We start from the raw sequence: 286,646 nt of genomic DNA, 5'->3' as shown, positions 1-286,646 counted from the left end.
AAGACTTGTGCACGTATATCTAACGGAAAAGGAATTACAAGTAAACAACGCGGTTCCTTTGTTGTTAGTCGCACGTGTCCTGTCTGCGACGTGTTCGTGGAACGACGCCGTCAAAATGCGCGGCAGTACGTGCAGCCCTGGCAAGGCAACAACTGCATCCAACTTCCGCTGCGTGTGTGCAAGGTGCGGTTACGGTTTGTAGCAAATTTGCTACCAACCATAACCGCACAGAGTGTAGATTGAGTAACTTTGACGGGAAAGGAGGAAGGAATTGTGTGGGAGGTTGGAATTTGGGATAAATGCGCTTTCCCAACTTAACCATGGCTGACACCGTTCATGACCGCCGACCCACCCCGTGATAGCGCGCTACCGAGCGCACGCCGACCATGCGGGCCTTGCTCTGAACAAAGGAATAACATTCTGGCTGACACAAACAAGGCATTTATTGCTTCAACAACAATAACGCCAGCCAGCAAAAAAAAAAAAAAATACGCTAAGGAATCGCGGTCGTCCGACGCCCCAGCAAGGTTAATTACGAGCGAACGGTCGCTCAGGCTAGGGCAACAGAGAAACTCCGAGGCCGGATGGGACGAGCTGGCGGGAGAATGTTCCCACCACGAGGCCTTGCCTCTCTGGCGGAAAGCGAGTACGGCGCCGAACAGTCCGTGCGAGTTGAGTTTCCGAACCCACGAGGGAGTGTATCCCCCGCGCGCATGTGCAATAGTCATGACATCCGTGGCGCTCGTGTCACTGCGACGCCGGCGCCCTCCCTTGTTAGTTATGGTAACTAAAAAGGACACCGCGGGGAAACAAACCCTAAAGGGGACGAAGCGGGGCGAGGACCCCACATGTGTGACGTCATGCCTCCGAGAAAGTGGGAGCAGAAATGAAAAAAAAAAAAAACTTACTGCCTCGAGCGGTATTCTAACTCTTGGCGGCGCGAAAACATCAGCTTCGTGTGGCGCTGCTTTAGACCGATATGCCATCGATCGCAGCACCTTTTTTCCACTGCCAGCCGCTAGCCGTGCGCTCTGGATATCGTTGTCTTCATCAACCTTCACCCCTTTCCAAACGAAAGAGCACGCGGGTACACCGCGCAAGGAAATGCAATCTGACGATCATGGGGCAAGTCACACGAAACGACAGGAGATTTGAACCACCGCAGGAGGGAAACGAAAACATAAATTGTCAGTTCGTCAATACAAAGTGCTCACGAAATCGGAGCCCGCACGCTATGCCTTCCCCACCGCATGAATTGCTTCGATCAGCCGAGAATTTTTTTGTTAATTTTCGAGGTTGAATAACTTTCGTTTGCATGCTCAGACTTGAATTTAATTTCTTTTCTTCTGGTGTCTGGGATATATCGGCAGTGACAAAAACGTTGCACTGCCCCTTTAACAAAACTGTAGCGACCCGCGTCACCAGCGCCTCCCAACCGCCAAAGAAGTGACGTAAGCACGGGTACAGATCAGGGTCGAGGATGTTACTACAAGAGCTGTACGCCGGTGGTCTCATCTGCTGTTTTTAGTGCATTTGTTTGTTAAAGGTGTTTCTGGAAGTCCGTTAATATTTTTTAAAAGTCATTTTTTCTTCGTACGGCAGGCAACATGGCATAATAGAAAGTAGGAAAGCGGATATAAAGGAACAAGAAGGGAACAAAATGGAGGTAGATAAAACAAAAGGAGGAGTTAGTGGTACTGAAGTTAGAGGAGTTAGTGGTATGTCCGCAAACCGCCGAGGTAAAAGAGCCAGCCACTCCAACCCTGAGTTCTGAGAGAGACTTCCTCGATCTACCCGAGTAAGCCTGCAGGGAAGGGTGTATGTAAACGAGGGTGCTAGCTAGGGATGGTCGGGTCCGTGAAGTTGGGGGTAGGGGAGGTGGAGGCGAAGGGGTGTCTGTATCACGCGCCAAGAGCGTTGGTATGGGCCTGCACCCAATGAATACGTATGGGCACAGGGTATAGGAGCTGATGGGTACTAGTTGCTTGGGTGCCCCTGGAGGATCGATGAAGACATGAACTTGGTGCTAAGATGGACTTGCAGGTACACAGCTGTGAAAGCGTCGAAAATTGCTTCCAATTCCAGAGCGAGTTCAAAAAATGCCTTGTGTTTGCACGATGCATCTCTTGAACTTTTATGATTGTAAAAAATGAGAAATGAGAGATAATGCAGATCCGGAGTGGAAAATTTCTGGGTAGGGATAATTTCTCCTTGAGAAATGGGGCGCGGGGAGGAGCGATACCATTCATGAAATTGCTCTCAAGCCATGTGAAATTTAAGCTGCGATTCAGCCACTTCTATTAGCGCGATTGAGATCGGTTAGGCTGCGACTCTGCCCAACGGACACGCATGTTCAATGCCTTGAACTCTTGTATGTGAGTCACGGGTTTCCAGGTTATATTCCGGCTGCTGCGGCGGTATTTCATTGAGGATGGATGCGAAGACATCTAGGTATAGTTATTTCGGTCTGCATTGAAGAGGTGCAGGTGGTCAAATGAATCTGGAGACAATTCCACTGCGGCGTACGTGAACCTCCCAGCTTTGGAAAATAAAAACTCACAACGAAAATCTAGGAGCTCATACCCCACAGATTGCGTTATTGCTCATGTATGCTTTTAATATGAATGCCACTATAGTTGAAGTCCAACCGATCTTCTGACCGCTTTGACAACTATCACTCTGGACTAATGGCTAATCTCTACATTTCGAATTGGCTTCCTATTCTGCGAATCAGTTTCCTATTCTGGTAGCTGAACACATGCTTCAGCGGTGTCAGATAAACTTTTATGGCACACCGCTACGAACTAGTGTACGTCCATTCCTCCCCACTGTCGCATTTTTTTCTTGTGAAACAAGGTGTTCACACAACGAAAAAACTCACCGGACGGTTATACCTTTGTGTAACGCGAGATTCAGCGACAGCTATTTGGAGTGGTGAGTACAAAATCGCTTATTCATTATTAGCTGCCTTCTTCTCTGGTAGAGCGCACGTGACGTCACTATGCTGTCACTCACAAGGTCACTGTGTTCGAATCATTCAGCAACGGCAGCTGACCCGAAAGGCACGGGTTCGAACCCGCCCGCGGCGGTCGCATTTCGATGGAGGTGAAATGCTGAGACCCCTGCACTGTCCGATGTCAGTGCATGTTTAAAAACCCCAGGTGGTCGACATTATCCGAAGCCCTCCACTAAAGGCGTCCCCCATAGCCCCAGTCGCTTTGGGACGTTGGGGCTTTTACCTTTTGCCGTTTCATTGGTGCTCTCAGAAAATGTAAAAATAACATAAAAGAAAGAGGGAGGCCGGACCACCAACGCTTTGCCAGGCTGAACGCCAATTCAGGATAAATAAAAAGGAGCTAAATACCCCGAAGAAAAAAATTTAAAGAGAAAAATATAGCGGTAAAAAATAAAACTAAAAAGAACAGGAAACCAAAGGCACAGCATAATCACAGCCGCGTACAGACAAAGCAGAATGCTGGCCGTAACAAAGAGAAAAAAAATGGTGTGGTTGAGCTCTGGTTAAACCTGCTTGGTTGCGAAAGCTTAGCTGGCTTAGCTGCTTCTGATTCTCGTCGTGTTCGCAAACGTTCTCCTCATTGTTCCTCTGTTTTCTGGGCACGTTGTTACCGTTTAGCTTCATTCCGTTCAGCTTGCCTAATCCCAGCTTCTGATTAAGGTGGCAGCTTGGGCTTGTTGGTAACACATGTCAACAAAAATAGCGAAGGAACAGAACAAGGACAAGCAAGGACACACACGAGCGCTAACTTCCAACAGTTTATTGTGAACTTGCTTGCTAACTTCCAACAGTTTATTTACCGCCCTGCGGTTCACAATAAACTGTTGGAAGTTAGCGCTCATGTGTGTCCTTGCTTCTCCTTGTTCTGTTCCTGCATGCGCTATTTTTGTTGACCAGCTTCTGAACTCGATACAGCTCGGTTAGCTGCTTCGGCTTCTCGTCGTTTCCGCAGTCGTTCTTCTCATGGTTCTTCCGCTTCTTGGGCACGTTGTAACCTCTTTCTTGCATTCTTCCTAGCTTGCTTGGCTGTCGCCTTAGAGTTAAACTGTTCAGAAGCAGTAGAGCAACTAGATTCAGATACAGACTCTTCGTCCGTGACTTCCATGGCGAGACTCCTCGAGGAGCGCGGCACGACCGGCTCCTCCTGGCTGCCGTGGAGAGAGCAAGCTAACGTCACGCGTCGCCATAGCAACGGCGAGGCTGACGTCACACCTTCTGTTAGGCGCGGCGGCGGCTCCTCGAGGAGCAGGGGGGTCCACGGACCACGCGACGAGCGTTTAGACCTGGCGTATAGTATTGCTTTCGCAATAAAAAAACATAAACCAAGCCAAACCGAATCACTCAGAATGACGTGTTGCAATTATGTCCTGCGAGGCGTCGTAGCATGCTGGCCAATCAGTGTGGCGCAGTTTTACGCCGACGCCGCAAAACCGGGCACCGTTCCCTGCATAGCTATCGCTGTGAAATCGCAGGATGCCTGAATACACCCCAATGCGGTACAAAGCGTTGCTGCTAAACATAACAACAAGGGCAAGGGAGACTGCGTAAGCAAATCGCGGCCACGTGCACTTGACATACATTCTCCTACCTAGCCATAAAAAAACACGGCGCGCCGGAGAAAGGATTAGTTAGGCGGATACCGAAAGGCCGGTCCATTTGGAGAAAAGCGAAAGCAACGTATAGTAATAGCCTTGGGCATGGCTATCAGCGTGCGTTTCGACGGCTCCGCGACAACGACCTTAAGACAACCCCACTCTCTCGCAAAGCCGAGACACGCCCACGAAGTGGTAATGCTACAGTAGCGCTATGATGACCTTGCAGTTCTCTCCATTTCTAGCCGTCTTCCGAGGGACGCTGCTGTTGTGAAGTACTTTGCGCCTTTTACTTTGTTTCGCTTTCCGGTGTATTTGCCTCCGCATGCGTGTTTATGCGCACTATACGCGCAATGCGGCGGCGAATGGGGGAAAATAAAAACGGCGCCGACGCGAACGCCCGCAGCCAGAAAGGAAAAGAACGCTCGCGCGATCGCCATGTGGAGGTGCCTGTTGATATCGGCCTGCGCGTTTCTCGCCGCCGAGGCGCAGTTCGACGTGAGAGACCCTGAGTTGGGAGAATTTCAAGATGACGGAAAAGTAAGTTGATGTGGTTTGCTAGAATGCGCTGTTCTCGGGTGGTGACATGCGGCACTCTTTTGCTAATATTTATCCTGAATCCTACGTTTTTATCCTAAATAATCGTAAATATCTATCCTTAATACGCATATTGATTCGCACTCCTTCTATCAGACAGGTATATCGCCCGAAAGCGAATACGAACGCCGAGCGTCAGCGGACTGGATTGTATACAGTCTTTGTCAAAAGTAGCCAGGCTGCGTGGTTTGCTTCTAGCTTGTATAATGGAGCCCTTGTGGCTTTCCTAAAGATCAAAAAGTGTTGGAAGGTAAGAAGACCCCCAGTCCTTACCTTTAACGACCATTTCAGCTTCAGGGAAGCTGTAACGATTCCACTGTACGAGCTAGAAGCAAACCATGGAGCCTGGTTACTTTTGACAAAGACTGTACGTCACACAAAAGCACGATCTTGTTTCACTGTCCTTTCCTAAAACAATCAGTTGAAGGCTGACGGTGGTTTTAGCGAGCGTTCCCTTTCTTGACACTGCTAGCAGAAATTCACGCATCTCGCCTTTGCACTTAGAACAGCCGAGATCGTTTGCGCTCTTCGCATTTGTACCAGCTGGTTGAACCCACTTATTAAAGTAAATTCAAGCACGATAAAAGCATTCCTTGCTGTTTCTTAACTACGAAGAAAAAAATATGGGTGCCGTGGTTAAAAAAAAAACGCATATATCGGCACCATGTCAGTACATGCTTATACATTTTAAGCGTAGTAAAAGTAATAAACAGTTAACTACAAGGAAGTAGTTCTCTTTTATGTACAGCGAGAAGCTGTCATACAGCTGTGCCGCCGAATAGAAAATCGTAGTCTGCCGCTCCTTGTAGGAGCGATAACGCTCATCCGTCAACAAAAGTAGGTCTCCAGACCCCGCCATTCCTTTCCAATCCGCCGTGGTGGCCCAGTGGTTATGGCGCTCGGCTGCTGACCCGAAAGACGTGGGCTCGATCCCGGCCACGGCAGTCGAATTTCGATGGTGGCTAACTTCTAGAGGCCCGTGTACTGTGCGATGCAGTCGAAATTTCCGGAGCCCTTCACTACTGCGTCCCTCATAGCCTGAGTTGCTTTGGGACGTTAAATACCAATAAACCTTTCGAACTTCATTTTCGACTTCAAAAGGCAAAGCTGTTAACGACCTTTGCTGTTTACAATGGTGTTTAAAAACCAAATCAGGTTACAAAGAACAAAGGTTTTTATGGTTTATGGGGGTTTAACGTCCCAAAGCGACTCAGGCTATGAGAGACGCCGTAGTGGAGGGCTCCGGAAATTTCGACCAACTGGGATTGTCTAACGCGCACTGACATCGCATAGTACACGGGCCTCTAGAATTTCGCCTCCATCGAAATTCGACCGCCGCGGCCGGGATCGAACCCGCGTCTTTCGGGTCAGCAGCCGAGTGCCATAACCACTGAGCCACCGCGGCGGCTATAAAGAACAAATGGTGACAAAAAAAATTGGCAGTGGCTTAGCTGACGTCACGTGGCTATGAACCGGCGGCAGCAGTGGCAGCGGCGAGCGCGCTCGACGAGGCGCGCCAGCTGTGCCCAGTGACGTCACTAGCTCCTCGCGCATGCGTAGTATGGTCGACGGAGGAAGCATGCGAAACGGCGAGACTGTGGCCAATGTAGATCACGCTACAAAAAAATACAGATTGAAAACTGCCTGCAACAGTTAATGCAAAGTACACACAAACCGTAACACCGTTGCCGGAAGATTGGTCTGACATCTTCCACACACTGCCGCGTACGGTAAGCAGTTCCCTTTCGCTAGCGAACGCGTTCCAGCAGCGCTTTTAGAGGCGTTGCCGCCAATCCTGGACACCCACTGTTTTTCCGTGCAGTGCTTCCCGCTCAAGCATTCGTGGTACGTGGCGTACCGGTCGTACGAAGCGGACCCGTTCTTCGGCGTGACGGCCAATTGCGTCCGGTTCCACAGCACGGAGGCCCCGTACGTCAACAACGCCACCAGCGTCAGGGTGGAGTTCGGCGACCACGACAAGAAGTGAGCATCGGCGCCGTCACTAAAGGCGCTTGCATTTCTCACGCTTCATCCTTGCTGAAACGCTTCTCTGCATCTGCACACCCGTGAGACAAAAATGACCGATTCCTCATTACCATAACTGCAGTAGCGGTCGATAACTGAAGAATCTGTCACTGTTGAGCAAACAGGGCTATGGAAATGAGACGTTCGCTATGACACACATATGACGGGAGTCGGCAGTCTTCGACAGTCTAGATGCCATAGTAGCACGAGGGGGTTTTCGAACAGCTGCTTCCCTCACCTTTCTATCGCGTTCCACTCGGCCATGCGCTTGGAACTTGCGATATGACTGGACGTTCTACGTCCGCGCCGCTATTGACGAGGATGGCCCACGCAACACAAATACACTGGAAAGTTGAAGGTTGAACAGCCAGCGCCATAGGTCACTTGGTTTGGTTTACTGGTTTTGGTTTGGTTCGGTCTTGGTTGGTTTACGTCCCTAAGCGACTCAAAATTTCGACCACCTGAGGTTCTTTAACGTGCACTGACATCGCACAGTATACGGGCGTCTAGAATTTCGCCTCCATAGAAATTCGACCGCCGCGGCCGGGATCGAACCAGCGTATTTCGGGTCAGCGGCCGAGCGCCATAACCACTGAGCCACCGCGACGAAAGTCGTGGGTTCGGATCCAACTGGCGGCATGCGGCTGTCTTTCCTTCTGCTTTCAAATCACTTATCTCTCAGGTAAAAAAATCATTACACTACTAGTTTCCCTTTGATCAACGCCACAAACTGCAAACGTAAAGCATTCCCCTAAGCTTTCCTTGATTTCTATTACTGTTGGCGTCCGTCATATGTCAATATACGTTTTTATTACAGAAATGCACTTTGGGGCTTGAACGCCAGAATTTCGCGAGAAGAAAGGGGCTTCTATGGCCAGTCTATGGGAATGCATTTCTGCCCCAGTTGCATGCAGCTTTCGCGCGTGTGTGTGTGTGTGTGTGTGTGTGTGTGTGTGTGTGTGTGTGTGTGTGTGTGTGTGTGTGTGTGTGTGTGTGTGTGTGTGTGTGTGTGTGTGTGTGTGTGTGTGTGTGTGTGTGTGTGTGTGTGTGTGTGTGTGTGTGTGTGTGTGTGTGTGTGTGTGTGTGTGTGTGTGTGTGTGTGTGTGTGTGTGTGTGTGTGTGTGTGTGTGTGTGTGTGTGTGTGTGTGTGTGTGTGTGTGTGTGTGTGTGTGTGTGTGTGTGTGTGTGTGTGTGTGTGTGTGTGTGTGTGTGTGTGTGTGTGTGTGTGTGTGTGTGTGTGTGTGTGTGTGTGTGTGTGTGTGTGTGTGTGTGTGTGTGTGTGTGTGTGTGTGTGTGTGTGTGTGTGTGTGTGTGTGTGTGTGTGTGTGTGTGTGTGTGTGTGTGTGTGTGTGTGTGTGTGTGTGTGTGTGTGTGTGTGTGTGTGTGTGTGTGTGTGTGTGTGTGTGTGTGTGTGTGTGTGTGTGTGTGTGTGTGTGTGTGTGTGTGTGTGTGTGTGTGTGTGTGTGTGTGTGTGTGTGTGTGTGTGTGTGTGTGTGTGTGTGTGTGTGTGTGTGTGTGTGTGTGTGTGTGTGTGTGTGTGTGTGTGTGTGTGTGTGTGTGTGTGTGTGTGTGTGTGTGTGTGTGTGTGTGTGTGTGTGTGTGTGTGTGTGTGTGTGTGTGTGTGTGTGTGTGTGTGTGTGTGTGTGTGTGTGTGTGTGTGTGTGTGTGTGTGTGTGTGTGTGTGTGTGTGTGTGTGTGTGTGTGTGTGTGTGTGTGTGTGTGTGTGTGTGTGTGTGTGTGTGTGTGTGTGTGTGTGTGTGTGTGTGTGTGTGTGTGTGTGTGTGTGTGTGTGTGTGTGTGTGTGTGTGTGTGTGTGTGTGTGTGTGTGTGTGTGTGTGTGTGTGTGTGTGTGTGTGTGTGTGTGTGTGTGTGTGTGTGTGTGTGTGTGTGTGTGTGTGTGTGTGTGTGTGTGTGTGTGTGTGTGTGTGTGTGTGTGTGTGTGCTTAATTTGGCTCCAAAGAAGCACCAGAAGCTACAAAGGTCAATGGCAGCTCTGTAATTTGAGAGGGAAAATGATGTTCAAATAGGGAGAGAGCCTGTTTTGCTCACGGGCGTACGAGGCCGCGCATCCCCTCCCACACCGTTTACGCGTGTCTCGCGAGAGAACAAAGTATCTTCGGCGTATACCATTACAATGCATTCCGCGCAGAAGGAAAACACCGAAACACCGAAGGCCTCGGCACTCGTCGTCTTTTTTCCTTCTTCCGGTCTGCCTGATTCTCTCAATCGCTCTTTTCCTCTTCGTGCAAGCACGCTGATTACTAGCCGCGAGTTCATCGTAAAGAGATTAGAGAGAGCGAAGCTTTGCGTAGAGGTACGAATAGCATATGCGCAATGGAGTGATCGCGTGTAGTGCACGAGCGACATGTTTACATTAGCATTCTTCCCCCCTACCATATATTCTATCTTTATTTTTTTTCTTCCTTTCTTCCTCAGGGACATCTACGTTAGGCTTGTCTCCTTTCAAGGTTACAAGCATCAAAACGCCCTCCGAGTATCACCGACAGAAGGTAAGTGTGGACTGCCGCACTCTGATATTCTGTTGCAGCATTACAGCAAGACAAACTACGTGTAGTGGTGCATTGCTGAATAGTCTTGACCAGAAACTAAAACTGTAATAAATCACGCATTTCGTGGCGGACATCTTTTAATACAATATTAGCGAAACAGTTTTTTTTTTCTTTTAGTAGGTGCTTCCGGGCTTTTGCAAAGAATGGAGGGCGTATAGTAAACGTGGCGAGACAGCCGACGAACGCGCAAAAAAATTATACAATTGACCAAAATTTCGTAACTCTATATTAGCTCTATAAATATTTTTCGGACGGACAGACGACAGACAGACGCAGGCACTCAAAAATAAGGAGTTACAAGCGGACTTCAAAGCAGCCGTCCTGTCAGAAAAGTCAGTGCGTAAGTTTTTCTTTCTTTTCTCCAATTACAAAGCTGACTAAATAGTCTTCAACATCAAGGTCACTAATCACTAAGCATATGTGTGCGCCAACTGGCTTGTAGATCAAATATTATAACTGGAGCACGCCTGCTGCTGCTTAAAACGATTCCGTACAGTATTTGTGAACGTATTCTCTCTGCTCCGAAAAGGATTTAAACGGAGGACAACAAGGAGGACAACTATCACAGTTGACTATAAGCTTTTCCACTAGTTAGCGCGCGTCGCGACGCTGCTGTAGATTTGGCTGCGCAAAATAAACACTGTGGGCTGCGAGGAACGCGGAACTAGACGGCTCCGGATTAATTTGCGACCACCAGAGTTTCTTGAACGTGCGTTCACGGGGGAGACGCGTGACTCATCAAGCCACTATTCTAATGCACTGATATTTACAATGATATACTAAGCATTTCAGCTTGAGAACGTGACGCCGCTTTTAATTCAAATTATCAAACTCCTCCAGCTGGGGAATTGGAGATCGACCTGCCAATCGACTACGTGGACTGCAACACCTGCAAGATCCTGAGGCATCCTTACGTCAGCAGTGAGTTTCGTACAGCCTGCTTCCCATTTCGAACATTGTCGCTTCTTTAATCCACTTTGTTTGCGCATGCCAAGTTTTAGTACATGAACGCGCAGAACACTTAGTAAATTAACACGGCCGCCGTTTAGTACACGAAAAGACATGAAAGATTGGTTTATTAGGGTTTAACGTCCCAAAGCAACTCAGGCTATGTGGGACGTCGTAGTGAAGGGCTCCGGAAATTTCGACCGCCTGGGGTTCTTTAACGTGCACTGACATCGCACAGTACACGGGCCTCTCGAATTTCGCCTTCATCGAAATTCGGCCGCCGCGCCCGGGATCGAAACCGCGTCTTTCGGGTCAGCAACCGAGCGCCGTAACCACTCAGCCACCGCGGCGGGAAAAGAGATAAAAGACTCCCTCACAATCAAAGCAGTGTCTGTTTCAATTTTTATAGATTTTTTTTTTTTTTACCTGCTGCTCTTTTCCTCATCAGCACAAAACCAAAAAGCATACAGTCGTGCTCAGTTCAACTCAAAAGAAAACATTCGACAGAAGTCTGTCTGGTTGGGAAATTTAATGTTAGGAGAAGGTAAGTGACGCCAACCAAGTAAAATACAGGAAAAACACGACGTTTCGGGACCGGCTCGGCCCCTTCTTCACGGTGTGACTACGGGCGAGCGCAGCTTGGCTTTTTAAGCCCCTGTGTGGAGGACCTGCGGGTCAATGGCCGCAGCCCATGGACGTAGGATGAGGGGAGAGTCCCCAGGGAACGATTAACATTCTCTCGTGTTTGCTGTATGTGCCACGACTCGAGTAGAAGCCTCCTGCGTGGGTTAGCTTCCGTTTCCAATACAATGGTGCTGTCGAAGTCAATTGGGTGGTCACACCCTTCACAGTGTTCGGCCACGGCGCTGCGTTGACGATTCATGTGACGGACGTCCGCTTTGTGTTGGTTCATCCTTTCCGCGAAGTTCTTCGTTTCCCCTATGTACGACGCCGGGCAGACGGAACACGGAATTTTGTACACGACGCCCTGGGCCTTTTCTCTGGGCTGCCGGTTTTTTGGGCGGGACATGTGGCGTCCGCCACATGTCCCGCCCAAAAACCGTCCGCCACATGTCGCATTAAATTGTTGGTACACATTCAAGGTGCATATATGATCGTCAACCCAGAGCAAAAACCCAGTTTGTCACTGTAGATTCAAACGTACTGTAGATCTTGGTGTATTTTAGTATGTACCGGCAAAAAAAAAATGCAGCAGTATCATGCATAAAGTTCTTTCTGAATGCTTTCTCGAAGCTCACCGCTACTGGCCTCTATGTATTTAGGTTGGTTGGTTTATGGGGTTTAACGTCCCAAAGCGACTAAGGCTATGAGAGACGCCGTAGTGGAGGGCTCCGGAAATTTCGACCACCTGGGGTTCTTTAACCTGCACTGACGTCGCACAGCACACCGGCCTCTAGAATTTCTCCTCCAAAGAAATTCAACCGCCGCGGCCGGGATCGCACCCGCGTCTTTCGGGTCAGCAGCCGAGCACCATAACCACTGAGCCACCGCGGAGGCTATGTATTTAAAAAGGAATGGAAATATCTTCTGTCATGCATGTATCAATGCAAAAACATGATATGGCTCATGAGTCAGAAAACCCGGCGTTGGCCAACCGTCCACGAGAAACGGAGCAAAATAACCACGTGACTTCATGACGTCATCGGCAATGCCTACATCATTGCGAAAAAAAGAAAATAAAATTCTTTGCGATGTGGGTTTCAAATCCAGGCCGGCGCGAACTTCGCCGGTCACTTCATTAGATTGATTGTAAAACATTTTGTTCGCCGTGAATAACTTGGTAGAGTACATAGCCTTCGACGACTTTGTCAGCCCACACCACCGCCAAAACTTGCGTTCTGAGGTCAGAGCTAGCCAGCATGGTATCCCACCGCTAGCCAGTAGAAGGAGCGGCAACTAGAGCACCCGGAGGTGACTATTTTACAATCCCACAGGATGCGACGATCGTAGTTGGCTTGTTGGCCACAGTGTTTACAATTTGGGTTGTATATATCCGGATAAATGTGCGCGAGGAGTGATGGGGTGCGTATCGATCTCGTCAGTAGACGGCGCCACGTAACCTCTTGTTCTTTAGTCGGGCTTTTGTCCGGGGGGGGGGGGGGGGGGGGGGAGTTTTTCTCTCTAGTTTAAAATGATTGGTGAGATCATGATATGTGATCATGGAGTCCTTCGTGAAATTCAGGGAGCCAGACTCATCCACTGCCCGGTCGACGGAACCTCTGGCTTTATTGTGGGCTGCCATGTTCCCCGGATTCCCCGAATGGGCTGGGACCCATATCAGTTCAGAATAATTTGGTGAGAATTTGGTAGCGTTAACGATTCTAAGGGAGGTGCTTGTAATTCGCTCTTTTGCGAAATTATTGATAGCCTTTTTGTAGTCACTGAGAATGATGCTCTCTTGGGTAAGCGCTATGGTGAGGGCTATAGCTACCTCTTCTGCCGTTTCAGAGGATTTCGTTTTGATTGTTGCCGAGACGATGTGGTCGCCAACCTCGTTCACATGTCACATTTGCGAAGACATTCATATGTTTGTATTTTGCCGCGTCTACATAAAGTGTTCCAGCGCACTGTCCGTGTTTATTATGTAAGGCTTTGCTCGTGCTTATCTTCTACCCTCATGCTTTATGGGATGCACGTTTTTGGGGAGTGGTTTGATTAGTAGGGTCGTCCTATACTTCATTAGAGCGCAACGCCATTATCGCAGGACAAAACCGCCAACGCTAAACTGTCAGTCCCTCGCGCCAGGTTTGGGTATCTTCGTCTTCATCGACTTCCATTCGGGTGGCACGAACAGATCAGCTTTCGCATTCACAGCAAGTAGTCCTTATAAGTGCCCTCCGTATTTTTTAAGAGGTTGCGCTGCAGAATAAATATTTTGAGGAAAATTACAAATAACCGAACAGTAAAGCCTAAGAAAAGTGACCTCCATCTTAAAAGACCCCAGGGCCCATTTTGCTGCAAAAATCGGTGTCTAGCCTGGGAGCACATCACAGAAAATGCATGATTTGCGATCAGAATTTTGCACGCAGTAGAGGCCCGTTTTCTTGAACGCAGCAAAACAAAAAAATGCGCATTATTATCATCAGCCTCACTACGTCCACTGCAGGGCAATGGCCTCTCCCACATCTCTCTAAATTAATCCAGTCCTGAGCCAGCTGCGGCCTCCTTATACCCGCAGCTTTAAATTCACTTGCACGTTACCTTCATGCATTCTTCATGCAGTGAACTTCGTCAGCCCATTTGACGGACTATGCACTCCATCACTCCATAGGTTACATCAATACTCGCCATTGCATCCTTAGTACCCATTTCATGGCCGCATTTTATCTTCTTTTTTTTACCTCTTCCGCTCTGCTCTCCTTCTGTCTTTATCTCCCAAATTCCAGAGTAGCATGCCAGAGTAGCATGCCAGAGTAGCATGCCAGCGATTTTTTAACGCCGGCTAAATTCTCTGCTCTTCATTAAAGAGTCTCTCTCTCTCTCTCAGACTTCTTAACCTCATCCACCCACCTAACTTTCTGCCGCCCCCCGCAACGCTTGCCTTCTCTTGGAATCCACTCCGTTACCCTTATCTTGCCTTCGCATTACATGCCCTGCCCAAGCCCATTTCTTCCTCTTGATTTCGACTAGGATGTCATTAACCCGCGTTTGTTCCCTCACCCACTCCGCCCGCTTCCGATCTCTTAACGTTATACCTATAGCTTTTTCTCCCCATAGCTCGCTGCGATCGTTCAAAATAAGAATTTCAGAATTCCTGACAAACGAACGATGAGCACGAAACGGAAGCCCATTGTTCATGCAAGTCACTTGACCAGGGGGACACAAAGTAAGACGAAAATTGTCATCGTCCGTTTCTAATTAAATAAAATCAGTAGATAAGCTTTGAAGCCAGCGCATCTGGCGTGCATGTTTACGTGGGAAACTCAGAGACGGTGGCATTTCTAGGCTATTTTTCCCGGCGGTATTCTAGTGTCACGGCCGTTGTTCTAAGAAATGTGTGATCAGTCAGGGTAATTACACACACAAGGCAATGACGATCGGCGAGAAGCTCCTCTCTGGTGTGAAGCGGCTGTTGAGCATGGTGTTTCATCGCTTTTTAGTAGCCGGAAAGGAAAGAAAAGCAGTTATCAACTTCAGGTGTGACGAAACTGCTCTTTCGGGCGGCTTGACTACACAGCTGCGTCACATCAAGGAGGCGTTTTGCGCCGATTGTCATTGCCTCGCATGCCTATTACGTTTACTGAATTGACAATCTGGAAGCAGCATCTCGGAAGACGGGCATGCCACTAGAATACTACTACCAATTGTCTAGGATTACGACTGCCTCTAGCACTCTAATGCAAATACGCACACAAATTGATGTGGGGGATTCCCCTAAAAAAAAAACATTAGGACAAATTGATGTGACTAAAATTTTATAATTTGATTTCGGTCCTGAGGTTTAACAATTGGCATTAGGTTGACAAGGAGGTTGGAATTTTTAAAATATATTGAAAGCCTAATTTTGAACACCCGGCCAAAGTTTGCAGTGAAGCTCCGCCCATACTCAGAGCCGGCGCACAGAATACCTCGACAAAAAAGTAGACTATTGTTGAAACTTCTCTTGCCACCTAAACAAGAAGCTAATCACAAGTAAAAATTATAGGTTGGTTGGTTTATGGGGTTTAACGTCCCAAAGCGACTAAGGCTATGAGAGACGCCGTAGTGGAGGGCTCCGGAAATTTCGACCACCTGGGGTTCGTTAACGTGCACTGACATCGCACAGTACACGGGCCTCTAGAATTTCTCCTCCAAAGAAATTCAACCGCCGCGGCCGGGATCGAACCCGCGTCTTTCGGGCCAGCAGCCGAGCACCATAGCCACTGAGCCACCGCGGCCAAAAATTATAGGGTCTAGAATTTTGATACCTGGCTTGTTTAATAAAGTAAAACATTAAAAAGCTGACTTCGTTTGCTTTTGTGACTGGCTAACGGGGTAATACTCTATGCCGCGGACCGTGGCCGAGTGTTAACGACTACTGTATTTTTTGTTGTATCCTGCTATAAGTGACAAAAAAAAAATGGCGGGGGAGGGGGCATCGTAGCGACCAAATTGTCATCGTTGCCTTTTACCTCTCGTTGCATTCAACGCAGGGTCAGCGTGCAGTCTGATGGTCCCCGAGCAACACGTCGCCAATCCACACAGCGCCTGCCACTTCATCTACCGGATGCTGTGCGGACCCAATAAGGTGCAGATCTACGACGAGAGCTGCAAGAAGCACCACTGATCGCCTTCACATCCTCCGCATATCTTCATAAAAAAAAAGGAACATATCACTAGGATGCATAGCCAGTGCACTCATATTTTCAGGTACGCAGTACGAATGAGGGAACGCTATAACGCAAGATGCGAAAAAAAAATTGGCAGTGGCTTAGCTCGGCTATGCCAGGATTTACTTAGCGAAAGCGGGCGCAACGACGAGGCAAGCGGTGTGACGTCATGCCAGATGGCGCGGCGAGCGCGTGGCGGTTGCTAGGCAACGGCTCAAGGTCGGTCTCTGTGCCTACTCGGAGCACCGCCACAGCGAAATCACATGTTCGTGGCCAATGTAGCTTTCGCTACAAAAATTGGCAGTGGCTTAGCTCTGCTATGCCAGGATATACGTAGCGTGAGGTGAGGGCGACGTGTCCACATCTCGGTAGACACCTGAACCAGAGGGAAGGCGCCAGGCGTGCGCTGCATGCGCTGGCATTGCCAACGTTGTGCCAGAAATGCGGCGCTGAAGCCACTGGACGTAGGCGTTGGTTGTGCTCATTGGAAAGGAAGTACGCATAATGGCTCCCTGGGTCAGCGGACGCCTGAATCGTGCTTATAGGTACCTACGTGCGGCGATGAGAGAGAGCTGTGGGCAGCAGGCATTGTCAAGGTTGTGCCAGAAACACGGCGCTGCAGCCATAGGCCGTCGGCGTTGTCAATGTTTTACACTCCGATCATTTTAAGAAAAAGGAAAACGAGCGCGCGGCGAGGCACGCCAGCTGTGCGTAGTGACGGCACTTGCTCCTCGCGCATGCGCAGTATGGTCGTGCAAGACAGAACGCGAGACTGCGGGCAATGCAGCTCACGCTACAAAAATATTAATGACGTCATTGCATCCCGTCATTGAGTCGCTTATTCGGTTAACAATGCATGCAAGTAATTCAGCAGCGGAAGCTCTTTTCCCTGCCGCAGGAAAATTGCGAGAAAAAAAAAGTAAATAATAGCCAACAGCTTACCACGTCCCGTAAAAAAAAAAAAAAACTCGGAGCGAAAGGGTTGGTTTGGTTAGTTTTTGAGATGCCCCAGTAATGAAAATGAAAAAGCCGTCGCGGTGGCTCAGTGGTTACGGCGCTCGGCAGCTGACCCGAAAGATGCGGGTTCGATCCCGGCCGCGGCGATTGAATTTCGAAGGAGGCGAAATTCTAGAGGCCCGTGTATACTGTGCAATGTCAGTGCACGTTAAAGAACCCCAGGTGGTAGAAATTTCCGGAGCCCTTCACTACGCCCTCTCTCATAGCCCCGAGTCGCTTTGGGACGTTAAACCCCCATAAACGAAACGGATGAAAATGAAAATTGGATTTGAGGAAAGGATAGAAGCATTAACTGTCCAACATATCTCGGTGAACACCCGACCCGCGCCGTAGGGGATGGGATATAGAGGAGGGAGTGAAAGAAGAAAGGAAGAGGTGCCGTAGTGGAGGTCTCCGGTATGAGGATCTTTCCCCCGCCGTGGGTATGTGCCATTCAGCCCGAGGACATCATCATCATCATCATCATGAGGATCTTTAGTGCCCTGGCATCGCCTCCGCTGCCGGGTAAGAAACCGCTAGCTCCGGGTCGGTCGCCGAGCGCCCCAAACCACTGAGCCACCGCGGCCGGTCGAACGGCTTTCAACGGTGCCCTTTTTTACCCCTTAGAGGCGAGCTGAATTGCCTCCGTTATAGCGAGAGCACAAGACTTCAGAAATCAAGTACTCATGCCAGTCAGCGCCTCCTCTATACTTTCTGTGCCTGGGCGAACGCTCTCCTCAGGCCGTCGGGCGCTGGCTCCGCCGCCGCTCGCGGCTGCCGCAAGGAGGCGCTGTGTGAGTAGAATACGTCGCGCGCGGCGGGTGCCTCTATGCCCGCGCTCATCGTGGATACGAGAAGCTCGGCTACTGCTGATCGGCCGCGCGGAGTACGATTCCTGTTTCTTTTTCAAGGATCAGGCTGCGCGCACTTCTGCCGTGTCATTTTCAGCTGCATGGCCAACCATTACGTTCATGAAGAAGGTTTATTGGTGGTTCGTGGTTCACGATATCTGCAACACGACGCAGCACATACACGAACATTTTCCGGATGCTCGCCAATTCGACGACAGTGCTGATCCGCTGCTTGAATGGCTTGAAGTCACTTTCCCTATGTATTTAGAAGGGCTAAAAAAAAAGATCTGGGCATACCCGTGAATTTCTCACAGACGAAACCTATCAGGCAATTCTGATCACTACCTATTCTACAGTGGCGTGTGTCAAATATCTGCAATAGGATCGTTGCTGAATTTTCGGGTGGGGACGAAAAAGAACTCATCAGTCAGCATGCTGACTGAAGAGTTCTTTTTCGTCCCCACACGAAAATTCAGCAGCGATCCTATTGAATCCTTGATTGGTAGTTTGCGAATGTCATCCGGGTGTAACGACATGTTGGATGTTGGGGCTGCATTGTCAGGTCTCGAAAAGCTACTGAAGACCGGGATCGCTGCGTCTAATTCAGTATCCAATATTGGCCACAAAGAATGTGCTTCGATGCCAAGACTCCTACCCGCTGACGTCCTTTCTTCTGCGCAACCAACTTCTACTTCAGCTCCAAAGCCTCCCCTGATGTCGACTGTGCAAGCAGCGCCAAAGCTGTCGAGACCAAGATTGGTGCTTCTGAGGCTTACTACCACAATGTTTCCACAGCACCTGCCGTCGCTTCAGATCTCGGCTACCGCTTATGTGGGCGGTTACATTGCACGAGTTGTTGGCGAGCATATGGACTGCGAGAACTGCCTTACTTTGTGTACGAAGCCGGTTAGCAACGAGCCACTCCTTCAGTAGAGCACGCTGTCCCAGCCCTTTGTGCTTCAAAGTTGCTGAAGTGCAAGAGCGATGGCATCAACGAGCTCATGAACCTTATATCGGTTCGTTTCCTGAGGCCGTTTCTCTGCAACTACGCATTCAATGTCAGTACGTGACAAGCATGACATAGTTAAACATTTCACAAAAAAGCCCCTTTCGCGAAAGTACGCGAGGCTCTGAGGATGGCGTATGTTTTACTGCCGTGTAGAAGTTAGCCTCCACAATAAATACTTTTTTTTTTCGAGTTTGAGTAAGTGTTGACTCACAACGCACTGATATTGAATATATGAACCTCTATATCTGCGCAGCGTTATGTGCAGGCATATGATGCAGCGTCTCACGTTACATAGCTGGTGGCACTGACAGCAGGGAGCATTCTTCGCGCGTACCATACACGCTCAAGTTGAGCGTCAACGATGCGATTCGAGACACCATGCAGTCTTGCAGGAAGTGTGCGGCAGATCAAATGATGAAACCAGTTGGCAAAGCTGCACATTTTCTGGCGCCAACTCTGGCCTCGGTGGCGACAATGGTAACTCAAAAACTTTACGAAGGAAACGCGGGATCATGTACCGCCTTGGAAGCAGACTAACGGCTTTACGTGCTACTTACATGAGTAAACAACAGCACGCGACGGAGCTCTTTCAGAGCCCAAGCTTTCAGTATTAGCTGCTGCCAAGCACTGCTTTCAAATAGAGACCCTCAGACAAGTGAACTTAAAGGTGACAGAACAATTATCCACGCAGTGGATTTAAGCAGGCGCGCGCTGTCATATCAGCGCAGCAGACGACGCGCGAGCGCATTGCACAGCAGTAGCCGCAAAATACACAACTAAAATGGTCCGATTACCCTTAGCGACAAGTGCTTCTGAGCTCCTTTTTAGAAAAAAGTTTTGATTGTACTTGAAACAACATGAATGCAGCCGTAAACTCAACGACAGAACAACTGCGAACGGTCTGCGTTTCAATGAGCGACGGAGCGACGGCGCGGCAGTGATCCTACTCCGGTGGCGGCGAAAGGCCGTACTAGCCCCGACGGCGGGCTCCCATTGTTCGCCTCTCGTTCTCCCAGGCACAGAAAGTATAGAGGAGGCGCTGTGCCAGTCCATGCAGCTTCCGCCTGCATGCTAACGGCGACATAGAGCTTAGTTTCACACTTCGGCCCTAATGAGGCAACTATTTGGAACCAATAGACGATTTGGCTCGTATTGTTGCGTTCGCGTCCGATTATTCGTGCTAATGTTTTCAATTGTCTAAAACATCGCCCAGCAGCCGCTTTACGTACTTGCATGGCGAACACTGCTTTCTTTGCACCGTAGTCTGCGCAGCACGAGCTGTCACATGCACGAACATAGTTGTATATATCGAAGGCTCATTCCCCACATACCCAACTCATCCCCCTCCTCATGGGAGGCCGCTCTGCGAGCTGCTCAACCAGCTGGACAAACATGGCTAATGGACAGAGCTCTCTGTGAAGACCAGCCCATGTACTCCCGACAAGTAGAGGCCATCCTTGAGGACCTTTTTTCTTTCCTTAAAATTAAGTTGTTCCTCCACCTCCTCCCTCACCTCCTGTCACAAAATAAACATTTCTTGTCCTCCCAAGCCACGCTTCCCAGGTCTTGCACGGAAAACATACAGTATAAGGCTTTTGTCGACACATTTGCTTTCGAGTGCTAAAGACAGAGAGAAAGAGAAAGGGCAGTGAGGTTAGAAGATGGTTTGGTTTATGGGGTTTAACGTCCGAAAGCGACTCAGCCTTTGAGAGACGCCGCAGTGAAGGGCTACGGAAATTTCGACCACCTGGGCTTCTTTAACGTGCACTGACAACGCACAGTACACGGGCCTCTAGAATTTCTCCTCCAAAGAAATTCAACCGCCGCGGCCGGGATCGAACCCACGTCTTTCGGGTCAGCAGCCGAGCACCATAACCACTGAGCCATCGCGGCGGCTGAGGTTAGAAGAGTGTTCCAAGTGGCTGCCCTATATACGTTGGGACTGCGCAAATGTGAAAGCGGAAAGAGAAGGATGTGTGCACTTCGAAGACAACCTGTCGTGCATACATGACGCCCTCGAGGGGACCTTCGGGAACCGGATCTGTGCCTGACGGGCGCCTATTGAGGATGCTGAGGGAATACTGGCAGTACAGATTCTGCATCCGTCATGTGGTGTCACAGCAAGACGTCATGCGGCAGTGATGACAAGCCCAGAAGCAGGCGCAGACTCCAAACGTTCAGGCTATATATATGATAGAACTCAAACGGGCTGTTTAAAGGGCGAACTTGTGAAATTCATAAAAAAAATAAAAGCAAGCAAGCTCTTAGCAATGGCCACAGACTGCGTTGTATAGTTGCTTCCTCGCAGAGCCTAGGCGCCGGTCTCAACACTCTACTGGAGCATCACCGCGGCCATTGCAGGGCCCTGTAAATGCCTATAAGTGCTTGACCTTCACCATGTTCAGCGCCTTGTAGCTTGCTTCAACCACATCGACGCAACGGGCACATGAGGGCGCAATTCATGTGGCGGCTGTTGATGAAGCTCCATTACCGCAGTAAGGCAAGCGCACGCAACCAAGAGCTCGAAAACGAAACTATACCGCGACAGTGTGTGCAGGGGCAGCGTTTTGCTAGGTTCAGTTGTGTGGGCTTTCTCTGGGGCTTTTATTTCTGTCGTATTTTTTGTACTCTCTGTTATAGCTTAAAAGGCAGAGTTTCTGGTTTCTAATAGACGATAATCCCGTAGAACTAAAGCTACCAGCGCGGAAACGGCTAGGACACCAAACGTGCTACAGGTTCGCACGTTCCTCTTTCGCCATAGCTTCTCTTCAACAGACAGCTGCTTCGACAGATGGAGGACCATCCCAGGACCTTCTGCATACAGCAAACAATTGCAACAGCCACAAAGTCTTGTTAACTTAGAAAGGCGTGTTGAGCCTGCAGGAAATAAAATAAAAAGCAGCAAGAAATGACCGATTCTTTTTTTTCATGCGCCAAAATTGGTTGGTTTGTTTATGGGGTTTAACGTCCCAAAGCGACTAAGGCTATGAGAGATGCCGTAGTGGAGGGCTCCGGAAATTTCGACCACCTGGGGTTCTTTAACGTGCACTGACATCGCACAGTACACGGGCCTGTAGAATTTTTCCTCCAAAGAAATTCAGCCACCGCGGCCGGGATCGAACCCGCGTCTTTCGGGCCAGCAGCCGAGCACCATAGCCACTCAGCCACCGCGGCGGCTCATGCGCCAAAATTGATATACGCTAGTGCTCAGTACAAAGTCAAAGGTGTGAACGTGTTCCGCAGGCGCTGAAACTGCCCTAACCGAAATGCTGGAGTCACTGCCCAAAGCAGTCATTTTGCCGCCGTATGGTGCAGGGGCGGAAGCACTGAAAACTGCGCCTAGGAATTCAAGCATACAATACAGTACGACTTAACTGCAAAACGAAATTTAATTACCAAGAACTGTTTTGAGCTCCAACAAAAACACACACGCACTCACACGCTTGTGCATACACACACACATCTTTGGCATGTAGCTGCAGAGTTAACACACTCTACAAAACAACTTTTTTTTTTTGCCTGGAATGCATTACCAGACTTGCAAGGATCACGCCACTGCATTCCAACCCAAGTAAGGCGATGCCCGGAAATTCCCAATCTTCTTTCCATCTGCAGTGTAGTTGAATTTCCGAAAACAGATACCACAGAAGAAAAAGGGGTCTTCAGTGACACGCTCATGCTCAAATGTCACCCACCTAAAAAGAAAACACAGAATTCTGTAAATGTTGCATACTGCAGGTGTCTCAAAGCCACAAGCTGTAGCTGGCCAAAGATGGCCTCGTGTAGCAATGCTAAAGTAAATCCAAGTTTTATTAAAATGTAGACTGGCACTTGACAGGTAAAATACACTTTCAAACCAATCAACACTGCGTTGCTGTGATTCCAACTTTTTCATGATCACTTCACAGCAAGAGCATAGCTTGCAATCCAGCTAGTCATCCAGTCTTGTATTCTTAATAGGTTCTATGACCTCTGCCAATGTGCACCTAAATTGCAAAATAAATATCAAGCAGCATTGTGCAACCCTACATCGTTTTCCTCGGGCATCATATCCTTTCTATAGTTACCTTGTATTACCATATTTATTTGCGTAATAAATGCATTTTTTTGTAAAAAAAAAGTTTCAATTGTGGAGGTGCTCCTTAGGCAGGGTAAAATTCATACTGCAGTCAATTTAAAATTATCTGCATTTCAATGACTCATGTACAGAGTGCATTTATTAGTAGGTATACTCATTATGAGAGTAAATGTGGTATCTTGTGTAAGATGCTTAGTGAAACCTGCAATGAGAACTCTTGAAACGCATTCTACCAGTTCCTCAAACAGGCCAACAAACAATGGCAAGTGGTAGTGTGCCTTTCACTAGGACGGGGCAGCAAAGCATGGAACCAGATATTTGTTGCTGCTGGAAAATAAAGACGGTAAGATGTGACTGATGCAACTTGCCAGCTTCTTCCGCCACCTTAGCCATTCATAGACATAAAAAGCAATGGAGGATGACAAATGGGAGCTTCTTGTCTTCTACAACGTAAACAGCAATGTAAGGCACACTTACACTGCTTACAAAACACCTTGAAGGAAACGAAACCATTAGAAAAATAGAGGACCCCTTTAATACCCATGCCACACGGACAGAATTAATGCCATTAAGTGCTTACTGCCTTAAGTTTTAATGACATTCGTGCGGTGCCACACACATAAATTTAATGGCATTAGCCTTACTGCCATTCGCGACCTACTGAGTTCGCCACAACTCATTCGCCCGTGCAATGTGTACTCTCGTTCCCATTCCACACGCAGAAAAGCATGCAGCTTTGTCAGTTACAACTGCCTAGCTCATTATAAAATGGTTAATTCTTGACTTTCAGCCAGATGAGGCACCTAAACCGCATTTTCGATGCGAAGAGCGCCATTTTCACCAGCCTTATTGACTGGTACTCTCGACTTATGTACTGACATGCGAGTTTAAGGCTACTTTTTCGACTTGTAAAGCAGGAACAGCCGTATTTTCTGGAAAATCGTTTTTACATTACATTTGAACATCATTCCCGATACATTCTCCTCATTAGGAATGTTTATATTAAGATCGAACTTTTGACTACCTTGCAAGCGTTATCGTCATCGTCACTTTCGATAATGGCATTAAAAGTGGACGTGTAGCACCAACTCCGAAAATAATGGCATTAACAAACTTAAGGCCTTAAGCATTTACTGCCATTTCTTGTGCGCGTGTGGCACGGGTATAAGACAAAGGCTACTACAGTCCCTCATCGAAGATTTGATTCAGGCTGCCATCGTGTCTAGCAATAACCGAGCCAACGTGCTTCACTTTTGCAAAACCAGCAATACTAATCTGTCGGTTTCCATCTGAAATAGTACTCACTTGGCTGTGTTCTTGCGGCAGAGCATGCAGAATACCCGTTTACCAACAGGAAAGGACTTCACCACGGAAGGGTAGTCCACCACATGCTGGCTATCATCGGAATGGTGCATCCTGCCAAGAAATGCAAGTCACCCGATTTTAATCTGCGAGCATTAACCACCAGGTAATGATAATATATAATAACAGATTACGAGAACACAAAAGACACATCAACTGCCTCATTGACAGCTAACACCTCAATTAAACACCGAGGGTAGGGATCAAAAAGGAAGTGAAACAAGGAAAAAGAGATTGAGGTGCTGCAGCGAAGGGCTCCCAGACTAGTTCTGACTACCAAGAGTTCTTTAACATGCACAGTGCATGGGCACACATTCAGGCACTCACATTCAACAGGCTCAACATAAAATGTGGCACACACTCACACACTGGCTAAGCACCAGGTAACATTTCAGCGTGATTACCAATTCCATAGTTGCACCAAGCTTATAATTGACTGCAGAGGTCTGTGGGCTAACACTGCCAATAAAGGTCTCCACTGTCATAACTCAATGGAAGACGACTGTTGATACCTAAAGATGGTGCCAGGTTGTTTTGCCCAACAGTCTCACTGCACACCTCTTGCTTTCCCAAGGAAACTAAGGCTCGAGGAATGTGTTTGGGCTAAGCTGTCATGGAAAGGTATCCTGTGTGTCAATCTCCTTTCAGATTACAGCTGCACAGCATGAACACTACACCACTTAACAACTTCATGTCAAATTACTAGCATAGGTCTTACCTCAAGTCACTGAACACGATCAAGTGTTCACAGTTACCCTGGTGCACATAGACGTAAGGATAGCCCAAGCGAAACTCCAGCTGGTCAAACCTGGTGTCCTCCATGATGGCCGTCTTGAATGGTCCCAACCCGCGCCGAGGGTTCTTTGCCCATTCTATGATCACCCTGGAATGAAGAATTTCACCATTTGCATCTCTACTAGGCACACACAACATGATAAATGAAGCTGGCTGGCCAATGTAGTCACCTATCTCTTAGATTTTCACACCCGAGCAACACCTGACGGCAAGGCCGAGCACAAGCCAAGTAGCACTTCTCAGTCCTTCAACGCACGGTGTCCCTAAGCACCATGCCCTCATTTTCATACGGCACTTCAGAGCAGATTGCTTTGGCAACACGCTCCCAGATGGCAGCACTTACAAACAAAAACACCGAGTCCATCATGAAAACCAGAAAGGAAACAGAGAAGCACACACACACACGACAACCGACATGAATTCATCATATTGTGGTAACTCTAGCCTAAATAAAGACTAAAGTGCTGCAAATGACATGAAAATTGCCTTTGCACGCTGTTTACGAAGACTCATCAGTTACCAAATGCTGGAAAATCCGCTTTTTGGATAAAAATTAATGGACTGAGTTTGTAACTAATTACCAACAGTGGGCACTAGTGTCACTAAGTTGCTATTTGAAAAGACCTATAGAACTCATTTGCATGAAATGTTTTGCATCTGACTCAACAGATAATGCATACTATAAGCTTCCACAGATATTACTGCCTTATGACGTGTACTGCTCTACAAGACAATGCGACAAAAGCAGCCCAAGCTGCATGTATGCTCATCGAAGGGGGAGACTGCTGAATACGGGCACTAGCTACAAAAAAAAATGCCAGTGACAACAGCGATTATACCACTCTCAAGTCTGAATTCAGAATAAATGAAAAAATTGGCTGTGGCTTAGCTAAGGTTAAGCCTGGATAAGCAAAAAGCTCTCACTGCTTTCAGCCAACTACAAAGCTGCCACTTCTGGATCGGTGTTTCTGCGCCTGTTCTATGGGCAAGCGCGCCTTATATACCCCTCCTTTCAAATGTGCACTACGCACGGCTGCGACGAAAGGTCAAACGGTGGTGGGGATGGCCGGCTCTTCTATGGCCGCTGCCGCCGCTCACGCGTTCTCGCAACACCTTGCGAAAAAACCTTCTCCTCTTGGGACGGCAGCGGCGACCGCGAGGCAGCGGCGAGGAGAAGCGGTGACGCTCAGACAATGGAGTCAGCGCGCGGCGGCGACGACGGCTGCGGCAGCAGCGGCCACCTGCGCTCCGCGTGACGTCGCTCGGTTTCGCGCGTGCACAGCTGTGGCTTTTTCTAACGACGGAGCACACGCGAGAGTCGGGGTTGACTAGCCTAGTGAAGCTTTTCGCTTCAAAAGAGTGTGATGGCAGCGACGGCACAGAGGTAGAGCATCTGCCCCACATACAAGAGGTCCTGGGTTCAAATCCCGGTGTCAAACAATTCTTGACCGGGTTTAAAAAAAAAAAACTCTCCGTGTCGGCCAATGAAATTGCAAAACCAGCCCTGGGGAGCGGCCTGGTCTCGGTGACCAGAACCAACAACACACTCCCTCACCAGAGCAGGATTTGGCCACCCTGGTGTAATACATGGACACAACCTTCTATGAGCGAGCCAATTAACTCTCAACCCTCAGTCCCCAGCGGCTGCGGAGCAACTGACCAAGGTGGCAGTCAGACCTGTGACCCAGCGAGGGTACTAAAAATCTCTGGCTCCCTCACAGGCTGCCAGGAAACCGAACCTGGCAACATCTGACACTAGGACCTTATCCAGTGAAGCTAGCCTAGCAGTGCTGTCTGAAGAACTGGCGGGTAAGAAGTTGGTGGAAATACGGAGGCCGCAGCTGGCACAGGACAGGGTTAACTGTAGAAGAATGGAAGAGGCCTTTGCCCTGTAGTGAGCATACGAGGGGGTACCCAAAAGAAACCGGACTAAATTTTTTGGTCGGCAAAGCTGCTGTGGTACCGCGTTTTGCCACTAGGAGCGCATAGAACGAACATTCCAGAGTCAGTATGCCGAGTGCCGTCGTTGAAGGGGGTCAGACTAGTTTAGACAGAGTTTTAGAGTGACGACTGTTTTGTGTGAATGTCGTTTTTGCAATGATTGATTTTCGTGAACAGCGTGCGCCGGTGAAATTTTGATTTTTGCTCGGAAAAAGTTGAATGGAAACTCTTGAAATATTAAGAAAGACGCACAAGGACGATGCTATGGGGACAACTCAAGTGTTGCTGAATCGAATCCTGAATCAAAGCAACAATCATGCCAATGGAAAACTTCAAATTCACCTCGCCTCAAGAAAGCTCGTCAGGTGAAACCAAACCTCAAAAGAATGCTGATTTGTTTTTTCGACGTGAGAGGAGTCGTCCATTGAGAATTTGTTCCGCAGGGTCAGACAGTTAGCCAGGCTTTCTACTTGGATGTTTTGAAAAGATTGGGTGACAGTGTGCGGTGGAAGCGGCCAGATTTGTGGCGGTCGGATGACTGGTTTTTGCATCATGGCATTGCCCCTGCTCACACAGCCCTGTCTCTACGACAATTTTGGACCAAAAATGGCATGACCCCTATTCCTCAACCCTCATACTCTCCCGACCTTGGTCCGTGCTACTTTCTTTGTTTCCTAGAATGAAAAAATAGGTGAATGGAAAGCGTTTCGCTGATGTTGCTGAGGTGAAGAAAAAAACGACGGAGGCACTGTCAAGCATCACAAAAGATGAATTTAAACAATGTTTTGAAAAATGGAATAAAAGATTCGACAAGCGTATCATTGCAAGTGGGGATTACTTTGAAGGAGAATGAAGGTTTGTGCTTAAAATGTGAACAAATAAGTTCAAACAAAAATAAGTCCGGTTTCTTTTGGGTACCCCCTCGTAGTCAGGCTGATGATGATAAAAAAGAGTGCATTAAGTTTGGCTTGGTTTGGTTTATTGGGGTTTAACGGCTCAAAGCGACTCAGGCTACAAGGGACGCCGTAGTGAAGGGCTCCGAAAATTTCGACCACCTGAAATTCTTTAGCGTGCACTGACATCACACAGTACGCGGGCCTCTAGCATTTCGCCTCCATTGAAATTCAACTGCTGCAGCCGGGATCAAACCCGCGTCTTTCAGGCCAGCAGCCGAGTGCCGTAACCACTGAGCCACGGCAGCGGGATGAGTGCATTAAGTGGACAGGAATGGACTGATAAAGGATGTCGCATGCCCCCGAAGCGGTGCACAAACTATGGCCAAACAGTATTCTTCTATGGTAAGTAGAAAACCAGCGGAAAGGACGCGTTCACGAGGAGAAGTACACAGTCCTGTGTACTTCTCCTCATGAACGCGTCCTTTCCGCTGGTTTTCTACTTACCATGCACCAACTGGCCCAACAAGCTTCTATATTCTTCTATATTCCAAATGCAATGTGCACTTCTCCCTGGGCAAGACTACCCCTTCCTACAACCGGCTTTCTCGCAAGATGTGGCGCCCTCTGGGGAGTGGCCAGAGTTCGTCGGCCACTGGTTGAAAGCAGACGCACCTGGGAGGTGGAGGTGCAATCTGGTTCCACGAGGAGCCAGCTGCACCTGTGAAGTAGCAAGTGTGTGCTTGACAGCTGCCGCCATCTGTCGCATGTACAGTTCATGTCAGTGACAGGCACATGCGCAATAGGAGCTGGTGGGTTTTTTTTTTTTTCAACCAGTGCAGCGCAGAGCGGCCTTGTGAAAAAGGTGGATCCTCCACCAAGACAGGTACCTTAACTAGTTTTCTGAACTCATGCTATTTGCATACAGAAGTAAGTGCTGAATGTCTTGAATGCACGATTTATACCCGTGCCACACGCGCACAAGAAATGGCAGTAAATGCTTAAGGCCTTAAGTTTGTTAATGCCATTATTTTCGGAGTTGGTGAAGTGACGATGACGATAACGCTTGCAAGGTAGTCAAAAGTTTCATCTTAATATAAACATTCCTAATGAGCAGAATATATCGGGAATGATGTTCAAATGTAATGTAAAAACGATTTTCCAGAAAATACGGCTGTTCCTGCTTTAAAAGTCGAAAAAGTAGCCATAAACTCGCATGTCAGCACATAAGTCGAGAGTACCAGTCAATAAGGCTGGTTAAAATGGTGCTCTTCGCATCGAAAATGCGGTTTAGGTGCCTCATCTGGCTGAAAGTTAAGAATTAACCATTTTATAGTGGGCTAGGCAGTTGTAACTGACAAAGCTGCATGATTTTCTGCGTGTGGAATGGGAACGAGAGTACACATTGCACGGGCGAATGAGTTGTGGCGAACTCAGTAGGTCGCGAATGGCAGTAAGGCTAATGCCATTAAATTTATGCGTGTGGCACCGCACGAATGCCATTAAAACTTAAGGCAGTAAGCACTTAATGGCATTAAATCTGTCCGTGTGGCACGGGTATTACCCACTTGTCGAGTTACAGAAACAAAAACGAAGTTTGCTATTAATGCGGGTGCGTTACATTGCTCGATGAAGAATTAAGATTTCTGTTTTTCATTATATTACAACTTAGGCATTACAGGGTAAGCTACAGCCCCAGCGCCACACACGAGCATTTGCTATACTGTCCTCTCAAGAGCCACTAATGGTGACAGCGCCAAATGTCACAGGTCCAAACTGTCGCTTCTCTCGCAACCACAGCAACGCACACACAATATCCTGAACGTCCAAGCAGTGTGCTCTTGAACTGGAGAATATTTTCAGCGGGCTAGAAACCATCAATCTCACTCAATTTTGCAGCCACTGGAGCAAAAGACAAGACAACTGCACTGGGCGGCAGGACCAAGACAGTGCGCAGCCCTCCAGAACTATCCTCAGAAAAGGTTAGAAGGCTCCAATTCTGCAGCCACATGATGAAGCACAGACACAGGAGGTGGACTAAGTGCCAAACACTATACTGTTCCTTATGAACAGGTGTTATTACTCTACTGACACAAGAGTCTCTCACACCTCTAGCTGTGCGGTATTTAATTATGAGGACATCCGTTATGACGACATTCGTGGTGCTTCCTTTCAGTGCCACAGATTGATTACTTTCACCCCGCCAGGCTTAGCAAACAAAGGAAAGCACAAGAACATCTTCTGCTTTACAAGCACACCAGAGAAATCCTGCGCAAAACAAACAAGAAATTTGAGAACCTCCAAAACATATACCATGTACTTACTCACTGTAGTCCCTACAGGATGGATCACGCATGTCATTGTAGAATGTGTCTCCAATGAAAAAGAACCCCGATTTGTAGATGTCCTGCAATGCAATGGAGAGGCACAGCACAGTTAAAATCTGTCAGGAAGTGCTCACAACACCGCAAAACAATGTTACAGTAATACCACGGTAATTCAGACTTCAAGGGACTGGGAAAAATGTTTGGATTAACGAATTAAATTCCCCACTTCGCAAACAACCACAACACGTCGTCGTCCCGCAAAATCCTGCACTTCATAAACATTCGCACCAAACATCGCGTGGAACACCTGAAAATTTTCGCCTCGCTGCAGCCGCAACACTTGCATCAGCCGCTCCAAAATGTCCAACTTGAGGCTCGGAGCGCAGTTGTTCGTTTCTCTGGCGTATAGGATGACAGCCACCTTGAATGTAGCCACGAACGAGCGCCGAAAGCTTACCAGATCCGGAGCATAAATAACGACTGACGAAGCACTACGTTAAAAACTGGTAAAACGCGGCCAGTCAAATGTGCCAAACAGAGCCAAAGAGAAACTAGGCGGGAGCGGCGCTGGCTCTTTCATCAGCTACCGACACTCCCTGCAAGTGCTGTCGTTCCGAGTGGCGGTGCTGCCAAGGCTCGAACAGCAGCCCTTCCATCAACTATCGACACTCCCATGAGCACCAAGTGCGCAGTTAGAGGTAAAAAAAAAATAGGTTTGGTTTGGTTTATGGGGTTTAACGTCCCAAAGCGACTCAGGCTATGAGAGACGCCGTAGTGGAGGGCTCCGGAAATTTCGACCACCTGGGGTTCTGTAACGTGCACTGACATCGCACAGTACACGGGCCTCTAGAATTTCTCCTCAAAAGAAATTCTAGCCGCCGCGGCCGGGATCGAACCCGCATCTTTCAGGTCAGCAGCCGAGCACCATAACCACTGAGCCACCGCGGCGGCTAAAGAAAATAATAAAAAACCCTTCCGAACAGGCGCACGGAATAGCCGAATGCTACTGGGTAAAGCCATAGAGCAAACATAAAATAGCAACCGCCCAAAGGCATCCTAGATGACTCATTTGTCTTCCCTTTATTTATGCTACCATGCACTGGCTTCAAGCGTAAGCCGACTCCCCAGCCCATTTCGGATTTTCCAATTTTTAAAAAATAGGTTATGTAAATGCGGTATACCAGAGCACATTGTTCTACAACTCTCAACAAGTGTGTGGGGCACTGTTCAGCCAGCATCCCACTGGTGTATACTGTACCAGCAATGTACAGTTGGGCCACAAAAAAGCAAAACTAAGACTGCAACTAACAGTCCTCAGAAAAGGTTTGGTTTGGTTTGGTTTATGGGGTTTAACGTCCCAAAGCGACTAAGGCTATGAGAGACGCTGTAGTGAAGGGCTCCGGAAATTTCGACCACCTGGGGTTCTTTAACGTGCACTGACATCGCACAGCACACGGGCCTCTAGAATTTCTCCTCCAAAGAAATTCCAGCCGCCGCGGCCGGGATCGAACCCGCGTCTTTTGGGTCAGCAGCCGAGCACCATAACCGCTGAGCCACCGTGACGGCTCCTCAGAAAAGGTGCTTATGACCTTTCTTACGAGAAAAGGTGCTTGCAAGTCTATGTGACAAGGTAGAACTTCCTTTTCGCACAAGAAATAGCTGCGAGCGCTTCACACAAATGTGCCGTTACCTGCGCATTGCACACCAGATGGATCTGACAATGAACAACTTGAAAAATGGGTTCCCCACTCAAATCTGATAACGAGTGCCCAGAGAAGTTTAAATAACAAAAAGAAAAAAGCCTTACGCCAGCTGCTGGTTCTTGGGGCCTGTCCGGGTTTTCACTGAAGTCTCCAATGGGAGTATCATCGGAGATGCACTGGATCTGTTCACGCAATTCAGTCAATTTTTGGCTGCCAAGCACTGCCACTTCAGCCAGGATCTGAAAAATAAGGGAGGCAGCTGCTGCAGTTGCACAAAGAGCAGGATAATGCCCCATCATCCTAGACATGCGCAACCACTGAAATGTTTTTCAACGAAAACCAAATACCATAACCGTCAAAACAAAATGGCTGGAATAACTCCTGAGCAAGCCCTTGAGAACAGTAAGCCAGCAGAATATGCCCCCACGAAAACCTCTTCCATGGGGCGCACAAAACTCACAGGGCACAAATTACCTCCATGTTTTACAATACACCACTGCTGCTTTACCACTGCAAAAATGCCATTAAGAAGTAGCGCTATTCAAATTAAGAGCATTTTCACTTTCCCTTAATTCAAATTTCAAAATTCTGTGCGTTAAAATCCCTAACTTCCAGATAAGGCTCGGGTAGTTGCACGAAAAGGTTTTCTAACTCTATACAGGTTACTTTCAGGTGTGGCTCGAGGTATACAAAGCACACTGTAATAGTTTTATATGTAAGCAGAGTGTCTGCTACAGCCTCTGATTTAGTCGTAAGTTTCACTTCACGGCCTGCTATACCACTTCACACAACTATGGCTACCCCTCCCGGCAGCCTCTTTGCATGCTCTCTGGGAAAAAAATATTCAGGAATCGGCAATATTCGGGAAAAAAGAAAGCAAGCTATGACGTGTTTTGCCGTATATTGGCTGCTACATCGTGCAGGTCAGCCTGCAAATACGAGAAACAAGTAAAAAAAAGAATGCTGCACTGGTCAACCAACGAGAATTCCAAGCTACAAATACCCTAAAGCAATCACCAAGGCGCATCACAATCGGAGCAGCAGCGGAGCAGTCAAACTCCTCGAGACGGTTTCGGTTTCCGCAGTTTTGCGATGTTGCATTGGCAACCTGAGTATCATAGAAGTCAAATCTGGCCAAATCCCAATCCACTGAAAGTCAAGACTAACTACAGTCAAAAGTCGTTCTTTGTGCGGATTGAGATCCCGTACTTGTCACATCATGTTCGTTCACAGTTAGGTTGTTTCGACTGCTTATTGCATTCCACACGATGACAACATGTGCTCAGTATGACGCTCGTTTTGAGAAAAAAGCAATTCTGTTAGCTGAAGAGCTCGGAAATTCTGAGGCAGCCAGACAACTTGGGGTGAACGAGTCAACCATGCGCGGGTGGCGGCTGCAGCGGGAGGTGCCGGACTGCAAAGGCTTCCTGGGCCTCGCCATGGCCGTCACGGTGACATTTTGGTCTGCTAAGGTGTCCAGCATTTCCTCTTCAGTGATATCCAGAAACTCGATTCCAGAGATCACACCACGGACAGTGTTTAGTGACCTGTGGGGTGTGACGGAGACACCAATGTCCCCAAATGCCAGAATGTTGGAAAGTCTAGGAACCTGAACTTTGTCCCGCATTTCTAAGAGAAAGCCTCCGCTAGCTAGTTTGGTCACCTTATAAACGGGGCCCAAGGCTTCTTTAAGACACTTGGCAACTATGAATGGGGATATTTTCCTTGCTGGTTTTTCAGGATCTTCGCTGTGGACCACGTAATATTTCGGGAAGACTTGTGTCCTGCCCTCTCTTGAGACTGCAATTATTTCATGAAGGAGGGGAAGCCATAGGATATGTATATTATTTGGCTACGGTGCCAGCCACCCACGCCAGAGCCAAACAAGGGAACAGGGACAAGTACATGCAAGCACGCCCTGCCCAAGCCAGCTGTACACCTTAACTATAATCCAATATGACAAAACGCAGGGTAGTCCGCCGCTGGGAACAAAGGAAGAACCAAGAAGTGAGCAGCAGACAGGAGAGTTGTTAGAAAGGGATAGGAGAGTGGAAGACAGACACAGGTAGGCAGGAAAAGGCGACTGCCGATTTCCCCCAGTCGGCTCAGGCCGGAGGTGCCGTCTACGGGAAGCTGGGGCCAAAGTAGTGTGCTTCCTCCGCCAAGGGGGCTTTAAAGGCCCAAACGCTCGGTACTGGCTCAACCACCAGGATCCCCCTTCCCCGGACACGGCCAAGCCATGCACGGCTATGCGCGGATGCTCGGGTCCGTGGTGGCGCACTGCTCACCATCATCCCCCTGCGGGGATGTCCCTACGGATGCTCAGGAACCCTTGGTGTCGCAACTCAACAACATCTGCACGCTGCAGACACCCCTGCGGGGGAGTTTCAAAAGCAACATGCCAAAAATGTAAGAAAAGTGCTCACCCTGAAAGGATATGCATGACAACCCATGCGCACTTTTTTAAAATAAGCAGGCGTTTTGATGGGCTTGAAGACCTGCACCAGCAGTATAGGTTCCCCGCTGGGCACCTTCTCGGACTCACACAACTTGGCACGAGAGTTCTCGCTCACCAGGTTCTTGGATCAAGAGAACAAAATAAAACAAAAGGAAGCATGTCAGAAAAACTAGACAAATTTTGGAGAGGAGGAATAACCGCGAACTTGACAGGATTTAAGAACGGTTATTCCTCCTCTCCAACATGTCAAACCAACTGGCCCAAAGCTTCCCCCTGTTGAAACTAGACAAAGTTAATTCACGCTTGCTGCGTTAATGCTTACTGGCTGTATAATGAAACAGTCTACAATAAAAAATTACAGCACTGTTAGTCCCAGAATGAAGTGGGTGAAGGAAAGGTAGGAGGCATGAATGAATTTTTAAGTGCCCCAGGAATGCAAAAAGCACTCCAAGGAACCCAACAGCTCTGCTAAACTCAGTTTGAGAACCCCTTGCTGTATAGTAATGACACTGTCATTGAACCTTAATTCAGCACAGAACCAGCAATCTTAAATGCAGGAAAAGTACACACAAAAGCCTCACATAAGAAAAGTGCCCTATACTAGCTTCACTTGACAGCTAATCAAGCCTACAGAGTATTTATTTACGTACCACTTTTGAGAGCGGACAAGACCTGCGCAAGAAGTGCGCCACCTTGAAGCGATATGCCTCATCTTGTTCCCGTTTCTGCAGCTCTTTTTTCAGTAGCCTGCACATAAGCATCCATAAGCTTGTGTTACTTATCACTCGTAATCAGTCAGCTCTTTTTCAAATACGCACATGTACACCCAGCATCACATCATAGTGGACTGAATCATATAAGCTAAAATGAACGCACTGCAAGGTCATCAGGCCAGAGTCTTCTGGAACTTGTGCCGGGTCCATGTTTTCATCTCCACAGCAAAGTGTGCTTGGGCTGAAAAGAAAGAAAATCACAGGGAAATCCTACGTGAAAACTGATGACTACCCAGCCGAAATAACCACTGGGTCCAATTGGGAAATTCCCAATTGTGTTTTTGGAACCAATTGGAACCGTTCCAATTGGACCGTGCAATTGGTTGCAAAACAACTGGTTCCAACTGGAGCCTGCATGACACGTAAGCCATAGGAACACTAAAAGCCTGAAGAGGCGACACAAAGCCAGTGTTCAATTTATGTCCACTAAAATAATTTTTCTTTGGCCTTATATACTATTAATTGGACCATAATCCTGAAGCCAGTGGCGCTGGTTCATACAGTGAAGTTATTATATTAAATCACGACCGCAGAGATAGTGGAAATGAAAAAAAATTCGGTAAATTAGGCTGATCACTTTTTTTTTTTCCCCCAGGAAACTCATTTTTTTCGCTGTTCTGTGCTTGTACAGAGCAATATACAGATCTCAGTCATGAAATTATTGGCTTCCAATTCTGCCTTCCAAGTGGAAGTGCCAATTGGAGCTAATTCAGGGTTCATGCTGGTTTTCAGATATAAAATTCAAGGATTTTCAAGGACTTCCAAGGACCCCCGACTATTTCTTTCAAGGACTTAGCAACACAGGATTTTATTAAAGAAACATTTCTTACATCTCACGTATCTAGCATTTATTGCACAAGAGACTTTTAACGTAAAAAATAAACCTCCCTTGAGGGCCGTTTACCAATAAAGAGTTGCTAGAAAGAGCGGTAACTGCGATACCAACAAATTACTGCCGTTTCTACCCACAGCTGCACCTCACATCTGTCCTGCGTCTACAAGCTTCGCTGTTGAAAGCGTCGTGGAACTTGACCACATCTTTATTTTATTATAAGCTGATGGATTTGACACCTAGCCGTACCAAAAGCAGACCTTTCATTCAGCTCTGGCCGCTTTAAACGCGCCGTCGGCTGCGGTTTTGGTGCAAAACAGCCTAGGCCAAGCAGCAGCGTAGTCCATCGCCAGATGTGCCTGCACGCGGCATCATTTCGAAAAGATTGATACCTGAGCCAGCATGCTCAGTCTTTGCTCGAAATCATTCTAGTAACAAAGCTGTTTCGACTTTATGTATGTATAGCGAGCCAAGCGGTGCTCGATCACTGTTGCCTGCAAGAAGGAAAATTTCCTGCACGGCAGCACAGCTGTGGGCGACGCTGAAGCCTCTATAACTTTTTTTTTTTTATGGTGGACAGAAAATTTTACAGAATGACTTCAGGTGAATCCTGTGTTGTATTAGCGGAGCGACTCACGCATGCTTGCTGTGTGCCGGTGAAAATTTAAAGGATACTAGCGTTTTTCCATGGCTGCCTCCATCACCACACCAGAATTCAAGGGTTTTCAAGGACCCGCATGGACCCTGTAATTAGAAGGTCATCCAATTGGGAGGTACAATTAAGCGCTCCAATCGCACCTCCCAATTGGATGATCCAATTGGGCTGCCCAGTTAGATTTACGAGTCCATCTACCAGACCCATTAAGTCCATCTGATTCCAATTCGATCCATTTGGGATTCAAGCCCTATTGGACTCAATGTTATTTTTTTTTTTCCTGAGTACTCTGTATAACTGCAAGTACCTTGTTGCTCAAAATTAAGTACTGCTATTTGAATTTCAGGTCAGATAGCATACTGTAAGTGGAAAATTGCAGCAAGCAAAACAAAAATCAGGTGAGTATGATTACTTTTCCCCTTTACTACAGCTGAGCCAAGGTGATAACGACAAACTGAAATAGCAATGTGTACCAGACAAGATGGCAAGTCTGCACAACAGAAGCCAGCCAAAGGACAGAAAGGAAGGAAGTCCTGCCTGCCTCTTTCCTTACTGTTCTGCCCTTTCAGTGATAATGATGCTTACTGGCACACAGGCTATGCGTGATCAAAAAGTGCTGAAGACCTATGTATGCTAAGGTGTTCAAATCTCGATGCAATACAAGCTAAAAGTCGTGATGCATCATAACATGACCATCATTTAGGTAGTTCAAACTAGGGAAAAATATGAGACATAAGCACTGTTCTAAAATACTCTCACACAGTGAACGCAAGTCCACGGTGCGCCCAAACTTGTTCATTGTTCATTGGAGATTAGCCAGCAGGAAACTAATGCAGAATTGTACCAAGCCCTATAAGAAGGCTTTGCCTCAAATTAGTTTTTGTAAGACATGTTTTCAGTGTATCAGCTCCTTCCAAAAATATCACAGGTGACTAAGAACTAAAAGACTGCCCTTTTGCTAGTAACAGGTCATCATAACAAAGTGATACGTAGATTGTGACTTCTGACATTCTGTGAGGACACGGAATGGTGCAAGTTTTTTGCTGCACCTGCCACAAACAGAAGATTGACTCCATTCGACCACGAAAGATGCAGGCATGTCTTATTCACCACCACCATGAAGCTACTACAAAATTTCCTATCGCCTCTTATGTCTGCAGTCTTAATTGCAGACGAACTACACAGAGCCGACTTGATATTTCTCAGCTTCCTCTTTTGTTTCTGCTCTAAACAAACGACAACTTTTTCAAATAACAAGAATTTAAACCTGGCTCTGTCCTAAAAATGACAAGTTATGCACCCAGTGGGCAAAATTTTCTTACAGATATCAAGATCACACCACACTATTTCATCTTGCCGATGCTTCATAATAATCTCACAATTATGTCTGCCTGGATCTAATTTTCACAGAAGTATAGTCCTGCTTTTCTATAATGCATAGTTATGAGGCAGTTGCAACCCTTCTCAGATATTTTTTGAAAAAAACTAGTTCAAATAGTGCTGGCTTTACAACGCACTGTAAACGTGCAATTTGCAGCATCAGCCATATCAAGACAGCTCGCATCTGACATCTCGGGCACCATGATGGTGAACTATGCATAGCTTCAGCAGTGCAGCTGGCCAGAGCAGGTTTCATTCAGTAAGCAGATTGCAGAAAAGTGTACCTTCTCACATATCTCTTGCTTCGCTAGCATGGCAGCTGCTCAGTCTGTTTGCCTATTAAGTCAGCCTGCAAGCCGCCACCTGTGATGCCCTTTAGCAGATGTGTAATGTGTTCCCAAGCTTAGTTACCAGAGGGAGCGTGCTCCATTCTTCTCCAAGAACAGCAAAGGATCATGGTGAAGAATTATTTACCAACTAGCTCAACTCTCTGTTGTACTACAATGTGCAAAATCCTTGCGCTATTAAACCCCATATACCAATACCGTTAATCATAATCCTGCTGTTGATATGGCCACGCTGTTTTACACGCAACAATGCACCTCTGTCCCCATGTGCGCATGAAGCAACAATCTGAAACAGCGAGAATGTCTAGCTTGGTCACACATACAAAGAACCAACAGCGGCCTTTGTCATGCATGCAAAGGTTAGTTACGACAGCCGAAATTTTATTTATTGCACAAAAAACGTTTTGCTTCCTCTCCATGAGTCTCGTCAATGGTTGGGGACCTGAGCGCTTGACATCGATCACTTCACGAACCGTTACTAACAGATACGCATCTCGCAGCAAAACGCACAGTGACCAGACAAAGATATTCGTAGACACCCTCACGACATACCCAATACGGTGACCAAGAGCGAAACGCACATCTTAACGGCGTTTTAACGGCGTTCCACTCGGCGAAATCTTAACGGCGTCTTAACGGCGTTCCACTCGGCGAAGAACGCGGCGTCTTAACTGCGTTCCACTCGGCGAAGAACGAGGCATTTTAACGGCGTTCCACTCTCAACAACACATTCCACTGGAAAGCGCAGCACTCGGGCCATCATAACCACGAGGCTCCACATGAAAACAGCTCGGAAGCTACAGACCTTAAAACAGGCTTGTCTGGCTCAGGAACATGCACACAGGAACTGCGTCGAACACACAGCAGTGTGCTGCTCGCTTGTTTTAGTGACAACTGCGGCTTAATTAAACTTTTCATGTCGTTTATGCACTCACACGCTATGACACAAGGGAATGACCGCACTGCGAGTCACGAAACGCGCCGACTTAGAAAAGAAAGAAAGAACGCTACTCACCGAAAATCTGCCTCCAAAGTTTTCAGCGCTGATTCCGAGATATTCAGAACTTTCATGATAGCTTCCCCGACATCCATGTCATCGTATTCGCCATATCTCACTCCTTCCAACGCCTCTTTCCATTCTTCCTTGAACTCAGCCACTTTCACGGGCTCGCTGATCCAATGCCGAAAGTTGGGTTCGTGAATTTTCTCCATGAGCTGAAAAAAAAAAAATTAACTGTTGTTCGAGCTATCGTGACAGGAGTCAGTTATACAGGGGCTAAAAAGATACTTGCAGCTCAGTTCTTCGCGCCTTGCTATGAGCGCACACACGTCTCGTTACCTCGCGCACACCACCAACAAACGACCGCGCGGAAAACGCCGACAGCAACGGAGTGACGCTTTCATATGATAGAGCCAATGGGGAAGTTATTTTCGAAGGCGATGGTGGCGGCCCCTGGGAGAGGCGGTAAACGCAGTCAATCCAAAAATCCAATATGGCGCCGCTTGTTTAGGCGGCTGGTTTCTGCCGGTTGCTCGCGCGTTCCTGGTGCTGGCGGCCGCTAACTCGATCCTAGCTTTGTAAATACTGGTGATTAACTGCTCCCGCGCTGCATTCACGCTTGATTTCATAAGTACTTGCGGAATCTACTCACTCGCTTTTGTATTTCGATGTGTCTGCTGATGTAGCATGGTGTATGGTTACAGTGGCGAGCGGCGCGACTGGCGCTCGCTCGAGAACGAAAAGCGTAAATGGTTTTGTACAAAGAATAATTTATTAGAAGAACATCAGCAGTGATAAACTATGTTCAAAAAGTGATTTTAGGCTTCAGTGGCATTGCAGTATCAGTAACAGGCATCCTGAAAATCAAAATTAAAACAAAATTGACCATGAAATGCAACATCTGTGCGAATAAATTGAGCCTGAAAAAAAATCTCTGCCTCTCCCGTAACCGAGAGTAGAGTAAGCATGAAATGTTTAGGGGCATAACACGAAGCGTACGCGGACATGACGAGACGCAGGCCTGACAAGAATGCATATGCAGCGCGTTAGAAACTGCCTACAGTGCGTAGAGGCGAAAGCGTTTTCCGCACCGCTTTGCCTATGTGACACTGGTGACGTCACCACTGGATTACGTCAAACACAATTGATGACGAAGTAATGACAAATTACTAATTAAATTAGTGACTAATTATTGATTAATGACTAAATACTAATTGACTGCTAATTAATGACGCTTAATCTTCGCCTTTAGGAGTGGAACGCGACAGCGTGTTGTAGCGCTGCCAGGCAGTCCACGGAACGCAAGAGTGGACACTCTCATAGGGCCCTGCGGCCGAGCTTCTGCACTGCCGCCAGCGCCCCGAGCGGGTGGTCAGACCGCTGATTTCGTCCTCCGAGATTTTAGGCTGACCGCGTCCAACGTTGCCGCGGCTCGGTTTCAGTCAACGTTGGTTTCAGTTTCGTCGGGGGGGGGGTCAGACTGCTATGTTCGTCCTCCGAGATGTTAAGCCCACGCGTCAACTTTGTTTCAGTTCCGGTTTCGATAGCAATGCTTTCGATTCTGATTTACGTTTGGCTATTTAAATATTCAACTACATGTTCTAGGTGCAGCCCCAGGGCTTTAATATTTCATTTCTAACCATGCCATACATATAAACGTGATGAACACTCGTATCGCAGACTTTCACTTGAAATACACCAAGCTTCTCGACGAACCTACGCAAGCTGAATTAGTTTATGCAGGTTGAAATAATGCAATCAGAGCTGTTCTTAATTTTGTGCCGTCATTGAGTCGCCTCTTTCAGTTGGAGACATATAAGGGAATGGTTTCACACAGCGTTTATTTTTTCGCGTTTACAATTTTGAACAGTACAGAAAAAAAAATACTTGATAACACACACATTTTATAGAATACATCATGATACAAAGAGCAACAAGAAAGAAGTTATCGTAAAGCCGATGGCACCACGTCACGAACAAAAAACTATTGCACATACGCTCTACGGGTTTGTCATCCAAAACATCACCTGTGCGAACAGGAGTTGTGTCATGTGCTTCTTTGCAGCAGAGAGAACCAAGCAAAGATAATTCGCGCACCAACTTAGCACAGCCGCACAGCTGCCGCCGGTGACAGAAAAACGAAAGCAGACGACGCGAAACGAAGTTGTAAACGCTTTATTGCGACAGACAAAAACCGAACTCGTTGAAATTGCGGAAACTTTGTGCAAAGAATGTTTTCTATGTCTAACATTAATAACGTGGTCAAGAAAGTTCTTTTAAATAAACTGCGCTGCCCCCTGCACTCCTCGGTAGAGGGCTCGTTTCTCCGGTGGGGGCAAGATGGCGCCACGAGTACCATTGCAGCGAACAGCGAAGTCTTTCCGTTTCGGTTCTCCGTCGCCGCAGACGATGGAGATTTTCAAATAATTCTGACCGAATCAGGCGAGTACCCCACCTAAATGTAATATAAAACAAAACTGATCACTCATTGCAACCTCTGTGGAAAATTTGAGCCCGAATAAACGTGCGGTTACGCCGAGAGATTTTTGTTTCGATTTTCTCTGATTTACGCAACACGCGATATATGGATACGGACCGCTTAGATACAACCCAATGGACGTGTGATAAGCTGTCGACCTTTGAAGCAGAGTGGAAGCAACGTAGGCCGCCTGGCGGGTGGTCAGACCCTTTTTGCTCGGCCGCGAAACAGCTTGAGTGTCCGCTCTTTACGTTGGAACGCCACCACCCGTTCGGCGCGATGCCTTGCCCTTTGAACGCGACGCTTTTTGAGAAAACGAAATTACGCAGTAATTCTCTGTCTCGGTGGACACCCGAACCGCACTGTACAGGAAGGGAGGAACGCGATCCCTTGCCCTTTGAACACAATGGTTTTTGAGGAAAGGAAATGGCGCAGTAATTCTCTGTCATCTCGGTGGACACCCGAACCGCACCGTAAAGGAAGGGAGGAACGCCACCACCCGTTCGGCGCGATGCCTTGCCCTTTGAACGCAACGCTTTTTGAGGAAAGGAAATGGCGCAGTAATTCTCGGTCATCTCGGTGGACACCCGAACCGCACCGTACAGGAAGGGAGGAACGCCTCCACCCGTTCGGCGCGAAGCTACCGGCGCTTGTATGCCGGTCCTGTAAACCTAAAAACGCCATTATGTAAACCTAGAAGACATGAGCGCACAGAGAATATATAGAGGATAAAAAAAAAGGTAACACGGTAGGTAGAGCTAGTATACATAATCGAATTCTACATGACTGAATTTTGTACACAACTTTGTAAGAGATTCAGGTAAATAGTAGGGAAGTAAAACATCTGACATGTATTGAAATGCATCAGTCTAACACACGCGGAGAAAGGCAGCGAAAATTTTCAACTTTTGACTCGTGCAGAAGAAATCACAGTGCATTGGGCTAGGGACAACATAATATATGCTGCTGTGCTAGTGCTTAGTATAAAGACTCAAGAATTAAGCTCAGTGTATGACTCGGCATGACGCCAATGACGCAGCTGAAGAGTCATGCCTGCCAATACAAAATCGCTAACGAGTCCGTAGAATCTGTATCATCCTTCAAATATACTTAGGCATCACATTATCTAATGACGTACCTAACATGGAATGCACATGTTGCTAACGTGATATCTGCTAACAAAACTCTGGGATTTCTTAAACGTCACCTTCGCCTCACATCACGTGAAATTGCTCGCCTACAAGTCACTCATTAGACCTAAACTTTAATATGCATCCGCCGTATGGGACCCGCATCATATTAACCTCGTAAACGATCTAGAAGCCGTTCAAAACCGCGCTACAAGGTTCATCCATTCTTCTTACTCCTACGACGTCAGTGTTTCAGCCCTAAAAACTAAATCAGCACTATCGCCTCTTTCCGTTCGTCGTCGCATTGCCACGCTATCACTGTACCACAAGTTCTTTTATTCATCACTTAACCGTGCCCCTTACATCACGCCAGCATCATACATTTCTCACCGCACTAGCCACACGCTTCAAGTTTTTCGCCCACGTGCCCGAACTGTTACTTTTTCAGCCTCCTTCTTCCCACGTGCAGCTAAAGATTTGAACGGCCTTCCCCAGCATATATATCGTCGACATCACCTGTCCTTCATCATTTGCTAGCAATATAAACATTTTTTGTACATGATCACAAATTGTATTGTCTTGCACCGTTTCTGCTCATCCCACCCCTTATGTAATACCCCGCGAGGGGTCTTTAAGGTAATAAAATGAACTGAAATGAAATGTCGCCGACGTCGCCGTTTTCGCTTGCGCGGCTGTCCGGGCGTCGTCTGCTTGTCGTCTGCTGCCGCGTTACCCGCGGCGACTAATTTCTTTGATATCTTATTTTTAATACCTATGGCTGGTTACAATTTAGTTCATAAGCATGTTTTTGTTATTGATAGTGGTCGAAAAATTTCACTTTTATTAAGATTAACTGCAGTGGTTTCGACCAACGTTACTAGAACCTACTTTTGTTCTAGTAACGTTGGTTTCGACCGTGGCGGCACCCTCGGCGCGGACGCGCAACTTGCGTGCACGTGCACCGCGTCATCGTACACAATCGTACACAGACACCAGCAAATGGTGCAAACATGCATGAGAGACACTAAGCGACAGTTGTAGGCGTCGAGAAATTACAACAATTTAAAACTGAAAAAAGGGTGATTTCAATACAGTAAGGCTAGCATTAGAAAAATCTGCTTTGTCTGTGCCTGGCAGCACTCTCTAGTACTCTGCTTCAATAAAAACGCTTTTAACATTTATCCACTATAGGACAGACAGCAGACGACACCGTTGAGTTCGCTGTCGCCAGACAACACAACGACCGCCTCTTTACCGCGGTTTCCTTCAAAAATTTGTGGCAACGAGCGCATGTTCAGAGTTTTTTTTATCCAGGTCCTGAAATTAGTGCGTGTTGCTCTGCATTTGTGCATGTACCTCAGCACCGCATCGGCTCACCCTTCAAGCCATGTAAAATTAAAATGATCAGAAGGGCAGGAAGAAGGCTACCGACCACAGTTACCGCTGAATGTGCCGAACAAAACATGCTATAAACATTTTTACAAAAGAGGCAATCGTTTAGGATTGGTCCCTAAGGTTGGGAACGCAATTGAACGGTCGGTCGCAGTGTCGGTGGCATGGTTAAAGTGAGCTAGAATAGCTCACTTTAGCACGGTGTAAGAAACATTTCTGTCGTCTGTGTCGTCTGCTGTCTGACCGTGGTCGGTGGGTAGGTGAGTGGATGCATGTCATGCGTCATGCTTTGGTGTTATTTTTGTTTTAAAATAAATATCGTAGTAGGTTGTTCGGAACCACTTATTTATATTACAAGTAGGAAGAGGAAAGAAATAAATAAAAATTAGGTTGATTCTCCAGCACCCTGCGTCAGTAAATTCGTGGAAGCACATAAGCCCCTCGTATTCATCCATCCATGTAGCAACCCTAAATCAAGCGTTCTCCCCCACGCGTGCGGTCGGTGTGGCGAAGTTGTTTACCCTCCGCAGTTTGTAGAAGTTGCGCGGAATCTGTAACGATTCATCATCTTACGTGATTGCCAACAACAGCCAACGGCGATGTCAGATAACAATACAATATCGTCTGCGAAGGAGCTTCAAGATGCAGTCTCGAAAACGAAGTATGCAGTCGCTACTTTTACAGCTCTCCGACGTCTGCTTGCAGGAATGGTTATGATGCTTGCACTCGGCCGTATGCCGAAAGTTCGAGAAACTTCGGCCGTTCATCTGAAGCGCTAACCTATATCGTGTTCTCCCATTTGTGTATATTTACTGGAAGTGCTAGGCGCATCACCGACTCAAACGTTGGGGTCGTGATTCACTACTCGTTTCGGAAAAAAAACCTCAACTAGTAAAGGATTTGTGCTTCAGCATCGTTAGGTATCCTTTGTGGTCTGTGCACACCTCCTCATTGAATCTGCAGCACTTGAATCTGCAGCGATCGCAATCTTGTCGCTGTTGTGCAGTTGGTTAACGTAAAGCAAATCTCCCTCTTTTTTTCTTTTCCATCGGCCGCTGCCATCATCACGTTCTAAGCAATTTCTTGGCAATTCCGCAGGGACAAGTTGCTGGCCCTGTACTTTCATGCGAGCTGGGCGCCCCAGTGCAAGCAAGTAGATGACTTAATGCCTGACCTGACTAAGGACAAAGATTTGGCTCTGACTAGCTTCTACAAGGTGAGGTCTGTTTCTTTTTTTGTTTCTAAAGCATTTTAACGTTCGAGCATTCCGTGCGCAAGGATGCTTCTTAATAGCTTAATTCACCGCACGAAAGCTTTCGCACTCTCCACACTGGGCAGGTACGACGCTGACCGAATTGCGCGTGATCCCAGGAACAAAATGTTAATTGCAGGTCGACGCTGAACAAGCGCAGGACGTAAGCTTGAAGTATGGAGTCTCCTCGGTGCCAACCTTCGTCATTCTTCTGGTGAGTTCACTTGAAAGATGTTATTCAATGCTAGTAAGAGCCCGGAAGGGACGCACGCCACCACAGACCTGTCCTGGTTGTAGAGAAATCACAATTCGTGGTTTTTGACTAGAATGCCTCGATTATGTGATTTTGTGATTAACAAGCTGTTGCTTTGGTCTGTGTTGCACAGAAGAAAGGAATGACGTCGTAAGCTTGTATATGTGTGCTTCCCATCTATTGAAAATTCTTTCTCCTGGAATGCTGGTAGCAACTCCAGAACAGAAGGATGTGAAGAGAAGAGCACACGGCTGCTGCTTGGTTCGTTAGTTTTGTCTCTGCCTAGCACATAATGACACCGATCTCTGCAGCTCTCCAAGCTTGATTTTTCTATAGCTGGGCCGGCAGACTGCATGATGAAGTTTTAATTAGCATATAATGTACTATTATCTGGGCCTGTATAAGTAAGTACCCTAGGTCTTATAGATAGGTAGTGATGATAGTTTCTCATTCCTGCTGGTTGTGTGGTTACGTAGATGCTAAATGCATTGCTAGACAAAGCAGGCCACAAGATGCAGTCTCTATCTGAAGTGCAAACACACCAACCCTCTTGGAGAAAGAATTTTTGATGAGTGGGAAGCACAGATGTTCCTCTGATATGTGATAAAACTTTTTAATGTTTGTTAAACACATGTTGGAGGTATCTCTGATATGAAATGCACATAGTGTAGTGTTAAAAACAGATGTAAGGCCCCGATAAAAATTAGATTGTGTGTTACAGACATTCAGAAGTGCATTATTACACAAATCTGCAGATTTTTACAGTAATCTGAATATGATCACTTTCCTAAATGGACACATTCACTTGTTTTCAGTGTGCTTGATGTTCTTTGGAAATATTTCAGAATGGTAATACTTTGCAGAGGTGACTACAGCACACCAATTAATGAGCACAAAATTTCACTGCAGTTTGACAGGCAGTTCAAAATTTCAGCTGCGCCCACACCCCTCCTTGAGTGTGGTGCCAAGTGAAAGAGGAGGGTCGTATATGTTGCTTATTTCGCCAGCATGCAGCAGTGCTCATTTAACTTGGAAAATTTTTGCAGAACGGGCAAGAGGCTGGCAAAGTGGAAGGAGTGAATGTGCCAGAGCTGGTGCGCAAGTTGAAGTTGCTTCAGGCCAGGGTTGATATGGCTCCACTCGTGGCTGGCGAGAAACGGGTGAGTAAACGGGCCTTTCATGCACCACTTTAAGGCACAGACATTAAAGGTGCACTGAAGAGGAATCTGAACTCGTCTTTTTGCCGCGGGAACTCAATCTACACGTTCCCAGCGTTCTTAGAAACTGCGACTTATTGCCCTGTGTGGCCAATTTCCTTAATTAAATCGAATTAATGTCCAGCTCCCACCTTTATTTTTTGAATTCCCCCCTTACGGTGGGCGGAGTCGACCAACGCGTGGAGTGCCTTTCAGCCAGCTCCGTGGAGGCTTTGCTTTCGCTTTAGTTTGTTTTTGAGGCTTCCGTGAATAAATAGTTTCATTCGCAGATAATATAGCCGCAAAATAAGCCCGCAGAAATAAAAATACGCGCGGGTATTTTGCTTCCACGGACTACTACGTATTACTCTGCCGATGGCAGAGCGGCAAGCCGCCACGGGACTGGGTGAAAGGCACTCCCCGCGTTGGTCGACTCCGCCCACCGTACGGGGGAGAATTAAAAAAAAAAAAGGCGGGAGCCGGACGTTAATTCAATTTAATTAGGGAAATCGGCCACACAGGGCAGTAAATCGAAGTTTCTAAGAATGCTTGGAACGTGTAGACTGAGTTCCCGCGGCAAAAAGACGAGTTCAGATTCCTCTTCACTGCACCTTTAAGGACAGTACAGGAACTGGTAAGGGCGTAACAAGTCTCATGTCATGTCTCTTATGCTACTAGTATGACCTGCTAGTCAAAGCTTGTACTTTAGTTCGCTTGTCCATTATGGAGGTGTGAATGCAATATGCAACCTCTATAAATAATTTGCACATACTAAACCAGCGCACATCTGAAATGATGGTAGCCTGAAGGGTTAAGTTCTACACTCATAAATAGATTATTGCTGGGGCCTCACTCATTTTTTACGTATACACACAACTGGTGCTACGGGCACTGTGCACATTCCATCTGAAAATACTGCTCTCCATAGACTAAGTGCTGGGAAGGCAAGATGATTGGTTTTTAGGAAACTGGCCGAAAAATGAGCCTGGCCCACGGTGTTACTATAAATAAAAATAAATAAAAAAAGAAATCCGCTGTGTCCGTTGGTTTCTGTGGCTGTTGGCTTCTTTCTCATATTTATAACGAGCCCCTCATTTTCCCTTCCCTTGTTTGCTTAATTGCTTAGCGAGGGTCTCGGTTCTGGCAGCCATAATGCCATAGGAGGCATAAGAGGGTGCTCACACAGCTTCCACTCTTCCCGTTAGATGACGTTCTACGTCACACCAGCGGTACCTCAGGACGTGCTACGTCCACCGCTTACGAACGCGGGTGGCGCTGATGAACACTCTCAAGTTAGGTTATTTGTAAACATAAATACCCCCAAAAGCAGAAGACTTGACAGCCGTCGTCGTAGCTCAGAGGTAGAGCACCGGACGCGAAATTCGGAGGTCGTGGGTTCGGATCCCACCGGCGGCATGTGGTTGTTTTTTCTTCTGCTTTTCTTATCAATTAGCTTTAAGCGTTAATATATTCAGTATTATTCTAAATTGATCAACACCACAAAATAAATAAATTAAAAAAAAAGAAATCCGCTGTGTCCGTTGGTTTCTGTGGCTGTTGGCTTCTTTCTCATCGGTGTTACTTCAAGTTGGTTGAAAGGACTGTCAACTGATTTTTCCTGATCTTTTTAAAACTAGGTGGAAAGCTTGGTGTTGTGAGTACAGTGGAACCTCGATTATACGTCCCCCGGTCATGCGACGACCCGCATTTTACGACGAATTTGTGCGGTCCCGGCAAAACCCCCATAGAGACAATGCATTAAAAACCTCGGTTATACGACGCAAATTTTAGGACCCCGCTTCGTACGACGGCTGGCTCGTACCGTCCGCCAAAAAAGGTCGTCAGCAAACGCAGGCCGGGATGTGCCGTATTTTCGCGATTCTAAGCACCCCCCCTATTTTCGGAAAAAAATTTCTGAAAAAAAAAAAAATGCATGCGAATCTAAGCACCCCCGTTTTTGCGCGGAAGAGAGCGTTGCTGAGGACGCCAAGTGCACTTGCTCTCTTTTTCGTCGAGCCTGTGCAGTCGGAGTCCCAAGGAGGCGCGGCCTGCGTGTTGTTGTTGCGACTGAGAGAAGGATGAAAAGGAAAGCGCACGGGCCCGCCTACTGGCGTGAGCCAAGCCACCACCGCTGCCGAGGAGAGTTAAAAGATCAGAGGAAAGATAAAGAGAAAAGATAAGACGCGCGTCGGTCGCAGCAACAGATGCGTCCGCAGGAGCCGACGCTGATGAAAAAACAGATAAGCGGGCGAGGCCGCGCTCGCCCAAGCTAGGACAGCGGCGTCCACGGCGCTTTTTGTAATGGAAGTAATGGATGCTTGTGCCCCACGATAGAACTTCCGAAGAAGAGGAAGTGGACAACCTTGCAGAGGTTTGCGCTCCCATTCCTAGTTACGCGGACGTGTTGCAGAGCGTCGACAACATCCGGCGTTTTGCTTGCGCGCGCGACGATGTTGGCGACCTACTGCCGGACGTGGCAGCCCTTGAAAGAAAGTTGATGCGCCGAGGTTGGGCAAAGGTGCAAAAAAAAAAAAAATTACCGATTTTTTTTAAACGGTAATAAAGATTTTTTTGCAAATCTTTCAAACAAATGCTGGGTTTTGTCTTTTTTAATCTGATTGGCGTACTTGCCGCGGGCTTGAAGCCGGTCAACAGTTTTCGGCGCAAGGCCGAGCGCCACTGGCCGCATTCTTTGATTTTCGATTATACGACACCCGGATTATACGACGGTTTCGCGCGGTCCCCTGAACGTCGTATAATCGAGGTTCCACTGTACCTGGTCTTGCAATGGTTGCATTGTGCTAAGTGCTGTGAAGCGTTTTTTAAAAGTTTTTTTTCTGTTTAACACACATGCTTATTTTTATGTCTACTGATGCTGTGGACAGCAATGAGTGTGATGGTGATTAGATGCTGGTGAAATTAACAAACCAGAACCAAATGCACTCGTGCCACTAGAAAGCACGCATGGAACAGTGTGATTGTAGTCTGGCCACATGCCTTCAGGGTTATGGCATTGCATCTGTGCAGTCATATATATGTATACGCACTTGTACACTCTTCTATGCTATGAGATGTGTAGACATTTAAATTAATGAATGCTCATATGAGGAGGACACATGGCATGCAGCGATTGTGCTGACGTTCCACTGAGAAATGGCGCTCCATTGTGTTTTATACCCCTGTCACACGGGCATTTCGAAGGCCCTCGAACCGATAGTCTATCGACTCGAAGGCGATCGAGCGCTGCTACACGGCCAGTTTCAATGGCCATCGACTCAATAGTCTATCGAGTCGACGGAGCAGCTCGGAACTCTATCGAGATTTCGAGGGCCTTCGAGCGTTGCCCAAGGTTGCTAGCATTGCTTCGAACGACAACAAACATGGCGGCGCCCTTCAAAGCGGGACCCCTCGCTTCGGACTGAATTCTCGTTGTTGCTGCCTTTTTCTGTCCGTTCACTGGTCATAAATGAGGCACCGGTCTTTCGCTTCGTCTCATCTTGCCTACAAGAAAACGTATAAGCGATAAATTTGCTTTATTTTTTATTTAGAGTGACGATTCTGCCGCTGCTAGGCCTAAGAGAGTCGGTTTGTTGACAGTAATGGTTCCCGTTTTGACAACCAGATGGCGCCACTAGAGGCCGAGTTTATTTTTGCGTCTCTGCTGGCATACGCTGAACTAAATGTGGGAATGCCCCTGCGTTTAGCGTACGTAAGCGTGCATACGCTCGTGGTACGTAGACAGCACAAATTTATGCTCTTTTCTCACTGCATCTGTGTACGCCGCGAGCGGCGACGTGGTGCGCACAGCGAGAAGCAGCAGCGGCGCGCCCGTTCCAACTCGCCCGGGAGTCAACAGATGAGAACAGGTCCTAGTTTTTGCGGCGAGCGAATCCGCTTCGCTTGGCGGATTTTTGAACAAGTGTGAACACGCCTTATGACTGCAAAAAAGTGTATTTCATCATTTCGTTAAGTTTCGTCAATATAGTATTTTTGTTATTTGCGCGAAACTGAACGTAGCCATTGTGGCGCCACGCGAGCTTGGCGTAAGACGCGAGAACGATTTCAATGGCCATTGAGATTTGCCGTGTAGCAGCTCCACAACTCCCTCGAGTTCGATGGCGATCGAAAATCTCGATGGCCCTCGACTCAATGGTCTTTGAAACTGGCCGTGTGACAGGGGTATTAAACAGTTTCTCATGTTGAATGAAATTAGGAATTCCTTTTTAACTTTTACTATAGTGCCTGATTTTATTAATATACAGGTCAGTCATTTCTACCATAATTAAAGCAGTGTACAATAATCTCCTATTCACAAATTATCAATGAAACTTTCTTAAGGCCGTGCACGTCTTGTACCTGTATTCTAATGTGCTTGACTTTACTGTGCTCCGAAACTCACTTTCACACATTTTTAGGCACTAAACAGCTGCAAGTATAAAGAACATTCATTTTGTGTAAATAATAATAATGAAAAGCATGCCTTTTTGCTTGAGTATCTTTTTCAGTTTTTACATTGCAAAAGCAAGGTTGCCATTTTTCTTCGTACAAGTATCCGGAAAAGGAGAAGGATGGCTAGCGCTTGACCACTGTCTCTATGAACATGTTTTCTGTTATGGGTTAGGTGGATACGAGAAAAAAAGTATACAGATAAATTTTTGTTAAACTAAGAGCTCAGCATTTTTGCGGCAATTCATTTAATTTTGCTGATCTATTTGTGCTGGAGTAAAACTAGGAATGCCACCCACCCATGGAAGGTGAAAGTGTGAAACAGGAAGCTATTGCTACTTTTTTGGCAAATTTGGTTTCAAGAACTAAAATTTTAATTTGCTGTTGCATACTCTCGCACTCTGAGAGTACACCTGGTAGGTGTCAAATGCACTCTGTCAGGCTTGACCTTGAACCATACCTTTTCTAAAATGTCTCTTGCTATGGGAGGGAATTAACTGTATATATGGCAGAGTTTAGTCATTGGCACAGGGGATGCAAGAGATGCGTGGAAGGCTTAAAATTCTTTGTAGATCTCCTCTGTTGCTTGTTTATTATACCTTGTAGGCTGTTAATGTGCTTGCTGCAGTAGAAGCAGTGCCAAAAGAGAGCGTCTGGAACCCATAGCCCATAGCCAGCGCATTAATTCGTTCCTCAAGCAGCATACCTATTTCTTTGCTCTATTGGGTTTAAGCTTTTCTGTCATAAGCAGTCAAAAAGTGCAAATATGTGGCATTTTTAGAGGGTGGACCAGAAACAAGCTTTTACAAAAAAGAGGCTCTGCTGCTAGAGCCAGCTAGATGTGAATGCTTACTTTAGGCACAACGAAAGAAAATGCGCTGAAATCTGACAGTGAATGGCTTATTCGTGACATGCTTGTTCTGTGTGTTCCTGCACAACCAAAGCTGCGCATTTCTAAAAAAAGAAACGAACTTAATCAACTTTTTCATTGAAAGTCTAAAGTGGGCACATTAACCATGTTTAAAAATTTACAGACAATTATAGTAGCCGGTAATGCGAAACTTGAGTGAAGATCTTTACACGCCACCTGCCAGGCGTGTCTATTCCTCCGCTCTCGTCATGGAAGGTGGCATGTCGCTATGCCACTACCTGCCACGGTTATCAGGCGGCATGTTACGCCGACAACGCCAACGACTGTGACTGCAACGCGGAAGCCATGAATGGATGCCTAAGAGCTGCACTCTAAAACAAAGCCATACCTTTATTAAATCGACTGCTGTAGTAGTTGTAGGACTATAATGGCATTACTCTTGGGCTTGGCACCTGCAGTCTTGCCTCCTCTCCCCCACATGAATGTACACCCCACCGCAGTGGCTCAGTGGTTACGGCGCTCGGCTGCTGACCCGAAAGGCGCGGGTTCGACCCCGGCCGTGGCGGCCGAATTTCGATGAAGGCGAAATTCCAGAGGCCCGTGTGCTGTGTGATGTCAGTGCACGTTAAAGGGACACTGAGGAGAGCACTATTAATATATTTTTTATAGCAAAATCCGATAGTTCGGCATGTCATGGCTTTGTTGCCACTTGGCCGGCAGCGAAAAATGCATTTATTTCTAAGAAATTTGGATTCGAAGTTGAAAAGGTTTTTCCCGCCGCTGTGATTCAAACTTGGGATTCGGCTATGACGACAGAGGACTAAGTGACGTGATGCAGACTCCGTGATTTCTGACGGCCAGCAGTGCGGCCTAGCAGCAGCCGAAAAGAAAGCTACCGCCGGCCGCACGTTGAAGGCATCTATCGGCTATTGCGGCCGTCGCTACAGTCGCTTCGCTTACGTTTGCACCGGCGTTTTGCGAGCGTTACGATGGATCTCGTTCTCGAAGTCGTCAACGAAGTTCTCGCAAATAGACACCTTTAGCATACCGTGTACCTTGATACCGCTAGCGGAATACCGGGAGCCCGCCTAACGCCGGCGAGCAGGCGCTGATTGGTCCCGATGCTTCAGGCGAGCGCGTAGCTGCCCGGCACGTGGCGCCATCTGGCGACGTCAAGGAGATTTGCGCATGCATTGGCTGCGCCTCAGTGATTTGTGCTTCTCGTGTCCTAGCGTTGCTAGAACCATTGGTTCTAGCAACACTGTTTTGTTATATGACGTCATGACGCTTGTACTTGCGAGTTTGGCCTGTGGCGGCGATACCTGTATTTTGGTTCTTGCTCTTTTCTACGTTACAAGAGCTTTGTTGTCAGTATGAGTGGCGTTTTTGTAATCAGGAGCTGGTATTCTGTCGATACAAGCCAACTTCAATTTCTCCTCAGTGTCCCTTTAAAGAACCCCAGGTGGTCGAAATTTCCGTAGCCCTCCACTACGGCATCCCTCATAGCCTGGGTTGCTTTGGGACGTTGAACCCCAATAAACCAAACCACATGAATGTACATCTGTCCATGGCCGCGAAATTATTCAGAAGGCTTGAATTCTATCGTTTATGCCTATTTTTTCACAGTGCGCCTTATGACAGCGACGAAACAGGCAAGAAACATACGAGCTTCGCCTGTACCTTACGGGATGGTGCAAGACGTCAGTGGGCTGATGGCGGGACAGGTCTCAAGTGGTATCTCTGCGTTCTACGCCTTCTACGAGGAAAAAAATTAAACAGAAAAGAAAACGCGAGGACTCGGCCTTTCAGTTTCTTGATGAGGTGTGTTGTAAAAACAGCGTAGCAGTTCAACTCACTGTAGCTTTGTATTCTGTGAGAAACAGTGCAAGGGCTCTTTAACTTGCTAGCAGTCTGTAAATACATGGCCTGTGGTTAAGCCACTGCGTGATGTGTGGGGGAGCCATAACTTCGAGATACTTAAATTGTGTCATCATAATATTTCAGGAGGTCATGCAAAGGCTACAGGCGATCATAGCAAAGGCTCCCTGCATGCTGTTCATGGAAGGCAGCCCATCTGCACCTGCTGCAGGTAATTAAGACAGAAGCCACTGCCAAAGCCTCCTCTGAACGCATTTGGTACTTCATCATCTGTTTTCAGGCGAGAGCTCAGAAGCCGTTGCCCTGCTTCAAAAGGCAGGCCTCAAGTTCGAGCATTTTGACATAACTACGGACTCTGCTCTGCGCCAAGGTAAGGCTCTTGCTTTCCCTCTTGCCCTTGCCTGAAGTTAAACGTTATATTATTATCTTTATGCTTATTTCGTTTTTGCATAATGTACAAACTTAATCTGAAAAAAAAAAGTTTACTTGGCTTTATCAAGAAAGCATGCCTTTACACCCTAGCTTTCTCCTTTGTAAAGATGCAAAGAGCTCGAGAACTTTAAACAGACTCTAATAGCCGCGAAAAGAAAGTACACAGTAGCATTGTTTATGTCACACGACGGCGTTTCCCCACACGACTAGCTCTAACTGAGTTTAAAGAATTGCAATAATTCCACTCTTCACTTTTGTAATCGGATGTAATGGGTGCTGTCTCATCATCATCATCATCATCAGCCTGACTTCACCCACTGCAGGGCAAAGGCCTCTCCCATGTCTCTCCAATTAACCCTTTCCTTTGTCAGTTGCCGCCACCCTATCCCCGCAAACTTCTTAATCTCATCCGCCCACCTAACTTTCTGCCATCCCCTGCTACGTTTGCTTTCTCTTGGAATCCACTCCGTTACCCTCAAGGACCAGCGGTTATCTTGCCTTCGCATTACATGCCCTGCCCAAGCCCATTTATTCCTCTTGATTTCAACTAAGATGTCATTAACCCGCGTTTGTTCCCTCACCCACTCCACCCTCTTCCGATCTCTTAGCGTTACACGTACCATTTTCCTTTCCATAGCTCGCTGCGTTGTCCTTAACTTAAGCTGAACCCTCTTTGTTAGCCTCCACGTTTCTGCCCCATAGGTGAGTACCGGTAGGATACAGCTGTTGTATACTTTTCTCTTCGGGGATATTGGTAAGCTACCATTCATGATCTGAGAGAACCTGCCATATGCGCTCCACCCCATTCTTATTCTTCTAGTTATTTCCCTCTCATGATCCGGATCTGCTGATCATGATCCGGGTGCTGTCTAATGCTGTTATATTAACTGAGGACAGTACACAGACACTGTACAAGATCTACTGTTGCAATTGCACAGCCTTTTCAACTTCTTGCTAAGAGCTATCCTGTTGAACATCAAATTTGAATAGGAGAGTACCACAAGGAGAGCATTCCTGACAGATTATTATGTGATTTCTGTGAAGATTTCTTGGAACATGAGCAGAGCGCAAAGCAAGTGAGAAGTTACTACAGTAGCTTGTTGTCTGTAAACTGCGTCATTTGCATTATCGTCTTGAAAGTTTTGAAATTGACTTGTTCTGTTTAGATTGCTGCTGTCTGGTATTGTGTCATTTGTTTCCACAAGTGCCTTTCAAATGGAGTAATTTCATTCTAGAGCTCATCGTACATGTGGCAAGCAAAGCGGCTTGCAAGTACCCTCTCCTGTTTTGCAACGGGAAGTTTGTTGGTGGCTTCGATGAAATGAAGAGGCTGAACGAGCAAGGAAAGCTTGCTGACTTATGTGCCCCTGGGAACCTGACGCAAAGGTACTTTTGTGCCACAACTTCTTGCTTGATTACTAAGGTGTGTTAGTGTGGAAGAAATAGGGCTGCCTGCTTTGTGCTGTGAAAGCTTTCAGGAGCATTTGACAGAACTCCATAAGTTGTTTAAGTAGCTTGTGGTGCCAACACCTCAGTGATAGCCCTTCAAACATTTCATGCCGGGAGTCGCATTACCTTGCAATCAGAAGTGAGTGCTGTCTCACTCACTGAGAGTTGGCATGTGAGTACAAACTCACATGTGCTTTTTAAGGCGGAAGCCTTTAATGCCTCATCGTTGTAAGCAGCAGTTGTCGACAGAAAATGTCACGCTTTTCAATTGGTCGAAACGGTCGTGACGTCACAGTGCGCAAATTTCAAACGGGGCCAATTGTACTTTGGCTACTAACCATGCAACCAATTAAAGGAATCGTATAGTGATGCTCCAAGTAAGTGGGACTGAGTTTAGTTAATTGCTTACTTAATCAATTGGCGTAATTAACCTTTCTAGTCCGACCAGATAAGTAAAAAAACCGAGTAGGAAATCTGCCGAGCTTGGGAATCGAACCCCGGTCTCCGGAGTGCGAGACGAGCACGCTACCACTCCGCCATGCCAGCTCGATGGTTTGGAGTGAACAAAGGCGCAGCTAGTGAATATGGTGTCTTCGTTCACTCCCATCTTCCTCCCTTCCGGTTACGTTACATTATGAGGTTTAGGTGTCCACCGAGATATGAGAGACATATACATTTCCTTTCCTCAAAAACCAATTTACCGACGAGCAAGGCGTACAACTGAACATGGCGTTCTATGGACTCTCTGGCAGCGTTGCAAGACGTTGTCGCGTTCCGCTCTTAGAGGCGAAGCTTAACATCTTAACCACACATCAGTGACACAAGCAGCAACACTGTGCTTAACTCTTTCGCTACCGCGGAAAAATGCACGATTTGGAGCGTACTGAAAAAAAAATGTTTTTCTCAAGAACTAATACACCCAGCACATATTGCAATGCATGAAATTGTAGCTTATTAGTTACACTTCTGAATGAAACAAACACCAGAGTTGTGTGTGCAAAAGTAAATGAACATTTATTTGTGAAATTTGCTAAAAGCACAAAAAAAGCATATCGCAAAAACAAAAATTACCGGCTGCACTAAGCCCGAACTTGATTAGAGGAAAACTGGAATATACAAACTGTTGCACATGTTTATAGCTGTCATTATTCACAGTTTCAGGTATGAGAAAAATTTACTGCACTTTCCATGGCTTGTCAAGTCAGGGGTCATGACTGTGGTGCCACTGTGAAGAGCAATCAGAGGTGAAGATGTGAAGCAGAGGTAGACTGACAAGTGCTTCACATAAGGTTTTATCTTTGTTCCTCCCTTGTTCTCTGATAGTCGAGCTTGTAGTTTCTTCTTTTTTTCATTCTTTTCGGTTGGTGTTGAATGGATTGTATGGGAGGATTGGGGGCGTGGACTTCTTTTCCGTCATCATACCCGAAGATTTCTTGAATGAGCTACTCCCTGAAAACCAGCTGATAAAATTTGGCGTTCTAGGCAAGCTCTAAATCATCAGGGTCGATGAAATGAGTTTTATCGATGTGGTTCAAAAGCCAGGACACTTTTCAAGTGTTGCCAATAGAAGCTGCCGCCACTGAATCATCCGGGTCCGTTACGTGCAAAAAAACAAAAACAAAAAATGCGAAAAACCAATTTTGAGAAATGATTTTTGATGGCAGAAGGCCAGAATAGATTATTCTGGTACTTCAGTAGAGATATAGTCGTGGCAGGTCTACAATTCCAATGTATATGATGATTCCAATGAACATCAGAATCTCCAACAGATTCACGTCTTCCCATGAGCCGTCACGCCGAATTTGCTGAAAATCTTCATCCATGCATACTTATTAGTGTTTCCGTACACGATCTTCATCATTTCCGCTGTGAAGAGCATCAAAAAAAAGTCGAGAAGTCGAGCGAATCTCCGAGCGCCGCTCCGCAGCGATGTGCCGATATGGACACCGAGCTGTCGTCTTGGTTGAAAAACGCGACGCGACCTTGAGCATTTGGCAAACTGTCTTCGCCATACGTTGTCAAGACCCTGAAGCACAAAAATAAACCACTGTCATCAATTACAAACCGTATGCACCGCAGAAAACACACAGCGAACGAAAACAGAACTTACATGCAAGTACGCGCTGACGTTCCACGCTACCGAGGCAAAGTCTCGCTGCCGAAACCGAAATCCAACGTTTGTACATTGTTGCCCGACTAATAACCGCTGCTTTCGTCGCAAAAAACGAAACCGAAACCGGCCGACGTGCTCGGTGTCAGCTTTCGTTTCCGAGGAGCGCGCGGCGACGCAGACGCCATTTTCTCCGGCTGAGGGTGCTGTGGCCGTTCAAAGTTTTATTTTTCACGGCGCCCCCTCATGTCAAAACACTGAAACCAAGGCTGCAATCAAAAGAGCAGTTGTTGAGCTCGCTAACTAGATGGCAGAGCACGTCCACAACGCTCCAAAATTAGCTTTTTTGCGCGGGCGATTTGAATCGATCATATGCGAACGATCGCCTATGGCGCGGTAGCGAAAGAGTTAAGGCTTTCGCCTCACCGCACTTTAGGTCAACAAAGTGCCCCCCTGAATTTTTGTATGAATAGATGGAGCACTCATTGGTTTTGATGAAATAAGATGGTTTCGGGGATAGCAACTATATTTTAACGCAACAGCATTAGAACGCAGGAAACGTGGCATCAACTTCGGTGTCTGTTGCCTGGATAGACATCATTAACCGCAACCAAAAATTCGCAAAAAATGCCCAGAGAAGCAGCTTAGGGGGCAGGTGGGCCACCTAGGTCACGTGACCTTGTGGCGTCATCACAACCTGCAGCAGTGAGGCACTGATGTTGATAAGATCCAGCTGCAAAAGTTGCTTTATTGCTTCAAATATAACAAAAATATGTGACTGACAAACCTCTTCATTCAGTCACAGAAATCACCCATAACAGCTGCGATGTAATAACATGCTACCAAGTATCAAAGAAAGAAGGAAAGCAGAGCAGTAATATGCGTTGTGGGGCTAGTTGGTTCATACTCAGATTTCTTTTATGCGCACAGAAAGACGACACAATAAGACAAGGTAGACAGGACGGAGCGCAAACAGGATTGCGCTCCGTCCTGTCTACCTTGTCTTATTGTGTCGTCTTTCTGTGCGCATAAAAGAAAGCAGAGCAGGTTTGTGGGAAAATACCCAGATAAACCTGGAGCTTTCTTGTCTAACGACACCTTTCATCACCTACGATTGCTTTTTCCGAAACATGTACATTTACCGTACCAATGGCGATAATGACTCTCACCATGCCATTACAGGTTGGAGCAGCTCATCAACAAGGCGCCTGTGATGGTCTTTATGAAGGGCTCGCCAGACGCACCCCGATGTGGCTTCAGCCGAACTCTCGTGGAACTCTTTAAGAAGAACAAGTATTTGACTTCTTTCATATGTTGTGTGTTTGCGTGTGCATGTGTGCATTTTGGAAAGTTCCTGTCTAGTTGCAGTAATTCAAGCCCCCCCCCCCCCCCTCCCCCCAAGTGTTCATTTTTTCTTACTTCACCGGTTCAAATCATTCAGTATGATTGACTGTGAGCAACAGTCCGTTAAGCATGCATGCAGCTATTTCTGGATCCGCAACGCCGTGCTCTGTGTAACTGAGATGTTATACTCCATTTTAAGATTCAGCTTTCTTCCGCTGCACAGCTTTTCTTGAACCTCCTACGAAAGCTCAGTCCGGTTGCAATAACATTGAGCAATGCGTGGTTCTTCGTATAAGTTGCACATCAAAATGGTGCTCTAGTCATTGACCTCATTAATGAAAGGGATAGTGGTGGGTGTGGAGACAACAGCCATTCTGATGAACTTTTCTGACCTTATTTAGATCTTATGACATCTTTGCCATCTCATGGATGCTAACTTTTCATAATATCTAGACATATAAGGGCAGTGCTTGAGATCTCTGATCTCGTGCATTGCCATTTTAAAGGAGAAGACTGTGTGCAGTAAAAGCTCGTTAATTCAGCCCTCATTAATTCAGAAGAAGTCTGGCTCATTCGAACTGCGGGCTTGGTCCCTGCCAACGCCCATGGAAGTCTGGGACATCGTATGCTTGCTAATTTGGACAGTGTGAGTCTCGCTTCGGTTAATTCGAACAGGCTTCTGATGGGGGCCACTTCCAGGTATGACCGGCGCAACCAGACTTTGTGTATGTTGAAATGAAAATTGGGGTAGTTAGTTGGGGATCGAACCCATGACCCTTGGGTTGTGAGCCAGACAGGTTACCTATAGGTCAGTGAGGCATGTTCATGTCTAGTATGCTTACTGATGTGTGCTAATGAGTGTCTGTAATTAGAAAGAGGTGCTAATTAAGAAACAAAATACCAAATAACCATTCATGCTGTCACTTAAAGTGAAGCTTAAGTGTCTCCCTTATTTTTGCTCTCCTTCTGTTTATGGGTAGCTGCAGCGATAAATGACATTGTGCACTTCAACATCACCGTTGACACTGCCGCTGCAGAAGTATTCGCATGGAGCAGCTTGCAGCATATAAACAAACATAGCCGCCCAACCACTCTGTTGGCTGTTAGCGAGAGTGGCAGTTTTCGTTTTTACAGTGCAATTTGGTGTGTTTCTTATGAATAAATGAATGACTACCAAATTTTATGGGCAAAATAATACTGTAACGCTTGTGACGCTTTTGTAATTTATTTTGGATGGGTATTCTCGCCGCATCTCTGGTATTGAAACAATACATTTGCTTCAAGAGCGCATATGAACGGGTTCCACAGACTCATTCGCTCCCTAGTGTTGTTTTCATTGAATGTCATTGTATTTTCTTGTGTGGTAGCAAACAAATGTCATTTTGAACGAGTGGTCCATACCTCTTAATGCTGTGATTCCTGTGCTCAATGTTCTGCTTTAACACTTAAATAGCAGTTTCATGTTAAAGAAACAGCTTGACGGATAATGGAGCTGAGGACTATGAGTGGAAGCGATTAAAGTCTCGCTTCATACCACGTACCCAGTTTTACTGTGGCATTTTCGTTGTCCCTAGCACTTGAACTTTTGCAGTGCGCTACCAGGCGGTGTATCGCATCATGGTCCTGGGCCCCAAACACAGTTGAGAGTAACGTGGAACCTCCACTTCTGTTGATTTGCACAGAGCTGCTGCCTTAGTCACAACTTGGTCACAAGTGTAAATAAAGGAGGCTGCATGTCCGACCAACCATTTCACAAGGCCACCACACCTTGTTCTTTCAGCGTCACCTATGGCAGTTTTGATATCTTGATGGATGAAGATGTGCGACAGGGTCTCAAGCAGTACTCCAACTGGCCAACCTACCCTCAGGTGTATGCCAAAGGAACACTCGTTGGTGGCCTCGACATAATAAAGGTATGCCTGAAAACGGCTTGGTACAGCAAACGCCCACCAATGTCACATTGTCATTGTCGGAAGGCATGTGTTTGTCGCAGCACTGGTACTGGATGCTACACCTTCATGCACGTGCAGTTGTATGCACATAATATAAGTACCGCATTTCCACAAACATGTGGATAGACCCCATTACCGACCTTTTAAGTGCATGAGGTCAGCTTGTGAACTATTTGGTACATGGTGGGAAAAAGTTTTTCCTCTTTACTTTCTTTTTTAAATGCATATGAGGTAGATGTTTGCATCCTTGGGTCATGCCACCTGCCGTATATTGTCGTGTATAAGTTTACCTTTTTTTTTTTTGCTAAAATGGCCATCCAAAATTTAGGGGTTGACCGATTTGTGGGGTCCAAAGTAGTGTCTGTAGAGCCACGTGTAGTATGCGCCCTGTGCCAGTGCCTGTTTGTGGTAGAATGCATGGAGCTCCGTGTGCTAAAAAAAAAAATTAATTCATTTGCACATAGACACCGCTAACTAAAATTCAGACAGTGAGCTGTTTAGCCGGCTCACTCGCTCTAATGGTTGCTTCTCTGGTCAAGTGGTAGACAGTGCGAGAGCAAACTCCCGGCAACCTTCGAAGGAGCATAATTATTCAGAACCTTTATTAAGCTATAGGGAATCTCTCCAACATTTGAGATTAGCAAGGAAAGTGTGCGCCGAGCTGCACAAAAATCTAAACTGGAGCAAGGGGCCATCCTAAGGAAATAGTGATCAAATAATTATATAAACCCAGTCAAATTCACCTATGTGTTTCCAAAAGTTTGCTTGGGTGATGTTTAATTTGGAAGTCTCAGAAGCCTTAACTTTGTTTTCACAGTGCTTGGCACCCTTAATTTTAACTCATGAGTTGCCAAAAAGAGGCGTCCTACTATTGCTGGAACTCAGCCTTGAATTTAAGATTGGTCATGTTTTTTGGAGAAACCCAGGGGCAACAAACCCATTCGTCCATTTGACTCAGCCCATTCAAAACTTGTAAAAAGGATTATAGTTCAAGCAGTGTTCAAAAATTCTCTCACTAAATCCTGCATTCATAACAGGGAACAGTTTGGGAGGGTACGGATGTAAAAAACAAAGGGAAGCTGCTTGATTAAGATCCCTGTCGCGTGGCTGTTTCTACGTCTTCTAGGAAACTTTTTTTTTTTTTAAGCATCTTGTTCAGTGTACGACAGCTGCCGACATCAACGCCTAGCCAGTGGTAGGTTGAGGGCTTTCTATTGCCTTAGAAGTGGACTTTTCGGATATGGTTAAGTGACATCTTTCTACTACAGTGGCTTCTGTTCACAGTGCAGTGAATTGTTGATCACTCAGTTCTTGCTGATGCTTGACTTGATTACAGCACTGCAAAGCTTGCCAAGCGATCTTTTTTTCTTTTAAAGTTGCCGAAGTGGGCGAACGAGTCATTCTGTTCAGGGTTCAGCTTTGCTTGCCTAATTTGGCACATCTTTTCACTGCATCACCCAAGCGAGGCAAATTAAGCTCTTCATATCTTTCTGTAAGGCGAACGTAGCAGGGGGTGGCAGAAAGTTAGGTGGGCAGATGAGATTGAACAGTTTTCGGGGATACGGTGGCCGCAACTAGCAAAGAACAGGGTTAATTGGAGAGACGTGGGAGAGGCCTTTGCCGTGCAGTGGGTGCAGTCAGGCTGATGATGATGATCTTTGGGTAGCAGGAGGAAAAGAAACTTCCAGTATTGCAGAGAAGCAATAAAATTACTAGATCAAATAGCCTAGGGACAATGCTACATTCAAAAGAATCCTGGTTCATGTAAACTAATGGACTAATTTGATAACTGAAGAGAAACTACCTGGTTCATGTAAACTAATGGACTAATTTGATAACTGAAGAGAAACTATGTGATGAGTTACTAACAGGCTTCACTTGCACCATGGTGTCTATGGCTCGCTACCGCAGAACTGCAATTTTTAATGCCACAGGAGAGGACTGTATTGCCAACTTCTTTTTGTGTGTGTGCTTTCTTGCAGGAGCTTGAAGAGTCTGGAGAACTTACGGCTGCTCTTAATCCTTGACAACCTGGAGGCTCATACTTCCTTTTCTCTTTTTGCACAAATAAATTGTCCATTCTTAACTGGTCAACGGGCTTACCTGTGGTCTTCTGAACAGAAAGCTGGTTTAAAGCCATCGTGCTCGCACTGTCGAGTGAACCTACAACAGTCATGGCTGTCGTGCTGCTTTTGTTCATTACTACTCCCTTTGTTTCCTCTCATTGTACTTCAGTAAGACATGCTTCAGTAGTGTGTTTTATGCCAGGTTCACATGTAAGCAATGGCTCAGCAAAGTTCTGGCACTGTTTAGCAGTGGTTGGCACTGCCTCAGCTAGAAAGCAATACGAGCGGCGTGTCAACACCAACAGGCTAGCCAGCATCCTTATATAGGCGTGTGTGCTTTCTGGATCAGTGGTTACAGTGCTGCTTTGTTGGTGTGGTGGCTCGGTGATTATGGCCCTCGGCTGCTGACCCAAAAGATGCAGGTTCAATCCCTGCTGTGGCGGTCGAATTCCGATGGAGCTGAAATTCTAGAGGCTCGTGTGCTGTGCGATGTCAGTGCACCTTAAAGAACCCCAGGTGGCGGAAATTTCCGGAGCCCTCCACTTACAGCATACCTCATAGCCTTAATTGCTTTGGGACGTTAAACCCCCATAAACCAAAGCAGACTTTTTATGCCGAGAATTTCAGGTTGTGAAATTTTCACACTCAAATTTGCTGATTTTTGTGTCCACAATGCTTTACAACATAGACTTTGTACTTTTTTTGCCCATGAGGGAGCAAGTGCTAATGCAAGATATGCAATGTTTGTACTAAGTACCAAATATCTGCAGCTTAGATGAGGGCACCTCAATCAATCCAGAATGGCAAATGGAAGCAGGATTTAGTCATTTTTTTTACAGAATGCTGGCTAGTTACTGTGAACTGTACTGCTATGTAGGCGTCTGGCGAGCCTAGCTTCTATTGTGTGTGTTGAAAGTGCTTTACTGGTTTGTGCTCTCACTAATGACGGCCGCCTTTTATCAGCAAAACTTTTTTTTTTTCTGTGTATGAAAGAGTAATCAGAATGTGAGGATGGAGTAGCTGCTGTTTATTTGTGAACGTGCCCTGTGCAAAGAAAATGTGTATTGTCGACGAATTTTTTGGAGAAATTTAGGGTCTGAGCCTTTGACGATGGAAATTTATGCAGTTGTCATGTGAGGAACTGAGCGCAATTTTTGTGGGTAGTTTGATAGAGCATTGTGCACGACACGCATAGGTCTTAAATTTCGTTCCTGCAATGGCGTGTGGTCTGTTCACTTCTGTAGTGTACAATTAACTCTTGTCTTTAAATATTATACAAATAATTTTTGTAATAAGCAGATTAAATGGCTATTTGCAAACTTATTATCTCCCTTTCCTTGTCTGCTCAACATTTGTGGGTTGTAACTAACAATGCATCTGCTTCATTAAGAGGTAGCTCGAAAACTTTGGCAGTCACTATACCCTGAATTTTGATTTGTAAATTAAGCCGTCGCTTTGATTTTCAGCTAGGGCTAATTTCGCTATGCCCTTGAACTATACTAACCAAGGAAGTGTTGAAAAATAATGACTGTCTTAATATCGCTTGTCGGCTAAAAAAAAAGAAGTTAGCTTCTGCTACTTTGCGCACTGTTTTTTCAAAGCAGCCTCTTCACGTACCCAGTTCATCTCATCGTTTTTAAGCACTGCAATGATTGCACATGAATATTATTAGCAGCATTTCAGTGTGTTTTTTTTTAAGTCAGGGGTGTCGCCATCCTTGTCCTTCTATTTCACTTCTGTCTGAGTGGCTGATCCCTGTGATAACAGAGGCTTGCGCCAATGGAAAGGGGCAGTAAACATAAGTGAACTAAAGTTCAAATATGGTTATTTTAATTAGTGTCCCTATCATGGATAGCACATATGCACCACCTTGCCACCCTCGTATGTGGTGATAAACGCTACTGTACTGAGGCGGTCGTATGCAAATCTGGGCCGAGCGATGTCTTTATTAGTGCCTTGTACTTATTTAGGTCCTTCTAACTTCAGATGAATAAACTAAGAATAGGTGTGGTGTGCACGATGCCAGAATTGCTCGGTTGCTTGCATGTGCACCAGTCATAAGGCAGCACTGTGGATGGATGGACGGATGGATTGGGCCGAGCAAGCAATCGCCTCGGGCTCACGTGTTCCCTTGTTTCCTTTGCTGATATTGCTTTCAACTATCTCTTTGAAGGTGTGAGATCTGTGCTTCAGAGTGTTATCAACACTTCGTCACTCAGAGAAAATCGAAAAAAAAAAAAAAATCCCTCGGCCTAACCGCTCACTTGTTGGGCCTCATATTTCACACAGAAGTCGCATTCGTTCAAAAATAATCAAGAATCTTCATCGCCTGCTGCGACGGCGAGCAAAACTAACTCTAGGACCAAAACAGCAAGCTTTCGTAGCAATGGTGCTGGTAGCGCTATTACGCACCCTCCAGACGAACGAGCACTCTACCGCTCGAACCACTCGAAGTGACTGGGAGGCTGCGGAGAAACCCACATGGGAGAAACGCAGTGGGGTAAAGGATGGCATCCCCAAGCAAATATTTTCTGCTCTCATATTGATGAATGAATGAATGAACTTTATTTCCGTCATCATGGGGCCTCATGGTCGGGGAGCAGCAATTAGGAGGAAGTGCCTCCCAGCCGGCTCTCAGCACCGAAGACTGCGGAGAGAGTCTTGTGGTAAGCTGTCTCCCCCTGACGGATGATGAGTCTTCGCTGATCCGGGTCATGGCTTCGGATCAGCTCTTCCCAGGTGGCAAGGTCTGGGATGATTTGTGATTTAGCCCCGGGAGAATGCTGACACTCCCAAATTAAGCGATTTTGCGAAGTCATTCTGTGGCAGCTACTGCAGAGCTCAGGCTCCCCAGTGTCTTCATCGTGTAGTATAAAGCAGGGAAAGAGTCTGTTCACCTGAAGCCTCCTCCAGGCCCTGCACTCCTTTGGAGTGAGTGACCTATCCGGAAGTGAGCGTGTTCTCCTATCCAGTCTAGATGTTTCAGTTATTTCTTTATACGTTATGAGAGGGTCTTTATTCCCACTCCGGAGCACTTCCAGAGCAGCTCGGATGTAAAATTCTCGAGCGAGGCTGTGAGCAGCCTCATTCCCCGGAATGCCTTCATGAGCAGGAACCCATATGAGGGAGACCTCTCTGCTTGAGGGGTATCTACTAAGTAATTTGGCGGCTTGACTGGAGACCACCCCCTTACAAAAGTTGTGAACAGCTCTGCCTTACTGTCAGACAAAAAAAAACTCCTCTCACCCAATTGCCTTTCTCTGCAGCCTCAACGGTAGTGTGTGTTTGTTCGTAGAGCGCTTGTTCCTGCGGTGAGCGCGTGATGGCGCTACAGTGTAGAGTTATATAGAGAGCATATACAATAACTCTAGAGTTATACAGGTTGGTTTATTGGGTTATTGGGGTTTAACGTCCCAAAGCAACTCAGGCTATGAGAGACACCGTAGTGAAGGGCTCCGGAAATTTCGACCACCTGGGGTTCTTTAACGTACGTGCACTGACATCGCACAGCACACGGGCGCCTCTTGTGTTTCGCCTCCATCGAAACGCGGCCGCCACGGTCGGGTTGGAACCCGACCGTGGCGGCCGCGTTTCGATGGAGGCGAAACACAAGAGGCGCCCGTGTACGAGCCGGAGTAGCGGGTTGGAACCCGACCGTGGCGGCCGCGTTTCGATGGAGGCGAAACACAAGAGGCGCCCGTGTACGAGCCGGAGTAGCGGGTTGGAACCCGACCGTGGCGGCCGCGTTTCGATGGAGGCGAAACACAAGAGGCGCCCGTGTGCTGTGCGATGTCAGTGCACGTTAAAGATCCCCAGGTGGTCGAAATTATTCCGGAGACCTCCACTACGGCACTTCTTTCCTCTTTCACTTCCACTTTCCTCCCTTCCCTTACGGCGCTGTTCAGGTGTCCGCCGAGATATGAGACATATACTGCGCCACTTCCTTTCCTCAAAAACCAATTTACCCTCCTCCTAAAGTCACTGGAACTCTTTACCTCCTCCTACGCCGGCGCTCCTTCTCTCGGCTCTCCCCGGGCGCCGACGGTGGCGGCACCTAGCCAGGGGGAAGCTAGCAGACGCTCCCAACGCTAGCCCTTTGGCGCGCAGTGGACCGCGCGTACGTTGTCTGCCTTGGCTTCGTCCGAAATGAGATCATGGAATGGGACATTAAAAAAATTGATTACTCAAACAACTGCCCCGAGCAATGTTTCACCCCTTCATCGAAACGTTTTGTACTTCGATCGATTTGATTTCGCTGCACGCGGTGGAGGTCGCGTTCGCAGCCGAGGATATCCTGAAAGTGTTGTTTCCCAACGCTCACGCTTTGGCGCGCAGTGGACCGTGCGCCCGTATCAATTGTTTGCATTTTCTTCCTTCGATTCAGCCGCAAATTGAGATCATGGCAAGGGAGATTAAGAATTATACTTACCCAAACAACTGTCCCGACCCATCTTGCACTGCTTTATCGGAACTTTTTGTACTGCGATCGCTTTAATTGAGGTGCACACGGTGCAGAAATCGCATCCCACGAAACACAAAAAGCGCTAATAGACGTCTAAAAAAAGCTTGACGTCTAAAAGAAGTTTCAGCTCAGCAGTTTTTTAGACTCAGACGTTTACTAGCCTTCTATTAGCTCTGCTAACGCTAAGCTTGTATACGGCTAGAAAACTTCTGAGGTAGAACTTTTATAGAATTTTTTTAGAGGTTCCTTTTTTTTTTCGAAATGGGTGCCTGGATTACTTTACGCATTTCAATACTGATTTCAGTGCTGCGTTTAAACCCTCTAAAGCTTTAAAAATGTTATAGTTCATTTCTCTGGTATACACCACTCAAAAAAAGAACTCAAAGCTGATTTGCAATGACCCGTTCACAATGAGCCCACATTACAACGGATGTATGGCTGTAGTAATGAGCCAGAAATGCATGTGCTAGCACACTTTTCAGTCAGTGCGTTACTCTTTATTGAATCCAGTGCATACACCCACAAAAAAAATAAAAGGATCAGGAAATTAATGTTAGAAGCCACGGAGGAGGTAGCTTCACTGGTTTGGCCGACGTTACAACGGTAAGCACTTGGATGGCGGGAAAGTGTCGAGCAGCAACCAATTGTTAAATCAAAAATTCATTCGGCCCCGGGCCTTGTTCACAACGGATGCGTTGATGAGCAAGTTGCTGTGATGTGGATGGCACTGAAGAGCTCGCTAGGTGTTCCAAAAATCGCTTTTCTTGCAAGGAGGATGCCAACTAGACGGTAACAAGGGGAAGTCAAATCCAGCTCTGTTCAGCAGCCTGCAGAAGTGAAAAATACTAGAGTAACCAAAAGCACAGTCAGTCAGGTGCATGTAGAATGGCCAATGAGGAGTCAGAAGCAAATAAGACCAGGAAATGGCAAGGAGTGACAGCACAGGCAATAAAATAAGCTAATTAAAAACATAGATGCATATGATGTCACTGCATGCGGCATTTCAGCAGAGTGCTATGGCATAAACTCAAGAAGTCAATCACTGTGGAGGCCTTTAACAGAAGCAAAATCCAAACAGTGTGCATGGACATGAAAGCCAAGCAGTCAATAGCAAGTGCACTGCCTTACTGTGATGCACACTGTACTCATAGAACCTCCTAAGCTGCATCTTGCAAACAGGCTTTCTCTTTCCAGCAAAATGTGGCTGAATCAAAAGTGGTTGATGTTTGAAATCTTGCACCGTCGCATGAAAGCACAGCAGAGATGCTGCTGTCCTGGTAATGCCTGCATCACTTCAGTATACACCAGAGATGTGTTAAATCTTGGACCTTAACTTGACAGCCACACAGGGCACATCTGAAAGATAATACAAATAAAAGTGCGTGTGTATAAGGTTCCTAACACTGCATTGCCAAAGAAGCCCTTTCTAATCTGTACGATGAAGCTCAAACAGTGGGCAAGAGATTACTTACACCACTGCAGAAGAAGCATTAGTCCAGGTTCCCACCTCAGAACTGAAACAATCTCCAGGCCAAGTCGTCTGAACAACCAAGTACAAGGTGCTGCTATTAATTTGCGTGAAACTAGACCAGGTCCTTGCTCCTCCGGCCAACAGTTGGAGTTCTAAAGGACAAACAAATAATGGGGCTTGTGGAATGAACATTAGCAAAGAGCCTAGACCTATACAAGAAATCATGAAGTGAAAGAAAAGGTGTCAGCTGCAAAGCGTGCTTACCAAAACTTGAGAAGTTGAGCAGGCAAGGAGGTCCTCTGAAAACCACTGTTGAACAGCCTGTACCCAAAACGAAATGTACACAGTGAAGTAGGGGCAACGCCAGCTGTGCACGGTGCAATGGTTTTCCAAAAAAATAAAAGCTGCCATGCCTGCAAAGAGCCGTAGTACTTCACTGCACTGTCAGACTGCACACATACAGAGCAGCACCACTGAGTAAACTACCTTTGTGCCGGGGCTCTCAATCGCAATGAAATAAAAGCTTCACGCAGTTAAGATAACCAAAGCCTTTTTAACGCGAGTTTCACTGACGGCAATCACAGCAAGGAGAATTGGAGCACACAGGTGGCCAGACGAGAGTCCTTGGCAAGAACAAAACCCTGCCAGAATGCAATAGAGCACACACTTTAATCAATGTGTAGGAAAAAATTCGCGCCTTATCAACGTACATACGCTTAAACAAAGCTGGTTGGTTTGAAGCTTTGTCACGTTCACCTTGTCATCGCCTTGGTAAAGAAAGCAACTCGCATGCGAGATCAGCCTAGCTGTATCCACTTACCAAAGGCTCAAATACATGCAAATGCCCTGTTTTAATGCATTCAACGCTGCACTTTGGTATGTAAAACACTGGCTGATACTGTTTTGTGATTTGTAAACCAAAGGTTCAATCAGGCGCGTAACTTAGTGGCGTAGCCGGCAAAGCCGACGCGTTCACCACAGAAGAGGAATGGAAGGTTACTTAGGCTCACATCTCAGTGCAACACTGGTAGTAAACGATACCGCAGAAAAGCGGGAAAACGCAAACTGCAGCGGCGTGAAGTGCCAACCAGCGCGGAAAAAAGTGCGCAGCGAAACGTACAACAACGTGCGCAGCATCCGCTTCGCGCGCGTAGCTATCGCTAGCCTCTGCAACGCCAAATGACCAAATGAAGTACTAAATTTCTAAACGTAAAAATAAACAAATCATCAAAGAACCAAAAAACAAATTGAATCTAATACTTTCGTGTAAAACTAAGCACTTGCAGCTTCCACTAAGATTTTTTTCTGCTTTTAACGGTTAAAACCACTTTGGCAAACTATCCTGCATCGCCACCGTGCGGAGCGACACCAAGCAGCAAGCTGCGGCGTGACTCATGAAAGATTGCCTCCAAGATACGCCGCCACGAAAAGATAGCGCGCGGGTGATCTGCGCGATAAACCGCACGAGCGAGCTCGGCGAAGGCGGCGGGAAGGCGGCGAAGGCAGCGTGCGCTGCGCCTGTCAATCCGCATGCTGCTGCCAGCTAGCCGAGGCGTAACAGAGGCGTTCGCAACATGAAGCAAATTTTTTCACTCGCGTAACTATCGTCGGCTTTCAGCCTTACGAGTGGCGGGTTAGCTGCACTCGATGTGGAAAGTGATTCGGGCTCCGTAGGAGAAAACGCGCTTTCTGAGTTCGAATACAAAGAGCGGTCTTTGCACCGGCGCGCCTGCTCTTCGAAACGTCAAGCAGGAGAGCCATCTAATTTATGTGCCGTGATTTACAGCATGTTTAATCCACCGTGGCAACTCTCTGCTGATTGCTGGCGCATCTCCTTGACGTGGTCTCAAGTTCCACGTGTTAGAAGCAAGTCTAGAAAACATCTGACTACAGATGTTTCACAGAAGTTTCACAGCAAACGTCTGACTGCAGATGTTTAAGAGACGTCGCAGAGGAAACTTCTTCTTGTCGACATCTATGAGACGTTTGAACACAGCGCAAGACGTTTGTAGTCATTTGAAGCTGTTCCGAGACGTTCGTAAGACGTTTTGTGTTTCGTGGGATGCGCGAGCGAGCTCGCGGCACAGCAATGAACATCCTCGGAGTGTTGTCTTAGACCGGCGTCTTCTGCCAAACCTTATTAAAAATTTAACTCTTCCAAGACGAAGTGGACATACGACTATAGACGTGCGGTCGAGGCTTTATATGAACGGATGGCGGATTAATGCTGGCACAATATATTCTTCGCTCAAAGGTACATTTGCTTGTGCAATCGGCTGTGTGTAGGCTCCGACTCATCTGTTTTAATATTTTCTGGTGCAGGAAAGCCTAACGACTATTTCAGAGTTACTATATACCTCGGACGCCTCGCAGGCTAACGTTAAAAGGACCCGACTGACGGTAGTTCCTTACTGTTTGTAAATAGGTGAATACGATGCCAAAGTTACGCACTGCAACACGGTTGTGACCAGAAGAATTTTTATGTAGGGTTAATTGATTGGGTTGAGCAACAGCAATCAAAAAAGACTTTTAACCGCTGCATGACTGAATAGAATGTTGTTTGTTTAAGTTATTGTCATCTTGAGTCAGCATATGCAATAATAGCTTGCAAGGGGATATTGCCTTCCCTCGTGTAATTGTCATGTATAACGCGCAGCAGTCTTGACTGCCGCGGTATCGCTTTCTGTCAAAGGAGAGCGAAAAAGAAATTCAAAAGCCTGCAGAGCATAGCAAAGCCAGCAGCGTGAGCGGCGGGTAAGACAACGAGAAGCACGGCGCTTTCGTAGCCCGCGAGTGAACGAATCCATCTACAACCATGCCAAATAACTGCGAAGAAAGACTGCAGTCGCTCGCGCTTCACACCAAATCTTCCGAAAAAAAAAAAAAACGCGACTGACAACTGAAGAACGGCCACTCACCAGCTCATTATCAATGTTTTCCCGGCCGATCCTGGGCAGCCAAACCTTTCGGCGAGCCGCATTGCTTTTTCTGGACGGAATGACGAAAAACCTTTTTCCACTGCTTGCTCGGTTGTTGCGCCCGTAAGTGCAACAGACGGTCAACGTCGCCGCAGCGCGTGGACAGCGCCAAAGCTGGAGAAACGATACCCGCCAAGACTCCAACGAAAAGAAAATTTTCTACCCCCTACAATGTCGCCGGCATCTGCTGCGGAGCCAAAAAGCGCGCGCTAACACGTGACCACGGCGCCTCGGCCAATGGGAGGCTCAATTTTCCGGCGGAGTGCTAGGAGTAGGAGAGGCTGAGAGGTGGAAAGTTCAAAGCTTTTCACTACTTTTGCTTCATTGAGGGTCTTTACAGTGCTGTGAATGCTGTTTCGGCCCGCCGTCACCGCAGACGATGGAGATTTTCGATTATTTCTTACTGAATCAGGCATGTACTTCATCCAGACTTGGTATAAAACAATGCTGACCGCCAAATTCCTCATATGTGTGAAATATCAGCCCGAACAAGCGAGCGTTTAGGCCGAGCGAATATTTTTTTCGATTTTCTCCGAGCGATGCAAGTCAGTATGTTCTTGTTTTTTTTTTTTTTGTGTTGGCATTTCGGCTCCCTTGTTTGCATTTAATTTGTCGCCGACAGTACACACGCAGTCATGATGGTGGCGGAAGTCTTAAAACGGACGAGGTATGTCATGCAATTTACGAACAAAGCGGCACATATGTCCCTCAAGGGAGGCCGTCCAGGCAATGGCGTACACCGGTTTTCATGACGCCGCAGATAATCCGATTAAGCCGCGGTTAATTCTCTTTCATATGATATCCCCTGCGGTGGTACACTAGCAGGTCCAAGGTTTTAACCATACTATCATGATAATCAGTCGACGCCATTGGCTGGATCTCCTTTGAGGGTATCTGTCGTGTTGTTCGTGGTTATTGGTTTAGTTGCAATGAGCTAATTGCAGCAGTTCACTGGTGCATCCAATTTCAATTATTAGAGGCGACGGTCTTATTCTCGTCGGCATTACGGTGCTAGAAATTCGCATCTCCTGACACATGAAGCAGGCACTCGGTGACCGAGGAGTGCGCGTAGCAACAGCCGCGTGGTACGCTTATCGCTTCCGACGTTATTACGGCGATTGCGCTACGCTTCGTATCTCGCCTTATTTCGGAGTGTGACGGTTCGCCGCGTGGCTGTTTACCGCTTATCGGTTTGCGCTAGCGCCGACTGCCGTCCAAGCGGTCTCTGGCCGTTGGCTGTGGAGATAGACGGCAGCGTGGTAGTTCGTCGCCTGAGGGTTGAACGCGTACCGCTTAGTCGCATGCGAAAGAGCTTATATGATTCTCTCCATGAGCGAACGGGACATTAAGTAAGCGCCTATTCCGTTATTGAGTACCTGTTCTTGTGAAAAGCACGAAGTACTCAGTCGTTGAGACCACACTTTGTTTTTATAGCGCAGCTCAGGTGCCAGCTCCTGGCTTCGGCGTCATAGTTGTCGGCGTTGTCGGTGTAGAGCCTTTTTCAACGGCTTCCTCGAAGAAACGCATAGTTTTGGCATTTAAATATGTTCCTCGCTATAAAGGCTGGTTTACATGCAAGCGACTGCAAGCGCATGCAAGCGCGTCGCAGCGAAAATTTACCACTTGCTGGAACCTGCTGGAACACAAGCAGTGAACGCTAGAACAAATATTCGATTCATATTCGACTCCGTTGTGTCACTATTCGATTCGTTTTATTCGCTTTTCAGCTACATTATCCGTATTCTATTAGCAGCGAAGCTAAACTATTCATATTCGACTCGGTTTGGAAAAAGTACTATTCGCACACCCCTTCTTTCATGCTTAAAGGTGCACTGAAGGGGAATCTGAACTCGTGTTTTTACCGCTGGAACTCGATCTACACGTTCCGAGCGTTCTTGGAAACTTCGAATTATTGCCCTTGGCGGCCAATTTCCCTGATTTAAATTGGATTAATGTCGGCCTCCCGTCTATTTTTTTTTTTTTTAATTCCCCGCAAACGGTGGGAGGAGGCGACCAACCTTTTACCCAGTCCCGTGGTGGCTTGCCGCACTGCCAGCGGCGGAGTGATACGTAGTGATCGGCGAAAGCAAATAGTCCACGCGTATTTTTATTTCCATAGGCCTAATTTGCAGCTATGTAGTCACTGACTAGACCTATTTATTCACGGAAACCTAGAAGAAACAAAATAAAAGCGAAAGCAAAGTCGCCGCGCGACTGCCTGAAAGGCACTCCATTCGCTGGTCGACTGCGGGGAATTAAAAAAAAAAAAACCGGGAGCCGGACGTTAATCCGAATTAATTAGGGAAATCGGCCGCACAGGGAAATAATAAACCGAAGTTTCTAAGAATGCTGGGAACATGTAGATCGAGTTTCCGCGGCAAAAAAACGAGTTCAGATCCCTCTTCAGTGCACCTTCTAACAATCGAATAGCAAATGAAGGAAAATAATGGGAGGAGGCTTCTTTAGTTTTAATTTTAGAGAAAACGTTTTCGTTAAAGTAACGGTGTACCGCGCCACAAGTATCCGCAGTGAGTGGTCTCTAAAAGCGTGTTCAAAATAACATTAACAATGATTTCGCGTCACGTCCCGTGGGGTGGAATAAGAACGGTGAAAAAGGACATTCTCCTTTCGAGCTCAACTACGGACGCGTATGCGCTGTTCATCGGAAGATCCTCACCCAACGGTTGGGTGAAGGATAAGCGAAGCCTCTTGTTGCCGCTTGCAAGCGTTATCTTGGGAAGACGCGAAAAGCAAAGTACCCCCCCCCCCCCCCCCCCCTCCCCTTACGGGCGCTCTCGACTGCTCTCGAGATTCTGGGCGCAGTCAGGAGCCCGCTCGCCTCCGGAGCGCGCCTGTGTCCCAGCCGGTAAGTGGGAGCCGTTTCTAGCATGGTGTCCTGCTCTCGAGAAGTTCTCTGAAGTTCTTTTAAGGCGAAAACCTGTAATGCCTCATCGTTGTCGACAGAAGGTTGTCAGCAGAGGAGTCACGCTTTTCGGTTGGTCGAAATGGTAATGACGTCAGAGTGCGCGGATTCGCAGTAATGAGGTCACCCACGGATGCCTGACGTCCCCTTTTGGAGCAGACGACAACTAATAAAATAGTCCGCTCCGACACGGGGCGTAAGGCGTCCGTAGGTGACCACATTACGTACCTCATTACTGCGAACAGAGCCATGGATACAACCGAACTCATCGAAGCAGAGAGAGAGTCGTGCTAACGAAACAGTCGCAGTAGTTGTGATGTGTAGTCAAAGTGTGTAGTCAAATAAAGCACTAGAACAGCACAAACAGTCTTGCAGTCAATGCCAAACAGTAGGAAAGGCTGGCAGCACTTTAGAGAGCCAAATTTAAGTGCCCCCTGAATTTTTTGTAGCCGGCTGGCCTCTTCCTTGTTGAATGTGCACTACATACAGCGGGTGGTTGTTCACGTGTTATAATTCCTTCTTCCTGTACTTCAGAAGCCGAGACGCGAAGCGTACCGCGGCTGGGCAGACTACCACAGGCTCTTATAATCGTCGTTTATGAGAATGCCCTGTCACCAATTCTTGAGTCTTTTGTCTCCACTTTGTATTGACTACAGTGGCTTTTCAGTCTTATTGCTTTAGTTTAAAATGCATTTAGCATTCCTTTCTTGCTCGTTCATGTGCGCAAGCTCTGGCGATATTCTTTCCAGACATTGAGAGTGCACTGAAAAATTAAATATTCTAGCTCCTTGATGAAATAGGCGTTGAGCAAGGCTGTTTTCTACCAAACTGAGAGAATTCAATGGGTATACATGGTATCCTGATATATTGCTTAGATATCCCTTGTACTGAAACAAACAGGTAAACTTTTAACTGAAACGACAGGCTAACATCGGCAGCTTAAACTTAGAGCCACCCACGGCGTCAACGGCTACTAAGTTCCTTATTTGCTTCAGGTGGCACGAAAGGCTACATGTCAAACACCAGCATTATGTTAATTGCCTTAGCGCCCCACGCTCGAACCTTCACCCCCGAAAGCGCATTTGAAAAAAATTGTATTTAACTTTTCTCTTTGGATGCAATAGGTGAGTATTAACCAGCCCCATAACACCTGCACAACGAGTGCTGGGTATGAATTTAAAATCTTTAAGATAAGAAATTATGACTGGCAAATGAAAAAAGGTTGGGTGGAATATAGACGAATTGTTTTGATCCAGAAGTGGTTTGCGAAGGGGAGCCTGAGTAACACTGGCTACGAACATCAGTGTAATGATATTATAGATCGACGACCCAAGGAATAATGCATGGCATAAAGGATGCTGAGAGAGTTGCACCTCTTAGGTAATTCTAGAATTCTTTCTGTAGAGACCACTGCATATACTGCAGAACATAACAGTTATATATATACACACACACACTTTTTTTTTTTCAGGGCGAAACCTGGAAGAACATGAAGACCTCACTAAGCTTCCAAGCATGTGTTTTACTAGTTATGTCGCAAAACGATCTAATCATTTATCTAGAAAATATGGCTCGTGTAACCTATAATTTACCCCGATGAAAACACACCGACAAGCAGGGGATGAAGGTGAGATTATTTCGGAATAAAATAAATAAACTACTCAGCATTGCCAGTATGACGGTGAATAAAACAATGTTTGCGGCGGTACAGAGTGTACAAAGCTACACTCCCGCTAGCGCAACGTCATGCTGACAAATAAGCTCCATCTGCAGGCAGTTCAACTCTACAATGTGTGCACCACCGCTACGCATAAACTGGAAGAATGCGTCGCTTTAGAATCAATGTCACCACGATGCAAGAAATCAAATTGCGGTCGTAGCAGCCACTGACGCCTCGCACTGTTCTTGTCTTTGCCCATACGAGCGATCAAGAGAGGGAGAGAAGGATGTGATAACTTTCTATGATGCAGTCGGGTAAGAAAAGGCAAAAAAGTTCGAAGTATTCACGTAAGAGCCCTCACATTTGGCTCCAGCAACAAAACCGCTCCAAGAGACACCAGGATATAAGTGCCTAAGAAGCATTTTGACTAGAAATATAAATGACTCCTCCCCATCTTGTAGACCATGACAAATACAGCGGCTGAAGTCAGCAGGACTTTCTCTAGGGGGAGTACTTTCTTTCAGACAGCGAAGTTTTTTTACTCTATTCAAAGACATACAATTAGTGGTAACAAACGCGCACAAGAGCTTGCTCGAGACCTTTCAGGCCGGGCGCTAGGCGACGGTCGGTCTCAGCTCAACGACGCTCCGCCGACAGAGACACTTGCATGCTGGCGCCAGCTCCAGACGAACTCCTTCCCGAACCTCCAATATAAAAGTACACCTTCCCTCACAATATCCCTCGCACTGCCTTTCATGCGACAGCGCCAAACCCACTCTATACCAATGCACGTGCGAGCGTTTAAACTCCTCCGGCAACTGCAATACCCCACCCAACTGCCTTCTCATGGGAAGCTGCTCTTTCTACGCGCGAGTCTGCAGGGAAACTATAGCCCCGCCCACAAGGAAGGGGTTCCGCAGCCACCCTTCATAAAAATAAAGCTTTTAACCACCACCGCTACCATCAAAGTGAACAAACAGAAACTTAGTTACATTCTTCGACTTCCGCCACCAGCATCTGATCCAAAAGCTGGGCTGATGAGCAGTGAAGACACTTTTCTCTCACATATATATATAGGTGAACCGTGGGAGTTCTCTGAAGACTTAACAACCGCTACAGCCAGATGCCAATGTAGTACTTCCCAAAACAAGGACTATTTGGGCGTTTGCCTTTGTCATCAAGTCAGCTAACTTTCGCTGCAGGATTAATTCTTCTCCCACTGTCCTGTCCCCGCAAATTTTTTCATCTTATCTCTGCAGCTGACTCAAGATTGCCTAATACAGCTTTCTTTTGAACAATCGGATAGCCTTAGGTAACTCTGATCCCTATAGGCACCCTGCGTTACAAAAAGGTAATGTTGTACACAGTAATGAAATCAGTTGCCTGCTCGCACTGCAGCGCCCCAGTGCTCACTGAATGTGGTGGTGGTGAAAACCATTTATTATACGTATATATACAGAGAGGTGTTCGGAGGCTCCTTCTATACTAGGTGGAGTCCCTAGTCCGGGTCCCCATTAGTAGATGCTGCCGTCCGGGCCCTTTGGACCAAGGCCTTGAGATTCAAGCTTGGAACCAATTTCTCAGCCGATCCAGAAAATTATAGATGGCAGAAATTAATTGAAAAATATCAAGTGCGCGCTTAACCATTGGCCAGACTCCTGAAATGAAACAGAAAAAAAAAATAGTTTGCGTAATTATCATTTTGCGATGACAATGCGTCAGCATGAGATCTCGTTGCTCTTAATTGCATCTTAGGCTTAGTCATTTTCGTTTTGATGTGTCATTCTTAATTACTGTTGTTATTATTCATTATCTATATTACACATCTAGTGAAGCAGCGCAACGGCACAAGGCCAAGGGAAGAAAAGGACAAACAACTCGCCCACCAGTTCATGTTGTACTATTTTAGTCTTTTTTATGTCGGGGGGGGGGGGGGGGGTCCTTTCCAAGGCAGCTAGCGTCTGGCCTCGCCCTCCTCTTCCATGACAGTGAAGAGGAGGATTGCCCGCTCTCTCCACTTTGTCTCTGCCCACCGTGACTGGTAGCTTTCCCGTGCACCAACCATCTCAGATGGCAAGTGTAAAAACCACTACACCAGACGCCGTTTTTTTTCCTTAATGGGGCTTCTAATACTGTTAAAAAGAACAGAAGGATTAGTACGTATGTCAGGTAAAAATAAACGCTCAGGTCAAGCACGCCACCAGGATTTCTTTTTCTTTTTTTCGGAGGAGCACAAGGTAACCGTTTGCAAGGAGACAAGGGTGGAGAAGGTGTGTGGTGCATTTCCAACGAAAGCACAGCCAGAAGCCGAGGGGGGGGGGGGGGGGGTATGCAGCTTTAATTCGAAAAAAGCAAGGGGCGAGCTATTATGTACGTAGGGGCGGTTGTATGCGTTAATAAGGCCTATTTTAGTCATTTGAGCAGGAAATGTAACCAGAATTGGTACAGATAAGTATCTGTGTTATAAATCTGTCGATTCCTTTCTTGAATAAAGTGCCTCTTACAAATAAACTTTCAAAAACCACGACGCGTAAATTTGTAGAAAAATTCGGAGGTTCATACTACTCTTGAAAATCTCTGGACTAGCGCGCAAGAAACCGATCCATTCTACTGTCACTTGTTACCGAATACCGAAGGAATGAGTGATAGGATGTGTACAAAAAGTGAAAGATGAGAAAGCCAGCGGTAAAGTTTGTTTTGCTAAATCTGTAGGGAAAAAATGGCTGGGGTTCAACGTGGCTTTAACCTATAGTTATACGAGCGAAAACTCTGTTAAGCATGGTCTTCACTGACTAAAATCAAATTTCAAGCTTAAGGATCAGGATCAAAGGTCAGGGTCAGGTACCCAATGGTCATAATCATATGATCACGCGGTCATACTCCATAGCTGGGCCATACGACCACGCAGTTAAGTTCGGTATGACATTGTGAGGCATTGAAGCTCATTGTCGATGTGATGCCCACTGCCTCAAATCAAATGTCAAGGTCTCAGGTCAAGGTCAGGCACCAAATGGTCACTGTCATACAATCACGTGGTCATGCTGCCATAGCTTGGGCCATATCACCACACAGTTAAGTTCTGTTCCACCTTGTGAGGCACTGAAGGTCATTGTCTCATCCACATCGAAATAGGAAGTTGTAACCCGAGGAGCAGAGCACTCGGGGTGTCTTTGGCCGACGGCCCAGCCGATAAAAACGCTGGGCGGAGCGGCTTCGTCTGCTGCAAAGCCTACTGCGCATGCGCAAGCGCTCTGAGACGGCGCCCAAGTAGGGGGGGGGGGGGGGGGAGCAGGGGGAAGCCGGCTTCAAAAAATGTGACGTAACCGCCTCTCCCGAGTTCTTTCTTTCCTCCACGGAGAAATGCCACACTGCGGTCATCGGAAGCTCTGATATCTCCTGTTCACGGCGATGCAATCAATACAATGTTGGCGGGGCTGTGCCGAAGGAAATATGTGGAATCCGCGATGCGCCGCGGCCGTAGCAGCAAGATTCGTTCGCAATGTTCGGCGACCAGAGCCGGAACAAAAGGTCGCTTTCTAAATTTCTACGGCGTGTTTGGCTATAATATTTAGTTGCGAGGCGGATGAAGACCAGAGAATCACGAAAAAGCAATTGGAGGAAACACTTAAGCTCCGCCTTCAGGGTATCACGTGATAGCGTAATGGGTTAATACCCATATATGCAGAAGGCCATTCCCTACTTTGCATTCGTAGATCCTTCGGAGTCCTCATACCCCTCCAAGCGCAATGGTACGGACTAGCAAACCAAGAACCTCTCAGAGACGTCTAACTAGACGTCTCTGAGAGGTTCTTGGTTTGCTGGGAGATGTTAAGCGATCCGCCAGCATACCCTACGATGGCAGCTGCTCTCAGTGGTGGGCCTTGTGAGGCCCAGGTTGATATTCCCCGAGCGACCAACCTTCTACGATGGGCAGTTCGCTCACTATCCGGTGGGCAGGATGTGATGACGGCGCAAGTCTCACGTGGCTCTCTGGGCACCACGTGCTGTAGTCATGCTCTTGATTTTACGCTAAATTGACCATCTTATTGGTCTCGTTCTCCTCCAAGGTACGACTTTACATAAGAGTGGGAGAATAATAAAAGTTTGTACCTGGTGATAATTGTATGTTAGAAAATATCACAGGATGATTACGAGTGTGTAACTCGAATAGTTGAGCGTTAGCTGTGGTGTGACAGCAAAGATAGAAGCCGGCCGCTGGGCCGGCGGACGCTTGTACCCATCCTTGTCCGGTGATGGGATTCGAACCAACCACCTCTCGCAGCTGAGCCAATAGGCGACCCGTCGCCTATCACCCTGTATTCCTCTTCGGCCACCCACTTGCCTCTCCCTCCTCCTCTAGCAGTGGAAAGGAGGATTTACCTCTTCGCTAAGTTCATAGTTGGTTCAGCGCAAAGGCACAAGGCCAAAGAAAGAAAGGGAGAAGAAGGACGGGAAGGAAGACGAACACAGCGCTGTGTTCGTCTTCGTGTTCGTGGAGAGCCGGAAATTCCCGTCTAGAGCTGGTGGCGCTGCGTACGCCGAAGACGAGAGCGCGAAACGGAAGAACGATCAGACGATTTAACTGCCACATATTGAGCCATCTTCAAAATTTTAAACAGGATTGAGTACTTTATAGAATGCCGACGAGAACATCCTACCCACCTTCAGCTCCTCCGGAGTGTGGCAGCCCATGCGATGGGCCATGGTAGTTTACATAGTAATTGTTGATATTGTTTGTGATATAGGTGGCTCCTCCTGGATGAAGGCCTCCTGTGGCTTGAGGGGCCTGTAATGGATGAAACACATCCAGCGTTTGTGTTAAAAACATGGACTACTTTTGATTTCCTGGAACGCCAAAAAACGCAATAGAGAAACAAGACATAATATTTTCGCTTCTGCAATAAGGCTACGTGATGAATATATTAACGCTACTTATTATGATGGTATTATATATTATTGAAGATTAGCATTTTAATTACTATGGATTTACAGCCTGAAAAACAGCTACGCTAGTTGTTTTTAGCGGACATTGAGGACAAACTGTGGTTGGCCCTTATCGATTGATTGCCGAGCTCTGACAGCGAAGGGCTATTTTCGCTGCAAAAAAAGAGCTTTTAAAGCTAGAAAATAAAAGAAGGAGACATAGAGGCATCGCCGCAGCCTGTTTCAATAGTAAACGGCGACGCCATCAAGAGTATTTTTTGTTTGCTTACCAACGTCACGAGTTTGAAGGTGGCGAGGAAAAAAAGATTTCATCTTTAATCCCTAAATTCCCTAGTAATAATTCTATCTCTTGCTGCCGGAGCAACGTGAACACTCACTGAGAAACGCACATTTAATTTTAGCACGAATAAAATTTGGCTGTATTTGTTCTAGGCCGGGGTCCCTTGAGGACCTTGTCATTAAAAGCGTACTCTTACGAGGCTCTTGAAGGTAAACGCAAAAATGTGTTATTTTCATTGCTATCGTTTCCGAAGTACCTACAGCACGTTGCAAGCGCTGCAAACTGCAAATATGATTACCTGAGAGATTTGCTCGGACGTAGTCCAGGGTCTGAAGAAAGTGGTTTGAGAACTCCAGTCTTCATCTGCATAGCAATAGCAAAGCATGCTGTTTTACTGACTGCACGAACATATAGGAATGAACAATGACGAATCAACCACGATCATCGGTGGCTTATAATATAAGCCATTAGTTCACGAAACACCAAGGGCTTGGACGCCTCGAAACGGTATCGCCGTCTTTTTGCAGAATCCTTTAAAATTCAACAGAAAGCTCAAACATAATTGAAAGGCTAAGAAGACTTGAAAACAATTGGCGGCAGCGGCTCAGTCCAAATGTACATAACGGTGCCGTCAAGGTCTCTACCGTGCGTTGTTTATTGCAAGGAGAATGAAAAAGTTGGGAAGCAAGATGTTAAGATGGGTATCTATGGTATGTGTGGGTATCTGTGGATGGGTGTTACAGTGGTATTGTGTTCAAGCCTCCAAACACTGAATATGCACTTTGTACATTCTTCATTTCATTTCACACAGTCCGTTTACTGGCGAATAAAATATGAGGTTAGAGCGAGAATTTCATCCATAAGCGTATTGAGCAGGCCGCCATGAATTGCGTGGGGCTTCTTCCGGATATTGAAAGCTAGGGAAATAAAGTTAATGGCAAATTCCGAAAAAAATGTTAATGGAGGAAAATCTGTTAATTGTATTCTATTTTCTGTACGGACGCTTTCAGAGAATGCAGCTTTATACACGTGCACGGCAATGCGGTACAATGCAGAAAAGAAGTTGCAAACATCCCTGCGCCATAGCAGAAAGAACGAATGGGAAAATAAATTCAGCAACAAGTTTGCGTGAGCTAGCTGGCTGTTGGAATTTTGCCAGACACATTTCACATACTAGGAAAGCAAAGGCGAGACATCGGTTGTCTGTGTGTCTCCTGATTCTTTGTCCCGTGTGTCGCTTTTTTTTTTCTTTTTGCTGCAGTCTGAGATTGAAGTAAGGTTTATGGGGACGCCCTCATCCCCTGTGGTTCGCTTTCGCCCTCAACTCGTTCCTTGTGGTTAGCTCCCCGGCAACGCACTCTCCTTAGTTGTGTTACTTTAACTAACAGGGGAGGGCGCTCGCGTCGCAGCGACACCACGGATGGCGTTTTGCTGCGCGCGCGCGTGCACCGCCGCGGGTATAGCCGCGGGGGAGAGACGGTTCTCTTCTGCTCGGCACCCGGAAACATGGAGGAAGAAAAAACTAGGAGGGAGCATGACGTCATAACCTTGAAGCCTAGTCATAAAAAATATAATGGAAAGCATCATGGAAAATAGGCCCTCACGTGACAAGGCAGCGGTAGTTCTTAGCCGGATTTCGGTTTCGGTTCCGCTCTCTCGCTCTACGAGCAACTGCGCGACAATCTGCTTGTGTTCCATGTTGTGTTCACTGACGGCTCCGTGGTGAGCGCAAACTGCTCGCTCGCCGCAGCGGCCACCATCCCCGAGCGACGCGTGCGCTGACTGCGGCGCAGTGGAGACATAGGAGCACATGCTCCTTCGCTGTGCCGCTTCTGCAGTGCCGCGTCTCGATATGCTCGCGGCCTACAGGGCGCTAGGAATCATCCCGGACAATCTCGAAGCGCTCCTGCGGCCGCGCGGCAGTGCGCGCACCCGTGACAGAACAATGGTGAGCCTCTGTGCGTTCATCGAGCAGGCGGGCTTGACTTCCCGCTTGCTCTTCGCCAGGTAGTGCACGCGTGACACGAACACTCCGTGGGTGCTACCTCGGCCGGGCGCCCCACCCCGGCCGCTAGTGAAGTGTGCCGCGCGCGCGATTAGTCCGAGACAGGACGCTACGTGCGCGCGGCTATGTAACAGTTTACTTCTTTTTGTAAGTGACTGTGCGCAGTGGCCAGGAGACCCCGCACAGGGGCAGACGTAAAGCCGCCGGCACCCCCTCTCGACAGCGAGAGAGAGAAATACTTCACCCCTGCATTTCACGTCGGAACCGCGTATGTGCGCGAGCGCATTCGGCGCGACTTGTGTCTCGAGAATAGCAGAGAACGGCGAGCCCATGGGCGGGCCGAAGTCCGCTGCCCGAGAAATAGAATCTTGCGCAGCGCTCCGGAGCGCTCGTTAAACACGACCGTCCGCCATGAGCGCCCTGGAAGCCACTGCAGCCTTTTTTAGAGGCTCGTTTTCTTCGCCTAATCTCGAGTTCTCCGCTTATAGCATGCGCTGAAATAAACGCTCCCTATGTGTGTATAACGACGAAAGGAATTCCTCTCCATTCTCTTTATGAACCACAGTTGAACAGTGACGAGGTCGCGGCCGCACCCTTTGATGAAAAGCTTACCTGCAGTTTTCTACAGTGCACCCAAAAACTCAATAGTGTAATCAACAGAAGAGTTGAGACGCGGAGCCTTCAGAAAACCTCGAGCTCGGTACGCATTCCGCCAAAGCTGCAACACAGGCGCTGCGCTTCTGCTACGTCGGAGCACGGACGTTCACTAAAAAGCACCTCTGGTTGGCAGTCTGGTAACTGTGGAGGACCTATTTCCCAAGAGTCAGTGCGCAAAAGGGCCCTCGGCAGCGGCGTCAGAGAAGGGTGGCTTCCAGAGGCTGAGCGCACTCTCTCCTAGTTTTCTTTCCTCCATGCCCGGAGAGCGTACGGACGTGTCGCGCGCGGCTCCGCTCTTCGTCTACGGGCGCCTTCTGGTCGGAACATGCTCCCGCCAACCTGTCCCGTCCGGCCTCGGAGTTTTCCCTTGTCCTATCATGGGCGAACGTTCGCTCGTAACCGTGCTGGTGAGTCGGACGTCCTCGAATACTCAGTGTATTTTGTTGCTAGCTGGCGTTATTGTTGTTGCAGCAATAAATGTCTTGTTTGTGTCAGCCATTGTGTCGTTCCTTTGTTCCCGCAGTGCACGGCCCGCTGTGGTCGGCGTGCGCTCGGTAGCGCTCGCGACCACGGGGTGGGGTCCGCGCGGTTTTGAACTGTGTCAGCCGCGGTTAAGCGGGGAGAACGTGTTTATCTCCCCAATTATAAAACCCCCACATGTTTCAGGTAGCATATTTTCATGCTACATGACCTTTTAATTGCAAAGACGTAAATATGTAAAATTTTAACTAGCCGACTATGCTTACTTACTGATTTATTGCCTTTTTCGGAGATGGACCAATAGCAAATACCATCCACCTGAAGGCAAGAATACAAACATATAATTTTTATTTTTGTTTGTTTTTTATTCTTCCAAGGCCAGGATGTTGGCCATTACATGAGAGGTAATGTCTAACACCCCACACACGGCCTTTTCAAATATTGTGAGAGCAAAAATTCCCATGGGACCATTCAGGATGCTCCTAATTTCAGCACTAGTTGGCCGCTTAATTCTGCCCCCTCTGTGATGTTACATATAAATGACGCCGCTAAGCGTGCAGCTGTAGTGTTATCCACAGCATCTTCCCATAGCACGTAAGTTCGTGGCATATCAGTTTATAGCCAGTCAGAAAATTTTATCGAAATTGGTGCCACAGTGTAGGCCGAGGTCGAGGAATAGGCGACTGCCGACGCATGAGAACTGCACACTGCATTATTAGAAGCAGGTTGACATAAGACAGGTAAAGAAATCTGTAAAAAAACTGTCAGAACTTTAAAATACAAGCACGCAAGTCATTGAAATGAAGGAAAAGTTTCAGTCGAATCCGTGTATTCAGGAACGGCGTGCGGCGAATTTGAAAAGATGTGTGCCGACGCGTTCTACTCCTTCGGCCATTGTTATCGAATGTGTTCTCCATCTGTACCCTGACATCTGCACATTTGATACAGAGAGGTGCATCCCACCTTCCGAAGTCGCAGGTCATCAGTAAGGTGTAGCATAGCGTTGCGCTACGGAAGGTGGGTACGTATCATATGTGCTTGCGTAAACGGGATCCGGGAACGAGAGTCCTCTTATCGGTTCTGCAGGCAGGCATGCATGTTTGCAGGCGTGAGTCACTTTGCAAGGCACGGAGCGAAGCGACACACAGCCGGCGGCGGCGATAAGCGGCGATGAGAGGCGTCAATCTCCGGCCAAGTATTATACATACATTCATCTTTATTAACTCTCACAAGGTTACATTAGTAACAGAGGAGAGAGGACGCAAGGCAAAAAGCTGCGTTGGTGCAGCTTGAGGGCCACCCTGCGCCCTCTGCCAGCGGTATAGCCTAGCAGCTAATCACAACAGCAGTGGAAGAGCGCACTCACAAGCACAAAAGAAATACAGCCACAGAATATATACATTAACATTTGCATGATGTTATGCCTCTATTATCACTGACATTATTTGACAAAAGAAACTCGCGTGCGAGGATTCGTGAAGCGGACTAGTCGAAACAAGAAGCCTCATCAGATAGGCAGTGGTGGCATGATTTTTTCAGGGCTCAGCTATTAAGCGCCTGTACGTGTGCAGAGCGGCGACGTCGTCCCGTCCTCGTCGACGTAGCCGGCAGAGCTAACAAGCGCAGTGGGTGGGGTGGGGGAGGATGAAAGAGAGCGAACGCGGTTAGCAGGGTGGGTAAATATTCAGCGCTCCAACTCTCCCCCATTAAAGGGATCAGCGCAACGGCGCTGTGCTTGAGAATGGGAGTTAAAGGAGGCGGCTCAAAAAAAAAAAAAAAGAACAGCGCCTGTGGAAACAGGGGCTTCCAGTGAACGGTCCGCGAAGGACGAGAGTGACATGGAAGACAAAGGCACGCCGATGCCGAATAAAGTGGAGAACGAGGAGAAGGGTACGGCGCCGGCCTGACGAGGGGCGCCGCGGCGGAACCCGCTAAGAGATGGCGCCAGGTTACCGCGCGCCGTGAGGGGGCTTTAGCGCGCGGTCGACCGTTCGCCTATCACTTTATCAGTAAGGTATGCGGCCAGCGCATATCGAGGAGTGCAAGTTGTAGCCCTCCGCTCGCTGCTTGCCGTCCTCAAATCACAAATATCTAAAAAGCTGCGCTGAAATTTTGCATTAGTACGTGCCGTAATCGTCGGCCATTTTTTCTTCATCCTGATGACCATGTAAGGAGTGTCTGTGTCCTGACATAAGCACTGGTTACTCCGCTTCGAAGGGGAGAAAAAGTCGTACATAAACTGGCAGCATAATACGAAACACAGTTTTTTGTAATAGTAACAGGTAAGGCCAGAAAAGGAGCAAGAAAGGTGTAGCCTTTGACAGCCATTTGTATCATCCGTAATGAAATGTGGCGGCCCGTATCGTAGTGCTTGCCGTCGATCAACAGTTTTCCCCTCGTTTCGTAGCAGTCATAGAACAGTGTCGCGGCTGTAGGCTTTTTTCATTGGCACTCTCAGCTTGGCCTTGAAGATTTTCGACGTGGCACGCTAAGGTTCATACCCCTAAGCCTAACGAAAGAAGCCGTTGCTGAGTTGCCATTTATTTCACATTCCAGGGATATTTAGGTTGGTTCGTTTTTTTTTTTTGGTTTATGGGGTTTAACGTCCCAAAGCGGCTAAGGCTATGAGAGACGCCGTAGTGGAGGGCTCCGGAAATTTCGACCACCTGGGGTTCTTTAACGTGCACTGATATTTAAGCTGGTAATCACTGACGAATAAATTACGAAAGAAATCCGCTGCCTCTTGCTGTAATTTATTCACTGCGTAGGCAGACAGACGAAGGCAGGACGTAAGAACAGGAGGGTCGTGAGATAAGTTCCATCGTGCTCTTTTAGCAAGTGGAAGAAACGGTAGGGAGACGCATTCGGGAAAACCACAGGGGGTAGATAGAGGGAGTAGCGGTGGACAAATAATTTGTTATCCCAATCTCATATTCAACTAGGAGGGATCTCACCTGAGCCTACGTCGGCGACAGAGGAGTCACGCTGCCGCACCGAAGTTGGATCAGGGATAGCCATGTCGGTGAGTGCAGCTTCGACCTGTTGCTGTCGCGGTAGCTCGCTTCGGTGTGAGGTCGCAGTATATTACCCATTCCCGGGCTCGCGTCGCCCTGCTTATCACTAGATGACGCACTCTTTCGACCCAATAGCAGTGGAGTTAAGGTGGCGCCGGAAGAGTGGCGTCAACCGGCGAGTAGTGTGATAACACACTACCTGCCGGTGAGAGGCTGTGAGCCAAAGGTCGCTGCACGGCTCGCCGCATGAATGCTGGCCGCCTATCTCTTCGTCGAGTGCTGCGCACGCCGTCGTAAGTTTCGTCGCTTCGTCAGCTGAAGTGTTCGTCCCGGTCGTCGAACGGGTGATTTCAGAGACCGCTCAATGACTGCCTGGTCGACATAATTGAGTTGTGTTACATGTTCTAACATGATTGTGTGATGAGTTCGGTCCACGGATCTGCATTCATTTTCGCCCATGAGTAGTAGTGGTTTATTTAAAAATAATAATAAAAGGAAGGAAACATTTTTGCTAGTCCCGGCATCTGCCATCGCTACGGGAAGCACCTGAGCTGGGGACGCAGAAATAAAGGGATAGCAGGCAGACTGGAGAAATGAAATGAAAGAGGTGAGGGGACAGGCAGAAAGGATAGGGGAGAGAAAGGTACAATATACAGGTATTCTATTTCAACTATAACACATTTAGAGGTCGGGCGTGTGTGATGTCCATAAACATTTTGGAATCTTTGATGGCGAAGTGGTGGACTGGCGCAAACGTGCATTTCTGCTTTCGCAGACATTGGTTATCAGTAAAGTGACATCCACTAAACTGAGGAATCTGGAAGATTTCATAAGGAATATATGGTCAACGTTGCGTGCGTTCACCTCTAATAATCAGTTTTTAAAATGTCTTCTTTAATCGCAAATATCGCAAACATAGCGTGCATGAAGTTTTTGCTATCTCTGAAGGTTTTTATTTTGGAAGAAAAAAAGAAGTGAAAACCGCAGATTTATCACTACATTCTACACAAAATTATCAATTAAAGAACGTAAAAATCACCAATATCTTTTACAAAGAAGGAGGTAAATGTAAAGGTAAAGAGAGGACCACGAAATTTTGGACGGCGATAAAAGAAAATAATTTTTCCCTCTTCTGTACAGGTATTGTGCATGATATCAATGTTCATGGGCATCAAATCATCTAGTATAATACTGGTGGTATAGTAGGGATAAAGAACCTGTACAGAAACGCTTCGACAAAGCTTATTACAAGCACTGCTGCTTTTTCCCGAGACGATTACAAATACCCTAAAATATATTACAGCCTGTGAACATGTGGCGCAAATTAATCAGTGCCGTAAAATGTGCCCAGCTTTTCTGGGTGCTTTCTATAAAGCGCAATCTTTTCGTGGAGTTCCTCTAGATTGGTGCGCCGAAGGATTGTCTGGTTATATTGAGGTCTTTTTCTCAGATAATAAACAATAACCCTAATTAGTTAACGCTACATTGTATGCAACCTTATTTGTTAAATTCTAAAAGAAATTAAGCATTAAATACTTTGTGGATAAGGAAGTAGTACTGCGCTGACTACACGAAAAAAAAAACAAAAAAACAGCGGATGCGTTCCCAGCACCCTTAGAGCGTGTGGGGGTAGCGGTCTCTGACTCAAGGAGATGCCCTCGACTAAGCGTGGCAAGCTCAGCAGCGACCAGCTACCAAGTGACAAGAGGTGTTTGGTCGTTTGGTGCCCAGCTTTCGCTGGTCGCAAGCCAGAGAATGAGTCGGAGCCAAAAGTTCACAAACAAAACAAAGTTTATACAGCAATGAGGCGATAGAGAGGAATCACTCGCACGAGCACATACAAAGTGATTAACAAAACAATGCAACTCGTGCAAAATGAAACTCGAGAGAGATTTTCAATACAAATGAATTATTGCACTTAAAGTGCACTAACATGAGAGAGGCAAACAAACAGAACACAATATGTTCAACGGGCACTGCGACAGTCCGACGACCAGAGGTTCACGACGGTGCCATCCCGCAGAGTGGCGCGCGCTGCCCCGTCGGTCCGTGGCTGGGCGAGCGGTGCTGTCCCGGGCGCGCGTCCCCATTGGTCGACTGGCTTCGAGGCGCTTCGAGACCTTTCTGTCGTGGCGCCGCCGTCGACGCGCGAGTGAAGTGGGAGGGGCATCTCTTAGCACACGCAAGGCTATGCCCTCTCCACCAGCATCGAGCAGAAACGACTCCGACTACGGCCGGTCTCGAACGCTCGCTCGCGAGAGAGCGCGCGCGTCGAGACCTGCCGTGCTCCGACATTCCAGAAGGTTCGACGTCATGGGCTGCCGCAATCCCCCTGGCGTTGCGCCGGCGAGCGGTGGTGGAGAGGGCAGCCACACACAAGGCTAATCGCTCTCCGGGGCTTCCCCTTCCGCACTTTTTAACGACGCGCGCTGGCGATGACCGCGTTCGCGCGGAGCTGTTTCTGTTTCTTTTTTAAAAAATGCGCCGAATTTTGTGACAATGGCAAATAAAAAAAACTTATATTTCTTAAACATTGTGTCTGTTGCGCATTACTTGAATATTCCGAATAACTGAATACATGTTGCATATCACTGATGGTAGACACACTATCTACTATAGTGAAGCTGTCGCGAAATTCGGCACATGCTTAGGAAGCCAGATAAGTGCTCTTTTACGCCGTGGAACGATCGAAAACATTCGAGTGAAATCCATTCAGGATCCATGGAGAGCGCGTGACCTTACTGTCCTTAGCTCGGAAGCGAGGGCGCGCGGTCGGTGAAAAATCGCTTCGAACATTTTGGAATCTGTCTGTCCGCCTGGCCAATGGAACAGCGTGCCCGGCGACAGGGTGAGGGATTGTTTGTCCTGTCCAGGTTTCTGTATGTTCGCGCCTGCTTTGCCGAGTAATAAATACAGAACGTTTAGCGTCGTCATTCAGCAAGTGCTCCCACACGACTCCCGGGTCAACGGCACCACTGACGTCTGTAACGAAGGACCAGCGAGGGTGCGCACGCCAGTCTTCGGGACGGCCACATCTTGATCCTCCGGTCATTGGACTAACGCAGCGCCCAGTGGCCAAAGTGTGTGTCTTTTGTTTGCCTGTCTCGTCGGTGGCGCTGTAGTGAGCAGAAAAGCATACGGCCCACCTTTCACCTAGGTCACGCGACCTTGTGACGCCATCGCAACCTGCCCACCATTGCAGGTGGCATTCAGTAGGTTGGGGCAAATTAAATGAGTGAAAAATAATAGCCCCTGCCTGCATCACGTATACGTACAACAGGCTTAAACCAACTGTAAAATAAAAGAAGCCCAAAGGAACCTGTAAGTTTTGTCACTAGAAGGTTGAAATAACAATATAAAGGTGAAGGGGGGGGGGAGCTACTATAGCGACTCACAGCCGGGAGCAGGCCCGGGCAGACTCCCCTGGGAGGTAGCGCTAAGGACGGGCTATAAGGGCGGGACGAATGGTTGTCAGGAAACCGGTTATGTAAATTTGGACGGGAATGAGGAAAGCCTGTTTTTTGCTCTGATCCTTCGAATTTGTCTTGACTCCAATACTGAAGTCCAGTAACTCTTACACATATCTCGGTGGACACCCGAACCACGCCGAGTGTCAATCGAGATATGTGTGCAGTGGTCTATTCGTGCATCCAATTTCAATTATTAGATGTGACAATTATTAATTGTCATCGGCATAACGGCGCTAAAAGTTTCGCATCTCCCGAGGTATGAAGCAAGCCCTCGTCGGCCGAGGAGTGCGCATAGCAACAGCCGCGTGCAGCGCTTATCGCTTCTGACGTTATTCCGACGATTGCGCTACGCCGGCTACGCTTCGTGTCGCACCTTATTTCGGAGTATGGCATGGCGGTTTGTCGTGTGGGTGCTTACCGCTTATCGGCTTGCGCTAGCGTCGACGTCCGTCCCGTCTCTAGCCGCTGGCTGTGAAGAGAGAATGGTTTGGTTTGTTGGGGTTTAACGTCCCAAAGCAACTCAGGCTGTGAGAGACGCCGTAGTGAAGGGCTCCGGAAATTTCGACCACCTGGGGTTCTTTAGCGTGCGCTGACATCGCACAGCACACGGGCCTCTGGAATTTCGCCTTCATCGAAATTCAGCCGCCGCAGCCGGGATTGAACCCGCGTCTTTCGAGTCCGCAGCCGAGTGCCATAACCACTGAGCCACCGCGGCGGGGCGGAAGAGAGAATGATAGTCGCTTGAATGTTGAGTGCGTATCCGCATAAACGCACAGGGCTTCAAAGTGCGAGGAACAGTGGTAGAGCCCAGAGTAGAAGAAATGTATCGAAGTAAGACATGATGTTGGGCTAGTCGGTTCATGGTTAGAGCGAAACAAAACTGCGCGAAGAAGACGGGACAAAAGAAAGGCACGAATACACACACACAAAGCGCAGACTCTTGACTGGCACGTTGACAGTGCGATGAGGTTAACATAGGTAGTTGCCGCTTGTCCCTTGTTCATAGGAACAGTGGTAGAGCCCAGAGTAGAAGAAATGTATCGAAGTAAGACATGATGTTGGGCTAGTCGGTTCATGGTTAGAGCTCTAACCATGAACCGACTAGCCCAACATCATGTCTTACTTCGATACATTTCTTCTACTCTGGGCTCTACCACTGTTCCTATGAACAAGGGACAAGCGGCAACTACCTATGTTAACCTCATCGCACTGTCAACGTGCCAGTCAAGAGTCTGCGCTTTGTGTGTGTGTATTCGTGCCTTTCTTTTGTCCCGTCTTCTTCGCGCAGTTTTGTTTCGCTCTAACCATGAACCGACTAGCCCAACATCATGTCTTACTTCGATACATTTCTTCTACTCTGGGCTCTACCACTGTTCCTATGAACAAGGGACAAGCGGCAACTACCTATGTTAACCTCATCGCACTGTCAACGTGCCAGTCAAGAGTCTGCGCTTTGTGTGTGTGTATTCGTGCCTTTCTTTTGTCCCGTCTTCTTCGCGCAGTTTTGTTTCGCTCTAACCATGAACCGACTAGCCCAACATCATGTCTTACTTCGATACATTTCTTCTACTCTGGGCTCTACCACTGTTCCTATGAACAAGGGACAAGCGGCAACTACCTATGTTAACCTCATCGCACTGTCAACGTGCCAGTCAAGAGTCTGCGCTTTGTGTGTGTGTATTCGTGCCTTTCTTTTGTCCCGTCTTCTTCGCGCAGTTTTGTTTCGCTCTAACCATGAACCGACTAGCCCAACATCATGTCTTACTTCGATACATTTCTTCTACTCTGGGCTCTACCACTGTTCCTCGCACTTTGAAGCCCTGTGCGTTTATGCGGATACGCACTCAACATTCAAGCGACTATCATTCTCTCTTCCGCCCCGCCGCGGTGGCTCAGTGGTTATGGCACTCGGCTGCGGACTCGAAAGACGCGGGTTCAATCCCGGCTGCGGCGGCTGAATTTCGATGAAGGCGAAATTCCAGAGGCCCGTGTGCTGTGCGATGTCAGCGCACGCTAAAGAACCCCAGGTGGTCGAAATTTCCGGAGCCCTTCACTACGGCGTCTCTCACAGCCTGAGTTGCTTTGGGACGTTAAACCCCAACAAACCAAACCATTCTCTCTTCACAGCCAGCGGCTAGAGACGGGACGGACGTCGACGCTAGCGCAAGCCGATAAGCGGTAAGCACCCACACGACAAACCGCCATGCCATACTCCGAAATAAGGTGCGACACGAAGCGTAGCCGGCGTAGCGCAATCGTCGGAATAACGTCAGAAGCGATAAGCGCTGCACGCGGCTGTTGCTATGCGCACTCCTCGGCCGACGAGGGCTTGCTTCATACCTCGGGAGATGCGAAACTTTTAGCGCCGTTATGCCGATGACAATTAATAATTGTCACATCTAATAATTGAAATTGGATGCACGAATAGACCACTGCACACATATCTCGATTGACACTCGGCGTGGTTCGGGTGTCCACCGAGATATGTGTAAGAGTTACTGGACTTCAGTATTGGAGTCAAGACAAATTCGAAGGATCAGAGCAAAAAACAGGCTTTCCTCATTCCCGTCCAAATTTACATAACCGGTTTCCTGACAACCATTCGTCCCGCCCTTATAGCCCGTCCTTAGCGCTACCTCCCAGGGGAGTCTGCCCGGGCCTGCTCCCGGCTGTGAGTCGCTATAGTAGCTCCCCCCCCCCCCTTCACCTTTATATTGTTATTTCAACCTTCTAGTGACAAAACTTACAGGTTCCTTTGGGCTTCTTTTATTTTACAGTTGGTTTAAGCCTGTTGTACGTATACGTGATGCAGGCATGGGCTATTATTTTTCACTCATTTAATTTGCCCCAACCTACTGAATGCCACCTGCAATGGTGGGCAGGTTGCGATGGCGTCACAAGGTCGCGTGACCTAGGTGAAAGGTGGGCCGTATGCTTTTCTGCTCACTACAGCGCCACCGACGAGACAGGCAAACAAAAGACACACACTTTGGCCACTGGGCGCTGCGTTAGTCCAATGACCGGAGGATCAAGATGTGGCCGTCCCGAAGACTGGCGTGCGCACCCTCGCTGGTCCTTCGTTACAGACGTCAGTGGTGCCGTTGACCCGGGAGTCGTGTGGGAGCACTTGCTGAATGACGACGCTAAACGTTCTGTATTTATTACTCGGCAAAGCAGGCGCGAACATACAGAAACCTGGACAGGACAAACAATCCCTCACCCTGTCGCCGGGCACGCTGTTCCATTGGCCAGGCGGACAGACAGATTCCAAAATGTTCGAAGCGATTTTTCACCGACCGCGCGCCCTCGCTTCCGAGCTAAGGACAGTAAGGTCACGCGCTCTCCATGGATCCTGAATGGATTTCACTCGAATGTTTTCGATCGTTCCACGGCGTAAAAGAGCACTTATCTGGCTTCCTAAGCATGTGCCGAATTTCGCGACAGCTTCACTATAGTAGATAGTGTGTCTACCATCAGTGATATGCAACATGTATTCAGTTATTCGGAATATTCAAGTAATGCGCAACAGACACAATGTTTAAGAAATATAAGTTTTTTTTATTTGCCATTGTCACAAAATTCGGCGCATTTTTTAAAAAAGAAACAGAAACAGCTCCGCGCGAACGCGGTCATCGCCAGCGCGCGTCGTTAAAAAGTGCGGAAGGGGAAGCCCCGGAGAGCGATTAGCCTTGTGTGTGGCTGCCCTCTCCACCACCGCTCGCCGGCGCAACGCCAGGGGGATTGCGGCAGCCCATGACGTCGAACCTTCTGGAATGTCGGAGCACGGCAGGTCTCGACGCGCGCGCTCTCTCGCGAGCGAGCGTTCGAGACCGGCCGTAGTCGGAGTCGTTTCTGCTCGATGCTGGTGGAGAGGGCATAGCCTTGCGTGTGCTAAGAGATGCCCCTCCCACTTCACTCGCGCGTCGACGGCGGCGCCACGACAGAAAGGTCTCGAAGCGCCTCGAAGCCAGTCGACCAATGGGGACGCGCGCCCGGGACAGCACCGCTCGCCCAGCCACGGACCGACGGGGCAGCGCGCGCCACTCTGCGGGATGGCACCGTCGTGAACCTCTGGTCGTCGGACTGTCGCAGTTCCCGTTGAACATATTGTGTTCTGTTTGTTTGCCTCTCTCATGTTAGTGCACTTTAAGTGCAATAATTCATTTGTATTGAAAATCTCTCTCGAGTTTCATTTTGCACGAGTTGCATTGTTTTGTTAATCACTTTGTATGTGCTCGTGCGAGTGATTCCTCTCTATCGCCTCATTGCTGTATAAACTTTGTTTTGTTTGTGAACTTTTGGCTCCGACTCATTCTCTGGCTTGCGACCAGCGAAAGCTGGGCACCAAACGACCAAACACCTCTTGTCACTTGGTAGCTGGTCGCTGCTGAGCTTGCCACGCTTAGTCGAGGGCATCTCCTTGAGTCAGAGACCGCTACCCCCACACGCTCTAAGGGTGCTGGGAACGCATCCGCTGTTTTTTTGTTTTTTTTTTCGTGTAGTCAGCGCAGTACTATACTTCCTTATCCACAAAGTATTTAATGCTTAATTTCTTTTAGAATTTAACAAATAAGGTTGCATACAATGTAGCGTTAACTAATTAGGGTTATTGTTTATTATCTGAGAAAAAGACCTCAATATAACCAGACAATCCTTCGGCGCACCAATCTAGAGGAACTCCACGAAAAGATTGCGCTTTATAGAAAGCACCCAGAAAAGCTGGGCACATTTTACGGCACTGATTAATTTGCGCCACATGTTCACAGGCTGTAATATATTTTAGGGTATTTGTAATCGTCTCGGGAAAAAGCAGCAGTGCTTGTAATAAGCTTTGTCGAAGCGTTTCTGTACAGGTTCTTTATCTCTACTATACCACCAGTATTATACTAGATGATTTGATGCCCATGAACATTGATATCATGCACAATACCTGTACAGAAGAGGGAACAAAGTTCTTTTCTTTTATCGCCGTCCAAAATTTCGTGGTCCTCTCTTTACCTTTACATTTACCTCCTTCTTTGTAAAAGATATTGGTGATTTTTACGTTCTTTAATTGATAATTTTGTGTAGAATGTAGTGATAAATCTGCGGTTTTCACTTCTTTTTTTCTTCCAAAATAAAAACCTTCAGAGATAGCAAAAACTTCATGCACGCTATGTTTGCGATATTTGCGTTTAAAGAAGAAATTTTAAAAACTGATTATTAGATGTGAACGCACGCAACGTTTACCATATATTCCTTGTGAAACCTTCCAGATTCCTCAGTTTAGTGGATGTCACTTTACTGATAACCAATGTTTGCGAAAGCAGAAATGCACGTTTGCGCCAGTCCACCACTTCGCCATCAAAGATTCCAAAATGTTTATGGACATCACACACGCCCGACCTCTAAATGTATTATAGTTGAAATAGAATGCCTGTATATTGTATCTGTCTTCCCCCTACCCTTCCTAACTGTCCCCTCACCTCTTTCATTTGATTTCTCCAGTCTGCCTGCTATCCCTTTATTTCCGCTGCCCCAGCTCAGATGCTTCCAGTAACGATGGCCCATGCCGGGGCTAGCAAAAATCTTTTCCTTCCTTTTATTATTATTTTTAAATAAACCACTACTACTTATGGGCGAAAATGAATGCAGACCCGTGGACGGAACTCATCATGCAATCATGTTAGAACATGTAACACAACTCAATTATGTCGACCAGGCAGCCTTTGAGCGGTCTCTGAAATCACCCGTTCGATGACCGGGACGAACACGTAGCGCCTGTGTTGTTGGTGTGTGTTCTCTCCCCTTGTGTCCGTCGTCCTGGTTTTGCGCTACTCTTATGTTATGGATCAATACCGACTTGCCCAAATTTCCACCCTGGTGAACACTTCAACTCAGGAAGCGACGAAACGTACGACGGCGTACGCAGCACTCGACGAAGAGATATAGGCGGCCAGCATTCATGCGGCGAGCCGTGCAGCGATCTTGGGCTCAGCGCCTCTCACCGGCAGGTAGTGTGTTATCACACTACTCGCCGGTTGATGTCACTCCTCCGGCGCCGCCTCAACTCCACTGCTATTGGGTCGAAAGAGTGCGTCATCTAGTGATAAGCAGGGCGACGCGAGCACGGGAATGGGTAATATACTGCGAGCTCACACCGAAGCGAGCTACCGCGACAGCAACAGGTCGAAGCTGCACTCACCGACATGGCTATCCCTGTTCCGACTTCGGTGCGACAGCGTGACACCTCTGTCGCCGACGTAGGCTCAGGTGAGATCCCTCCTAGTTGAATATGAGATTGGGATAACAAATTATTTGCCCACCGCTACTCCCTCTATCTACCCCCTGTGGTTTTCCCGAATGCGTCTCCCTACCGTTTCTTCCAGTTGCTAAAACAGCACGATGGAACTTATCTCACGACCCTCCTGTTCTTACGTCCTGCCTTCGTCTGTCTGCCTACGCAGTGAATAAATTACAGCAAGAGGCAGCGGATTTCTTTCGTAATTTGTTCGTCAGTGATTACCAGCTTAAATATCAGTGCACGTTAAAGAACCCCAGGTGGTCGAAATTTCCCGAGCCCTCCACTACGGCGTCTCTCATAGCCTTAGTCGCTTTGGGACGTTAAACCCCATAAACCAAAAAAAAAAAAACGAACCAACCTAAATATCCCTGGAATGTGAAAGAAATGGCAACTCAGCAACGGCTTCTTTCGTTAGGCTTAGGGGTATGAACCTTAGCTTGCCACGTCGAAAATCTTCAAGGCCAAGCTGAGAGTGCCAATGAAAAAAGCCTACAGCCGCGACACTGTTCTATGACGAGCTACGAAACGAGGGGAAAACTGTTGACCGACGGCAAGCACTACGATACGGGCCGCCACATTTCATTACGGATGATACAAATGGCTGTCAAAGGCTACACCTTTCTTGCTCCTTTTCTGGCCTTACCTGTTACTATTACTAAAAGCTGTGTTTCGTATTATGCTGCCAGTTTATGTACGACTTTTTCTCCCCTTCGAAGCGGAGTAACCAGTGCTTATGTCAGGAGACAGCCACTCCTTACATGGTCATCAGGATGAAGAAAAAATGGCCGACGATTACGGCACGTACTAATGAAAAATTTCAGCGCAGCTCTTTAGATATTTGTGATTTGAGGACGGCAAGCAGCGAGCGGAGGGCTACAACTTGCACTCCTCGATATGCGCTGGCCGCATACCTTAATGATAAAGTGATAGGCGAACGGTCGACCGCGCGCTAAAGCCCCCTCACGGCGCGCGGTAACCTGGCGCCATCTCTTAGCGGGTTCCGCCGCGGCGCCCCTCGTCAGGCCGGCGCCGTACCCTTCTCCTCGTTCTCCATTTTATTCGGCATCGACGTGCCTTTGTCTTCCATGTCACTCTCGTCCTTCGCGGACCGTTCACTGGAAGCCCCCGTTTCCACAGGCGCTGTTCTTTTTTTTTTTTTTTTGAGCCGCCTCCTTTAACTCCCATTCTCAAGCACAGCGCCGTTGCGCTGATCCCTTTAATGGGGGAGAGTTGGAGCGCTGAATATTTACCCACCCTGCTAACCGCGTTCGCTCTCTTTCATCCCCCCCCCCCCCCCACCCCACCCACTGCGCTTGTTAGCTCTGCCGGCTACGTCGACGAGGACGGGACGACGTCGCCGCTCTGCACACGTACAGGCGCTTAATAGCTGAGCCCTGAAAAAATCATGCCACCACTGCCTATCTGATGAGGCTTCTTGTTTCGACTAGTCCGCTTCACGAATCCTCGCACGCGAGTTTCTTTTGTCAAATAATGTCAGTGATAATAGAGGCATAACATCATGCAAATGTTAATGTATATATTCTGTGGCTGTATTTCTTTTGTGCTTGTGAGTGCGCTCTTCCACTGCTGTTGTGATTAGCTGCTAGGCTATACCGCTGGCAGAGGGCGCAGGGTGGCCCTCAAGCTGCACCAACGCAGCTTTTTGCCTTGCGTCCTCTCTCCTCTGTTACTAATGTAACCTTGTGAGAGTTAATAAAGATGAATGTATGTATAATACTTGGCCGGAGATTGACGCCTCTCATCGCCGCTTATCGCCGCCGCCGGCTGTGTGTCGCTTCGCTCCGTGCCTTGCAAAGTGACTCACGCCTGCAAACATGCATGCCTGCCTGCAGAACCGATAAGAGGACTCTCGTTCCCGGATCCCGTTTACGCAAGCACATATGATACGTTCCCACCTTCCGTAGCGCAACGCTATGCTACACCTTACTGATGACCTGCGACTTCGGAAGGTGGGATGCACCTCTCTGTATCAAATGTGCAGATGTCAGGGTACAGATGGAGAACACATTCGATAACAATGGCCGAAGGAGTAGAACGCGTCGGCACACATCTTTTCAAATTCGCCGCACGCCGTTCCTGAATACACGGATTCGACTGAAACTTTTCCTTCATTTCAATGACTTGCGTGCTTGTATTTTAAAGTTCTGACAGTTTTTTTACAGATTTCTTTACCTGTCTTATGTCAACCTGCTTCTAATAATGCAGTGTGCAGTTCTCATGCGTCGGCAGTCGCCTATTCCTCCACCTCGGCCTACACTGTGGCACCAATGTCGATAAAATTTTCTGACTGGCTATAAACTGATATGCCACGAACTTACGTGCTATGGGAAGATGCTGTGGATAACACTACAGCTGCACGCTTAGCGGCGTCATTTATATGTAACATCACAGGGGGGGCAGAATTAAGCGGCCAACTAGTGCTGAAATTAGTAGCATCCTGAATGGTCCCATGGGAATTTTTGCTCTCACAATATTTGAAAAGGCCGTGTGTGGGGTGTTAGACATTACCTCTCATGTAATGGCCAACATCCTGGCCTTGGAAGAATAAAAAACAAACAAAAATAAAATAAAAACTATATGTTTGTATTCTTGCCTTCAGGTGGATGGTATTTGCTATTGGTCCATCTCCGAAAAAGGCAATAAATCAGTAAGTAAGCATAGTCGGCTAGTTAAAATTTTACATATTTACGACTTTGCAATTAAAAGGTAATGTAGCATGAAAATATGCTACCTGAAACATGTGGGGGTTTTATAATTGGGGAGATAAACACGTTCTCCCCGCTTAACCGCGGCTGACACAGTTCAAAACCGCGCGGACCCCACCCCGTGGTCGCGAGCGCTACCGAGCGCACGGCGGGCCGTGCTCTGCGGGAACAAAGGAACGACACAATGGCTGACACAAACAAGACATTTATTGCTGCAACAACAGTAACGCCAGCTAGCAACAAAATACACTGAGGAATCGAGGACGTCCGACTCACCAGAACGGTTACGAGCGAACGTTCTCCCACGCTAGGACAAGGGAAAACTCCGAGGCCGGACGGCACAGGCTGGCGGGAGCATGTTCCGACCAGAAGGCGCCCGTCGACGAAGAGCGGAGCCGCGCGCGACACGTCCGTGCGCTTTCCCGGTGCCGAGCAGAAGAGCAGTCTCTCCCCCGCACGCGCGCAGCAAAACGCCATCCGCGGCGGTGGTGCCGCTGCGACGCGAGCGCCCTGCCCTGTTATTTAAAGTAACACAACTAAGGAGAGTGCGTTGCGGGGGAGCTAACCACAAGGAACGAGTTGAGGGGGAAAACGAACCACAGGGGACGAGGGCGTCCACACATGCCCCCAACCATAAGTAGACCAACACGCCTGCAAGTACATGCTACGGAGGAGTCTCCTGGTCTTCATGCACTTGAGGCAGGTTTTGCAGCGGATGTCACGCCGACAGCGTACACGCAGTCTTCCGCGGTATTCCGAAGGCGGCGAGAAGGTCTCCGCTGGAATGTCTCGCATGGCCCGCGGACTACATGTCCGTGGGCCTGCGAAGAGAAGGCCGGGAGGTGGCTGCTGTCTGGTCTCGCTACGGCTGCCCCGGATGGATGCGGCGAACAGGATACAGGCCGCTCCGTCGCAGCAGGCGGCAGCGAGACGATGTGCACAGGACAGCAAGCCGGAGTGGCTCCACTGGATCTGGAAGATTTCCGAAAAACACTCCGCATGCCTTTAACGTAGGTCACGGGACGGGAAACGGCGTCCACAAGGGCCTCGTGGCTCAATGCTCAACTCGCTATCAAAACGTGTCGAGCGGCTGTGCAACGTAAAGTTCGAGTGAATAAAGCTCTTTCTTGAGTTGAACGAGAATGCTCAGTTCATGCGAGGTTACAAAACGGGTGGGCAGCAAAGTGCGCCCCCTCTCAACACCACGGTCCGGTGGTCGTGTCTCACCCGACAAGGTGCGCAGGCAGCTACGAAAAGCCTTAGGCCTCACTACCATTGTGACACCGACCCTCAACAAAAGAAAGACCCGAAACAGGTTTCGTGCGCGCAGCCGCGAGGAGACATCAGCTTTGTGGGGTGGTCCTACCCCGCTCACTGCACGAAGCAGCTTTTGAACGGTCGGCGCCCACCTTATCGGGCGGTGTCGGAGCGCCCGGTGCCGAGCTGCAATACCAGCGAGCTCGTAGTGGCACCCGTAACCCCAGGCCACCCGGCTCCCGGAGCCGCGACTCCCAGAGTCGAAAAAGAGACAGCGAGAAAATATATACAGAAATCTCGGACCACCCACGCGGCTTCCGTACTCACTCGCTTCGGGCTCGGCAACTCCGCGGGCTCTAGGCCTCGCGATCCTTCGATGCGGACCGAGCGGTTTTTGTGAAGAAACTCCAGGCAGAAAAACTTGACAAAAAACATGCTGAGCATGTCGAAAAGTTCAAACATGCTGCAGCGCAATACACCTCGCACTCAAGAAAGCATGCCGCAGGTCCTAGCGATCAAAATTCACACTAGGCCTAGCACTTCTCAAGTCCGGACAAAGAGCGTTCCTCGAACCGAACAGACAGTCATCCAATGTTCCAAGAGCAGGCCCCACGTTGGGCGCCAGATGTGGGGGTTTTATAATTGGGGAGATAAACACGTTCTCCCCGCTTAACCGCGGCTGACACAGTTCAAAACCACGCGGACCCCACCCCGTGGTCGCGAGCGCTACCGAGCGCACGGCGACCTCGGCGGGCCGTGCTCTGCGGGAACAAAGGAACGACACAATGGCTGACACAAACAAGACATTTATTGCTGCAACAACAATAACGCCAGCTAGCAACAAAATACACTGAGGAATCGAGGACGTCCGACTCACCAGCACGGTTACGAGCGAACGTTCTCCCACGCTAGGACAAGGGAAAACTCCGAGGCCGGACGGGACAGGCTGGCGGGAGCATGTTCCGACCAGAAGGCGCCCGTCGACGAAGAGCTGAGCCACGCGCGACACGTCCGTACGCTTTCCGGGCACCGAGCAGAAGAGAACCGTCTCTCCCCCGCGGCGGTGCCCGCGCGCGCGTAGCAAAACGCCATCCGTGGTGTCGCTGCGACGCGAGCGCCCTCCCCTGTTAGTTAAAGTAACACAACTAAGGAGAGTGCGTTGCCGGGGAGCTAACCACAAGGAACGAGTTGAGGGGGAAAGCGAACCACAGGGGATGAGGGCGTCCCCACAAACCTTACTTCAGTCTCAGACTACAGAAAAAAGAAAAAAAAAGCGACACAAAGGACAAAGAACCAGGAGAGACACAGACAAACGACTTCTCCCCTTTGCTTTCCTAGTATGTGAAATGTTTCTGGCAATATTCCAACAGCCAGCTAGCTCACGCAAACTTGTTGCTGAATTTATTTTCCCATTCGTTCTTTCTGCTATGGCGCAGGGATGTTTGCAATTTCTTTTCTGCATTGTACCGCATTGCCGTGCACGTGTATAAAGCTGCATTCTCTGAAAGCGTCCGTACAGAAAATAGAATACAATTAACAGATTTTCCTCCATTAACATTTTTTTCGGAATTTGCCATTAACTTTATTTCCCTAGCTTTCAATATCCGGAAGAAGCCCCACGCAATTCATGGCGGCCTGCTCAATACGCTTATGGATGAAATTCTCGCTCTAACCTTATATTTTATTCGCCAGTAAACGGACTGTGTGAAATGAAATGAAGAATGTACAAAGTGCATATTCAGTGTTTGGAGGCTTGAACACAATACCACGGTAACACCCATCCACAGATACCCACACATACCATAGATACCCATCTTAACATCTTGCTTCCCAACTTTTTCATTCTCCTTGCAATAAACAACGCACGGTAGAGACCTTGACGGCACCGTTATGTACATTTGGACTGAGCCGCTGCCGCCAATTGTTTTCAAGTATTCTTAGCCTTTCAATTATGTTTGAGCTTTCTGTTGAATTTTAAAGGATTCTGCAAAAAGACGGCGATACCGTTTCGAGGCGTCCAAGCCCTTGGTGTTTCGTGAACTAATGGCTTATATTATAAGCCACCGATGATCGTGGTTGATTCGTCATTGTTCATTCCTATATGTTCGTGCAGTCAGTAAAACAGCATGCTTTGCTATTGCTATGCAGATGAAGACTGGAGTGAACGTTCTCAAACCACTTTCTTCAGACCGTGGACTACCTCCACGGAAATCTCTCAGGTAATCATATTTGCAGTTTGCAGCGCTTGCAACATGCTGTAGGTACTTCGGAAACGATAGCAATGAAAATAACACATTTTTGCGTTTACCTTCAAGAGCCTCGTAAGAGTACGCTTTTAATGACAAGGTCCTCAAGGGACCCCGGCCTAGAACAAATACAGCCAAATTTTATTCGTGCTAAAATTAAATGTGCGTTTCTCAGTGAGTGTTCACGTTGCTCCGGCAGCAAGAGATAGAATTATTACTAGGGAATTTAGGGATTAAAGATGAAATCTTTTTTTCCTCGCCACCTTCAAACTCGTGACGTTGGTAAGTAAACAAAAAAATACTCTTGATGGCGTCGCCGTTTACTATTGAAACAGGCTGCGGCGATGCCTCTATGTCTCCTTCTTTTATTTTCTAGCTTTAAAAGCTCTTTTTTTTGCAGAGAAAATAGCCCTTCGCTGTCAGAGCTCGGCAATCAATCGATAAGGGCCAACCACAGTTTGTCCTCAATGTCCGCTAAAAACAACTAGCGTAGCTGTTTTTCAGGCTGTAAATCCATAGTAATGAAAATGCTAATCTTCAATAATATATAATACCATCATAATAAGTAGCGTTAATATATTCATCACGTAGCCTTATTGCAGAAGCAAAAATATTATGTCTTGTTTCTCTATTGCGTTTTTTGGCGTTCCAGGAAATCAAAAGTAGTCCATGTTTTTAACACAAACGCTGGATGTGTTTCATCCATTACAGGCCCCTCAAGCCACAGGAGGCCTTCATCCAGGAGGAGCCACCTATATCACAAACAATATCAACAATTACTATGTAAACTACCATGGCCCATCGCATGGGCTGCCACACTCCGGCAGATCTGAAGGTGGGTAGGATGTTCTCGTCGGCATTCTATAAAGTACTCAATCCTGTTTAAAATTTTGAAGATGGCTCAATATGTGGCAGTTAAATCGTCTGATCGTTCTTCCGTTTCGCGCTCTCGTCTTCGGCGTACGCAGCGCCACCAGCTCTAGACGGGAATTTCCGGCTCTCCACGAACACGAAGACGAACACAGCGCTGTGTTCGTCTTCCTTCCCGTCCTTCTTCTCCCTTTCTTTCTTTGGCCTTGTGCCTTTGCGCTGAACCAACTATGAACTTAGCGAAGAGGTAAATCCTCCTTTCCACTGCTAGAGGAGGAGGGAGAGGCAAGTGGGTGGCCGAAGAGGATTACAGGGTGATAGGCGACGGGTCGCCTATTGGCTCAGCTGCGAGAGGTGGTTGGTTCGAATCCCATCACCGGACAAGGATGGGTACAAGCGTCCGCCGGCCCAGCGGCCGGCTTCTATCTTTGCTGTCACACCACAGCTAACGCTCAACTATTCGAGTTACACACTCGTAATCATCCTGTGATATTTTCTAACATACAATTATCACCAGGTACAAACTTTTATTATTCTCCCACTCTTATGTAAAGTCGTACCTTGGAGGAGAACGAGACCAATAAGATGGTCAATTTAGCGTAAAATCAAGAGCATGACTACAACACGTGGTGCCCAGAGAGCAACTATAGGAGACAGGTGGGCCACCTTGGTCACGTGAGACTTGCGCCGTCATCACATCCTGCCCACCGGATAGTGAGCGAACTGCCCATCGTAGAAGGTTGGTCGCTCGGGGAATATCAACCTGGGCCTCACAAGGCCCACCACTGAGAGCAGCTGCCATCGTAGGGTATGTTGGCGGATCGCTTAACATCTCCCAGCAAACCAAGAACCTCTCAGAGACGTCCAACTAGACGTCTCTGAGAGGTTCTTGGTTTGTTGGTCCGTACCATTGCGCTTGGAGGGGTATGAGGACTCCGAAGGATCTACGAATGCAAAGTAGGGAATGGCCTTCTGCATATATGGGTATTAACCCATTACGCTATCACGTGATACCCTGAAGGCGGAGCTTAAGTGTTTCATCCAATTGCTTTTTCGTGATTCTCTGGTCTTCATCCGCCTCGCAACTAAATATTATAGCCAAACACGCCGTAGAAATTTAGAAAGCGACCTTTTGTTTCGGCTCTGGTCGCCGAACATTGCGAACGAATCTTGCTGCTACGGCCGCGGCGCATCGCGGATTCCACATATTTCCTTCGGCACAGCCCCGCCAACATTGTATTGATTGCATCGCCGTGAACAGGAGATATCAGAGCTTCCGATGACCGCAGTGTGGCATTTCTCCGTGGAGGAAGGAAAGAACTCGGGAGAGGCGGTTACGTCACATTTTTTGAAGCCGGCTTCCCCCTGCTCCCCCCCCCCCCCTTACTTGGGCGCCGTCTCAGCGCGCTTGCGCATGCGCAGCAGGCTTTGCAGCAGACGACGCCGCTCCGCCCAGCGTTTTTATCGGCTGGGCCGTCGGCCAAAGACACCCCGAGTGCTCTGCTCCTCGGGTTACAACTTCCTATTTCGATGTGGATGAGACAATGACCTTCAGTGCCTCACAAGGTGGAACAGAACTTAACTGTGTGGTGATATGGCCCAAGCTATGGCAGCATGACCACGTGATTGTATGACAATGACCATTTGGTGCCTGACCTTGACCTGAGACCTTGACATTTGATTTGAGGCAGTGGGCATCACATCGACAATGAGCTTCAATGCCTCACAATGTCAAACCGAACTTAACTGCGTGGTCGTATGGCCCAGCTATGGAGTATGACCGCGTGATCATATGACTATGACCATTGGGTACCTGACGCTGACCTTTGATCCTGATCCTTAAGCTTGAAATTTGATTTTAGTCAGTGAAGACCATGCTTAACAGAGTTTTCGCTCGTATAACTATAGGTTAAAGCCACGTTGAACCCCAGCCATTTTTTCCCTACAGATTTAGCAAAACAAACTTTACCGCTGGCTTTCTCATCTTTCACTTTTTGTACACATCCTATCACTCATTCCTTCGGTATTCGGTAACAAATGACAGTAGAATGGATCGGTTTCTTGCGCGCTAGTCCAGAGATTTTCAAGAGTAGTATAAACCTCCGAATTTTTCTACAAATTTACGCGTCGTGGTTTTTGAAAGTTTATTTGTAAGAGGCACTTTATTCAAGAAAGGAACCGACAGATTTATAACACAGATACTTATCTGTACCAATTCTGGTTACATTTCCTGCTCAAATGACTAAAATAGGCCTTATTAACGCATACAACCGCCCCTACGTACATAATAGCTCGCCCGCCGTCCACGCCCTTGCTTTTTCGAATTAAAGCTGCATACCCCCCCCCCCCCCCCCCCCTCGGCTCCTGGCTGTGCTTTCGTTGGAAATGCACCACACACCTTCTCCACCCTTGTCTCCTTGCAAACGGTTACCTTGTGCTCCTCCGAAAAAAAGAAAAAGAAATCCTGGTGGCGTGCTTGACCTGAGCGTTTATTTTTACCTGACATACGTACTCGTACAACTAATCCTTCTGTTCTTTTTAACAGTATTAGAAGCCCCATTAAGAAAAAAACGGCGTCTGGTGTAGTGGTTTTTACACTTGCCATCTGAGATGGTTGGTGCACGGGAAAGCTACCAGTCACGGTGGGCAGAGACAAAGTGGAGAGAGCGGGCAATCCTCCTCTTCACTGTCATGGAAGAGGAGGGCGAGGCCAGACGCTGGCTGTCTTGGAAAGGACCCCCCTTACAAAGAAAAAAAGAGTCTGTCTAAAAGAGATAACGAATAATAACGACAGTGACTAAGAATGACACTTCGAAACGAAAATGACTAAGCCTAAGTTGCAATTAAGAGCAAGATCGCATGCTGACGTATTGTCATCGCAAAATGATATTTAAGAAAACTGTTTTTTTTTCTGTTTCATTTCAGGAGTCTGGGCATGGGTGAAACATGCACTGGATATTTTTCAATTCATTTCTGCCATCTATAGATTTCTGGATTGGCTGAGAAATCGGTTCCAAGCTTGAATCCCAAGGCCTTGGTCCAAAGGGCCCGGACGGCAGCATCTACCAATGGGGTCCCGCACTAGGGACTCCACCTGGTATAGAAGGAGCCTCCGGACACCTCTCTGTACATATGTGTGTATATAAAAAATATTTTTCACCACCACCACATTCAGTGAGCACTGTGGCGCTGCAGTCCGAGCGGGTAAATTATTTCATTACTGCGCACATTACCTTTTTGTAACTCAGGGTGCCTATGGGGATCAGAGTTATCTAATGCTATCCAATTATCCAAAAGAAGGCAATGTTGAGTCAGCTGCAGAGATAAGATGAAAACATTTACGGGGACAGGAGAGTGGGAGAAGAATTAATCCTACAGCGAACGTAGGCTGACTTGATGACAAAGGCAAACGCCAGAATGGGTTTGGCGCTCTCGAATGAAAGGCAGTGCGAGGGATATTGTGAGGGAAGATGCACTTGTATAGTGGAGGCTCGGGAAGGAGTTCGTCTGGAGCTGGCGCCAGTATCCGAGTGGCTCTGTCGGCAGAGCATCGTTGAGCTGAGACCGACCGTCGCCTATAGCTCCCGGCCTGTAAGGTCTGTGGGCAATTCCTCTGCGCGGGGACGCACAGGCAGTCACTCGAGGCAGGACTTTGTACAAAGGGTTTATTCTCACATCAGGGGGGCCGGTCGTCGTCGTGGCAGCTGGGTCAGGTGGTCCTTTCGCAGGGCTGGTCCAAGAGCGAGAGAGCGCGAGCCTTCCCGGTCTCGCCTTATAAAGGCTTTCTCCCAGCCTCGCTCCCCCCGCCCCCCCACTCGGGAAGAAGGGGTCCGAGGCTACCCGCGGTGAGCGGCGCGAGATTTGACTTGCCCGCGAGCAGACCCTACATCTCCCCCCCCCCTCAAACGTCCGTCCCGGAGTCCGCCAGTAGGCGTTCGATGACCTCCGGGTCCGGGTCCATAGAGTCGTCGCAGGGGGGAGGGGTGCTCGCCGGGGGGCCGCTCACCGCTGGCTGGACGGGCTCCTCACGAGCCGCCTGGGGGAGCGAGGCGCCTGGCTCCGCTGGGGGCCCTGCCGGCAGCGCCCTCCAAAGCTCCTCGTCACTAAACACGGCCGGGGGCTCCTGGTCCCTCTCCTCCAGGGTCAGGCCGCGGAAAGGCAGCGGCACTTCCTGGAGGTCACCGCCGCGAAGGGGCTGCGCCTGGTCCCGCCACCTGGACCGCGCGCAGTAAGAGATGGCCGCTCCGTTGGCGACCGTGGTCCAGGTGGCCACGTGCCACAGGACCCTGGGCCGCTTGGGTTGCGGCTGCTCGGCGGCCGAAGCGCCGGCTGGGTGCTGAGGGGGGCCCTGCGCCTGGTCGTCACTGGCCCTCTTGCGTTGTCCTGCACCACTGGGAGGTTCTCTCCAGTGGTCAGGCGCGCGGTTAGACTGGCGGTGGGGGCCACCGCGGCCGTGGAACCTGCGCCACTCGCGCGGCTCCTGCCGCCAGCCGGGTGGCGCGCCTTGATGGCGGCCACCGTTCGACGGTGGTCTGCCTTGCCTTCTGGAGTCCGAGCCACGGGCGTCGGTCCGCTGGAGCTTCCTAGAAGACATACTGAGAGGGCGAGAGCACTGCGAGTGATAATTGATCGAGAGACACGGGTGCTACCTGGTCCTCAGGTTGTAGCGTCGGTTGCAAACCGCACCGCTACCTGCTCGTCCTCCCGGGGGTGAGATCGCCGCATCGCGCTGATTTTCCACCGCTTCGCAGCCATCGTCCTTGCGAAGGTGGAAAGCCTTCAAATCAGCGACATGCACCGGACCGGCGGTTTCGCCGTTTGTCAACAACCGCAACTGGTAGGTGAGCGGCGTAGTCCGTGCCGTAACTTCGTACGGCCCAGCCCACTTGTGCGCTAGCGACGCGGCGAAACCGCGCGCTGCGTTACTAAGTGGGTGCGTTCTCTTGAGTACTAAGTCGCCCGTGTTGAAAACGACGTGACGGCGATCTTTGTTGTACTGATCCGCCTGCTCCATGCGCGCGACATCGAGGTTTTCGCGGGCCGCGCGCTGCGCTGCCTCCAGGCGCTCCCGGAGCCTTGCCACGTACTGCGAAAGCGGAGGGGGCGCAGGCCCCGCCGCGTCGAGTAGGGCATTCTCTAGCGGAAAAGCGATCTCTCTCCCAAAATTCAAGTAAGCGGGTGTAATACCCACTGACCTGTTCACGGTTGTCCTTGTAGCGAACGCCAGTTCGGACAGCCGCGCGTCCCAATCTCTGTGCTGCTCGGTCGTCGCGACCAGCATGCTCTTCAGATTTCGATTCACCCGCTCGGTTATGTTGCTCTGAGCGTGGTAGGGACTCGTTCTCCTGTGGCGGATTTGAAGCGCCCGACAGGAGTCTACAAAGACTTTGCTTGTGAAATACGAAGCATTGTCTGTAATCAGGTCGGAAGGGAAACCGAAACGAGTGAAAGTCTCCAACAGTTTTTCCCAAATTCGTTCCGACACAAGCTTCCTAAGGGGGAAAACCTCAACCCACTTGGAATAGTGGTCCGTTATTACCAGGATGAATTGGTTTCCGCGCGCGGACCGAGGGAGGGGTCCCATGATATCGCACGCGACCACTTGCCACGGGTAGTTGCTAACTACCGCCTTCATCATGCCAGCGGGCTTGCCCGCCCGAGGCTTGGCTACCTGGCATACCGGGCAGGTACGGGCGTATCCCAGCACATCCTTTCTCATGCCTGGCCAGGTCGCGACACGGCATAACTTGTCGTAAGTCTTACTGCCGCTGCCATGGCCTGCCAGCGCTGAGTCATGGAAGTACTGCAGGAACCGTTTCCGCAACCTTCTCGGGACCACGACTCGGAAAGGGGATGCTATCGCCTCTTCCTCGTCAAGTTGGGGGATGTAGCGGAGCAGCAAGCCATCATCGCCCAGCAGATACGCGTCGTACTTGCCCTCAGCGTTCCCGGTGCAAGCTGCGCTGCTCGCAAGCTCCTTCAGCACCCGCTGGCAAAGACCGTCTGCTTTCTGGGCCTCTATCAGCTCTTCTCTACTGACCGCTACTCCCCAAGACAGATTTCTTTCTGCCTCGCTCCTAGGCAGGCGAGCGGTCGCCGCCACGAGCTGCTGTGTTTCCCTTCCGTCACAGCACCGTGCGGGACCTTTGTCCGCCTCCTCCTTCGCCAAACCGGGCGCGACACTCCCGTCCGCCCTCTCCTCCTCTCCAACAGCGGTGACGCCGCTTTTTACAAAGCTGGGCTGCGCCTCTGAAGCGCTTCCGCCAGCATTCCATGGTGCGCGCGATAAAGCATCGGCGACCTTGTTCAAGCTGCCCCGGCGGTACTCGATGGCGTACGCGTAACGTTGCAACGTCAGCGCCCATCTCGCGAGTCTGCCCGCGGGGTTCTTGAGCCTCTTTAACCAAGACAATGCCTGATGATCTGTCTGCACGGTGAAGACTGCTCCGTCTAGGTACATGTCGAACTTGGACAATGCGAACATGATCGCCAGGCATTCCTTTTCGGTCACGGAGTAATTCCGCTCCGCCGATGTGAGCGTGCGACTAGCGAACGCGACAGGGCGCAGTTTGCCCTCGTGTTCCTGCAACAAAACAGCTCCAACACCGTAGTCACTAGCGTCTGTCTGCAAGACAAACTGCTTGTTCAGGTCGGGGAGGCGCAGACTAGCGGTATTCGCTATCGCGCGAGCCAAGGCAACAAATGCGTCACTCTGTTCCTTGCCCCAGACCCACTTCGAGCCTTTACGCAACAGCAGGTTCAGCGGCCTTGCAAGCTCCGAACAGCGCGGGATGAATTGCCTGTAGAACGCAACCATCCCCAAAAACCTCTGCAAGCTTTTCACATCCATGGGGCAGGGGTAGTTCAGAATTGCCTGCAGTTTGTCATCATTCGGTCTCAGTGTGCCATCGTCCACGACAAAGCCCAAGAGGTTCACTCTCTTCGATGCCAACTGCACTTTCTTTGGATTGATGGTTATACCGGCACGTCTCATTCTATCGAGAACGGAATTCAGGTGAATGAGGTGCTCCTCGAACGACTGTGAGAATATCACAACGTCGTCGAGGTACGCCATGGCGTAGTTGAACCTTGCATCGCCCAGCACGATGTCCATCAGTCGCATGAACGTGCTCGGGGCGTTAGACAAACCAAACGGGAGTCGAGTAAATTCGAAGAGCCCGCGGTGGCAGGTGAATGCGGTTTTCTCAATGTCACCTTCGGCCACCTCAATCTGCAAGTACCCTCTGCTTGCATCTAGGACTGTGAAGAACCTCGCGTTCCCTAACGCGTACATCACAGCCTCGATCGACTGAAAAGGGTACGCAACCGTAGGCGTCAGTGAGTTGAGCTTACGATAATCAACACACAGCCTGACCGATCTATCTTTCTTCGGTGCTAGAACCACTGGTGACGCCCAGGGACTTTGTGAGGGTCTCACCGCACCGGTATCAATCATCTCGTCAAGGGCACAGTCGAGAAGCTGCCTCTTATGCGCACTTAACGGCCTCGGGTTACACCTGAAAGGGCGCGTATCACCCGTCTGAATCTCGTGCTGAAGCAGGTCGGTTCTGCCCGGTTTCTCCGTGAAGCAATCCGAAAACGGGAGTAAAGTTTCCGCGAGCCTTCGGCGCTGACTACTGCGTCCTGAGAAAGACGCAATAATCGCTTCTAACGGGCCACCGTCTCTCAGCATCTCGAGGGAGCTCACCTGCCTTTCTGTCGCACAGGTGTGGACACCCACCTTTTGTGCAGGACAGCCGGGCAAGGATGCGCTTTCGAAGGGAATGAGGGGGGCGAGCTGGCTGTAACGATAGCCATTCTCCCCCATGCCGAGCACAATGCCTTCGCTCGAGAGAAAATCCCTTCCCAGAATTACTGGTATCGACAAGCCAGGCAGATAGACGAAGCGATGTCTCCGCTTTCTGCCGTCAAAGCGCATCGTAAGACGCACTGCTCCCTTTGCCTTTGCCGCCCCAGCTGCTAAGCTTAACGGGGTTTCGGCCGGTCTGACACGGATGTTACCTATCCGGCAGGCCTCGTACACCTCGTCACCGACCAGTGACAGCGTTGAGCCCGTGTCTACGAGTGCAGAGTAGCATCGACCCGCTAACTGCACTAGCATAAATGGGCTTAAGCGCGGAACGACTCCCTGAGCTCTACAGGCGAGCGGGACAAAGGCCTCCCCGTCGCCGGCGCGGGAGTTCTTTTCCTGACTAGCGCCTTGACAACCATGAAATTCTCCCGCTGACGGTGAAAGGTCGGTGCTACCAGACATCACCGCCAGCGCCTGGCGTTTCCCTGCATACGCCTAGCTTGGCATTCGCGTGCCACGTGGCCGGGCTGGTTGCAATTCCAGCAAAGCCGGTCATTCACCCGCCGCGTGGACGGAGGACCCCTCGTTCCACGAAGCGGTTGGGGACGGCTCTCCCCTTTCTCCGCGCATTCCTGACGCTCGCTCGGCGCGTAGCCTGTGAGACCGGCACGACGCCGCTGCTCGAATGCGTACGGGTCAAGCGCGCGAGGGACAACAGGGGGTTCCGCCTGCCTTTCCACGGCCATTACCTCGGCGCGCCGAGCCCTCATCGCGCATTCTCGGCCTCCATCCCATGCGCATCCCGGTTCCAGCGATTCGGCCGGCCTGGGGGGCGGCTGGTAGCGCAGCTCGGCCAGCAAATCCGCCTGCACGGTTTTGGCCTCCTGCGCTAGGGCCTCGAGGTTTGTAAAACTGCGGCCCCGCAGATACGGCTTGAAGCGTGGATGGCACTGCCTGATCACACGCGCAACCTGATCTCGGTCGGTTGCCGTCGGATCTGCCCTCTTGTACAGCTCTTGCATTGCGCGTACGTACTCGAGGAGGCTTTCCTCTGGGTGTTGGGTGCGCAACGCGAGCTCCTCCAGCATCCGGCGCTCATAATCAGGCGGCAAGAACTCGGCGCGGAAACGACCTTTGAAGTCCGCCATCGACTGGAAAGTCGGCTGGCAGCGCCTCCATCGCGTCGCGCTCTCGACGAGTGCTACAGGCAGGACCTGCCCTAGCATTACGTCATCTGGGGCGCACAGAGCCGTCTCGTAGTAGTCCTCGAGTTGTTGTAGAAACTCGTGGACTGATTTCGCGTCCGTGTACCCGGAAAAGGAGGGGACCTCCATATTTATCCGCGGGCGCGATGCTGTCGCCGATGCTACCGATGCTGCGGCCTGGTTGGCGCCAGCCACCGAACCGAGCTGACGGGCTAATGCGGCAAACATCTCAGTTACCTGCCCCATTACGGCCGCCGCGTCGGCCGTCTCACTACCGGCTGCCCCGCCATCCAAAGCCGTGGCTGAAACATCCTTTCTGGGAGGCATAGTTCGCGCTAACTGTCCGGCCGCACCGGCTAACTGCTCATGGCAACAAGAACATTCACATACACAACAATCTATCTACAAACACGCGGAAATACACAACACAAAACGCCCGAAAACTACATAAATAGCACAAAACCCCTAACAAATTTACAACACTACACAAGTCGCTACCCCGCGAACATTCCGCCTGACCCGCTCCTTAACCCTATCGGTCCGGCGTGGCCCTGAACAAAGAGGGCCTGCCACGAGTCTGGCTGCACGTCCCAAAATCGGCAGAGAAATCGTCCACAAGGTGTTAATTAAAGCCGCACGCTGGGCGCCATTATTTGTGGGCAATTCCTCTGCGCGGGGACGCACAGGCAGTCACTCGAGGCAGGACTTTGTACAAAGGGTTTATTCTCACATCAGGGGGGCCGGTCGTCGTCGTGGCAGCTGGGTCAGGTGGTCCTTTCGCAGGGCTGGTCCAAGAGCGAGAGAGCGCGAGCCTTCCCGGTCTCGCCTTATAAAGGCTTTCTCCCAGCCTCGCTCCCCCCGCCCCCCCACTCGGGAAGAAGGGGTCCGAGGCTACCCGCGATGAGCGGCGCGAGATTTGACTTGCCCGCGAGCAGACCCTACAGGTCTCAAGCAATCTCTTGTACGCGTTCATTGCTACTAAGCTTGCTCATGCATACAATTGCATGTCTTTGAATACAGTAAAAGAACTTCGCTGTCCGAAGGAAAGTACTCCCCCTAGAGAAAGTCCTGCTGACTTCAGCCGCCATATTTTTCAGGGTCTACAAGATGGGGATGAGTCATTTATATTTCTAGTCAAAATGCTTCTTAGGCACTTACATCCTGGCCTCTCTTTGATTGCTTTTGTTGCTGGAGCCAAGCGTGCGCGGCTCCTTCTTGGAATATTTCGAACTCTTTTGTCTTTTCTTACCATGACTGCATCATAGAAAGTGATCACATCCTTCTCTCCCTCCAAGCCGCCGCGGTGTCTCAGTGGTTATGGTGCTTGGCTGCTGACCCGAATGACGTGGGTTCGATCCCGGCCGCGGCGGTTGAATTTCTTTGGAGGAGACATTCTAGAGGCCCGTGTACTGTGCGATGTCAGTGCACGTTAAAGGACCCCAGGTGGTCGAAATTTCCGGAGCCCTCCACTACGGCGTCTCTCATAGCCTTCGTCGCTTTGGGACGTTAAACCCCATAAACCAACCCAAACCAAACCTTATCTATCTCTCTTGATCGCTCGTATGGGCAAAGGCAAGAACAGTGCGAGGTGTCAGTAACTGCTACGACCGCAGTTTGGTTTCTTGCATTGTGGTGACATGGATTCTGAAGCGACGTATTCTTACGGTGGATGCGTAGCGGTGGTGCGCACATTGTAGAGTTGAACTGCCTGCAGATGGTGCCTATTTGTCACCATGACATTGCGCTAGCGGGAGTGTAGCTTTGTACACTCTGTACCGCCGCAAACATTGTTTTAATCACCGTCATACTGGCAATGCTGAGTAGTTTATTTCATTCCAGAATAATCTCACCTTCATCTCCTGCATGTCGGTGTGTTTTCATCGGTGTACATTATAGGTAATACGAAACACATTTTCTATATAAATGATTAGATGATTTTGAGACATAACTAGTACAACATATGCTTGGAAGCTTAGTCAGGTCTCCATTCCATGTTCTTCCAGGTTTGGCCCTGAATATATATATATATATATATATATATATATATATATATATATATATATATATATATATAGGTACAGTATTACGACAAACGCGACTGTTCTTTTAACGTTTATTTTGCCAACAGTTTCGGGAATGGTATTCCCTTCGTCAGGGCAGGCTTACAATGAATCCGTTTCGTCAATATAAGGACACATGACAAGCGAGGAGGTATAATCTCCGCCCTCTAAACAAACTTGAGAATGAGGGCAGGGGACCGTATAATAGGCAGCACGACAAGTCTCAAACGGGCCGCGGCTGAACAACAACCAGAAAAAACAAACGGGGAGGTGGAAATGGTAAAGTAGTAGCAAAGAACGAGCCTGAACAGCACAGCGATAGAAGGGGCAAAAGAGCGTTAGACCCGGCTCTCGGCGCACACGGAAGCCGCTACCCCCCCGCCCCCCTCCGCCCCCCCCCCCCCCCCCCCTCCAAATATGCGCACACCCCCGCAAGACGCCGCCGGGTCCGAGCGGGCGGCCCGTATCAGGTATCCTGAGACGCTTGCAAGGGACGCGTTCGAGAGACGGCCAACACACACTTGTTAACCGCTGCAACGGCAACTTGCGACTGTGCCCTCTGCGTATTTTTGCTTCATTTCGTCGCTTTGCTCTGCTGTCGGGCCTTTCTACCAGACAATCTGGCGCCCCTTTTCCCATAAATATACTAGGCGGTCCAAAACCGTGTCCCGCAGTGAGCTTCCCGTGAAAAAATAGCGTCTGTCGGGTAAAATACTGAGCTATCCCGAGCGCGTAATGGGAAGGCAAAGATGAATTTAGGGGGAACAAAACGAAAGAAGGGAAGAGCAGAAAAATAAAATAATTAGCTCTAGAAATGTTTAAAGAAAATGTAACACAGAAAATGTTAACGCACACACAGGAAGAGAAAAGAGAAAAAGAAAAACTTCTGATTAAATGTGGGCCAAACAAGTATGACATGGTGAGAGCACTTTGATAGAGTTTGGCGCAGTGCATGTGGTTTCGAGATTTGCATGCACACGCAGGTTAAATCATTCTGAGATTATCGAGTTTTGTCGATGTTGGTGTAAGTAAATAACAAATGACAAGAAATATGTAGAAAAATGAAAATAAAAATGGCACGGAGAATAAAAAATTGAGCACAAGAAGTTATACAAAAGTTAACAAGTTAAAAATAATAATAATACATGTGTGCGGAAAACGCGAAAGGTCTGCGGCCCGCGGAGCTGCCGCGTGGTCCCAATGGTCTAGGTGATAGATCAAAGGTGTCTATTTGGAATGGAACGTGGATGCTGGCAGGAGGTTGGACAAAAAAGTACTCAGGAAATAACCTGCCAGATTCCCTGCCATTTCAAAGTGTGTCTGCAGTTGTCAAGAAAAAAACAAGTTCAGGCGTATTCTGACAATAACGCTGTCCAAGGCCTGCGGAATTTCCTACGTTGGCTCCTTTAAGCAGGAAAGTCTCCCGGGAGTAGCGTTCATGCCATGAGAGAACGTGCCGAATTTATGAATGAAGTACGATTCCCTTTGTTCCCTGTAATATGTGTTAGGGAACCCGGACTGGAGAAGGATTACACGGATGTTTTCAAAACTGTGCAGGGGCAGACGCAGGTGCCTGGAAAGGGGCAAGTTGGGCAGGGATGACACATGCGCTTTGTGGTTGTTGAAGCGGAAACGAAATGTTGTCTTGGTCTGACCAATGTACTCCGCCCCACACACCTCGCATTGAAGTTTGTAGATAACATTGCTCGAATCGCAGTCGAGGTCTTCATTTATGTGAAACGTAAAGCCATCGGACTTGGATTTTGCCAGTGTGGTGTCGCAAATGTGCGGACACACCTTGCAACGGGGTTTTCCGCATGGGTGGCATCCACCTCGGGCAGCGGTCTTCTTCGTTTTCGCGTTGACAAGCAAGTCTCTCAAATTCTTGTCCCTGCGGTACACCACTCGGGGTGGTTCCTGGAATATTAGTGACAGCCTATGTGGTGTCGCAAATGTGTGGACACACCTTGCAACGGGGTTTTCCGCATGGGTGGCATCCACCTCGGGCAGCGGTCTTCTTCGTTTTCGCGTTGACAAGCAAGTCTCTCAAATTCTTGTCCCTGCGGTACACCACTCGGGGTGGTTCCTGGAATATTAGTGACAGCCTATGTGGTGTCGCAAATGTGCGGACACACCTTGCAACGGGGTTTTCCGCATGGGTGGCATCCACCTCGGGCAGCGGTCTTCTTCGTTTTCGCGTTGACAAGCAAGTCTCAAATTCTTGTCCCTGCGGTACACCACTCGGGGTAGTTCCTGGAATATTAGTGACAGCCTATGTGGTGTCGCAAATGTGCGGACACACCTTGCAACGGGGTTTTCCGCATGGGTGGCATCCACCTCGGGCAGCGGTCTTCTTCGTTTTCGCGTTGACAAGCAAGTCTCTCAAATTCTTGTCCCTGCGGTACACCACTCGGGGTGGTTCCTGGAATATTAGTGACAGCCTATGTGGTGTCGCAAATGTGCGGACACACCTTGCAACGGGGTTTTCCGCATGGGTGGCATCCACCTCGGGCAGCGGTCTTCTTCGTTTTCGCGTTGACAAGCAAGTCTCTCAAATTCTTGTCCCTGCGGTACACCACTCGGGGTGGTTCCTGGAATATTAGTGACAGCCTATGTGGTGTCGCAAATGTGCGGACACACCTTGCAACGGGGTTTTCCGCATGGGTGGCATCCACCTCGGGCATCGGTCTTCTTCGTTTTCGCGTTGACAAGCAAGTCTCTCAAATTCTTGTCCCTGCGGTACACCACTCGGGGTGGTTCCTGGAATATTAGTGACAGCCTATGTGGTGTCGCAAATGTGCGGACACACCTTGCAACGGGGTTTTCCGCATGGGTGGCATCCACCTCGGGCAGCGGTCTTCTTCGTTTTCGCGTTGACAAGCAAGTCTCTCAAATTCTTGTCCCTGCGGTACACCACTCGGGGTAGTTCCTGGAATATTAGTGACAGCCTATGTGGTGTCGCAAATGTGCGGACACACCTTGCAACGGGGTTTTCTGCATGGGTGGCATCCACCTCGGGCAGCGGTCTTCTTCGTTTTCGCGTTGACAAGCAAGTCTCTCAAATTCTTGTCCCTGCGGTACACCACTCGGGGTGGTTCCTGGAATATTAGTGACAGCCTATTACTCTGTCGGATTATATTAAAATGACGGCTTAGTATGTTGTTTACCCTGGGAGCAGTTGCGGAGTAAGTAAGGATTAGGTTTGTTTTGCTGTCTTTTTTCACCTTGTTCTCTGCCAAGATGGAAGAACGGTCTAGGCTGCGAGCGCGTTGAATCGCGTCTTCGACTATTTCCCCCGGGTATTTTTGTCGTGACAAAGCGTCCTTGAGAGTCCCCGTATGCTGATCAAATTCCTCGGTTGTAGAACATATTCTTCGGTATCTGTGAGCCTGAGAATATGGAATACTTGTTTTGCAGTGCTTCGGGTGGCTACTGTGAAAATGGAGATACTGCTGCCTATCCGTTGGTTTTCTGTATAGGGTAGTGTCACAAAGTGCGCGCATGCTTTATCTTTCTTTTTTCTTCTCCGACCAAAGTGGCCACGGCTGGCCACGGCGCCGGTAGTATGCGGGCACGTCTCGACGCAGCGGCGATGACTTTGCCTCCCCCCGCGTGGGCGTTGACCCCTCGCGACGCTGGGGGGGTCAAGACTACGCCGCCCCCCTCCTCAGGATTATCGCCGGGAAGAGATTGCTTACACGAGGGGAGGACGGGAAGCGGCCGGTGAATGCCCTAGCACCCGTCCCAACCTTGAGAAGTTAACATCCCTCCTCGTTAGGACCATACCTTTCCTTCGCGTCCCCTTCAGTTTCTTCATGCTTCTTCTCCCCCCTTCTCAACATCTGTATATCGTTGGTGCACGGGGCCGAGAGGATTCGTTTGCTTTTATTTGTTTTTTTGTGGTTTGTCACGTGAACACGGTGGCGGGAAAATCACGACCGAGTTAGTTGGTCTAGAGATTTCGGTGCGTGCCGACGTGTGTGGGGTCAGCCAGGGCAGTGGTCGGGAAGTGAGCCTAGGCGGTGTCTGACGCGTAGAGCGCGGCGACGGCGGCCCCGAAAGACGCGTGGAAGACGCGTAACCCGGGGCCCAAGTGCGCCCGTATCCGCACCCCCCCATCAGCACCGCGCGCTTCCGCAGCCCGACGCTCCCTGCGACCGGACCCTGCCACTACGCAGCTAAGTCACCGATTCTCACCACTCGCTCCACCCTTTTCTTTGTTCAGTCGCTGTTCTCGCCCTATTCTTTTGTATATTGCTTTAATCGTGTAACTTTGTTGTATAGTTCTCGCCCTTCTGTATTGCCGCTGTTTTGCTGGGTTTGTTTTGTACCCTTTTGGTTGCGGTTGTCTGCTCGAGTAAAGGGCTTTCTAAAGAAACTTGCCTACGCCTCATGCCTCCGGTCAACGGCTAATCAGGCGTGGCCCCTATCGCCGGTCAGCAGTCTAACCTCATCTTCCGCACGCGGGGTGGAGAAGTTTGTCGCTCCACCCCCTCCTTACTTACGGAGAGTGCAGTGGTGGGCAGGTTGGCCCGATTAATTATAACTTCGGCGCCAATCAAACATCTAGTCGCCCACCATATCGTGACAGGTAGTCGAAAGGCAGTTGCCGTCTACCGATATTTCCACGTCGAGAAAGTTGATCTTTGAGTCGGAGATACAGTGGGTAAACCTAATGGAGGGATGCAGGGTATTAAAGTGCGCAATGAAGTCTAGCAGGCTCGCTTCATCATGTTCCCATACAAGAAAGATGTCGTCTAGGAAACGCTTGTAGAAAAGTGGTTTTTTTGGCTGTTCCTCAAGGAAGGGAATTTCTAGTGACGCCATAAAGATGCTGGCATAGCTAGGGGCCATTTTTGTGCCCATCGCAGTACCGCTTGTTTGGAGGTAGTGCTCGCCATCAAATTCAAAATTGTTGGAATTTAGGACCAGTTCAAGAAGGCCAGAAAGGGTTCCACCGTCCAAATCAACCAAAGAGTTTGAGCTTTCGAATGCTGCCAGCGTTGCTGCTATGCCGTCTGCGTGCGGAATATTTGTATACAGGGAGCAAACATCCATGGTCGCCAGAAGGCCTCCTGTGGGGATGGTCAAGTTTGAAATCTCCCGAAGGAAATGGCTTGTGTCTTTGATGTACGAGGGAAAACGGGGAGGGATGTCCTTGATGAGAAAACTAATAAAATTTGATATGTTCTCCGTCACTGCCCCGTTGCTGGACACAATTGGACGGCCAGGATGGTTAACTTTATGTATTTTAGGGAGGAGATAAAACCGGCCTGGAGCTGGATTGCTCGGCGACATTGATTTTAACATTGCCTGAGTTATTCTACCGTCCTTAGCGAGTCCAGCAAGAGAGTCCTCTATTTCTGTCCCCAGTTGGCGTGTGGGGTCGTTCGGAAGCTTTCTGTAAAACTGAGGATCATTGAGCTGGCGGTGGCCTTCTTTTAAATATTCTGATTTGTCCAGGATTACTATAGCTCCACCCTTGTCAGCCGGTTTTATTACTATGTTTTCGTCTTTACGCAACGTTTCCAAAGCCTGTCGTTCTTCGTTCGAGAGATTGTTGCGAACCGGACGTTGTTTTCCATATGCCCTTATTATGTCCTTCTGCACCGCAGATATATACATATCAAGGTGTCTGTCACGTTGTTCGCTCGGTGTCCACAACTTCTCTGACACGGTGGGAATCGTTTGTTGTCTGTCGCTGGTGTTTTCGTGGAAATACTCCCTAAGCCGGAGGTTTCGCGCGAAATTGTCCAGATCCTGAAAAAGTTGAAACTCATTGAACCTACCAGATGCTGGACAAAAAGTTAAACCTTTGGAAAGGAGGCTGAGTTCGGCAGGTGTGAGAATCTTTTGTGAAAAATTAACCACGTTTGTGAACTATGAACTGTGAAACAGCTGGTGGAAACACAAACGTGGTTAATTTTTCACAAAAGATTCTCACAAGGACGCTTTGTCACGACAAAAATACCCGGGGGAAATAGTCGAAGACGCGATTCAACGCGCTCGCAGCCTAGACCGTTCTTCCATCTTGGCAGAGAACAAGGTGAAAAAAGACAGCAAAACAAACCTAATCCTTACTTACTCCGCAACTGCTCCCAGGGTAAACAACATACTAAGCCGTCATTTTAATATAATCCGACAGAGTAATAGGCTGTCACTAATATTCCAGGAACCACCCCGAGTGGTGTACCGCAGGGACAAGAATTTGAGAGACTTGCTTGTCAACGCGAAAACGAAGAAGACCGCTGCCCGAGGTGGATGCCACCCATGCGGAAAACCCCGTTGCAAGGTGTGTCCGCACATTTGCGACACCACATAGGCTGTCACTAATATTCCAGGAACCACCCCGAGTGGTGTACCGCAGGGACAAGAATTTGAGAGACTTGCTTGTCAACGCGAAAACGAAGAAGACCGCTGCCCGAGGTGGATGCCACCCATGCGGAAAACCCCGTTGCAAGGTGTGTCCGCACATTTGCGACACCACACTGGCAAAATCCAAGTCCGATGGCTTTGCGTTTCACATAAATGAAGACCTCGACTGCGATTCGAGCAATGTTATCTACAAACTTCAATGCGAGGTGTGTGGGGAGGAGTACATTGGTCAGACCAACACAACATTTCGTTTCCGCTTCAACAACCACAAAGCGCATGTGTCATCCCTGCCCAACTTGCCCCTTTCCAGGCACCTGCGTCTGCCCCTGCACAGTTTTGAAAACATCCGTGTAATCCTTCTCCAGTCCGGGTTCCCTAACACATATTACAGGGAACAAAGGGAATCGTACTTCATTCATAAATTCGGCACGTTCTCTCATGGCATGAACGCTACTCCCGGGAGACTTTCCTGCTTAAAGGAGCCAACGTAGGAAATTCCGCAGGCCTTGGACAGCGTTATTATCAGAATACGCCTGAACTTGTTTTTTTCTTGACAACTGCAGACACACTTTGAAATGGCAGGGAATCTGGCAGTTCATTTCCTGAGTACTTTTTTGTCCAACCTCCTGCCAGCATCCACGTTCCATTCCAAATAGACACCTTTGATCTATCACCTAGACCATTGGGACCACGCGGCAGCTCCGCGGGCCGCAGACCTTTCGCGTTTTCCGCACACATGTATTATTATTATTTTTAACTTGTTAACTTTTGTATAACTTCTTGTGCTCAATTTTTTATTCTCCGTGCCATTTTTATTTTCATTTTTCTACATATTTCTTGTCATTTGTTATTTACTTACACCAACATCGACAAAACTCGATAATCTCAGAATGATTTAACCTGCGTGTGCATGCAAATCTCGAAACCACATGCACTGCGCCAAACTCTATCAAAGTGCTCTCACCATGTCATACTTGTTTGGCCCACATTTAATCAGAAGTTTTTCTTTTTCTCTTTTCTCTTCCTGTGTGTGCGTTAACATTTTCTGTGTTACATTTTCTTTAAACATTTCTAGAGCTAATTATTTTTTTTTCTGCTCTTCCCTTCTTTCGTTTTGTTCCCCCTAAATTCATCTTTGCCTTCCCATTACGCGCTCGGGATAGCTCAGTATTTTACCCGACGGACGCTGTTTTTTCACGGGAAGCTCACTGCGGGACACGGTTTTGGACCGCCTAGTATATTTATGGGAAAAGGGGCGCCAGATTGTCTGGTAGAAAGGCCCGACAGCAGAGCAAAGCGACGAAATGAAGCAAAAATACGCAGAGGGCACAGTCGCAAGTTGCCGTTGCAGCGGTTAACAAGTGTGTGTTGGCCGTCTCTCGAACGCGTCCCTTGCAAGCGTCTCAGGATACCTGATACGGGCCGCCCGCTCGGACCCGGCGGCGTCTTGCGGGGGTGTGCGCGTATTTGGAGGGGGGGCGGAGGGGGGCGGGGGGGTAGCGGCTTCCGTGTGCGCCGAGAGCCGGGTCTAACGCTCTTTTGCCCCTTCTATCGCTGTGCTGTTCAGGCTCGTTCTTTGCTACTACTTTGCCATTTCCACCTCCCCGTTTGTTTTTTCTGGTTGTTGTTCAGCCGCGGCCCGTTTGAGACTTGTCGTGCTGCCTATTATACGGTCCCCTGCCCTCATTCTCAAGTTTGTTTAGAGGGCGGAGATTATACCTCCTCGCTTGTCATGTGTCCTTATATTGACGAAACGGATTCATTGTAAGCCTGCCCTGACGAAGGGAATACCATTCCCGAAACTGTTGGCAAAATAAACGTTAAAAGAACAGTCGCGTTTGTCGTAATACTGTACCTAAACTAGTAAACTGGGCCATTGGAACCCCTACTGAATACAATATATATATATATATATATATATATATATATATATATATATATATATATATATATATATATATATATATATATATATATTCAGGGCCAAACCTGGAAGAACATGTTATATGTTATATTCTGCAGTATATGCGGTGGTCTCTACGGAGAGAATTCTAGAATTACCTAAAGGGTGCAACTCTCTCAGCAGCCTATTGTTCCTTGGGTCGTCTATAATATCATCACACTGATGTTCGTAGCCAGTGTTACTCAGGCTCCTTTTCGCGAACCACTTATGGATCAAAACAATTCGTCTACATTCCACCCAACCTTTTTTCATTTGACAGTCATAATTTTGGTCTTTAAAGGTTTTAAATTCATACCCAGCACTCGTTGTGCAGGTGTTATGGGGCCGGTTAATCCACACCTATTGCATCCAAAGAGAATGGTTAATTACAAATTTTCTCAAAGGCGGTTTCGGGGGTGAAGGTTTGAGTGTGGGAAGCTAAGGCAATTAACATACTGCTGGTGTTTGACATGTAGCGTTTCGTGCCACCTGAAGCAAATAAGGAGCTTAGTAGCCGTTGACACCGTGGGTGGCTCTAAGTTTAAGCTGCCGATGTTTGCATGTGCCTGTCGTTTCAGTTAAAATTTTACCTTTTTGTTTTAGTGCGAAGGATATCTAAGCAATATATCAGGCTACCATTGAAAACCCATTGAATTCTCTCAGTTTGTTAGAAAACAGCCTTGCTCAACGCCTATTTCATCAAGGAGCTAGAATATTTAATTTTTCAGTGCACTCTCAATGCCTGGAAGGAATATCGCCAGAGCTTGCGCATATGAACGAGCAGGAAAGGAATGCTAAACGCATTTTAAACTAAAGCAATAAGACTGAAAAGCCATTGCAGTCAATACAAAGTGGAGACAAAAGACTCAAGAATTGGTGCAAGAGCATTCTCATAAACGACGATTATAAGAGCCTGTGCTAGTCCGCCCAGCCGCGGTAAGCTTCGCATCTCGGCTTCTGAAGTACAGGAAGAAGGAATTAGAACACGTGAACAACCACCCGCTGTATGTACTGCACATTCAACAAGTAAGAGGCCAGCCGGCTACAAAAAATTCGGGGTGCACTTTGGCTCTCTAAAGTGCTGCAAGGCGAAAGCCTTTCCTGGCGCACTGTTTGGCATTTTCTGCGAGACTGCTTGTGCTGTACTAGTGCTTTATTTGACAACACACTTTGACTACACATCACAACTACACACTTCGACTGCTCCTTTAGCACGACTCTCTCTCTGCTTAGATGAGTTCGGTTGTATCCATGGCTCTGTTCCCAGTAATGAGGTATGTAACGTGGTCACCCACGGACGCCTCACGACCCCTGCCGGAGCGGACGAAAATTATTTTATTAGTTGTCGTCTGTTCCAAAAGGGGGCGTCAGGCATCCGTGGGTTACCTCATTACGGCGAATCCGCGCACTCTGATGTCATAACCATTTCGACCAACCGAAAAGCGTGACACCTCTGCTGATAACCTTCTGTCGACAACGATGAGGCATTAAAGGCTTTCGCCTTAAAAGAACTTCAGAGAACTTCTCGAGAGCAGGACACCATGTTAGAAACGGCTCCCACTTACCGGCTGGGACACAGGTGCGCTGCGGAGGCGAGCGGGCTCCTGACTGCGCCAGAATCTCGAGAGCAGTCGAGAGCGCCCGGGAGTGGGGGGGGGGGGGGGGGGGGGTACTTTGCTCTTCGCGTCTTCCCAAGATAACGCTTGCAAGCGGCAACAAGAGGCTTCGCTTATCCTTCACCCAACCGTTGGCTGAGGATCTTCCGATGAACAGCGCATACGCGTCCATAGTTGAGCTCGAAAGGAGAATGTCCTTTTTCACCGTTCATATTCCACCCCACGGGACGTGACGCGAAATCATTGTTAATGTTATTTTGAACACGCTTTTAGAGACCACTCACTGCGGATACTTGTGGCGCGGTACACCGTTACTTTAACGAAAACGTTTTCTCTAAAATTAAAACTAAAGAAGCCTCCTCCCATTATTTTCCTTCATTTGCTATTCGATTGTTAGAAGGTGCACTGAAGAGGGATCTGAACTCGTTTTTTTTGCCGCGGAAACTCGATCTACATGTTCCCAGCATTCTTAGAAACTTCGGTTTATTATTTCCCTGTGCGGCCGATTTCCCTAATTAATTCGGATTAACGTCCGGCTCCCGGTTTTTTTTTTTTTAATTCCCCGCAGTCGACCAGCGAATGGAGTGCCTTTCAGGCAGTCGCGCGGCGACTTTGCTTTCGCTTTTATTTTGTTTCTTCTAGGTTTCCGTGAATAAATAGGTCTAGTCAGTGACTACATAGCTGCAAATTAGGCCTACGGAAATAAAAATACGCGTGGACTATTTGCTTTCGCCGATCACTACGTATCACTCCGCCGCTGGCAGTGCGGCAAGCCGCCACGGGACTGGGTTACAGTGCACTGTAACTGGGTAAAAGGTTGGTCGCCTCCTCCCACCGTTTGCGGGGAATTCAAAAAAAAAAATAGACGGGAGGCCGACATTAATCCAATTTAAATCAGGGAAATTGGCCGCCAAGGGCAATAATTCGAAGTTTCCAAGAACGCTCGGAACGTGTAGATCGAGTTTCAGCGGTAAAAACACGAGTTCAGATTCCCCTTCAGTGCACCTTTAAGCATGAAAGAAGCGGTGTGCGAATAGTACTTTTTCCAAACCGAGTCGAATATGAATAGTTTAGCTTCGCTGCTAATAGAATACGGATAATGTAGCTGAAAAGCGAATAAAACGAATCGAATAGTGACACAACGGAGTCGAATATGAATCGAATATTTGTTCTAGCGTTCACTGCTTGTGTTCCAGCAGGTTCCAGCAAGTGGTAAATTTTCGCTGCGACGCGCCGCTCAGTCGCTTGCATGTAAACCAGCCTTTATAGCGAGGAACATATTTAAATGCCAAAACTATGCGTTTCTTCGAGGAAGCCGTTGAAAAAGGCTCTACACCGACAACGCCGACAACTATGACGCCGAAGCCAGGAGCTGGCACCTGAGCTGCGCTATAAAAACAAAGTGTGGTCTCAACGACTGAGAACTTCGTGCTTTTCACAAGAACAGGTACTCAATAACGGAATAGGCGCTTACTTAATGTCCCGTTCGCTCATGGAGAGAATCATATAAGCTCTTACTTTGAAGTCGCATGCGACTAAGCGGTACGCGTTCAACCCTCAGGCGACGAACTACCACGCTGCCGTCTATCTCCACAGCCAACGGCCAGAGACCGCTTGGACGGCAGTCGGCGCTAGCGCAAACCGATAAGCGGTAAACAGCCACGCGGCGAACCGTCACACTCCGAAATAAGGCGAGATACGAAGCGTAGCGCAATCGCCGTAATAACGTCGGAAGCGATAAGCGTACCACGCGGCTGTTGCTACGCGCACTCCTCGGTCACCGAGTGCCTGCTTCATGTGTCAGGAGATGCGAATTTCTAGCACCGTAATGCCGACGAGAATAAGACCGTCGCCTCTAATAATTGAAATTGGATGCACCAGTGAACTGCTGCAATTAGCTCATTGCAACTAAACCAATAACCACGAACAACACGACAGATACCCTCAAAGGAGATCCAGCCAATGGCGTCGACTGATTCTCATGATAGTATGGTTAAAACCTTGGACCTGCTAGTGTACCATCGCAGGGGATATCATATGAAAGAGAATTAACCGCGGCTTAATCGGATTATCCGCGGCGTCATGAAAACCGGTGGACGCCATTGCCTGGACGGCCTCCCTTGAGGGACATATGTGCCGCTTTGTTCGTAAATTGCATGACATACCTCGTCCGTTTTAAGACTTCCGCCACCATCATGACTGCGTGTGTACTGTCGGCGACAAATTAAATGCGAACAAGGGAGCCGAAATGCCAACACAAAAAAAAAAAAACAAGAACATACTGACTTGCATCGCTCGGAGAAAATCGAAAAAAATATTCGCTCGGCCTAAACGCTCGCTTGTTCGGGCTGATATTTCACACATATGAGGAATTTGGCGGTCAGCATTGTTTTATACCAAGTCTGGATGAAGTACATGCCTGATTCAGTAAGAAATAATCGAAAATCTCCATCGTCTGCGGTGACGGCGGGCCGAAACAGCATTCACAGCACTGTAAAGACCCTCAATGAAGCAAAAGTAGTGAAAAGCTTTGAACTTTCCACCTCTCAGCCTCTCCTACTCCTAGCACTCCGCCGGAAAATTGAGCCTCCCATTGGCCGAGGCACCGTGGTCACGTGTTAGCGCGCGCTTTTTGGCTCCGCAGCAGATGCCGGCGACATTGTAGGGGGTAGAAAATTTTCTTTTCGTTGGAGTCTTGGCGGGTATCGTTTCTCCAGCTTTGGCGCTGTCCACGCGCTGCGGCGACGTTGACCGTCTGTTGCACTTACGGGCGCAACAACCGAGCAAGCAGTGGAAAAAGGTTTTTCGTCATTCCGTCCAGAAAAAGCAATGCGGCTCGCCGAAAGGTTTGGCTGCACAGGATCGGCCGGGAAAACATTGATAATGAGCTGGATCCACGTCTATACGATGTGAGTGGCCGTTCTTCAGTTGTCAGTCGCGTTTTTTTTTTTTTTTTCGGAAGATTTGGTGTGAAGCGCGAGCGACTGCAGTCTTTCTTCGCAGTTATTTGGCATGGTTGTAGATGGATTCGTTCACTCGCGGGCTACGAAAGCGCCGTGCTTCTCGTTGTCTTACCCGCCGCTCACGCTGCTGGCTTTGCTATGCTCTGCAGGCTTTTGAATTTCTTTTTCGCTCTCCTTTGACAGAAAGCGATACCGCGGCAGTCAAGACTGCTGCGCGTTATACATGACAATTACACGAGGGAAGGCAATATCCCCTTGCAAGCTATTATTGCATATGCTGACTCAAGATGACAATAACTTAAACAAACAACATTCTATTCAGTCATGCAGCGGTTAAAAGTCTTTTTTGATTGCTGTTGCTCAACCCAATCAATTAACCCTACATAAAAATTCTTCTGGTCACAACCGTGTTGCAGTGCGTAACTTTGGCATCGTATTCACCTATTTACAAACAGTAAGGAACTACCGTCAGTCGGGTCCTTTTAACGTTAGCCTGCGAGGCGTCCGAGGTATATAGTAACTCCGAAATAGTCGTTAGGCTTTCCTGCACCAGAAAATATTAAAACAGATGAGTCGGAGCCTACACACAGCCGATTGCACAAGCAAATGTGCCTTTGAGCGAAGAATATATTGTGCCAGCATTAATCCGCCATCCGTTCATATAAAGCCTCGACCGCACGTCTATAGTCGTATGTCCACTTCGTCTTGGAAGAGTTAAATTTTTAATAAGGTTTGGCAGAAGACGCCGGTCTAAAACAACACTCCGAGGATGTTCATTGCTGTGCCGCGAGCTCGCTCGCGCATCCCACGAAACACAAAACGTCTTACGAACGTCTCGGAACAGCTTCAAATGACTACAAACGTCTTGCGCTGTGTTCAAACGTCTCATAGATGTCGACAAGAAGAAGTTTCCTCTGCGACGTCTCTTAAACATCTGCAGTCAGACGTTTGCTGTGAAACTTCTGTGAAACATCTGTAGTCAGATGTTTTCTAGACTTGCTTCTAACACGTGGAACTTGAGACCACGTCAAGGAGATGCGCCAGCAATCAGCAGAGAGTTGCCACGGTGGATTAAACATGCTGTAAATCACGGCACATAAATTAGATGGCTCTCCTGCTTGACGTTTCGAAGAGCAGGCGCGCCGGTGCAAAGACCGCTCTTTGTATTCGAACTCAGAAAGCGCGTTTTCTCCTACGGAGCCCGAATCACTTTCCACATCGAGTGCAGCTAACCCGCCACTCGTAAGGCTGAAAGCCGACGATAGTTACGCGAGTGAAAAAATTTGCTTCATGTTGCGAACGCCTCTGTTACGCCTCGGCTAGCTGGCAGCAGCATGCGGATTGACAGGCGCAGCGCACGCTGCCTTCGCCGCCTTCCCGCCGCCTTCGCCGAGCTCGCTCGTGCGGTTTATCGCGCAGATCACCCGCGCGCTATCTTTTCGTGGCGGCGTATCTTGGAGGCAATCTTTCATGAGTCACGCCGCAGCTTGCTGCTTGGTGTCGCTCCGCACGGTGGCGATGCAGGATAGTTTGCCAAAGTGGTTTTAACCGTTAAAAGCAGAAAAAAATCTTAGTGGAAGCTGCAAGTGCTTAGTTTTACACGAAAGTATTAGATTCAATTTGTTTTTTGGTTCTTTGATGATTTGTTTATTTTTACGTTTAGAAATTTAGTACTTCATTTGGTCATTTGGCGTTGCAGAGGCTAGCGATAGCTACGCGCGCGAAGCGGATGCTGCGCACGTTGTTGTACGTTTCGCTGCGCACTTTTTTCCGCGCTGATTGGCACTTCACGCCGCTGCAGTTTGCGTTTTCCCGTTTTTCTGCGGTATCGTTTACTACCAGTGTTGCACTGAGATGTGAGCCTAAGTAACCTTCCATTCCTCTTCTGTGGTGAACGCGTCGGCTTTGCCGGCTACGCCACTAAGTTACGCGCCTGAACCTTTGGTTTACAAATCACAAAACAGTATCAGCCAGTGTTTTACATACCAAAGTGCAGCGTTGAATGCATTAAAACAGGGCATTTGCATGTATTTGAGCCTTTGGTAAGTGGATACAGCTAGGCTGATCTCGCATGCGAGTTGCTTTCTTTACCAAGGCGATGACAAGGTGAACGTGACAAAGCTTCAAACCAACCAGCTTTGTTTAAGCGTATGTACGTTGATAAGGCGCGAGTTTTTTCCTACACATTGATTAAAGTGTGTGCTCTATTGCATTCTGGCAGGGTTTTGTTCTTGCCAAGGACTCTCGTCTGGCCAAGGACTCTCGTCTGGCCACCTGTGTGCTCCAATTCTCCTTGCTGTGATTGCCGTCAGTGAAACTCGCGTTAAAAAGGCTTTGGTTATCTTAACTGCGTGAAGCTTTTATTTCATTGCGATTGAGAGCCCCGGCACAAAGGTAGTTTACTCAGTGGTGCTGCTCTGTATGTGTGCAGTCTGACAGTGCAGTGAAGTACTACGGCTCTTTGCAGGCATGGCAGCTTTTATTTTTTTGGAAAACCATTGCACCGTGCACAGCTGGCGTTGTCCCTACTTCACTGTGTACATTTCGTTTTGGGTACAGGCTGTTCAACAGTGGTTTTCAGAGGACCTCCTTGCCTGCTCAACTTCTCAAGTTTTGGTAAGCACGCTTTGCAGCTGACACCTTTTCTTTCACTTCATGATTTCTTGTATAGGTCTAGGCTCTTTGCTAATGTTCATTCCACAAGCCCCATTATTTGTTTGTCCTTTAGAACTCCAACTGTTGGCCGGAGGAGCAAGGACCTGGTCTAGTTTCACGCAAATTAATAGCAGCACCTTGTACTTGGTTGTTCAGACGACTTGGCCTGGAGATTGTTTCAGTTCTGAGGTGGGAACCTGGACTAATGCTTCTTCTGCAGTGGTGTAAGTAATCTCTTGCCCACTGTTTGAGCTTCATCGTACAGATTAGAAAGGGCTTCTTTGGCAATGCAGTGTTAGGAACCTTATACACACGCACTTTTATTTGTATTATCTTTCAGATGTGCCCTGTGTGGCTGTCAAGTTAAGGTCCAAGATTTAACACATCTCTGGTGTATACTGAAGTGATGCAGGCATTACCAGGACAGCAGCATCTCTGCTGTGCTTTCATGCGACGGTGCAAGATTTCAAACATCAACCACTTTTGATTCAGCCACATTTTGCTGGAAAGAGAAAGCCTGTTTGCAAGATGCAGCTTAGGAGGTTCTATGAGTACAGTGTGCATCACAGTAAGGCAGTGCACTTGCTATTGACTGCTTGGCTTTCATGTCCATGCACACTGTTTGGATTTTGCTTCTGTTAAAGGCCTCCACAGTGATTGACTTCTTGAGTTTATGCCATAGCACTCTGCTGAAATGCCGCATGCAGTGACATCATATGCATCTATGTTTTTAATTAGCTTATTTTATTGCCTGTGCTGTCACTCCTTGCCATTTCCTGGTCTTATTTGCTTCTGACTCCTCATTGGCCATTCTACATGCACCTGACTGACTGTGCTTTTGGTTACTCTAGTATTTTTCACTTCTGCAGGCTGCTGAACAGAGCTGGATTTGACTTCCCCTTGTTACCGTCTAGTTGGCATCCTCCTTGCAAGAAAAGCGATTTTTGGAACACCTAGCGAGCTCTTCAGTGCCATCCACATCACAGCAACTTGCTCATCAACGCATCCGTTGTGAACAAGGCCCGAGGCCGAATGAATTTTTGATTTAACAATTGGTTGCTGCTCGACACTTTCCCGCCATCCAAGTGCTTACCGTTGTAACGTCGGCCAAACCAGTGAAGCTACCTCCTCCGTGGCTTCTAACATTAATTTCCTGATCCTTTTATTTTTTTTGTGGGTGTATGCACTGGATTCAATAAAGAGTAACGCACTGACTGAAAAGTGTGCTAGCACATGCATTTCTGGCTCATTACTACAGCCATACATCCGTTGTAATGTGGGCTCATTGTGAACGGGTCATTGCAAATCAGCTTTGAGTTCTTTTTTTGAGTGGTGTATACCAGAGAAATGAACTATAACATTTTTAAAGCTTTAGAGGGTTTAAACGCAGCACTGAAATCAGTATTGAAATGCGTAAAGTAATCCAGGCACCCATTTCGAAAAAAAAAGGAACGTCTAAAAAAATTCTATAAAAGTTCTACCTCAGAAGTTTTCTAGCCGTATACAAGCGTAGCGTTAGCAGAGCTAATAGAAGGCTAGTAAACGTCTGAGTCTAAAAAACTGCTGAGCTGAAACTTCTTTTAGACGTCAAGCTTTTTTTAGACGTCTATTAGCGCTTTTTGTGTTTCGTGGGATGCGATTTCTGCACCGTGTGCACCTCAATTAAAGCGATCGCAGTACAAAAAGTTCAGATAAAGCAGTGCAAGATGGGTCGGGACAGTTGTTTGGGTAAGTATAATTCTTAATCTCCCTTGCCATGATCTCAATTTGCGGCTGAATCGAAGGAAGAAACTGCAAACAATTGATACGGGCGCACGGTCCACTGCGCGCCAAAGCGTGAGCGTTGGGAAACAACACTTTCAGGATATCCTCGGCTGCGCACGCGAGGCCTCCACCGCGTGCAGCGAAATCAAATCGATCGAAGTACAAAACGTTTCGATGAAGGGGTGAAACATTGCTCGGGGCAGTTGTTTGAGTAACCAATTTTTTTAATGTCCCATTCCATGATCTCATTTCGGACGAAGCCAAGGCAGACAACGTACGCGCGGTCCACTGCGCGCCAAAGGGCTAGCGTTGGGAGCGTCTGCTAGCTTCCCCCTGGCTAGGTGCCGCCACCGTCGGCGCCCGGGGAGAGCCGAGAGAAGGAGCGCCGGCGTAGGAGGAGGTAAAGAGTTCCAGTGACTTTAGGAGGAGGGTAAATTGGTTTTTGATGAAAGGAAGTGGCGCAGTATATGTCTCATATCTCGGCGGACACCTGAACAGCGCCGTAAGGGAAGGGAGGAAAGTGGAAGTGAAAGAGGAAAGAAGTGCCGTAGTGGAGGTCTCCGGAATAATTTCGACCACCTGGGGATCTTTAACGTGCACTGACATCGCACAGCACACGGGCGCCTCTTGTGTTTCGCCTCCATCGAAACGCGGCCGCCACGGTCGGGTTCCAACCCGCTACTCCGGCTCGTACACGGGCGCCTCTTGTGTTTCGCCTCCATCGAAACGCGGCCGCCACGGTCGGGTTCCAACCCGGAACCCGACCGTGGCGGCCGCGTTTCGATGAAGGCGAAACACAAGAGGCGCCCGTGTGCTGTGCGATGTCAGTGCACGTACGTTAAAGAACCCCAGGTGGTCGAAATTTCCGGAGCCCTTCACTACGGTGTCTCTCATAGCCTGAGTTGCTTTGGGACGTTAAACCCCAATAACCCAATAAACCAACCTGTATAACTCTAGAGTTATTGTATATGCTCTCTATATAACTCTACACTGTAGCGCCATCACGCGCTCACCGCAGGAACAAGCGCTCTACGAACAAACACACACTACCGTTGAGGCTGCAGAGAAAGGCAATTGGGTGAGAGGAGTTTTTTTTTGTCTGACAGTAAGGCAGAGCTGTTCACAACTTTTGTAAGGGGGTGGTCTCCAGTCAAGCCGCCAAATTACTTAGTAGATACCCCTCAAGCAGAGAGGTCTCCCTCATATGGGTTCCTGCTCATGAAGGCATTCCGGGGAATGAGGCTGCTCACAGCCTCGCTCGAGAATTTTACAACCGAGCTGCTCTGGAAGTGCTCCGGAGTGGGAATAAAGACCCTCTCATAACGTATAAAGAAATAACTGAAACATCTAGACTGGATAGGAGAACACGCTCACTTCCGGATAGGTCACTCACTCCAAAGGAGTGCAGGGCCTGGAGGAGGCTTCAGGTGAACAGACTCTTTCCCTGCTTTATACTACACGATGAAGACACTGGGGAGCCTGAGCTCTGCAGTAGCTGCCACAGAATGACTTCGCAAAATCGCTTAATTTGGGAGTGTCAGCATTCTCCCGGGGCTAAATCACAAATCATCCCAGACCTTGCCACCTGGGAAGAGCTGATCCGAAGCCATGACCCGGATCAGCGAAGACTCATCATCCGTCAGGGGGAGACAGCTTACCACAAGACTCTCTCCGCAGTCTTTGGTGCTGAGAGCCGGCTGGGAGGCACTTCCTCCTAATTGCTGCTCCCCGACCATGAGGCCCCATGATGACGGAAATAAAGTTCATTCATTCATTCATCAATATGAGAGCAGAAAATATTTGCTTGGGGATGCCATCCTTTACCCCACTGCGTTTCTCCCATGTGGGTTTCTCCGCAGCCTCCCAGTCACTTCGAGTGGTTCGAGCGGTAGAGTGCTCGTTCGTCTGGAGGGTGCGTAATAGCGCTACCAGCACCATTGCTACGAAAGCTTGCTGTTTTGGTCCTAGAGTTAGTTTTGCTCGCCGTCGCAGCAGGCGATGAAGATTCTTGATTATTTTTGAACGAATGCGACTTCTGTGTGAAATATGAGGCCCAACAAGTGAGCGGTTAGGCCGAGGGATTTTTTTTTTTTTTTCGATTTTCTCTGAGTGACGAAGTGTTGATAACACTCTGAAGCACAGATCTCACACCTTCAAAGAGATAGTTGAAAGCAATATCAGCAAAGGAAACAAGGGAACACGTGAGCCCGAGGTGATTGCTTGCTCGGCCCAATCCATCCGTCCATCCATCCACAGTGCTGCCTTATGACTGGTTCACATGCAAGCAACCGAGCAATTCTGGCATCGTGCACACCACACCTATTCTTAGTTTATTCATCTGAAGTTAGAAGGACCTAAATAAGTACAAGGCACTAATAAAGACATCGCTCGGCCCAGATTTGCATACGACCGCCTCAGTACAGTAGCGTTTATCACCACATACGAGGGTGGCAAGGTGGTGCATATGTGCTATCCATGATAGGGACACTAATTAAAATAACCATATTTGAACTTTAGTTCACTTATGTTTACTGCCCCTTTCCATTGGCGCAAGCCTCTGCTATCACAGGGATCAGCCACTCAGACAGAAGTGAAATAGAAGGACAAGGATGGCGACACCCCTGACTTAAAAAAAAACACACTGAAATGCTGCTAATAATATTCATGTGCAATCATTGCAGTGCTTAAAAACGATGAGATGAACTGGGTACGTGAAGAGGCTGCTTTGAAAAAACAGTGCGCAAAGTAGCAGAAGCTAACTTCTTTTTTTTTTAGCCGACAAGCGATATTAAGACAGTCATTATTTTTCAACACTTCCTTGGTTAGTATAGTTCAAGGGCATAGCGAAATTAGCCCTAGCTGAAAATCAAAGCGACGGCTTAATTTACAAATCAAAATTCAGGGTATAGTGACTGCCAAAGTTTTCGAGCTACCTCTTAATGAAGCAGATGCATTGTTAGTTACAACCCACAAATGTTGAGCAGACAAGGAAAGGGAGATAATAAGTTTGCAAATAGCCATTTAATCTGCTTATTACAAAAATTATTTGTACAATATTTAAAGACAAGAGTTAATTGTACACTACAGAAGTGAAAAGACCACACGCCATTGCAGGAACGAAATTTAAGACCTATGCGTGTCGTGCACAATGCTCTATCAAACTACCCACAAAAATTGCGCTCAGTTCCTCACATGACAACTGCATAAATTTCCATCGTCAAAGGCTCAGACCCAAAATTTCTCCAAAAAATTCGTCGACAATACACATTTTCTTTGCACAGGGCACGTTCACAAATAAACAGCAGCTACTCCATCCTCACATTCTGATTACTCTTTCATACACAGAAAAAAAAAAGTTTTGCTGATAAAAGGCGGCCGTCATTACTGAGAGCACAAACCAGTAAAGCACTTTCAAAACACACAATAGAAGCTAGGCTCGCCAGACGCCTACATAGCAGTACAGTTCACAGTAACTAGCCAGCATTCTGTAAAAAAAATGACTAAATCCTGCTTCCATTTGCCATTCTGGATTAATTGAGGTGCCCTCATCTAAGCTGCAGATATTTGGTACTTAGTACAAACATTGCATATCTTGCATTAGCACTTGCTCCCTCATGGGCAAAAAAAGTACAAAGTCTATGTTGTAAAGCATTGTGGACACAAAAATGAGCAAATTTGAGTGTGAAAATTTCACAACCTGAAATTCTTGGCATATAAAGTCTGCTTTGGTTTATGGGGGTTTAACGTCCCAAAGCAATTAAGGCTATGAGGTATGCTGTAAGTGGAGGGCTCCGGAAATTTCCGCCACCTGGGATTCTTTAAGGTGCACTGACATCGCACAGCACACGAGCCTCTAGAATTTCAGCTCCATCGGAATTCGACCGCCACAGCCGGGATTGAACCTGCATCTTTTGGGTCAGCAGCCGAGGGCCATAATCACCGAGCCACCACACCAACAAAGCAGCACTGTAACCACTGATCCAGAAAGCACACACGCCTATATAAGGATGCTGGCTAGCCTGTTGGTGTTGACACGCCGCTCGTATTGCTTTCTAGCTGAGGCAGTGCCAACCACTGCTAAACAGTGCCAGAACTTTGCTGAGCCATTGCTTACATGTGAACCTGGCATAAAACACACTACTGAAGCATGTCTTACTGAAGTACAATGAGAGGAAACAAAGGGAGTAGTAATGAACAAAAGCAGCACGACAGCCATGACTGTTGTAGGTTCACTCGACAGTGCGAGCACGATGGCTTTAAACCAGCTTTCTGTTCAGAAGACCACAGGTAAGCTCGTTGACCAGTTAAGAATGGACAATTTATTTGTGCAAAAAGAGAAAAGGAAGTATGAGCCTCCAGGTTGTCAAGGATTAAGAGCAGCCGTAAGTTCTCCAGACTCTTCAAGCTCCTGCAAGAAAGCACACACACAAAAAGAAGTTGGCAATACAGTCCTCTCCTGTGGCATTAAAAATTGCAGTTCTGCGGTAGCGAGCCATAGACACCATGGTGCAAGTGAAGCCTGTTAGTAACTCATCACATAGTTTCTCTTCAGTTATCAAATTAGTCCATTAGTTTACATGAACCAGGTAGTTTCTCTTCAGTTATCAAATTAGTCCATTAGTTTACATGAACCAGGATTCTTTTGAATGTAGCATTGTCCCTAGGCTATTTGATCTAGTAATTTTATTGCTTCTCTGCAATACAGGAAATTTCTTTATCTCCTGCTACCCAAAGATCATCATCATCAGCCTGACTGCACCCACTGCACGGCAAAGGCCTCTCCCACGTCTCTCCAATTAACCCTGTTCTCTTCTAGTTGCGGCCACCGTATCCCCGAAAACTGTTCAATCTCATCTGCCCACCTAACTTTCTGCCACCCCCTGCTACGTTCGCCTTACAGAAAGATATGAAGAGCTTAATTTGCCTCGCTTGGGTGATGCAGTGAAAAGATGTGCCAAATTAGGCAAGCAAAGCTGAACCCTGAACAGAATGACTCGTTCGCCCACTTCGGCAACTTTAAAAGAAAAAAAGATCGCTTGGCAAGCTTTGCAGTGCTGTAATCAAGTCAAGCATCAGCAAGAATTGAGTGATCAACAATTCACTGCACTGTGGACAGAAGCCGCTGTAGTAGAAAGATGTCACTTAACCATATCCGAAAAGTCCACTTCTAAGGCAATAGAAAGCCCTCAACCTACCACTGGCTAGGCGTTGATGTCGGCAGCTGTCGTACACTGAACAAGATGCTTAAAAAAAAAAAAAGTTTCCTAGAAGACGTAGAAACAGCCACGCGACAGGGATCTTAATCAAGCAGCTTCCCTTTGTTTTTTACATCCGTACCCTCCCAAACTGTTCCCTTTTGGAAACACATAGGTGAATTTAACTGGGTTTATATAATTATTTGATCACTATTTCCTTAGGATGGCCCCTTGCTCCAGTTTAGATTTTTGTGCAGCTCGGCGCACACTTTCCTTGCTAATCTCAAATGTTGGAGAGATTCGCTATAGCTTAATAAAGGTTCTGAATAATTATGCTCCTTCGAAGGTTGCCGGGAGTTTGCTCTCGCACTGTCTACCACTTGACCAGAGAAGCAACCATTAGAGCGAGTGAGCCGGCTAAACAGCTCACTGTCTGAATTTTAGTTAGCGGTGTCTATGTGCAAATGAATTAATTTTTTTTTTTTAGCACACGGAGCTCCATGCATTCTACCACAAACAGGCACTGGCACAGGGCGCATACTACACGTGGCTCTACAGACACTACTTTGGACCCCACAAATCGGTCAACCCCTAAATTTTGGATGGCCATTTTAGCAAAAAAAAAAAAAAGGTAAACTTATACACGACAATATACGGCAGGTGGCATGACCCAAGGATGCAAACATCTACCTCATATGCATTTAAAAAAGAAAGTAAAGAGGAAAAACTTTTTCCCACCATGTACCAAATAGTTCACAAGCTGACCTCATGCACTTAAAAGGTCGGTAATGGGGTCTATCCACATGTTTGTGGAAATGCGGTACTTATATTATGTGCATACAACTGCACGTGCATGAAGGTGTAGCATCCAGTACCAGTGCTGCGACAAACACATGCCTTCCGACAATGACAATGTGACATTGGTGGGCGTTTGCTGTACCAAGCCGTTTTCAGGCATACCTTTATTATGTCGAGGCCACCAACGAGTGTTCCTTTGGCATACACCTGAGGGTAGGTTGGCCAGTTGGAGTACTGCTTGAGACCCTGTCGCACATCTTCATCCATCAAGATATCAAAACTGCCATAGGTGACGCTGAAAGAACAAGGTGTGGTGGCCTTGTGAAATGGTTGGTCGGACATGCAGCCTCCTTTATTTACACTTGTGACCAAGTTGTGACTAAGGCAGCAGCTCTGTGCAAATCAACAGAAGTGGAGGTTCCACGTTACTCTCAACTGTGTTTGGGGCCCAGGACCATGATGCGATACACCGCCTGGTAGCGCACTGCAAAAGTTCAAGTGTTAGGGACAACGAAAATGCCACAGTAAAACTGGGTACGTGGTATGAAGCGAGACTTTAATCGCTTCCACTCATAGTCCTCAGCTCCATTATCCGTCAAGCTGTTTCTTTAACATGAAACTGCTATTTAAGTGTTAAAGCAGAACATTGAGCACAGGAATCACAGCATTAAGAGGTATGGACCACTCGTTCAAAATGACATTTGTTTGCTACCACACAAGAAAATACAATGACATTCAATGAAAACAACACTAGGGAGCGAATGAGTCTGTGGAACCCGTTCATATGCGCTCTTGAAGCAAATGTATTGTTTCAATACCAGAGATGCGGCGAGAATACCCATCCAAAATAAATTACAAAAGCGTCACAAGTGTTACAGTATTTTGCCCATAAAATTTGGTAGTCATTCATTTATTCATAAGAGGCACACCAAATTGCACTGTAAAAACGAAAACTGCCACTCTCGCTAACAGCCAACAGAGTGGTTGGGCGGCTATGTTTGTTTATATGCTGCAAGCTGCTCCATGCGAATACTTCTGCAGCGGCAGTGTCAACGGTGATGTTGAAGTGCACAATGTCATTTATCGCTGCAGCTACCCATAAACAGAAGGAGAGCAAAAATAAGGGAGACACTTAAGCTTCACTTTAAGTGACAGCATGAATGGTTATTTGGTATTTTGTTTCTTAATTAGCACCTCTTTCTAATTACAGACACTCATTAGCACACATCAGTAAGCATACTAGACACGAACATGCCTCACTGACCTATAGGTAACCTGTCTGGCTCACAACCCAAGGGTCATGGGTTCGATCCCCAACTAACTACCCCAATTTTCTTTTCAACATAAATAACCTCTGGTTGCGCCGGTCATACCTGGAAGTGGCCCCCATCAGAAGCCTGTTCGAATTAACCGAAGCGAGACTCACACTGTCTAAATTAGCAAGCATACGACGTCCCAGACTTCCATGGGCTCTGGCAGGGACCGAGCCAGCAGTTTGAATGAGCCAGACTTCTTCTGAATTAATGGGGGCTGAATTAATGAGCTTTTACTGCACACAGTCTTCTCCTTTAAAATGGCAATGCACGAGATCAGAGATCTCAAGCACTGCCCTTATATGTCTAGATATTAAGATATGTTAGCATCTATGAGATGACGAAGATGTCATAAGATCTAAATAAGGTCAGACAAGAGCATCAGAATGGCTGTTGTCTCCACACCCACCACTATCCCTTTCATTAATGAGGTCAATGACTAGAGCACCATTTTCATGTGCAGCTTATACGAAGAACCACACGTTGCTCAATGTTATTGCAACCGGACTGAGCTTTCATAGGAGGTTCAAGAAAAGCTGTGCAGCGGAAGAAAACTAAACCTTAAACTAGAGTATAACATCTCAGTTACATAGAGCACGGCGTTGCGGATCCAGAAATAGCTGCATGCATGCTTAACGGACTGTTGCTCACAGTCAATTATACTGAATGATTTGAACCGGTGAAGTAAGAAAAAATGGACACTTGGGGGGAGGGGGGGGCTTGAATTACTACAACTAGACAGGAACTTTCCAAAACGCACACATGCACACACAAACACACAACATATGAAAGAAGTCAAATACTTGTTCTTCTTAAAGAGTTCCACAAGAGTTCGGCTGAAGCCACATCGGGGTGCGTCCGGCGAGCCCTTCATAAAGACCATCACAGGCGCCTTGTTGATGAGCTGCTCCAACCTGTAATGGCATGGTGAGAGTCATTATCGCCATTTGTACGGTAAATGTACATGTTTCGGAAAAAAACAATCATAGGTGATGAAAGGTGTCGTTAGACAAGAAAGCTCCAGGTTTCTCTGGGTATTTTCCCACAAACCTGCTCTGCTGTCCTTCTTTCTTTGATACTTGGTAACGTTATTACATCGCAGCTGTTATGGGTGATTTCTGTGACTGAATGATGAGGTTTGTCAGTCACATATTTTTTGTTATATTTGAAGCAATAAAGCAACTTTCGCAGCTGGATCTTGTCAACATCGGTGCCTCGCTGCTGCAGGTTGTGATGACGCCACAAGGTCACGTGACCTAGGTGGCCCACCTGCCCCCTAAGCTGCTTCTCTGGGCTTTTTTTGAGGATTTTTGGTTGCGGTTAATGATGCCTATCCAGGCAACGGACACCGAAGATGATGCCGCGTTTCCTGCGTTCTAATGCTGCTGCGTTAAAATATAGTTGCTACCCCCGAAACCATCTTATTTCATCAAGACCAATGAGTGCTCCATCTATTCATACAAAAAAGAACATGTGAGTTTGTACTCACATGCCAACTCTCAGTGAGTGAGACAGTACTCACTTCTGATTGCAAGGTAATGCCGACTCCCGGCATGAAATGTTTGAAGGGCTATCACTGAGGTGTTGGCACCACAAGCTACTTCAACAACTTATGGAGTTCTGTCAAATGCTCCTGAAAGCTTGCACAGCACAAAGCAGGCAGCCCTATTTCTTCCACACTAACACACCTTAGTAATCAAGCAAGAAGTTGTGGCACAGAAGTACCTTTGCGTCAGGTTCCCAGGGGCACATAAGTCAGCAAGCTTTCCTTGCTCGTTCAGCCTCTTCATTTCATCGAAGCCACCAACAAACTTCCCGTTGCAAAACAGGAGAGGGTACTTGCAAGACGCTTTGCTTGCCACATGTACGATGAGCTCTAGAATGAAATTACTCCATATGAAAGGCACATGTGGAAACAAATGCCACAAAACCAGACAGCACCAATCTAAACAGAACAAGTCAATTTCCCAGCTTTCAAGACAACGATAATGCAAATGACGCAGTGTACAGACAACAAGCATCTGTAGTAACTTCTCACTTGCTTTGCGCTCTGCTCATGTTCCAAGAAATCTTCACAGAAATCACATAATAATCTGTCAGGAATGCTCTCCCTATGCTACTATATTCAAATTTGATGTTCAACAGGATAGCTCTTCGCAAGAAACAGAAAAGGCTGTGCAATTGCAACAGTAGACCTTGTACAGTGTCTGTGTACTGTCCTCAGTTAATATAACAGCATTAGACAGCACCCGGATCATGATCAGCAGATCCAGATCATGAGAGGGAAATAACTAGAACAATAAGAATGGGGTGGAGCGCACATGGGAGGTTCTCACTGATCATGAATGGTAGCTTACCAATATCCCTGAAGAGAAAAGTATGCAACAGCTGTATCCTACCGGTACTCACCTATGGGGCAGAAACGTGGAGGCTAACAAAGAGGGTTCAGCTTAAGTTAAGGACAACGCAGCGAGCTATGGAAAGAAAAATGATAGGTGCAACGTTAAGAGATCGGAAGAGGGCGGAGTGGGTGAGGGAACAAATGCGGGTTAATGACATCTTAGTTGAAACCAAGAGGAAGAAATGGGCTTGGGCAGGGCATGTAATGCGAAGGCAAGATAACCGCTGGTCCTTAAGGGTAACAGAGTGGATTCCAAGAGAAATCAAACGTAGCAGGGGACGGCAGAATGTTAGGTGGGCGGATGAGATTAAGAAGCTTGCGGGGATACAGTGGCGGCAACTGACAAAGGACAGGGTTAATTGGAGAGACATGGGAGAGGCCTTTGCCCTGCAGTGGGTGAAGTCAGGCTGATGATGATGATGAGACAGCACCCATTACATCCGGTTACAAAAGTGAAGAGTGGAATTATTGCAATTCTTTAAACTCAGTTAGAGCTAGTCGTGTGGGGAAACGCCGTCGTGTGACATACACAATGCTACTGTGTACTTTCTTTTCGCGGCTATTCGAGTTTGTTTAAAGTTCTCGAGCTCTTTGCATCTTTACAAAGGAGAAAGCTAGGGTGTAAAGGCACGCTTTCTTGATAAAGCCAAGTAAACTTTTTTTTTTTTCAGATTAAGTTTTTACATTATACAAAAACGAAATAAGCATAAAGATAATAATATAATGTTTGCCTTCAGGCAAAAGCAAGAGGGAAAGCAAGAGATTTACCTTGGCGCAGAGAAGAGTCCGTAGTTACGTCAAAATGCTCGAACTTGAGGCCTGCCTTTTGAAGCAGGGCAACGGCTTCTGAGCTCTCCCCTGAAAACAGATGATGAAGAACCGAATGCGTTCAGAGGGGGCTTTGGCAGTGGCTTCTGTCTTACTATTACCTGCAGCAGGTGCAGATGGGCTGCCTTCCATGAACAGCATGCAGGGAGCCTTTGCTATGATCGCCTGTAGCCTTTGCATGACCTCCTGAAATATTATGATGACACAATTTAAAAATCTCGAAGTTATGGCTCCCCCACACATCACGCAGTGGCTTAACCACAGGCCATGTATTTACAGACTGCTAGCAAGTTAATGAGCCCCTGCACTGTTTCTCACAGAATAAAAAGCTACAGTGAGTTGAACTGCTACGCTGTTTTTACAACACACCTCATCAAGAAACTGAAAGGCCGAGTCCTCGCGTTTTCTTTTCTGTTTAATTTTTTTCCTCGTAGAAGGCGTAGAACGCAGAGATACCACTTGAGACCTGTCCCGCCATCAGCCCACTGACGTCTTGCACCATCCCGTAAGGTACAGGCGAAGCTCGTATGTTTCTTGCCTGTTTCGTCGCTGTCATAAGGCGCACTGTGAAAAAATAGGCATAAACGATAGAATTCAAGCCTTCTGAATAATTTCGCGGCCATGGACAGATGTACATTCATGTGGTTTGGTTTATTGGGGTTCAACGTCCCAAAGCAACCCAGGCTATGAGGGATGCCGCAGTGGAGGGCTCCGGAAATTTCGACCACCTGGGGTTCTTTAACGTGCACTGACATCGCACAGCACACGGGCCTCTGGAATTTCGCCTTCATCGAAATTCGGCCGCCACGGCTGGGATCGAACCCGCGTCTTTCGGGTCAGCAGCCGAGCGCCGTAACCACTGAGCCACTGCGGCGGGGCGTACATTCATGTGGGGGAGACGAGGCAAGACTGCAGGTGCTAAGCCCAAGAGTAATGCCATTATAGTCCTACAACTACTACAGCAGTCGCTTTATTCAAGGTATGGCTTTGTTTTAGAGTGCAGCTCTTAGGCGCCCATTCATGGCTTCTGCGTTGCAGTCAGAGTCGTTGGCGTTGTTGGCGTAACATGCCGCCTGATTACCGTGGCAGGTAGTGGCATAGCGACATGCCACCTTCCATGACGAGAGCGCAGGAATAGACACGCCTGGCAGGTAGCGTGTGAAGATCTTCACTCAAGTTTCGCATTACCGACTACCATAATTGTCTGTAAATTTTTTAACATGGTTAATGTGCCCACTTTAGACTTTCAATGAAAAGTTGATTAAGTTCATTTCTTTTTTCTTCTTTTAGAAATGCGCATCTTTGGTTGTGCAGGAACACACAGAACAAACATGTCACGAATAAGCCATTCACTGTCAGATTTCAGCGCATTTTCTTTCGTTGCACCTAAAGTAAGCATTCTCATCTAGCTGGCTTTTGAGCAGCACAGCCACATTTTTGTAAAAACTTGTTTCTGGTCCACCCTCTAAAAATTCCACATATTTGCACTTTTTGACTGCTTATGACAGAAAAGCTTAAACCCAATAGAGCAAAGAAATTGGTATGCTGCTGGAGGAACGAATTAATGCGCTGGCTATGGGCTATGGGTTCCATTTACACTGCTTCTACTGCAGCAAGCACATTAACGGCCTGCAAAGGTATAATAAACAAGCAACAGAGGAGATCTACAAAGAATTTTAAGCCTTCCATACAGTTCTTGCATCCCCTGTGCCAATGACTAAACTTCGCCACATATACAGTTAATGGTGCACTGAAGAGGATTCTGAACTTGTCTTTTTGCCACGGGAACTCGATCTACACGTTGCTAGCATTCTTAGAAACAGTGACTTATTGCACTGTGTGGCCGATTTCCCCAATTAAATCGAATTAACGTCCGGCTCCCGCCTTTTTTTTTTAATTCTCCCTCGTACGGTGGGCGGAGTCGACCAACGCGTGGAGCGCCTTTCACCCAGTCCCGTGGAGGCTTTGCTTTCGCTTTATTTTGTTTTTTAGGTTTCCATGAATAAATAGTTTCATTCGCAGATAATATAGCCGCAAAATAAGCCCGAAGAAATAAAAATACGCGCGGACTATTTGCTACTACGAACTACTACGTATTACTCCGCCGATGGCAGAGCGGCAAGCCGCCACGGGACTGGGTGAAAGGCGCTCCACGCGTTGGTCGACTCCGCCCACCGTACGAGAGAGAATTAAAAAAAAAAAGACGGGAGCCGGACGTTAATTCGATTTAATTTGGGAAATCGGCCACACAGGGCAATAAGTCGCAGTTTCTAAGAATGCTAGGAATGTATAGATCGAGTTCCCGCGCCAAAAAGACAAGTTCAGATTCCTCTTCGGTGCACCTTTAATTCCCTCCCATAGCAAGACATTATAGAAAAGATATAGTTCAAGGTCAAGCCTTACGGAGTGCATTTGATGCCTGCCAGATGTACTCTCAGAGTGCGAGAGTATGCAACAGCAAATTAAAATTTTAGTTCTTGAAACCAAATTTGCCAAAAAAGTAGCAATAGCTTCCTGTTTCACACTTTCACCTTCCATGGGTGGGTGGCATTCCTAGTTTTACTCCAGCACAAATAGATCAGCAAAATTAAATGAATTACCGCAAAAATGCTGGGCTCTTAGTTTAACAAAAATTTATCTGTATACTTTTTTTCTCGTATCCACCTAACCCGTAACAGAAAACATGTTCATAGAGACACTGGTCAAGCGCTAGCCGTCCTTCTCCTTTTCCAGATACTTGTACGAAGAAAAATGGCAACCTTGCTTTTGCAATGTAAAAACTGAAAAAGATACTCAAGCAAAAAAGGCATGCTTTTCGTTATTATTATTTACACAAAATGAATGTTCTTTATACTTGCAGCTGTTTAGTGCTTAAAAATGTGTGAAAGTGTGTTTCGGAGCACAGTAAAGTCAAGCACATTAGAATACGGGTACAAGACGTGCACGGCCTTAAAGGTGCACTGAAGAGGAATCTGAATTTGTCTTTTTGCCGCGTGAACTCGATCTACACGTTCCGAGCTTTCTTAGAAACTGCGATTTACTGCCCTGTGTGGCCGATTTCCCCAATTAAATCGAATTAACGTCCGGCTCCCGCCTTTTATTTTTTAATTCTGCCTCGTACGATGGGCGGAGTCGACCAACGCGTGGAGCGCCTTTCACCCAGTCCCGTGGCGGCTTGCCGCTCTGCCATCGGCGGAGTAATACGTAGTAGTCCGTAGTAGCAAATAGTCCGCGCGTATTTTTATTTCTTCGGGCTTATTTTGCGGCTATATTATCTGCGAATGAAACTATTTATTCATGGAAACCTAAAAAACAAAATAAAGCGAAAGCAAAGCCTCCACGGGACTGAGTGAAAGGCGCTCCACGCGTTGGTCGACTCCGCCCACCGTACGAGGCAGAATTAAAAAAAAAAAAGGCGGGAGCCGGACGTTAATTCGTTTTAATTGGGGAAATCGGCCACACAGGGCAATAAGTCACTGTTTCTAAGAATGCTAGGAACGTGTGGATCGAGTTCCCGCGGCAAAAAGACATGTTCAGAATCCTCTTCAGTGCACCTTTAAGAAAGTTTCATTGATATTTTGTGAATAGGAGATTATTGTACACTGCTGTAATTATGGTAGAAACAACTGACCTGTATATTAATAAAATCAGGCACTATAGTAAAAGTTAAAAAGGAATTCCTAATTTCATTCAACACAAGAAATTGTTTAAACACAATGGAGCGCCATTTCTTAGCGGAACATCAGCACAATCGCTGCATGCCATGTGTCCTCCTCATATGAGCATTCATTAATTTAAATGTCTAAACATCTCATAGCATAGAAGAGTGTACAAGTGCGTATACATATATATGACTGCACAGATGCAATGCCATAACCCTGAAGGCATGTGGCCAGACTACAATCACACTGTTCCGTGCGTGCTTTCTATTGCCACGAGTGCATTTGGTTCTGGTTTGTTAATTTCACCAGCACCTAATCACCATCACACTCATTGCTGTCCACAGCATCAGTAGACATAAAAATAAGCATGTGTGTTAAACAGAAAACAACGTTTAAAAAACGTTTCACAGCACTTAGCACAATGCAACCATTGCAAGACCAGGTACTCAGAACACCAAGCTTTCCACCTAGCTTTAAAAAGATTAGGAAAAATCAGTTGACAGTCCTTTCAACCAACTTGAAGTTAAACTTAAGGAAGGTAACAGCAGCGCAAAAAGACGGGGACACAAGAGACACACAACCAACAGGACTGGCGCTGATCATCAGCGCCAGTCCTGTTGGTTGTGTGTCTCTTGTGTCCCCGTCTTTTTGCGCTGCTGTTACCTTCCTTAAGATGAACCACCGACTAGCCCATACAAAAATTTTGATCGATTGAAGTTAAACACCGTGGGTCAGGCTCATTTTTCGGCCCGTTTGTGGTTGTTTATGGGGTTTAATGTTCCAAACCGACTTAGGCTATGAGAGGCGCTGTAGTGAAGGGCTCCGAAAATTTCGACCACCTGGCGTTCTTGAACATGCACTGACATCGCACAGAACGCGGGCCTCTAGAATTTCGCCTCCATCGAAATTCGACCGCCGAGGCCGGGATCGAACCCGCGTCTTTCGGGTGAGCAGCCGAGCGCAGTAACCACTGAGCCACCGCGGCGGGTTAAAATGTGACGTGATGGGGGCGAAATCCGCGTTTATCCGTTTCTCTATCCCATACAGGGCTGTGCGACCCGCCGCGGTGGCTCAGTGGTGAGGCGCCCGTCTACCGAGCCGGTGTACCCGGGTTCGAACCCGACCGCGGCGGCCACATGTCGATGGAGGCGAAACGCAAGAGGCGCCCGTGTGCTGTGCGGTGTCAGTGCACGTTAAAAATCAACAGGTGGTAGAAATTATTCCGGAGACCTCCACTACGGCACCTCTTTCTTCTCTCTTTCTTCTTTCTCTCCCACCTTCCTCCCTTCCCTTACGGCGCTGTTCAGGTGTCCGCCGAGATATGTCAGACAGATACTGCGCCATTTTCTTTCCTCAAAAACCAATTTACCAATTTTTACAGGGCTGTGCGTGTATATACACTGGACGAGAAATATATGGGCCAATAGCTGTCACACATATGGCAGCTTTTGTATTCCGCAGGCTTTATGAATTTTAAGGCTGGAAAATGCTACCCTTGTGTAAAGTAAATGGCACCTACAACTTCCAAAATGTGAAATCAGAAGTTGTAGGTGATCTTGAAGAACAGCTGGCTGAAATGTTTGCCCGAAGGTGCCATTTACTTTACACAATGGTAACATTTGCCAGCCTTAAAATATATAAAGCCTGCGGAATACAAAAGCTGCCATATATGTGACAGCTGTTGGCACATATGTCTCGTCCAGTGTATCTACGCCCACAGCCCTGTATAGGATAGATATCCGGATAACAGCGGATTTCACCCCCGCCACATAGCAGCTTTAGTGCAGTGCGTTTCTTTGTAAGGCTGATAGAAAACAGCCAAGTAAATGGCACCCAGGTGCAAACATTTTAGCATCCTCTTTCTGAATTCTCTCACCGGTTTCTGCATTGACACTTTATGCCTGAAGCCTGTACTTCCCGACCATTGGGCATAGCTAAGTACAAACGTAAGGTTTTTCAAACGAGCTGGAAGCCAGCCTCTACGCACCAAGGTGACATCGCTACATTCTCCGAATCGAGCACTATCCGCTTATCCCTCTATAGCCGCAATTCAGCTCCTGTTTCCAGGCAAAGGAAGGAGGTAAATTTTTCTACCGAGTCCACCTTATCAGCAAGGTGGCATTGCGGCATTATCGGAAACTATGTCCGCTCACTCGGAGCCGATATCGCTCCCTGCGGACCATCCCCGTGTTTCATACTGTGGGGGAGGTTCCATGCTGTGCCTGTCCAAGGGTTGCTCCTAGCTCACGAACACGAAGCAAACACGTGCTTCGTACTTGTTCGAGAGGTGCACTGATAACGCGCCGGGGCCGCACCTCAACGGATCCGCATAGGCACGTGTGTGGTATACGCCAACGCGTATAGAGCATGCAGCGTACGTGCGTATCTATAGGGGTTAGTCGAAGGGCGAACTTGGCGCGCTATATCGGCGCACCTCACGAACACGTATAGCTCCTGTTTGCGCGACACTGAGCTGCACAATTGTAGGATTCGATTCGTCCAGTACGAAGAGGAGCAAGCTTAAATAACATTTCCATCAGACGTACAGGCACAATGTCGGTGATCTATTTCGAAGGTGTATTTAAGCTTGGTGAGCGAGGGGTGGCATTAAACAAGAAATTTTTTGCCCTCATTTGTGCAACTTTGAGAGACCATTCAGGGTTCCGACTCGCAGAAAAGCCGGTGTCGTCCCCGTTGACCGTGAGCGGAAAATCCACGAAAAAATTCCTAGAGAAGCAACTCATCACAACCTGCGCATGGGTTGTGAACAAACTGCCCACCACGACAGGTGGAAGATGAAGTAATTATTCATTGCGAGGGGCTGTTCAGGAAGAGCAGTCTGGGTCACACAAGCCCCACCGGTGGCGACACCTGCCATCGCAGGGCAGTGGCGCATCGCTTAACCGCTGCACCACTGCGCCGGAATTGGTGCGAGGACGCCCATGGATCTATGACTGTAAAGCGTACAGAATGGCCGATTTCGCATAAGTGGGCATTAACCCATTAACGCTTGTCGCGTTAGGCCCTTAAAGCGGAGCTAAATTGTCAACTCCATTTTTTTATTATCATTATTATTCATTTTCCATGGAGAAATGCCTTTATAGCCCGTCCCCTGCATATACGGACCCATCCAAAAGTAGGTTATAAATCCATCCCTTGTCTCATTGGAATGTAGGCATGGAAGAAGAAAAGGGAAAGGGCAAGAAATGAGGGAGGAACAGGCTGACATCTACCACTGCAAAGGAAACCATTTCGTTGGGCTATTCCAAGAAGAAGGACTTAATGACTAAGTTACGTAAATAAAAGAGCAACGTCATGCAACCCGAAATGCGAATCGTGCGCAGAAGCTATGGGAAGAAATAACCTACAGCTGTGCACCCACCATATTCACGGGGTGTTCGTGGGGAGACTATATTCTCCAAAAATAGGCCTTTTGAGATAAAATTATTGCTCGTTCCCGGTTATGGTGGTGGCGGATGCCATGAAACCATTTTGACGTTTTAGTAAGTTAATTACGCAAAATTTGCTCGTGATCGTGTCAAAACGTTATCTGTCAGCCGTTTTGATTGTAATTTGGTAATTGCAGCGGTCCATCGCTGCATTCAGTTTCAAACCTTACACGTGCAAACTTTTTAATGCCCAACTGAGTTACATGAGTTTGGTTCATGATGGCCTGAGTTGCCTATGTGCCATAAAACCCAACACATCGCAATTGAGTTACAGTCTTAGCAATTCTGCATTTCCGAACGTGTGTGAAACAGGCGTCCGGTGGTGAGGAGCGCGAATATACATGTGCCCGAGCGGAGTGCTTATCGGTTCCGACGACTGCGCCGTTTCCCGCTGATGGAGGCTCGCCGCGTATCTGTTTGCCACTTATCGGTTCGCGCTAGCCCCGACTGTCGCCCTTTTTCTGGCCGACTGACGGCGAAGAGCGCACTTTGTCGCCTGAGGGTTGACTGTGCGCCGCTTAGACGCATACGACTTCACAGTACACCTACAGGACTTTTCTTCCAGGCTGAAAAGGTGGGAGCTCAGTCAGACGTTGACTCACGTTTACAAGATGAGTTGAGACACAAAAATAAAACGCTACTAGTTCGTAGAGCACGCATTTATTTTTTTCCAAGCACCCACGGCCCTGCTGAAGCAAGTCAATAGCTATCGGGGTCTGCTACCAGGCACAGGGTCGCGTATCGCGCAACACGAAGTGCACGGGGGCACAAAGGCGCTGGTAAATTGGTATTTTGTTGCTCGTTAAGGAACCCAAGCTGGTCTAAGTTAACCCTGATCCTTCCTCAACGTCGTCTTCAAAGTAAAAATGAAGAAATTAAATCGTCCTGGATGATCTGCAAACGCATCACATGTAAGGTTCCTCGAAGGCCGAAATGAGCCAACCGCTCTATCAGCAAGGTGGCATAGTTGTGCCTTGTGCGATGTCAGTGCACGTTAAGGAACCCCAGGTGGTCTAAACTTCCGGAGCCCTTCACTACGGCGCCCCTCATAGCCTGAGTCGCGTTGGGACGTTAAACCCTAATAAACCAATAAAAATGGAGAGTCACCCTTTGGCCGAGGGTATGGCGCGCTTCAGAACACATATACTATAGTATACGTACAGGAGACACTCACAAACGCACATATCTGCGTGGCAATCGTCCGTACATTCCCGCCGAAGTTCGTCGTCAGTGCACATCTTAGCACACGCAAGGCTTCCTCTCCACCAGCATCGCCCTCTCCACCAGCATCGAGCAGAAACGACTCCGACCACGGCCGGTCTCAACGCGCTCGCGAGGGACGTCATGGGCTGACGCAATCCCCCTGGCGTTGCGCCGGCGAGCGGTGGTGGAGAGGGCAGCCACACACAAGGCTAATCACTCTCCGGGGCAAAAATGCGCCGAATTTTGTGACAATGGCAAATAGAAAAAAAAACTATTTTATATTTCTTAAACATTGTGTCTGTTGCGCATTACTTGAATATTCCGAATAACTGAATACATGTTGCATATCACTGATGGTAGACACAGTATCTAGTGAAGCTGTCACGAAATTCGGCGCATGTTTAGGAAGCCAGATAAGTGTTCTCGTACGCCGTGGAACGATCGAAAACATTCGAGTGAAATCCATTCACGATCCATGGAGAGCGCGTGACCTTGCGAGCGTTGAGTGATTCTGTCCTTAGCTCGGAAGCGAGGGCGCGCGGTCGGTGAAAAATAACTTCGAACATTTTGGAATCTGTCTGTCCGCCTGGCTAATGGAGAAGCGTGCCCGGCGACAGGGTGAGGGATTGTTTGTCCTGTCGAGGTTACTGTATGTGCGTGCCTGCTTTGCCGAGTAATAAATACAGAACGTTTAGCGTCGTCATTCAGACTGTGCCGTAGTTTAACGTCAAAGAAGTGCTCCCGCACGACTCCCGGGTCAACGCCACCACTGACGTCTGTAACGAAGGACCAGCGAGGGTGCGCACGCCAGACTTCGGGAAGGCCACATCTTGATCCTCCGGTCGTTGGACTAACGCAGCGCCTTGTGGCCAAAGTGTGTTTCTTTTGTTTGCCTGTCTCGTGTATTAACGCTTCCGTTCTGCTCATAAATCCGGCGTCATTGGTGTCGTCGTCGGCGGCGCCGTAGTGAGCAGAAAAGCATACGGTCCACCTTCCACCTATAGGTCACGTGACCGTGTGACGTCATCGCAACCTGCCCACCGATGCAGGTGGCATTCAGTAGGTTGGGGCAAATTAAATGAGTGAAAAATAATAGCCCCTGCCTGCATCACGTATACGTACAACAGGCTTAAACCAACTGTAAAATAAAAGAAACCCAAAGGCAACTGTAAGTTTTGCCACTAGAAGGTTGAAAAAACAATATAAAGGTGAAGGGGGGGGGGGGGGGGGGGAGTTACTGTAGCGACCCACAGCAGGAGAGCAGGTCCGGGGAGACTCACTGGGAGGTAGCGCTAAGGACGGGCAATAAGGGTGGACTGTATGGTTGTCAGGAAACGGGTTATGTAAATTCGGAATGGAATGGGGACACCCAGTTTTTTGCTCTGATCCTTCGAATTTGTCTTGACTCCATTACTGGAGTCCCTCTTACACATATCTCGGTGGACACCCGAACCACGCCGAGTGTCCATCGAGATATGTGTGCAGTGGTCTATTCGTGCATCCAATTTCAATTATTAGATGTGACAATTATTAATTGTCATCGGCATAACGGCGCTAGAAGTTTCGCATCTCCCGAGGTATGAAGCAAGCCCTCGTCGGCCGAGGAGTGCGCATAGCAACAGCCGCGTGCAGCGCTTATCGCTTCTGACGTTATTCTGACGATTGCGCTACGCCGGCTACGCTTCGTGTCGCGCCTTATTTCGGAGTATGGCATGGCGGTTTGTCGTGTGGGTGCTTACCGCTTATCGGCTTGCGCTAGCGTCGACGTCCGTCCCGTCTCTAGCCGCTGGCTGTGAAGAGAGAATGGTTTGGTAAGCAACTCAGGCTGTGAGAGACGCCGTAGTGAAAGGCTCCGGAAATTTCGACCACCTGGGGTTCTTTAGCGTGCACTGACATCGCACAGCACACGGGCCTCTGGAATTTCGCCTTCATCGAAATTCAGCCGCCGCAGCCGGGATTGAACCCGCGTCTTTCGGGTCCGCAGCCGAGTGCCATAACCACTGAGCCACCGCGGCGGGGCGGAAGAGGGAATGATAGTCGCTTGAAGGTTGAGTGCGTATCCGCTTAAACGCACAGGGCTTCAAAGTGCGAGCTGTATGCTTCTCTCCGTGACTGAATTGGAAATTAAGTTGGAGCCTATTCAGTCACTGAGTCGCATTTATCTGTTCACGCAAAAACCAAGAGCAACTGATTCACTGAGCTAGCGCGCATATAGTTTTTTTTTTTTTTTGTCCAACCATACCCAGGCTCCGCAGCGGCTCAGTATATGTATATAATGACGTTCAACTAGCGCATTAGGTCATGACTCGCAAGTTCTTATTAATAAAGTCGCGTATTGATTTGTGGTTTCTGGGGTTTAATGTCCCAAAGCGACTGAGGCTATGAGGGATGCCGTAGCGAAGGGCTCCGAAAATTTCGACCACCTGGCGTTCTTTAACATGCACTGACATCACACAGAACGCGGGCCTCTAGAATTTCGCCTCCATCGAAATTCGACCGCCGAGGCCGGGATCGAACCCGCGTCTTTCGGATCACCAGCCGAGCGCCATAAGGACTCAGCCTTTCCGCAGCCTGATGCATGCACGGCATAAAAGAAAGCCCAACTGTATTGATGTTTTTCTGTATGTTAAACAAAACCGGGTCGTATTTGACCTATAGAGCATTTTACAACCACTTCCTGGAATAACGAACAAAGTTTTGGCATTTGGTTTGTTGGCATTTGGTTTGTACAGAAGCCACCCAGGAGAAATTTAAGAACGCGTACGCATGTACTGTACTACAGATGGATGGCATATAGTCGCGCATATCGCACTCGGCGAGAGTGTGACGCCTCACTGTCGGGCCTAGCAAGCAGGTTGTTCGTGTTCGAGAGGTGCACCGATAACGCGCCCCTGTCGCCCTTCGACGTATATGCCCTTATACGGTATGCCCTAAGCGCGGACATTTAGGACGTACAGCGTACGCGTGCACTCTCAAGAGTTCGTAGAAAGGCTACCCATAGCGACATGTGAGGCGTGGCGCTATCGTCGGATGCAATACGGGGCGTGAGGGCGTCGATGTTTCTACGCGTTGTGTAAGGTCACTTGCGAGACTGCCATCGTGTGTTGAAATCCGACTGAGGTCCACTGAAAGGCACGTTATAGTTGTCGGCGGTCAAGCTCATTGAAGGATTTTGGAAGAAGAGGGCCCGCGGGAACCATTCTCACATGTGGAATATTTTTTTTTCCAATTTTTGTAAAAATTTGCATAGAAATCCGAAACAGTTCTATTTGCAATCAAGGCAACAAGTAGCAGAAACGGGAGAACTCTGATAAGTGTTACCGCCCAAGCAGTAAAGGTAATCGGTCCAATATCGGACCAAAGGCAGTCGGCCCAGAGGCAGTCGGCCCAATAGGTAATCGGCCCAATAAGTAATCGGTCCAAGGACCAGTGTGAAACCATCCATTTCCAATATTGGATCGATTACATGTGCTGCTTGGAGACGCAGTGTCACAGAAACAGTGTCAGATGTTGTCAGAAAAACAAAAGAGCTATTTTTGCAAATATTGGTGTCAAGAATAAAATGTGAAATCGTTTATTGGTTTATTGGGGTTTAACGTCCCGAAGCAATTCAGGCTATGAAGGACGCCGTAACGAAGGGCTCCGGAAATTTCGACCACCTGGGGTTCTTTAACGTGCACTGACATCGCGCAGCACACGGGCCTCTAGAATTTCGCTTTCATCGCAATTCCGCCGCCGAAGCCGGGATCGAACCCGCGTCTTTCGGGTGAGCAGCCGAGCGCAGTAACCACTGAGCTACCGCGGCGGGTTAAAATGTGACGTGATGGGGGTGAAATCCGCTGTTATCCGGATCTCTATCCCATACAGGGCTCTGCGACCCGCCGCGGTGGCTCAGTGGTGAGGCACCCGTTTACCGAGCCGGAGTACCCGGGTTCGAACCCGACCGCGGCGGCCGCATGTCGATGGAGGCGAAACGCAAGAGGCGCCCGTGTGTTGTGCGGTGTCAGTGCACGTGAAAAATCAACAGGTGGTCGAAATTATTCCGGAGACCTCCACTACGGCACCTCTTTCTTCTCTCTTTCTTCTTTCTCTCCCACCTTTCTCCATTCCCTTACGGCGCGGTTCAGGTGTCCGCCGAGATATGTCAGACAGATACTGCGCCATTTCCTTTCCTCAAAAACCAAATTACCAATTTACCAATTTTTACAGGGCTGTGCGTGTATATACACTGGACGAGAAATATATGGGCCAATAGCTGTCACACATATGGCAGCTTTTGTATTCCGCAGGCTTTATGAATTTTAAGGCTGGAAAATGCTACCCTTGTGTAAAGTAAATGGCACCTACAACTTCCAAAATGTGAAATCAGAAGTTGTAGGTGATCTTGAAGAACAGCTGGCTGAAATGTTTGCCCGAAGGTGCCATTTACTTTACACAAGAGTAACATTTGCCAGCCTTAAAATTTAAGCCTGCGGAATACAAAAGCTGCCATATATGTGACAGCTGTTGGCACATATCTCTCGTCCAGTGTATATACGCGCACAGCCCTGTATAGGATAGAGATCCGGATAACAGCGGATTTCACCCCCATCACGTGGCAGCTTTAGTGCAGTGCGTTTCTTTGTAAGGCTGATAGAAAACAGCCAAGTAAATGGCACCCAGGTGCAAACATTTTAGCATTCTCTTTCTGAATTCGCTCACCGATTTCAGCATTGACACTTTATGCCTGAAGCCTGTACTTCCCGACCATTGGGCATAGCTAAGTACAAATATAAAGTTTTTCAAACGAGCTGGAAGCTGCAGCCTCTACGCACCAAGGTGACATCGCGACATTCTCCGAATCGAGAACTATCCGCTTATCCCTCTATAGCCGCAATTCAGCTCCTGTTTCCAGGCAAGAGACGGAGGTAAATTTTTCTACCGAGTCCACCTTATCAGCAAGGTGGCATTGCGGCATTATCGGAAACTATGTCCGCTCACTCGGAGCCGATATCGCTCCCTGCGGACCATCCCCGTGTTTCATACTGTGGGGGAGGTTCCATGCTGTGCCTGTCCAAGGGTTGCTCCTAGCTCACGAACACGAAGCAAACACGTGCTTCGTACTTGTTCGAGAGGTGCACAGATAACGCGCCGGGGCCGCACCTCAACGGATCCGCATAGGCACGTGTGTGGTATACGCCAACGCGTATAGAGCATGCAGCGTACGTGCGTATCTATAGGGGTTAGTCGAAGGGCGAACTTGGCGCGCTATATCGGCGCACCTCACGAACACGTATAGTTCCTGTTTGCGCGACATTGAGCTGCACAATTGTATAGGATTCGACATGTCCAGTACGAAGAGGAGCAAGCTTAAATAACATTTCCATCAGACGTATACAGGCACAATGTCGGTGATCTATTTCGAAGGTGTATTTAAGCTTGATGAGCGAGGGGTGGCATTAAACAAGAAATTGTTTGCGCTCATTTGTGCAACTTTAACGTGAGACCATTCAGGGTTCCGAGTCGCAGAAAAGCCGGTGTCGTCCCCGTTGACCGTGAGCGGAAAATCCACGAAAAAATTCCTAGTGATGCAACTCATCACAACCTGCGCATGGGTTGTGAACATACTGCCCACCACGACAGGTGGAAGATAAAGTAATTATTCATTGCGAGGGGCTGTTCAGCAAGAGCAGCCTGGGTCAAACAAGCCCCACCGGTGGCAGCACCTGCCATCGCAGGGCAGTGGCGCATCGCTTAACCACTGCACCACTGCGCCGGGATTGGTGTGAGGACGCCCATGGATCTATGACTGTAAAGCGTACAGAATGGCCGATTTCGCATAAGTGGGCATTGACCCATTAAGGCTGTCGCGTTATGCCCTTAAGGCGGAGCTAAATTGTCAACTCCATTTTTTTATTATCATTATTATTCATTCTCCATGGAGAAATGCCCCTATAGCCCGTGCCCTGCATATACGGACCCATCCAAAAGTAGGTTATAAATCCATCCCTTGTCTCATTGGAATGTAGGCATGGAAGAAGAAAAGGAAAAGGGCAAGAAATGAGGCTGGAACAAGCTGACATCTACCACTGCAAAGGAAACCATTTCGTTGGGCTATTCCAAGAAGAAGGACTTAATGACTAAGTTACGTAAATAAAAGAACAACGTCATGCAACCCGAAATGCGATTCGTGCGCAGAAGCTATGGGAAGAAATAACCTACAGCTGTGCACCCACCATATTCACGGGGTGTTCGTGGGGAGACTATATTCTCCAAAAATAGGCCTTTTGAGATAAAATTATTGCTCGTTCCCGGTTATGGTGGTGACGGATGCCATGAAAGCATTTAGACTTTTAGTAAGTTAATTACGCAAAATTTGCTCGTGATCGTGTCAAAACGTTATCTGTCAGCCGTTTTGATTGTAATTTGGTAATTGCAGCGGTCCATCGCTGCATTCAGTTTCAAACCTTACACGTGCAAACTTTTTAATGCCCAACTGAGTTACATGAGTTTGGTTCATGATGGCCTGAGTTGCCTATGTGCCATAAAACCCAGCACATCGCAATTGAGTTACAGTCTTAGCAATTCTGCATTTCCGAACGTGTGTGAAACAGGCGTCCGGTGGTGAGGAGGAGGAGGAGGAGGAAAACTTTTATTTCTATTTACAGTGAGAGGTCGATGGGGCGAGCCGGAAGGGCCCGCCCCTTACAAACACTAGGAGGGATCCCTAGTCCGGGATCCCTGTAGCTTCCGCAGCGCCCCGGGCTCTAGCTACCAATGCCTGTTGGGCATGGAGTTCGGAGCAGCCGCGCAGGGCAGCTTCCCAGTCCTCTCGAGTGGGGTGGAGGTGGGGTGGGTAGGCAGGATTGGAAGGGCATGCCCACACCATGTGGTAGGTGTCAGAAAACTCCTCCTCACAGTGTGGGCACGCACCCGAGAAAGAAGAATTGAAGTGCTTAAGTATACTGCCGGGCACAGTACAGTATTGGTATAGAGGCGGAGAAGCCAGCGCTCCTCCACCCTGGTGAGGCCTTTACAGGGAGGGGGATAGAGACCATGAAAATTTTGATAAAGAGAGGTGATCTCTTTAAAGGTGATGGCCGGATTGAAATTGAATTCCGGATCAGGCTGCGGATGAGGCGACGCCCGGTGAGTAAGCGCGCGGGCGGCAGCGTCGGCTGCCTCGTTCCCCTCAAGACCCGCATGAGCCGGAGCCCACACGATGGTACGATGGATCGGAAACCCTGTATATACGCATGCGTGGAGAAAGCACGGTCTGGATTATACCCTTGCTCAATATTGCGGCAGGCGCCCCTGGAGTCCGTAATAATGACTCGGGACTCTGGATCTGTGGCGGTCAGTGCAATGGCGATCTCTTCCGCAAATGTAATGTTTGGGGCACGGAAAGTAAGGCCCTGAACTGTAGTGTTTTGGTGGATGACGGCCGCCGTGTACCAACTCCCATGGTGTGGGCCGGCCGCATCCACATAGAAGACACCTGGCATATGGCCATATTGTTGAGAAATAGCCTCCGCCCGCGCGAGACGGCGACCATCATGGGTGTCTGCAGTCATGTTCTTCGGAAGGGGTCGCACCTGGAGTGCAAAGCGCCAGGCTTCAGGGATGCGGACCCGTTCTTCTGTATGTGTTGCGTAGGATATGTGTAAGCGGGTCAGAAGGCGGCTCCCCGCAGGTGTTTTGCTTAGGCGCAAGTATTGATTGTTAAGATGAGCTTCTCGTAACTCCCCAAAGGTGTTGGCCATCCCCAGACCGAGGAGACGCTTGTTGGACGTAGTTATGGGGAGGTCGAGCGCTCTCTTATAAATCTTGCGGAGAACTACTTCTAAGGCATTCTCATCGCATTTGGGTAGGTGGAGGTAGGGAGCCGAATATAAAATCCGCCTGGTCACGAATGCATTGGCCAGCCGCAGGGCATCTTTGCATCGTAGTCCCCCCTTTTTATTGGACACCCGGCGGAGCATCCGACCCACCTGGTCCCCCACCTTACGTAGCTTGTTTAGGGTAGTGTCTATCTTGCGCCTATGATGAATGAAAAGCCCCAGTACCTGGATCTCCTCGTGTTCAGGTATCGGTCCGCTAAGTAGGGAAAGGGCAATTTTGGTTGTGCACTTTGAGTTGGGGCGTATGTGCACAAATTCCGATTTGCTCGGGGAGCATTCAAGACCACAGCGACGAGCGTATTCGTCCACAATAGCTGCCGCTTGTTGCAGGTTGGTCTCGATGTCTCCAAGCGATTGTTGTGTTGCCCAGAGGGTGATGTCGTCCGCATACAGAGCGTGCTGCACACCGGCGACCTCTGCCAGCTGGGTAGGGAGCTTCATCATGGCCAGATTAAATAATAATGGCGAGAGGACAGCTCCCTGTGGGGTCCCTCGTGTGCCAAGTTGATATGGGCCATATTCTGTGTCTTGCAGCGGGATATAGGATTGGCGATCTGTAAAGAATTGTTTGATATAATTGAAAGTATTGCCACGCGCCTAACGCGCCGCGTGGCCTCCGCGCTGAGTCGAAGACGACGACGAAGCGGCAGTGGGCTCTCGTGGCGCGCTGTTCTGTTCTGTGTCGTGGAAGCTGGCTCCATAATTAAAAAAGGGCTCCCAGTCTTGGGTTCTTCTCGACGTCTACCTTCACGGCTCCTCTGGTCGTGACACTGGTGGAGGTGCGGGGTACGGGGTACGGTGGAGGTGCGGCCGATGCTCCCTACTCCTGAGGACGACTCGACACGCCCGCCTCTTGTGACCACCCCTGTCCATCGTGCCAGCCGGAGGATCCGAGGCTTGTCCCCCGAGGCCCTCCCTTTTGTCGGTGAGCCCGCGACTACCCCTACGCTCATGGCGACGCCAATACCCGCCCTGCCTCCGACTGTTCCTGCAGCCAGCCCTACCTATCTCACTCTTCAGACCCCACGAACGCCTAAGCCCTTTCACGGTGACCTGTTTGAACATGCAGAAGATTGGTTGGCGCACTACGAACGGGTTGCGACCTTCAACTGCTGGGACGCCGCTACAAAGCTGCGTAACGTGTACTTTAGCCTTGAGGACTCTGCACGTACCTGGTTCGAAAACCGTGAGGCTACTTTCTCGACGTGGCAGGACTTTCGACGTCAGCTCCTGAGTACGTACGCCAACAGCGACCGCCGGGAGAGCGCGGAGCGTACCCTGTCCTCTAGAATTCAGCTTCCCAATGAGGGTGTTGCCATGTACGTCGAGGATGTGACGCGTCTTTGCCATCGCGCCGATCCGGCCATGCCTGAAGAAAAAAAGCTGCGGCACCTCATGCGCGGCGTGAAAGACCAGCTCTTTTCCGGCCTCGTGCGGAACCCGCCCAACACCGTCGCGGTGTTTCTGGCCGAGGCCGTCCACATGGAGAAATTGCTGCAGCAGAGATCGCAACAGTACGCCCGGCAACTGCGTCCGTCGTCGACACTGTCAACGTTGGACCGATTCGACCATGATCCCAGGACGAATCCGGACTCCCTTCGCGAACTCATCCGTTCAGTGGTCCGCGAGGAGCTGCAGCACCTTCAAGGAACCTTTGCCCCTCGCGTCGATTCCGTCACCAGCGTCATCCGCGAGGAAGTCCGGCAGGCCCTCAGAGCACCAGACGCTGCAGTTGTGCCGGCGCCGCAACCGACTCCATACGATCCCGCGCCGTACCCGACTCCGGTCCAGCCAGTCACGTACGCGGACGTCGTGCGCCGCGCGGCCCCATCTCCTGGGCCTTTGCCTTACACCGCACCATTGGTCGCGGTGCACTCTGCTCAGCCTACTCCTTACTGGGCGGATCGGCGCCAGGCACCGCGGAAGACTGACCTCTGGCGCACTCCGGATCAACGCCCGCTCTGCTACCACTGTGGTGAGGCCGGCCATCTCTACCGGCGGTGCCCCTATCGCGCAATGGGACTACGCGGTTTTTCTGTCGACAGCCCCCGTCCACGCCCTGGAGAGCGCCCTCAAGACATCGCCGAGTATGTCACCCGCCAGCGTAGTTCACCATCTCCTCCGCGCCGCGAGTCGCGATCGCCCTCTCCACGCCGGTCTTCGCCCTCTGGGTCCCGTTTCGCCTCAGGACAACGTGGTTCCTCGAGCCCTCGTCGGGAAAACTAGCTCCGGCGGCCTTTGGAGGCGAGGCCGCCGAACGCCGTTCCGACGCAAAGCTTCCACCGCCGCAGCAACTTAATCGCCCCGACGTCGGATGCCGCAACGCTGCGCAGTTTTCCCCGACGCGCCTTTCGACTCGCCGCGATGCCCTAACCCCAATCGCCGACCCGCTTCCGCCGCCGCACGTACCCAATCGCCCCGACGCCGAACGCCGCATCGCCGAAGAGTTTCCCTCAACCCGCCGCTTGAATCGACCCGACGACGCAACCCCAGTCGCCGACCAGTTTCCGCCGCCGCACCGACTGAGTCATCCACAACAGCCATCGACGGGCCGCGCTGAAGGAAGGGTCTCTTTGGATATCCCTGTTCTCGTCGACACAAAGGAGGTTAGCGCGTTGGTCGATACGGGCGCAGATTACTCTATCCTTAGCGGACGGCTTGCGACGGCCCTGAAAAAAGTGACGACACCCTGGGACGGTCCCGACATACGCACGGCAGGCGGACATCTTGTCGCACCACTCGGCATGTGTGCGGCCCGGGTTACGGTTCGAGGCTGCACATTCGTTGCCACGTTTCTCGTTCTCCGCGAATGTTCTCGCGATGTCATCCTTGGCATCGACTTTCTTCGCGAGCACGGTGCGATCATAGACCTCCCGAACCGCTTGGTGACGTTTTCTACCGCAATGGCCACAGAAGAACCAGCGCACCAGGGTTCTCGGTCCGCCCTGCGAGTCGCCGACGATAACGTTACGGTGCCACCACGTGCCAGCATTCTCACGAGAGTTACCTGCGACGAGCCACATAGGGGACTCCGGGTTGTCGAGCCTAATGTCTCCCTCGTACTCACTAAGGGGGTTGCGGTGGCACGGGGCCTTGGATCCTTTCATGAAGGTTGTACAGAGGTCCTTGTCACCAACTTCTGCAATGAACATCGACATCTGTTCCGTGGCACAGCCATCGCTTACGTCGACCATGTTCAGGAAGTGGCCGAATGCTTTGCTTGTGCGGAGGACACACCTGAAGCTGACGCCGAAGCGGTCACCAGCGTAGACATAAATCCTGGCCTTCCACCCACTGAAAAGAGGCAACTCCAGGACCTCTTGCGGGAGTTTGGTGTCTGTTTCACGTCGTCGTCCAAAGTGCGCCAAACGTCGATCGTTAAACACCGCATTATCACGCATGAAGGAGCCCGACCCATCCATCAGCAGCCCTATCGTGTGTCCCCTCGTGAGCGAGATGCTATTCAAACACAGGTCGAAGAGATGCTCACAGACGGCGTCATCCAACCGTCAAGCAGTCCGTGGTCGTCTCCTGTCGTCCTCGTGAAAAAGAAAGACGGGACACTACGGTTCTGCGTCGACTACAGGAAGCTGAACAGTGTGACCAAGAAAGACGTGTACCCGCTACCGCGTATCGACGACTCCCTCGACCGACTTCGTCAAGCCAAGTACTTCTCTTCGGTCGACCTCAGAAGTGGTTATTGGCTGATAGAAGTTGATGAGAGGGACCGTGAGAAAACCGCATTCATTACACCGGACGGGCTGTATGAATTTCGCGTCCTCCCATTCGGGCTCTGCTGTGCTCCTGCCACGTTTCAAAGAATGATGGACACCGTTCTCACCGGTTTGAAGTGGCAGACCTGTCTTGTTTATCTTGACGATGTCATCATTTTTTCCGCAACGTTCACGGAACATCTGCACCGCCTCAGGACTGTCCTCAAAGCCGTTCGATCCGCCAACCTCTCGCTCAAACCAGAAAAATGCCACTTTGGGTTCACCGAACTGAAGTTCCTCGGGCACGTCATTAGTGCTGACGGAATCCGCGCTGACCCAGAGAAGCTTGCTGCCGTTGCTGCCTTTCCGGTCCCCTCCCACAAAAAAGCAGTCCGACGTTTTCTGGGCCTGTGCTCCTATTATCGCCGCTTCATTAGAAACTTCGCCCAGCTCGCCAGCCCTCTGACTCTCCTAACCCGTGATGACACGTCATTTTCTTGGGGCAACGAACAACAGACTGCCTTCGACGAGTTACGACGCCTACTCCAATCACCGCCCATCCTGGCACATTTCGACGAAGATGCCGATACGGAGGTGCACACGGATGCGAGCAACGTCGGTCTTGGCGCCGTTCTAGTTCAGCGGCAAAACGGTGTCGACAAAGTAATTGCCTACGCCAGCCGCGCGCTGTCGCGTGCTGAGTTGAACTACTCTACCACGGAAAAAGAATGTTTAGCGGTAGTCTGGGCCGCCGCCAAGTTCCGCCCATACCTCTATGGCAGACCGTTTCGTATCGTCACCGACCACCACTCGCTGTGCTGGCTGAAAAATTTAAAGGACCCTTGCGGCCGCCTAGCACGTTGGGCATTACGCCTGCAGGAATTCGATTTCACCGTCACCTACAAGTCAGGCCGGAAACACACCGACGCTGATACCTTGTCACGCGCTCCCGTCGAACCTCCTCCGCAAGACACCACCGACGATGATAGCTTCCTTGGAGCGGTCAGCACATCTGAGCTCGTTTCCAGACAGCGTGCCGACGCCGAGCTCCGTCTGCTCATCGAACATCTCGAAGGTGGGTGCCCTGAGATACCACGCAACCTAGCTCGTGGACTATCGTCGTTCTGCCTGCGGAGAGGGGTGCTTTATAAAAAGAACTCTACTTCAAGTCCGACAACTTACCTGCTCGTCATACCGTCTGATCTGCGGGATGAAGTCCTCCTTGCCTGCCATGATGAACCGACTTCCGGCCACCTTGGAGTTACCCGCACGTTATCCCGAATCCGGCAGAACTATTACTGGCCCAACCTAACTTCAAGTGTCAAGCATTATGTCCGGACATGCCGGCAATGCCAGCGGCGAAAAAAACCCGCGCTCAAGCCTCCTGGACTGCTTCAGTGCATCGAGCCGCCACAAATACCATTCGACAGAGTCGGCATGGACCTTCTGGGGCCATTTCCTCTCTCGTATTCCGGCCACAAGTGGATCGTAGTCGCCACAGACTACTTGACCCGCTACGCTGAAACGAAGGCCCTGGCGCGAGGTACTGCCGCCGAAGTTGCCCACTTCTTTATGCACGACATCGTGCTTAGACACGGCGCCCCATCGGCCGTCATTACTGACCGAGGCAAGGCGTTTACAGCCCGACTCCTACGTGACATCTTAGCGCTTAGCCATACTGCTCATCGACCGACAACAGCGTATCATCCCCAAACCAATGGTCTAACGGAACGGCTCAACAAAACATTGGCGGACATGATCTCGATGTACGTCGACGTTGAACACAAAGCCTGGGATGAGGTCTTGCCGTACGTCACCTTCGCATATAATACCGCGACGCAGGAAACCACCCAGTTCACCCCGTTCCGTCTCGTGTATGGCAGGGAGGTCCGCATGATGCTAGACGCCATGCTGCCGTACGGCGACGCAGAGCTTCCCCCTGAAGCTGGCCACTTCGTGGAGCAAGCAGAGCAGGCCCGTCAGCTGGCCCGCTTGCACATCAAGGACCAGCAATCCGCCGATGCCCGACACTATAACCTTCGGCACAGGGACGTGCACTACGAGCCGGGCGACCACGTGTGGGTGTGGACACCAGTGCGCCGCAAGGGATTGTGCGAAAAGCTTTTAAATAGGTATTTTGGCCCGTACAGAGTCCTGCGCCGCCTGAACGGCGTCAACTACGAAGTTGTTCCCCATGGAACTGTGGTCGCCGGCCCTCAGCGTCAACGGCCTGAAATCGTGCATGTAGTGCGCTTAAAGCCGTACTTTTCGCGTGACTGAGCGCTGTGTTCACGCTGTTTCGTACCTTTTCCCCTTACCCCACGTGTGAACTTGACTCTCCCTGCATGTCATCTAGAGCGCACTGTATAATTCACCTCACCCCCAGTATTTTTTTTTTGTTCCTCCTCCCCTCACTGTACATACCCCATTCCACATCGAGACGATGTTTGCTTTCGCGGGGGGGAATAATGCCACGCGCCTAACGCGCCGCGTGGCCTCCGCGCTGAGTCGAAGACGACGACGAAGCGGCAGTGGGCTCTCGTGGCGCGCTGTTCTGTTCTGTGTCGTGGAAGCTGGCTCCATAATTAAAAAAGGGCTCCCAGTCTTGGGTTCTTCTCGACGTCTACCTTCACGGCTCCATGATGAAATAACAGCGCAAGGAACGGGACGAAAAACACGAAGGAAGAAGACACAGACACGGGCGCTGTTTTTTTTTTTTTTTTCAGACACAGACACGGGCGCTGTCAACAGCGCCCGTGTCTGTGTCTTCTTCCTTCGTGTTTTTCGTCCCGTTCCTTGCGCTGTTATTTCATCATGGATTACCAACTAGCCCGGCATCTTGCACTTCTGAACTTCACGGCTCCTCTGGTCGTGACAGTATTGCGCCCACAGTCTGTTTGCGACAAGTGGGATAGGATGATCTCGTGGGTCACATTGTCGAAAGCCCCCCGCAGGTCAAGTGCGACGACTACTTTATCATTGCTGGGGTGCTCGACGGGTTCGAGAATCTCCTTGTGAAGTTGCAACAGGACATCTTGTGCGGACCGGTGTGGGCGGAAACCGTACATGGTGTCTGCGAAAATGTTTTGCTGTTCCAGGAAAGCCGACAATCTGTCGCGGACCATAGTCTCCATCAGCTTTCCCACACACGAAGTGAGGGAGATGGGCCGGAGATTGTCGGTGTTAATGGCTTTACCTGGCTTGGGAATGAAAGTTACTAGTGCCGTTTTCCAATCTATGGGGAGTGGTGTGCTTCCAATCCAGATAGTGTTGAAGTAATCGAGGAGAGTTTCGTAGGCAGGATCTGGGAGGTTGGCAAGAAGCTTTACCGTCACCTTGTCCCGGCCTGGTGCTGTACCTCGCTTCATTTTAGCCAGGGCCGCTTTTAGGTCATGGAGCTGGAACGGTTGATCTAAATCCGCGTTCTCGGAACCTGCATACGAGTACGCCTGACCACGGGGATCCTGGTGTATACTCAAATATTTGTCGCGGAGCACATCGGCCAGTTTGGCCGTGTCTCCAGTGAAGTTATGTATAGCCCTTTGAAGCTGTTTTTGTGTCTCAGTACGGGTTTGTGCCGGATCAATAAGGGCGCGGAAGAGGCGCCACGTACTCCGACTCGACATTTGCCGAGCTGCAGTGTTGCATCGGTGCACCCAATTGGAGTCGGCGAGTTGGGCCGCGTATTGTGCCGCCTGTTGGGTGATATCCGCGATGCGAATTTTGAGTTTCCGATTGTGTTTTTGACGACGCCAGCGGCGGACTAGGCTGTGTCGTGCCTCCCAGAGGTGGAGGAGGTGGTTATCCACCGCCGGGCTCGCCTCTGAGAGTTGAACATTTTGCTCGACTGATTTCAAGTGGGATACTAGGTGTTGGGACCACGTTGAGTATCCTTGGTCCATTATCGATTGAGGATTGTTGTAGCTGCTCCTAAATTTGGTCCAGTCGGGTAGTTTTGCATTGGCCTGTGGTCTTGTGAGTGGCTTGGTATGGATTGTAGTGGTAATTATGCAGTGGTCGCTACCGAGGGATTCCTCGGTGTTCCTCCAATCTGCATAGCGAATATTTTTCGTAAAGGTGAGGTCCAGACACGTATCGCGTGTAACGGAGTTACCTATACGAGTGGGTTGCGCGGGATCCGTGTGAAGAGTAAGGCCCAGTGTGGAAACAAGCTCTGCCAACTTGCGTCCGCGTTTCTCTTCACGTGTGTACCCCCATAAGGTGCTGGGAGCATTAAAGTACCCAACGATTATGAGGGGATCCCGATTCGCGACCTTCAAAGCTCGGCTGAAGACATCTGCGAATGTAACATTTGGTAGCTTTGGGGGACAGTAAATGTTAAGTATGTGCAATGGGGGGTCCTGTTTGCGTAGCGGAAGGATCGTCACCATTACGTAGGAGAAACTAGCGCTAAGATCCAGGTCAACCTGGGAGGCCGTGTAATTTTTATGTACGCAGAGGCAGCTCTGCGCATCCTGCTGGTACACCGTGTAACTGGCAAGGGTGGCGCCATTTCCTGGCTCCTGAAGGGCCACCACAGCAGGTAATTCTGGGAAAGTTGTAAGGAAAAGGCGTAGATCGGCTCGCTTTGTGCGTGCCTTGAATCCGGTGGTGAGGAGCGCGAATATACATGTGCCCGAGCGGAGTGCTTATCGGTTCCGACGACTGCGCCGTTTCCCGCTGATGGAGGCTCGCCGCGTATCTGTTTGCCACTTATCGGTTCGCGCTAGCCCCGACTGTCGCCCTTTTTCTGGCCGACTGACGGCGAAGAGCGCACTTTGTCGCCTGGTTGACTGTGTGCCGCTTAGACGCATACGACTTCATAGTACACCTACAGGACTTTTCTTCCAGACTGAAAAGGTGGGAGCTCAGTCAGACGTTGACTCACGTTTACAAGATGAGTTGAGACACAAAAATAAAACGCTACTAGTTCGTAGAGCACGCATTTATTTTTTTCCAAGCACCCACGGCCCTGCTGAAGCAAGTCAATAGCTATCGGGGTCTGCTACCAGGCATAGGGTCGCGTATCGCGCAACACGAAGTGCACGGGGCACAAAGACGCTGGTAAATTGGTATTTCGTTGCTCGTTAAGGAACCCAAGCTGGTCTAAGTTAACCCTGATCCTTCCTCAACGTCGTCTTCAAAGTAAAAATGAAGAGATTAAATCGTCCTGGATGATCTGCAAACGCATCACATGTAAGGTTCCTCGAAAGCCGAAATGAGCCAACCGCTCTATCAGCAAGGTGGCATAGTTGTGCCTTGTGCGATGTCAGTGCACGTTAAGGAACCCCAGGTGGTCTAAACTTCCGGAGCCCTTCACTACGGCGCCCCTCATAGCCTGAGTCGCGTTGGGACGTTAAACCCTAATGAACCAATAAAAATGGAGAATCACCCTTTGGCCGAGGGTATGGCGCTGTGACGTTCCGTGCGTGAGCTACCAGGGCCCATATCTTCGGCGGAATCTTCTCTGTGCTCAACCGTCCTACTCCCTTGTCTCCCCTTAAACGGTCCGCGTTCGGCAGCGCCGCGTTGACGGAGCCCCCAGCGGCGGCAAGCCACTGAAGGGGTACAATGGTACAAAGGCGCCGGCGGGAGGGAAAGCCAGCCCAATTAGGCTGCCTGGCCGTACAAGGACACAGGAGAGGCTGACAACCCGACAAGAGAAGAAAGCTGCCGGCGGGAGACAAACGACATTCCAACGAGGGAGGTCGGGGGTGCCGCGGCGCCGCCGTGGAAAGGAGGAAGAAAGAAACAATCCAGCCGGGGAGACAGGAGATCGGGCGTGGCCGGCGGAGCAGATATAGCTGGCGAGTGCGGACGAAAGGCACGCTCAGGACGAGATCGGACAAAAAAAGGGTCCTTCAGCGCCGAAGCCGGACGGCGCGCAGCTTCTGCCAGCAACCGACGGATCGCAACTCCGGAGCCCCTCCATCGCCCCCATGACGGCGTCGCCACGTAAGCTCGGGCACCCCAGCCTCTGATGTACAATGTATAATTATTGATTACATCATTTTGTTTAAACTGAGCCATACGGTGTCTTCTTGCCTTTCCGTCCCGTGTGGACCTGCGCATTATGTGGGGTCGTCACATGTTTCAGAACACATACTATAGTATACGTACAGGAGACACTCACAAACGCACATATCTGCGTGGCAATCGTCCGTACAGTCCCGCCGAAGTTCGTCGTCAGTGCACATCTTAGCATACGCAAGGCTATGCCCTCTCCACCAGCATCGAGCAGAAACGACTCCGACCACGGCCGGTCTCAACGCGCTCGCGAGAGACGTCATGGGCTGACGCAATCCCCCTGGCGTTGCGCCGGCGAGCGGTGGTGGAGAGGGCAGCCACACACAAGGCTAATCACTCTCCGGGGCAAAAATGCGCCGAATTTTGTGACAATGGCAAATATAAAAAAAACTATTTTATATTTCTTAAACATTGTGTCTGTTGCGCATTACTTGAATATTCCGAATAACTGAATACATGTTGCATATCACTGATGGTAGACACAGTATCTAGTGAAGCTGTCACGAAATTCGGCACATGTTTAGGAAGCCAGATAAGTGTTCTCGTACGCCGTGGAACGATCGAAAACATTCGAGTGAAATCCATTCACGATCCATGGAGAGCGCGTGACCTTGCGAGCGTTGAGTGATTCTGTCCTTAGCTCGGAAGCGAGGGCGCGCGGTCGGTGAAAAATGACTTCGAACATTTTGGAATCTGTCTGTCCGCCTGGCTAATGGAGAAGCGTGCCCGGCGACAGGGTGAGGGATTGTTTGTCCTGTCGACGTTACTGTATGTGCGTGCCTGCTTTCGAGTAATAAATACAGAACGTTTAGCGTCGTCATTCAGCCTGTGCCGTAGTTTAACGTCAAAGGAGGGCTCCCGCACGACTCCCGGGTCAACGCCACCACTGACGTCTGTAACGAAGGACCAGCGAGGGTGCGCACGCCAGTCTTCGGGACGGCCACATCTTGATCCTCCGGTCGTTGGACTAACGCAGCGCCCAGTGGCCAAAGTGTGTTTCTTTTGTTTGCCTGTCTCGTGTATTAACGCTTCCGTTCTGCTCATAAATCCGGCGTCATTGATACGGTCCACCTTCCACCTAGGTCACGTGACCATGTGACGTCATCGCAACCTTCCCATCGTTGCAGGTGGCATTCAGAAGGGTGGGGCAAACTAAAGGAGTGAAAAATAATAGCCCCTGCCTGAATCGCGTATACGTACAACAGGCTTAAACCAACTGTAAAATAAAAGAGCCCAAAGGCAACTGTAAGTTTTGCCAGTAGAAGGTTGAAAAATAAAATTAAAGGTGAAGGGGGGGGGGGGGGGGAGCTACTGTAGCGACCCACAGCCGAAGAGCAGGTCCGGGGAGACTCCCCTGGGAGGTAGCGCTAAGGACGGGCAATAAGGGTGGACTGTATGGTTGTCAGGAAACGGGTTATGTAAATTCGGAATGGAATGGGGACACCAAGTTTTCTGCTCTGATCCTTCGAATTTTTCTTGACTCCATTACTGGAGTCCAGTAACTCTTACACATATCTCGGTGGACACCCGAACCATGCCGAGTGTCCATCGAGATATGTGTGCAGTGGTCTATTCGTGCATCCAATTTCAATTATAAGATGTGACAATTATTAATTGTCATCGGCATTACGGCGCTAGAAGTTTCGCATCTCCCGAGGTATGAAGCAAGCCCTCGGCGGCCGAGGAGTGCGCATAGCAACAGCCGCGTGGAACGCTTATCGCTTCTGACGTTTCCGACGATTGCGCTACGCCGGCTGCGCTTCGTGTCGCGCCTTATTTCGGGGTATGGCATGGCGGTTTGTCGTGTGGGTGCTTATCGCTTATCGGCTTCCGCTAGCGTCGAAGTCCGTCCCGTCTCTAGCCGCTGGCTGTGAAGAGAGAATGATGGTCGCAAAAACCAAGAGCAACTCATTCACTGAGCGCACCTTTAGTTTTTTTTTGTCCAACCGTACCTAGGCTCCGCAGCGGCTCAGTAGATATCAGCATTCAGCTTGTGCATTAGGTCACGACTCGCGAGTTCTTATTAATAAAGTCTTGTATTGGTTTGTGGTTTACGGGGTTTAATGTTCCAAACCGACTGAGGCTATGAGAGGCGCTGTAGTGAAGGGCTCCGAAAATTTCCACCACCTGGCGTTCTTGAACATGCACTGACATCGCACAGAACGCGGGCCTCTAGAATTTCGCCTCCATCGAAATTCGACCGCCGAGGCCGGGATCGAACCCGCGTCTTTCGGGTCACCAGCCGAGCGCCATAACCACTCAGCCTTTCCGCAGCCTGATGCATGCGGTTTATGGTTTATGGGGTTTAACGTCCCAAAGCGACTAAGGCTATGAGAGACGCCGTAGTGAAGGGTTCCGGAAATTTCGACCACCTGGGGTTCTTTAACGTGCACTGACATCGCACAGTACACGGGCCTCTAGAATTTCGCCTCCATCGAAATTCGACCGCCGAGGCCGGGATCGAACCCGCGTCTTTCGGGTCACCAGCCGAGCGCCATAACCACTCAGCTTTTCCGCAGCCTGATGCATGCGGTTTATGGTTTATGGTTTATGGGGTTTAACGTCCCAAAGCGACTCGGGCTATGAGGGACGCCGTAGTGAAGGGCTCCGGAAATTTCGCCCACCTGGGGTTCTTTAACGTGCACTGACATCGCACAGTACACGGGCCTCTAGAATTCACGGCATAAAAGAAAGCCTAAGTGTATTGATGTTTTTCTGTATGTTAAAGAAAACCGGGTCGTATTTGACCTATAGAGCATTTTACAACCACTTCCTGGAATAACGAACAAAGTTTTGGCATTTGGTTGGTTGGCATTTGGTTTGTACAGAAGCCTCCCAGGAGAAATTTTAGAACGCGTACGCATGTACTGTACTACAGATGGATGGCATATAGTCGCGCATATCGCACTCGGCGAGAGTGTGACGCCTCACTGTCGGGCCTAGCAAGCAGGTTGTTCGTGTTCGAGAGGTGCACCGATAACGCGCCCCTGTCGCACTTCGACGTATATGCCCTTATACGGTATGCCCTAAGCGCGGACATTTAGGACGTACAGCGTACGTGTGCACTCTCAAGAGTTCGTACAAAGGCTGCCCATAGCGACAGCGAGGCGTCGCGCTATCGTCGGATGCAATACGGGGCGAGAGGGCGTCGATGTTTCTACGCGTTGTGTAAGCTCACTTGCGAGACTGCCATCGTGTGTTGAAATCCGACTCAGGTCCACTGAAAGGCACGTTATAGTTGTCGGGGGTCAAGCTCATTGAAGGATTTTGGAAGAAGAGGGCCCGCGGGAACTATTCTCACATGTGGAATATTTTTGTTCCAATTTTTGTAAAAATTTGCATATAAATCCGCACCAGTTCTATTTGCAATCAAGGCAACAAGCAGCAGAAACGGGAGAACTCTGACAAGTGTTACCGCCCAAGCAGTAAAGGTATTCGGTCCAATATCGGACCAAAGGCAGTCGGCCCAGAGGCAGTCGGCCCAATAGGTAATCGGCCCAATAAGTAATCGGTCCAAGGACCAGTGTGACCATCCATTTCCAATATTGGATCGATTACATGTGCTGCTTGGAGACGCAGTGTCACAGAAACAGTGTCAGATGTTGTCAGAAAAAAAAGAGCTATTTTTGCAAATATTGGTGTCAAGAATAAAATGTGAAATCGTTTATTGGTTTATTGGGGTTTAACGTCCCGAAGAAACTCAGGCCATGAGGCACGCCATAGCGGAGAGCTCCGGAAATTTCGACCACCTGGGGTTCTTTAACGTGCACTGACATCGCACAGCACACGGGCCTCTAGAATTTCGCTTTCATCGCAATTCCGCCGCCGAAGCCGGGATCGAACCCGCGTCTTTCGGGTGAGCAGCCGAGCGCAGTAACCACTGAGCCACCGCGGCGGGTTAAAATGTGACGTGATGGGGGTGAAATCCGCTGTTATCCGGATCTCTATCCCATACAGGGCTGTGCGACCCGCCGCGGTGGCTCAGTGGTGAGGCACCCGTTTACCGAGCCGGAGTACCCGGGTTCGAACCCGACCGCGGCGGCCGCATGTCGATGGAGGCGAAACGCAAGAGGCGCCCGTGTGCTGTGCGGTGTCAGTGCACGTTAAAAATCAACAGGTGGTCGAAATTATTCCGGAGACCTCCACTACGGCACCTCTTTCTCTCTTTCTTCTTTCACTCCCACCTTTCTCCATTCCCTTACGGCGCGGTTCAGGTGTCCGCCGAGATATGTGAGACAGATACTGCGCCGTTTCCTTTCCTCAAAGACTAATATACACTGGACGAGAGATATATGTGCCAACAGCTGTCACACATATGGCATCTTTTGTATTCTGTAGGCTTTATATATTTTAAGGCTGGCAAATGCTACCCTTGTGTAAAGTGAATGGCACCTACAACTTCCAAAATGTGAAATCAGAAGTTGTAGGTGATCTTGAAGAACAGCTGGCTGAAATGTTTGCCCGAAGGTGCCATTTACTTTACACAAGAGTAACATTTGCCAGCCTTAAAATTTAAGCCTGCGGAATACAAAAGCTGCCATATATGTGACAGCTGTTGGCACATATCTCTCGTCCAGTGTATATACACGCACAGCCCTGTATACACTCTAAACACGGTAACCTTTGGGTAACCTTTGTAAAGGTGCACATTTTCACATTGAAGTATACCTATAATTTAAAGGTTACAGAATGTAACCTTTCCTCTTATAACCTTTGTAAAAGTTACAAATGGTAAAGGTTACTTCTTTTTACGCATAGGTTACGCGACTTTTTTAGCGCTGAAAACTTTACAAAGGTACACATCATTGAGTTAGCCATAGGTTACGTGCTCCAAAATGTGTAACCTTTGCAAGCCGCAATGGCTGGCCTAAAAATGGCAAAAATGTCGTTCCAACTTGCTGAAGGTGATGCAATACAGAGCTCTGCTGGATTTCAATTTGAATGGAACAAAAATTGGCCAAACAAGACAATGGTTTAGAAAAGAGAAAAATGACAAATATCCGCATATGATAGGCAAATTTTTAATTGACTCCAAGATCTTCAAGACTAGAGAAAATACAAAACAACAAAACTTCCCAAATATTGTCTACATTGAAGAAAAACTAAGGAATGTAACAGATGCAGGTATGTTCAAGGCACCATTTTTGCAAACGTTATGCAAAAAAAAATCCCAGTAAATGGGCATGCAAGGCACTAAAATATGGGCCCATATTACAATATTACTGTTGGCATGCGAAACAGAACCACGTTGAACAAGCAACTCAATAAAGCATGCTCAGATGAAGTTTGGCTTCGAATAGAGCTTGGCTACAGCATATCACTCTTATTGCAATGTAAATAAAAGCATAGGCACTGTAATTGTAGTACCAAAAAGAACAAAATAAAAGCTCTATTATTCAAGACCAAGTGCCAAGTCAACTCGACATTGTTTAAGCGATACAACAGACAAAATATGAATGGCAAAAATATCAGAGAAGGCAATATTTTGATCACACATTTTACCACACCTCTTAGAAAAAAAATTAAAATGACTATACAGTAAGAGATCAGGAAGGGTGGTCCAAGCAGTGCACATAACATAAGTTCTTTTAAAACTTGCGGCCATATACAAACGCAAACAACAATCAATTGATTTAAACATCTTGGCTAAACAGCAACCAGAGATATACATGTACCTAACAGCTTTCAGAGGTATACAGCATCAACAAATTCAGCCCAACTTGCCTAGATCATGTAAACAAAAGCCCTTTGTGACTCCTCCAGTAACTTCATTAACAAAGATGCACAATGACATGACCAATAACTTGCAACATTACCAGTGCTATAAGCATGACAACACTCGCATAAGTACATCAACTTGTGTACTGCAGCTGAAAAACACTTGATCAATTTAGCTGTAGAAAATATACTTCAACATATTATAAAGTGAACAATTGAAACACATTTCTTTCCAGAAAATTACAACAAATTATTCTTTTTCAAGAGCATGAACAAACTCTTAAGACGGTTCGTCAGTAGTCCACGTGGCACTAAAGTGTCTGGCAGGGCAATCTTCTGCAGCAGGATGAGTATGGCGGAAAATGCCGGTGGATAGTCGCGGTTTTTTATGTAATATGTCACCAGGCAGAAGGCGAGGGCACGCTCTAGGTTGCCGTTGCTGATCGAGATCACTTCTTGACTACTTCCAGCGTAAACACTCAGCACAGGTGTATACATGAGGTGCAGTCACTTGCAACTCTTCAGGCAGTGGGATCTGTGGAATGTTAAATTCGAACCAGTGAGCAACCATTCATACTTAAAGCATGGTTTATATTCTCACCAGAGTGAAACTTGGTATACAAAGAACACCGCAGTGCCTACCGAATCGCAGCGCCGCTGCTGCGATTGCTGCGCTGTTGCTTCCGCAATTCACTCATGATGGCCATTGGTCAAACCACAGCCAATTTCTTTAATGGGCCCAGTTGTATTGCCAAAATCGTACGGCGCACCGATCAATTGATAATCGATGAAACGACGTGCAAAGTTCCAAAATTCAGATTCAAAACAAAGGTACCACTTCTTAGTGAAAACTGCGTGGGAAAACGAGACGAGCAAGAAAGACACAATACTCCGCCTCGTTTTTCCGCGCTGTTTTCAATATATGAATCAATACTGTTAGAGATGACCAAAACGGGAGGGGAGCGAGTAAGAACACTCGACGCTCACACAAATTTGTGAGAATAAAAAACGGATATATTGCAGTTACAACTTAATTCTTGTTAGCGCACTTCAATAGGGCTCGCACTGTCTTACGCACGTCCGCTCAAATCGCTCGCGCACTACACACCCTGCGCTGCGCTTCCCGTCGCCAACGCTGATGAGTCGACGCGCCGCACTCGCGAAAAACAACCATCACAAACACAAACGTCATCCAGACGGCGCCGGGAACAGAGGAAAGAGGCACCGCAGGCAATGCGGTAGGCACTGGGACCGATCGGCGCACCGAGCCAAATTCACGTCATCACCACTCAAGTCAAGGAGGCGACTGCCGCCGCCTGGGCGGGAGTAGCGCCGACGTGGAATTGCGTCATAAGATCGCTTACAATACCAACTCGCCCAAATCACATCCTTCATTAAAAAAGTACCGTCGTGCGTTTTACGCATGCTCTGTTGTACGTATGCAAAAAAAAAAAAAAATGCGCGCACACGCATGCAAACGATCAAGAATTAGCGCTGGATTACCCCCGTGTTATCGCACCTAATGACCCCAAATGACATACGGCAACAATAGTCTAAAACCAATATTCTGGATAACCAAACTTTCGGCACGAAACCCCGCGCAATAGGTGAATGAGGCACTCAAACTACTGAACCACATTTCACTTCGAAGTGCTCTCAACGAGGGTTTGGAATGAAGCTGCTCTGGCAAGCAAAGAAAATACGCACTTTGACAAGCATGAAATAAATGACTTCGCAGGTCGCTATGATGCATATGGTAAAAAAAGAAAGGCCGCTCACCCAAGTCCGTCATTATTCCATGAACCAGGAACGTGACTCCAGTAGTCGCAACGAATAGCGCCGAGCGCGGAGCTGTCCGCCGAGCACACAACGACGTATAGCGTCGACAGTCACATTGAGGTTCGTTGCAGCTGCTGCGCAGCGTACCCCACAGGTCCCTGCTGCTTAGCGGCATTACCCCAAACAAACCACTTCAGGAACGCCACCAAAAGAAGGCGTGGTTCGCGAAAAGTTCCCAGTCTCGGTTCCAACGGTTCCAAGAACAAAGCAGCCTCCGCAACGCTGCAACGTCCGAGCCTTCCCGCCGTCCAGACTTGCCGGCGTGCAACGATGCCAAGTGTTTGAAATAGAAGCGCCGCTTTTCATTGGGTGAAGCGCCGGCCATCTGCGCATGCGCGTCTCACGCAAACTGGAGCGGCCGTCATGCCATATTTTGAGTAGTTCTTTGCCAATTACTCGTTTCTTATAGGCGCCGCTGTTCGTGCCGTGGGCGCATTACGTTTTGATTTGTGATATATATTTTCCACTAGAACTGATACATTGGAAGTGTATGAAGAGAGCCACATGAAGGGAAATCGAATCGCGCACTCGGCGGCCCGCAAGTGGTGGTGGTGGTGAAGAGCATTTATTTAGTAATTTACAGAGAGGTGCTCGGGGAGAGGCCACTAATGGGTCTCCCCCTTACAATACTAGGCGGAGTCCCTCATTCCGGGATCCCGTTGGTCGAGACCGCTACACAAGTCCGCCGAACCAGGGCCTGTTGGGCCGATAGTTCCTGGCAGCTGAGCAGGGCCGCCTCCCAGTCCTCTCGGGTAGGGGAAGGGGTGATTGGGGGGAGAGAAGGATTTTTTCTTCAAGCCCAAACCATGTGGAAGGTGTCGACCATCTCCCCACAGAATGAGCAGCGGCCGTCAAAAGAAGGATTAAAGTGCTTGAGAACCGCCGGGCACAGCAGGGTGTTTGTAATGAGCCTGAGGAGAATTCGTTCGCCAGCTTTACCCAGTCCTTTCATAAGAACTGGGTATCGCCGGTGTTCGGCACGATAGTGCTCAGTAATTTCTTTAAAAGAAAGGAGAGGGCTGGGATCTGGGTTAAGCTCCTCGCAAGGGACGCCTGGTGCCCGGTGAGTGAGTGCGCGGGCTGCCTCATGGGCGGCTTCGTTACCTGGCATGCCTTGGTGGCCGGGGACCCATATGATTGAGCGATGAGTTGGATCGCCGTCGCGAGTATTGCGGTGTAAAATTTCTTGAGCGAGTGGAGTGATCCAACCGAACTCAAAGTTACGACAGGCTCCGCGAGAGTCTGTTAGAATGAATTTAGAGTCGGGATGGGAGGCTGCGAGGGCGATCGCCACCTCCTCCGCATGCGTTGAGTTGGGTGCTCTGAACGAGAGGCCGTCCACCTGTTTTCCCTCGTGTATGACTGCAGCCGTGTACCATTCCCCCCTGGAGCGGTAGGGTCCTGCAATGTCGACGTAAAAGACGTGGTTTTTTGAGCCATAGTGGCGGTGCAGGGCATTCGCCCGCGCCTGGCGCCGGCCATTATGGTCCTCCTTGTTCATCTTAGTCGGAAGGGGTCGAACGTAGAGGGCGCTTCTCCACAGTTCTGGCACTCGAACCCGTTCCATGGTATGATCATGTCTGATATGTAACCGGTCCAAGAGGCGGCGACCGGACGCGGTCTGGGCGAGACGCGTGTATTGGTTAACGAGATGCGCCTCGCGGAGTTCTCGATAGGTGTTCACCACCCCCAACGCGAGGAGTCGCGCGTTGGAAGTGGATATCGGGAGGTCGAGGGCTCTCTTGAAAATTTTGCGGAGTACAACCTCCAAGTGATCTTCGTCATGTTTCCGTAAGCGGAGGTAAGGAGTCGAGTACAATACTCGACTAGTTACGAAGGCATGTGCGAGCCGCATCGCATCCTTACTTCGCAACCCTCCTCGCTTGTTGGAAACGCGGCGAACCATTCGGCCCACCTGGTCGCCGACTTTGCGGAGTTTGGCAAGAGTTGTGTCTGCCTTACGATGTTGATTAATGAAGAGACCGAGTATTCGTAGCTCCTTCGCTTCACGGATGGGGCCGCTTGCGAGAGAAAGCTGAACGGAGATTTTGCATTTCGGAGAAGATCGAATATGCACAAATTCAGACTTGGACGGGGAGCACTGGAGGCCGCAGTACGTGGCATAGTGGTCAACTATGCTCGCCGCTGCTTGCAGGCATTCCTCCATCTCTCCTATGTTTCCCGTAGTGGCCCAGATGGTGATGTCATCGGCGTACAGCGCATGCTGAACACCGCCGACAGCCGCCAGCTGTGCCGGGAGGTACATTATAGCAATGTTAAAGAGAAGCGGGGACAACACAGCGCCTTGTGGTGTGCCCCGCGTTCCCATCTCAAACGGGCCGTACTCGGTCTCTTGAATACGTATATAGGCCAAGCGGTCTGTTAAGAAATCTTTGATGTAATTGAATGTACGAGAGAGAGAGAGAAAAACTTTATCATGGCAAGTGTGTTTAGACCCCCCTTGGGTCCCTGGACCACCGCACGGTCCCACTCTACGTCGTAACGTTCATGCGGTGTTTGTCCATGACGTCGGCACCCCGAAGCACCGCAGCAAGCTGCGATGGCGGGTCCGGAGACGAGAGCACGACCTCCCAGTCCTCCCAACTTGATAACAGGACCACAGTTGGTCTCGCTAAGGTGCTTCAGTATGACGCCGTGTTTCACATTGTCAAACGCACCCTTGAGATCGAGTGCTAGGACTATTTTGTCGTTGTGTGGGTGTTCTATGGGTTCGAGAACCTCGTGATGAAGCTGTAAGAGGATGTCTTGTGCGGACTTACTGGGTCGGAAACCGAACATGGTGTCGGAAAAGGAGCTCTTGCTCTCGAGGTATTCTGAGAGGCGGTCACGGACCATCGTTTCCATCAGTTTTCCTACGCATGAAGTGAGGGAGATGGGCCGGAGGTTGTCTGTGTTTACCGGTTTCCCCGCCTTTGGGATAAAGGTTACCAATGATGTCTTCCAATCCGGGGGCAACGAAGTGTCCCCGGTCCAAATGGCGTTAATATATTCGAGTAGGGTTTCGTATGCCCGATCAGGAAGGTTCGCCAATAACTTGACTGTGACCTTATCCCTCCCGGGCGCCGTCCCCCTGCGTATTTTGGCAAGAGCCGCGCGAAGGTCGTGAAGCTGGAAAAGTTGATCCAGTTCCGGATTATCGCAGCCTGCATACGAATAATCCTGCCCGCGCGGGTCTTGATCCTGATTGAGGTATTGTGAGCGCAAGGTGTTCGCTAGCTGCTTCGTGTTTCCTTGAAAGTTGTGTATCGCGCGATTGATGTGTTTCTGTGTTTCCGAGCGTGTTTTTGTGGGGTCTATCAGAGTCCTGAAGAGCCGCCAAGTGTTGCGGCTGGACATATGTTTTGCTGCGCTGTTGCATCGATCTACCCAGTTAGTGTCTGCGAGCTGGGCAGCATACTCGGCAGCTTGCTGGGTGAGGTCAGAGATGCGAGCGCGGAGTTTACGGTTGTGTTTCTGCCGCCGCCATCGCTTAGTGAGGCTGCGGCGAGCTTCCCAGAGGTGCCTTAGGTGGTTATCCACGTCAGGTGCACGCTCCGTAAGCTGGATATGCTTTTCTTGTGAACGGAGTGTTTGCATGAGTCCGTGTGCCCAAGTGGAGTAGTCCTGTTCCATGAGAGAAGTTACTGGGAGGGCCTGGCGGAAAGTGTTCCAGTCGGGAAGTTTGCCTTGCGCAAGGGGGCGACGTAAGGGCCGAGTGTAAATGACAGTGTTCAATATGCAGTGGTCGCTACCGAGGGTGTCCTCGGTGTTGATCCACTCTGCGTGTTGGATGTGTTTCACGAGGGTAAGGTCGGGGCAGGTGTCCCGAGTGACGGAGTTCCCTACACGTGTTGGGTGGACCGGGTCGGTTAGAAGAGTGATGCCCAGCGTAGATATAAGTTCCGCCAACTTACGACCACGCGTCTCCTCCTTGTAATAACCCCACATGAGACAGGGCGCGTTAAAATCGCCCACTATCATGAGGGGGTCGCGACCCGCGATCCTTAGCGCTGCGCTAAAGATGTTAGAAAAAGTGATGTTTTTGAGTTTCGGGGGGCAGTAGATATTAAGTATGTGTGCGGGGCTATCTGTTCGCCGCAGGGGGAGGACAGAGACCATCACGTACGAATATTCCAGATTTAGGTCGAGATCAACCTCCTGCGCTGTGTAACCCTTATGGACTAGGATACAGGTGAACGGGTCTCGTTGAAAAGTGTTATAGCCCGTGAGCTTAACCGCATCTCCGGTTTCTTGCAACGCAAGGACTGCGGCGGAGTGTTCGAGGTTGTCAATGTACGCCCTTAAGTGGGCGCGTTTGGTTCTGTTTTTGAAACCCCGACAATTCCATTGCACAAGGGAAAAAACTTGCTGTCTTTGCGGGGGGCGGCGCCCTTTAGGGTGTTGGTTGGGAGGGGACGCAGCCATGTTGATTTGAAGGGAGACTGCCTTGGAGAGCCGGCACAGGTTCCGTCACCTGCGGCTGGATCGGTTCCGGCTCTTCCTTGAGTTCGGTTAGATCGATGGGGCGGTTGAATATTGATGGGCGGTTTGCGTCTTTGAGGGGCCCCATTCGGCGTAGAAGCCTGGGGTTTGACTCCAGCCACGTCTTAATATTGGCCGTCACGGTGGCCGTAACCGTGGCCGTGACCGACTTGAACAGGTTTTCTTGAATTTGGCCGAAATTTGACATCTGAGTCGCTAATGCGGCAAGGGCGTTTTCGAGGGCGGTGAAACGCGTGTCAGAGCTAGATGGTGTCGGGTCCACCGGCACTTGTTGCATCGGTTCCGGAGCTACCTGGGCAATAGGCGGGGAGGACCGAACCGTTTCTAGCGCATGAATTTTGGCCTGGAGTTGAGCATTTTGAGCCCGGAGAGTCTCGAGCTCACGGCGGAGGTCCGCAACCTCAGAGTTAAGGGGGGAGGGAGGAGGAGGAAGGGTTGGTGGGGAAGAAGGTAGGGGAATGCGGGGGGACGGAGGAGGCCCGTCTCGGCTGCCTACCTTTGGCTGTGATGTCTTCTTTGGTGTGCCAAGCGGACGGCCCTCGAGAGGCGGAAAATCCCCGTTCTGGAATACGGGTGCACCTGGATCACGTGACGACTTTTGGCCTGTTGATGGAGGGGACTTGGAGACACGCGCGGGCAACGCGCCCGCCGGTGGCGCTGGTCCGGATGTGCCTTGCACCAGCTTGCTGCCAGGCGGGGGAACTTTTGGAGTGTTGTCAGCTCCCGGGGGCACTGCACACTGACGTTGCTCTCGTTGACCGGTTGGGTTTCCCGGTCGTTGCAGCCGCCGGAATTTTGCCTTGCAGTCTTTCGAGCCCGTAAGGTGGCCGCCACCGCAGACGATGCAGGAAGGGGTGCACTCGTGGGTCTCCAAGTTGCCGTCTTCGAGGACTGCGACCGTTTGGCCGCAGTGTCCGCAGCGATTGCGTTGAGGATCCGGGCATAAGTCCACACGGTGGCCGATGGTGCCGCATCGGAAACACGCGGGAATAGTCCGCTTGTATTCGCGTACCAAGGTCACCACACTCTTATAGTGCACGTAACGTGGCACTTTATGCCCCACGAAGGTGAGCAGGGCAATCATCGACTTCCCCAGCTTGCGGATGAAGGCTATCTCTCCTCCGCGCCACTGGACTTTCGATTTCAGGGTGGTAGAAGTTTCCTGCTCATGGACGGTAATGATCCCCCTGCAGACTTCACCGTTGACTTTGGCATGACCGACCATCGGGATGGAGCCTTTGGAAGCTTTCAGAGTAAATTCACGAGCGAGCGCGTTCGCCACGTTCACGTCTTGAGTGGTGGCGATAACGATATTCTGGTCCCAGATGGGCCAGATACTAAGAGTGTCCACCGAGGAGGCATTAACATAGGCGGAGAGCAAAGCACCAAGCTCACCGTTCTGCAAAACCGTCTTCAGGGAGACCGTCATTCTGGGCTTGATGACGATCGTGAAGTCTTCTTTGCGGAGTCGAGGCATAGCGGCAGGCCGCCATTTCGTCGATCCCGCTGGTGGCGAGAGCTGATGGCTGGAACTTGAAGTATTTGGATGCACAGACGCAGGGGCACTCACGGAGGGTCCGTTCACTGCCGAGGTGTTCAGGCGCTGCTGGCGTTTGCGAAGTGCCACCAACGAAAAGAGGCCTTCATCCACGATCTCCTGCGTCGGAGTGGAGGTTTCAGGAGAAGACGGGGCTTCTGCGACAACTTCTGTGCATGCCATCGTCTCGGGATCGTACCCGCGGCGAGCGGAGCCCGCCATGGCGTCCGCGGAGAACGCTGGAGACTGGCTGCTTGGCTTTAGGCCTGGCTGGGGCTCCCACGGGATGAAGACATAAATGGGCCTAAAAGGCCCGAAAATTGGCCCACCCGGTCGAGAGCGATGTCTTCGGGTGCCGGGTGATGTTAACCGTCGAGTACAAGCAAAATTTTCGCGGTCGTAGGGAATTTTTCGATAATCCGGACGAAAATTGTCGGAGCCGAAATGAAGCGCGTCCGCCCGAGACGCGCAGCGCCGCTGATCTTCGCCCGCAAGTGCGGTTACGTCCGCTGTCGCCTTTCCATGCGCTCCCCTTCCATGTGTCTAGTTTTTACTACTAATTGCGGCCGTTGCTATCGCGTATCGGTTCGAGGAAGATGAGAAATAGGCTCTATCCGAGTCATCGAGAAATTACAGGGAATTTGAAATACTTGTTTATTAATAACGTTTATTCGCGCAATAAAATCGGTACAGAACATGCTTAGAGAAGTAGCACTTTGGGTTTCTTTGCAAAACTCATGGATATATGAATCGAACATTTAAGATGTGTTCTCATATACAGCCGCAAAATTCTGCATTTGCATTGCATTCGCAGCCTCCTTTGGTAAATGTGAAGGCAGATATCGGATAACCCGCGATTCAATGTGGCTGCGACCCAAAACAGCAGTATCGGGCTCATGCGATAGCTTACATTGACGTCTACCCCTTACGGTCGAACCGCAGCCCCATTGCATCCAAAAAGCACATTCCCACACATAAAGCAGCATACGTCCTCTATATGTGCATATCTCCTGGCTTGACGACGCATATAGGTTACCGTGCAGCGCAAAGGTTACATGGCAATTTTTTCATTGTAACCTTTGAAACGGTTGACTTTTGACCGTTGTAACCTTTGGGCTCCACAAAAATAAAGAAAACGTAATGAAAACATCAAAAAACATCAATTGTAACCTTTGTGACAAAAGTTACTCACGTCCAAAAGTTACGTTATAGGTTACTGTGTTTAGAGTGTAGGATAGAGATCCGGATAACAGCGGATTTCACCCCCGTCACGTGGCAGCTTTAGTGCAGTGCGTTTCTTTGTAAGGCTGATAGAAAACAGCCAAGTAAATGGCACCCAGGTGCAAACATTTTAGCATTCTCTTTCTGAATTCTCTCACCGGTTTCTGCATTGACCCTTTATGCCTGAAGCCTGTGCTTCCCGACCATTGGGCATAGCTAAGTACAAACTTAAGGTTTTTCAAACGAGCTGGAAGCCAGCCTCTACGCACCAAGGTGACATCGCTACATTCTCCGAATCGAGCACTATCCGCTTATCCCTCTATAGCCGCAATTCAGCTCCTGTTTCCAGGCAAAGGAAGGAGGTAAATTTTTCTACCGAGTCCACCTTATCAGCAAGGTGGCATTGCGGCGTTATCGGAAACTGTTTCCGCTCACTTGCAGCTGATATCGCTCGGTGCGGACCATGCCGTGTTCCATACTGTGGGGGAGGTTCCATGCTGTGCCTGTCCAAGGGTTGCTCCTAGCTCACGAACACAAAGCAAACACGTGCTTCGTATTTGTTCGAGAGGTGCACAGATAACGCGCCGGGGCCGCACCTCAACGGATCCGTATAGGCACGTGTGTGGTATACGCCAACGCGTTGTTATATTTTGCCGTGCTAGTAGCGTGTCCCACCAGGCATCGGGTCCAGGAGCGCCGCCGCATTGCCGAAGGAGGAAGGAAACGTGGGCCGGAGACGGGGAGTAGGGGAAGTGAAGGAAAAACTGTATTTACATAGTTACATGATTAATTACATTATTTACAAGCGCGGGACTGAGAATGGCTCTCAGTGGAAGGGGAACGTCTTCGTCAACCGTAGTCGACTGGAGCTAGCAGGCTTCTCTCGGCCACACTCACGGCCGAGTTAAATATCGTTCGGATTCCCCAGATCCCTGGCTGGGGAATAATGTTCGACGAGCACTGTCCAATCGGATGGACCGAAGGGGACGTTCTTGTTACCACCCACGGCTGGGCAGGTGCGGGCTTTTCCACTCTCTCGCAGCTGGGTCGATGAGAGGGGGAGATGCTGACTCATCCAGCCCTGCGGGAAAGGAATCTCCCGAAGTCTTCCAGCAGGTGAATGAACTTGCTTCCCCGCCAATTGCCCAGAACGCGAGTCGGGGACACAGAATTATTCAATTAACCGCCAGCGTGACCGGCGCCGGCACGTCGCCTCCGCTGTGGTCGCTCGGACAATACCTCCGGAGCGTCCCCGGCCTTCGCCGCTATAGTGGTCACCTCCGCTCAAGGAATTTCACTGGGGTTACTGGTGACAATGGCCCTTGACATTCCTGCTACACTAATCCGCTCAAGGAATTTCGCTGGGGTTACTGCTGACAATGGCCCTTGACATTCTTGCTACACTAATCCGCTGAGGCTCGGAGGGGCATTCCAAGCATCCCACTTCCCACCGCCGTCGCGAGGTTGTCGGCCTCGATGATTGTTCACGGTAGATGCTTGATCGGGCCCACGTGGTCAGAAGTACGGTCACAACAGCGTACAGAGCATGCAGCGTACGTACAGTCGAGCGCGATTTGAAGGTTATCGCGCGAGCGTCGACCAGCTTAGCACTCCAGGCGCCTGGCGGCCGGTTTTGGAACAAGAAAAATCATGATTTCGCACTCTTCTCTCCCTCGTTCGCTGTTCCGTACAACAATCATCACCCCCGCGACAAACCCATCGCCCTTTCTCTCTATTCCAAGCTTTCCATTTGTTGCGATAAAGTGTGGGCTTGGATACATCGTATCTTGGTCCAGATTCTTGGTCACCCATTCTTCCTGGCTCAGCAGCAACGACGTTACATAGGCTAGATACAGCATCGTAGCATCCAATTTCAGATAATACCGAAGAATACGTCGTGCGCACTACGATCACTGCCCGTTCGCAGAACCAAAAAAAAAAACTGATAGCCCAGCAGGGAGTGACGGCTGCTGAAGGAACAGCAAAAAGAGTGAGGGAAGCTGGCCTGATACCTCCCTCGCCTCGGCAGAGAATTCTGGGCCATGGCGCTGCTCATGTTCCCGGTCGACGCTCTGACGATAACCTTCAAATCGCGCTCGACTGTACGTGCGTATCTATAGGGGTTAGTCGAAGGGCGTCCTTGGTGCGCTATATCGGTGCGCCTCACGAACACGTATAGCTCCTGTTTGCGCGACACTGAGCTGCACAATTGTATAGGATTCGACATGTCCAGTACGAAGAGGAGCAAGCTTAAATAACATTTCCATCAGACGTACAGGCACAATGTCGGTGATCTGTTTCGAAGGTGTATTTAAGCTTGATGAGCGAGGGGTGGCATTAAACAAGAAATTTCTTGCGCTCATTTGTGCAACTTTAACGAGAGACCATTCAGGGTTCCGAGTCGCAGAAAAGCCGGTGTCGTCCTCGTTGACCGTGAGCGGAAAATCCACGAAAAAATTCCTAGTGAAGCAACTCATCACAACCTGCGCATGGGTTGTGAACAAACTGCCCGCCACGACAGGTGGAAGATAAAGTAATTATTCATTGCGAGGGGCTGTTCAGGAAGAGCAGTCTGGGTCACACAAGCCCCACCGGTGGCAACACCTGCCATTCTCAGGGCAGTGGCGCATCGCTTAACCGCTGCACCACTGCACCGGGATTGGTGTGAGGACTCCCAGGGATCTATGAATGTAAAGCGTACAGAATGGCCAATTTCGCATAAGTGGGCATTAACCCATTAACGCTGTCGTGTTATGCCCTTAAAGCGGAGCTAAATTGTCAACTCCATTTTTTTTATTATCATTATTATTCATTCTCCATGGAGGAATGCCCCTATAGCCCGTGCCCTGCATATACGGACCCATCCAAAAGTAGGCTATAAATCCATCCCTTGTCTCATTGGAATCTAGGCATGGAAGAAGAAAAGGGAAAGGGCAAGAAATGAGGGAGGAACAGGCTGACATCTACCACTGCAAAGGAAACCATTTCGTTGGGCTATTCCAAGAAGAAGGACTTAATGACTAAGTTACGTAAATAAAAGAGCAACGTCATGCAACCCGAAATGCGATTCGTGCGCAGAAGCTATGGGAAGAAATAACCTATAGCTGTGCACCCACCATATTCACGGGGTGTTCGTGGGGAGACTATATTCTCCAAAAATAGGCCTTTTGAGATAAAATTATTTCTCGTTCCCGGTTATGGTGGTGGCGGATGCCATGAAAGCATTTAGACTTTTAGTAAGTTAATTACGCAAAATTTGCTCGTGATCGTGTCAAAACGTTATCTGTCAGCCGTTTTGATTGTAATTTGGTAATTGCAGCGGTCCATCGCTGCATTCAGTTTCAAACCTTACACGTGCAAACTTTTTAATGCCCAACTGAGTTACATGAGTTTGGTTCATGATGGCCTGAGTTGCCTATGTGCCATAAAACCCAGCACATCGCAATTGAGTTACAGTCTTAGCAATTCTGCATTTCCGAACGTGTGTGAAACAGGCGTCCGGTGGTGAGGAGGAGGAGGAGGAGGAAAACTTTTATTTCTATTTACAGTGAGAGGTCGATGGGGCGAGCCGGAAGGGCCCGCCCCTTACAAACACTAGGAGGGATCCCTAGTCCGGGATCCCTGTAGCTTCCGCAGCGCCCCGGGCTCTAGCTACCAATGCCTGTTGGGCATGGAGTTCGGAGCAGCCGCGCAGGGCAGCTTCCCAGTCCTCTCGAGTGGGGTGGAGGTGGGGTGGGTAGGCAGGATTGGAAGGGCATGCCCACACCATGTGGTAGGTGTCAGAAAACTCCTCCTCACAGTGTGGGCACGCACCCGAGAAAGAAGAATTGAAGTGCTTAAGTATACTGCCGGGCACAGTACAGTATTGGTATAGAGGCGGAGAAGCCAGCGCTCCTCCACCCTGGTGAGGCCTTTACAGGGAGGGGGATAGAGACCATGAAAATTTTGATAAAGAGAGGTGATCTCTTTAAAGGTGATGGCCGGATTGAAATTGAATTCCGGATCAGGCTGCGGATGAGGCGACGCCCGGTGAGTAAGCGCGCGGGCGGCAGCGTCGGCTGCCTCGTTCCCCTCAAGACCCGCATGAGCCGGAGCCCACACGATGGTACGATGGGTCGGAAACCCTGTATATACGCATGCGTGGAGAATTTTGAAAGCACGGTCTGGAATATACCCTTGCTCAATATTGCGGCAGGCGCCCCTGGAGTCCGTAATAATGACTCGGGACTCTGGATCTGTGGCGGTCAGTGCAATGGCGATCTCTTCCGCAAATGTAATGTTTGGGGCACGGAAAGTAAGGCCCTGAACTGTAGTGTTTTGGTGGATGACGGCCGCCGTGTACCAACTCCCATGGTGTGGGCCGGCCGCATCCACATAGAAGACACCTGGCTTATGGCCATATTGTTGAGAAATAGCCTCCGCCCGCGCGAGACGGCGACCATCATGGGTGTCTGCAGTCATGTTCTTCGGAAGGGGTCGCACCTGGAGTGCAAAGCGCCAGGCTTCAGGGATGCGGACCCGTTCTTCTGTATGTGTTGCGTAGGATATGTGTAAGCGGGTCAGAAGGCGGCTCCCCGCAGGTGTTTTGCTTAGGCGCAAGTATTGATTGTTAAGATGAGCTTCTCGTAACTCCCCAAAGGTGTTGGCCATCCCCAGACCGAGGAGACGCTTGTTGGACGTAGTTATGGGGAGGTCGAGCGCTCTCTTATAAATCTTGCGGAGAACTACTTCTAAGGCATTCTCATCGCATTTGGGTAGGTGGAGGTAGGGAGCCGAATATAAAATCCGCCTGGTCACGAATGCATTGGCCAGCCGCAGGGCATCTTTGCATCGTAGTCCCCCCTTTTTATTGGACACCCGGCGGAGTATCCGACCCACCTGGTCCCCCACCTTACGTAGCTTGTTTAGGGTAGTGTCTATCTTGCGCCTATGATGAATGAAAAGCCCCAGTACCTGGATCTCCTCGTGTTCAGGTATCGGTCCGCTAAGTAGGGAAAGGGCAATTTTGGTTGTGCACTTTGAGTTGGGGCGTATGTGCACAAATTCCGATTTGCTCGGGGAGCATTCAAGACCACAGCGACGAGCGTATTCGTCCACAATAGCTGCCGCTTGTTGCAGGTTGGTCTCGATGTCTCCAACCGATTGTTGTGTTGCCCAGAGGGTGATGTCGTCCGCATACAGAGCGTGCTGCACACCGGCGACCTCTGCCAGCTGGGTAGGGAGCTTCATCATGGCCAGATTAAATAGTAATGGCGAGAGGACAGCTCCCTGTGGGGTCCCTCGTGTGCCAAGTTGATATGGGCCATATTCTGTGTCTTGCAGCGGGATATAGGATTGGCGATCTGTAAAGAATTGTTTGATATAATTGAAAGTATTGCGCCCACAGTCTGTTTGCGACAAGTGGGATAGGATGATCTCGTGGGTCACATTGTCGAAAGCCCCCCGCAGGTCAAGTGCGACGACTACTTTATCATTGCTGGGGTGCTCGACGGGTTCGAGAATCTCCTTGTGAAGTTGCAACAGGACATCTTGTGCGGACCGGTGTGGGCGGAAACCGTACATGGTGTCTGCGAAAATGTTTTGCTGTTCCAGGAAAGCCGACAATCTGTCGCGGACCATAGTCTCCATCAGCTTTCCCACACACGAAGTGAGGGAGATGGGCCGGAGATTGTCGGTGTTAATGGCTTTACCTGGCTTGGGAATGAAAGTTACTAGTGCCGTTTTCCAATCTATGGGGAGTGGTGTGCTTCCAATCCAGATAGTGTTGAAATAATCGAGGAGAGTTTCGTAGGCAGGATCTGGGAGGTTGGCAAGAAGCTTTACCGTCACCTTGTCCCGGCCTGGTGCTGTACCTCGCTTCATTTTAGCCAGCTAGGGCCGCTTTTAGGTCATGGAGCTGGAACGGTTGATCTAAATCCGCGTTCTCGGAACCTGCATACGAGTACGCCTGACCACGGGGATCCTGGTGTATACTCAAATATTTGTCGCGGAGCACATCGGCCAGTTTGGCCGTGTCTCCAGTGAAGTTATGTATAGCCCTTTGAAGCTGTTTTTGTGTCTCAGTACGGGTTTGTGCCGGATCAATAAGGGCGCGGAAGAGGCGCCACGTACTCCGACTCGACATTTGCCGAGCTGCAGTGTTGCATCGGTGCACCCAATTGGAGTCGGCGAGTTGGGCCGCGTATTGTGCCGCCTGTTGGGTGATATCCGCGATGCGAATTTTGAGTTTCCGATTGTGTTTTTGACGACGCCAGCGGCGGACTAGGCTGTGTCGTGCCTCCCAGAGGTGGAGGAGGTGGTTATCCACCGCCGGGCTCGCCTCTGAGAGTTGAACATTTTGCTCGACTGATTTCAAGTGGGATACTAGGTGTTGGGACCACGTTGAGTATCCTTGGTCCATTATCGATTGAGGATTGGTGTAGCTGCTCGATCCTAAATTTGGTCCAGTCGGGTAGTTTTGCATTGGCCTGTGGTCTTGTGAGTGGCTTGGTATGGATTGTAGTGGTAATTATGCAGTGGTCGCTACCGAGGGATTCCTCGGTGTTCCTCCAATCTGCATAGCGAATATTTTTCGTAAAGGTGAGGTCCAGACACGTATCGCGTGTAACGGAGTTACCTATACGAGTGGGTTGCGCGGGATCCGTGTGAAGAGTAAGGCCCAGTGTGGAAACAAGCTCCGCCAACTTGCGTCCGCGTTTCTCTTCACGTGTGTACCCCCATAAGGTGCTGGGAGCATTAAAGTCCCCAACGATTATGAGGGGATCCCGATTCGCGACCTTCAAAGCTCGGCTGAAGACATCTGCGAATGTAACATTTGGTAGCTTTGGGGGACAGTAAATGTTAAGTATGTGCAATGGGGGGTCCTGTTTGCGTAGCGGAAGGATCGTCACCATTACGTAGGAGAAACTAGCGCTAAGATCCAGGTCAACCTGGGAGGCCGTGTAATTTTTATGTACGCAGAGGCAGCTCTGCGCATCCTGCTGGTACACCGTGTAACTGGCAAGGGTGGCGCCATTTCCTGGCTCCTGAAGGGCCACCACAGCAGGTAATTCTGGGAAAGTTGTAAGGAAAAGGCGTAGATCGGCTCGCTTTGTGCGTGCCTTGAATCCGGTGGTGAGGAGCGCGAATATACATGTGCCCGAGCGGAGTGCTTATCGGTTCCGACGACTGCGCCGTTTCCCGCTGATGGAGGCTCGCCGCGTATCTGTTTGCCACTTATCGGTTCGCGCTAGCCCCGACTGTCGCCCTTTTTCTGGCCGACTGACGGCGAAGAGCGCACTTTGTCGCCTGGTTGACTGTGTGCCGCTTAGACGCATACGACTTCATAGTACACCTACAGGACTTTTCTTCCAGACTTAAAAGGTGGGAGCTCAGTCAGACGTTGACTCACGTTTACAAGATGAGTTGAGACACAAAAATAAAACGCTACTAGTTCGTAGAGCACGCATTTATTTTTTTCCAAGCACCCACGGCCCTGCTGAAGCAAGTCAATAGCTATCGGGGTCTGCTACCAGGCACAGGGTCGCGTATCACGCAACACGAAGTGCACGGGGCACAAAGACGCTGGTAAATTGGTATTTCGTTGCTCGTTAAGGAACCCAAGCTGGTCTAAGTTAACCCTGATCCTTCCTCAACGTCGTCTTCAAAGTAAAAATGAAGAGATTAAATCGTTCTGGATGATCTGCAAACGCATCACATGTAAGGTTCCTCGAAAGCCGAAATGAGCCAACCGCTCTATCAGCAAGGTGGCATAGTTGTGCCTTGTGCGATGTCAGTGCACGTTAAGGAACCCCAGGTTGTCTAAACTTCCGGAGCCCTTCACTACGGCGCCCCTCATAGCCTGAGTCGCGTTGGGACGTTAAACCCTAATGAACCAATAAAAATGGAGAATCACCCTTTGGGCGAGGGTATGGCGCTGTGACGTTCCGTGCGTGAGCTACCAGGGCCCATATCTTCGGCGGAATCTTCTCTGTGCTCAACCGTCCTACTCCCTTGTCTCCCCTTAAACGGTCCGCGTTCGGCGGCGCCGCGTTGACGGAGCCCCCAGCGGCGGCAAGCCAGTGAAGGGGTACAATGGTACAAAGGCGCCGGCGGGAGGGAAAGCCAGCCCAATTAGGCTGCCTGGCCGTACAAGGACACAGGAGAGGCTGACAACCCGACAAGAGAAGAAAGCTGCCGGCGGGAGACAAACGACATTCCAACGAGGGAGGTCGGGGGTGCCGCGGCGCCGCCGTGGAAAGGAGGAAGAAAGAAACAATCCAGCCGGGGAGACAGGAGATCGGGCGTGGCCGGCGGAGCAGATATAGCTGGCGAGTGCGGACGAAAGGCACGCTCAGGACGAGATCGGACAAAAAAAGGGTCCTTCAGCGCCGAACCCGGACGGCGCGCAGCTTCTGCCAGCAACCGACGGATCGCAACTCCGGAGGCCCTCCATCGCCCCCATGACGGCGTCGCCACGTAAGCTCGGGCACCCCAGCCTCTGATGTACAATGTATAATTATTGATTACATCATTTTGTTTAAACTGAGACATACGGTGTCTTCTTGCCTTTCCGTCCCGTGTGGACCTGCGCATTATGTGGGGTCGTCACATGTTTCAGAACACATACTATAGTATACGTACAGGAGACACTCACAAACGCACATATCTGCGTGGCAATCGTCCGTAAAGTCCCGCCGAAGTTCGTCGTCAGTGCACATCTTAGCATACGCAAGGCTATGCCCTCTCCACCAGCGTCGAGCAGAAACGACTCCGACCACGGCCGGTCTCAACGCGCTCGCGAGAGACGTCATGGGCTGACGCAATCCCCCTGGCGTTGCGCCGGCGAGCGGTGGTGGAGAGGGCAGCCACACACAAGGCTAATCACTCTCCGGGGCAAAAATGCGCCGAATTTTGTGACAATGGCAAATATAAAAAAAACTATTTTATATTCCTTAAACATTGTGTCTGTTGCGCATTACTTGAATATTCCGAATAACTGAATACATGTTGCATATCACTGATGGTAGACACAGTATCTAGTGAAGCTGTCACGAAATTCGGCACATGTTTAGGAAGCCAGATAAGTGTTCTCGTACGCCGTGGAACGATCGAAAACATTCGAGTGAAATCCATTCACGATCCATGGAGAGCGCGTGACCTTGCGAGCGTTGAGTGATTCTGTCCTTAGCTCGGAAGCGAGGGCGCGCGGTCGGTGAAAAATGACTTCGAACATTTTGGAATCTGTCTGTCCGCCTGGCTAATGGAGAAGCATGCCCGGCGACAGGGTGAGGGATTGTTTGTCCTGTCGACGTTACTGTATGTGCGTGCCTGCTTTCGAGTAATAAATACAGAACGTTTAGCGTCGTCATTCAGCCTGTGCCGTAGTTTAACGTCAAAGGAGGGCTCCCGCACGACTCCCGGGTCAACGCCACCACTGACGTCTGTAACGAAGGACCAGCGAGGGTGCGCACGCCAGTCTTCGGGACGGCCACATCTTGATCCTCCGGTCGTTGGACTAACGCAGCGCCCAGTGGCCAAAGTGTGTTTCTTTTGTTTGCCTGTCTCGTGTATTAACGCTTCCGTTCTGCTCATAAATCCGGCGTCATTGATACGGTCCACCTTCCACCTAGGTCACGTGACCATGTGACGTCATCGCAACCTTCCCATCGTTGCAGGTGGCATTCAGAAGGGTGGGGCAAACTAAAGGAGTGAAAAATAATAGCCCCTGCCTGAATCGCGTATACGTACAACAGGCTTAAACCAACTATAAAATAAAAGAGCCCAAAGGCAACTGTAAGTTTTGCCACTAGAAGGTTGAAAAATAAAATTAAAGGTGAAGGGGGGGGGGGGGGGGGGAGCTACTGTAGCGACCCACAGCCGAAGAGCAGGTCCGGGGAGACTCCCCTGGGAGGTAGCGCTAAGGACGGGCAATAAGGGTGGACTGTATGGTTGTCAGGAAACGGGTTATGTAAATTCGGAATGGAATGGGGACACCCAGTTTTCTGCTCTGATCCTTCGAATTTTTCCTGATTCTATTACTGGAGTTCAGTAACTCACACATATCTCGGTGGACACCCGAACCCCGCCGAGTGTCCACCGAGATATGTGCGCAGCGGTCTATCCGTGCATCCAATTTCAATTATAAGATGTGACAATTATTAATTGTCATCGGCATTACGGCGCTAGAAGTTTCGCATCTCCCGAGGTATGAAGCAAGCCCTCGGCGGCCGAGGAGTGCGCATAGCAACAGCCGCGTGGAACGCTTATCACTTCTGACGTTTCCGACGATTGCGCTACGCCGGCTGCGCTTCGTGTCGGGCCTTATTTCGGAGTATGGCATGGCGGTTTGTCGTGTGGGTGCTTATCGCTTATCGGCTTGCGCTAGCGTCGAAGTCCGTCCCGTCTCTAGCCGCTGGCTGTGAAGAGAGAATGATGGTCGCAAAAACCAAGAGCAACTCATTCACTGAGCGCACATTTAGTTTTTTTTTTTTTTGTCCAACCATACCTAGGCTCCGCAGCGGCTCAGTAGATATCAGCATTCAGCTAGTGCATTAGGTCACGACTCGCGAGTTCTTATTAATAAAGTCGTGTATTGGTTTGTGGTTTATGGGGTTTAATGTTCCAAACCGACTGAGGCTATGAGAGGCGCTGTAGTGAAGGGCTCCGAAAATTTCTACCACCTGGCGTTCTTGAACATGCACTGACATCGCACAGAACGCGGGCCTCTAGAATTTCGCCTCCATCGAAATTCGACCGCCGAGGCCGGGATCGAACCCGCGTCTTTCGGGTCACCAGCCGAGCGCCATAACCACTCAGCCTTTCCGCAGCCTGATGCATGCGGTTTATGGTTTATGGTTTATGGGGTTTAACGTCCCAAAGCGACTAAGGCTATGAGAGACGCCGTAGTGGAGGGCTCCGGAAATTTCGACCATCTGGGGTTCTTTAACGTGCACTGACATCGCACAGTACACGGGCCTCTAGAATTCACGGCATAAAAGAAAGCCTAAGTGTATTGATGTTTTTCTGTATGTTAAAGAAAACCGGGTCGTATTTGACCTATAGAGCATTTTACAACCACTTCCTGGAATAACGAACAAAGTTTTGGCATTTGGTTGGTTGGCATTTGGTTTGTACAGAAGCCTCCCAGGAGAAATTTTAGAACGCGTACGCATGTACTGTACTACAGATGGATGGCATATAGTCGCGCATATCGCACTCGGCGAGAGTGTGACGCCTCACTGTCGTGCCTAGCAAGCAGGTTGTTCGTGTTCGAGAGGTGCACCGATAACGCGCCCCTGTCGCATTTCGACGTATATGCCCTTATACGGTATGCCCTAAGCGCGGACATTTAGGACGTACAGCGTACGTGTGCACTCTCAAAAGTTCGTACAAAGGCTGCCCATAGCGACAGCGAGGCGTCGCGCTATCGTCGGATGCAATACGTGGCGAGAGGGCGTCGATATTTCTACGCGTTGTGTAAGTTCACTTGCGAGACTGCCATCGTGTGTTGAAATCCGACTCAGGTCCACTGAAAGGCACGTTATAGTTGACGGCGGTCAAGCTCATTGAAGGATTTTGGAAGAAGAGGGCCCGCGGGAACTATTCTCACATGTGGAATATTTTTTTCCCATTTTTGTAAAAATTTGCATATAAATCCGCACCAATTCTATTTGCAATCAAGGCAACAAGCAGCAGAAACGGGAGAACTCTGGCAAGTTTGGTTTGGTTTGGTTTATGGGGTTTAACGTCCCAAAGCGACTGAGGCTATGAGAGACGCCGTAGTGGAGGGCTCCGGAAATTTCGACCACCTGGGGTTCTTTAACGTGCACTGACATCGCACAGTACACGGGCGTCTAAAATTTCTCCTCCAAAGAAATTCTCTGACAAGTGTTACCGCCCAAGCAGTAAATGTAATCGGTCCAATATCGGACCAAAGGCAGTCGATTACATGGATCGATTACATGTGCTTCTTGGAGACGCAGTGTCACAGAAACAGTGTCAGATGTTGTCAGAAAAACAAAAGAGCTATTTTTGCAAATATTGGTGTCAAGAATAAAATGTGAAATCGTTTATTGGTTTATTGGGGTTTAACGTCCCGAAGCAATTCAGGCTATGAAGGACGCCGTAACGAAGGGCTCCGGAAATTTCGACCACCTGGGGTTCTTTAACGTGCACTGACATCGCGCAGCACACGGGCCTCTAGAATTTCGCTTTCATCGCAATTCCGCCGCCGAAGCCGGGATCGAACCCGCGTCTTTCGGGTGAGCAGCCGAGCGCAGTAACCACTGAGCTACCGCGGCGGGTTAAAATGTGACGTAATGGGGGTGAAATCCGCTGTTATCCGGATCTCTATCCCATACAGGGCTCTGCGACCCGCCGCGGTGGCTCAGTGGTGAGGCACCCGTTTACCGAGCCGGAGTACCCGGGTTCGAACCCGACCGCGGCGGCCGCATGTCGATGGAGGCGAAACGCAAGAGGCGCCCGTGTGTTGTGCGGTGTCACTGCACGTTAAAGATCAACAGGTGGTAGAAATTATTCCGGAGACCTCCACTACGGCACCTCTTTCTTCTCTCTTTCTTCTTTCTCTCCCACCTTTCTCCATTCCCTTACGGCGCGGTTCAGGTGTCCGCCGAGATATGTCAGACAGATACTGCGCCATTTCCTTTCCTCAAAAACCAACTTACCAATTTACCAATTTTTACAGGGCTGTGCGTGTATATACACTGGACGAGAAATATATGGGCCAATAGCTGTCACACATATGGCAGCTTTTGTATTCCACAGGCTTTATGAATTTTAAGGCTGGCAAACGCTACCCTTGTGTAAAGTGAATGGCACCTACAACTTCCAAAATGTGAAATCAGAAGTTGTAGGTGATCTTGAAGAACAGCTGGCTGAAATGTTTGCCCGAAGGTGCCATTTATTTTACACAAGGGTAACATTTGCCAGCCTTAAAATATATAAAGCCTGCGGAATACAAAAGCTGCCATATATGTGACAGCTGTTGGCACATATGTCTCGTCCAGTGTATATACGCGCACAGCCCTGTATAGGATAGAGATCCGGATAACAGCGGATTTCACCCCCATCACGTGGCAGCTTTAGTGCAGTGCGTTTCTTTGTAAGGCTGATAGAAAACAGCCAAGTAAATGGCACCCAGGTGCAAACATTTTAGCATTCTCTTTCTGAATTCGCTCACCGATTTCAGCATTGACACTTTATGCCTGAAGCCTGTACTTCCCGACCATTGGGCATAGCTAAGTACAAATTTAAGGTTTTTCAAACGAGCTGGAAGCTGCAGCCTCTACGCACCAAGGTGACATCGCGACATTCTCCGAATCGAGCACTATCCGCTTATCCCTCTACAGCCGCAATTCAGCTCCTGTTTCCAGGCAAAGGAAGGAGGCAAATTTTTCTACCGAGTCCACCTTATCAGCAAGGTGGCATTGCGGCATTATCGGAAACTATGTCCGCTCACTCGGAGCCGATATCGCTCCCTGCGGACCATCCCCGTGTTTCATACTGTGGGGGAGGTTCCATGCTGTGCCTGTCCAAGGGTTGCTCCTAGCTCACGAACACGAAGCAAACACGTGCTTCGTACTTGTTCGAGAGGTGCACAGATAACGCGCCGGGGCCGCACCTCAACGGATCCGCATAGGCACGTGTGTGGTATACGCCAACGCGTATAGAGCATGCAGCGTACGTGCGTATCTATAGGGGTTAGTCGAAGGGCGACCTTGCCGCGCTATATCGGCGCACCTCACGAACACGTATAGTTCCTGTTTGCGCGACACTGAGCTGCACAATTGTAGGATTCGATATGTCCAGTACGAAGTGGAGCAAGCTTAAATAACATTTCCATCAGACGTACAGGCACAATGTCGGTGATCTATTTCGAAGGTGTATTTAAGCTTGATGAGCGAGGGGTGGCATTAAACAAGAAATGTATACCGTCCTGTGGTGAGGAGCGCGAATATACATGTGCCCGAGCGGAGTGCTTATCGGTTCCGACGACTGCGCCGTTTCCCGCTGATGGAGGCTCGCCGCGTATCTGTTTGCCACTTATCGGTTCGCGCTAGCCCCGACTGTCGCCCTTTTTCTGGCCGACTGACGACGAAGAGCGCACTTTGTCGCCTGAGGGTTGACTGTGTGCCGCTTAGACGCCTACGACTTCACAGTACACCTACAGGACTTTTCTTCCAGACTGAAAAGGTGGGAGCTCAGTCAGACGTTGACTCACGTTTACAAGATGAGTTGAGACACAAAAATAAAACGCTACTAGTTCGTAGAGCACGCATTTATTTTTTTCCAAGCACCCACGGCCCTGCTGGGGCAAGTCAATAGCTATCGCGGTCTGCTACCAGGCACAGGGTCGCGTATCGTGCAACACGAAGTGCACGAGGCACAAAAGCGCTGGTATATTGGTATTTCGTTGCTCGTTAAGGAACCCAAGCTGGTCTAAGTTAACCCTGATCCTTCCTCAACGTCGTCTTCAAAGTAAAAATGAAGAAATTAATTCGTCCTGGATGATCTGCAAACGCATCACATGTAAGGTTCCTCGAAAGCCGAAATGAGCCAACCGCTCTATCAGCAAGGTGGCATAGTTGTGCCTTGTGCGATGTCAGTGCACGTTAAAGAACCCCAGGTGGTCTAAACTTCCGGAGCCCTTCACTACGGCGCCCCTCATAGCCTGAGTCGCGTTGGGACGTTAAACCCTAATAAACCAATAAAAGTGGAGAGTCGCCCTTTGGTCGACGGTATGGCGCGCTTCAGAACACATACTATAGTATACGTACAGGAGACACTCACAAACGCACATATCTGCGTGGCAATCATCCGTACAGTCCCGCCGAAGTTCGTCGTCAGTGCACATGCCGGATACCGCATGGGTCATGATGCATGCTCAGTGAGTATCTTGATCGATGTTCGAGAGTTACCATGAAAGGCCTAGATTTCATATAGTGGGGATATTACCACGCTGAAAGCTGAACATTTCTGCGCGCGGGGCATATAGGTTTTGTAGAGCTTGTCATCCTGCTGAGCGGAGTGTTTTCGCGAGCCTAGAAACGGGCTACGCCGTCCGAATTTTAGGGCTGCGGCCATGAGCAAAATTTTTGCACATTTATATTTTGTCTCACAGGACACTTCCGAGTAAACAGCTAAACAGCGCTTAGGTCGACTTCAGTAACCGCAACACCGAAAGCTTTTCTTCGAGAAATATTCCATTGAAACGTCGCCCTGGCACCGAGCTTTTTTGTTACGCTTACTAGAGATCTGTAACAAGGAAGGAATCACTTATTGGCATCCGCCCAAGCGCAGCCATATGTCTACAGAGGATTGCTATATACTATAGCTTCTACAGAAACTTCGTACTTAAAAAAAAAAATCCTGCCGGTCCGTGGTTCGAGCTGGGACCACCATTTCACCGGAGCAGTCGCTCTACCAAGTGAGCAAACCAGCACGGCTAGCATATGCTAGGGCGACAGCGAATTGATCAATAACTCGAAGTGGGAACAGTGTAGGCCAAACCTTTAGGGGAATCCTCCAAAGTTTAGTAAACACGTGTTAAGGGAGTAAATATTCATTGGAATCCACCCAAGAGCAGCTATACGGCTACAATGCAAAGCTATACAGCTTTCCTACCACCAACACTGCTCTCACTTCGAGAGTTATTGATCGATTCACTCTCGGCCTATAGCATATACTAGCCGTCCCGGTTAGCTCAGTTAGTAGAGCGTCTGCTCCGGTGAAGCGGTGGTCCCGGGCTTGAACCACGGACCAGGCAAATAATACGATGTTTCCGAGGGAGGTGTACAGCTTTTATTTGTAGCCGTATGGCTGCGCTTGGGAGGATGCCCATGAATAATTACTCCCTTATTACAAACTTACTCCACATTAGGGGAACACCCTAGACATTTGACCAAAACTGACAAGAAGAAGTTTGCGCTCTTTCAGTCTCCCTCGTGTTTTTTCCTGTGTGTGTCTTTTGTGCTCAGTTCGTACCTACAACAGTATGCACCAGCTCGCCCAAACAGAAGTTATTCTTAATTACATGCAATCCAGAGATGCCCGATCACTGCTCGTTTATTGTTAGGCACTGGTTCCAGGAACTGTTTGGGTTTCAGTTGAAAAAAGCTGTTACCGCCCCACATTTTGTTGCTTGACAAGCTTCTCATCCTGCAGTAAAGAACCAGTTTACGTCCTGCGATTCTCCTGTGTACTTCATCCGTGTCTTCGTACTTTAAGCAGGTTCCAAGCTTGTATGATGGCAAGAAACTGTCCATGGTCGTCGAGCTCCACTACAACAACGCTGGCGTGGTTTTTTCTTTCATCTGGTCTCGTGCATTGTCACTGTCGTGAATATCCTGCGCCCTGAAAGAGATAAAGAAGGAAGGAATTATTTGTTAAAAAAATTGCGCAAACATAAACTCCGACCCCTTTAACACAATTTTTGGATTTGTATCGAGATTCCTACCTCCAATGAGGAGCAGTCACTAAGTTTGTTGCATATGAGTCAGGCAAACTCGAACAAATTACTACAGGTGACTAAAAACTGCCTCTCACCCACTCCAGGTGAAAGGGAATCTATATGTCACTTCTCATCAGCTTCATTTGTGGGTTTTTCTTTGGTTCTAACCGTGCATTTATGAATTCCTCTAAGGCTTCATTCATCAAGGACTCTATATGCAATTCACATATAGTAAACCCACTGTTCGCTGACAGCACTGCATTCACGGCCCTGAGAAGTCTTGACAGACCACCAGAAACAAAGCCGCCATGACATGCTATCTTTTGCATTTATAATTGAAGCCATTGTCCTATGTAGCCTCACATTTCTCGATGTGTCATGTCTCCATCAAACTGAAGAGGAAAAGAAAAAAACCTTGCATTAAGAGATTGCCACCATTCACCTCTGTATCAGATCCCAAACTTCTGGGAAGATGCTCTCCAATCGGTCAGCAGTCACGTTCAGCACAATCACGTGGCGGAGAGCCCAGACGGCGAGTCGAGTTTAAATTGTATATGAAGTTGCCACGAGTGATGACGATGTTGATGGCAGCTGCTGCGCTGGTCCCACCTTCAGCACCCTGTTGGGGATATACGAGCAAGAGCTTAACACGTGCAATAATGCGGTGCACTGAAGAGGTATAACGAAATATTGCGGATGCATTGGAGTTAAACGGCATGTTTTTGGTGAAATCTGAAGCAGTAAAGATAAGTACTGCAAATTATTATGAGTTTAATTACTCCCCATAAATGCAGCTATGTCCGGTTCCGCAGCGGAGTAGCCCCCCCTTCGTATTTCTCTGCTTTTATTAGGCACTTGAGCCCAAAGCGCCACTCAGTTAATCGCTGCCGGTTACATACATATAGGGAGCTGCATCATGTAGACGGATAGGTGATTCCAGAGAAACATACCTGGCTGCTGGTTCGGGCGGCCTGGGGCCCAGGACTGCCAGATGGAAACGCAACTGCACAAAAACAGCGAACGTGTTGTGTCGCTATATGGACGTACAGTCTTTGTCAAAAGTAACCAGGCTGCATGGTTTGCTTCTAGCTTGTATAGTGGAACCCTTGTGACTTTCCTAAAAACCAAAAGTTGTTGGAAGGTAAGAAGACCCCCAGTCCTTACCTTTAATGACCATTTCAGCTTCCGGGAAGCTGTAAGGGCTCCACTGTACGAGCTAGAAGCAAACCATGCAGCCTGGTTACTTTTGACAAAGACTGTACATATGAACAAGGAGTGTGTGCACGATTGCTTAACCAAAGCACTTTTTCCAAAAACAGTGAATGCGTGCGGTACCGTGAAAAGGTATTTCAGTAATTCTTAAGTGTCCTTTAGATTGAAATCCCAGCCCTGCTCCCAGCCCTTCTCGACGTTCCGACAGGCCCCTCGCGAGTCGGAAATAATTGTTTTGGATGTGGGATGAGATGCAGCCAACGCAATGGCGAGGCTCTGAAAGTAAGACCGAGTGGTATGCGGTGTTGTACGCTTCGGTGGGGTGGGGCGCGAGGTAGCACCGAGCATTGCAGAAATGTTATTGTTGCGCAAGTTGCACTAACGTTAAATATTAAGCTGTAAAGTTATGCTAATCGTGTGAAATTAAGAATGAGCGTTAAATGTTGCGTGGTAAACATTAGGTTAGCGCACAAAACAAACATTATGCTAACCCTTAAAAAAAATCTTTAGACAATCTATAGACTGTCTATAGATTTGTCTGAAGTCTATAGGCTGTCTATAGACAAATCGTAGAGAACAGTCTGTAGGCAATAAGAATGCTATAGACAGTCTATAGACAATCTATAGAATTATGGCCATACACTTTTAGTAGACTTTTGTCTATAGACAGTCTATATATAGACGAAAAGAAATATCTATAGGAAGGCAATAGAGTCTATAAGAAGTCTATAGACTGTCTATAGACCACTAATGCTCTGCTCGTTATTTTAACGCTCAGCTCATAACTATAAAACAACATTTCATTACATGTTGAAGTCATAACCGCAAAACAACATTGCCAGTATTTCGAAGCACTGTGTCTCAGAACTTTTCGCGCTGTTTCTGCACTAATGATGTTTGTTTTTCGACCAGCAGAATTTTGCACTAAAATATGAAATGGTGCCTCCCTACACTGCGCGCACAACCCAAAAATTTAATTAGAAAACTTGCATGTTGCCTGTCGACCTATGTCACTTGCGGCATCCTTCACGACTGGCTATATAAACTTGAAGCCATGCTGTTCGTTAGAAAGTGAGTATGTTGGCTTCATGTATTATTTGAGGTGCACTGTAGTGCTTGTCCCCCTAGCTGCTTGCAAAGCGTTGATTGAAGTTAGCTAGTCTGGTCCTGCAGGGTTACTGCACCAACTTAGTGACAGTTACTTTACATATGTTGATTAAATGTTTAACTAAATTTCGGAAAGCGTTACTCTAGAGTTTACATTGTCACGTTGTAGTGACGGCAGTGCAGCGGTGAGGAAGACAGCAGCAAAACTTGCAAACGAAGCTCTTTATTTTGGGCTGACTTGCGCCCGCAAAAGAACTGAGACACACTCGACGGCGGCGTAAGCAACAAACGTGCTCGTCAGTCGTCGAACTACTAATGCCCGCCGCTCGCGGCATCGCTTAATTTAAAGCCGGCAAATAAACTTCGAGATAACAGGACAAGATCATCTACAGTAATCTGGAAACACGTAGATGCAGCTCTTCATGGCTGCGATCAATGGAGATTAGTCCGGTCGCTTCTGGCGTCACAAACAAAAATGATCACAACCCTTTCCTGCGGCCTTGAGCGCGAACGAACGGACACTACAATGATACGTGGTAATATTAGCAACGTTTTACAAACTCTAGAAAAATGGCGCACGCGCGCACACGCACACACACACACACACAAGCGCGCGCACACACGCACACACAAGCGCGCACACACACACACAAGCGCACACACACACACACACAAGCGCACACACACACACACACAAGCGCACACACACACACACACAAGCGCACACACACACACACACACAAGCGCACACACACACAAGCGCACACACACACAAGCGCACACACACAAGCGCTCAAGCGCACACGCGCACACACACACGCACACAAGCACACGCGCACAAGCACACGCAAGACAAGGACAGTCGAATTGTCCGCTAGACCGGCAACATACGCAAACGGAAAGGGCCTCACCGGGTCTGATTACTTCAAGTTGGACGTTCCATGAGCCGTATCGTCGTGTCGAAGTCGTCTTACCGGCAGCCACTGTGTCTGCAAGTAGCGCCCAGTCATTTGGTGATGCGCTCGATGGACGAGCGCATGGGTGGAGTTCAGGGCGAGCTCGCCTTTCATTTACGAAAGTACAATGATGCGTCGGCGCCTGCTCTGCGCTGTGTCCGCGTGCGGCGTGGTTGGGCTGTGGAAAACTCGCTGCAAAAAATGGGACACTCAAGTTAGCGCAAACGTTCCGGTCGTGGGGTTACCGTTATTTTGAGCGCTAACGCCGTACGCGAGAGGACATTGAAAATGAACCCACCGGGACTAATGCTTCTGCCCTCGATGTTCCGACAACCGTAGCGTCCCACTGATGCGACGTCAAATTCAGCCATGTCGACGAGAGTTGAGATTCGGAGAGTACGCCTCTTCGCTGCAGTGGACGACGGGGAACTAAGCGCAGATCCGCAGCGCTTATATACCCATCCGTATAAAAAATCCACGTGCACATGGGCATGGAATCACGTTGCTATAGCATGCGCTTCATATCAACGTCGATGGATCACGCGCACTGCCCTTTCCTTCCTCTGGATCCAAAGTGCAACACTAGCATACGCTCAACGATACCCTCTGAAGCGAGATAATGCCTGGACGCAAAATTGATTGATTCCCAGGATATTGCTTTCGACCATTGTATGACGTCTAACACCGTGCCTTTGTTTGATAACCATCGCGGGACACCTAATCGCATTTCCATTCGCCGCATGCCGGTTTACACTGTCGCGGTGGTGGAGGTCCTCGCTCTGTCCACCATCGCATGGAAGCTTGACTTTTGGTCGCGCAATGGTTAAGCGTGTACCCCTTCGATGGATACGGCTCCACCACTCAGTAGTGTCACCAATCATCGTGATTCTTAATTAACGGAGAATTACACGATCTGCCAGACGAAGGCAAAAAAAAAAAAAGAAAACAATCATTAGAACCTATTTCTGTACAGCTTGAGTCGAGAGAAAATCTGCACGGTGATTGCAAAACAACGTTTGAGGCTGACATCCTACTCCGGATTTCTTGAAACAGCTCATCGGGCCATGCGGAGGTACACTATAGCGGAGGGTGGTTTCGCCCGCAGCAGCCGTTCGGAGCGGCGGCGGCCTTTCAGTTCACCCTAAACTGCAGCAGCGTAAGTTCCGGTAACGTCACTTTAAAACAAAGTATTAAGAAAACAAAAGTTACGCCCCACTTGTTTGTTAAAACCTATTGGAATTATTTATAAACTAAAACGCTTCGTTTAGAAAATATTTTGCTGCAATAAAACTTGCTCCTAGCAACCAACTTCCCACATCGGCTGCGTTTGTCGCGCTGCCTTTACTGCGTTGAAAAATAAAAGAAAAGCAGCAAGCAAGTAGCGTGCGTTGTGGTGTGATTCGCAAGATTGCCAGTTTCTGTTGACAAAGAAGGTACTTTTAGTATAGCTAGGGCTTTTTTTTTTCTGAATAAAGGTGGGAACAGCAACCAGTGTTTACAAACATCCTAGGAGGCGTTCTAGAGTTTGTCTACGCCGTGGTCTACGCTGTCGTCTGCTGTGGTACGTGTTTCGCTTTCATCGCGCCGTTTGTGAACTTTTCACGTATAGCTGTGTAGGTTGTCTAATTTGAATGATTGCATTAGCGAGTAAATCTGGCACACGCGGCAGAACTAGCAGCACGTCGGACTTGAGTTTGAGAAGTTTGTGCAACACCGTGCAGATGAAGCGCCTTTTGGGAGCATGCACGCATTGACCACACATTCATCGTGACGATTTAAAAAAGATAGCTTCTAAATGACGTTGCATACTTTGTAAAACTTTTCTCCAAAGCCCCCGCCAACTGTTAACGAACGAGCGCCTCGATAGGTACGGTGTGAAGCGAGACAAATATCCCGGCAAGTTTTGTTTAAACGCGTCGCACTTCCGTCCGGCACCTCCTGCCAAAGCTGACTGCTGGGTATCGCTGTTTTAAAAATACATGCCAATGAAAATGAAGTTTCATATTTTCACGTTCATGTGCGCTCGGGAGCGCTCTAAACATTTCTGAAAGCAGTACGTACCTTGTAGCATATGTTTTCGATGCACTCATGGAAGCAGGGCTCATGCATCGCCCATAACGTTATTTTTCTGTGTCAGTGTGACCACCTGATCCCTAAGGTATTGCTCACCTGGCAAATGATAATTTCCAACCATACTAGAAATTTAGCATAAGTAACCGCTGTGTTTTGCATTGTAATAAGCCTACCACTATGTTCCTATACGTATACACAAGACGAAAATTTAATTTTTAGGCAGAGGAGAAGGAGGATTTATTGACGGGAAAGGCAGAGAGGTTGGCCGGAAAAATGAATATCTGGCCAGCTACTCAAAATGAATGAATTTTAAATGAATGAATGCATGAATGAATGAATGTTCAGAAATGATCCTCAAAAGATTCAGACGTTCCAGCAGTGGCTTGTAGCTTGGCGGCGGCGGCGTTCAGTGCGTGTGGTGGTTGGTGCATTCAGGGAAAGCCACTCCTCGTCTCGGTCGTGTCGTTAGTGCGGGAAAAATTCCAGGAGCAGCAGCGGTGGAACACCGGCCCGCCAAATCGAATGTCCCAAGCTCCTGTCTACCTTCCTATGTAAAATAAACTCCCGTAATTTCCCCATGAAGACAGAAATGTTGTAAAATAATTTTCCAAGGGCTACCTTTAAAACCTCCCAGTGGGAATGACAAATATTCCCTCAGCACCCCGTACAAAGTCCTTGAAGGAAGAGATAAATACTCCCTTTGCACCCGGAGGAAACTTCCTTTGGCGGGAATAAATTATTTACTCCGTTTTTAAGAAATATAGTCAGCGCCTCTGGTATGGTTGCTAGAGGGGGGATGTGTGCGCGTTGGCGAGCTTTTTTCGTTCGGCTTCAAGTCTGCCCACTGACGTCACCGGGTTGAAGACGCGCGGAGGTGAAGTGTCGCCCTAATCGGTTGCAATCTACTGAGAGCAACGATTTTTTAAAAGAATATTTCTATATTATATAGGGTCCACGCAGAGCTTTCAAATTTTAATGGATTACCCACGTGCACAAAGACCACCTCTGCAGATATGCTGCACTAGAATATGTTCACCGAAATCATTTCAGGGTCATTTTAAGTGTCCCCCCTATTTTTGCTACACCATGCAGATTTGACATAATTATGTTCTCTTTTTTTTTTGTCTTCGTCGGGCAGATCGCGCAATTTTTCGTTAATTCGAGTCACGATGATTGGTGACGCTATACTGAGTGGTGGACCCGTATTCATCGCAGCGGTACACGCTTAACCATTACGCGACCAGAAGTCAAACTTCCATGCGGTGGTCGACACAGCGGGGACCGCTTTCGGTGCAAACCGGCATGCGACGAACCGAAATGCCATCAAGAGCCCCGCGATGATTATCAGCGAGAGGCCTTATCCACACAATGGTCACACAATGGTCGGAAGCAATATCCCGCGAGGCAATTACCTCGTTGAGAGGCGTTATCTTGCATGCGAGCCTTTTGTTGACCATATATGTACACGAGTGTAATTAAGCATGTGATCCTTTCACCTATGACGCAAATGACAATCCATGCAGTAGCTGCGTGATCTCGTGATGATGGCTGATATGGGTGAGAATATAAGCGCCATGCGTGCGCACCATTCCCTGCCGTCTACTGCCTGCGAAGAGGTCTACACTTCGAAGCTAGACTCGCGTCGACATGGCTGAATACTGCGTCGCATCGAAGCAACACTGCGGTTCTGGGAACGTCGAGGGCGTAAATGTTAGTCCTGGTGAGTCCCTTTTCAATTCTTTTTCGATCCGCTCTCGCTTACGGTGTCAGCTTTCAAAAGCACGGTGAGAGGCGGGTGCTTAGAGCTGTGCGATAGCCCGAACATACGAGCTTATTTGAGTGTCTCGTTTTCCGCAGCGCAGTTTCCCACAGCCCAAGAATCTCGCACCAGTACACGGAGCAGAAAGCACACATGCGCACCATTGCTACTTTCAAAATAGCAGTTGCGGGTGTCGAAAACTCTACCCCTGCGCTCGACCGTAGGCCACGTCACCGGGCAGCCATGCAGTCGTAGACACCCACGATCCCCAACGAACAGCCCTGAACAGGGAGAGAGTTCGGTCGAATGTTTCTCTCTAATCTCACGTTGTTTTTGTTTCTCTATTTTTTTGTGTTTTTTTTTTGCTGACTTTATGATTCTGCCTCAATTTCGTGGCGTTGCAAGGACGGCGCCATCTTATGTCTGGGGAAGACTTCTTTGCATGAAACGGACAGGGAGCGCGCCATTTTGTTGGTATACCTCTGCCTTATCTGCGTGCGTATGCCGGTACACTGATATTGGTTGTACAAGTGGTTTTTATTAATGCGTTCTTTTCCTGCCTTAGGTCGTGTTTGCACTCAATATCGGTTCGTCACACACGCACATGATTTTTAATGAGCGTTTCGTCGTGCTGTGATACGAAGTGTTCATCGGGGGTGGCCTGGTTGACATATAGTTTCGTCCCGTTCAGAGGTTTCTATCAGTCCTTTTTTTTCTGTACTATACTGTGCAGCGCTCGTTAGGTGGTGTTAGCGCTGACATATCACTTCCTGCAATGCGAGCTTGTCCGTGTTATTCAACGGAATGTATGCGTTGGGCGGTTATTGGTTGGCTATAGTATCGCTTCGTCTCATAGGAAAATAGTTGTGTGACGCCCTTTTTTGTTGTGGTCTGCAGCAGTTGTCGAGTATCTTTCAGCCTATAGTATCACTTTGTTGCGTACCACTCTTTATGCTTGTCTAGTGGTCGATGGGTTTTTACCGTTTCGTTAAATACCGAAACTTCCAGGCTCAGACTGTTCATAGCGTTGCTCGTGCTTTGTCTTTTGCGAAACGGAAGTCTGGTATATACAGGGCTCTAGAACTGCAGTGGTAAAAGCTTCACGTTGTATATTGCGTTGCTTGATTTGAAGAAGCTGAGGCAAACAGAACTATGTCATTGCTCTAATAGGTAATGTGTTTCGATGCGACCGACACATGTTGTGCTGATGTTTCGTTATTCTTCCAGGTTTAGGTTGCAGAAGCATTTCACCCCAATGTTGTATGTTCGACGCATCATCTCTGGATTGCAAAGTGAAGCAGAATATGGCACCCTCTGATGTCGACAGTACATGGGGTACGTCTGTGTACAACCTGTTCCTTTTTTTTTTTTTTTGGCTAGCACACGAGCTTCTAGTATGCTCAAAATGCCACGCAAGAGCTTTCAGTTTATTAGCGCTGGACGTTATTTTCATTGCGACGGCTGCGCACATACATTCAGTGCGCAGCACAACTGCGAGCCTGTTTTACTATTTTGTGCGTCTGTGAACACCTCTTTATAGTTGCTTTGGTGTTTCTATTAAGTTAAGGGCGTGGCATGTGATGATGCCAAGGGCATCCTATCTTCGCGCACCGTTAACGGAAAACCTGACAGCCAGTGGCCGATGTGCACAGGGACATGCTTCATTCTTAATTGGCCGTAGTTTAGTCATTTGCTTATAATAACCTCTTACGTTGGGACAATTGTCTTTCACGTTCACGCACGTTGGTCTTGCCTGATCAATAGGTACATTTCAGCTATGGCTATACAGTTACGGCTTCCGAGGAACACCAGTCTTGGTCTTTCGTCAGTGCAAACAGATGTTAGCCTCAAAAGAAATTGACGTCTGGTGCTCTTGGGGACCTGCTGTGGGTGTACGGCAGTGCTCTTCCGACCCCTCGGTTTTCAAAACCTCCACCTATATGTTCTAGAATGTCCACACTAATCAGATATGATGTACTGATGAGGGTCTGCTTACTCAGACCAACCAGGTATTTCGTCCACCCATATCCGATATTTTTTTTATCATCCGCACCGTGTCCCGTAACAAGTAAAGATATGCGAACCCCTCCACATTCTAAAAAGTGTGGTGTTCGTTAGGGCGCCGTTTTTTTTCACGTTCTTTGTGAAAAATTGATCGTGTTCGTCAAAACAGCCAAATAACAATGTTTATTTTTCTTACAGTTGACTTCCCGCTTGACTGCCTCAAGTCGGAGTTTTCCGAAAGGTTGTCTTCCTCTGTAATCAAGCAGGTACTGGTATTTCTCCAGCCTTTGCTCCGTACAGGGTATTGGGAAAAGGTGAAAGCATCGGGAGAACAGAGAAAAAAAGGTTTTGTTTCACAAATGTACAGGAACTTATGGTTGCGTATAAAGGCGCCCATCAAAAATATACCCATGAACAACACTAGCTCGATAACCTAACGTTTTCAGTTTGGAAGAAAAACTTTTACACAACATCTACTCTATTTGCTCTAAACAGTATCAGACTGAAGCCTTCTATATCCCTTCTGTTTGACTACAGAATATCTACCTGTTGTAGTGTAACTGAGCGTAGCAGGGTTGTGTCATGAACTATAACGATTCTCTCCAAAACAGGTAGCTGAAGATCAGACGACAGCTGTGAACATCACAATCACAAATGGCGATTTTGTGCTTAATGCGTGCTCTACGGACACTGACCTGAGTAAGATTGGGAACATTTTACGTGGATTTTCGAAACCCGACAGCAGCCCCAGCGACGTTCGAGGAATGAGTCCCAAGCCGGGCACGGAGGTGCGTGCGTAGTCTTTTTTTATTTGTGAGTGTGCGTGACCGTATATGTCCTGCTCCAATAATCAACGAAGGCTGCACACTCTATTTGCTAGCACAAATTTTCAGCTTTTATTGTTGCGTTCTTCGCCACAGGTATGTCAGTACTCTGGAAATACCTCCTTTTAATTCGAATTTTGATACCATCTATTCTGGCCGTACTTTCTGCGATGCAAGAAATTTTAGATAATTAGATTCAAAGGCAAAGCATACCCTGACTCCGATGCTGATGCCTACTGTTGAATTAGTCGCTCGTGCGATACCTTTTAAAATCGGCAAACCTGGATTGGGAAATTATTTGCCGTGACGTAGAATGTTAATTTAAAAAAAAATAGTAGACCGAAACTTTAAGGTTCAGCGCATTCATTAGTGAGCGCTGACTGGCATTAGCGACCGAGAGGTCTGGAGTAGGAGTCCCGTTTTGACGTTTCACAGGCGGTTGCCCCGTTGGGCGTTTCAAAGACCTGTTTTGGCGTCTTATACTCGGCGTGTTCCCGGAACACTTAAGACTCCAGATCCCACTTGCACAGAACACATTAATCTAGTTCCAAGTGTTGTCTAATTCGCAATCTGAACCCTCCGTTGGTCTCTGGAAAAGCAAGGCGCTCATCTGCCTCACTGGGTCAGTGGACACCTCAGTCGCGCTTTGAGGCGGCGGTGGAGTCCACGTAAACAATGCGTTACAAGACTGCCGTTGTACCCCTAAATGTCTTGACCAAAGATATCACAGCTTTCGCTGTAAAACTAGCTAAATAATAAGAAGATCGAAAGCGACATTTATCGATAAAAAATGACTGCAGAATACCGCGGCTAAATCTTTATTTACGTCGAGCGGGTTTATCTATGACCACCCTTTATGAGTCTTATGGCGAAATTGAGTCCATAGATCACTTTTTCCTCTTCTGACGGTGGTTCACTGCTCTCCATAGAAGTTACTCGGAGATCCCCCTCGCTCGACTCAGACTTCCTCTATCCATTCAGATTCTCCTCTCCTTTGGGGCGGGCGCCAAGAGATATGCCCTGAAACCAGTGTGCGATTATAATCATGACTATATAATTACATCAGGTAGATTCTTCTGCTAGAATGAGAATTCATTGCTTTATTTTTTTCCGCATTTTTTTGGTCCAAATTCTGGTCTAAGTCACAAAATTATCCAAAAACTCCACCCCTTGTACATGAGCGCGTTTGTATCCACTATGCACCCTGGCCAATCCCCTGTCGTACATAGACATTAAGCCTGATGACATCATCATCATCAAAAATGATTCCATGGCTACCGAAACATAACGGAGCATACTGTGGCAATAAGCCCATGGTAATGCCGTTAGGTGGTTGTGGAATCACAGCAGTCGCTGCAGATCAGCTGTAACCAAACTGGTTGTCCCGGAAATGCTTACAACAGCCAACCAAGTAATGTTCAGGGGATATCCATATAATATAATTTATAAAACATCAGATGTCCATATAATATTCTCGAAAGTTCATATGTCCATAGAATATCTATATGAGCTTCATTTTGATAACAGTGGATGTTTATATAATGTCCATATTTTGGCCACATATGGTCACTCTGAGATATTTAAAGGACGCTGAATAGATATTCATCCAATATTTTTGTGGGTTGTGGAGGGAGGTGCCGGGTGTTCTACGCTGAATGTAATGATGCTGTGTCAATATAACAAAGCACTGGGCAAGACCACCATTATTCTTATGTATCTTTATTACCAAGTCAGGTACCCCACCACTGTGACAAAGCCAAGGTGCAGGCACAATCCAAGCAAAATGAGGAATGGCGGACGACTACTCTGGAGAGGTCCCCACTTGATTTCGAGTGGCCTGTGAATATAATAGAGCACAATACATGGTATTAAATAGTAGTCAAGTAACTAAATAATGCACTTTGTGGAGAAAAACGTGCATGCTAAAGCAGTTTCTGCTTGGAAAAAATTAGCTCCAGAATGACACTACAGGCGAATACAAATGCAACTAGGAATCAAAACCTTCAATGACGTGCTATTTGTACTAAATCAGAACTTTTCAGAAAGTGACTGCATTTAGGCGCCATTTATCGTATGCTGTGCGATGTCAGTGCACGTTAAAGAACCCCCGGTGGTCAAAATTTCCGGAGCCCTTCACTACGGCGTCCCTTATAGCCCGAGTGGCTTTGGGACGTTAAACCCCATAAAACAAACTTCGATTCAAAACAGTCCTTATCATTCCAGCGGAGAGAGAACACAAATGGCAAACGTTTTCTAGGTATGGAAACTGCTAAAAAATTGGAAACAAAATTTTTAAAATCGAGATCTATGAAATTGTCACCCTAGGCATCTTCAAATCATTTTGAAGACAGATGTGATGTAAGGGCGCATGGGTTCTAACCAGTCAGTGGTTAGGGCACTCGTCTACTGAGCCAGGCAACCCAAGGTTTGATCCCGGCTGTGGAGGCTGTGCCTGTGTGCATGCAAGGTGCCTGTGTAGCCTCCTTGCGTGCTACACAGGCACGCAAGATGCCTGTGTAGCAATGTCAGTGCATGATAAAAAGAACCCAGAGTGGTCGAAATTATCCACAGCCCTCCACACAGCGTCCCTCATAGCCAGTTGCTTTTTGACGTTAAATCCCATGAACCAAATCAAACCGAATTCTGAGAAAAACAAATGACATCAGTTATAGGGCCAAAATCTATCACCAAAACATTGGAGGTCACAATGCCAAGCTTACGATTTTGTGAAATATATTTGCTCTTTTAGTTGTATACAAAGCGTTCTATCTGCTCAATTAATTAGCCTTAAATGAAACAATCTAAGCTACGCAGACTATGCTCCAAGCTTTGTGAATTTGCAGTGCACCTAATTATGTACCAGGGGACTAAAAATGTTAGGCTACATGAGGCAGCAAACCAAAAAACTAATAGTGTACACACAAATGCTCACAAAAATCAAAAGTATCTTTCTCCATAAAAGTGGATAAACACGAGGTGTGGAATGTAACCTTTGGGTATGCCAGGTCTATGCAGACGAGCACACTTTTGGTCATCACTGTACACAAAAAAACAGTCTCAAGCTCACAAAAGGTATAAGGGAATCAACTTGCCTCAGATTTCTTTGCGTACCTTTTCTGCAGCTGCTTCCGCCTGCAGGACGCATGCTGCAGCCATTTTTTTACCACTCCTCCTATCTCGGCCAGTGTTGAGAAATCTTGTTCGATCAAACAGCATCTATGCAGAACGATAGGACACATTCAGTATGAAAGCACACATGAAAAAAAGAGCCGTGAATGGTCGATATTGTAATAAGTCTGGTTGGCAGATCATAAACGGGGAATGCAGCATGAGGAAACACAGATGGGAACAAAACTGGAATGGGCTGGCACATACTTTTTCATTGCCATTGTGAAAATTGTTCTCTAAATGCATCAGCATGCAATTAGATTTTGATATTACTTAAGCAATACTAGTTGGACTTCCATAAATATTTGATAAAAGTTGTATAATGCATGCTAAAGTACTTATATGCAGAAAGTCAAGGCAGCTATTTTTTAAAATAACAAGAACAGGGTGCCTGGTTATGAGAAATGCACATAAATTTGTAACAAAAGTAAAGCTCCACATTCTAGAGAAAGCGTTACACAGTGTTACTGAATTCAGTCTGAAGTAATGCAGTGTCAGAACCATCAGTTATTAAGCAGTAGATGACACAATCAGCAGCAAAAAACAAGCAGAAACAACACTAAATGAACTGCTAATACAGGTCAGAAAGAGTTAACATGCTAAAGTACATCCTTGAGGCATGCCTGAAAGGATTGGAACATCATAAGAGTTGGTTACATTAACAGTCAAATGATGTGCAGTTAGAAAGAAAGTCGGCGACCCTGTAGAAAACCAAATAGTCATTGTTGAGGTGCCTTAGTCTTATTGTAGAAACCTGGAGTTTAACATAGAAACATGCCTTGGAGACGTCTAAAATCAAAGCTCTTTCCAGACCCAGAAGCTATAAATGTGTGTTAATCACTACTGAACATTATAAATTGTGCTTCATGAAAGCATTTGCGGAACCAAAGTTGGGACGTGTGAGAAAAAAGGTTTAACTAAAGTGAGTTAATTAGGCCAGTGAAACGTGATTGCTTGAATTTTTGTGTTATGTTAAGATGAAAGATGTGGCAGTAGTTGGCAATTAGCCTGTCTTAAATGAAAAACTAGAATATATTTGGTGAAAGCTATTTGCTTTCCATAGGTCATGGCTAATAACCCAAGAATGAAGCACGAAAAACAGTTTCATACCAGCTCTTTGTCTTGATGGAGCAAATGCAGCTAGTGAGTGACAACATACAGACAGCCTCTTTTCTGAACATGCTCTCCAAAATACCTGAAAATGAACAGGAGAGAAGAATGGTCACACCCAGTTGCATTACAGGTTTACAAATTGCAACTCTCATTTTATATAATGTAACCCCGTACTGGGGCACACGAACAGTAGCAAGAATTTTCACAGCACTACTTGCATTGACACACTGCAATAACAAGAAATTTTCAGCAAAAGTTATAGAAACCACAAGCTGAAAGACAAAAATAGTCAAGAACCAAATATCATGAAGTGAGCAACAACTGAAATAGGAGAAAATTACAAGTAAGAAAGAACCCACAAAGGTTTTTTAAAAGCACAAAGATGAAAAAGCAATGTCAGACCGCAAAAGGCAAATTTAAACAGAAGAGCTTTGAACAGAAGAGCTTGACTTAAAACAAAGCCCATTTAGTTTTGAAGAGAAGAGCAGCAACGAAAGGGGACCTGTTAGCAAATTTTACACCAACACAAGATCTGCCAAAACTGTCTTCTTGAGCCGCCGGAGACTGGAAACTGTCTACCTTTGTAGTGAGGGTCATAGCATGCCAGGCGGCCGCCACAGGCATTCCCGCGCCACTACTGTACATACCATGTCTCCGCTTCGGGGACAAATCCAGTTAACTAAAGGCCACGCATTTTTAAGCTATCTATGCACTCCACGAACCGATAAACCGGCTGGTGAAATCGCCAGCACGAAAACTGCACAATGGCACAAACGAACACTAACACTTGGGCAATTTCCTCACTGGCGTCCCAGAACCATCCTCGCAGCGGCGCCTCTCCTCCTCCGCTCTTTTCTCCCTTCTCCTCTTTTTTTCTTTCACGGCTGTTGCGCTCTTCGGTCTATTCCTCCGGCGAGTCTGCCTCCGCGCACCGCCGCCGCGAATCTGCGCGTCAGGTAGTGCGCGGGCCGCGGGCGAACGGACCGTCGTGTGAATCGCCCTTTAACGCCATTTTAAGTACGTGCGCAGTCGCCTTCTTTGCGCGAGGAACGTGCCGGCCACACAAATGGCTCGAAGGGCAACGCGAAAATCGCGAGCCGGCCGCCCTAGAAGCTCGCCAGGAGCAGAACAGCTGTGAAAGACAATACGAGCAGAATCGCTTTAAGGCGAAAGCCTTTAATGCCTCATACTGTCGTGAGCAGGGAATGCACTACCTAGTCTCCTTCCGTGATACTCTCTCGTATTACCGAGACAAAAGAAGGGAATACGCACCCCCGCTCCGTCCCTCACCATAGCGCAGGCTGCACATTGGCGACAACTACAAACCCGGGCTGCTCAATACCCAATACTGCTGCATGCCCGATACCCAGACCAATGCTCGTAATCATGCAAAATTTTGCGGCAAACCAGGCGCCCCCTACGATTTACATCATTGGCAATAAACGTTTCCACCACCACCTACGTGTTCATGCGTCAGCACATTGAGAGGCGCGCTGACCAGGCCGCGGTTCAGAAGACGCGCAGATTCGCGGCGGCGGTGCGCGGAGGCAGACTCGCCGGAGGAATAGACCGAAGAGCGCAACAGCCGTGAAAGAACAAAAGAGGAGAAGGGAGAAAAGAGCGGAGGAGGAGAGGCGGCGCTGCGAGGAGGGTTCTGGGACGCCAGTGAGGAAATTGCCAACACTTGTTTGAAAGAAAAGTGTGCAAAAACTCACCATTATTGCCGTCCTTCACGTAGTCCCCCAGTACACTGCACAATGCTGGCACAGGACGGCGTACACCGCGCACAAGCTTGCCGCCACAACAAAGAAAATGTGAACACGCGAAAAAATAAAATGTGCAAAGGAACGCTGAAAGGAACCAAGAAAACATCGCTTCGCGGCCGCCGCGGCTAATGATGATGCCCATGGCCGTTGGGCTGCCTAATGTCAATAGAGTTCTAGTTACGGTTCTGGTTTGAAATTCGCGGCGTTTGTGGCTTTCAGTCTAACTTGAGAAGTTTCTTCAAATAATCGTACTGCACATGCATTTGCTTGCATAAAATAAAATCAAAGCATGTAATTGCTGACTGCTTAAATAATTCATTCCTGAAAACTTCAGATTGCGAAAGCAAGAAAAATTAAAATCTAAAGGCAACATAATTTTAATGTGTTTCCTGGTAAGCTGTTTGCACATTTCCAAATCTTCCACTGTGCTGAAAGAAAAACATGTATGAATGTCATCTGAATATCCACTAACTGATATCTGAATCCGATAGTCCTCTCAATATGCAGAGGATACCATACATAGACATTGGACGTTAGGACCATTAGTGGACATCCTCTGCATATTCATGGTTTGCGCGCGCGCGAAATACCTTTGATGCTCCTGCTTACGCGGGCTTCCAACGTCTCCTTGCTTCGGCTTCTGGGGCGCGTACTGCTGGGTCTTGACGCAATTTGGGGTCCTTACGGCGACACCTACGTTGGCTTAGCATATGCTGCCGCACGAAGTACAGGGTATTGATGGGCCCGTCGCTTCCTTCCTTTTGCTGGTCTCGAGCACGTAGTAACACTGGGCCAGCACATCAGCCTGCCACGGCTTGCTTCGTATCTAATCACACAGGGAATGCTATGCAGAAGGCTGGCCTACATGACAACAGGTGCTGGTGCAAGCTACGCCCCTCTGCGACAGATAAGGACAGGCACGATAACGGCACAATCGGCCGACGGTATTTAACTGCCGTACTGACCGGTTATCAGGAAATGAAAAACGTGGCTGCTGTGGTCGAGTTCGAAACCGGGTACTCCGGCTGAGTAGCCGAATTATTCCCCGTACTCGCCACACAGTACTTCGCTCCCTTTCGCCACACATCTCGCCCGGTTCAGCACACTGGATGCGTTTGAATGGAGTCGGAACGCACGAGGTGACCATGTGCTATATGCGATGTTAGTGCATGGTAAAGAACCCCAGGTGGTCTAAATTATTCCGGGGCTCTCCCCAACGTCACCTCTTTCATTGTTCCATCTTCCACTCCCGGCTATCCATTTCCTTCATGGCGCAGTTAAGGTGTCCACAGTGAGTGAGACTATCGTTGCGTCCTTCCTAACCAATTTAATCCTGGGAGTTGATGGACTATCAGCTATCACAGTAAAATTTTCTCAGACGCTTAGGAAATGTGGTTCTGGCAAAAAAAAAAAATTCTGTTTCAATTACACACTTGAGCACTACATGCTTTGGCAGCTTAACCTATCAGATTTTGTTGGAAATAATACACAGAAGACATACTATGCAAGCTAACAGTCACCAAAACCAAGGCAGACAAAGCAAAGCTTTTTTTTTTTTTTAATTTGTGGTGTTGACCAATAGTATGCAAGATTTCTGCACTGACGGGCATCCAAACGAAGTTTCGCACCCCTTGCGCCTGTCTTCAAAGTTTCTATGTGTTCTAATGTGCAAAATTTGTAGATCAGTTCTGCCATGAACTAGGTTTCTGCAATTCCATCCGAAACAGGTGACTGAGGCCAGGGCGGGAGCGGTCAACATAACCATTGAAGACGGCAATTTTGTTGTCAATGTGAACTCACCGGATAGTCAACTGAATCAGATCGAGAACCCCTTCCACGGCCAGTTAGAATGTGACCACACCCTAATCGGCACGGAGGTACGTATGTAATCTCTCATTTTTATACCTTGAAACGTGCTGCTTCAACAATCAATGGACCTTGCACGCTTCAGTTACTACCACGTAAATGCGGCTTTTCTTCTTTTACTATGTCATATATAGGTTCGCTAAGATGAATATAACTAGCAGGTATACTTATGATGAAAGAGGGATGAGAAGGATTTGAAAAATTGAAAAGACCGATCATCTTACTATTTGTTGCCTAGAAGGCATTAAAAAAGGTAACCGTTAACAGAATCAGGGCAACTTTAGACTTCATCAACCAAAGGAAAACGCTGGCTTTCGTAAAGCCTACCCAACAATAGACCGTATGCTCACACTATCAATCAGGCAATAGAGAAATGCTCCAAATATAACTAGCCCCGAGATACAGCCTTAACAGTTTATGAGGAAGCATTTGAACTGCGTGAAATGTATGAAGATATCAAGTGATGAACATGATCCTTCATATAATACGCCTGATGAACTATGTGCGTCGTTCGTAGGCTTCGCCGCTGACGCTCGCTGCATAGGACGCGTGCTTGTTCGCGCGTCTCTGCGCACCTTGTGAGTCGCTCGCCGTGCACACCTCGACACACAAAAAGCGAGTGTCATGAAAAGATGCCTTCGTTGTGCCGTGCTGTTAGAGCGTTGGAGCGTCGTGGAGCGTTGAGATATGATGCTTTGTCGAGGTCTTATTTATCTGTTCAAATTTATGTATGCATGTATAGTTGTGGCAAAAGCGTGTACGCATGATGGCAAAAGCGGGGTTAAAAATGTTTGTGCAAAACCACTCACGCGCTCACGAACACCGACCACGAAACCTGTGGCTTGGAACATTCTTGTGTTGTTGCCTTGCAAAAGGAATGGCCAAGTTACTTAAAAGTTAGAGAAAGCATAACACACAATTACCTCGAAATTTGGTCTGGCCGCCTCCGAATTCCACCACACCTGACATGACGCCGATTTAAAAATTTGACCTGGGCACCGCAACAATTTTCCCCGGCCACCCTCAAAATTTGACCTTGGCAGATTTGGACCAAAATTGCAATGTCTAGCGACAACTTACCGCGCCCTAGTGATTTGCAAATTTATCCCGGGTCCTCCCAAAATTTGGCCCACCGCCGAGATTTGACTTTGGACAATTAGTATCCAAATCGATGTCCAGCCATAGTTGACCATGGCAAACACGACGGTAACCTCCAAATTTAGCCTGGGCAAAGTTTTCGGAAATAACCGGGGCACATTAAGTAAGTCTCAGGGTGCCTTGCACGGTCAGTTATATGGTTGGAGTTCGATTTTGGAGCAAATCAGCCAAGATCAAATTTAGGGGGTGGCCTGGTCCAAATTTGGAAATGACCAGGGCCAAGTTTGGATGTCACCATCGTGGTTGACTATATCAACTAGACATCGATTTCGATGCAAATCGGCCAGGGTCACATTTTGGGGGTGGCCCGGGCCAAATCTTTGAGGTGGCCAAGCCAGATTTGTAGGTCAGCATCGTGAGCGGTCGAATTCGGAGGCAACTGGACCAAATTTTCAGGTGCCGCAGGTTATGCTTCTCTGTAACTTTGAAGTAACTTGGCGTCCCTGTTCCTAGACAGCGGTAGAAGAACGATCCAAGTTAGAAGATTGTTGGTCGGTGTTGGTGAACGTGTGAGTGGTCTCGCACAAAAATTTTAAACCACTCTTTCACCACGATATTATATATGCGAAGCGAAATTTTAACAGAAGACCTCGCCACTACAAAGCGGAAGCATCTTTTCATGACAGACGTTTGTCGCGCCTCGATGTGTGCACGGCCAGCGGCGCACAAGGCGCGCACTGAGGCCCGCGAACACTAAAGCCGCACATAGATTTGATCAGGCGTATTACGTACGTGAAAGCGCGAGAATGAGAGCGAAGGCTGCCGTCACACGGGACACTCTCGCAGTGAGCACCCGATGAAGAGAGCAGCGCCGCGGTGCGACCCCGCAGCTTCTCCGCGGACAGAAGCCGTGTATTTTTGAAAACGACTGTACATCTATCAATTTCTCCTTTCCCTCTCTCCTTCATGCATTCGTGACGGCGTGGTTGAGGTGCCCACCGAGATTGATGCAGTTACTGTGCCCTTTCTTTTATCAAAACCGATTTATTCCACTGAGTTGAGGTACAAGCACTATTGCGGTGAAACTTGCTTACAATGGCTGTGCCAGGTGTTTCAGGGAAGATTTTAAGTAATTCTCAAAATTAGGTTTTTTGAGGTAAAAATATGGCTCTTTCAGCTTAGTATTATGAGTGTCGGCAGACAGCAGAAAACTGGTGAAGTGCTTTTAGGAGGCTAGGCAAATAATTTTTAATAATTAACATTCTAACTATTAGAGTTAGGCATCTATAGTAGGATACAACTTAAGTCTGCAGTGAAGCTCCGCCCATATTCAGCCTCTGCGCACAGAATTCCTTCACGACGAAAAACTAGTCCGCTTCTTAAACGTTTCTTGTTACCTAAACAAGAAGCTTATCACTAGAAAAAAATTATGACCTTTGAGTTTTGAAACGTGGATTGTTTGATATAGTCAAACATTAAAAAATGGCTTGGCTTATGGGGGTTTAACGTCCCAAAGCGACTAAGGCTATGAGAGACGCCGTAGTGGAGGGCTCCGGAAATTTCGACCACCTGGCGTTCTTTAACGTGGACTGACATCGCACAGTACACGGGCTTCTAGAATTTCTCCTCCAAAGAAATTCAACCGCCGCGGCCAGGATCGAACCCGCGTCTTTTAGGTCAGCAGCCGAGCACCATAACCACTGAGCCACCGCGGTGGCTATAAACATTAAAAAGCTGATTTCGTTAACAGTTGCGATTGGCCAGCGGAGTAATACAGGACGCTGCAGACCGCGTCCCAGTGTTAGCAACTGCTGTTTAAGTTGTATCCAACTATAGTTGCAATTAAAGGTTTGCAGCCGGTCATTAGTAATAGCCAGATCAGTTTTTAGCATTTCCAAACGCGATTACCCTTGGCGCTGTGGCTCGATAAAATTTGGCTTTTTTGATTAAATAAGTGCACTGGAAAGGTTGCTTTACCTGCATGCTTTTCGAAAGCGCATGTATTTTGGCAAGACATAGTTAAATTTTGTCCAGCCACAGCGCCTAGGATAATTGCATTTTCGAAATTCTAGAAACTGATATGGATATTACTAACGACCGGCTACAAATTTCTTTTGCAACTAGTTGCCTAGCTGTGATAATTAACAAGTTAATTATCAGAAATGAGTTAACCAGCTCCTCACTACTTAAGACAATTCACCAGCTTTCCTGCATCTGTCAAACTGGTACTACTAACAAAGTATTACTACTGGTTATACTATGCTGAAAAAGCCATATTTTTATCTCAAAAACCTATTTCTGAGAATTGTAGAAAGTTTTCCCTAAAACACCTGGTATATAGTTAGTGTAGCAGTCGCACGTGTGCACAAATTTGCGTAGCATCTTGCACTGCATTTCACTCAGCACTGCCCTCTCTACTTACTCGGTTTTTGTCCCACAACATTTATACCCCCGTTAGCGCACTAGTAGTCTCAGGCACGCTGTCTTCAAGAAACGTTCCTATGTGGCTGGGTGGTACCCACATCGCCTCTCGCCATCGCCCGTAAATAAATACGAGAGGCCACGGGAGGTCTCATGCTCTTCATGAAGTTCCTGTTTTTGCTACCTTGTACTGCCCTCACGGCATGGACTTAAGTGTGCATAGTAGTTAATTATACAGAAAAGAAAATAATGCTTCCGAAGAAGCTGTATTAGGTTCACCTGTACTCAAAGAATACGTAAACTTGTTAGGAATATGCGGATGAAGTTCTTGCGATGTCCGTACAAGCCACGTGCATCCTATTTGCAGGCCGCTCACTTTGTGGAAATGCGTCGCGTTGCTCAGTGCAATGAGAATTCAACTGTTGATGAATGTACCAAAAATACCAAGAGAACGGGTGAGAGAGCTAAAACTTCATAGACATGTCGTGTCTTTCATGTGCACTTGAATGGCCATTTCAAGTTCTGAGCCGTGTGGTGTTTGCCTTGACTAGCACGTACTGAACCAGGGCCGCCAAAAGAGGTCAAAACAAAAGTCAAGCTCTCCCACGAACAGGGGACCTCATGTGGAAATGGCCTCCGCAGAAGGTAGTGCAGTGATCGAGTGGCATCTGGCCAGGATTAATATGTATAGCGTGAGCGTGGGCACGGCATACCCGACAACAAAAGGTGGCCTTTGTGGTTGCTGCTGATAGCAGTCTGAATGCCATTTTCTGAAGAAGTTAGCACAAAAAACGGACAAGGGACAGAAAGAAAGTACACATAAGACATTCACGAGTGCTCGTGAATGTCTTATGTGTCTTTTCTTTGTGTCCCTTGTCCGTTTTTGCGCTAACTTCTTCAGAAAAGGCAGCACCAACTAGCCCGGCAGCTTGCTCTCCTGATCTGAATTCCACGGTTCAGACAAGGTGTTAGTACTCTTATTTTCAGGCTGGTCGGTATAAATGTGCTCTGTTTCTCTCTTTTCCAGTGTACAGCAAGTACAAGGCGCTCTGACATGGAACATCGTCGTGGTGATAACAATGGGTCCAGGTCCACTCAGGAGCAGTGCCAAGACGTACGCCAACCATGCACATGCCACGAAAATCTAAAAAAGCCGGAAATCTAAAATATTTTGACAGGGGGTATGTTCAGAACCCCCCCCCCACCCCCACACACACCAAAAATGTTCTGTGCGCACCCCCCCCCCCCCCTTTTTCTCGATTGTTTAATCTCGAAAAGATTGATGTATGTATGTACAGTCTTTGTCAAAAGTAACCAGGCTGCATGGTTTGCTTCTAGCTTGTATAGTGGAGCCCTTGTGGCTTTCCTAAAGATCGAAAGGTGTTGGAAGGTAAGAAGACCCCCAGTCCTTACCTTTGACGACCATTTCAGCTTCAGGGAAGCTGTAAGGGCTCCACTGTACGAGCTAGAAGCAAACCATGCAGCCTGGTTACTTCTGACAAAGACTGTACGTTATCACGGCTCTATAACAAGAACCGAACGTTATTGGAGAAAAGATTGATTGTAGGCAGCGCGAAAAAACGGGGACGTGGGAAGAACACAAAGATGAGCGCTCTGAAGAAAAATGGGCACGTGTTTTTCCCACGTCCCAGTCTTTTTCGCACTGTCTACAATCATGGATTGCCAACTTGCCCAAGCGTGTTTTTGCAGAAAAGAGTCACTTTTCTTTGCCATTGACGACATATAGCACTCCTTTTAATTTTAGGCACAGTTCACCCAATTAAACATACCTTTTCAAGTCAGCCTGCTTTTTCATCCTTTGCATTGTCCTCAATTGATCCTAAACTATAGCAAAAATAAAAACAGCTTTTTATTTAAAGCGTCTTTGCTTTAAGTAAAAACACCTCCTGAAAAATATTTCTGGCTACACCACTGGTTGCAAGGGTTAAAATTGCTGAAACCTTCTAATAAACGCGGTTGATATGCTATAAAGTAGCCCGACGTGATCACACGGAGCAGGGACTAAAGGTGAGGTTATTCGGGATTACAATACAGGAACGATGCAAGATGCTGTGATTGAACGATGTTCCAATCACGGCGATCCAAACAACACTGTGGCAGTTCAGAGCGACCAAGCTGCACACCCATTAGTGCAAACGACATGCCGATGAAAAAGCTTGGTCAATTCAACGCTACAATTCATGCGCACCACCGCTCCGAATCCAACAACGGAAGGCTCCGCAGTAGCCTTAAGTCGGCATGGTGCAAGTGACTGAGCTCCGAGCATTGCAGCCACTCATGCCTCTTCACGTAAAAGCAAGTAGAGGAGGGAGGGGAGGTTGTTACAACCTTGTCGGACCATCTGGATAAGTCGAGATGAAGGAATTCAGAAAGGCTGTTCAACTTCACACTTGGTTGTTGTAACGAAAGATATTCAAAGACACAGATATGCATATAATTAGCTGAGGAGGCACTCTGCCTGAAACAAACATCAAACCGGATCCCAAAACTACTTCTCTGAACCGAGAACTGTTCAGTGGCTGCCAATTTCACTCGCTGCAGTCCACCTCCTGTGGCCAGGCTAGATAGAGAGGTTAAAACTACTACTGAGTTCGAATACCAGACACCACATCAGCAAGTTCACATTGCTATGTTCTCTGAACCAAGACCTGAACACTGACCGCCAATACCGCTTGCACCAGCCTCGTGTGGCCAGGCTAAAATTCAGAGGGCAAAGTTTCCGCCGTGACCGCAGAAACTTTGACAACCACCCTGGTTGCAGCTACTGGTTGCAGCCACTGTACAGTGATCAGGCCAAAGTCCAAGGGAAAATATTCACACAGGAAAAGAGTGATGAACATGCAGGCTGGCTGCTTTTACAGGAAGGCATACAATTAAGTCCCAATTGTTCTAGCAAGCTGTGGCTTGTGGGGACTTGCTCTGCTCTGTCCCCTCTGGTTTGCCTCTCCACGCGCAATGCGTCCTCCCTAGTTACATAACAAGGGGGGGGGGGGGGGGGGGGGGGTGCCCGTGTTGTAGCGACACTAGAGCCATGAACGGCATGATTGCCGCAAATGCGCAGGAGACGGCTCTCCCTTTGACTCTGGAGCTCATCGTGTGCGTATGTTCCAGCGCGGCGCTCTCAACCAGCGGGGTGAGGCTTCATGGAACATTCTTCTGCAAGCTCGTCCCGTCTGGCCTCGGAGCTTCTCCCATGCCCTAGTGTGGGTTAACATTTGTACGTAACTTACATGGCAAGTTGGAAGACCTCGATTCCTTAACATATTTTGTTGCTAGTTGGCGTTATTGTTATTGTAGCAATAAACGCCTTGTTTGTATCATCTACTGTTGTTTCTGTGTTTCCTTCAGAGCATGGCCCACCGTGGTCGGTAGTGCTTGTTATCACGGTTCGGCGGCTTTGGATTGTCAGCAGCAGTTAAGCGGGGAGAACGTACCCCTTCTACAACCCCACAGGCTTCATCGAAAAAGAACTAAAATAAAGTATCCGAGCCTGTAAATGTTATGGAATGGAAAGCAAACTGAAAAGGCTGCATTCTTTTTGGACAGAAAGTTTCCGAAAGTTCACTTCATGTACGGCATCATGTTCACTCACAGGACCCTGTTGCCACAGGTTTGGCCAGTGGTGGTAGCGGTTGGCAAATAAAAATGGAAAGAAAAGATGGTGCTGGTCATGGTAATTGCTAACAGCATACTAGCTGTGGCCGGTGGAAATAAAATAAATAGACAGAGAGAAGGTAGCAAGGTGAAATAAGCAACAGATAGAAAGGACAGGGTAGAGCTATACACACTATTTACAAATATGCAAAAAGTAAATATGATAATGCTGTTTGCAAGCGTGTGTCCAGGCATAGTTCGAATTAGCACTATGTGCGAGTGACCACCGCATATTTGTACTAATAAATACTGCACACACTAATGCATAGAAGTGTCCCGTCACGTATGAATTGCACACGGCATACTGCACAAAAACCAGGGTGGGATGCCTGGGTGCATTGCGTCCAAGAGTACCGCATATGAAGCCTCCTCGTCTCTGTGCGTTCCGGTTGCTGAACAGTTCGGTGCCATGTTCACCCTCGGTTCGCCACGGCTCTCATATAATGTTCGCCTCAGTCTGCCGAGAACGGGAGCTATTTCGTGCTTAAAACATGTAAGAGCCCGGGAACAGTAAGAAATAAAGCGCACTAAACACACTGAAAGGCAATATTAATTACCGCACACGTAAGCAGAAGGTGCTATGTCGGTGGCTACATACATGCAACGGAAGAGCCAGTGGTGCCTGCTTTGCGATATTAAGAAAAAAAAAGCATGGTTGGGTAAAACACACACGAAAAAAAAAAAAAAGGCTTCACGACAGAACATGTCCTTGCTTAATTTTGTGTTCAGAGTGTAACGACGAAGAATTTCCTGTTCAAGCGAAGACGACGACCAACTTCTGACCGTTGTGTTGAGCGGCATTGCCATCACTTTGTGTGTGTGCTCTCGGTGCTCGACCTCTGTGTCTACGAGGCCTGTGTCTCTGTGTCTACCGCCGGCGCCCAGTACCTCTAACCATCCCAGTGCCCATCTTACATTTGGTGGAGGTCGCCGGGTAGAAATCTCCATCGTGGAGCTGCGTAGCCGCACTCTTCCCACTCTTGAAATGCCAGAAGACGCCCAAAATCAATCTGTGCAAACGGGACCAGCTCTCATCTGCGCCGGCTCCCTTCGCCAGCGAGATCCAGCAATCTTCAGCAGAGCCGATGAGAATGACGTGGAAGACTGGCTCGCGTCATACGAACGGGTGAGCCTGTACAATAGATGGGACGACGATACAAAGCTGAACAACGCAATTTTTTATCTAATGGGGGTCGCTAACCTCTGGTATCGGAACCATGAGGGAGACATCCGAACATGGACAGCCTTCAAAACGACGCTTGCCGAAGTCTTTGGTCGCCCCCCTGTCCGGAAACTTCGGGCTGAACAGCGTTTGCGTGAACGCTCGCAGCACGTCGGCGAAAGCTTCACCAGCTATATAGAAGTCATTGACTTATGCAAACGTGTCAATGCGAACATGTCCGAAGCATTTGGTTACAGGTACTGGGCGCCAGCGGAAGACACAGAGACACAGGCCTCGTAGACACAGAGGTCTAGCACCAAGAGCACTCACAAAGTGATGGCAATGCCGCTCAACACAACGGTCAGAAGTTCGTCGTCGCCTTTGCTTGAACAGGAACTTCTTCGTCGTTACAAGAGCAATTGTTTTTGTTCAGGTGGACCAACGGCAGTTATAACTGAAATTGCTTAAAGAAAGCAAAAGCAAATAAATATGCAGTTTCTTTAGAGTACTCACCACTGTGAGGATCCCAAATTCCTACGGAGTCCTGTCAGGGTTGCAGGTCTGTCAGCTCGTGCGACGGCGAGAGGTTTGCAGATGTGAAATTAAATTTTTCTTGCATGCCAATGCCACACAGTGGCCGAAGAGCTGCGGTGCAACAATTGCCATCAGCGTCAAACTGAAACCTATGTTGCCCTGCCCTTACCAAGAACGAAACATCCTGTTAATGGCTGGCTCTGATGGCTGGGGTGGGCATCTGAAGTTTAAGTGCAAGAAACCCGTCCGCAGGCTCGGTAGCAACATTTCTGCAGCTGCCTAAAACGGCACATGGCTAAGGCGACATTTGAATGGGATGGGAGTGATATACGACCTTCTTAAAGTGCAAGCCCAGTATTTTTAACTGCCAGTCACAGAATACATTGTACAGTCTCAAAACAGCGTACAGCCTTAACTATGTCAGACTCGCACAATGCCGAACACAAATATCAAAGATACACATTCTTGTCAATTCTAACAGCTTTGCATTTCTGTTTATGCTGGTAAACTAGTAAAAACACACCAAATGCCATGGTTGCAGTGCGTTGCAGAGGCGAGCTCGAAGGCTTGCTTCAGAAGCATGATTTGAAAGACCTCGGCAAGTTCCCCAGATGGCTTTAAAGTGGCTTATACCCCTGTCACACGGCCAGTTTCAATGGCCGTCGAGTCGAGGGCCTTCGAGATTTTCGATCGCCATTGAACTCGAGGGAGTTGTGGCGCTGCTACACAGCAAATTTCAATGGCCATTGAAATGGTTCTTGCGTCTTACACCAAGCTCGTGCGGCGCCACAATTGCTACGTTCGGTTTCGCGCAAATAACAAAAATATTTTTATAAAACCTAACTAAATGTTGAAATACACTGTTTTTGCAGTCATAAGGCATGTTCCCACTTGTCCAAAAATCCGGTGAGCAAAGCTCATTCGCTCGCCGCAGAAACTAGGACCTCAGTTGATGCCTGTTTCCCGCTTTTGCACACCACATCGCCGCTCGAGGAGTACACAGATACAGTGAGAAAATTAGAGCATAAATTTACGCTGTCTACGTACCATAAGTGTGTGCATGCTTACGTACGTTAAGCGCAGGCGCATTCCCACATTTAGTTCAGCGTATGCTAGCAGAGACGCAAAAATAAACTCAGCCTATAATGGCACCATCTGGTTGTCAGGACAGGAATGATTACTGTCAACAAACCGACTCTCCTCTTAAGCCTAGCAGCGGCAGAATCGTCACTCTAAATAAAAAATAAAGCAAATTTATCACTTATGCGTTTTTTATAGGCAAGGTGAGACGAAGCGAAAGACCGGTGCCCCATTTATGACCAATGAATGCACTGAAAAAGGCAGCAAACACGAGAATTCAGTCCGAAGCGAGAGGCCCAGCTTTGAAGAGCACCACCATGTTTGTCGCCGCGCGGTGGAAATCGGTCTGGACCGATCGGCTTCTGCGATGAAGAGCATAAAAATAATGCAATTTAAACCAGATCGATACAATTTTTAAATTATTGTGCAGACTAACAGTTTACTGCTTGCATTATAGTTTGACAGAATAATGTTTGTTCATGCTTATGTATCGTGCACGAAAGTGTGCGTTGGTGCCGTTCGAAGCAATGCTAGCAGCCTTGGGCAACGCTTGAAGGCCTTTGAAACCTTGATAGAGTTCTGGGCAGCTCCGTTGGCTCAATAGACTATTGACTCGATGGCCACAGGGGTGGAAGCAGGCTCCAGAGTTTTGGAGCAGGCACGGGAGCAGCAAAAGTCTTATTTTGGAGCAGCTTTGGAGCAGCAAAAGGCTCATTTTGGAGCAGGTTTGGAGCAATTTATAGGGTATTTCGGAGCACTTTTGGAGCAGACTGGCGACATTTAAATGCGACTGAGAGCAATTTTGTTTGCAACTCGTCCAAAAACTGCATAAATATTGATCATCAATCCTACAGGCCTGAATTCTTTAAAAGGACTACAATTGTTCTAAAGATATATGCTAGAGTTCATAAAAAAAATAGACATGTGGCAGCTGCTACAAACAGTAGTTGCAGTAAATTAGCTGTTATCAATTTCAGTTCAGAAAAAAAAGAAAACATAATGGCAACAGTTCGTCAAAACCGTCAAAAGAGTACAGCAGAATCTCGAATATACTATGTCAGGACCGAAAAAAAAAGAATCAATACCCGCCAACCGGTGGATTTTAAAATTCAGACAATTGCCACAGCCAAACCAACAAGAGGTACTCACATAATTTGCGCCCTCCCGTAAATGCGCACCAAGAATTTATTACCCAAGCGTATATGAAAAAAAAAATGCACCAGCGTGCACGCGGGTGCATGCAAGGCAGGCTGTGGAAAATCTGCGCGAACGCGTTGCTGTGTACGGCTGTGAAAGGTGCGAGTAGCGAGGGGACGCCGCCCGCGCCGCTGTGAAGATGCAACCCCGCAATTGGCCAGGCCAAGTCAAAGCAACGTCAACTGTGTGTGAGGTACGAGCACGACGGTACCTCTCACGACGGGTAGTAATCCCGGTGTCCATTCCCTGGCAGCTCCACGTGTAAGAAGTTCGTAATTCGTTTGTTAAGTTAGCTCCGGTAAATAAAATTATATTCGAGCCCCGTTTACCCGGCCCACTCGCGCTGGCGGTAGCTTTCCAGGACAAGGTGTCCGGAATCCTAAACAACGAACCATTGTCGGTTCGGTCTGCCGCTAGCCGGGACTACCGCGAGGACGCCGTTTTAAATTGCCATTTAGGCGCAGCTTGGCGCAGGAGATCAAATTGGCGCAGCATGGCGCAATTGGCGCAGCACTTCCACCCCTGTGGCCATTCAAACTGGCCATGTAGCAGCGCTCGATCGCCTTTGAGTTGATACACTATCGGTTCGAGGGCCTTTGAAATGCCCGTGTGACAGAGTTATTAGGCTACTGCAATGCATGCAAGCTGATCTCTTTCAGAATTTGTCACAACTGCTTGTGTCACCCAGATAGGGCTATCAGAATCTTATGAGCCTTCACTCCTAGTTTCCAAGTGGTTACCCCAAGGCTACCTCGGAATTAAATTTTGGCTCCAGTCTTCAGCTCAGTGAAGTAGCTGACGATGCAAAGATCACATCTCTCAAGCTGCAGGAATTTGACCAAAGAAGAACCTCATTTTCTCATTGGACTTTCTGCCATGAAAAAAGAAAGACCAACTGCTTTGTGCCACTTAACTTTTTATTTTTCTTTAGAATAAAATACAGAAAACCTGAGATTCTTGTAGCTTCCTCTGAATTTTAAAAGAAACGCAAGCATGCCAACCGGCATGCAAATGATATGGCAAATATCCTGCTAAAAACTGAACACTGAAGTTCTAAAAAAATTTGTGCAATTCATAATGAATATGCAAGAGTACAATACAATGCTCAATAATGTGTAAAGGCCTTCTTTGGCCTTACAGCTTAAAATATTAAAAGCTACCTGAAAAAGCACTGCTTTCTATTACAAATTTAAAACTCCAGCAACAAAACACTTGCTGTAAAAATAGCTGAGCTAAAATATAGATGTTTTAAATTGTTTCAACCCTCGGCTGCTTCATCCAACATTCTACAAATGTCAGCTTTCTTGGTAAACACCACTTCCGGCCTCAGCTTGGCAAATTTCTCCTGCAAAAGCTTGAAGAAGTTTCTATCTACGACTCTATCAAACTCGATGTTCATAAGTGCATCTGCCTGGTCGTCAGCACCAACACCATTTCCTTCAATCCTGGAAGCACAAAGAAGAAAACACGAATCAGAAATGTAAACTCCCTAGTTATGCAAGAATGTCATTCTGAAGCACACAGCTGAACTTTCACTAATTTTTAAAAACATATAGTACAGCACTACGAAATTTCCGATTTAGTGAACCACGCTGCATCCGGTACCAGTCTTTCAAGCCTACCTAGAGGTCAATAAAATTAATTTGAGTCCAGATGAGAATGAAATCTGATTAGCAACAGTGCTAAGTTTATGTCCGCTGCTGCCACCCGATGTTGTTGTAGCACAGGCCATGTCTGGAGCAGAGCGCCCCGCGTGCAAGAAAACTTGCGGAAACAGAGACTCGGTCCTTGCCTGCACTACTTGTTGCAACACTTATCATGTCATCAAATACTCAGATCAATAGGTGAATCTTTTCGGAAAAGCTGGAAATGTCAGTCTTGCCGAGGAGATAAGCTGGGGTAAGCAGCAGTCGGTCAGGGTGCCAGTACAACTGACAATGTAGTACAGTGAAAGCTCGTTAATTCAAAACTCGATAATTCGAATTTTCGGATAATTCGAACTACACTACTTGGTCCGGCCAAGCTCCATAGAGATCTGTGTATAAAAAAGCCCGTTAATTCGAAAGCGAGTCGGTTCCGTTACGGATAATTCGAACTACGCGCCACCGCGTCTGGCGGCTTGGCACACAGCATGTGGTCAAAAAAAAAAAAAAGCACCTCCTCCGCATAGTTAGCTGCGTACGTCCTAAACGGGGACAGAAGATGGAACTAGATAAAACCTTGGAAAAGTGGATAAAGCTTAAATGGCACCATCACCGGCGCGGTGGCCGGCGGCACCGAGGGTAGGGGTTGGCGACCGCACTGGCGGCTGCCTACCCTCTTTTCCGCGCAACCTCCGGAACTCGCATCTAAATACTCGTTAATTCGAGCCCTGTTAATTCGAAAATACGGATAAGCACTGTCAGCGCGGTCCCAGCCAACGCCCATGAAGGCTATGACTTCGGACCGGCGCTACAAATTACGAGCGAAAAACTTTTTTTTTTCTTTGCGAGTGTCGTCCATGCTTCCACCCATCGGTCGGACGCCAACGGAAGCACGCGCTCAGCGCGAACAAGACGCCGGCTTTTGAGCGGCAGTAGACGGCGTCCGCCCAACAAGCGCTGGCACTCTGCCAAGTTCGCTTCCCCCTTGCTGGAGCTAACCCCCCCCCCCCCCCCCCCCCCCCCCTCCCGGCCACGGTGTAAGAAATAGTTTAGGTGAGGGAACGGCGCGAGCGAGCCGCTACGTAGAGAGGAGGTGGGAGCATTCTGCTTACACGCGGGTCAACAGAGGGCGCTACTGAATGTTCCCCGGGTCTCCCGCTTTCACCCTTCGCGCCGTTGGATTGTTTTTGTCTGCTTCGGCTTGTTCCTGCTTTCACGCGTGCGTTTTGTTAAATCTGACTCTCAGATCAACTTATTCTATGCGGCAGTGCGATGGTGAAGTGCTTCGTGCCATTTTGTAGCAGCGGCTACAAATCGTGTAAGGAAAAGTACTCGCTTTTCAAGCCGCCCCAGGATGATGCAAGGCTCGAAGCGTGGCGGCGAGCAATACCTCGCAAGGACCGTGTACTACAAAGAACGGATCGTGTTTGCGAGAGGCATTTTGCTCCCCACTTCATCCTGAAGACGTGGTCAGCGGAAATTGATGGCCACGTGTTAATGTCCGGCAAGAGAAGAGCGGGCCTTACAAAAGACGCCATTCCATCTATCTTCGAAGGGGCGCCGAGCTACCTTTCAAAACGGATCAAGAGCCCTCGCAAGACAGCGAAGCGACTGTCTGGTCGCGCAGCTTCTTCTTCAGCCTCTCAAAAGAGCACCAGCGCAGTCGGATCAAGATTGCTCGCCGACACAACTCAACCTGTGTCTTCTTCCGATGAAAGCGACAACGTTGCGAAGTCCTGCGAGGCCTCGCCGTTTGAAACACTTTTCAATGAAGTGGGCAGCATTTGCTTACCTCAGCATTCATGGGCAGCTCATCGCACCGACGTCGAAGGGGTGAGAGACATTGTGTTTATTGACGCACAGGTAATACACAGGCAAAGGGACGGCTCTTCAGTAATTTTCAATAGAAAGACTCTGCATGTGAAGAGTGACCTGACAGTTGAGGTGCATGTCTTTGGCAGGCTAATTGATTGTGCTGTTGTTGGTGTAAGTTCGTTTGCCACGTCGCCATCTGATATTGAAGCCATGCTCAAAACTATTGATAGCCTTAACGTGTGCCAGGAGGGCCGAGCTTGAAGGACTTCCGAGTGTGCATCCGGAGTGTGCTTCGATAGACTCCCAGCAGAGCTGGAGGCACAACAAGTGCCTACTACTATTACCTCGAGGAGCCATATGTCATCACTGCAGTGGTCTCGCCGACACCTTGAGGTTGCACGCTGACCGCAAGCTTCGAGAGCGAAAGAGGAGCGACCATGGAAACCTATCAGCTTTCCGTGCAGCCTTCCCAGCAAGAAAAGCTCAATGCTTTGCGCCGGGGAAAGTCACTGCTCCAGCAGTCACAAGCGCGGCTTATCAAACGCAACAAACGTTTGATCAAGCAGGTACAGGACGCCCGGAAAGAGCTAACAAAATTGCAGGAGGAAGAGGTCAAAGATAAACTCCAGGCACTGGATATGCCGCCAGCGCAGCTGCTTTTGTTAGAGGAATGCATTTCAGCTGCCAAGAGCACGACAAAAAGAAACCGGCGATACACAGATGATTGGATTCTCTTGTGTCTCCTTCTACACATACGCAGCCCTGCTACGTACTCTTTTTTGAGGAGCAACGACATTTTGCCTTTGCCATGCGTTAGTACTGTAAGGAAGTACATAAGCATGGTGGGCTTGAAATGTGGTCTCGACGAAAACTTCTTCCAAGCCTTGAAGCTGAAGGTGTCCAAGAAAACTCCTTTTCATCGCCGAGGGATATTGATAATGGACGAAATTCAAGTCAGGAAAGAGTTGGCTGTAAACTCAAAAACGATGACATACGCTGGTCTCGTCGATCATGGGGGAAGAGAAAATCAAAGCAGTGAGCTGGCGGATCATGGTCTCGTTTTTGCTTTTTCTCCTTTCGGAGAAAATTATTTACAGCCGGTGGCTGTGTTTGCATCCAAAGGGTCAACAAAGGGAACGCTCCTTGCTCAGCTCTTGATTCAGTGTATTGTGCATCTAGAGAACGCCGGCTTGTTTGTTGACGGAGTTGTGTGCGACGGTGCTTCCACGAACCGCGCGATGTGGAAACAGCTCGGGATCAGTGGCATATTGGGAGAAGTGGTTAACTCCTTTGAGCACCCAACGGACACTTCAAGAAAGGTATACGTTTTTTCCGATGCACCCCATCTCTTTAAGTGCATTAGGAACCGTCTGCACGACAAGAAAGTTCTCAAAAAAGATGGCCACTTTATTAGATGGTCGTGCTACGACGCTGTCTTTGTTGCCGACAGCAAGAACACTGGTGCGCTTCGAGTCTGCCCCAAGCTTACTTACAATCATGTAAATCCATCGAACATGCTCAAGATGAGGGTGAAGCTGGCGACACAGCTTTTCAGCAATTCTGTTGCCAAAGGAATGATGTTTTATGCACGCAGAGGTGCGCCAAGGTTGGCTGATGCTGAACCGACAGCTAAATTTACACTTTTTTTGAACGACCTGTTCGATGCTCTGAACCGCCGGTACCCTGCCGAGGGCATTCGACTAGGAAGCAGAGATTTCACTACTCTCCAAACTGCATCTGAATGGCTCGACTCATGGGAACAACAGGTTGTAAATGGAGACATTCCAAAAGACCTCTTTTTGACCCAGTCGACTGCCGAAGGTTTGCGCGTTACTCTGAAATCTGTCCAACAACTTTCTACCTACCTTCTGAAAGACTGCGGTTTCAAGTACGTGTTGTCGGCCAAAATGAACCAGGACCCCTTGGAATGCTTTTTCGGAATTATCAGACAGGCGGGAGGTCAAAATGAACATCCGACTTTTCCCACATTCTTGCAGTTATATCGCATGCTAAGCATGTATTCTTTGTTAAAACCTCCGCAGTTTGGAAACTGTGCAGCGCCTGATACCAGTCAGGCTGCCGTTGTTACTCTGGCGGATTTAAGGGAGATATATCAGAGTTCAGATATGCAGCGCCCAAATAAACTGCAAGAATTGAAGCAGAAGCTTGATGGGCTGATCGAAGAAGGCAGCTGGGAAGGTGATGACATATTTGAGCTAAATGACTGCGACGCAGACGTTGTAGACTGCATTGTATACTACGTCACTGGCTTTTTCTCAAGAAAACTCGCAAATGAGGCCTCCTGTACGATTTGCAAGGAGGCGCTTGAGGGAACAAAAGGGATCGCAAACGTGCCTGAAGCAGACCTGGTGAATTTAAAAACGAGAGGCAGGCTGACGCACCCGAATATGCATCTTTTTGATCTTTTCAAATACTGCGAGGAGAAGTTTCAAAAATATGCAAGTGACAGGCATGCGTTCGATAGGACAATTGATGCTGTTCTCGAAAAGTTCCAGTTTACATTTCCATGCAGTCTTCACAAAGAAGACATGCTTGCGAAACTGATCCACTACTACGTGTGCTTGCGTATGCGCCAATATTGCAGGCAGTTGAAAAGTCAGAAAGACAAAAAGAGCCAGGACTTGCGAAAGTTGTCAAAAGTTGTGTGAGCCCATGGGTCGAAGCGACTGCATGAGAGCTGAAATTTACTTTGCAGTGCATATTTTCCTCACTTTATTCTATCACGTTAACCTGTTGTTTCCGGACTTGTGCTTTTTGTCAAAATTGTTCAATAAATTTTTAAGAGCTCTGACTTTTGTGCAGTGAAGCGTCTTCATGATCTTTGCGTGGCGAGTATTGATATAATTCATTTTATCGTAATATCGCGCTAACATCCGAGGCGGTGCGCCCGTGTATATTTTCGGCATTGGTATGGGTCCTTTCCTTGCACAGGGTAATGTTTGGCAATATCTAATAACTGGTAGAGTTAGTAAGAAGCCTGCAGTGCGAAATAAACGGCAGTGTTTTATTAAACGCACATGCATGCCACCAACACCACGTCGCCTAGGCCCTCCTAAGCGGCTGCTTATACTGATTTCGACGCTTTGTTTAAAAGAGGCGAAATGTTTTTGTCTAAATAAAGGATAACTTATATCCCCAAAGTAAAATACCAGAAGAGGAAATCTTAAGGCCAGTTAACCACGCAGTTCAAGAAAATACAGGCCCAAAGCAACGTATAGCGCTCGCGCCGATGTGGCCCGGCCGCTCGCGGAGCGGGGAAAAGTTGGCCGCGCCATCTGTCGGCTGCCTTCAAAAGTAGAATGTTACGACAGGGCGCTGGGCGCGGGCGTTCTCTCACCTAACCTACTCTTACACCGTGCTCCCGGCCTAAGAATCTGAAAAAAAAAAAAAAAAAAAAGCGTCAGTCGTTAACGCTTCCCTCCGTTTGGCACCGTCACGGCCCACAACGCATTTCTTGGCGGCGCGCCAAGATGCTGCGCAGCGATAAGCCCACAACACATTTCTTGGCGGCGCGCCGAGATGCTGTGCAGCGATAAGTGATTTTATCGCTGCGCAGCACCTTGCGCGCCGCCAAGAAATGCGTTGTGGGCCGTGACGGTGCCAAACGGAGGGAAGCGTTAACGACTGACGCTTTTTTTTTTTTCACATTATTAGGCAAAAATCGGGGGGGGGGGGGGGGTCATTATGTGAGTGGGTTCGTTACGCGAGTATAAATACCCTACATATACCGTAATGCAAATGGTTCTTGTCGGTTTTTTCGCGGCCATTCAATAATTCGAACATCGGATAATTCGAACTTTTTTCCCGGTCCCGTGAAGTTCGAATTAACGAGCTTTTACTGTATTGCGGTACAATGCTCCATCTCACAAGTAGTTTGCAGCACAGCGGAACCTACAATGATCACATGGTGCACGCTGCATAAACGTGCTTCTCCAAGTCCGTCATCACGCAAGTGCACGCTGCATCACTGCGAACGAAAGAGCACTAGTGTGCAGCTGCTAGTGTGCACTAGTGCTACTAGTGGGCACTAGTGGCAGTGCAGACCTTCATGGTGCAGTGTTCGTGTGCTCTTTCTGTGCTCATTCACCCACTGAATGAAAGCTCGCTGTACTTTAAAAAACAAAAAACAAAAAGTAAGGCTGGCGGTTTAGCATTGCCAAGCACAAAATATGTGCCAAAGCACGGTTTTTGCACTGGTACTGGCAGCCAGTTGTGCACGTTTCCTTTCCTCAAAATCAAGACAGTCCATACCTCCAGCTGGTTTTGAGAAAAGGAAAGGTGCATAGCTGCCTTGATTGGTGGGCATCACCACCTACAGCAGGACTAAGGTCTCCACTGACCCAGTGAGCCATTTACACTTGCTATCCAAAGGCTTCGCACAGACGAACACTGCTGAAACCGAGGGAGTACAGTTAGAAGTGCTTTCACATAGAAAAGGTCAGAACTACCGTTTCAATTACTAAAATTATCGTTGGAAAAACAGTTCAACACCGTTCCAACATTTGTGGGACTATTTGTTGTACTTCTTCAGCACTACTTGGACGAGAGAACTGTAGGTTCCACAGTGCTCCAAACTCTGGCAAGATGGTATACGGGTCATAATTCCGAAGCTAGGCCAGCTCATACTTTCGGAGGATACAGTACTAGACATGGAGCGTTCACAGACATATTCTTAAGAGTTCCCGACATCCTGAGACACCTGGATGGTCAAAACAGGGACATGAGGTCATGGCTGCTAAATTTTTTATAACCGATTTTCTTTTTGATGTAATTACGGTTTCGGTTCCAACAGCCGAACAATGGCTGCGGCGTGTAAGGAGTGTTTATGTCAGGTGAGGCACGAAAAAAAACTGCAATGTAACCGCTCAGACATTGTTCGTTGTCATTCCAGCTTATGAAACAGGCTGGCTGTGATTATACGATTATACTGCAGCTTTTTTTGATGCCTCACGTGACCTTAACACTTCTTACATGCCACACAAATCGTTCGGTTGATGAAGCCGAAACAGCTTAAGAAAGAAATTCAAAATTTCTTAGCAGTCGTAGGTGAGTACATGTGATGATCCATGTACCGTATAATCTCGTGTAAGGGCCGCACCCGTGAATGAGCCGCACCCCGTTTTGGACTAGATAATTGAGAAAAAAAATACAGTTGCACGTTCTTTTTAAAAATCGCCTATGGGCCGCATCTAAAGTCTTCAAGGTTTCGTAGCAAAGTTGCCACCGCAATGCACACTGCCCCAGTAGCCTCTTCTGGAACACATGGGCAAGAACAATCTGTTTCTGTGCGTGGTTCATGCAGAAAACTATTAAATGCTACTTGTTACCTGGCAGTAATAGGTACGGTACAGAGGAAGTACTGATGTAGATGCACACGCACCACGAAATTCATCTCGCAGGCAACACAAAAGTCTCACCTTGCTCGTTTTGTCCTCGGTCCTTGATCCTTGGAGCTGCCTACTTGCTGCTCCTCTTCAGCTACTTCAGCAAGGGCAGGCCTTTCGGAGAAGAAGCAAAGAATAAGGGAGAGTATAGATACTGCTCAAGCATGAAAACTGCTGAACGCATGTGCACACTTCCCTGTCTCTTCTCTTCGTAGTGTGTATATACCAGCACAATACTGTCATGGTGCTGTGACAAAAAACAATAGGCAGGCAGACGAAGGCTTTAAGAACAGTGCTTAAAGCTTGCGACAAAGAAAAGGGCTCGGCAGCAGCGATACTGACATATACAGTCAGCAACTGAAGGGGTTAGAATTACAATGGCCAAGGCTCTCAGGAGCATCGTATTTAAGCATGAAAAAGAACTTTCTACACGGCAGGTGCGCAACATCTGCCACAATCTTGAACGTTGTACAAATACATGTGTGCGGTCAGAAATAAACCAGTCAAGTCACAGGAGTGTGAAGAGCCCACACTATATAAAAAAAAAAACTAAGAACAACAAAATTTGCTTGTTATCTGTCTCAAATTTTTTTTCTTACTGAACAAATCTTCAATTCCATATTTGAAGGCACTTTTTCTTCACACTCGTATTCAATTCGTATTCGAAAATTCCAGTATTTTCCCACCCATAATGAAAAGTGGGGGTAGCGAATAATCTGAAACATTAAAAGCTCCTCGCACCCTTAGTACAATTTGGCCTTGTTTTGATGGAATGCACATCCCACCCAGTCGTGGCCTTGCGATGGCCTTGTGGTAGAGCATCCGCCTCGCATTCGGGAGGTGCTGGGTTCGATCCCCAGTCCCGCCAGGTACCCACCGGTTTTCTAATGGGCACAAGATTTCCCCCGGCCTGGTGCTCGACTTTTCTGGGGTGAACTGCTTGGGAAACGGGTTTTGGACCAAAACCGTTGCGTTTACGGGCCAGTGATTCGCTCCGCCTTCGAAGACTGAGACTCATTCTCATCTGCTGAACTCTCATAGAGCCAACTCATTTAAACTTCATCCAACTCTCGAAATTCCATTGAACCTGTCAACTCACAACTTAATCACGAACCAGCTTTGCAGGTTGATGGTGTTCTAAACTGGTTTTGCCCCTGTAAGGACGCAGCAAGGTTTGCGAAGCCTCTTCCAAGTGCACACCCCTGAGGAAGCCGAGTGCCGGGCCGTACACTTGTACCCTGGTAAATGGGTACACTTGTAAATGGGTACACTTGTACCCATTTTTACTGGCAGGTTGCTGGCGGCGGGTTTCAAACCAACCATCTCCTGCAGCCAAGGTGAACGTTCAAGCCTCCAGGCCACGACTGCGATCACCCAGTGTGAATGAGCATTACCTTGCTGTGCTTCGCCTTCCTCGAGGTGTTCTGCTTGCCGTAGCTTGTTGCTGCCTGGAACGTGGCGGTGATCCTTCGTCTTTCTCCACGCTCTCCTTGCTGGTGCGAGGTGTTCTGTTTGCTGCAGGTTGTTGCTTGGAACGTGGTCGTGGTGATGCTGCAACATCTTTCTTTGGGCTCTCCTTTCTGATAAAAGAGAGAGAGAGAGAAATAAGAAGCTGCATATTGTGCATTTTCACCATCAAGCTCCACTCGTGCCCCCATTACCACAGGAGCTCAATCAATGCAAGCAGTGTTAAGAAGGTTGCTGCATTAGTGTGCTGTCTTCCTTGGTGATACATTCCTTCCAGTTATTACCATTTTCCCTGAAGGTTGCCATATGCATTGCAGTAAAGGGTGCTGAACAACGGTACAATTCTTGATTTCCAATTTTTCAACCTCCTCTCAAAACATTCCAAGATGGGAAAACCCATCTCCTAACAGACGCCAATTAGACTTTTCCTTAGTCCTACTGCAGTCAAACCTCGTTAATTCGGCCCCGTTAATTAGGAAATTCAGATAATTTGACCTCCCTGCTTCTATACATAAGTCAATGGCATCACAATTTCATTAATTCGGAGTGAAATTGCAACACCGCTGCAGATATCTGCCAACATTGTGCTCTCCACAGCCACACAACTTTACAGTTCTCACTGAGTGCATGTGATCGAGCAAAGCCCAGACTTTTCACAGGACAAAATAAATTGTCATCTTCATTTCCCTCTGCAAAAACTTTGCTGAAGTGGAAGCCCGCTCCGAAAGAAGTTCATTGTGGGGGGGGGGGGGGGGGGGGGGGGGGGAATTGACTGCATTACTTTGTGTCACCTGCTGGAGGGGAGCCCAAAATACTTTGCTGTAGCGGCGATTTCACCGTAGCAGCGTTTACTGCAGTGAGGTTTATGTGGCCTATCATCATCGCAATGACGACTATAACTAAAAAGCTCACCTTGCCCCCTTAGGCTGCTGGTCTTCTGCATTCGAGCTACCTGCCAGCTCGTCCTCTGGAAGTACTTCCGGAGCGACAGCAGACCTTAAAAAAAGAGAAAAAATACAAAGAAATAATGAGGAGCATTGGCTAATGCTTGAGCACATAAAACACTGCAATGCATTTGTTTTTATATTGTCTGGCACTTTGCGCGACCAGTAGTAGCTCACTGTTAGCCCCAACATTTGTTCAAAAAGCAGACCGATTCGCCGGGCAGTCTTCAGCATACAATTTTTTATAAACATTCCAAAATATATGGCAGAGCCTGCTTGGCTGCGCAATATCGCATACGGTGTTTACCCGAATGTTACACTACCGCTATTGTATGTGAGGGTGTCAACCTTGTGGTCGTGTACAGGAAAAAACAAACAAAAACGAAAGAACAGGAATGTACACAATGAACAAGGCAGCAATATACAGAAAGTTTGGCACACAGATGTTGCCGGCAATCTTTGCGCATTGTGTGCTCTCTTCATCTTTAGTAATTTTTGCGACTGCTTTGCCCCTTGAAGAGTTTCATGGAGCCTGTCGACCGTTGCAAGGTCGGTAACGATGCGTGGAACAAAGTTCAAGACACTACATGCGTTCGGCGCGCGGAAGCGTTCAATCAAATTTGTCCGCATGGAGAAGCTGAATCTGGCGAAGCGCACTGCCATCAACGACTGCACCAATGCTTCCAGCGACGTATCATCTACTGCATTAGCACCTGGTGCCTGCCAATCCCAGCCTTCAGCTCCTGGCTCACATCTATCCTGAGGAGTGAGAACGCACCGTCCACAGTTTGCTTGGAAATGCATTTCCTGATGCTCGAGGAGATTGAGGCGGCAGAGGCACAAAGTGCTGCTGTTCAAGACAAACCTGGTGACAGCGACAAAACGAAGTTTCAAGCGATGATTCCCAATCCCAAACCTTTCAAGGGCCGTTTTCTCGGAATACATTTTTTTGCCTGATGTGGCTCCTCATCCCAGCATCATCTCAGAAACTGCTTATCAGATTTTCACAAGTTTTCTTTTTTATTCATTCCATACACGAACAAATGTCTAAGCCAAGACAAGCCACTTCATTCGAGATGCTTTATCTGAAATTTGAGATAAACAATCAGAATTTAGCTAATGCAGGTCTAATCATTGACACTATTGCTATTTTCAGTGCTGTGGCAATATTTTTCAGCAAAGAAATTAAAAAAAAAAAAAGAAAAGCCCTTGTCTTGCCCTGAGGTGCATATCCAGGAATGACCACAATGAATTTCACAGTGCCAACATGTTTTGCCAATTCTCCAGGTATGGGATAAGGGGTACATGTGAACCATTTTGATATGCTCCCGTAACTTGAGAACCAGCATGCAAAGCTCCGTGAAACTTAGCAGTTATTCAAATGTTTGTGCTCTGAGCCTACCAGGAAAATTTCATTTATACAGGGTCTGTTCTGAAAGTAGTAGGACTGGTTTTTTTCCTGGGCGAACGGGCGGACGAGAGGCGATCTGCGCGTGCAGGATCGTTGAAGGGGGATATTGGGAATGCTGGGGAAAATCGGCAATCGGCTCTCGGCCGTTGAAGAGAGGAGGTCGCTTGTACTGTGAACCCCTGTCGAAACGTCTCGTCACGCAGAATCGTCGAGCGTTTACTGGATCAGCGATACGCGATCAAATTTTGAGTAAATCCTGGTAAAACGGGCAAAGAGACTCACAACATGATTAAGGAGGCCTACGGTGACACTTCCATGGGTAGATCATATGTTTTTTGAGTGGCATATGCTGTTCCGAGAAGGTAAGGAAAGAGTGGAGGAAGACGACCGCTCCAGACGCCCTTCGACCAGCAAGACCAACGAAAATGTGTAACGAGTGAAACATTTACTTAACAGTGATCGTAGAATGAGTATCAGATTGATTGCTGATGACTTGACCATTCCCCAAACCCAAGTTTTTGAGATCGTGACAGAAAACTTATCCATGAGGAAAGCGTGCGCGAAGTTGGTGCCGGGAGTGTTGTCAGAGGAGGAAAAGGCCAACCGGTAGGATCTTCTTCATCATGTGAATGAGGACCCCGTTTTTTGCCCAGCACAAGGCGGCAACGCTGCCTCAGCCCCCCTACAGCCTCGACTTGGCCCCGCCAGACTTTTTTCTATTCCAGAGAATAAAATCGACGCTCAATGGGGAACATCACGGATCGGTAGAGGTGGTTCAACAGGCCGTGACGAGGGAGCTAAATAGCATTCCGGTCCAGGCATTCCTGGAGGCGTACGAAAACTGCAAAACTCATTGGCAGCAGCGTGTGGGTTGAAAAATTGTATTCGTTTGTACTATTCTCTTGAAAAAATTTTGTTTAAAAAAATGAGTCCTACTACTTTCAGAACAGATCATGTATACCTCAAGAAATAAAAAAGTTCAAGGGTATCCCTGCCTTAAGCGTCCCCATAATTTCTGTTACACTGTGCTAACGCTTTTAGGTATGTATGAATAGAGAAGTTCCAAAATACTATTTGTATGCATAGATATCCACAACACAAATCTCATCTGGTTTTGTGAATGTATTCAGCTGCACATCTGATAACTGAAACAAAAACCTCTGGTCTCTTGGGGGGTTTCAAATAATGAGGTTACTATAAAAGTTCCGTACTGAGAAGGGACAAATCTTAAATGATGGTTTGGTTTGGTTTATAGGGGGTTTAAAGTCCCAAAGTGAGGCTATGAGGAATGCCATAGTGAAGGGCTGCGGAAATTTCGACCACCTGGGGTTCTTTAATGTGCACTGATATCGCACAGTACCCGGGCCTCTAGAATTTCGCCTCCATCAAAATTCGACCGCCACGACCAAGATCTACCTGCGTCTTTCGGGTCAGCACTTGAGTGCCATAACCACTGAGCCACCGCGGCGGCAAACTCTAAATGATAGAGCACTTGCTTTGTGAGAAAATAAAAATAAAAACTAAAAAAACCGCATCACTTACAACAGTAACTTTGGCAGAAGTAAGTTCACCAGATGTACGCCACAACAAAACTTAGGGGGGGAGCCTGGTCTTGAAAAGAAAATATTATTAATTTAGTCATAGTTATGAAATTTTCAGGGCACATGTATTTCTGTGCGCTGACCCTAGATATGTCATTTAATTTCATGTAAAACAATTTCTTAAGCACTTATGCACTCTTTATGTAAGTATTTTACGAAGAGCTTTGAAGAAAATTTGCTGTGGGAAACTCGCCAAAATTTATGCCATTGGGTGATACCAAGGAATGCAATAAGGGTAAAACTATCACCCTGGCTATCATAGAACTTGAGTAATAGGGCACTGAAGCTGCCACTTAAGAAGCAGGAATGCACACTTTTCTTCTCATTTCTGAAGCGACAACTTCAAAACCCTGTAATATAAGTTCTATGATAGGCAGGAAGACGATTTTACTCTTATTGCATTCCTTGGTGTCAAGAGAACCCAATGGCAGAGATTTCAGCAAGTTTCCAGCAAGCAATTTTTCTTCAAAGCTCTTCACAAAACACATGCATAAAAACTGCATAAGTGCACAAGGAATTGTTTTACATGAAATTAAATGGCATATCTAGAATCGGCACACAAAAATGCATATTCCCTGAAGATTCCTCGACTGTGACTTCATTAATAAATTTTTTTCTTTCAAGACCAGGCTCCCCCCTTAAGCTTGCAATTCTTTGCATTAGAAGCTTCGTGCGACATTTTAGCCTACATTAAACTATACATTGTTAGCATGCATTTCGATGGGCAAGAGATACATGCAGTAGGAATCACTCAACTATCCAAGAACGCGACAAGATCTTAGTCTTCACCTCCTTTTCCATTTAGCTGGCCCAAATGCCCAGCAATTTCAGAATTATCACGCACCACCTTGCAGTTATTAATCTGGACCTTTTATGCACCTTTCTTACTCACCTCATACACAAATTCACAACACTTGGAACCAGCAACAGACGATACAAGTGACACAGAAATTGATGACAGCTGGTCACAACAACATGAGACATGCAAGGTGGATGCTCCAAGAGTAGCGACAAGCGCTTGCCTATCACAAAAAACTTCAGCACTTCTTAAACTTCAGTTTTCTTAACCCTTTCGCTGTCGGGTGTTTCTGCCCGTGACGCACCCCCAGTGTCGCACACTTCCGGGATGATGGTCCCGCCGTTTCAACGTCAGAATCTGAGGATGCGGAACTCGCCTCTTCCGAATCCGAGCTGGGCTCGTATTTAGAATCTTAAGAGCCATCACTCCAATGCGCAGAGGAAGGTCCCGCGCGGTCAGCCATATCCGAAAGTAACCGCGTGCAGCGGGGGTGTGCTTTCAGTGGCCCACAAAACGGAGAGAAATGGGACGCTGTGTAATGAAGATGAGAGAGGGAGATGGAAAAAGGCTAAAACAAAGTTGAGGGGCTTTGCTTTTGCTGCTTCCAGCCGCAAGCGAGGGTGCGACGAGAGAGCGAAAGCAGCGATCGAGTCATGTGTCAGTCTCTTTGACTCTCGGAGTGGCAACGGCGCGCGCCCTTGAACTTGAAGCGCCATAGCTCACACGCCGACAGAAGAAAAATAAAAACCTGCAAAACAGCGGCTGATAACAGAACAACCCTTGGACCCATAACCACACGCGCACGTCATGATCCGGGGAACGCGCCACTCAGCAAAGAGAGAGGGGTGGGATGGCAGTCGCTCCGTACTCTTCAATACACGTACCAAAACAGTAAGGGGCGAAAATACGAACTTGTAGAAAGATTCAACAGATGGCGCAGCTAGTCCAAGAGCGTCAGCTTTGCGCTCAAGCGCAAAATTTTGAATGCACGATAGAGAACGTACCGGTACGTCAGTGACACTGTGGGGGGGGAGCGCGAAAACGTACCGGTACGTCCGTGACAGTGAAAGGGTTAAAGAACAACAAACTTTAGCTCTCATGAGATAAATCACACTGCACATTGTCAAAGTATGTTACCTCATTGTGCTTCGCCTTCCTCGAGGGGTCCTGCTTGCCACGCCCTGTTGTTTGGGAGGCGGGAAGGATGATGGGACATCCTTCTTTGAGCCTTCCTTGCTGCCAGTGGAGACACAGAGAAAAAAAAAAAACACAAATACACATGCAAGTTCTTCACCACCCAACTTCATTCATGCCACCAAAGCAAAATAAAGCAAAAATGGGAAGGAATAGCGTAGAAAGGGACCACAATGATGTACTGATAAACAGCCTTTTTTCATCTGTATTGCTTCCCCACAAGGGCTATCATGCGCATGACAATAGAAGTTGCTGAACAAGGGTCTCTAGGTGTGTACACTTCTTTTTCAAATAGCCTGCCTTTTTTAAACATCGTGAACATTTTCAGACTTCTTTTATGTACATTTTAACAACTTGTGACCCTTACAAATGACAGAACCCAACAACCGCTGCATGAAAGGAAGTATGCAAACTCCTGAAACAGGTACATATAATTAAACCTGGAAGTAAAAAAACCTCCATACAGCGAATTCCTCGATATTATGAAGTTTCTCAACTCCCCAATGCCGCCCCCATTGAAGCGGGTGTATTTGAGATCTCCACGTAACAAAGGTGTTGTGGCGGTTGACCTTTTTTTTTTTTTTATTCGATACTGTCAATCCCATCAGGGATCGTAACAGGGAGGGCATTCAAAGTACAGAGGCACACACAAAAAAAAATAGCAATGGTAATTAATCAAAGTACATAAAAATATGACACGAGATCATACATTAGAAGATACGAATAACAAATAAACCAGAATGAGGATCATGTGACATGATTTTGGCAGACAATAATACCACAAGTGAAAACACAAACGGAAGGAATAACTTTGGTAATGACATATATGAACTCAATAAATACTAAGATATAAGTAGTTGATTTTCCACACGTGTGCTAAAGGAATTCAATGATGGACTACTAACAATGGATGTGTTCATATAACGAACTGGCTACGCCATCTATATGTCAGCTAGTGCTGAATTACTCTAAATTTGCCAGAACCACGCGAAAGTTTCGTGACGATAAAGCATGAACTGGCATGAGAGGAACGCCAATCACAACGAGTGAGTTTGGTTGACACAACGCGCTGTGGTACAGCTCCGTCAACGTATCTTCGGCGCTTTCTCTTTTGAAACGTAATACCACGTGGCATTACAACACTTCGTGCTCAAAAGCAGTGAGAAAAACGATAGAGCATAGCAAAACAAACAAAAAAAAGCCAACAGTGCACAGCCATTGCTATCGCGCAGTAGCTCGCGATTCCAGCACTGATAGCTACTGCGCGGCGAGAGCAGGGATGGCGGAGAGCACCGGCGACGCAAGCTGTGAAGCCCATTTCCTGGGGCAACAGCCAGAGGAAGACCGAGAGAGGGGTAGAAGCACATGCCTCTGCGGTCAGACTACGGCGGCGGGGCGGCCGCACACGTTCTCTATCTAACTGCAAGCCAACAATGCAGCGTGCCCGTAAGCAACGTGGAAGGCTCTGAAGTCGAGTGGCGAAGTCGTTGTTAGCGGGCAGTGAGGGCAGTACTGAGTCTTTGCAGTCTCATGGGGAAAAAGAAAACTACATCGGAAACAGAACTGCACTTCTCTGACTGCAACCCAGACGTGCAGCGTGCTCGTAAGCAATGCGGAAAGTACTGCAATCTGCGCGCAAAGTCATTGTTAGCAGGCCAACAATGCTCAATGGGCGAGGTAAGGAAAGAGTCAACACCAGCAATTCCACACGGTGCCACCAATGACTTTGCAGGCAAGACACAGCAACAAAAGAGAGTTACAGAGAAGCCATCTTTTCAGTGTGCCAGTAACATATCAAGCTCACCTTGCTTGCTGAGGCTGCGGTCCAACTTCCGAGTAGTCCACCTGCTCTTCTGGAACTGTTTCAGCAACGAAAGTCCTTCAGAAGAAAAAGAAAAGAAGTGAGGGGAAATACCAGATGGCTCTCCAGCAGAGGAACAGTTCAATGCACTTGCAGATTTCTTCGTTTAAGCCTTGTGCAGTTTAACATAAAATGTTTCCCCAAGAAACCGATTGCTTTTCCGTACAATCACCAGTACAGATCACGACACTACGCTAAAAAAAAGGAGAGGCATATTCCATCGCTCAGGCAATATGTTATCAGAGTAGAGCAGCTCTGGTACTCAGCCCTGCAGGATACAGTTATTTACACTTCCTGTATATAACATCTTAGTTAATAACGTGCCGCACTAATAAACGCAGAAGGCCTGGACAAAGGAAAACTGCCTTAAAAAACTGAAAAGTGGAAAAAGATCCTTCAGACCATACTGCGGGAAAAACACAAAGCCTCACTGTTGTTTGCAAGCACTGCTTTCATACTTTTTTCTTAGTCCCAGTGACTCACCCGTAGTCACCGATACACTGTTAATTACTACCAAGTTTTGGTACAAGTAATCAGCCCATGCAGAAAATAAAGCACACTCTTAGCTGCCCCACAACCCTCATACAGGCCTCGAATGCAAAACAACAATTTAAGCAGGGATACGGCAATTAAAACTCTTTTTGCTATTTATGCATGAACTATCACCAAATTTGGCCCAGTATGTAACTTTTTGTGCACATTCTATAATTGCATTTTTTTTAAGCAAGCGGTTGCAGTAGGACACAGGGGCGCAATAAAAGACACGGACATAGAAGTAGACAGGGACGAGCGCTTCGTCCCTCGTCTACTTCTAAAGCGCTCGTCCCTGTCTACTTCTATGTCCGTGTCTTTTATTGCGCCCCTGTGTCCTCCTGAAAAGTTATGAACCAACACGCCCAAATACAAGTACTTCCGGTTGCAGTTGAGTATTTACAAGTTTCTTATGTTAACATTTTCACAAAGTCCCGTTACACGCAATAAAAAAATCAGTTTTTTTTTAAACCCTCACTACACATGAAAATAAAATTTAAACTCCAGCATGCATATATACACGATAATGCTTCTCACAAAAATAAGTTAAAAAGCTATTTCACGTATACACAGAAAAATTGAGAACTTTATTGCACTCCTCAACGTCTCAGAATTCATGCGTAAATAACAGAATCATTCTACTGTCGTTTGTTACGATATGCTGAAGGGATGAATGATAGTAAGCACAGAATGAGTGAAAGGTGAGAAAATCCACCTTAAAATTTATTCAGGAAAACTTTGCGCAGATTAACACAAGATGGATGAAAGAAACACGCACACACACACGTGTGCATGTTTGTCGTGCATTGTCGTGTGTGTGTGCGTGCGCGTTTCTCCCTGCCGTCTTGTGTTAATCTGCGCAAAGTTTTCCTGAATATGTCACTACACCAACTGGCCCAACGTTCTGCTCAACTAAAGTTTATTGCCCTATTTTCCCCACTTATCGTCTTGCTTGCTTTTCATTTTGGCCAGAGAAATGCACTGTTGCAACCAGCAGAAGGCCTGATCTCTCCTCTTTGCTGTGATACAAAATGAGCCTGCCCCGCAGTAGGAAAGCCGCGGAATCCTCGATGCGCCAAGGACACCAGACGGACAATTCACTCATTCTTCGACGACCACTATTGAAAAAAAAAAAAACGGCTGAGGCTTAACTTGGTTAAGCCTGGAGAATGCGAAGCATCATCGTGTCGCGTAATTTGGAGGCGCACAACCACAGCGACAGCGCAAGGTGGGCCCCCGTTTCTCCACTGTCGTGACGTCATTGTGTCACGTGGTGTGACGTCATGTATCACGTGATTTGGAGGCGCACAACCACAGCGACGGCACGAGGTGGGCCCCCCTTTCTCTACTGTCGTGACGTCATCGTGTCACGTGGTGTGACGTCATGTATCACGTGATTTGGAGGCGCATAACCACGGTGAAGGGCTGAAGTGGTAGCTAAAGTAGTATGCTTCGCATAAAAAGCCATTCTCTAACTTTCAACTGCATATATCAATATATTTTTTTGAGACGAGATAGATGAAGGCCCAAGGATGAGGAACTGAAAATTCCGACCAAATTGGCTATTTTATTTGCCACACGCCCCCCATAAGTTTGCAGCACCTCTCCTTCCTTGCCTGGCGCTGATTGCAGATTCTGCAGGCTATCACTTACAATGTACACACAGTTTGCTGCACACGTCAGATTCATATGTAAAGTGTGGGGGCATTGCTGAAGTCAACACACGAACCAAGATCCACGACAGCTGCTGGTGGCTGATATTGCATTACCCTGACACCAGCAACAAACACTCAATGTGCCACATGTTTTCAATACAATTCTAGTTTCGCTAAAAGCTAAGCAACCCAAGTGAGCCTTGTAGCGAGGTAAGCATTATCATGCAGTGCAAATGATGGTTACCTCGCAGTGCTCTTCCTTGCTCGAGATGGTGTTCTGCCTGCCCTCGAAGGTGCTGGTGATGATGCAACGTTCTTGTCTGGGTTCTCCTTGCTGCTGACATGGAAGGAGTAAAACAAAGAAGCCGCTCACCCAAGGTTATCACAGCTAAGCTACTGGTTATAGCGCACTATTCCACACCACACATGACAAAGAGAGACACGCATCAAACGAAGCGCAAACTCATGACTGTTGATTACATACTGTTGATTACACTTGTCCTTTTGTACAATTTCAGCACATGCTTCGTCCAGGTTTTATCATGATGAAGCATGTGTCACTGCACCTCTATCGGTGCTTGATCAGTGCAATTCTTGATTAGTGCTATTAGTTCCTGATTAGTGCTAGTAAGATGCAAAACCAACTAGCCTCTGTTCTAGCACAGCTAAACTCTGCTAAATAAAGATAGAGGGGAGAGGGGAAGAAAGATTCTGAGGAGTGCAGGGTACCATTACAGTGCAATGTGTTTCTTGCAATGATCTTTTTCATTTGCATGTTTTTCCAGTAAGCTGTCGTCTATATGTCAGCTAGTGCTGAGCTACTCGAATTTGGCAGAACCACGTGAAAGTTTCATGACGATAAAGCACGAACTGCCATGAGAGGAGTGCCGATCACAACGAGTGACCGTGGTTGACACAACGCACCGTGCTACCGCTCTGTCGGCTTATCTCCCGCACTTTCTCGTTTAAAAGGTCATACCATGTGGCACTACAACAGTTCGTGCTCAAAAGCAGCGAGAAACGATAGGGCAGAGAAAAAAAATGCCGACGATTACATTACTTCCTAGTGCAAAATTTAAGCACAGCTCATCAGCTGTTTCAGCTTTTCGAGAGACTGAGGCGAAGAATTTGAGCAAGACATGTATGTACAATTACAGACAACTTGTTATTTTTCACACATATTCCTTCTTCAAGAAACACTCCACTAACAGTTCTTGATTGTCATGAAGGAAGCTTTGTGGACGGAGAAATAGATGGATATATGCTCGACTTGCTGCACCAATGCCTGGTTCTCAAAGACGAGGTCTGCGCAAGTATTTCGCGAGGTTGTCACTGCCGTAGGAGGTGTTACAAGCGAGAGGAACAGGATGTTCTCCCGCATAAGTGGCTAGAAATTCCTGCTCTTCTTTATATCTCCACTAAAGTCCCCACCCACTCTGCCACCCTGGCAGGTGGCAGCATTTCTGGCACAACGTTGTCAATGCCAAAGCATGAAGCCCACATCTCATCACTACCACCACGTAGCTTAAAGCACAATTGAGGTGCCCACTGTTCCAAGAGGGCAGTTATGCGCCTCCCCTCTGGCTCAGGTGTCCACCAAGTATGTGAGACAGACACTGCGCATTTCCTTTCCTCAAAAACGAATTTACAAATTTTACCCTCTGCTTTCCAAGCCCCGCCTTACTGGTTTCGCAGCTGTGAGAGATACTGCGCATTTCCTTTCTTCAAAAAAATACCGAAGACACTTCGGAAATTCTAAAGTGTGCTTGGTGAAAGCCTCGTGGTCCACCCACTGCCGCTTCCCTGAACCGCTTGGCGTGGAATCACTGGGCCGCTGCTTCGGAGCCATGCGTCTCACTCACTCGACTGCAACAAGACAAGATGTCTAGCGAAGGAGCGGTGGTGTAGCTGCCACCGCTAACGCGCGCGTGCGCTCGTTCTACCACTACTGTTTGACGTCACGGTTGCCATGCAGTGCTGCGCACCCCACTGGCGTGCTGGTTGCTAAGGAGGGGAGGAGGTTGCACTTTTACTTTCTCCTTTCCAAGCTCCCGCTCCATTGTTTTCACAGCTTAAAGGGTGCCCACTGCTGGTTACAACGGACAACGGCGACAGTGATGGCAATGGTGTCGGCGACACCGCGAAACGCAGAATATGATGCCTAAGAGCTGTGTTCTAAAAAAACGAAACCATCGTGCGGTTGCTCGCGCGATTCTGGCGCCGATAGCTACTGTGCGTCGGGAGCAGGAACGACGTAGAGCACCGGCGACACAAGGTGTGAAGTCCATTCCTGGAGCAACAGCCAGGGGAAGACCGAGAGAGGGGCAGAAGCACATGCCTCTGGGGTCGGTCTACAGCGACGCTGCGGCCGCACACACTCTCTATCTAATTGCAAGCCAATGATGCAGCACGCCCGTAGGCAACGTGAAAGGCTCTGGCGTCGAGTGGCAAAGTCGTCGTTAGCGGGCAGTGAGGGCAGTACTGAGTCTTTACAGCACGTTAAAAAAGTGCCGTCTCATGGGGAAAAAGAAAACTGCATGGGAAACAAAACTTCACTTCTTTGACTACATGCCAGATGCGCAGTGTGCTCGTAAGCAATGCGGAAAGTACTGCAATCTGTGCGCAAAGTCATTGTTAGCAGGCCAACAATGCTCAATGGGCGAGGAAAGGAAAATGTTAAGACCAGCAATTCCACACAGTGCCACCAATTACTTTGCAGGCAAAACACAGCAATAAAAGAGAGTTAGAGAGAAGCCATCTTTTCAGTGTGCCAGTAACATATCAAGCTCACCTTGCTTGCTGAGGCTGCGGTCCAACTTCCGAGTAGTCCATCTGCTCTTCTGGAACTGTTTCAGCAACGAAAGGCCTTCAGAAGAAAAAGAAAAGAAGTGAGGAGAAATACTGGATGGCTCTCCAGCAGAGGAACAGTTCAATGCACATGCAGATTTCCTTGTTTAAGCCTTGTGCAGTTTAACATAAAATGTTTCCCCAAGAAACCGATTGCTTTTCCGTACAATCACCAGTACAGATCACGACACTACGCTAAAAAAAAGGAGAGGCATATTCCATCGCTCAGGCAATATGTTATCAGAGTAGAGCAGCTCTGGTACTCAGCCCTGCAGGATACAGGTATTTACACTTCCTGTATATAACATCTTAGTTAATAACGTGCCGCACTAATAAACGCAGAATGCCTGGACAAAGGAAAACTGCCTTAAAAAACTGAAAAGTGGAAAAAGATCCTTCAGACCATACTGCGGGAAAAACACAAAGCCTCACTGTTGTTTGCAAGCACTTCTTTCATACTTTTTTTCTTAGTCCCAGTGACTCACCCGTAGTCACCGATACACTGTTAATTACTACAGTTTTGGTACAAGTAATAAGCCCATGCAGAAAATAAAGCACACTCTTAGCTGCCCCACAACCCTCATACTGGCCTCGAATGCAAAACAACAATTTAAGCAGGGATACGACAATTAAAACTCTTTTTGCTATTTATGCATGAACTATCACCAAATTTGGCCCAGTATGTAACTTTTTGTGCACATTCTACAATTGCATTTTTTTTAAGCAAGCGGTTGCAGTTGCTGAGTATTTACAAGTTTCTTATGTCAGCATGTTCACAAAGTGCCGTCACATGCAACAAAGAAATCAGTTCTTTTTTTTAGACCCTAAGTACTCATGAGAATAAAATTTAAACTCCAGCATGCATATACACACGGTAATGCTTCTCAGAAAAATAACTTGAAAAACTATTTCACATACACATAGAAGAATCGAGAACTTTATTGCACTCCTCAACGTCTCAGAATTCATGCGTAAATAACAGAATCATTCTACTGTCGTTTGTTACAATATACTGAAGGGATGAATGATAGCAAGCACAGAATGAGTGAAAGGTGAGAAAATCCACCTTAAAATTTATTCAGGAAAACTCTGCGCAGATTAACACAAGACGGGAGGGAGAAACACGCACACACACACACGTGTGTGCATGTTTGTCGTGCGTTGTCGTGTGTGTGTGTGCGTGTTTCTCCCTCCCGTCTTGTGTTAATCTGCGCAGAGTTTTCCTGAATATGTCACTACACCAACTGGCCCAACGTTATGCTCAACTAAAGTTCATTACCCTATTTGCCTCACTTATCGTCTTGGTTGCTTTTCATTGTGGCCAGAGAAATGCACTGTTGCAACCAGCAGAAGGCCTGATCTCTCCTCTTTGCTGTGATACAAAATGAGCCCGCCCCACCGTAGGAAAGCCGTGGAATCCTCGATGCGCCAAGGACACCAGACGCACAATTCACTCATTCTTCGACGACCAATATTTAAAAAAAAAAGCCATTCTCCAACTTTCAACTGCATATATCACCATATTTTTTTTTTAGACGAGATAGACGAAGGCCCAAGGATCAAGAAAGAAATAAACTGAGGAGCTGAAAATTCCGACCAAATTGGCTATTTTATTTGCCACACGCCCCCCATAAGTCTCCGGCACCTCTCCTTCCTTGCATGGCGCTGATTGCAGATTCTGCAGGCTATCGTTTACTATGTACACACAGCTTGCTGCACACGTCAGATTCATCTGTAAAGTGCGGGGGGCATTGCTGAAGTCAACACGCGAACCAAGATCCATGACAGTTGCTGGTGGCTGAATTTGCATTACCCTCAGACCAGCAGAGTGGCCATGCAAACAGCTGCAAGAAACACTCAACGTGCCACATGTTTTCAATACAATTCTAGTTTCGCTAAAGGCTAAGCAACCCAAGTGAGCATTGTCACCGCAGCGAGGTAAGCATTATTACGCAGTGCAATTGATGGTTACCTCGCAGTGCTCTTCCTTGCTCGAGATGGTGTTCTGCCTGCCCTCGAAGGTGCTGGTGATGATGCAACATTTTTGTTTGGGCTCTCCTTGCTGCTGACAAGGAAAGAGATAACAAAGAAGCCGCTCACCTGAGGTTATCACAGCCAAGCTACTGGTTATAGCGCACTATTCCACACCACACACGACAGACAAAGAAACACGCGCATCAAACGAAGCGCAAACTCATGACTGTTTATTAGACATGAAACACCTGTCCTTTTATAAAATCTCAGCACATACTGCGTCCACGTTTTATCATGACGAAGCATGTGTCACTGCACCTCTATCGGTGCTTGATCAGTGCTATTCTTGATTAGTGCTATTAGTTCCTGATTAGTGCTAGTAAGATGCAAAACCAACTAGCCTCTGTTCTAGCATAGCTAAGCTCTGCTAAGTAAAGGTAGAAGGGAGAGGGGAAGAAAGATTGTGAGGAGTGCAGGGTACCATTACAGTGCAATGTGTTTCTTGCAATGATCTTTTTCATTTGTGTTTTTCCAGTAAGCTGTCGTCTATATGTCAGCTAGTGCTGAGTTACTCGAATTTGGCAGAACCACGTGAAAGTTTCATGACGATAAAGCACGAACTGCCATGAGAGGAATGCCGATCACAACGAGTGACCGTAGTTGACACAACGCGCCGTGCTACAGCTCTGTCGGCTTATCTCCCATGCTTTCTCGTTTAAAAGGTCATACCATGTGGCACTACAACAGTTCGTGCTCAAAAGCAGCGAGAAACAATAGGGCACAGAAAAAAAAAAAGCCGACGATTACATTACTTTCTAATGCAAAATTTAAGCGCAGCTCATCAGCTGTTTCAGCTTTTCGAGAGACTGAGGCGAAGAATTTGAGCAAGACATGTATGTACAATTACAGACAACTTGTTATTTTTCATACATATTCCTTCTTCAAGAAACACTCCACTAACAGTTCTTGATTGTCATGAAGGAAGCTTTGTGGACGGAGAAATAGATGAATATATGCTTGACTTGCTGCACCAATGCCTGGTTCTCAAATATGAGGTCTGCGCAAGTATTTCGCGAGGTTGCCACAGCTATGGGAGCCGTTACAAGCGAGAGGAACAGGATGTTCTCCCGCATAAGTGGCTAGAAATTCCTGCTCTTCTTTATATCTCCACTAAAGTCCCCACCCACTCTGCCACCCTGGCAGGTGGCAGCATTTCTGGCACAACGTTGTCAATGCCAAAGCATGCAGCCCACACTCATCACTATCCCCACATAGCTTAAAGCATGCAGCCTACACCTCATCACTACCACCACATAGCTTAAAGCACGACTGCGGTGTCCACTGTTCCAAGAGGGCAGTTATGCACCTCCCCTCTGGCTCAGGTGTCCACCAAGTATGTGAGACAGACACTGTGCATTTCCTTTCCTCAAAAACGAATTTACAAATTTTACCCTCTGCTTTCCAAGCCCCGCCTTACTGGTTTCGCAGCTGTGGGAGATACTGCGCATTTCCTTTCTTCAAAAAAATACCGAACACACTTCGGAAATTCTAAAGTGTGCTTGGTGAAAGTCTCGTGGTCAACCCACTGCCGCTTCCCCGAACCCCTCGGCGTGGAATCACTGGGCCGCTTCAAAGCCATGCTTCTCACTCACTCGACTGCAAGGAGACGAGAGACGTCCGGCGAAGGAGCGGAGGTGTAGCTGCCACCACTGACGCATGCGCGCACGTTCTACCACTACTGTGTGACGTCACGGTTGCTATGCAGTGCTGCGCCCCCCACTGGAGCGCCGGTTGCAAAGGAGGGGAGGAGGTTGCGCTTTTACTTTCTCCTTTCCAAGCTCCAGCTCCATTGCTTTCACAGCTTAAAGGGTGCCCACTGCTGGTTACAACGGACAACGGTAACGGCGACAGTGATGGCAATGGTGGCAGCGACACTGCGAAATGCAGAATAGGATGCCTAAGAGCTGCGTTGTAAAAAAAACAAAACCATCGTGCGGTTGCTCGCGCGATTCTGGCGCCGATAGCTACTGTGCGTTGGGAGCAGGAACGATGTAGAGCACCGGCAACACAAGGTGTGAAGTCCATTCCTGGGGCAACAGCCAGGGGAAGACCGAGAGAGGGGCAGAAGCACATGCCTCTGGGGTCGGTCTACAGCGACGCTGCAGCCGCACACATTCTCTATCTAACTGCAAGCCAATGACGCAGCACGCCCGTAGGCAACGTGAAAGGCTCTGGCGTCGAGTGGCAAAGTCGTCGTTAGCGAGCAGTGAGGGCAGTACCGAGTCTTTGCAGCACGTTAAAAAAGTGCCGCTCATGGGGGAAAAAAAAAACTGCATTGGAAACAGAACTGCACTTCTCTGACTGCAATCCAGACGTGCAGCGAGCTCGTAAGCAATGCGGAAAGTACTGCAATCTGTGCGCAACGTCATTGTTAGCAGGCCAACAATGCTCAATAGGCGAGGAAAGGAAAATGTTAACACCAGCAATTCCATACGGTGCCACCAATTACTTTGCAGGCAAAACACAGCAATAAGAGAGAGTTACAGAGAAGCCATCTTTTCAGTGTGCCAGTAACATATCAAGCTCACCTTGCTTGCTGAGGCTGCGGTACAACTTCCGAGTAGTCCATCTGCTCTTCTGGAACTGTTTCAGCAAGGGGAGGCCTTCAGAAGGAAAAGAAAAGAAGTGAGGGGAAATACCAGATGGTTCTCCAGCAGAGGAACAGTTCAATGCACATGCAGATTTCCTTGTTTAAGCCTTGTGTCGTTTAACATAAAATGTTTTCCCAGGAAGCAGATTGCTTTTCCGTACAATCACCAGTACAGACCACGACACTATGCCAAAAAAAAAAAAAAGGAGAGGCATATTCCATTGCTCAGGCAATATGTTATCAGATGGATGATTTATGGGGGTTTAACGTCCCAAAGCGACTAAGGCTATGAGAGATGCCGTAGTGGAGGGCTCCGGAAATTTCGACCACCTGGGGTTCTTTAACGTGCACTGGCATCGCACAGTACACGGGCCTCTAGAATTTCTCCTCCAAAGAAATTCAACCGCCGCGGCCGGGATCGAACCCGCATCTTTCGGGCCAGCAGCCGAGCACCATAACCACTGAGCCACCGCGGCAACTAATATGTTATCAGAGTACAGCAGCTGTGGTACTCAGCCTTGCAGGATACAGGTATTTATATTTCCCGTTTCTGCCACACTAATAAACACAGAAAGTCTGACGAAAGAAAAAAGAAAATCTAAAGTGCAAAAGGATCCTTCAGACCACATTGCGGGAAAAACACAAAGCCTCACTGTTGTTTGCAAGCATTGCTTTCATACTTTTTTCTTAGTCCCAGTGACTCACCCGTATAAAACTCAATTAAACTCTTTTTGCTATTTAGGCATGAACTGTCACCAAATTTGGCCCAGTATGCAACTTTTTATGCGCAATCTATACCTGCATTTATTTTTTTTTAAGCAAGCTGTTACAGTTATTGAGTATTTACCATTAACAACTTTGCAAAGTCATTCCTTGGGCACTGATTAACTTAAGAGAAAGTGCACAAGTTTTTTATGTTAGCGTGTTCACGAAGTCCCGTTAGTGAACACGCTAACACAAAAAACTTGTCGCGTTACATGCAATAAAAAAAGTTTTCTTTAGACCCTCAGTACACATGACAATAAAATTTGAACTCCAGCATGCATATATACACGGTAATGCTTCCCACAAAAATAACTTGAAAAAGTATTTCACGTATACATAGAAGAATCGAGAAATTTATTGCACTCCTCAACGTCTCAGGATTCATGCGTAAATAACAGAATCATTCTACTGTGATTTGTTACGATATGCTGGAGGGATGAATGATAGCAAGCACAGAATGAGTGAAAGCTGAGAAAATTAACCTTGAAGTTTATAACAGTATTTTCCTCGTTTCTCGCCTTGCTTGCTTTTGATTTTGGCCAGAGTAATGCGCCACTGCAACCAGCAGAAGGTCTGATCTCTCCTCTTTGTTGTGATACAAAATAACTATGCTTAGCCACAGGAAAGCCGCGGAATCCTCAACGCGGCAATGACACCAGACGCACAATTCACTTAATTTTCTACGACCACTGCGATGGCTCGGTGGTTATGGCGCTCAGCTGCTGACCCGAAAGACGCGGGTTCAATCCCGGCCGCAGCGGTCGAATTACAATGGAGGCGAAATTTTAGAGGCCCGTGTACTGTGCGATGTCAGTGCAGTTAAAGAATCCCAGGTGGTCAAAATTTCCGAAGTCCTTCACTACGGCGTCTCTCATAGCCTGAGTCGCTTTAAGATGTTTACCCCCATAAACCAAACCACTAACAATAAAAAGAGAGTCATTCTCTAAATTTCTACAACCTATATCACTTTACTTTTTTGAGATGAGATAGATGAAGACCCAAGGTTCAAGAAAAAAAATAATAAATTGAGAAATTGAAAATTCCGACCAAGGGCCACACGCCCCCCCTCCTCTTCATAAGTTGGCGGCACCTCCCCTTTCTTGCCTAGCACTGACTATCACTTACTATGTACACACAGGTTGCTGCACACGTCAGATTCATCTGTAAAGTGTGGGGGCATAACACGCGAACAAAGATTCACGACAGCTGCTGGTGGCTGAATTTGCATTACCCTCAGACCGGCAGAGTGGGCATACAGAGCTGCAACCAACACTCAATGTGCCACATGTTTTCAATACAATTCTAGTTTCGCTAAAAGCTAAGCAACCCAAGTGAGCATTGTAGCGAGGCAAGCATTATCATGCAGTGCAAATGATTGTTACCTCGCAGTGCTCTTCCTTGCTCGAGATGGTGTTCTGCCTGCCCTCGAAGGTGCTGGTGATGATGCAACATTTTTGTTTGGGTTCTCCTTGCTGCTGACAGGGAAAGAGGTAACAAAGAAGCCGCTCACCTAAGGTTATCACAGCTAAGCTACTGGTTATAGCGCACTATTCCACACCACACATGACAAAGAAAGACACGCATCAAACGAAGCACAAACTCATGACTGTTGATTACACTTGTCCTTTTGTACAATTTCAGCACATGCTGCGTCCAGGTTTTATCACGATGAAGCATGTGTCACTGCACCTCTATCGGTTATTGATCAGTGCAATTCCTGATTAGTGCCAGTAAGATGCAAAACCAACTAGCCTCTGTTCTAGCACAGCTAAGCTCTGCTAAGTAAAGGTAGAGGGGAGAGTGAAAGGTAAGAGATTCTGAGGAGCACATGGTACCATTACAGTGCAATGTGTTTCTTGCAATGATCTTTTTCATTTGTATGTTTTTCCAGTAAGCTCTCCTATGAACAGAAACAGATACTGCTGAACAACAGTACTTATACCAAGGTGCCTTTACTTTCCTTTTCAATGTTCCGAATTTCTATTCAGGTTTTCCGCGCAAACTTTGCCACAGACTCCTCACAGGAATGCCTAGCATCCACTGAAAAAAATATTCTGAACTGCAGGACTTGCATTACGCCCTCATGGCAGCTGCATAAAAAATCTCCATCATTAACCCAACCCAAGTATGCTTTACCGCCAAAGACGCATGGGCTCCTGATTTTACCATAAGTGGATGGTCATACAACCCACTCCGAATTCTGACAGGTCGTTAAACCAACACCCCTTCCCGACAGCCTTTAATAAGAAAGCATGTCACTCACATGACTGTCAAGGCCTCGTTTCGGCTTGCAGTGGACACAATTGTGAAGCCCCCATCATAATCAAACCTGAAACGACGTTCCAAAAGCATAACACAAAATGCCTTTTAGTTGCACAATCAACTCTCAATTAATCTCAAAGAGAACATAAATTTGTTTAAATTGCACGAAATTCAAATTAAGGGTGCTCTTTCATGCATATTTGATGCTGACTGGACCAAGGCATCAGTTCGAACCAACGAGACACCACAGTACAGGACTGCCTGAGGCAGGAGGCAGATGAAATATGGTTCCATGCACACACCCGCACTCAAAATATGCGAGTCAGGCAAAATGAAAGCGCTTATGAGAGCCTTGCGACCTGCGCTCCTGTCCACCCTAGAGCTAGACATGGCTAACGAACATCATCACAACAGTGGTGATGATGGGCGTAACTGGGCGTAAATGCGAGGTGCTTGCATATGAAGCCCACATAATGTTTCTCAGTTCTGTTCCAAGATACAGTAATCCCTCGTTATAACGAAGTCAGCGGGATGGCGGAAAAATTCGTTATAAGCGATAATTCGATATAAGCGACCGCTCGAAAAAGCTAAAACAGTGGAGATTTAATCGCGCCACAGCTGCGAGGAAGCTGGTGGATGACGCCGCGCGGCGTCCCCTAGCTGCGGCGGTTGCTAGGCAACGGCTCAAGGTCGGTCTCCGTGCCTCCTCGGAGCACTGCCACAGCGCAATCGCAAGTTCGTGGCCAATGTAGCTTTTGCTACAAAATTTGCTCGTAGCACATTTGTTACTTCTACCGGCAACTCAGTATTGGTCAGCGATCCTCACAGATGATACAGTTTTCAAATTTCTAAAGAGTGGAGCTTTCGGCAACGACGCCGCCTGCAGGAACGCCGGGTGACAAACTGCGCGCTTCTCCCTGACTGCCCTGGTCGCTACTAAGCCTAGCCGGTTTCGCATCGACGCCGCGGCTGTTAGCGCTTCGGTACTGGACAGCACTCAAAGGCGCTACACTCGGCACCCCTTTACTGTCAACTAGTCCCATAATAAAAGATACGTTAGATTTCCGCAACGCCTGCCTTCAGCAACGGAGCTAGCAGACGCCGGCGGCCGGCGTCAAGGCTGGCAGGCCACGGCCGGTCTCGACGTGCGCGATGGAGCGAGCGAGCGCGTTGAGACCGGCCTTGGGCAGGCTGGCCCGGCTCAAAGGAGCGCGCCCTACGTCATCATGACGCTGCCGCTCTCCGCGCTCGCATTGGCTCCCACTTCCCGTCGTTGCGTTTGCCGCGAGCGGCCCGCCGTTGACATCTAGCAGGTTGGACGCAGGCGGCGAGCTGCGATCGGACGCTGCGGCGCCGTTCGCAACTTCGCGCCGCGGTGAATCGCGCTCGCTTTTCTTTCCACGCATTTAGACCGTTTGTCTAGTCGAATGGCGCGAATCGAGCATGACCGGCCACTTTTCCGCATCCAAAACACTGCGGTTTTCTGGCATCGCAAAGCACGAGGAAAACTCTATTTTCGTGTGGATTCTGTCACGGGGAACACCAGGAATGCGCTTCCGACCGAGATTAACGGTTCGGGCGCAGTGCACCGTGGAATTTGGTCCCGCTGAGCAGGGGACACTCGGCACTCCCTTGGTGCCCGTTACTAGGCAGGTCATCGATCATGGGTTTGGTACTTTTGTGGCCTGTTCTATGCCTGCATGAGTCTAATTCGTAGGCGGTATTAATTTGGCACTGCATGCGCAAAGGGTCGCCGTCACGACGCCGCCACGGCGGCGATGCCTACGCTCGGCGGCGGCGATGCCTCCGCTCGCCACTTCGCTCTAAGCGGGTCAAGCTCTTCGTGCGCTTCGAGTAATGCGGCTTAAAAGGCATGCGTTTGGGTCGGGACCGGAAGAAATTTCGAATAAAGCGATATTTCGAGTAAAGTGATTTCGTTATAACGAGGGATTACTGTATTTAAGGTGCTCCTGCATAGCCAATGCATTAAGGAGTGAGATGTGCCCCGCAGACAATGAGAAAATTCTGCGGAAGCCTCCTCGTTCTGCTGCAGTGGCCCCCTTTCACAAGCTGACAGCACACTGACAAAAATCCGTGGTTACAGGCTGTAGACCCACAGCACTAACCATTCTGCCAAACTATGCACTCCGAACTCGGAGACACACATAGCCTAGAAGCATTTTCAAAGCCCTTACCCATACCATTACACATAAAAAGTGAAGGCACTTCCCACAAAGAGGAGAAACTGCTCTAGAGCTCTAGGCACTGCTATAGCAGCTGTTATCATATACAGTAGCCGACCGATATTTCGGACTCCAATAATTCGGACTAGCGCAATATTTCGGACTTCGCTGAGGAACCGTCGCGCACCTCATAGGAATGTGTACATTTTCACGACCGATATTTCGGACTTTGTGGAGTCTAAAAGTTCGAATTTTCGGACTAAAAAAGCCACCGACAATATTGTGATGATCGTTTTTCAACCGAAAGTTCGTTATTTCGGCCTAATATAGACGCGAGCGGGCATCGCTGTCACAACCAACCCGTTTGCCGCCACCGCGAAAGGCGCCATCTTGGATTTAAACGGAATCGGACTGGCTTGGATAGGCTTGGCTATTTGTTCTCCACCGTTGCTATTCGAGATAAGATGCTCTCCATTGCCATCGAGATGCCCTACAAAGGGCGCGCGATCCATGGAGGAAAAAAAACTGAGGAGGGAGCGGCCGGCGACAACCTTGAAGCCTAGTCTTAACAAGATATAGTAAAAAAAAAGAAAGTGTGTCCTCCCGTGATCGCACCACGTGATAGCGTGCGGTAAAACCTAGCCCCGCGGCGCGCGCGCATGCGCAGATTAGAGCGGCAGACTGACTAGATCAACCTCCTTGCTGTAGACGCCCGCGCCGCGGGTCGCACATACGCGCGCACTAAAACATACCAGAATCAAAACATAAAGGACAGACTCGGAGAGCGAAAAACTGAGGGAGAAAACGGCTTCGTAAACACTCGGCTTGCGAACGCTGGCCGCGTGACGTCACGCTCCCTCAGTTTTTTTTACTGCATGACGCGATCCCATGGAAAACGAACAGTATAGCGGAACAGCTGCAGCACCCCCCCCACGCGGCGCGCAGAGAGGGGGGGGGGGGGTCGGAGGCGCCCGCTTCCGCTCGCGTCTTCCCGTGGGTTACCCATGGGTTAGCTCGGTCTTTGTGAACGTCACTGCCTCATGCAAACTGACTGTTCTTGCTTCGTGCAGCGAGTGCATTCATTCGCCGCAAGACCGCGGCCGCGTCGCACTGTCTGGTATCATGGTGTGATAGGGTGCGGGCATGAGGAAAGCACGGCTACGACTCAGACAGTCTAATATTATCGCATGTAGGCCCGAACATGGGGAGCGATGATTTTCGCGATTTTGAAAGCTGTTTTTTCGCAGAATTGTTTATTTTTTTAAGTTCACGGATTTTTCGGACTGTTCGATTATTCGGACCATTTTCCGGGTCCCGCCGAGTCCGAAAAATCGGTCAGCGACTGTAATCATATAAGGGCTAAAAAATGCATACACAATAAATCAAGAACAAAACAACAGTACAGGGAAACAATGGAGTGACATATAAGCGCACTTATCCTGACCACGTCAAGCACAGCAACACTTCCCGACTTTACAATCCACACATTCCTTTAATGAACTACAGTCGATCACAGATTATATTGAACTTGAAGGGGATCATGAAATATAGTTTGATATATCGATAATTAGGCATGTGCGAATATTTGATAATTTTGAACACTCAGTCAAATATAGTGGAACCCCTGTATAGTAAAGTAGCTTGGACCAACAAAAATCTTTTTATATCAGGGTCTTTAATATATTAGTAGTTGGCGATGGCATGGTTCTGACTATGCTCTCTACCTGCTTACTAAGCACAAAGTGTTGGGTTATAAAAGAAACACACTGAAATACCGTACATCCTGCTCTTGTTGTCCGTTTATGTGATAATCATTGATTTTCAATTATCACATGTTATCACGTTTTTGACTTTGTTTTACACGAATACAATAAGGTATTCGGTATCTACCTGCCTCATGAACACAGTACGAATACAATAAGGTATCCGGTATCTATCTGCCTCGCGATCCCAGACTTCGCGCGTGCCACGATGTTATCACTCCCCGGAAAGTACATAGCCATGACCAAACGCTCTTCACCATAGCGATTTCTTCGAAAAAAAAATATTTACTATAATTGAAAAAAAAAAAAATATATATACAGCCGTCTATGGAAGGCAAAATGGGACCGTAGCTTCACTTTACTATATCCGAGATTTTACTACAACCGAGGTTACTATACCACGGTTCGACCGCAGTAAAGTATTTGATGTTCGATGCGAACCGAATATTTGGTATCAGAAATTTCTAAGTATTCCTCTCGAACGTATAACGTTTCAGGAACTTCTGGAGCTTTGCCCCCTTGCACCTAACCAATGCAAAGAAGCCGCCACGGCACCTGACTATCACAGCTCTTTGCTCTTCTAGCTGCATTCCCCAGGGTTCTACTGTAGTGCAACTCAATGAGACATACTTGAAACCTGCGATTCTGGGCATATAAAAGGGAAATCGTATGAACCAGGAACGCATCAACGAGGTTTTACTGTACGTATATGGGTTCAATATACCCAGGAGCGACTGCACAGCGGGCTTTGGTTCAAAGAAAATGAGAAGAATAAAAAATTTCCAATAATCATGTTTGCACAAATTGCGAAATTCAGCTCAGCTAGCATCAACATTGTTGATTTTTTAAAATATCAGCCTCTTTCACTGCTTCTTGAATCAGTACTTTCACAGCACGGACCAAGTGTTCACCCACTTTGTCTTCTACTGCACCCTTCCTTGCAGCTCCTTGCTTCCTTGCTTCTCTCTCTCTCCTCTCCCCTACCCCCCCCCCCCCCCCCCCCCCCGCCTACCTACCCGCCCGCCCCGCCTTGCGCACGCACGCGCACACACACACACACACACACTGTGGCTTCAGCACAACAAGAGCACTTGAGCCTCAAGCTGTGCTATAAATCAAGTGTACAGCACCATCAGCACAGAAAGGTGATAATATATACATCTTTTGAGTTCTCCTGCATGCCAGTAACAGTTCTTACTGTAAAAGTCTGGCATGCGTCTGGGCCCGTGGCATGACTGATAATGTGTCCAACTAAAAATCACAAGATTCCAGGTTAAAATCCAGGCAGGCTAGCTTTTCTACTATGAATATATGTAGAGGGTGGTCACGTAGCCACGGAACAACCAAAGCCTTGCTAAAACAGAGGAGTATGCACCAGTAACAGCTCTTGCTGCAATAACACACCTGTTAGATGGCGCACGCAGAGCTGACAGGAACACTTGCTGTGCCTTCGCTAGAGTTGGCCCCGTGGAACTTGAATCCGGAGACCCCCCAACTGACATCCTATAAAGAGGCAGCACAGAGTGCAGAATGAAGGTCAAACAAGTAGCTGTCCGGCACACTAAGAGATTCAGCAGTGAAATCTTTTTTGAAGAGCAAAATCTTTAGCATCATCCACAAAAATATTTTTAATGAGGCACTGATGTCAACTCCATCCAATTTTCGTTTCAGCAGAAATTGATTGTTTGGTTACTTGCGGCAAGATGTTTGTACTGCAGCAAAAGACAATTATTGCTCAGAGAACTGGATTAAAAAATTAAACATATTTTCCCACCACCTGACTAAAGTTTTTGAAGTCAATAATAAAAAGGACTCAGCGATAACCATATGGAAATGGATGGCGGTGCGGCTCTGAAACCCAGATTCTGAAACCAGCGTAAAAATACTGATGTCACTGCAGTTTGCTTGTGAGAATAGCCACTAGCAGCGATACCTGCATTTAGCCCTCCACTAAGGCGTTCCTCATAGCTTGAGTTGCTTTGGGGCATTAAACACCAATAAACCAACCAATTTATGGCTTTTCCTGGCTTAAAGATCCTCCATTTTTAGCGAAAGTAGCTTCTTTAACATTAGAACACAATAATCAATCAATATAGACAAGCCTTTAAAGACCATACATCGGTTCCTTCACACAAAAATTGGAGGGGACGCCGAAGCAATAGCGTTATTGGGTTAATGCCCATATATGCGGAATCGGTCATTCCCAACTTCACATTCATAGATCCCCGGGAGTACCCGTACCACTCCTGGTGCAGTGGTGCAGCGGTTAAGCGATGCGACACTGCCCTGTGATGGCAGGTGCCGCCACCGATGGGGATTGTGTGACCCAGGTTGCTAGAGAAGAGCAGCTGGTCGCGACCAATCATCAATTTAACCGCCACCTGCCACGGTGGTCAGTTTGCTGACAATCCCGTGGGCAAGTCGTGACGACTCCACCAGGTCACGTGACCTAGGTGGTCCATCTAGGTTGCCTCTCGTGATTTTTCACTTACAACACCAACGACGCAAACGCACACGACGCTGATGCCACTGCCAGATTTTCTGCAGTACGGGAGCCTTAACGCTATTGTGTTAAAATGCATCCAGACAGCCATCGTGTACTAACAAGGGATTCTTATTATGCAGCTTCCTGCAAGCTCCCATCACAAGTGAAGTGAACTAAAAAGCAGCAGATATGGCATTGACGTTCTTTTTTCGGCACCAAACAAGCTCGGCAAATTGTGCGCCATTGTAGATAGAAGGGGCAGGGAAGAGGAAAAGAAATGAAGAAAAACAAAAAAAGGTTGCCAGATTAAGCATGACCGGCGGTTTGTCCCTTGTGCTGAAGGGGCTGTGTATCAAGTGCCGTTCACGTGCGGGAAGACCTATATAGGTCAAACAGGAAGGTGCTTGAACATCCACTTAAGAGACCACAACACTTCATTAAGGGGGGCTCCGTTGTCAAACTTGGCCTTGCATTATAGGAACTGTTCCCAGAATAACCAACCTGATTCTTCTGAAAAATCATGTACCCCCATTTTTAACGAAACTAAGATTCTGTACAAACACAAAGATAAACTAACACGGGAAATCAGTGAAGCCTTTCATATTCAAAAAAACAGTGACTCGTGCGTGAGCATCCCCTCTGTAACAGTTCATGACTGTGAACTGAAGTATCTGGATCCAGGTGATTGACGTATCATTGTAGCTTTTGGTGTTGCCATGCGTTCTTGGTTGTCATTGGAGTATATATTGCGTGTTGTTCCTAATAAAGCCTTCAGTTGATAGTCAGTGCCGGTCCTGTTGTACTCTTTTTCGTTGTCCTTTCGTTTAGCGCTGTTTTTTCCAAGTAAAAAGTAAGAGAGCAGTGAAACACTGTATGATGAGCTCCTCTGGTTCAACCGTGGTGGCAGAGCTAAGCTCTAACCGCTGAAGAGAATCTCATCCCGGTGGGCCTGAGTTCTGAGGGACACGGCCTAGGAGCAGATGCATCCATGGCGAAGTGTGAAAGGGTGGTCAAAAATTACGGTAGCCTTATTTTTTTGCATTGTGATGCACTTACAGTAAGTCAACACTTACAGTGCCAATAAATATTTTCAAAGTTGCAGGCGCCACTGCTTGGAACAAATATCAGAACAAAGTACCCATGGTAACGCATGCACACACACAAGATGCCTCACCCGGTTTGTAAGGGATCGTTAGTGTACGCGGGGTCATCGGAACGCGGCTGGGGCGCTCAAAGCGAAGCGTCTCCTTTCTTGGAACGTGGCCGCTCGCGAACGCGCCAGGAACTACGGGTTTTCCCCCGCCCCGCGGTACCGATTCGCGCACGTGCTGGCACGAATGTGTATTTGTGTTTGTTTTTACTTTTAGTTTGCAATGGAAAGGGCGTTTTGCCCTACGGAAGCTGGAGGGCTGGCCATGCTCTCGGTAAACCAATCATGTGAGTAGTGTAGCATGATTGGGTGCTACCAAATGTGGGCCGGGCCTTTAGGTCTTTAAAACCGGGCCCCGGGGCCGGAAGCGGGGTTCTGCGCTAAGGTCAGATGCTATGCATCTTCGGCTACGCCGAGTAGGGGCCTCCCCTAGTGTTAGCCAGTTCCACCTTTTTGGTTGTTTTGTATCCTTTTGCTGCTTAATGTATCTCCAGTGCCTAAACTTGTATATGCTTATGCTGTAAATATCTGTATATAAATCTTCAGCTATTCTTTTTTTTATCCCTGCATCTCAACACATCACGAGACCGTCTCTGACGGGGCACCCCTGGTGCAGAGATCAAGCTTCAGTCTTCAAGTTAGATACACCGTCTCTGGCAACGTTTATAGATACTTTTTTAGTTCCATAACTCCCCCTCTCAAAGCGGGCGCTGCTTGTACCCGGGCGGTGAGAGGGCGCTGCAGTCGAGGTTTGCGCGGTCGCCGGCGCGCGCGCGGCTCCTCTCCTGCAGTTACTACTTAGCCCGTGCCCGGGTTTGTCGCTGCCTTTTTTTGTCCATTTGTGCTCCCGTGCGCTCTGCCAACAGGTGGTCCCCATCGTGCACCCAGAACAACAAACGCTGCTGGCCGCGAAGCAGCTTTCGAGCGCGACGATGCCAACTTGCTTCGTGCCCGGCTGTGCCAGCGGGTACAAGAGCAACCCGGAGAAACGCCATGCGGAGGGAAGCAAGAGGAAATATCAAACTCATTGCATCAAATCAAACCGTTGAATCCCTGAGGGTGACATTGATGTCAGTGCTGTCCATTATAGACTTCCTACACAACAAGGGCGCCAGCTATATTCTCACAGCGAAGTTAAACCAAGACCCGCTTGAGGTAATTAGACTGGCACTTTGAAAATCCTAGAAATGCTCATATATTATGTGTTTTTTTTTTAATCCAGAGATTTTTTGGCCTAGTGAGGTCATTTGGAGGTGACGAAGACCACCCTACAGTGACGAAGTTTAGCCAATTAGTTAAGCTGCTTTCTCTTTACACACTTGTTGAAGTAGCTGTGAAAGGGAACTGTGAGACGGGAACTGATCGTGTCTTACTTAGTGCCTTCAAAAGCCTCGGAGAAAAGCGTCGCGACGCCCTCATCCAGAAAAAAGCTAGAAAGAACAGATCTGGCAGTAGCTGATGGCGATACCTTTCAGGGACCTCTCCAACGCCTTCAACGACCACAGATACAGGGTTCCAGCACCAGAAGAAACAGACCTGTACTATTTATTTATTTATTTATTTATTTATTGAACCTCACAGGCCCGAACGGACAATGTGTGAGGGGGGTTACAGTATCAAAAAGGATATCAGCAACAAGAGGCAAACACTTGGTAGTAGTAGTAGTAAAAGACTTTTAATCGACCATAATTTACAGGCCGAGCATTTCGACCGCCTGGGCGACCAGAAGCCGCTGTTCTTCTTCCCCTTCAGCGCCAAGCCAGTCGAGCCAGGTGGTGATGGATAGAGAGGGTGGGGGGAAGGAACCCGACTGCTGAGCAGCCGGGCAATAGAAGAGGCAATGGGCCAGGTCCGCATAGATACAGGGGCAGTTGGGACAGGAAGGGTCCGATCGATAGCGATAGAGGAAGAGGCGGGACGGGGTGATAACTGCATTCATCTGAATGTGCCGAAGAAGGCGAGACTCCGGCACCGTGAGTGATGGATGAGGGGGAGGGTAAAGGCGTTTGTCGAGGCGGAGCTCAAGGTAGACCTCTTTTATGGTGCGGCGAGGGGTGAGTCTCCCACCGTCCTCTGAGGGCTTGGGCCATGGGATCAACGGTGCCCGGAAAAGTGTGTCGCGTGATAAGTATCAAAACAGAACATAATTCACAAGAAGTAACAGAAGACTAAATCGTACCTACACAGCGCAATACTTACAGGTGCATACATACATATACACAGAAAAATAAGGCTAACTTGGTAACACATGTACGTTGTACAAAATAACACATGTACTTAGCACTAGCAGTATAAGTTTAACACATGTTCACGGAATGACGCAGGGTTAGGTAACGATGCAATTGCATCAGGAAGATCATTCCAGAGTGAAATGGCACGAGGAAGAGCAGATGAATTGAACGCTTTTGTACGGTCGAAAATGCGAGAAAAACTAAGATGATTATGCAAGCGTCAAGACGTGCGCAGTGGATTGCTATCTGGCTTTCAAAAAAAAAAAAGTTAGGTGAAATGTGAACTCTGCAAAGCGGACGCACTTGGCAGGCAGGATTCTCTGCCGCGTGAGGCTATGCTCATTATTGAGCGCGAGTATGTCAGTGGCAGTCTCGCGTACCCTTCCGAAAAGATGTTTGCCTGTGTCAGCGCGGTAGAGGGTACTATAAAACAGGCTACAAAGGGCGAGTTGTTCGGCGACCTGTTTTGAAACGTGCTGGATTCTCTTGTGAAAAAAGGCACGAATGGTGTTGGTTGTCCAGAGCATGCTGACGTGTTCACAGCTTAATTAATTTACTTTTATTTAGTGACGCGCATGCACTTCCTTGCGCGAGCAAAGTGCTTGGAAAATAGTAGCGCCGTTAGAGCTCAAAGAGAGCGAAAGAAGGCGAAGTCTGTCTCACAAATTAGTTGACAGCAAATTTGTCAACAACGATGTTTGGTGGGTTTGTGAATAAAATTTTTCTATTTAAATGCCAAGGGCCTTTAGTGGCTCTTGCATTTCGCCTACACCGGTGTCGAACTCGCGGCTTTCGGGAGAGCAGCCGCGGGCCGTAGACACTGAGACAGCGGCGAGTTTTATTTGCACCAGTATTGCTGTAATAAAACGTAAAAGTAGTTTTGCGTGAAATGCGAGACACAACAGCCAGTCGCGAAAAACTGGTTCGGCAGATAATCCGAATCTATTGAAGCAGAAAGGTTAGGTTCATCTGACGAGAAGCAGAATCGAAGCATGCATTTCGTCATTGCCCGTACAAAACGGCCGCTTGTGACACTGCTCAGAATACCGCTCTTAAGTTCGCAAACGCGCTAAGCACACATATGTTATGAAACACCGCAGGGCAAGAGCCGGAAACAAAAAAACAGCAGTCGCGCAGCGATAATTCGAATGCCAGTGCTCGTGCAAAACGCTGCACGCTAGCAGACGACTCTCGCTCTCCTAGCTCAACCCGCGATTGCAGCGCCGCGGTGGCGGGGACGGCGACAGGCCGCCTGCTCCCTACGGGCGCTGCGAGGAGTTATAGAACTAAAGAAGTATCTATAAACGTTGGTCTCTGGCGGGGCACCTCTGGTGCGAGAAAGATAAAGAACCTGTGAAATTTACTCAGTTTTTTATCTTTTGGTGACAAAGTCACTATTATCACCATGTTCAGTTCTTGCAACACAGTGTGCGTACTTCTAGCCTGCAGTGTGCAATCTCTGCTAAAGCAAAACATGTGCCAAAGACATGAATTGTGCCCTATTCAGCAATTAAGATGGCATAAAAAGCAGCACACTGAAATAAAAGGAGCGTGATAACTGAGCAGACACACACCGTGCTGTACGTCTGCCAGTTGGACGTCCGGCGGCTGCAGGCTCCACTGGAGGCTCGGGCGACTTGTAGCTAGATTGAGGCACTGGTGGGGATGCTTGTGCTCTGCAAATGAAGGAGTGAGAAAACTACAGTTCGCATCATTCTTCCCCTTCATTAGTTTCTGTGACCAACAGCTGCACTGCGTGCTCACCGGCACACTGTCTTTGCAGTGAGCACGAGTATAGCGCAGTTTATATCTGCTGCTGCTGCCTTGCCGTGGCCTTACAGCTCTGTTGTGATTTAGTACACTGCGGTGTGCATTTTACTTTTGTGGATAGCGTCCATGTCACAGGTGAGAGCACACGCCTAGCACAATGCAGATGGATCATGTGATCAATATTTGTAACATATCTTCACACTAGCGGGTAAGGGCTAAGAGTACAGTGCCAGAACTGCTAGATTTCAATAGTTGCGACTTTGCTACCACAACCCTTTTTTTTTTTCAAAAAATTTTTATGCAGCAAGTTCTTTTGATGATGCCTCACATCAGGCAATGCAAAACATTCTTCACAAGAAGGAGGTACGAGGCACTTTATGTGAAATTTTCTGGATCTGCAGACTCACAAGGCGCACTCCTGTAATGACAGACATTGTATTTCCATTCCTTGAGAAGTTTAAAAATTTCGTTAGAAAGGTTCGTGACCTCCTTCTGGCAGAGAATGTTGCTGTTGAAGGGGTGCCAAAGTAGAGGGTTCCAGTTTACTGTACATACCCTTGGGTTGGTGCACATAAAAATGTCGGCACAGAGGGCGCAATCACACTTCACCAGCTGCCACAGTTGGGAACAAACACAAAAACTCATGCCCAGCAGCCAATCACCATGGTTCACGACATGACTGAAGAGTTTGTATACACCGAAATGTTTAATTTGCACAAAAGCAAACTAACCCTGTAGTGACACAGCAACATGCTTTACTGAAACTCCCAACAAAATGCAAAAAATACCACTGCAACTTATCTCCAGGAACAATACCTCCTTTAAGTGCATGGTGCTAATATAATTACAATAGTAGATTAGTACTGAAATAACACATTATATATGAACAACATACACATGCATTCCTTCCAGCCCAAAGCAGTGCAAAGTTAAGTGATGGTCAAATGTTTAGGGGAAACCCCCAAGGTGGAGTAGATTTGTAATAAGGGAGTAATTACTCATTGGCATCCACCCGAGCGCAGCCATACGGCTACAAATGAAAGCTATACAGCTTTCTGAGAAACTTCGTAGTTAAAGAAAAATTCGTCCTGGTCCGGGGTTCGAACCCGGGACCACCGCTTCACCGGAGCAGTCGCTCTACCAATTGAGCTAACCGGGACGGCAAGCTTATGGTAGGGCAAGAGCGAATTGATCAATAACTCGAAGTGGGATGAGTGTTGGTCAAACGTTTAGGGGAATCCCCCAAGGTGGAGTAGATTTGTAATAAGGGAGTAATTACTCATTGGCATCCACCCGAGCGCAGCCATACGGCTACAAAGGAAAGCTATACAGCTTTCTCAGAAACTTCGCAGTTAAAGAAAAATTCGTCCTGGTCCGGGGTTCGAACCCGGGACCACCGCTTCACCGGAGCAGTCGCTCTACCAACTGAGCTAACCGGGACGGCAAGCTTATGGTAGGGCAAGAGCGAATTGATCAATAACTCGAAGTGGGATGAGTGTTGGTCAAACGTTTAGGGGAATCCCCCAAGGTGGAGTAGATTTGTAACCCAGGGTTCAAACCCTGGTCCGGGGTTCGAACCCCGGACCAGGACGAATTTTTCTTTAACTACGAAGTTTCTGAGAAAGCTGTGTAGCTTTCCTTTGTAGCCGTATGGCTGCGCTCGAGTGGATGCCAATGAGTAATTACTCCCTTATTACAAAGTTAAGTGATGAGCCCACCATGCAAGAGTTCACCCTTTTAAGAGGTCTAACGGACAAGACAGAAGAAAGCACTGATGTGACTACAAAAACAGTGCACTTTATGACATACTACAGCCGAGTCGTGAGAAGTGGACTGTGCGCATGTCAGTATTTAAGCAAATAAGAGATAAAACGTCAGGAGCTTCTCAAGAACAGAAGAAAAATTTGTTACATTAATGAAATAACAATAATTAACAACGCTAGACACCGAAACAAAATACCAAGAAGACGTAGTATAGTACACTGAAACCACTATTTACACATCAGGCATGGATACTAACATGGGCAGCTTGATTTGTTGCACAAGTCAATGGCAGATCAGTTTTCCACCACAAGTCATTGATCACACAGAACTGCTTACTATTTTTTTTAAAAAAACCTCGCGCACTTGCTGAATTTTCAATTCTCTTGATTGTGTACAAATTTCCCCGTGTGCTCATGCTCGAACTAAAGATCCAGGAGTAGTAGCGGCCTCTGAACTTAAGTCATGCAACTTCCTGATGCAGCTTTGGGTGCATGCCTGTCCATATGCAATTGCTCATGGAAGGTTGTGCGTTTGTGTACATGCCCACACTGGCAGCAGCACACTATTACAGTAAAACCTCGATAATTTGAATCCGGTTAGTTCTAAATCCTGGACAACTGGAAGAATTTCTGCGGTCCCGTAATTTCGAATGCAAAATTGACCGGATAATTCGAAGTGGTGGCCTACCCCAGCACAGTTAATTCGAAGATCCGAGCAAACCGGTGAAGCGACAGCACCTCAGAGCTGCGAGGTGGTGTCCCAGAGCAATGTCAATGCTTGATATACGAAGCGCCACAGCCCTAATACTCTCACCACAAGAATCAGCCTATGGTATGGCTTGCAGCCACCGAAACGCACGCTTGCGCTCGTCCCGCCACGCTACCACCCTTGCTCAGTGCCCACGATGGGTTGACTGCACCCTAAGCTGGCCTGCACATATCTTTGTATAGGGGTTAGAGGGGTAAATTAGTGGTATCTCTGATTACTTTAGTATCATCGCGTGCAAATTGATCTTTCTTCGGAAAATCAACCATGCAATATTGGGGGGCCGGCCTGAGCTACTTTTGAATGAGCATCAAAAAAAAGTCATTACGTGGCAGTACATGGTAAATGCAAAGTTTGTCTAACAGAGGTAGCACGTTCTCGCAACAAAAATTTTTGCCTGGGTCCCATTTCTTTTTTCTGCTGTGCTCGGGTAATTCGAAAACCTGGTTAATTCGAATGTTCTTTACGATCTCAGTGAATGTGAATTAACGAGGTTTTACTACGTGCTATGAAAGAAGAAATGGCAGCATTCAACCGAGATCACTTCTGTTAACTAAGTGCTGCTCAGAAGAGAGTGACAGTTGCAGCTATTGAGCAACACTATCAGACTTTTTTATGAACTGCCATTAACTTCGCTTCTGTTAAAACTGTGCATGAACCATGGTATTAGTTACTAAGTAGACTTGTTAAGTTATTACTTATTAAGTAGACGAGCATGAGCTAACCAAAGCAGACGCCCATACCTCCACCACACATTTGCAAACTGAGAGAGAAAGGTCTCCTGTGAGCCCTGCGTTGCGGTTACCCCAGTTCTGAAAAAAAGAACAAAACAAACATAGAACACAAGAACATATGACCACCACTGCTGGATCAAATCAGCAAGGTGGACATTCTTTGCCGAGTCTAAAGGTGTTATTTCGTTTTGGAGAGTTTATGCACAGCTATTTTTATAATTAAAAACTATGCCCTTCGCTTGACAGTTGTTGAAACTGCCTGCATAACATGGTACTAGCTCTCAAGCCATCCACGACAAGATGGCAAAAGCAGGTACCGTACCTCCGGTGTTCAAGAGGAATTTGAGAGGGAAAGTTTTCTTGTGGACTCTGTGTGGTGGCTACCGCAGCTCCGAAGGAAGGAGAGCGAGGAAATCTGGAGCACAAAAACAGAAAAGTGCTGTTGACATATGCAACATGCAACAAACATGGAATGCTTTTTTTATACAGTACAAAGGTGCAGCTTTTATCTCTGATAGTGTCAGCACAGCCGTACCTCCAGCGTCCAAGAGGAATCTGCGAAAGAAAGCTCTGCTGTGAGCTCTGGGTCGTGGCTACCCCAGCTCTGAAGGAAGGAAAAAAAAGAAAAGGAATTTGGAACACTGGAACACAAGAGCACATAAGTGCGGTTGACACATGGAAGAAGCATGGCATGCATCGTTTCTACAGTATGAAGTTGCAATTTTGGCTTTGAGTGTTTCAGCACTAGAGTTGGATACAACTCAAAAACAAAGTGGTGAATGCAGCTCAAAGGAAGCCCTCCAGCCAGTGGTGTCCACCAAATGTCACGAGGTCCTGCTTAATCCCCTTGCACCTGCCAGCATGATGTGACTGGTTTGGTTTATTGGTTTTAATGTCCCAAAGCGTAATTTCGACCACCTGAGGTTCTTTAATGTGCAACAAAAATGTTGTGTCCCCTTATTGCTTTTGTGTGTGTGCGCCCCCGCATCCTCCTCCTAACGACCACTCGCATCCTCCTCCTAACGACCACTCGCATCCTCCTCCTAACGACCACTTGCCCCTCGTCGCACGCTGTCGCCAGATGCCCCCCCATGGTGCGCCCCCGCATCCTCCTCCTGTTTGGGGAAGCCACTCCCTCCCGTGGACGCTTCTCCGCTCCCTCCTTTCTTCGGGCGGCCAGTTCGGCTCCTGCCTCGGTCGACGCTGGTCGCACCCTCATCGGCTTTAAATAAACGAAGTCTTAAAGTACCGTGTGCGTCTTTCGCTGCATTCAACACAGCTACCGGACACGACAGTGGCGACGAGGATGGGATTCGACCCGCGCTACGCAACGCTATTGACAAGCCATGGCTACGCGAGGGTTTCCCAATCAGATACCAGAGTTCAACGGCTCATCGTGGTCATCGTGGGTTGGACGCCTTCAGTTCTACTTTGAAGCTAACAACATCACAGACCCAGCCTTGAAGAGGGCCAACCTGCTGACGCTGTGCGGGGAGCAGACCTACGATACTGTCTGCGCCCTTATTCAGCCAAGCACACCAGCGGCAGTGTCTTACGACGACATCGTAAAAGCGCTGCAAAAGCACTACGACCCAAGGCCATCCGAGGTCTACAGCCGGGCTCGCTTCCAACGACGAGATCAACTGGGAGGAGAAACTGTGAGCGCCTACGTAGCCGCGCTCAAGAAGCTCGCTGCCGACTGCAATTTTGGAACGCTGTCGACAACAGCTACCGGGCAGGAGGGAGACGCAGCTTCTTCTGCTAACACCACCATGCTTCCCTTGGACGTGATGTTACGCGACAGATTTGTGTGCGGACTGAGTGACGAGTCACTGCAGCAGCGCCTGTTCGCTGAGAAGGACCTCACATTCAGCAAAGCTTACGACATCGCCGTTCGAGCGGAGAGCGCCGGTCACCAGCAGAGAGGGATTCGCCGGAACACCGAGCCGGTACACCAGACAAGCAACCAGGTGCGCAAGCCTTCTGTTGTTGTAAAATCGGTCAAAAAGGCACAACGCTGCTGGCGGTGTGACGACCAACACAACCCCCAGGGATGTCGATTCCAGTCAGCCACGTGTAATTTTTGCCACAAGCGAGGGCATATCGAAAGAGCATGCATTACGAAACGGAGACTTGCCAAGATAAAGTCACCTTCCCAGCCTAATCACAGCGTCAACGCCTCAGAGAATACGCCGCTATCTGATCTCCATGGAACAACATCAGCAACACCATCTGTGTTGTACGACCTGAACACCATGAATCTCGGCACGCGACCGAAGATTTTTACAGAAGTAAGCGTACATCACCAGCTGATTAAGTTCGAGGTGGACTCCGGCGCAGCCTGTACTCTGATCAGTGAGGACACGTTCCGAACTTCATGGCCATCTGACGCACCCGCCCTGCAACAAGACGACACGCACCTGCGAACGTGGTCAGGACAGAATCTGCCACTATTGGGCTCTGCCAACGTGCAGGTTAACTACAACGGCCAGACCCATACGCTACCTCTGCTTGTTGTGAAGGGCACATGATCAAGCCTTCTAGGGAGAAACTGGTTTTCTCCACTAGGCGTGATGATATGCGGCATACACCAGACGCCGAGCCAGAACATGGTTGAGCAACTGCAAGAGAAATACGAAAGAGTATTCTCGGAAGAGATTCCAGGAAACGAAGGGCCCCCGGTCACACTGGAGTTGTTGGACAACGCGCAACCCAAATTTCTGAAGGCCAGGCCGGTGCCGTTTGCTCTCCGAGATTCAGTTGAAAAAGAGTTGGACAAACTGGAGCAGCAAGGTGTCATCGAGCCGACGCAGCATTCAGAATGGGCCACACCACTTGTCGTAGTTCGCAAGAAGAACGGAACCATACGCCTCTGCGGAGACTACCGGAGCACCGTCAATCTTGCGACTAAAGCGTCCTCTTACCCGCTACCGACACCTGAAGAAGTATTCAGTGTACTACGTGGCGCAAGAGTCTTCAGCACATTGGACCTCACCCAGGCGTATCAGCAGCTGAAGGTGAGCGAGTCAACTGCTGAATTATTGGCAATTAACACACTGAAAGGCTTGTACAAAGTCAAGCGACTGCCTTTTGGCGTAGCTGCAGCCCCGGCCATATTTCAAAAATTCATGGAGACAGTGCTTCAGGGCATCCCAGGAGTTTGTGTCTACCTTGACGATGTCATCATCAGTGGCACTTCCACTGAAGAGCATGCAGTGCGCCTAGAGCTCGTTCTCGAAAGGCTAGCAAACGCTAATTTGTGCATAAGCAAATCGAAGTGCTGTTTTGCGGTGCCAGAGGTGCAATTTCTGGGACACCGAATTGATGCGGAAGGCATTCACCCTACCGAGGACAAAGTGCGAGCGATCACAGAAGCACGAGCTCCAACAAACAAGCAGGAGCTACAGGCTTTTCTCGGACTCTTGACGTTCTACGACCGGTTCTTGGAACAAAGAGCTACCGTGGCCAACGACTTATACCAACTCCTTCGGAAAGATGTGACATGGACATGGTCGCCACGCCATCAGCAGTCATTCGATGCCCTGAAAGACCTGATTCGAAGATGTACAGTCCTCCGCCACTACGACGAAAGGAAGCCTCTGCTTTTGGCTTGCGACGCATCACCGTACGGAGTCGGCGCGGTTCTATCGCAAACTGACGAGCAAGGAAGGGAAGCTCCCATCGCCTTCGCCTCACGTACGTTGTCGCAAGCAGAACGCAACTACGCGCAACTTGACAAAGAAGGGCTAGCCATCGTCTACGCGGCGACACATTTTCACCAGTACATTGCCGGCCGGAAGGTGACCTTTATAACCGATCACCGACCGCTATTGGGCATTCTGGGACCACAAAGGCCTATGCCACCAACTTTGTCTCCGCGAATGACACGTTGGTGCATCAAACTCTCAGCGTACGACTACGCTCTGGTCTACCGCAATGGGAGTAAACATCAAAACGCCGATGCGCTAAGCCGTCTGCCACTAGACGCAACTGTTGACGAACCATTTCCACCAGGAGACGTTCTGATGTTCGAAGCACTGCCAGAACCTCCGCTTACAGCAGGCACAGTTGCAGCATCTACGCAGAAGTGCGCAGCTCTCCGGCTAGTTTACACAGCTGTTCAACAAGGCAACGTGCATAAACTCAAAGGGGACAACTTCGACGCTTACCGCAGGCGAGCTACAGAGTTGAGCACCCATCGCGGCTGCATCATATTTGGGTCCCGAGTTGTGATGCCGAGAGAACTACGCGCACAAGCTATGTCTCTCATCCACGCCGGACATCGGGGCATCGTTGCAATGAAAAAGTGTGCCAGAAGCTACATGTGGTGGCCTGGCATTGACAACGACATCGAAACAGTGGTGCGAGAATGCAAGCCTTGCCAGAGCAGCCGGAGCGCCCCGCCGAAAGCTCCTGTCCCAGAATGGGAAAAGCCAGACACACCATGGCACACACTGCACATTGATTTTGCAGGACCAATTGAGGGCTGCACTTTCCTTGTGGTCGTAGATGCCTACACAAAGTGGCTTGAGATAAGGCAAATGGGACAGACGACTTCGGCAGCAGTCATTGACAACCTCCGATCACTATTTGCAACGTTCGGCCTGCCGCGCAAGGTAGTGTCGGACAACGGAACACCGTTTGTGTCTGCGGAGATCCTCAAGTTTTATCGCGACAACGGGATCTCATCAGTTACATCGGCCCCCTACCACCCAGCGACAAACGGACAAGCCGAGCGCTACGTAGCCGAGCTAAAACGCGCCCTTGAAAGAGATCAGACAGGCTCGCTGCAGCGCCGCCTTGCGCGCTTTCTCTTCAAGCAGCACACGACGGTTCAGAGCACAACAGGCGAGACCCCCTCGAAAATGATGTTCAAGCGTGAAATGCGAACCCAGCTCACAGCCATCCTCCCCGAGCCAAAGGCAGAGACGTTCCGGGAAGAAAAAGCAATTCCGCGCTGCGGCACGCTTAATGAGGGGCAGCGCGTCCTCGCCCGACAGTTTCTGAAAAAGCCACGCTGGGAGGAAGCTACAATTGTCAGACGCATAGGCCTGCGCTCTTGGCTCGTCAACATACATGGCACAGTAGCACGCCGACATCTCAACCAGCTGCGTAGATTTACGACGCCGTCTGAGAGCTGTCCGCCAGCGGAGAGAACACGTGCACCATCTTCCCACATAGCCTGGCACCTCTTCCCGGAAGAAGAGACTTCGCCCAGGACAGACCTAGGAGACACAGCGAACAACAGCCAGCCTACAAGTGTTTCTCCCCCGAGCGCACAAAGCCAGCGCGCCTCCACGCGTGAGCGCCGACCCCCTGCACGATACCAGGCAACTTTCTAAGGGGGAAGGAAGTGTTGTGTCCCCTTATTGCTTTTGTGTGTGTGCGCCCCCGCATCCTCCTCCTAACGACCACTCGCATCCTCCTCCTAACGACCACTCGCATCCTCCTCCTAACGACCACTTGCCCCTCGTCGCACGCTGTCGCCAGATGCCCCCCCATGGTGCGCCCCCGCATCCTCCTCCTGTTTTAGGAAGCCACTCCCTCCCGTGGACGCTTCTCCGCTCCCTCCTTTCTTCGGGCGGCCAGTTCGGCTCCTGCCTCGGTCGACGCTGGTCGCACCCTCATCGGCTTTAAATAAACGAAGTCTTAAAGTACCGTGTGCGTCTTTCGCTGCATTCAACACAGCTACCGGACACGACAAAAAACAACAAATATAATTGCGGCTTTGTCATCTTAAGCATCCACTCCAGCAATTACGCCAGCCTGAAAACAAACGAATAAGCAGATATAATACAGCAGCCTTTTTATGAATAACCTGAAGTCTAATTTGATATCACAGCCAATGCCTGGCTGTCGGTTCCGCAAACAGCATGAGGGAAGTTATTTGCCTTGCAAGACAGGAATTTACTCCATTGTAAGATAGAAGAGTGCGTGTCCTGGCATATAAGTGCAAAGCATGACAAAAATAAAAATAAAAATGGAAGGAGCAGTATCAAGGCAAAGCGTCCAGACTACTACAGATGCGACATCGAGCATGCTCCTGCATGATCAAGCAAGCCAGCAATGCGAAGATGAGAGAGAAACTTAGGCAGGCGACAAAGCAGCACCAATCGTGAAAGCTGCATCAATGCAAAAAAGGCTTCCAACCAGACACCAAATGATGATTAATGATGATTAATGATGATGATTAATGATGATTTATTTTTGTGAAAATAAATGCGTGGTAGTGTGCATTATTAGCAACTAGCACATCATATCCTCTATTAAGAGAGCGCACAATAACGTAAAATACCAATAACAGATTAAGGAGCACTTAGGCATTACATTGCACAGAAGCTTCTACATAAACTGAGCTAAACATTCTAAAAAAAAGCTGGCATAGTTGCAGGACTGAAAGAAGAGAAGTATTGCCAGTTGCCCAGCTGAAGCAGGTGCACTGTTTAATTGATGCTCGTTTAATTTTAAAAACCAGATTAACAGGTTTTTGAACTACTGGACATCCATCAATGTTTTCCGAAAGTTGAGGGCACAAAAAGAACACAAATGCAATCATTTTCACTGCAGTAGATTCTTCACAAAACTGTTTTCTGCTGTCACAACAAGGAATGCAAAATCAGAGAAGTTCACAACAGGAACATGTATCTTGAGCTTCCCGCTCCTATTACAGTTCCTTCCTGTACTGGCAGCTGGAATGGTGCACCTGAATTCATACAACTACAGTTGCTGGCAGAGAATGTAAGGAGCCTGCGAGTATCACATATTTCATGTGTTTCCTTCAATGCAAGGAAAAAATATGAATAAAGTCACCTTTCAAGCAATCATGCCATCTGAGGTTGCTTTTGACGCTGTACAAGGCTTTAACTTATACTTGCACATCCTCAGTGGTCTGAAAGTTCATCAGTTTAGCTAACTCGTTCAACAAAAAGAAAGCAACACATACACTTATTTGTCCTGAACTTCTGTCAACAATAATGCCACAGCTGCAATGGCACAATCTGTCAGTTACTTTCGAACCCTTGGCTCGGTTAACTGCATACACGTGTAATCAAGGGTTTGACGGAATATCGTTTGGCCAAGAGCAAACATTGCAAAACCAGCCACTGTCATTCCATCCAGCATCCGTACAAGCCTCGCAAAGACGCCTTTTCGTTCCTCAAACGTTGACAAGTATATGTTTATATCCGCAATGCATTTACATAATCTAGGAAAAAGAACACCATGTAACATGACGCTTCGTATTAACAGTTAAAACGGCGTTGACTGGTAGGAAAAGCTCAGTTGCGAAGGCTGGGCAGAGCAGCAAAACAGGTACGGGCTTGAAGCTCTCTCGTCTCACGCTGTGTGTCAGTGCTGCCACTGCAGCTTTTGATCATCTTCCTCTTTACACAATAAATAGCCAATGAGAGCTACTACAGCAGCTTGGCTTTGGCAACTTATGCAACAAGTCAGGTTAAAAAAATTCAGTCACAAAACATCGGTAGAACTGGTTCAATTGGATGCCAATTTCCACTCTGGACTGATTACTAAAGTACCAGGCAGTTACCAGGTGAGACATAACAGTGCAAGACAGCGATATAGCCTTGTATGCTTCAGCTAATCAAAAAAAGAAATGTTCTTCAGTGTATGAAAATATTATATACAGCGAAAGAAGTCAGCCAAGTAGAAATTTTAAAAATTGTTTGGTTTGGCTTATGGGGGTTAAACGTCCCAAAGGAACTCTAGCTACGAGGGACGCCGTAGTGAACGGCTCCGGAAATTTCGACCACCCGAACTTTTTCAGCATGCACTGACAATACACAGTACATGGGCCACTAGCATTTCGCCTCCATCGAAACGCGACCACCGCAGCCGGGATTATATCCACGTCTTTCTGGTTAGCAGCTCAGTGCCATAACCACAGAGCCACCACGGCAGCTTGGAAAAATTGTGACCTCCTAGGCAGTAACTGAAGAATGAATCCGACATCCAGCTGCTTCCAAGAGACTATGCCAAGCACAAACACGTGAGGTGATTAGGTGCTTTACAGGAGACTCACAGTAAGGAAAGACCACTCCACATAAAATAACTACCCAAAATGCAGCTACTCCACATAAAATCCCAACATAAAAAGTAGGTGCTTGCCTTGCTGAAAGAGCAGCCCTAGTCATAGTTTTCTTCGCGACTCCTTTCAGTGGACCCTTGCTCAAAGCCCTGAATCAGCAAATGAAACATATCAAAATAATAGAGAAAAGGAAACAATGATTCCTGTGTCGCACTCAATACAAAGCGCTAGAATATAAACTTCGCGTCAGCTTGCCGGACAGCAAGTCAGTTTACTCCCCTGCCTTTCAACTGTAACGGTACAGCAAATTGATAAAACAGCAAAGAAAAGCGTCAGACCATCGTCGTTTCCTCCTGTTCTTAGGTGCATATACTAGCCTCCAGGCTGATCATAATGAACCCAAGAATCTTCTTACGGCACATCGATATGAACGATGATTATGCTTTAATTTGAGCAGCATACCTTGGTTCAGTGGTTGAGTCGTCAGGCGGAACCACCATTTGCAACGGCGTTGCTGTACTTTCACGCTTGCGCTTCCGGGAACCACTGCGACAATAAAGGCGTTCGTTAACTATAAGGCAATTAATTGCGCCAGTAAAGTCAGGTCTGTGTACGCTACCCTTTGTCTGCGGCTGCATCGTCGTAAAATTGAAGCAATGGCCACATGTCCCATTCTGTATTCTGCTCTTTCTTCGCTTTAATGAACTGGTGTTTCAGGGACTTCCACTTTGTAACACACTTTGACTCTGAAAAGAAATAAAAGCGTTGTTCATAGCATTGCGCCTTGGTTGCGGTCGTGACGCCAATGGCAAGTCATGAACAATGCACCGCGCAAACGCGGGCACTTACTCGGTACTCCAAGTTGCTCCGCGATCGCCTCCCAAGCGTTGTTCTTGGCCTCATTGTTGTGATAGTTCTTGTTGAGCAAGTTGTAGACTTCGGGGTGTTGTTGCACAAGCTCGCAAAGCTTGACACTGAATTCGTCCGGCATGATTCGTTTTTTTCCTGACGCCATCAAATTCAAAAACGTGCTACCTGTTTACCTTCCTGTACTATCCTGTACGTTAAAACGGATGGATGGATGGATGATAATGGCTTTACCCTTTGTACCGGGCGGTAGCTTTCGCCACCTAGCCTATACTTCCAGAAGCGTTTGCGGGTAGGTAGGCTGGAAACGCTGATTGGTCGATGGGATGCGCTTCTCCGTGACGTTTTTTGACTTCGCCCTCGTTCTCAACCGGACGTGGCGTCAGCGCGCCTTTCTCGACCTCCTCGATAATTTGAAAGTAGCGACACTCTCCTCCACTCCGGCGTTTTCCTCCTCGAATATCCTCGCCCGCCGGCTGCGCGCGCTGCACACGGCACGCTTTTTTGGCCATCGCTCGCTCGCCGTCCAGGCAGTTGGCTGACACATTCGCGCGCTCTTAAGTTAGCGCTTTTTGCACGCTCTGTTATTGAATAAAAACACGAGAAAGACATGCGACACGCGTGACTACCACGAGCCACATAAATTATCGTCTCGTACGCGCAATGAAAGTGCCAATTACGAGCGCTTGCGGCACGAACAAAACCACTTGCTGCATACATCTTCCATTCTTTTTTACTTTTCAATACCGTCTGTCTCAACACGGCATAGTATATGAAGCATAATATTTAAAATATATTTGAACATTCCTGAATATTTTCTGCATACCAATGTTTAGTTAAATGTAGATTCACTTCGAACTAATTATCGCGGAAGTACAGTTTATGAAGTTGTTCACGAGTGGAGTTTCAGAAGTGGGATGGTTGCTGGGAGCAAGCTGGGGCATTTGCTTCGATGGCCGTCCTAAAATTTTTCATTAAGGTTCAGTCTGAGTTTGGCACCGCGCAGTGCACCTGCAACGGCTTAATCGTTTTTGTAGTTGAAAATTTTCGCGGTGGCTTAAAAACGAATATGAACTTTTCATATAAGAATGAAACGACTTCAGCTCCCGCTGTCGGCGACCTTGAGGTGATGTCGAGCCGAAGCCGAGAGCCAAAGATCCGCGCACCGATTTTCCGTCATCCAAGCAAAGTGTCCGCACCCCAAAATGTGGCCCTCTCAACCACAGAAATTTGACCTTGTCCGAATTTCATCAAAATTGGTGTCAAGCTTAATTTTAATATGACCGATTCAATGGTGAGCTCCAAAATTAGGTGGGCTATCCCCAAAATTTGTCTCTCTGGAACCCATAAATTTGATGTCGTCCATATTTGACCAACATTGGGGTCCAACCTAATTTGACTATGGAAACTCAGTGTTGGCTTCCAAATTTAGGTAGACCACCCCCAAAGTTTGGCACACTTGGGCAT

General features: G+C 48.2%; 8 protein-coding genes, 2 long non-coding RNA genes, 1 other non-coding gene and 1 pseudogene across 28 annotated transcripts; 6 read left to right on the top strand and 6 right to left on the bottom strand.

Moving 5' to 3' along the window:
• The first annotated feature begins 4,990 nt into the window (after positions 1-4,990).
• LOC149359893 (uncharacterized) lies at positions 4,991-22,735 on the top strand. The gene is made up of 5 exons (XM_089572025.1): positions 4,991-5,148; positions 7,028-7,188; positions 9,667-9,740; positions 10,641-10,721; positions 15,902-22,735. Exons 1-5 carry the CDS (start codon positions 5,047-5,049, stop codon positions 16,033-16,035), a joined length of 552 nt encoding a protein of 183 aa, XP_089428151.1. The 5' UTR covers positions 4,991-5,046; the 3' UTR covers positions 16,036-22,735.
• Positions 22,305-39,917, bottom strand: LOC149359892 (snRNA-activating protein complex subunit 3-like). The gene is made up of 10 exons (XM_089572024.1): positions 39,771-39,917; positions 39,494-39,693; positions 35,368-35,445; positions 35,142-35,238; positions 34,460-34,612; positions 32,138-32,272; positions 30,328-30,410; positions 25,093-25,257; positions 24,318-24,428; positions 22,305-22,629 (listed from the first exon to the last, which is right to left on the bottom strand). The coding sequence occupies exons 2-10, from the start codon at positions 39,688-39,690 to the stop codon at positions 22,482-22,484; spliced, it is 1,167 nt and encodes a 388-aa protein (XP_089428150.1). The 5' UTR covers positions 39,691-39,693; positions 39,771-39,917; the 3' UTR covers positions 22,305-22,481.
• A 5,029-nt stretch (positions 39,918-44,946) lies between these two features.
• Positions 44,947-63,756, top strand: LOC149359890 (glutaredoxin-3-like). Of its 2 annotated transcripts, XM_089572022.1 has the most exons (10): positions 44,947-45,140; positions 45,578-45,695; positions 45,871-45,945; positions 47,031-47,144; positions 54,502-54,586; positions 54,656-54,745; positions 56,043-56,193; positions 59,549-59,659; positions 61,491-61,623; positions 63,645-63,756. In XM_089572022.1, exons 1-10 carry the CDS (start codon positions 45,079-45,081, stop codon positions 63,687-63,689), a joined length of 984 nt encoding a protein of 327 aa, XP_089428148.1. In that variant the 5' UTR covers positions 44,947-45,078; the 3' UTR covers positions 63,690-63,756. The 2 variants fall into 2 exon arrangements, with proteins under 2 accessions (XP_089428148.1, XP_089428149.1); XM_089572023.1 differs by lacking the exons at positions 61,491-61,623; positions 63,645-63,756 and adding an exon at positions 61,393-61,444.
• TRNAS-CGA (transfer RNA serine (anticodon CGA)) lies at positions 48,525-48,596 on the top strand. Its single transcript has one exon. It is a non-coding gene; the product is annotated as a tRNA-Ser (tRNA).
• Positions 63,757-68,654: 4,898 nt separating the features above from the next.
• LOC149359889 (uncharacterized) lies at positions 68,655-70,665 on the bottom strand. Of its 3 annotated transcripts, none has more exons than XR_016288301.1 (3): positions 69,926-70,665; positions 69,663-69,813; positions 68,655-69,546 (listed from the first exon to the last, which is right to left on the bottom strand). It is a non-coding gene; the product is annotated as an uncharacterized LOC149359889 (long non-coding RNA). The 3 variants fall into 3 exon arrangements; XR_016288302.1 differs by having other exon boundaries at positions 68,655-69,017; XR_016288300.1 differs by having other exon boundaries at positions 69,698-69,813.
• A 61,022-nt stretch (positions 70,666-131,687) lies between these two features.
• Positions 131,688-133,315, top strand: LOC149359888 (uncharacterized). Of its 3 annotated transcripts, none has more exons than XR_016288298.1 (3): positions 131,688-132,044; positions 132,157-132,307; positions 132,424-133,315. It is a non-coding gene; the product is annotated as an uncharacterized LOC149359888 (long non-coding RNA). The 3 variants fall into 3 exon arrangements; XR_016288299.1 differs by having other exon boundaries at positions 131,689-132,044; positions 132,953-133,315; XR_016288297.1 differs by having other exon boundaries at positions 131,694-132,044; positions 132,157-132,272.
• A 4,828-nt stretch (positions 133,316-138,143) lies between these two features.
• Positions 138,144-221,091, bottom strand: LOC149359885 (glutaredoxin-3-like). Of its 3 annotated transcripts, none has more exons than XM_089572019.1 (7): positions 218,157-221,091; positions 144,484-144,568; positions 144,323-144,412; positions 142,879-143,029; positions 141,957-142,067; positions 140,003-140,135; positions 138,144-138,255 (listed from the first exon to the last, which is right to left on the bottom strand). In XM_089572019.1, exons 2-7 carry the CDS (start codon positions 144,560-144,562, stop codon positions 138,211-138,213), a joined length of 609 nt encoding a protein of 202 aa, XP_089428145.1. In that variant the 5' UTR covers positions 144,563-144,568; positions 218,157-221,091; the 3' UTR covers positions 138,144-138,210. The 3 variants fall into 3 exon arrangements, with proteins under 3 accessions (XP_089428145.1, XP_089428146.1, XP_089428144.1); XM_089572020.1 differs by lacking the exon at positions 218,157-221,091 and adding an exon at positions 144,752-146,099; XM_089572018.1 differs by lacking the exon at positions 218,157-221,091 and having other exon boundaries at positions 144,484-144,721.
• On the bottom strand, positions 181,523-183,510 carry LOC149359887 (uncharacterized). The gene is made up of 2 exons (XM_089569157.1): positions 182,873-183,510; positions 181,523-182,668 (listed from the first exon to the last, which is right to left on the bottom strand). Exons 1-2 carry the CDS (start codon positions 183,458-183,460, stop codon positions 182,267-182,269), a joined length of 990 nt encoding a protein of 329 aa, XP_089425283.1. The 5' UTR covers positions 183,461-183,510; the 3' UTR covers positions 181,523-182,266.
• On the bottom strand, positions 201,182-210,868 carry LOC149359886 (uncharacterized). Its single transcript, XM_089572021.1, has 5 exons — positions 205,158-210,868; positions 204,815-205,051; positions 202,535-202,587; positions 202,027-202,203; positions 201,182-201,487 (listed from the first exon to the last, which is right to left on the bottom strand). Exons 1-4 carry the CDS (start codon positions 205,228-205,230, stop codon positions 202,072-202,074), a joined length of 495 nt encoding a protein of 164 aa, XP_089428147.1. The 5' UTR covers positions 205,231-210,868; the 3' UTR covers positions 201,182-201,487; positions 202,027-202,071.
• LOC149359884 (uncharacterized) lies at positions 208,531-226,286 on the top strand. Its single transcript, XM_089572017.1, has 7 exons — positions 208,531-208,652; positions 209,919-210,026; positions 210,894-210,961; positions 211,307-211,483; positions 219,294-219,443; positions 223,979-224,065; positions 226,034-226,286. The coding sequence occupies exons 1-7, from the start codon at positions 208,580-208,582 to the stop codon at positions 226,172-226,174; spliced, it is 804 nt and encodes a 267-aa protein (XP_089428143.1). The 5' UTR covers positions 208,531-208,579; the 3' UTR covers positions 226,175-226,286.
• Positions 226,287-231,498: 5,212 nt separating this feature from the next.
• LOC149359882 (uncharacterized) lies at positions 231,499-285,377 on the bottom strand. 11 transcript variants are annotated; one of them, XM_089572006.1, is made up of 21 exons: positions 285,162-285,377; positions 284,932-285,058; positions 284,775-284,858; positions 284,393-284,461; positions 276,804-276,872; positions 276,591-276,683; positions 276,278-276,346; positions 272,810-272,911; positions 266,774-266,872; positions 261,425-261,490; positions 260,544-260,636; positions 258,335-258,409; positions 255,745-255,837; positions 253,717-253,791; positions 251,170-251,262; positions 248,683-248,757; positions 246,822-246,920; positions 241,842-241,925; positions 240,857-241,042; positions 239,496-239,576; positions 231,499-232,044 (listed from the first exon to the last, which is right to left on the bottom strand). In XM_089572006.1, the coding sequence occupies exons 1-21, from the start codon at positions 285,325-285,327 to the stop codon at positions 231,858-231,860; spliced, it is 2,085 nt and encodes a 694-aa protein (XP_089428132.1). In that variant the 5' UTR covers positions 285,328-285,377; the 3' UTR covers positions 231,499-231,857. The 11 variants fall into 11 exon arrangements, with proteins under 11 accessions (XP_089428132.1, XP_089428134.1, XP_089428135.1 ...); XM_089572008.1 differs by having other exon boundaries at positions 251,170-251,259; XM_089572009.1 differs by having other exon boundaries at positions 255,745-255,834.
• Positions 233,480-236,786, top strand: LOC149359883 (uncharacterized; annotated as a pseudogene).
• Positions 285,378-286,646: the final 1,269 nt, after the last annotated feature.

This window comes from Amblyomma mixtum, chromosome 2, assembly GCF_055824585.1.
Source record: "Amblyomma mixtum isolate Tamu chromosome 2, ASM5582458v1, whole genome shotgun sequence".
NCBI classification, from domain to species: Eukaryota; Metazoa; Arthropoda; class Arachnida; order Ixodida; family Ixodidae; genus Amblyomma; species Amblyomma mixtum.
This window is presented reverse-complemented; position numbering and strand designations above follow the sequence as displayed.

Bases quoted from the DNA above. Each gene is read 5' to 3' on its own strand.
- LOC149359893 (XM_089572025.1), top strand. From the start codon at position 5,047: ATGTGGAGGTGCCTGTTGATATCGGCCTGCGCGTTTCTCGCCGCCGAG. The intron at 5,149-7,027 runs GTAAGTTGATGT...TTTTCCGTGCAG, and splicing joins AATTTCAAGATGACGGAAAA to TGCTTCCCGCTCAAGCATTC. The intron at 9,741-10,640 runs GTAAGTGTGGAC...AAACTCCTCCAG, and splicing joins CCGAGTATCACCGACAGAAG to CTGGGGAATTGGAGATCGAC.
- LOC149359892 (XM_089572024.1), bottom strand. From the start codon at position 39,690: ATGGAGAAAATTCACGAACCCAACTTTCGGCATTGGATCAGCGAGCCC. The intron at 35,239-35,367 runs GTGCGTTCATTT...GCTTATGTGCAG, and splicing joins TCTGGCCTGATGACCTTGCA to GCTACTGAAAAAAGAGCTGC. The intron at 22,630-24,317 runs GTGAGTACTATT...TTTTCTTTTTAG, and splicing joins TGCCGCAAGAACACAGCCAA to GTGGGTGACATTTGAGCATG.
- LOC149359890 (XM_089572022.1), top strand. From the start codon at position 45,079: ATGTCAGATAACAATACAATATCGTCTGCGAAGGAGCTTCAAGATGCA. The intron at 59,660-61,490 runs GTATTTGACTTC...TTGTTCTTTCAG, and splicing joins GAACTCTTTAAGAAGAACAA to CGTCACCTATGGCAGTTTTG. The intron at 61,624-63,644 runs GTATGCCTGAAA...GCTTTCTTGCAG, and splicing joins GTGGCCTCGACATAATAAAG to GAGCTTGAAGAGTCTGGAGA.
- LOC149359885 (XM_089572018.1), bottom strand. From the start codon at position 144,625: ATGTGTGGGGGAGCCATAACTTCGAGATTTTTAAATTGTGTCATCATA. The intron at 143,030-144,322 runs GTAAATCTCTTG...ATTTCATTCTAG, and splicing joins GGACTCTTCTCTGCGCCAAG to AGCTCATCGTACATGTGGCA. The intron at 140,136-141,956 runs GTATTTGACTTC...TTGTTCTTTCAG, and splicing joins GAACTCTTTAAGAAGAACAA to CGTCACCTATGGCAGTTTTG.
- LOC149359887 (XM_089569157.1), bottom strand. From the start codon at position 183,460: ATGATTGCCCTGCTCACCTTCGTGGGGCATAAAGTGCCACGTTACGTG. The intron at 182,669-182,872 runs GTAGGCAGCCGA...CCTATTGCCCAG, and splicing joins AGAAGACATCACAGCCAAAG to GTAGCTCCGGAACCGATGCA.
- LOC149359886 (XM_089572021.1), bottom strand. From the start codon at position 205,230: ATGGCTGAATTTGACGTCGCATCAGTGGGACGCTACGGTTGTCGGAAC. The intron at 202,588-204,814 runs GTGAGGCCCTTT...GTTTTTGTGCAG, and splicing joins ACTTGAAGTAATCAGACCCG to TTGCGTTTCCATCTGGCAGT. The intron at 202,204-202,534 runs GTATGTTTCTCT...TATCCCCAACAG, and splicing joins CCGCCCGAACCAGCAGCCAG to GGTGCTGAAGGTGGGACCAG.
- LOC149359884 (XM_089572017.1), top strand. From the start codon at position 208,580: ATGGCTGAATACTGCGTCGCATCGAAGCAACACTGCGGTTCTGGGAAC. The intron at 210,962-211,306 runs GTACTGGTATTT...TCTCCAAAACAG, and splicing joins CTTCCTCTGTAATCAAGCAG to GTAGCTGAAGATCAGACGAC. The intron at 219,444-223,978 runs GTACGTATGTAA...TCTCTTTTCCAG, and splicing joins ACACCCTAATCGGCACGGAG to TGTACAGCAAGTACAAGGCG.
- LOC149359882 (XM_089572006.1), bottom strand. From the start codon at position 285,327: ATGGCGTCAGGAAAAAAACGAATCATGCCGGACGAATTCAGTGTCAAG. The intron at 284,462-284,774 runs GTATGCTGCTCA...TTGCTGATTCAG, and splicing joins GACTCAACCACTGAACCAAG to GGCTTTGAGCAAGGGTCCAC. The intron at 239,577-240,856 runs GTAATGCTCATT...CTTCTCCGAAAG, and splicing joins GGAAGGCGAAGCACAGCAAG to GCCTGCCCTTGCTGAAGTAG.